This window comes from Pituophis catenifer, unplaced genomic scaffold (genome assembly GCF_029215685.1).
Source record: "Pituophis catenifer annectens isolate HBS135680 unplaced genomic scaffold, rPitCat1.0.hap2 SCAF_4, whole genome shotgun sequence".
NCBI classification, from domain to species: Eukaryota; Metazoa; Chordata; class Lepidosauria; order Squamata; family Colubridae; genus Pituophis; species Pituophis catenifer.
In genome coordinates this window covers 110,965,246-111,210,599 of record NW_027256884.1, presented here as the reverse complement: position 1 = coordinate 111,210,599, position 245,354 = coordinate 110,965,246, and the positions used below count along the sequence as shown (strand labels likewise).

The window sequence follows — 245,354 nt, the reverse complement described above, 5'->3', positions numbered from 1 at the left end:
CATTCACCCAGGCCTTTTAATGCTTTCATTTAATTGTTTCATAAGCTACTTTCAGCTTTTAGAGGAGCAGAATAGCTTGAATAAAGTTATCTGCAGGACGACCTTCCCCTAAAGACATCTACCCATCCTACCAGCCAGCCAGGGTAGGCATGCTCCTGGTCGCTTCCCACAAATCCTGTCATCTAATGGAAGCTAGAAAGCATGCCAGCAAGGCAGCCCCTGCCTTGTTGGCAGAACACCTTGTTCCCCAAAGTTCAGCAGGGCTCCATCCATTTATTCATTTATTTATTAATTTTATTTTCTGTCTAACTCATCATGGGGCTACTCTAGGCTGCTTACAAAATTAAAAACAGAAATGAAAAGAAGTGTAAAGGTAACAGTAGTAAAGGAATAGATCAATAGAATAAACAATGAAAAAGAAAAAATCTGGCTTTTCCCCAAGCATTGGGAGAGGATTAGATGATAGCAGGTTAACATGGATTGGCACCAGGTTTTGTTGTTTTAATTTCAAGTTTTAACTGGTTTGTTTTATAGTTTTAAAAATGATTTTATGTATCTTTTAAGTTTTGATCAGGAACAGGCCAGAGTTGCCTGAAAGATGACCATCTATATCAAACAAACAAACAAAATTTGACAGCCCATGAGCTTTAGAAATGACAGTTTTACTAGGGTCATCTTCCTCTTGAGTGGATGTTTCACTAAGTAGTGATGGAGAAAAGAGAAGTTCCAGGGCCTTCCATTATGGATGCCATGGGGTTAATAAATTTGCTCCTCTTATTTTATATCTATAAGAAACGACTGAGAGAGATCATTTGCTGACAAGTCAGGTATTATTTGTAAACTAATAAGGATTTTCCTATGTGAATGAAAGCAGCCATGTAGTGCCTCCTGGTGGTTGAATTGAAAATATCACACAGTATATACAGTACACTAATCCCCCACAAAAAGATGGTGTGGAATTCATGATAAACCCCATATATAAGAAATGACATAATGTAAGATCAGTAGCTCTCTTCATAGGGAAGGAGAGCCTTGGTGGTACAGGGGTTTAAAGCACCCTGTTATTAAGCTTATTAAGACCAGCTGCCTGCAATTACTGCAGGGTTCGAATCTCGCCAAGGCTCAAGGTTGACTCAGCCTTCCATCCTTTCTAAGGTAGGTGAAATGAGGACCCAGTTGTGGGGGCAATAAGCTGACTTTGTATAAATATATATTGTATAAATATACAAAAGGATGAAGGCTATTGCTGAGCACATTGTAAGCCGCCCTGAGTCTTCGGAGAAGGGCGGCATATAAATCAAATTAAAAAAAAAAAAAAACAACTTCTATATAATACTTCAGTAAGATAATTCTCAGCTGAACATTATGACTGCAAGCCAAACAAGAATGCAGTTGTAGGTCTTTCCTGATGCCTGGAGGCTATTAGGATATGGATGGGGCAAACACTTGGTCTGAAGGCAGAATTACTTTGTACATGAAGGCTTTCCGATACCAAAGACCATCTTAATTCTGAACAGGTCATTAGCAAAAGTAGATTGTAACCCACAGTTCCTGCTCAAAAACCATGGGAGCTTTACACAGACCTTTCTTAGATTAGGACACCCTGCTCATTGTCCCTCATGCACTGGTCACTCTGATTTGGACTATTGTCTCTCCCTGAAGACTAATTCTAATTTTGACTAGTTTTTTCCCCAATTACTTGTATAAGGATTATTCTCTATACTATTCATGTTCTCTTGTATTTTCTGTTATAGATTGTACCGGTAGAGGCTAAACCAATTTCCTTGTATACATGATGCACAATGACAATAAAGGTTGTTGTTGTTGTTGTTGTTGTTGTTGTTGTTGTTGTTGTTGTTAATTCGAAGCTTCAGCTGGTCTAGAAGCAGCAGTGTGGACACTTTGGAGAGCCAGTCAGTTTGACCCATTTAATACTATTATATTAACATTAGATGCAATTTGAGGTCAGGATTCTTACCTATAGGATTTGACTATCTTCAGAACCACATATTTCCAGCAGCTTTGCTGTATGTTTTAAAATTGGAAGACAGAGTATTTTCTGGGCCCCTACAGCTAGAAATAGTCATTTGTAAGGACTCTCAAATAAGGTCTTCTCAGTCACTGTCCTTACCTTTCTCTTTGAAATTACATCCCCCAGAGGTCAGATTGGTTTTCAAAAACCCAAGAGAGTTTGAGCCAATCAAAACTTGCTTTTTCAGTAAACCTGAAGGTTCAGTGAACCTTCAAGATCTGATGTACTGTATACAAACAGGAGAACTGTTTGTATTTGAATTGGTTGTTCCCTAGTACTTGGGATAATTAGATTATATAATTTTTTTAATTAAGTTTTAGTTCTGTTACTTAAGTATGTAAGCTACTCACAATCATATATACCAGGGTGTCAAACTCAAGGCCTGGGGGCTGGCTCCGGCTCCTAGGGTGCTTAGATCTAGCTCACCAGCCTGCAATGCCTCTGCCAGTGAAAAGGGAGCTTGGGAGGACTGCATGCAGCCCTCCTGAGCTCCGTTTTCACTGGCAGAGGGTTGCAAGAGGCCATTGAGGCTGAAAACGGAGCTCGCAAGAGCTGCGGGCGGCACTCCCAAACTCCGTTTTCGCTTGGAAATGGTTGCAGGAGGCCGTCGCAGCTGAAACAGAGATTGGGAGCCAGTTTTTCCTGGTAGAGTGTTCAGGCCACCACAGGCACCCTTGACACAAGTGATGTTGAGCTGGCCATGCCCACACTAGCCACACCCACTCAAACACAACCCTGATGCGGCCCTCAGTGAAATTGAGTTTGACACCCCTGATATAAACCAAGAAAAATAAACAAGCACATAAATATTCATGTACTATTTTTCAGCTGCTTGGACCATATTTGATCATACTAATGAGGGGCAATTCTGAACTCATTTGGGCTGCTTCCACTTTTGATGGAAATATAATTTGATGGAAATATAATACAATAATTAAGTGACCAATGTTTTAAAAATCTATTTATATTTGTGTTTTTTATTTGGCTACCAAATTTATTTATTTACAGTATCTTAATGCCACCCAATTTTTCATTTCTAACTGGATTACAATTAAAAAATAATTTATGAAAAATCTATAAAACATATACCAAAAACATATAAAAACAATATGAAAATATGATAATCTCACATGATAAAGATAAATAATCCATATTGCTATCGGGTTGGTGTGAGATAGAAGTTACTGTTTCTGCATTTCACAATTACCTTGACAGAATTCAACAGAACTTTGTTCCATATTCTGATTTAGGCAGCTTTCATAAACAAAAAAAGATTTTTTGTGTTGGTTCTGATAATACTTTTTATTTATAAATCTCCAGAGTTTGCAGTGTCTTTCCCACCTTTTTATTATGTTGTTATAAATCTTGTTTATTGTTAGGTATCATTTTAATAGTGATGTTTATATAATTAAAGATAATTAACATTATACTATTTAGATAGTTTAGACTAGTATTGAGAAAAGAGAAGAAAAAGAAAAGTATTCTATTAACATTATTTACAGTTTAGGATGTCAATGTTACAAGCATAAAATTATTTGCCTTTTTCATCTAAAGTTGAGTAAAGTATTGAAAAAACACTACAACTTATATCAAAATTATTTGTTATATGTTTTGATCTTAAACTAATTACTTAACAGTCAAAAACAGTACTATTATACTGGGGTTTTTTTTTATTATGTGCTATCAAGTTGTTTTTTGACTCCTAGCAACTAAATATTTGTCATCATGACCTATCCTTAACCTACTCTGTCAAGTCTCCCAAATGGTGCATTCATCTACACTGTAACTGAGTCCTGGCTAGCAATTATTACCATGTTTCCCCGAAAATAAGACCTTGCCTTATATTTTTTTGAACCTTGAAATAAGTGTCATGCACTTAAAAGCCCGATTGGGCTTATTATCAGGGGATCTTATTTTGGGGGAAACAGGGTAATAATAATTGTCGATTGTATTGTGTGTATAAGCACAGTACATGTTAATGAAAGGAAAAATAAACGGGGCCGATTTCACAAGAATTAAATATCAAACAAGTTAAAAAGAAATAAAAAGGATTTTTTTAAAAAAAAAATTGGATGTCTGACTCCATCATTATTATACAAATGGTTATTTCCATGTTTTTAACATAGAAAGATAAAATACAAGTGTCATCCCATAAAGTTCAATATGCACCCCAAATAAACCATAAAAAACTCTGGTGTCTCCAAGAACAATGGAGTCCCAACTCCAAGAATTTTCCAGATGAGATTTTATTCCACATTTGGGATGGCACCATTGCAGCCGTCCCGTCCAGTATCACAGGGATCGTGCCAAAGATGCCAATATATTCATTTACATAGCCTTGGGGCCTTTTTTTTTTTTTTTTTTTTGACTTAATTAAAACCTCTATTCCTCTGGTGTGAGACAGAGAGGAGAAGGCAGACAGGAGGCAAACACTGTGGGGATTATCGCCCAGAGCAGGCCTCAAAGATGGGCTAGAGAAGGGGTGGGCAACTATAGCCCTTTTATGATTTGTGGACTTCAACTCCCAGAATTCCTGAGCCAGCCATGTTAGCTCAGGAATTCTGGGAATTGAAGTCCACAAGTCATAAAAGTGCCATAGTTGCCCACCTCTGGGCTAGAGAGCTCAATAAAAGTGGGCGAATTAGTCGTCAAGACCGTTTTCCTCAAACTCCTGACCACGAATGTATCTCATGAAAGGCAGCGGAAGGAAAAACAGATTACAACGGCCTCCATATCCAGCCTCTCAATCCCCTCACTCACCCCGCTCGACGTCCAACCTCTTTCCGCAGAAAGCGCCGACAAGTCAGATCCTTCACCAGTACAAACCTACCGCCACCTTCGAAGCAATCAGCGCCACAGGCTGAAGAATAGGGAGCGCAGAGCGTTCTGGGAGTCGTAGTTCACCGCCGGCAAAGTCACCGTTCTACGAAGCGGGCCGGCTGCGGCGTAACTGACTACGATTCCCATGAATATTTCGGAAAACATTACTTGGCGTCATGGCTCTTGGCCGAACTTAGTGGCAGTTAAAGGGAGGGGTGGAGTCCCTCCTTTTGAAGGAAAGGGTAGCTCTAGGCATACGCTATTGTAAACATCATCCCCACCGCAACGCTATTAAATGTTAAAGTGAGGAAATAATTGTAATGTGCGATGTAAAAGTTTAAAAAAAAGCTTTTGAAAAATATTGTGATAGTTTGTCAGGGTGAAAATACGTTCTGTGATGCCTTCAAAACCAAAAATAGTTTTGCTCTGTGGATAATGATGTTGCCTAGAATTTTAGACTTCATTATTAGGGTTCTAAAAGGTGACATTGGCACTTAACATGGCAGTCTAGATTTCTTTTTTAACTTCAGGAAAATTCGGGATATTTTTTTTTTTTCCTTTTTGGCCAATGCCAATTTCTTTTGGTCTGCAAGAACTTGTCATTTCAGCACTAAACAATAGAGATTGTATTCTGAAAGTCCTTGAATAGACTTGCAAGTTTTAAGAAAGATACAAACCCAGCTGGGAAAGAGTAATATAACACATTTGCACTTGTGGAATGTTATCTAGAACAGCGGTCACCAACTGGTGGTCCATGGACCACTGGTGGTCCACGAGAAAATTTTGGTGGTTCGCAGAAAAATTATTTGCATTATATATAGTGCACTAAATCAGGGATCCTCAAACTACAACCCCTGGGGCAGATTTGTGCAATGAATGCTTGTGTTACTGCAGACAGTCTCTCCCTTTGGGTCTTTTTGTGTGGGTTGGAGGGGGGCAGAAATTCCGACTTGGGCTCTGTTTCAACTTCGGTGCGGGCTTTGGGTGAAGGCTGGAGGGAAGTGCCACTGGTGGCAAGGAGCTGGAGGCCCTTGTTCCAGTGGGACTGCCTCATGGCCTGGAACTGGCTGACCATCTCAGCCCGCTGAGCCTCCAGGCGCTAGTACCTGGCCTTGCACTCCCACAGGTCTTCCCTCTGCTTGGAAAGCCTATGCTCCTAGTCCTCAGTGAGGTGCTTCTGTTGAGCCTCTTTCTCAGTCAGATCCAATTTGAATTGACCCAGCTGTTTTGCCAACTCTTTCTCATGGTGGCTGCTTAGCTCCAACAACTGCTTCCTGTTGGGGCCCTAAGGAGCCCTGGCAGGCAAAGAGTGGCTGGGAGGGGAGGGATGAGTAGAGGCCGGCGAGGCACCCCTTGACGTGAGTGACATCAAGTTGGCCATGCCCACCCAGTCACATGCCCACCTAGCCATGCCCACCCAGCTGGTCATTAAGCAGATCATATTAGTGGTCCATGGGATTTAAAATTATGAATTTAGTGGTCCCTGAAGTCTGAAAGGTTGGTGACCTCTGAGCTAGAATCAACATTTTTTATTGTTCAAGACTTACGTGTAATAAATGTATCTTATTGTTTCATCACTTGCTTTCTGATGTATTACACATCCAAATATGTGTATCATTTGTTTCTGTACCCTATAAAAGGACTTGACTTCCCCTTAATAAATTTTTGCTTTGCCTGAATTACTTGATGATTCATATTTGCTGATCAGGGAAAGAAGACTTTTTCAAAAGTAAACATCTCTCAAAGTCAGGGATCAAGTTCTTATCAACTCAATGCCAAACTGGGAGTGCAAACAGTGGTGATTGTGAATGCAAGAGTGAGTCTGGAGGCAACGGTGGGAATTGTAAACAATAATCGTAAAAATAATACAAAATAAAATACAGTTACTATGGTTTTCCAAACAGTACTGCTTATTTGATTTGTACACTGCCTTTCTACCTGGCAAGTATACCCTTAGAACGATTTTAAAAAGAAAACCAGTTTGGTCTAGTAGTGGATAGGGCACTAGCCTAGAAAGCAGGAGACTGAGTTCTAGTCCTACCTTAGAGATGAAAGCTGGCTGGATGACTTTGGACCAGTTATTCTCTCTCAAAACAACCTATTTCACAAGATGATTGTTGGGACAATAGGAGAGGGGAGAAGCATTATGTATGTTCACTGGCTTGAGTTACTTATAAAGTAATAGAGGCATAATTAAAAAATCCAAATAAAATCATAAAATATAATGCAGAAGCGAGCCTTATCCAGAATCATGTTTCTGCTAGTTCAAGTTGCAGTCACTTTTATGTGCCTTTCAAATCTCCATAACAAAATTCAAAAGAATCATTAGATGGCAGCAGAGTTTTCTTTGTTTCTTTGCTGCAATCTTTTGATCATCTGGATGTTTGCAAGTTAGATCTGGCAATTCTAATCTTTTAAATCTGCTTAAAATGGTACCTTAATACAATCAATTATTTGTAATATTGTCAGAATATTGTTATTGTTCTTACTAATCGCCCTGGGAGATTTTTCACATTGTATAAAATTTAATTTCAAACTATGGCTGTGTTGGCATAACACAGAGTACCACAAATGTAACCAGCTGCATTTCATTTTATAGTATTGTTTGAAGCAAACTTAGATGATGTTTATAGACCTGTGTCTCATACAAATCCAGAACATGTGAGAATTACTTTATCAGGGTAATGTGTCACTTTTATGAAGTATTTTACTATTGGCCAATCTCCATTGTAGACCAATGCTTTCATTAAAATATAAGATATCCCAAATAGGGTTGCCAGGTCTGCTTCCAAAAAATAGCGGACAAGCGGATCAATTCTTTGTGTTTAAGGAATAATTCTTTAATTTCAGTACAACATTGAGAAATATTAAAAAATATACAAAGTTCACTTCGAACTGATGGTACAAGCAGTCGGTTATGTTCGTCAGTCCACAAATTTCCCATGACGCTGAAAATTCGTTCAACGTTTACATTTGATACCGGAATTGATGCACAATACTGGAACACTTTCAGTAAACTCGGAGCTGGCTCTTTCTTGAAAAAGTACGTCCACTTATCAAGGGATGAATCGCCCTGCAGATGAACATAAACTTCTTCTAAGGCAGAAATTTCATCGAAGAGAGTGTTGGGTGGAAGTTCTTCTTGCCATGGTGATAATAACCAGATGTTCATCATTTCTTCTAAAGTTGGAGGATTATTGCGATCAATTAGATTGAAACAACTTAGCATCTCATATACTGAATCAGTGAAATTATACCCCTTTTCTAGGTACGCAATGGCTCTTTGATACACATTGATGGCTTCTTTCTTTTGCACGGCATTCTCAGGCAAATGTTTTTTACATAAGGCAAATAAAACTTTCATTCCAAAAAACTGCTCATCGTATTTTTTTTGCAAAGAATCACGCAGCTTACACATGATAATGTGAAGCTCACATGCAAGAATTTTCTTGCTTTCCAGCTTCAGTAGGGTGTCTTGCATTATTGACATGAAGAAGTGCATGAAATATAAATACAATTCTGAAATTGTTGGTTCGTCGTCCTTTGCGAGTTCATTTTCCTGATCCGAAATAAGGTTCCAGATAACCTTATGGCTCTCATCAGATCCAAGAGAAATAAAATACGATTTTAGAGGTATCCAGTTTAAAAGAAGTCTTTCGACCGCTTTAAACAAACTTAACCAACGTGTTGGAACGTGGCGCAAAACTTCATGGAATTCTGACTCGCAAAACTTACGTACCATTTCATCATAAAGCTTTTGAATAAAAAAAATGTCCACTATTTTGTGAAAAAAAATAGTGAACATAATGTGAAAAAAGTGGACTGTTGGCTCAAAAAAGAGAGAGAGAGAGAGAAAGAATGGAGAAGAAATCAAGAAGTCTAAAAATTAAGCCAAATGATTCAGCCAGATTTGATAGAGGGGTTTCTTTTTGAAGGGCTAAATATACATCACTTTTAGGAAATTCTCGTGGACTATTTCTAACTTGCATTTTTTCCTTCTACTAAACCTTCTCGCAACAAATTAGCTTCCATCTCAGGACCATACTTAATGCAGCTAATTAAGGGTTAAATTATCAGAGAATGGATGCTCTTACAGATGCGTTAGTTTTGCGACAAATTTCCTTCTGCCGTCCGTCCTCCCCCCCCCCCCCCCCGGCTTTATAGGATAGGAAAAATGAAATATTCATATAGCTCATGAGAGGGCGCATGTCTTTAAAAAAAAAACAGTTTGTTGTTGATTCACAACCTGGAACAGTTTTATTGGTGGTTTTGCTTCCGTAAAGCTGAATGTATCAGCTCCCTCCCTTTGGAAACCTAATACAACTTGGTTTGGACTTCCCTTGAGGGAAAGGAACCAGGAAGTCTCTGCTGCGAAATTGTGGGGGGGAAAAGCAGCCAGCAGGCAAGTAGCCTTCTAAATCTTACTCTCGTTTGGATTTTCAGATGAATCCCGACAAGAGGAATGGCATTTTAACTGAATCTCATAATTTGCTGAAACGTGATGTTTTGTTTGATAATTTTGCTACTGTAACTGTTGTGTCTTCTATAGTGGAACGATAAACAGCAATTTTACAGTACAGGCAGAGGGAAGTTGATGCAGAATGGATGCATGAGCTATAGGCGTTAAAGGAACTAACACTACATAAGGTGAAAGGATCTTGTTCCCTTTCAGATTGTGTTGGTTTTTCTTCTAGTTAGTTGCTAGAACCTCATAAACTATTTGACTATGAGAATCATAAATAAAAATACGAATTTCATTTGTATTCTGATTAAGAGGAACATCTGTATTTAATACTAAATAATATACATGCCTGTTACCTACAGTGAAAAACATACTGTGTATACTGCAGTGTCACTGCAACAAATAAATTTTATTAAGAACCACAAAACTTAACAATGAATTCACCTAGAGTCAACATTTATTTTACATCTAGAATATTATATATTTTCATGTTTGCATTAAGCCACTGTAGCCTTCTGCAATAATTAAATCAGAATTCCTGTTTTTGCATAACACTAATTTTTGTATAACTTTAGTTAACATAAATGTTGTAATATAATGAGCTTTGAACTCTTCTATTGTATATGCTGACGCAGCCAAAAATAGTCTCTCTATAAAATGACACTAAATTAAATTTGGCTCAGGGCTTCATTATGTGAAAAACACTGTTAAGTATGTATTGGTGAAACACCCACTTCCCTCCTTTTTTCCCTCCCTATATGTACTTTAGTTATTTGCATGAGTATGGCAACATGACAGTGTTTTGTATGCTAACAACACATTGAGTTGGACCAAATTAAACCATATTGCATTTTCATAGCATTACTTAAAGTGTTCCTTAAAGTGTATTCTGGGGTATTTTCACCGACAGTTTTTTCCGCTTCAGGTAGCAATCCTAAAGATACATATTTACCTTAAAGTACAGTGTTCCATTCATTATGACTTCTGAGTAGATAAGATTTGCTTTCAGAAATAATATAGTATGATTACTCAAAAATAAGTGGCACCAGAATTAGTAGTGATTGGCCTTCTAGGCATTGTGCCAATGAAACTTAGAACATTTGAAAAGCTGAGAAATGAATTCTGACAATGGAAGATTCACTGTGTAATACTCACACTTACGGAACTTTGTCCTAAGGCGTGTAATCTTTGCTCTTATTAATCAGATTTTAAATGATTCTTGAAATCCACTTCATTTCACTGGTGAAATGTACTGGATTTCCGATTGATATTGTTGCTAACTAATTCAGATTGCTTAACTTATTAGACATTCTCTTCTGGACTGTAGAATGCTTCAAACTGCTTTTTTTCAATAATCTCAGTGCACACATATTTCAGTAATTTGTATATAAACTGCTTTGGTGGACATTGGATCTGAAATTGACACAGACATATTAGAAATAGTTGTTTATTAAGTAGCACTAATGGGAAGGGAATATTATCTAGAAATTTAACAATCTAGTATTTGTTTAATTTCCCGCATAAGTTTGTTCTCTAAAGCTTCTCTGTTGGATTCATATATGACGCAAAGCTGAAAAAAACCCCACATTATATAACTCATTGTCTTGTTCTAATTCATTGTTGTGCTTAATTCAGTAAACTATAGATAATGATATCCTAATTTATCCCAGGGTACAAGCCAATTTTACTCTATTTTAATGTACTTTTGCATTTTCTTTTGTTCTTTTACTGTCATTGTCATGGTTAAACTTATTATTTAACTCTTTGGAAATGGGATCAATTTATTTATTTATTCCTCCTGCCTGCTGTAAGATACAAATAAGTATATAATAATGGAATCTGAAAAGTAAAGCTGTAAAGATATAAAAACTAACCTCAAACCATGATAACAGTTTAGGCTAAAAAACTTATACAGAAAACAAACCAGTAAATAGAAGGTGTGCTTTGAATGCAGAAACTCACAGTTTCAGTCCTTTGCATATTCATGTAGGAGTGAAAAAATTGATTAAAAGTTTAAAACCAGTCATGCCATCCTGCCAACTAATCTAAGAATTAACAATTATTCTAATCAATTTTCCTTTGCATACTGAACCTTTAGATCAAGTCAAGGGAGTTCTCCACAAATAAGTGATAATAATGCTACCAGCTAGCTGGATTCCATTCTCCTCTTCTCTCACTGCAGGTGGGGAGTCTTCAGCATTTTCCAGCTGTAACCTGAAGAAAACATTGTAAAAGTGTCTCTCAAATCAGGTTTTGAATCTGCTGAATTGGTCAGCCTCTTATCTAATTTCAGAGTGGCTCCTAGAATATGTCACAATAAGTCCCAGTGGCTGAATTCAGGTAGTCTTCAATTTATAAATTAAGCCCAAAATGTATGTTGTTAAGTGAGAAATTTGTTAAGTGAATTTTGTCCCTTTTTATGACTTTTCTTGCCACATTTGTTAAGTGAACCATTGCAGGTCTTAAATTAGTAACACAGTTGTTAAGTGAACCTTATTTCTCCATTGACTTTTACGTGTCAAAAGGGGATCACATGACTCCAGGACACTACAACCATCATAAATGTGAATCGGTTGTCAAGCATCTGAATGTAAATCATGTGACCATAGGGAAGCTGTAACAGTCGTAAGTGTGAAAAATGGTCATAAGTCACTTTTTTCAGTGCCGACGTAACTTTGAACAGTCACTAAATGAACAGTTATAAGTCAAGGACTCCTACAGTCTATTTTATTTTTTTTCTAATGTTCAGAAGGATGACCAAATTTCACTCAGTCACCATTTCTATTCATCATGTAACATTGTAGCTATTTATTTTATGCATCTGGTTGAACTTGAATTCAGATGTTTAGTTTATTTATATATATATGTATTATGCATTCTGGGTCATTGACTGTAACTAATGATGATCATGAAGCTAGCCATATTGTAAACATGTCTTGAGTAGATATTGAAGCTTTCTCTTCCTGGGCATGCTCAGGTTAGCACTGCAAATCGAAGTCATCATGGCCCAAAGTAATTAAAAAATATCCTTGCTGGAACTATTTTGATTTGAAATTTGCTTTGCAGGATGACAATTGCAATTTTTGCTGGCTGTACATTCTTTCTGAGAATCAGAAAGTTAACAATTCTAGAAAAGAACCGACTGAAAAAGTCCATTAAGGAAAATGGTGGGCAGATTGCATTTGGATTAAATCAAGAGGTATGTTTAGCCGTACATCTTTGGTCTTTGGTAGAGAGAACAGCAAATTCAAGAAAGAGTTTCAGTATAGAACAGAGGTCAGCAACCTGCGGTTCCGGAGCCGCATGCGGCTCTTTGGGCCCTCTGCTGTGACTCCCTTCAGGTGATCCCACCACTGGCTGGCCCCGCCCCTCACCCTCCCAGTCTCTCCTCGCCTGGTCTGAGAAGGTACGGGTGACAGCGGGGGATGGAGAAGCGGCCAGGGCAGAGACAGTGAGATACAGAGAGAAGGGGAGAGAGAGAGACATAGAGAGATACAGAGAGAGAGAGGGAGGGGAGAGAGAGATATGTCAAAAGAATTTTGTGGTTCCCGGTGTTTTTTAACAACTGGTTCTCTGCCCTAATGACCAGCTGGGTAGACATGGCTTGGGTGGGGGGTGTTCATGTAACTGGTGAAAGTGAGTGACATTGAGTTGGCCATGCCCACCCAGGTTTTGTGGCTCCCGGTGTTTTCTTTTCTGTGGGAAACGGGTCCAAATAGCTCTTTGAGTACTTAAGGTTGCAGATCCCTGGTATAGAATGAAACACGGTTGGATAAAATATTCACTTCAACGAATGCTAATTATGACTGATTTAGTTTAGGCCTTGTGTCTTTTATATGTTATAGAGTAGATTTTATGTCACCAACTTACTCCTTCTGGGATGTCAAGGCTGCAGTATCTAAAATTATAGGCAGCAAGGGAAAACGGAACTCAGCCTGTTCTGGTATAATAGCACACCATGATTTACTGTTACAGGAATGAAGAAAATTTGAATTTTTATAGGAGTTCCATAAGAAATGTAAAATCTCTTTGTATTCTACCTGTTATGAGAAAAGTCTTTTAAAAAGTTACTGACAGTATGAATTTGATACACATGCACATGTGTTTTGATACACATTGTTAAATAAGAACATCTACTAGAAAAGCTACAATTTAAAACATATGTTCTTGGTTACAAGATTTATTTTGTAAATAAATTCCTCCCAAAACTAGGGAGGAGAAAACAAAGGTGAATCACTTCAATACTTTGGTAAGAAATCTTCAAATATGACTCAAGGAAGAATTTACTTCTTTCTAAGAAACAGACAGATAAAGAGATTAAAAATTCTGTAAATGATTAAACAGATTGTCAGTGTGAAAGAAAGTATGTTAAAAGTATGTCCAATTGTTTAAAAATAACATGTGAATCCTGGTTTTGTAGAAGCATGGGGCAGTAAGGGTTATGCTCCATGTGATAATTCGGTAATTATCTAATGTAATTTTAGTGCACTCATGTCGTCACTGAAGATGCTGATGCACTCAGCCCCAGCCATCTAAAAACCATCCAGAAGTATGAGCTGCCTATGGTAAATGTTGATTTCATATGGGATTCCATCAAAGAAAGAAAACTTCTACAATGTGAGAACTATGAGCTATCCCAAACAGCGCCCTGTGAAACAGGTAAGGAAGCTTCTTTTGAATTAGATACATTTTATTCAAAAGAATTTCCATCTATACAAGTAACCTAAAAGTACTAAACTATATGGCTAGTAGGTAATCTTCTCCCCATTACTGTATCTGAAAATATGAAGTTAGAATTTCAATAAAATCTTCCCAGTTTGCCACAAGAAGCAAAACATCATATGGCAGTGATGGCTAACCTTTTTGCCACTGCGTGCCAGGAGGGGGGGGGCGGGGGGCGCACATGCATGTGCCCACACCCATAATTCTATGCACCCTGCCCCCATGCATGCGCACGTGACGCTCTCCCTGCTCCTGGCACGTGATGGCCCGGTAGGCCCATTTTTCTCTCTCACCTGGCTCCAGAGCCTCTTTAGGAATCTAGAGAGGGTGAAAACAGTCTTCCCCACCCCCCCAGAAGCCCTCCAGAGCCCAGAAATGGCCCATTTGCCAACTTCCGGTGGGAATTTGGGTGTCCTCCTGGATTCATGGCTGTCTTTAGAAGATCACTTGACAGCCATAACCAGGGGGGCTTTCGCACAGGTACGCCTGGTGCACCAGTTGCGCCCTTTCCTAGACCGGGATGCCCTCGCCACAGTCACGCATGCCCTTGTTATTTCTCGGTTGGATTACTGTAACACCCTCTACATGGGGCTGCCCTTGGGATGCACCCGGAGGCTTCAGCTAGTCCAGAATGCGGCCGCGCGGGTTGTTACGGGAGCCTCTCGTTACTCCTGTGTAACACCTCTCCTGCACGAGCTGCACTGGCTGCCAGTGGTCCTCCGGGTTCATTTCAAGGTGCTGGTGCTCACTTATAAAGCCCTACATGGCTTATGCCTGGGGTACTTGCAGGACCATCTTCTGCCATCCTCCCATCGTCCTGTGTGCTCTTACAGAGCGGGCCTCCTCAGGTTGCTGTCAGACAATGTTGGCTGGCGGCCCCCAGGGGGAAAGTGTTCACTGTGGGAGCGCCAACCCTCTGGAACAGTTTGCCCACCAGGCTTAGGACAGCCCCCGACCTCCTCTCCTTCCTCCACGAACTGAAGACGTGACTTTTTCATCCGCCCCCTGTTGAGGGGTTTTTTACATTGTAATAATTTTAATTAATTTTAATTGGATTTTAATTTATATTTAATTCATATTGTTGAATTTTTATCTTGTAAGCTGCCCTGAGTCCTTCGGGAGAAGGGTGGCATATAAATTGCAATAAAATAAAATAATAATAATTAAAAAATTGGCAAACGGGCCATTGTCGGCCTCCGGAGGACCTCCGGGGGGGTAGGGAAGGCTGTTTTCGCCCTCCCCAGACTCTTAGAAAGGCTCTGGAGCCAGGTGAGAGAGAAAAACGGGCCTTCCCCACCCCCACCTGAGGCCTTCCGGAGAAGGGTCGGAGAAACAACCTACCAGAGCTGAGCTCGCATGCCCACTGATATAGCTATGTGTACCACCTGTGGCACGCGTTCCATAGGTTCACCATCATGGTCATATGGCATCCTTCACTCTGTCACAGCAGCATCATAAGCACCCTACTCGGCATGAAAAGGCCAAAATAACTTTAAATCAGAGAAAAATTTGGTGTCCTTTGTGGCTGAAATGCTGCATTACTCTGCCAGATGTTAAGATTGGCCCCAGTAGTCCATTTTTCTAATCTTCTGTTTATATTTTTTATGTACTCATTCAAATTAATAGATATAAAGTAACTATTTCATGACAAATAGGTACAGAAACTACCTTAATGAATGGCGATGACAGCCCTAAGGAAAAAGATGTTTCTGAGGAGAATCACAAGCATAAATGGGATGACAGCAGAAACTTAGAAAAACTAAGGTAACTTCTTTACGTATAATGTTTGTTTAAAAATGAAACCAAGTTCTTTTGGGGATAGGAGAATTCAGTGCATTATATGCAGATTATTCTGGGGTCAGTTTGTTGCATGCTCAGTTAAGGGAACAAATTATAGAAAAGCAGTTCCTCTCCAGTTGGCTGAAGAGACAAAGGAGTTGAGAGTTTGCATTCGATTAGGAAAATTCTATATTCTTCCTTTTTAAGACGAGAGGTAAAATGGCAGCATGTTTATTGTTAAACTTTTTTTTAGCAGCAAAAGGCCATATAAAGTGTAAGGCTGATATGATGAGATCCGTGGAAGGAATCAGGACTAGGATTTTTATTATGTTTATGATTGTACCCAGTGTACTCAAGATATTTTAGACTTCATGCTAGCTGGGGAGCATGGGTATTGAAATAAAACAATGGAGGGTGCCAATTGGGTCATTAAATGTCTGCAAAATTCACTTAGCAAATGTCTCACTTAACAACATAAATTTTGGCCTCAATTGTGGTTGTAAGTGGAGAACTACCTGTCTACCAGGACTACCATGAAACTCTAGTCGCTTCATTGCTATGGAGAATGGAGAGAACCAAAGACCCTGGAAGTGGGAATTGCTGTGAGCTCTGGCCAGTAGAAACTGCTCCATTTGCCACCTTGGAAGATCTGTGTTCCCAGTCTTAAATTGGAAGCTTACCACAGCCGAGCCTGAAGAAAATCAACTTCACTATCTAACCCTGACAACCTGTAGCACAGTTTTGGAGACTAGAGCCTTCTGTCATTGGCTTTGGAAAAGTTAAACCTCATTATTTCCATTAGCCTTCTGATTATTTCCAACGGTCTTATCCATATTCAGCAACAAATAAGAATCTGACATTTTTTTTGTTCCAGATGGTATTCAGATAAAGATGAATATGTTCCATATTTTCCTAAAGAGTTTGAGCTTGCAAAATATGACATCCTTGAAAAGGTAATTTTTCTTTGTTAATGTCCTTTCTAACATAAGGTTAGAAAGTTATGTGTTTATTTGTACAGGAACGCAAAAGTAAACTATACCTGCATCATTTGCATGTATATCAAATGTATTAAGCCACTGATTTTTGCTTGCCATTAATTAAAACTATAGTTATTTTTGTTATTTTGTTATATTTGTTATTTTTGTAACTAGAAATTAGTTCATAAAAGAAATCAGGTAGTTGTATAATAATTGCTGTATGAATAATTCCAAGAGGCATGATAAACAATCTGTATCTGGGAAACTTAATAAAATAACGAAGAAATATTTATTTATTTATTATTTATTTATTGCGATTTATATGCCGCCTTTCTCCCTAGGGACACAAGGCGGCTTACAAAATGACAACTTCAATACAAATCACAATACAATACCAAATTAAAATCAGTAACCCAATTAAAAACGATTTAAAATTATACCAGTGTACCCCCAAACGGATCAGTTTAATTGGCGGAAGAGCCACGTCTTCAGCTCGCGACGGAAGGAAAGAAGGTCGGGGGCTGTCCTGAGCTCAGTGGGCAATCCATTCCAGAGGGTCAGGGCTCCCACAGAGAACGCCCTCCCCCTGGGGGTCGTCAGCCGACATTGTTTGGCCGACGGCACCCTGAGGAGGCTGACTCTGAGAGCGCACAGGACGATGGGAGAACGGCTGGAGATGGTCCTGCAAGTACCCCGGGCCTAAGCCATGAAGGGCTTTATAGGTGAGCACCAGCACCTTGAAACGTATCCGGAGTGCCACCGGTAGCCAGTGCAGCTCACGCAGGAGAGGTGTTACACGGGAGTATCTAGATGCCCCCGTAACTACCCGCGCGGCTGCATTTTGGACTAGCTGAAGCCTCCGGACACATCCCAAGGGCAGCCCCATGTAGAGGGTGTTATAGTAGTCCAACCTAGAGGTAACAAGGGCGTGAGTGACCGTGGCGAGGGCATCCCGGTCTAGGAACAGGCGCAACTGGCGCACAAGACGGACCTGTGCGAAGGCCCCCCTGGTTACGGCCGTCAGATGGTCATCTAAAGACAGCCGAGAATCCAGGAGGACACCCAAGTTGCGGACCCTGTCGGAGGGAGGAAGGGTTTCACCTCCGATCATTAAGGATGGAACCTCCAGATCCTGGGATGCCGGCATCCACAGCCACTCAGTCTTGGAAGGGTTGAGTCTAAGCCTGTTCCTCCCCATCCAAACCCGCACCGCTTCCAGGCAGTGGGACATCACGGAAAGGGCATCCCTAGGGTGGTCAGGGGTGGAGATGTAAAGCTGGGTATCATCAGCATATTGATGATACCTCACCCCAAAACCACGGATGATCTCACCCAGCAGTTTCATATAGATATTAAAGAACAGAGGAGAGAGAACCGAGCCCTGAGGCACCCCACAAGTGAGAGGCCTCTGGGAGGATCCCTGACCCCCGCCCAAACAGACTGCAGACGGCCCGAGAGATAGGAGGAGAACCACTGTAAAACAGTGCCTCCTAACCCTATCCCCCTGAGCCGCTGCAGCAGGATACCATGGTCGATAGTATCGAATGCCGCTGAGAGGTCAAGAAGGACCAGGATGGAGGAGCAACCCCCATCCCTGGCCCGCCAGAGATCATTTACTAGGGTGACCAATGCCGTTTCCGTGCTGTGGCCACGCCTGAAACCAGATTGGTAAGGATCCAGGTAGTCAGTTTCCTCCAGGAATTGAGGGAATTGCTGTGCCACCACGGACTCAACAACCTTCACTAAAAAGCGAAGGTTGGAGACTGGACGGTAGTTGTTAAGTACGTCAGGATCCAGGTTAGGCTTCTTAAGGAGGGGTCGAACCACCGCCTCTTTAAGCGCAGCGGGAAAGACCCCTTCCTTTAGTGAAGCGTTGACAATAGCCTGGATCCAGTCTCCAGTCACCTCCCTGGCTGCCGAAACAAGCCAGGAGGGACAAGGGTCCAGTAAACATGTGGAAGACCCCAGCCTACCCATAATCCTGTCCACGTCATCCAATGAAACAGGCTCAAACTCAACCCAGATGTCTCCACCGAGATTAGGCCCTGTCACCTCAACGGACTCTGTCCAATCGGAGTCCAACCCGGTCCGAATCTGAGTGATTTTATCTTGCAGAAACTGTGCAAAGTCCTCAGCACGGCCTTGTAAGGGGTCCTCCCTCGCTCCCTGATTAAGGAGGGAGCGGGTCACTCTAAACAGGGCTGCTGGGCGATTTTCTGCAGATGCAATGAGAGTGGCGAAATAGTTACGTTTCGCTACTTCCATCGCCACAAGATAAGACCTAATATGGGTTCTTAGTTGTGTTCGGTCGGACTCAGATCGGGAGGATCTCCAACCACCCTCCAGGCGTCTTTTCCGACGCTTCATTTCCCTGAGCTCCGCGGTAAACCAAGGAGCCGCCCGGGATCTGCGTCAGATCAGAGGCCGCAAAGGCGCGATTCGATCCAGGGCCCCCACCGCAGCCTGTTCCCAGGCCGCGACAAGGGTCTCAGATGAATCGTGGGCTAAAGAGGCGGGAAATGACCCAAGCTCCATCAGGAAACTTTCGGGTTCCATCAGGCGCCTGGGCGGAACCATCTTACTGGTTCCACACCCCTGCGACGGGGGATGGCGGAGGAAAAGTCGAGTCTAAGGAGGGAATGATCGGTCCATGACAGAGGGTCAATAGATAGAGTTCCCTCCCCACGATCATTTATCCACTGTCCAGAGAGAAAAATAAGGTCCAGTGTGTGTCCTCCAATATGAGTTGGGCCCTGTACAATCTGAGTCAGGTCCATGGCCGTCATGGAGGTCATGAACTCCCGCACCAACTCAGATGACTCACCGGCTGATGGCAGATTGAAATCTCCCACAAACAAAAGGTTGGGGAGTTTCACCGTCAATTCGGCTAAGACATCTAGTAGTGCGGGCAGGGCTGAGGTCATGCAGCTGGGGGAGAGGTACGTGATCAACAGCCCAGACTGAACTCCAGGGTCCCATTTCAAAAGGAGGGATTCACACCCGCCAACCTGAGGAACAGTGACCTCCCTAGGCCTAAGACTTTCCTTAATAACTACCGCCACTCCTCCGCCCCTCCCCTGGAGTCGTGGCTGGTGTGGTATCCATATTATATACATAATATGCTTTCACATGCCTAAGGTCTATTTTATATTTATTTAATATATTCAGATATGATTTAGCATCATGCAAACAACCTACAGAAAGCTCCAACACTCATTCTGTCCTCCTTTAATAAAATTCCAGAGGTAACAGAAACATTTATTTTCTACTTTAAATTAACTTCAAATTGCTATGCTATTCTATACAAACAAGGAATTTTCATTCATTACAATTAACTATAGTTGATCAGTGGAAGCCAGAATCGGAAATAGTTTGTTATTTCTGGATGTAAGAACAAATTACTTAATTTTTTTTCCACCATTGCATTTATCAGTCAGATTTTTAACAAAGCAGTTGGAAAAGAGTTCCAAAGCACGAAACATTCCAAAATTTGCCACGAAATATTCTTAATATAATAGAAGGTAAACAACAGGTATTTAGGAATAATTACATTGACTGAATTTAACTAATATATTTAATATTTTAATAAAATTATCTAATTTCTGGTTTAATTTTTGTCCTTAATTGTATTGCTGTAACCAAATATTATAATGCCTTTTTTTTTCAGATTGCAGCACATGGTGAATATGTTGTTCTTGAAATGCAGTGCTTTCAGCAGGAATGCAGTTACCCATTTTGTATAAGAGCACATTACAGCATGCTGGAAGGACGCCCAGTAAGTTCGGAAGGCTTTTATGAATACATATTAGCTTTTTTGTTATCTTGAATGCTACTGAATGTTTATTGTTTTAGATCAAAATTTTATCTTGCTCTGTTACGTTCTGGACTTTAAAGGACTAATAGTTTTAGTTATTAATATAGTCGAGTATAAATTTTAAAAAATCATATTACTGGTTAGCCTAGTAGAGGTAGCTCTTGACATGGCTTCTTTTCCTGAACATGTCTTCCAATTTTCCCGAGGATATTTCATAGCTTGACATGATCAACACAATCAAAGGCCTTTCTATAATCAATGAAGCTAAATTCCTCTCCTCTCCATTATCTAACATGCATCAGCAGTAATATCTCTGTTCTCTTGACAAATCTAGTTATTGACACAGCATACTGATAACCTACAAGAAAGTAGCTAAGAAGTGGTGAGGTGAGGAGTAGCTAATACTAATGGCTTCTTGGGACATGGGCACCTGTATGACCACTTTCTCCAACCTGAATCGGCTTGAACTATTAGGTGTTAAATTTAAATTTACCTACAACACAAAATAGTTTGTTTGCGGAAGAGACTGCCTTTCAGCTCCTGGATTGGGACTGAAAGATGAAAGCAGAAGCAGTATGCTCTGTCCCATATTTGGGTAGACCAAGTTCCCTGATAGACCAGTCTCACAAGAAAAACACTTGAACTATTAGGTAAGCCAAGAAGAAATAGCTCTCATTTCCCCACTACCAGGAATTGGCGGGAGCTGAGGAGATACAGAAGATTTATCATGGATGTTTTAATGTTTCTATAATTAATTAATCTGCTAAGAATCATTTACATCATTTTAGGGCAGAAATGAAATGAATAGATAAATGTTGGCTTGCTGTAACAATGAGTGCTGCAGTTACTGCTTTAACCAAATCCCCTACTTCTACAGAAACATTTTGCAGATAAAGGAAGTTGAATTGGTTCAAAAGTTGAACATTTTGCAGATGGAGAAAGTTAAAGTCAGATTATTCTGACTAATTAAAGAAACATAATTATAAACAGCAACACAAATTTATAATAATACCTAGGGTCATTCAGTGCAGATTAGAGAGCAACATGGATAAGGAGATGTTAGATGTCCAGGCTAGCTATAGAAAAGATTGTGGAATTACTATTCTCAAGGGCATAACTGTTGCAGACGTTTAGAACAGAGATTTGAAGCAGGCACATTCCTTTCAAAATGACAGCCTTTTACATAATGCCATAAGATAAATAGTGGGTTTTCTAGAACTTTCCCCTCTTATTTTTAAATTAATAATTTTAACGGCATACTTTTTTTCTTAGAAACAAAAACAACTGATGCCAGCTAAGACCTCTGAAGAAGCTAGAAGACTCTATGCCCTTTCTATTCAAGATTTAAAGAAGACAGGTTTTGAATTAAGAAAAGACTTTCCATATCAAGCAGAATATTTGGTATCAGAAAAATTACAAGAGGTTAGTATGTTTTTAAAAACTCTCTTATTTAATGATTTAATTGAATCAAGAAGACTTTAAAGATTTCCAAGGCTCAGATCTCTATTGTGCTGTTTTTTTATGTAAAGCAAAATGCAAATGCTAGTTTTTCTCATAGCAATTGTTTCTTTTTAGTTGCCAGAATTAGCTTAGGTCATCCTAACTCAGTGTCTTCCTGGTCATATACAGAAAGAAAAAAAAAACACATCAAGAAGACACTACTGTTTATCAGAGGTGACATCCAACAGGGTTGTTGTTTGAAATCAGATCCAGAGTATTTCACATCCCTCTTATATGTAGTGGTTTCTGTCATAGCACAAGCAGTTCCTCAGCCATAAGCATATCTAACTGGCACGATTATGCTTGTGGATTGTACCTTACTAATACTGCAAATAAAAATAGATATTTAAAAAAATTGATAACCCATGTTTAGTTTTGTGTCAGGAATTTTAAACATATTTTAAAAGTACATTTGAAGTTAAAAGTGGAAATAAATGGATTTTGTTCATAATTTTTTAATATTTTAAATATATTGTGTAGTTTATCCTGAATGCAACCAATACATGCAGTTAATTAGTGAACTGGCTTTATTTTCAACTTTTTTTTGTTGCTGATTGTCTTTTAGCATCTTAGTTCTAATTCTTTATTTACAGATGCTTATAGCAGATGCAGTCAGTTCCAGTGTTTTGTCTGAAGAAGTTGGTAGGTTTGTGGAACTTATCTGGACCGAAGCAGTTGGACACCTGAATGGTCTGCTAGATAAACCCATAACAAGAATCAGCCTCAATGATGTATGCAACTTTGCTTGAAAATATTAGTCCTTCTAGAGCATGTGAACAGAAATGAAATGTTAGGCAAACGTATTTTTTATCTCTTAAATTGTGACAAGGTTCTCCACAGTTGGGATTAGTATGTCATGAAACATGCATATCATCTAATTGCATAAATAATTATCTGTCTGTTCCTTATTGAAGTACACATACTATTGTATGGAAAATTACTAAATTATGTAGCTGTGGAATGTGTGCAGATGCTGCACTCAATTGATGTCTTGTTTTATTTTAACCTACTTTGTGGCACTTAACAATCACAGTTCATTGGGAACTCAAGGCAAGGTACTTGGGGAGTCATTCTCCATTTTTTTACTCCCATAGTTCAATGAGAGTGACTGCTTGAAAATTATCCAGTGGGTTTTGTGGTCAAATGGGGACTTGATCCCAGGTCTTTCCAGTCCAGTAACCTCTCCAATCTTCTTGATAAAGATTGGTCATTATAGGTTCCATCAGCTTTTCCCATCCTCTCTGCTCTCAGCTTCTAGAATCCCAAGCAATGATTGTGCTGTTACTGAATTTTAGAGGCTGAAATCCATAGATATAGCTAGTGCCGCAACACAACTTACATATCTAATATAGCTACATGGACTTAGTTCACTTGCGACATTGCACCAGATATATTAGAAAAACATATCCAGGAGTCTGAACTATATTCTGTTGGCTAATGATAGAATTATGTTTTACTATTCTAAAAGATCAAGTTAGGATGTGACTATCCATTAGCAGTAACAAAAAATATTTTCCCGTCACAATATATGGTTAGGTGCATAGAAGTTCACATATCTGTGAGAGCTTTGTGAAGGGAAGTTCAGAAGATGGCAGGAGATTTCCCCAGTTTGTTCTTCCTATATCTCATGTTTCTTTTTCTTTAAAGAAAGCTTTTAATACAAAGTATTTCCTTAAAAGGTGAGTAGAGCTGAAGGCATTCTTCTTCGGGGAAAGAAGTCTTGGGAAGAAACAGGATCTCTAACAGAGCTGTCTGCAATCATGTCAGAATTCTATAAAATCATACCCCACAAAAACGTTTTGGATGATAATGTTAACAAAAAATTGATATATACTAAACGGGATCTCTGTCAGGTAACAGTATCAGACTTTATTCAACTTTTCAATGCCTCCTATATATGAGAACAATTGTTAATATAATAGATTCCACAGCAGTTAAATTGTAAATATGACCTTATGCTTGAAGGATACTCCAAAATTGCTATCTCTTAGTCAAAATCATAAAAAGAAATTAAAAAAAAAACACTTGAGATATTGAGGTCATGATTGAATTACAACTCTCAAAAATATTTATTGGTTGATTTTTATATTGGTCCCTCTGTGAGGAATGGCCAATGGCTAGGAATTGAACAAGTTGCAGGTAAATTTTTCTGGAATATATATCAGGATGGGGAAGTTTGGTTCTTAAGGAGATATTCCTCTGTGCCTTATATTGTTGAAATTGCAGTTGGTGAGTATCAGCTTTCAAGTTAGGATACTTGATTGAACATTAGCCAGTGCCAGTATTTGCTGATTGCTTTGTAAAGTTGATTTTGATTGTAATTGAACAGTTTAGAAATAAACACCCAAACCAAATTATATAAAATAAAAATAAAAAAGAATTACAAACACCAGGATACAAAAACAGTACTAAATCAAGAAGCAAACAAAAAAAATCTATGTTCAGTAGAACGAGTTAAAATTTGACTGTATGGAATCATATTACTCAGATTTGTCAAGACATTGATTAAAAAAATAATAATAATATGTAACAAATACAAACATGTCTGCAATTCAGGGTTTTCAATCAAGTACCATAGAACTTTTTCAGTTGGAATGAGATAATCAAAGTTGCTGTACACATCAACAATGTCCTAGGACAGTGCTGTCAAACTTGCAGCCCGCGGGCCAGATGCATCACATGCTGGCCCCGCCCACACCCAGTTTAGTGAAGGGGGAAAAAGTCTGATAAGTCATGTGATGCTGCCCTGACAACACAAATTTGACACCCCTATCCTAGGAGGTTAAAAAAATCTCAGGACGGTGGCTTGCAACAATGTGATTGAAGCCCAGTCCTTTATATTTAACACTCAAAAAGCTTTTATTCCCTATTGGTTCAGATTTATATTTTGATTGATTCCAAATTTTGCAGATATAGTTTAACATTACAGTCACATTGCTAACCCTTATTGTTCCAATACCTTAATTTAAAAAAAAATATTTATAAGACTGTCCATCATAAGCAATTTTCGGTGCTTTACATTCTTACTAACATTAACCTAAAATGATGTCTTTGCAGGAATATACCCAAAACATAAGTCATATATTCCCATATATTACACTGCAACATACACAAGTTGAAACCCAGCTCTTATTATACATTTTATGGGGCATCAGGACATTCACTTAATTTTTAGGTGAATTACTCATCGCTTTAAAAAGTGGGCCATTAATTTAGCATTCTGTAAGATTCTGGTCCATTAACTTGTTAAAATGAAACTACTTTATTACTTCCGCCTATATCACGGAGACCTATAAAATCATAATTTAAGGGTCCTTTATTGATACTGTTCTGAAGACTCCAAGCAGCTACGCTGCCTTACTTCATACTTTTTGGTTTTCTAAGGGCAAAGAGTAGAATAAATATTTTAATTACTTGATAAGTAGGCTTTTCTTTGTCAAAGAAATGTAATAACTCTGGATTCCATCTTGCTTTTACAGCTGATTAGAGATATGCTGAATATTAGTGAAATAAATATGTCAGTTCTTAACCCGTCATCCCTTTCTAAGTATCGGGCTTTGAGATGCAGGATTGATGCTCTAGATGTGGAAAGTGAAGAGTTTAACAATGTTAAACACTTGCTGGAACAAAACACCAGGTAACTTTTCATTTTGGTATGAGATTTCAGGATTTGTATTGTGCAAGTTCCATTTTTTCTTTATGATATTCTAATACTATTAAGTAATATCTGAAATATCTTTGAGCATATAGATAAAATTAGAAATCTTCCAAATACTTAATAGATATTGTCTTGGTTCAGGCTTCAGTTATACACTTGAACACAGTTGCTTTGGATATTAGCAATTTATTTCAAAGTTAAACAGGTAATAGCAGACAAGGAAGATCATAAATCAACACAAAAGTCTATGAGGAAGAAAACTTGCCCGAGTGGTTTTTCTTTCAGTGGAAGTGGAGTCCAAAATCCAGTCTGAATTCAGAAAGCCAGGGGTCAGAATTACATAAGTAGATGTCAAACTTGATTTCATTGAGGGCCGCATCAAAATTGTGTTTGACCTTGGGGGGCCGGGGTGGGCATGTCCAGGGGGCATGACCAGCATGATGTCATTCGTGTCAGGGATGCTTCTGGGGGCCTGAGCGCTCTGCCAGCAAAAATGGGCTCCTGTTTTTGGCCACAACAGCCTCCTGTAGCCCCCCCAAGTTCCATTTTCACTGGCAGAGGGCTTCAGGAGGCTGTTGCGGCCGAAAATAAATCCTGGAACAGCTGCGCATGCCCCTCCCAAGCTCCATTTTTGCTGTTAGAGGCACTATGGGCCAGTCCTTTGCTGTTTCCAGGGCGGCCCTGCGGGCCAGATCCAAGCACCCCAGGGGCCAGGTTCGGCCCACAGGCCTTGAGTTTGACACCCCTACACAAGAACATCATGCAAGAGCCAGAGATCAGACAGTTGTTTCCAACTAAGAATCATGGATCAGGGCTGCTTCTTAAATTAGGCTGCAGCCAGCTGCCTTCAGTTACAAAGACTTTTCCCTCCATTTGGCAAGAAGCCTCACTTAGCATTGTTGTTCTGCTCTGTGCCTCATGTGTTAGGTCCAAGGCCTTAAGAGTCATACCTCATCATCTGACTATTCCAGCTGTTCAGGTAGTGTCTATGTTCAATCAGCCTCAGGTGATTCTTGGCTCGGTGTCTCCTGATGCTAATATTCCATAGGTTCAATTGAAGTAGTGTCAGACTGAATCCTCAGCCATAACAGGTATTCTCAAAACATAGCTGCCATAGAGGGCATGGTCATTCACATGTTCTATTGTTCTATTGCTAGTGCTGCAGGATGACCTTGCTTTCTCCAGAGGCCACATTTTTAACGTTTTTAATTATTTTTATGGTTGATTATGCCAAGTGATTATGAGAAGCCCTTAAAATCCTTTTTAGTCTGAAAATATGTTAAGTCAAAAAATAAGTAAGGTGGAACCTCAAGCCTTGTGTTTAACAAGTAATGTGTTAATTGCCTAGAAAGTTCTTATTGTAGATTAACTGTTCCTGCTCAGCAAAGTCCCATATTGAATTATCATGTTCTGTTAGTCTTTATTCAGCCCTTGTTAATAATTCTGTTCCTTTGACTCTTTTAATAACTCTGACCCAGGTAAATGCACTGTCTTACTCACTTATGCACTTACTAAATTTTATGACTGAGAAGCCATGAAGCAGATTTCTTTTATTTGGACCCTGCTTCTATTATTATTTACATGTTCTTCCTTATGTCAGAATTTGATGATAATCACAGCAACAAAGCCTGAATCATAAATAAATACAAACTAGCAAAAAAAAAAATGCAATAGTTGGAGTGTGAAATGGGGAAAGTAGTTAAACTAACATATTTTCAGATTAGAAAGGCACTCTAAGGGCTGCTCATAATCACTTGGAATAAGTGGTGGAATGAAAACAGATTTTCTGCCACCTGGGTCCAAAACTGAATTATGTCAGGAACCTGTAGGTAGCTTAAAGCTTTTGGGTTTTGAAAGTGTCCAAAAGCTTTTACTAAATAGAAATTGTTATTGGGCGAGAGGAAAGAAAATGACAATCCAATGAAATGAAATTTACTGTTTATTCTGGCTTCAGCACTGTATTTTAGAATGTGGCCCTTAACCAGGCACTCAAAAGCCACGTGTACCCCCTTGCTGTTGAAAAGGTTATGCCCCTGTCGTGGCTATTTACTTGTGGAAATCTCTCTTATCTTTATGTTCTACAAGAGATGGATCCTCAATGGCATTAGGGATTTTGAAATTGGAATTACTGTGGCCTGGCTATACATTTTTTAAATATGAAAATGTATTGAATATTTATTTTATTTTTTATTTTTCTTGCAGTGAAAATCTAATACAGGTTTTGAATATATATAAAGTCAGCAGAGTAACTGAAAGTATGGTGTTTGAGGGAAAACTTGGCAATGTTCAATCTTTATTCCATGGATCGTCTGTTTGCAACTTTGTGGGAATCCTCTCAAGGTATCAGCTTGAATTATATTCTATCCCTTGAAACTTTGTAGGTTTGCTTTGCTTTGCTTTACTTTAAATGGGACATAGCTATAAGGCAACTGGCCAAAATAACAGTGTTATGAAAAAACAACCCTCAGTCTTATATGTTAGGCCAGCTCAGAGATACCTAGTGCACATCTTCTGCGAAGCTTGGGATAAGGTGGAAAGGATGAGAACATCACCAAACAGCTTCTAAATTGAATTGTGATTTCCTGGAAAAAAAGGAATGTCTAAATAACAATTGAAACAGAGGAAACGTTTCTTTCCAGGGGTGTCTATTGGAATGGGAACTGACGCTTTAGCTGAAAATCTCATTTAAATTCCTTTTATTTTGGTGACAGTTATCTCTAATTTCCATGTATGATTAAAGGAAACATTTTATTTATTGAGAATCTAGCCCTTTGTGGTATTTTTACAATTTTGTTAAATAATTTGGAACAGTTGGAATATTTGGGATATTTGTATAAGTTTTATTGGATTCTTTTCTTGTTTCATTCATTTGCAGTTTCTCAATCCCCAAAGGACATTGTAATTTATATATTTAAAATATTGATATTCAAATTCTATATTTAAGATCAGAAGAAGCTTTAAAATTGTATTGTCGTTGTTAACACAGTTTAACTGTCTATAAAAGTCTATAGTTTGCCAGATTGGGTTATCTCCCATGGATGGAATAGTCAATAGCTCCAATCCCATACCTTGACTGTATACAGGTAAGAGGTAGCTATAGATTTTTTGTTTTGACTTTTACCTGATTGCCAGAAATGTAACAGGATGGCGGAGTCCTATCTCTCTGGAATTAGAAGAGTTGATGCCAGGTGAGGCACTCCCTAGAACAGGGGTCTCCAGCCTTGGCAACTTAAGACTTGTGGACTTCAACTTCCAGAATTCTCTGGGAATTGAAATCCACAAGTCTTAAAGTTGCCAAGGTTGGAGACCCCTGCCCTAGAAGATGACTAGTGACAATGAGAATTACAAAGCTCTTTTCCCAAGGGTCGGAAATGATCAGAGTGTGTATACTCAGAGTACATCTAGGAGAGGAGGCTTTAGACTCCATCTTACCACTATTATTTAAAATAACAATGGATTTCCTATAATCCTCCCATTCTGAACCAAGCTTTATTCCTTTATAAAATTTAATTAAACATGTGATGACTCAATCCATTGAATCCAATGGATATTTTGTTTTGTTTTTTTAATTTCTCCTGAATATGTTAGTTTTAATGGATGTTTTCCTCTAAAACAAAAAAAATGGAAAGGCAGGTGTATCTTATGCATTTAGCACATGTGGTTTGAGTCTCACAGATGATGATGGTGATGATGGAAAGTGTGGAAAAGAGCATGTATGTGCTGTTAGTTCCTTTTTCCTTAGTTACCCAATTCCAAAAGAACATCTGATCAAAATTAATTTGCTAATAGAAAAACATTTGCTTCTGTATCTCAATATGTTTTACGTGATAATCTTTTATTTTTTTTAAGAGGACTACTTTTGCCAAAGGTAGCTGAAGAGTATGCCTTAGAAAGAACAGATTTTGACTACTTGGGCAGTGGCATTTATTTCAGCAACTCTGTAAGGTAACATTTGAAGTCTTTTTTTTTTTTAGAACAGATGTGTGTATGTGTCTCTTTTTAGAATATTGTGTACTAAATGCAATGAATTTGTATATTTTCCTACATACTTAGGGGAAACGGTGGTGTAATGAACAGAGAATTGGCATTGGACTAGAGCAGATTTTCCCAATCTGATGCCTTCAAGATGGGTTACAGCTCTTTGCATTTCAAAAAAGGCGCCAAACAAGATAAATCTAGGAGTTCTAAACCCCAATGCATTTAAAAATACAAAATTGATTCAGATAAATTTTATTTTATTTTTTTTAAATAGTATTTATTGATTTTTCCAACATTTAAAACACAAAACATATTTATACTTATAACAGCTTTTCCATATTGGTATCAATATCTTTCGTAACAATCCTATTTACAAAAATTCTATTCATATACATCACTCTCCTATGTTATATCTTTATTTAAATTATAATAATATCTACTCACAGATCGATATCGTATATTTCTTATAAATTTTACATTCTATATATTATATTTTTTACAACTTATACCTTAGGTTTTACGTTTGCTCTCAAGCCAGGAATACTATCTATTCCAGATTTGATAGTATTCGGTTTCTTCCCTCTCTTTCATTTCCATAGACAGTCTATCCATTTCTGCACATTCATAGATTTTCCTTATTATCATTTGGTCTGGAGGAGGGTCTGTTTTCAATTCTGTGCTAACGCGATTCTATATCATATATCGTGATTCTATATCATATATGCGATTCTAACAGCATATATTGCTGTTAATATATGTAACATTATATATTGTAGTTTTTTTCCCCATTTTCCCATCAAAGATACCCAAGAGAAACAATTCCAGCTTCAATTCTATGCTCTGTTCAATTAGATTCAGATAAATTTTAATGAACTTTGAACAGTTGCCTGTTTCAAAGCAAGTATAATTCTTGGTATAAGCCCATTTTCTCCTGCTGGAGTCACCCTGACTTTACATCAGCTTCACATTTGACTTAAGGCCAATGGGGAATAGGTCTATTGGAGGTCCATTGTCTATTGGAGAGAATAATTAATTTTAAAGATTATTTAAGATGTGTGTGAGAGACACTAGTGTAATGCACCTAATAAATATTAACCAAATAAGCTTTTCTCTTTCTACCAGTCCCAACACATTCCTCAAACTACTTGGGATTGGTCATTAAAAAGTTGCCTATCCCTGCTTTAGAAACTGTTGTGTAAGACATGACAGTCCAAACGGAACCAGTAAAGGTTCAGTCTGATGTGGTTAAGACAGCAAGGCCAATTGGCAAGCTAATTGGCTTTTTGCTTTAACTAAAATAAAGCAATCTAAATGATGGCTATGAAAAAAAGCATTTGGAATAAGCAGACATTTCTCTCTTTTTAACAGAAGAAGCGTTAAGTATTCCAAGCCATGTGAAACAGATGGAACTCGACTGTTGCTCATTTGTGATGTAGCACTTGGAAGTTGTTGGAAAACTGAGCAATACTGGTACTGTTCAAGTGAAGGACCACCACTAGGTCATGATAGTGTGCATGGAGTCCGTAGAACAGAAAAGAAAGAATCTATTTTTGAGGTATTTGATCCAGTTAGTTGTGAATAAGCTAGAATAGAAGGAGGAAAACAGGCAAGCTAATTGTAGCTAATGGTAAAAATGTTAAAAATGAGTATAGAGTCAGTCGCTAAAAGTAAAAGCTGTTACTTTAGTTTAACCATTATTAATTTTAAAATCTGATAGACTTCCAGGGAAGGTAGTCTTTTGAGCCATCAAGTTTGCCATGAATCCTCATCAAAAGTCCTCAAGTGACATCTTGTCTAGAAGCAGTTCACCAAAGTTCATAAGGATAGCAATAGTTTGCTAAATTGGTACAATGCTTCAGCATTCTGAACTTTCTCTAGCTAACTTGGTTTTTTGCAACTGTGAGTAGGACTTCAGGATCAGCTTATGTATCTATATTTGTGCTCTGGTAAGCTTCCTAAAATATATGTTTTATTTTGTTTTCTTCCACTAAGGATGATGAATTCGCAGTGTACAGAACCAGTCAGGTCAAGATCAAATATGTGGTTCAATATACATGTGATAATGACATAGTTAAAGAATTCCAGCCAATAATTCAGACTGAATTAGAAGAGCGGAGGCTTTCTTTTGAGGATCATGACCAGCCTAAGGGTGAGAAATCATTTTTCTACCACAATAACAGTCAAGTCTGTTTTCTTGGTATTTTCTGAAACTGATTTTTAAAATTTTTGAATCTTTGATCTGCACTAACTTGGCACAAATATGCAAAATATAACAATATGACAATGTGAATGATGAACATCAATTTTTAATTCTTGTCATCTCCACAGATAATGTAATAAGTATATTCTCTAAGCCCATGTCTAAAACCTCTTCTTTTCCTCTACATTTTTAAAATAGGGAAAGTAGTTATGTGAAACTAAATGGTATGCAGGTATTCTCTAAACTGCTTTTCTCTGAATATGATTTTTTCCTATCGTGTTTCCCCAAAAATAAGACATCCCCTGATAATAAGCCCTTTCCCCTAAAATAAGCCCTCCCCCAAAAAATAAGCCCTCCCTGAGCTCTCTGGTCTCTCCCCTCCCCCCCCCAATTTCATCTTGTTAGGGTTAGGGAGACAGAGCTGGAAATCAGGTAAGACAGCAATAGGTGCCCTGTCTTGCTCCACATGCCCCAAAATAATAAGACCTCCCCGAAAATAAGGCCAACCACTTTGGGGTTCAAAAAAATATAAGTCAGGGTCTTATTTTGGGGAAAACATGGTATATACAGAGGGTTTTTCACTAGAACAGCAGTGAGATGTCTGTAGGCTATTAGTGGCTTCCTATCTTTATGTTGCTACCTTCACAGAATACCAGGATTCATACTGAAGTTTTACCAACAGGTTGCCAATCCTGAGCAATGTGACTTTTGAACTTGCATTTTGTTTTTGTTTTCAGCAGTCTCAAACTTAAAAGTATAGGTGTTGCACTTCTATAAGTCTTAGTACATCTATTTTTAATTCATCTGAACAAGGAAAAAATAGCGCTGAAAATGAAGTCCCTTTCCAGCCTGTGACCTTGCAGCCACTTGAACAATAAAAAATAGAGAAAAAGAGATTTTAACTGCAAGAAGAGTGCTTTGTCCTATACCAAGAGGATTAATTGCCCCTCTACTAGGGGGTCAGGGCATTTTTCACTAATTTTTCATCTGTTTCATAGTTCCCAGCACTTACAGTTTGGTTATTTTAACTGTCTATTGTCCTTGAACAAATCCTTTGGGAGAACGAGTTAATTTATTGTTCTTATATATATATTTATAAACACTCTTCCTGCCTCTTGTGATATTGACGGATGTTTTTCTTTCTTTTTAGGGTTAAAAGTTAAAGTCCAAAGATTTGAGAGTCATCTTTACATAAATGTAATGCTGAGAACCACTTTGAACAGTAATGCTTTCAAAGCTGAGCTATTGAGAACAGGTTCAGGACCCACAAGCCAGAAGACACTCACATTTCATCACACACACACACACACACACACACACATACACACACACACACGCACATTTAAATGACAAGGTCCTTGGGAGAAAGGAAGGCAAGGAAATTGGGAGGTGAGGAACTAGGGGAGAAGTTGAAGGAGGCAACCTTTCAGGAAAAATAAAATTAAATGTCCAGGAAAAGCAGGGAGAATGTTCTCTAAAGAGCCCACTAGTTTGAGACTCTGATTACAGTATGGGTGTACTTTTGACTTGTCTCATTTAGATTATACAGTACCGAGCAGTGATCTGTTGAATGATATTTCTGCTGGCCTACTGGACAGAGCTGGAAATCCAATTCCTCTTAAAGATATTCAAATCAAAGGAAGAATAATAGACTTTGTAGCAGAGGTAAAATGCTTTTGGTTTTTCCTAGAAGTGTCTCAAAATTCTTCAAAATTGTATTTTTAGTTCTTCAAAAATTGTAATTTTAATACTTCAAAAATCTTTTACTACCATATTTTAAATTCAGTGTAAAATCAGAAAATGAGAACAGAAATCAAAATTTTTGAGCCAAGAACAGGAATGGAAAAAAAAATCAGGGAATTAACCTTCATATAATATCCAGCTGAAGTACAATTTTCTGCCACAACTGGTTGACTGTTTTTCTGTATTCTCTTTCTTTGGGCTGTGTTCGGTTATGTTGAAAGTGTTAATCCTGGTATGGAAGCCACATCCATAAGGATCTTTTTATTGGAAACCTCTGTGTTGTCCAAACCAATGCATAACATTTATTGCATTGTATTTCAGGTTGTGGTGTTTCAGACATATGAAAATGAAACAGAGAGTCCTATTGAGGCAAAATATGTCTTCCCTTTGGATGATACAGCTGCTGTATGTGGATTTGAAGCGTTCATTAAAGGAAAGCATATAATAGGAGAGGTAAGCTGATGCTGTCGCAGAAAGGCAAATGATTTTAGTTTTTCCTGTTGCCACGGTTATGGTGGATAAATCACCACACAGAGTATTGGCTTGGAGGATTCTTTGACCATCCTAACAGTCCAGGTAACTCTACCAGGCCCTGATATTACTTGAAAAAGCAATGAAAGAAAAAAAAATATCTTTGGATATATTGATTTTGCTAGCTTGAACTGCATCCTGCAAAGAACAGTCCAGTATTTTAAGAGGAAATGTAGCAGTGGTAGAGCATGATAATTTTGGATCCTAGATACAGTAATGGTAAACTTTGTAGTAAGCTACATTTTTATATGAGAATAAGTACTGTTTTGTTCTAGAAAAGCTTAATAAATGTTTTAAACTAAGAAATAATTAAGTGGGTATCTGTAACAAAGTATACGCACAGCTAGTTCCCTCTTGATTATAAAATATTTAAAAGAATAAGAAAGAAAGATATTACATTGAACATCATCTGCTACATGTTGGCCTTGAATTTATTTTGAGTTGTGGGGCTCTATTTTATTCTGAGGTTGTCTCCTTCTACTTAGGATTTGAGTAGGACATCATTTCTGATAGAATCATCTAAATTAGATTGAAAAGAGTTTACTATATCTTTGTTCCCAATAGATTAAAATGAAATCATTCTCTAAATAGCAACTTATTTTGAGATGCAAATAACCACTTAATACGTTAGCCCACCAACTTCCCATATCTTGCTTCCCGAGGTTTATTACAGAGTGTGACATAGTGATGTGTGTTTCTTTATTTTTATTTTCTTTCAAACCAAGATAAGTATTGTATATTGTTCAATGTTAATAGGTTAAAGAAAAGGAAAAAGCACATCAGGAATACAGAGAGGCCATCAGTCGAGGAGATGGAGCTTATATGATGGATCAGGATGCACCGGTAGGTGATATATAGATTTATTGTACAATTTATGACAATACATGTTGGACTCCATTTTCTGAAGTTACACTAGTCTCATGCAAACTCAATCCGGCCCACGGGGTGCTTAGATCTGGCCCGCATGGTGACCCTGGAAACAGCAAAGGACTAGCCCACGATGCCTCTGCCATCAAAAATGGAGTTTTCGCTGGCAGAGCTCCCAAGCTCTGTTTTCGCTGGCAGAGCCTCCCGAGCTCCGTTTTTGCTGGCAGAGGGTTGCAGGAGGCAGTCACAGCCGAAAACGGAGCTCAGGAGCTCGTTTTCGCTGGTAGAGCGCTTGGGCCACCACAGGCGCCACCAACACGAGTGATGTCAAGTTGGCCAGGCCCACCCTGGCCAGGCCCACCTGCGCCTCCCAAGATCAAACACAACCCTGATGCAGTCCTCAGTGAAATCGAGTTTGACACCCCTGATCTAGATGTAGAGGTCAGGAGAAGAGGCATCATGGGATAGCTGTATAAATTTAGCTCCACTCAATAGAGTGTTATTAACTGTCCACTCAGTAGACAGTTATTAAGATAGAAGAGTATCCAAGTTGAGTAAGATAAACTGTTTTTTTTGCTTATGGCAAAGAATCAGCAGAAAGCAACACTGGCTTTCTTAGAATGGATATAAATTTTGTTTATTGCCAGCTTACGGAAATAATATCATGGGAACCTTTCTCAGGTTCTGTACAGTTTCCTTAAATAAGTAACTATACTATTGGGAGATCTACTTGCTCAACATGTCTTCCTAGAAGAATATGCCTATACGTTCAGAAGAAGCTCTGGGACATCCAAATTCATGAAGAAGTATTTGGCATTATCAAAGGCACTTTATTTTGAAATACAGTTTTCACAAAGCCCACAGGAAAAAGTCTTTATAGAAGTCTTTCCCTTTGTGCTTTGTTCTCTATGGTTCTTAAGTAGCTCACAAGGCACTACAATGTATCTGGTCACTGTCTGTTCTGCAGTTAATGTGCCTTTGTCATATGCTGATTGTCTGTTTTCTGAGAATGTTCTGATGATGCAAACATTGAGTAAGTATTGTTCTCTGTTTAAGACAACTGTTCAATGACACTGGATATATTGGAAACAAATGTGGATTGCCATCAGATTTATAGTATAAATGCTTATAGTATATGTCCATATATTTATAGTATATATGGACATTTTCATACATTTCATTTTTTATAGCACTAGATCCAACATTATGTAAATGTAGACTCAATCATCCAGACCAAAAGCATATAAAAGGTTAAAACATGGCAACTGGACCAAAGTTTATTAGCCTGAGTTGTTTCGTTACTCATCCAAGCAACTTCTTCAGTCAAAATGCAAGAGTTAGTTCATTCCAACGACTCTCTATGCCTAATGAAAAATTGTCATTTTGACTGAAGAACTTCCTTGGATGAGTAATGAAACATCTCAGTTTAATAAACTTTGCTTGAGTTACCATTATTTAGCCTTTTAAATGCATAGATATAACATTCAAATAATAGAGCAGATTCCTCAGAAAAGGCTGGAAGTCACAGCTCTGATTCTCTACATGAGCTTGAACTTCTGCGTAGATCTAAAATAAGGTATAAGTCATTCCTGGTAATCTTTTTCTTCACCATTAAATAGATTTCAGGGTTAAAACTAAAGAAGCTGCCTTATATCAAATCAAAAGTTTTATTGTTTGATCCTTTGGGTTTGTAAACAATAGTTTATGGCCTGTACACTATGTAAACCCATCCATAAATGTTTATTGTAAGGCACAATTAAGCAAACTGTGCAACATGGGATTTCAGGTAGAATGTTGGTTGTTCTAGGTCAGGTCAGGGGTATCAAACTGGTGGCCTGCGGGCTGGATGCGTCACGCGCAGGCTACTCCCAGCCCAGCTCTGCAAATGGGGAAAAATGTCACAAAACGTCACGTGACATGGCAAGTTTGACACCCGTGTTCTAGGTTATCAGTGGCCAATCAATAGCAACAGTACTCCAGATTTTTAGAAAGAGATTTTCCTCTGCCCTACTTTAAGATGGCAGGGAATTAAACCTAAGGCCTTTTGCTTGCAAACTACATTTCATTCATAACATTTACTGTCCAGTACTATTCCCTGTACTATTATTTCTAAGATCATATTTTTGTAAGCAACTGAAACATTATTTCACAGGACATTTTTACTGTTTCTGTTGGAAACTTGCCGCCTTCAACAAAAGTGCTCATCAAGATCACCTATATCACGGAGCTCAGTTACGAAAATGGGAATCTTTGCTTTCACTTGCCAGCGGCTGTAGCTCCTTGGCAACAAGACAAAGCATTACATGAAAACACGCAGGTCGGTATGCTTTTACTAAGACATTGCTAATTAATGTTGCTAATGAGCTTCTGGTTTAATGGAATGCCATTCGAACTCATTTATTCTGAAGGAGAATAAGGAGACTTATTGAAGGAGACATGGTTGACTGCTATAAAGTGTCAAAATTATATGGCCAGAGCCCTATTGTGCTTAATTAAATGCTTTGCATTTATAACCAGAAGCAAATTATCTTTATAATAGTTCACTTTGTTATGGATTTAATATGCTTAACAGGAGGAATGTGACTTTGAAGAGGCCCTAAATTAATGTAATTTATTGATTTATTCAATGTAATCTTTGAGGCTTCAGGGTTGCCACATTTATTGAATATCACCTTTTCTGATAACACTCTCTTGTATTGGAAAATCCAAAGTAATCAATTAAAGAAGGAAAATGTTTTACTAATATACCCTTGCCAAGATGAATGTTATCTTCCAGAGCATGATGTTTCATATCTTTATCTTTTGACCAGGACTCAGTAAGGAAAGTTTGCATTAGACAAACAGAAGCAAAAAGGTGAGTTGGTGAACTGCCACAGTTTTCTTATTTGTAGGTTAAAACTTAGGTAGAGGTAGTCCTCAAGGTTACTAGGGACTCGGGAAAAATTACTTATGACCCAGCCTTAAAGTTATCATTGTCGCACCACCCCTGCAATCAGTGATCACATTTCAGGTGCTTGGAACCTCTTCACACCTATGACCGGTTGCCAAGCATCCTACGATCATGTGATTTCCATTTGTAATCTTCTCTGCTGGCTTCTCCAAAAAGTCAGTGGGGAAGCCAGCAGGAAAAGTTGCAAGCTGCTGATGATTTCCCATCGCCTCCATGTACTTGGGGGAGAGAGCTGGACAAAGGAAGATCTTTAAGATGCAAACTTTTCTCCAGCCCAATATTGGAGTTTCCCACCACCCCCTGCGCAGAAGAGAACTCCGGCAGTGAGCTGGGGGAAAGAAGCTCACATCCCGAAGATTCGAGCTGCTTTCCAGCCTTTCTACCATTCAGAAACATCATGAGACGTGGCACTCATCTTACGATTGTTCTGAAGCAGGGGTGTCAAACTCAAGGCCTGCAGGCTAGATCCGGCCTGCAGAGTGCTTAGATCTGGCCTGCGGGGCCGCCCTGGAAACAGTGAAGGACCAACCCGCAGTGCCTCTGCCAGCGAAAATGGGAGAGTTGCAGGCGGCCGTCAAAGCCGAAAACGGAGCTTGGGAGTCCGCTTTCACTGGCAGAGCACTCGGGTCACCACAGGTGCCCCCAACACAAGTGACGTCGAGCTGGCCACCCCCACCCTGGCCATGCCCATCCCAGCTCCCCGAGGTCAAACACAACCCTGATGCAGTCCTCAATGAAATCGAGTTTGATACCCCTGTTCTGAAGGCTAGGTGAATGGGTAACTAGATGGGTAGACAGACTGACTGAATGATTGAATAATGCTTTTTTCCTAAAAGAAAAAAAAAATCCAAATGACACCCTGCTATTGAAAATATAATAATGAATATAAAAAACCTGCCTTTTATTGCGACCCAAAATCTGTTTCTTTGAATGGGGATATCTGCTTAATTAATCTGCTTAATTATTTACCTGAGCATCTCAGCTTTTATTAACATTTTGTATCTTCCCTAAAATCCCTTAACATCCCTTAACTTTCCTTGGTATATTATAGAAGTGGTTTACCATTGTCAACTTTCATCTTTCCGACAGCCCATAATTTCTCTCCAAAACATAAACAGTTACATGATGTGGCTGCTCACTTTTCATATCAAGGTCATTTAATTGAAGGTACCTGAGGGTAGAACAAGAAGCAAAGGGTGGAAACTAATCAAGGAGAGAAGCAACTTAGAACTAAGGAGAAATTTCCTGACAGTTAGAACAATTAATCAGTGGAACAACTTGCCTCTAGAGGTTGTGAATGCTCCAACACTGGAAGTTTTTAAGAAGATGTTGGATAAACATTTGTTTGAAGTGGTGTAGGGTTTCCTGCCTAAGCAGGGGGTTGGACTAGAAGACCTCCAAGGTCCCTTCCAACTCTGTTATTCTAGTCTACTCTAATTGATTATTTTTTTAAAAAAAAATCTGCCTACTTATCTAAGTTTGTGTTATGTCTAGCTGCATCCTAAACTGTATGTGGATTCTCTTTATCTTATGACAGAGTGTTCAGCTTAGAAATGTCTATTGAAATGCCCTTCAAAATCAATAACATTAGTAGTTGGACACATCAGCTTAAAATAAAGGTAAGTACATTGCTTAATGCAACATTAATGTATAAATAGCTTGAAAAACTATGAAGGTTTCTAAACCAGGCTGTGCACAATTTCATCAAAATAAATCCTTGTCTGGCATTACTGCACAGTGTTTTGTATTAGGCATAATTCCTTTTGCTTCCAAGGTTAGACTTTGAAAGTTGTTGCTAAATTATTGTCACCTTTTCACAAGAGAAAGATATCAACAAGCTTGCGGGGCACTCTAGAGCAGAAGCTTTCAAACTTTCTCAGGCTGCAGAACCCATTATTAAATTTCCTAGAATTAATAATCAAAAGGGTAGTTACTGAAAGTGCTGCAGTGATAGAAAATTGGCTGTGTTCAAGCAAATATTTTTCTTATTTGCTCTTACTTTCTCATGGAACCCCATCAAATGAATCAACTAGACCAGTGATGGTTGAATCTTTTTGGCACTGAGTGCCAAAAAGGGAGCACTTCAGAAGTCAGAATTCCCATTGGTCCTCCTTCTTTCTGGACGCTCCCAATTCCAAAGTTCGAAGAAGCCCCATTCCCGGCTCACAGACAAGTTCTTCCAGTTTCCGGAACTGCCGCATGCACAAAGGCCAGCTGATCATCACATGCGCATGCACACCAGAAACCTGGAAGAGGAACGGGCGACTCCACACATGCCAGGCGACATGGCTCGGTGTGCCACTTTGGGCACACGTGACATAGGTTCACCATCACGGAACTAGAACTGTTCGAAAAACATTGCTCTAGTGTTTGTAGAATTTTTAAAAAATGAAGTGAAAATCTAAAGGGAAATAATCCCTACTACGTCAAGTATGTGGGTGGAGAAGTATAAAGTGAGAATAGAGAACAAGATTTCAGGATTGTAAAATCTTATTTTGAAAGATTTTGTGCTCACGCACTTTTATCAGTGCCCGTAGGTAGACAAGATATGTCTGAAAAGATCAGGTTGCAATAATTCAGATTGTCTTATAGCGTTTTTTCTTTTTCTTTCTTGCATATTCCCTTAATTTAGAAAACAGACTGCAAAGCAGTGGTTTCTACAACTGAAGGCAGTTTCTTGGACGCCGGTGGCTTTTCAATGGAAATCCTGATTGGTGATGTATATTTGCCCAGAATGTGGGTAGAAAAACATCCAGATGAAAATAGCGAGGTGATTTTTTAAAAATTATTTTAAAATATATTATGATATATAATTGTGTCTGCTTTTAGGACCAAATTAGACATTTTATTTAGTATGTATTTGCATTTAAAAGTTTGTATGTATTTGAAGGGTGTGTGTGTGACAGAATGATAATTAGTAAAGTCAGAGGAACAATCCCTTTCTTTGCTGATAGTCTCCCTGATGAAAATCTGATATGTCTTCAATACAGGTAGTCCTCGGCTTACTAGAGTTCATTTAGTGACAGTTTGAAGTTACAGCAGCACTGAAAAAAAAATGACTTGCAACCATTTTTCACACTTATGACCGTTGCAGCATCCCAACTGTCACGTGATTTATATTTGGATGCTTAACAATTGGTTCATATTTGTTATGGTTGCAATGTCCCGGGGTCATGCGAGCATCTTTTGCGATCTTCTGACAAAGGAAGTCAGTGGGGAAGCCAGATTCACTTAACAACCAGTAACAACAACAAGTGTTACTAATTTAATGACAGCAGTGATTCATTTAAGAAAGATGGCAAGGAAAGTCATGAAATGGGACAAAACTCTCTTAACAAATTTCTCATTCAGCAACATAAATTCTGGGCCCCATTGCGGTCGTAAATCGAGGACTGTCTGTATGGCTTGCTTTTTACTGATTAGAAAAATCTGTAAGTCCAGCTTGGATACAGTGCCGTCTGCAAGAAACTCTTAATTCCCTCCAAGAATTCCTAGGCAACTGGTATACTGTACAACAATAAGCGAGGCAGTATTAGTTAAGTCACCAGCCCTCCATGTATTGCCTATTTCAATTGCATACAAGTAGTCCTTGATTTATGACTGTTCATTAAATGACTATTTGGACTTACAATGGCTTCGGAAAGGATCTTTATGGCTTGCAAAAGCATTTCCAGTTACCAAAAATGTGTCATTTTATATGTGTTCGTGTGAATGCATTTCAGGCACTTGGCAACTGGCTCACATTTACGACCAGTTGCAGCAACCCATGGTTAAACTATTGTGATTTGCAATGCTTTTTGCTGGTTTCCAGCATTTTTTTTGCTGGCAAAAAACCCCACTCATTTGGGAGAGTGGATTCAGATTTATCACCATATGATTCATTTAACAACCATGGTAAAAGCGGTCGAAAACTCAAGTCTAGTCATCTGGTGCCCCAATTTACAACCACAATGAGTTACAACCGGTCCTAATTGTGGTTGTAAATTGAGGACTTCCTGAATTCAGATAAATTTTCAGGATGCTGAATTTGTGACAGTCCAAGGCAGAGTTTTGACAAATCACTTGTCTATCTCTGAACCACAACAAATGCCAGATTTTGTGACCTGTGATGAGTCTTCTGCCTTGGCTGACATCTCCTTGTCATATTTTGGTTGATATCTCTCCCCCACCCACCCCCATTTCCTTCCTTTTAGGCCTGTATGCTTGTATTTCAACCAGAGTTTGAAGTTCCATTTGATCGTTTAAGCCTCCAAGGTGAAGCTGTCATTTGCCTAGATTGCTCCAATTCCATGGCAGGTTCAGCAATCCAGCAAGCCAAGGAGATTGCATTACAGGCTCTAAACTCATGTCATTTGACAAGAAAAATAAGTGTACTCAAATTTGGGACAAGTAAGACTTCTTTATGGAATTATGTCAACTTTTCTATTCTTCGCTTTGGTACAGGTAGTCTTCGACTTAGTGACCGTTCACAGTTACCATAGCCCTGAGAAAAGTGACTTTTTTTTCATGCTTATGACCATTGCAGTATCCCCATGGTCACATGATCAAAACTCGGACGGTTGGCAACTGGCATGTGTTTATAATGATTGCAGTGTACCAGGGTCAAGTGATCACTTTATGTGATCTTCTGACAAGTAAAGTCAATGGGGAAGCCAGATTCACTTAGCAACCATGTTACTAATTTAACAACTGCAGTGATTCACTTAACCATTGGGGCAAGAAGGGTCACAAAGCTCACTTAACAACTGTCTTGCTTAGCAACAGAAATTTTGGGCTCAACTGTGCTTGTAAGTTGAAGACTACCATATAAGGGAGGCAGGGGAATGCTGTGGGTCCCATCCCCGAGGGAGATACACCTGGTGGGACCCAGAAGAAGAGCCTTCTCCATGGTGGCTCCCACTCTCTGGAACATCATTCCCCCAGAGATTAGAATGGCCCCCACTCTAATTCTCTTCTGGAAGGCGCTAAAGACCTGGTTCTGCCAGTGGGCCTGGGGAACCCAGAGCGGGATGGAGCCCATTAAATGGCTCGTGTGATTGGCTGTTGCTGCGGTGGGAGGTGGGTGATTTTATTACATTAATTTATTTGATTTTGTATGAGTTTTACTGTTTTTTAAATGTGGTTTTTATACTCTGTAAACCACCTTGAGTCGCCATGGGCTTATAGGCGGCAATATAAATTTAATAAATAATAAAAATAAAAAAATAAAATATTCTTTAGAGCTCTGTCCAGTTTCCATGCAGATTTTGCAGAATCCTCATTTGATCATCCTACCATTACCTAGGATTAAGCTCTATTATCAATGAAATTTACTTCTAAATTATGGGATTATGCTCTGATTTTTGCAGCTGTAATTATTATAACATGTCTAATAAAGATATATTATTTCTATATTGATATATGTAACACTTTTTGTCCCTCTATAGATTTTGTAGAACTTTGTTCCAATATTGATGATTCTTCTATGGATTCCATAGCTTTGAAAGAATTTATCACAGTAAGTGTGTTATTAGAGAAGGATGCCTTTGAATACCAATTGTCTAGTATCCCAAGGCTGGGATATAGTTCCATAAAATTACAATCTTAAAGTTCCAATTATGGTCTGTTATGGGACTTGAGGTTTGACACATCTGGGAGAGGATGGTCTTAATTTAGCTTTTATTTTTAATTTTTAGTCAGCTACAGCTACAATGGGAGATTCAAACTTATGGAAGGTACTGCGTTATCTGAGTTTGCTTTACCCTACTAAAAGCAAGCGCAATATTATTTTTATATCTGATGGACATATTCAGAATGAAGGCATGACCCTGCAAGTGTTGAAGAAAAATGTACTGCACACCCGAATATTTACATGTGGAGTGGGGTAAGTGCAAAGTAGGTGAAAAGTGACATCCGAACAGAATTACAAAGCATATTTGACCTGACAAATTATAGGGCAGTGTTCCTGTGTCTCAACAGTCTTAAGATATGTGGGATTCAGCTGTCAGAATTCTCCAAACAGCATCCCCTAACTAGTCTGAGAATTGAAATCTACGCATTTTAAAGTTGCTGAGGTTGAGAAACATTGCTATAGGGCAAACTTGATTTCCTTGAGGGCCGCATCAAGGTTGTGTTTGACTTCAGGGGGGCAGGGGTGTGTGTGGCCAGCTCGATGTCACTCATGGAGGCGCCTGTGGTGACCTGAGCACTCTGCCAGCAAAAGCAGGCTCCCGAGCTCTGTTTTCATCTGAGACGGCCTTCTGCAACCCTCTGCTAGTGAAAACGGAGCTCGGGGGGGGGGGGCGCAGGTGGCCTTCCCGAGCTCCATGTTCGCTGGCAGAAGCACCATGGGCCGGTCCTTTGCTTTTTCCAGGATGGCCCCTTGGGCCAGCTCTAAGCATCCCCAGGGCTGGATCCGGCCCCTGGGCCTTGAGTTTGACACCCTTGCTATAGGGCAACAATAGAGATTTTACAGATCAACAAAAGCCCTTTTTTAACCAGAAGACAAGTATGCCCAGTATATATTGCATATAACATTAATTTAGAATATAGAATAACAGAGTTGGAAGGGACCTTGGAGGTCTTCCAGTCCAACCCCCTGCTTAGGCAGGAAATCCTACACCACTTCAGACAAATGGTTATCCAATCTCTTTTTAAAAAGTCCCAGTGTTGGAGCATTTACAACTTCTGGAGGCAAATTGTTCCACTGATTAATTGTTTTAACTGTCAGGAAATTTCTCCTTAGTTCTAAGTTGCTTCTCTCCTTGATTAGTTTCCACCCATTGCTTCTTGTCCTATTCTCTATTTGGAGAATAGCTTGACTCCCTCTTCTTTATGGCAGCCCTGAGATATCAGAACACTGCTATCATGTCTCCCCTAGTCCTTCTTTTCATTAAACTAGACATACCCAGTTCCTGCAACTGTTCTTTATATGTTTTAGCCTCCAGTGCCCTAATCATCTTTGTTGCTCTTCTCTGCACTCTTTCTAGAGTTTCAACATCTTTTTTACATTGTAGTGACCAAAACTGGATGCAGTATTCCAAGTGTGGCCTTACCAAGGCATTATAAAGTGGTATTAACACTTCACTTGATCTTGATTCTATCCCTCTCTTTATGCAGCCTAGAACTGTGTTGGCTTTTTTGGCAGCTATAGCACACTGCTGGCTCATATTTAAATGATTGTCCACTAGGACTCCAAGATCCCTCTCACAGTCAGTGTTTTTCTGGTCAGATTGATTCTCTATTCCAGATTTTTATATATTGTAAATCTTTACAAATCTTCTTAGTCCTACAGCAAATCGTCATATGCTGAGAGCTTTATCCCACTATGGAGCTGGAGCTTTTGAATATTTCGATGTGAAATCAAAATATAACTGGGAGAGAAAGGCAAGTATATTTTAGTATTTTTTATAAGCAGCAATCAGCTGGGGAATGGGTTGCATTACTTAATATAATTACTTACTTTTCAGGACGCTTCCATAGTACAATGTTTCCTTTCCCTAGCCCCACAGACTAATTTGAAGGCAACCTACTATCATTTCTTCAGAGGCAACTGGCTATCATTTTAATGTCAGTCCTTCAAAGTCAGAGGACAGGCAGGAACATCATAAGCCAAATCTTGCTCTTCTTCCAGCCAATCATCAGTGTCCCATCCAGAATAGCACAACTCTGGAATGCAATAATATATCAACCCTCTTCATGCAAAAAAAATGAAATTAATTGCAACCCTAATTTTATATTTCTACATCATTAAGTGTATTTGCATTGTTGCTTGAAAATAATATTAGCATTTCTTATTTTAAAAACACCAGTTTCAAAGCACCAAGACATTATTACTCTATTGCAGTTCAGCCCAGTCTCTTTCACACAGTTGTTGTGTGTATAAGATGACAGGAGAACTCCATATCTACTATCTGAAGCTAGGACAAAAAAGGGTACAAATAAATAAACATCTCTTGATGGGAACACAAGGGCATTCTGACATTTTTTGCTACCAGAGGTTTTCCCAATATAGATAGTCTTTACTTAGTGATCACCGCTAGGACTGGAAAATTGTTCACTAAGCAACAAGGTAATTAAGTGAGACATCAGTGACCATGACTTGTGATTTTACTGCTCTTTTCCATTGAATCTGTTTGTCAGAAGCCAATTGTGAAGTATACAAATGGCATCCCAAAGGTGCTTTTTCAGGAGGCAACTGGACTTCAGTTTGAGATGCAGACAACACGGACTTATTCCTGATAGCCTGCGCCTGTCTTCAACATTGAAGGAACACAGAACAGAAAAAATCCTGCAGCCAAGATGGCTCCACACCCATTTGCACTATTCAGGTGATCCTGAGGACACAGATGGCCTCAACGACTCTCTAAAAATAATGTAAATGACCAGCTGTCTGCAAGGAATATAAATCTTTCCATTCCCCACTATCTAGTCAAAGCTGAAGAAGCTTCTTGGATGAGAAGTGAAACGTCTTCAAAAGAAAAAAACAAGAAAGTCCAGTTGCCTCCTGAAAAAGCACCTTTGGGACAACCATGACCTAGATGACTGAGAATCTCCATAGACTTGTACAAAATGCAAACACCAGCTAGCAGTCAGAAGACATGATGAAAACTCCTTAATGTCATAACACATAGACAGACTACTCAGCTGTAGTTTCAGCTGAGAAACAGAGATGACGCTAAATCCAAAAATACTACAGAATTCCTGGAAGTTTGGCACTCAGACAGATCAGCCATCAACAGGTACATAGAGATAAACAACATTTACACAACATTCAAAAGAGATAATAAAAAAAACCTTAAAAAGTGTGTGTGGGGGGGAGTCACAGCTCCTCATCAACAATCAATACTCAGATAACTAAAGATTTCACCAGGCAATCAAACAGAAAACAATAACCAAGGAACTACCAAGGAGACAATCAAGCAGATAAATATTACCCTAATTAAGGAACTGTCAAGAAGAAAGCACATCAACATTGAGAGGGCAAGCTATTCTTAAATTAATAAGAAGCAATCCCCACTCCCTTCTATCACTGAAATGTTACATAATCAGGGAACAAAACATCAGCAGGCAACCAAGTTCAAAAGAGCAACAAAGAGTTATCTGGAAAAAATAATTTTAGCCCTTTGCATGTTTTACAATTCATTTTATCAAGTTCAAGACTCTAGACTAATTAATCAAAAAAAAAATATGGATGTGGTTAAATCACTTGATGAAATTCCCTGTAAAATAGCATTTCTTCATATTTCTTCTATTTTGTTGTGTATTAACTGCTCTATGTAAAATGATTTAACCAACGGAACAAATATTAATTTTCTGTTTCCATCTCTATGCAGGTGAAAAGCCAGACAACTAGAATGTTTTCTCCACAGTGCAGTTCTATTTCCATTGAATGGCAGACTCATATTACAGACAATCCTAAATTTAGTTTTACTCCTGCTCAGATACATGCTCTGTTTAACCACGAGCGTCTTCTAGTCTATGGATTTATCTTCCATTGCACAGAGGTAAAAAGCTGTCCAAAGAAGCTTCTCTTTTCTTCCCAGTTTGAAAAATTATATATTTATATATTCTTTCATATGAATGAATAATGCATTTGATTTAAATAATAATTTAATTTAATTTAAATAATACATATAATTTAAATCATGGATTTTCCAAAAAAACAAAAAACAAAGAACCAATCAGAAAATGATTTTCTATGGTCAGAAAAGCAATAGAAACAGGGATAGGTAAACAGAAAAATTACAAAGGCTATGAATATAACACTTTCCAGACTTCCACTGAGTTGGAGAGGGCTATGAAGGTAATCTAATCCAATCTTCTACGATATAGAAGAAAACCAAATTTAAATCATCCTCAAAAGGTAATTGTCCAGAGATGTAGACTATTTCATTATTATACACATTTACCATCAGGAAGTTTTACCTTATATTTAAAAATATGCATACAAATTATACTTGTTATGATCCTAGTTTCTGTAACAACAGAAAATTGTTTCTGATCAACTCCTGTATGGACATACCTATTATATGGTATGTCCGAACACTGATATTATGACTCCCCTCAGTCTTCTTTTCTGTAGACTAAAGATCCTAACGTCCTTCAGCAGGGGTGGGTTCTACTTACCTTTACTACCGGTTCGCAACGGGAGTGCATGCACAGTTGCTTCGCTCGTGCGTGCTTGCTTGCTTCTGCGCATGCGCAGAAGGTCAATTATGACGTCCGGGTGAGTGGGCGGAGCCTCCCACCATTTTTATTACCGGTTCTCAAGAACCAGACAGAACCGGAGGCAACCTACCACTGTCCTTAAGCCTATCCTCATAGAAAATAGCCTCAAATTTGCATATTGCATTTGTAGCCTTCTTCTGAAGCTGTTCTAACCCATCAATATCTTTCTCAGAACATGCCTGGAAATGTACACAGTACCCAGTGGTGGGATTCAAATTTTTTTACTACTGGTTCTGTGGGCGTGGCTTGGTGGGCATGGCAGGGAAGGATACTGTAAAATCTCCATTCCCTCACCACTCCAGGAGAAGGTTACTGCAAAATCCCCATTTCCTCCCAATCAGCTGGGACTCGGGAGATAGACAATAGATGAGGGCTGGGCCAGTCACAGGTGGTATTTACTGGTTCTCCAAACTACTCAAAATTTCTGGTCAGAACCTGCTGAATACCACCTCTGCCCCAGCTGTCATCTCAACTGTGCAGAGCAAAGGAGAATAAAGAATTCACACATCTTAAAATGTTGTGAACAAATTAGATTGCTTGTATAGTAAACCTTTTTAATATTGTAAGCCACCTAGAGTTACCTTGTGGTAAGATGGGCAGTTAATAAATTGTACAAATAATAAATAAATAAAACCATATAATTGCAAATAACAGCTGTTATAAGATGGCTTAGCATTATCACATGCTGATTATGTCCATGAGCTGTATTAAGCAAAACAATAGATCGAGCATAGAACAAAACTTGCAATTCCTGAAGCAATGGAAAACAATAGAAAATATTGTATTTTCCAGTGGAGCCCTCAACCTGAAAAGACTCTTCCACCTGTTACCATAACAGTTTAATTCATGGTGATGTCAGCCACTGATTTGAGCTTCAGAATGTATCAGGTTTAAGGTAGCTTTGAATTTACACATTTCAGCTGCTTTTATTCTTTGTGCTCTAATCTACTCTACAGCAGTATATGACTTAAAACAGCAGTGTATGTTAGTGTGTTTGTTTAAAAATAGACATTAGACCAAGCTATAGCTAATGCAAAGTCTGCTTTGAAATTTCATACTAACCATAATTTTATATTTTAGCATGCCCAACAATGTCAAATCTTGATAAATTAAACAGCTATTATATTGCACTAGAGTTAAAGCTTTTTTAAAAATTGTTTGGTGTATTCTCATAATTAAGTCACAGCAAATGTTCCATTCGACCAGCAGATGTGTCTGTATTAGCATCACCGTCTCTGTAAACAGGAAGAGATACCTAAAAACAATTTTAATAAATGTTGCATGGAGCTTATATTGTAAATAGAAGCAGTTGCTTTTCCGTAAAGTAATAGATCAACATGCTGTTACCATGATGTGTATGCCACCGTTCTTAATTTAAAAAATAATAAATTAAGACAAATATTCTGGTGTGTTTTTCTCTTTCAGGCTATTTTAAAGGCACAGGTAGATAATCAGGAATTGTATACACTGGTGTCTACATCTGAACTGCAGAAGACCACAGGAACTGTGAGTTAGGCACTGATTGCTTAAACCATAAACTTGCCTCAAGCTCCTGATTTAATATTTTAAAATGGAGCATTTGGGTCCCTTCTGAATATTTTTCTAGTTACAATGCAGTCATAAAAGACATTCCAAAGGGTAAGCCCCACTGGACATAGGGTTATACGTGAGTATAGCAGAGTTGGAAAAGACCTTGGAGGTCTTTTAGTCCAGTGATGGCTAACCTTTTTGGCACCAAGTGTGCATAATGCAATGTGCGTGAACCCCCTGCACGCCACACCCCAGCGCATGCACATGCGACCCCCACATGCACGCCCCCGCATGCACATGTGACCCCAGCATGTGCGCCCCATCCCCGCACATGCGTCTCCCACATACGCCCCGCCCCCTGCGCATGTGCGGCAGAGACCCGAAAACCAGCTGGCCGGCAGGAGGCACGCGTGCATACGCAACAGAGCTGAGCTGGGGCGACAGCTCGCGTGTCTGCAGAGAGGGCTCTGCGTGCCACCTGTGTCATAGGTTCGCCATCAAGGTTCTAGTCCAACCCCCTGCTCAGGCAGGAAACCCTATATCATTTCAGATAAATGGTTGTCAAATCTCTTCTTAAAACTGTCAGTGTTGGAGCAGCCACAAGTTCTGGAGGCAAATTATTCCATTGATTAATTGTTCTAACTGTCAGGAAGAAAGCAGATGTGGAATGAACCTAGAGCAGAAGAGCCATAGTAACAGGTTGGGTTAAGAGGAATAAATCAGTTGAAGCTGTCTGCTATACACAGTTTTGGTCATCTGGAAATATAAATAAAGAAGTTTTCTGAGATCAGATATGCATCCAACAGAATTACTTGGAAGTGGGGACTTTTTCCTCAATAATCCTTTTATTCTTAAAGAAACTCTCGTTCCAAGTTAAATCAAATCTTTATTATGGTGATTGATCAGCATAGAAAAGGTAAAATAAAAATGGTTATTAATTTTAAAAGCTAAAAATATATAAAATAGACAAAGTGAAAAAATATTTTAAAAAACAAACATTAAAAAAAGTATATAAAGAGATTAAAATATTATGTAAATATATAAAAAACCATAATAGTTTGTATAAGTAGTGAGCCCAACTGTTATGATCCCAGGTGCTTCCAGGAACCTTATGTTGAGAGGGTGAGTCTACATTCTAATACTGCAAGCACACCAAAGAGCTCTTCAGCAGATTTGGGAAGTTTGGCGAATAACAAAGATTACCTTGATGGGGATATGCTGCAGCTGTTGCCTAGGCAACAGCATCTGCATATCTACATCAAAATCATCTTCCTTACTCTCTACAGGAAGGAAGGTACACCAAATATGTGTTCCTCTGAGTGTGCATGGGTCCTTCAGCCAAGAACAATTTAGCACATGGATTGAGGATGAAATGAAGGCCATGCCATTGAGACATGACATTTACCATGGTTAGATTCAATTAGACAATCAGTTACATGAAGACCATGATGTCCATTTTTCTCCTGCTGCAGTCTTTGACTCTGAACTGGGAGCTTTGGAAGCTGTGTATGGCCAAAAAATGAGAAAAGCAGTGACAGAACCAGTTGTGTCACTGAGGTTGCTAGTCCAGAGGTCCAGACAATGCTTTGATACAGAGGCAAGAAAGATGCTTTAAAACATATGTCAGCACAAGTGCAGCCTCATCTCTGATGACATAGGGAGCATAATTCTTTTCCAGTACACTATTTACACTCGGAGGCAAACTGCTCAATATACATTTGACAAGGCCAAACTTATTTAATCATTGCTTTAATATTACTGATCGTGATGTCTTCCTTTGTACCTGGTACAGATACTCCACAAACTTGCAGCAAGAGCCTTTATTAGAGAGTATGAACAAGGAATGCTTGATGAGAACGAAACAGAGCATGAGGTGCGCTCCCAAGAAAATAAAAATTGCGTAACACTGTATTTATTATCCATTTTAATTATGACCGCCATCTTTAAAATTGCATGATACAGATTGCATCCTGCTTTTGTTTAATCTTCTCAGAGAAGAGGCGCATTTAAGAAAACATGATGGTGGACTAGACTTTGGGCTTTTTATGTATTCTTAGTTTCAGATGACTGCTTAAATGACTATGATTCTCTAATGGAATTAAATTAAGTGTTCTCCTATAAGCCTGGGGTTTTTCATGTTTTTATTTTTATTTATGTTGAGTATTTCTTGCATTGTCACATACATTTAATTGTCATTATGTTTGTAAGCCATCCAGAGGTTTGGGGGTTTTTTTGATGGGTGACTGTCCAAATTTGCTAAATAAATAAATAAATAGAATAAGTTTGGAACAAGATACTGCTGAGGCTCCTTCCCCACACAATGGCTGTGATGATCTGACAGTGGCTCTGTATTGCTATGTCCCTTACATGTTATGAGATTTATGGATGTATGTGCTAGTTAAGCTGATTAATGCCTGGTTGAGAAAATACTGGGAAGACATTTACAGAGTTTTCTCTAGGATTGTACAATGGGATAAAGGTAAAGGTAAAGGTTCCCCTCGCACATATGTGCTAGTCATTCCCGACTCTAGGGGGCAGTGCTCATCTCTGTTTCAAAGCCGAAGAGCTAGCACTGTCCGAAGAAGTCTCCGTGGTCATGTGGCTGGCATGACTAAACGCCAAAGGCGCATGGAACACTGTTACCTTCCCACCAAAGGTGGTCCCTATTTTTCTACTTGCATTTCTTACGTGCTTTCGAACTGCTAGGTTGGCAGAAGCTGGGACAAGTAACGGGAGCTCACTCTGTTGCGTGGCACTAGGGATTCAAACCGCTGAACTGTCGACCTTTCGATCGACAAGCTCAGCATCTTAGCCACTTAGCCACTGCCACTATCAGTGGGATAGTTGGCAGGAATTTCTACCTCATTCTATCTTCTGGCACTTCAGAGGACCTCCTCTTCCTGGTGCTGCCTCGCCAATCACTCTTCTCCTTCCCAGTCAGTCTGATGGGGCAGATCTTCGATATAGTGGCCAGTTTCTTCACTTTGGAAACATGTATGGCAAGAGGAAAAGAGAGATGCAATTTGCTGACTGCATCTCAACTTTTCCTACTGAAGAAATTTATTCAACAGCAAGTTAAGGACATTCATAAGATGGCAGAAGGGTGATTGTGTGAATTGGGGGGAATGTGCACTTGATATTCCCTTTCTGACACCATAAAACAGGTGGCTGATAGGATGGCTAACTGCTCCAAGAATTGCAAATCTTAGATACAATAAAGTGAATGCTCCAATAGTGGGTTTCCAATATTCTTAACACCAGTTCACTGTGCGCATGCGTGCACCTTCTGCGCATGCACCCAGCCTCAAAAAGTGAGTAAATAGGATGGCATTACGCCAGGGCAGGTGGGCAAGCCGACTTGCAGTCGCCACTACCAGTTCACCTGAACTGGTTCAAACCGTCTGAATACCACCTCTGGAATATTCCATATGGCCAATGAGTCTAGATTTATTTATTTGATTTATATCCTGCGCTTTGTAGTGGAACTCAAGTACATAGTTCTTCCTTCTCGTATTTTTAACAGCAGCAACCTGTGAAATAGGTAGAGCTGAGAGAAATTGATAGTCCAAGGCCACCCAAGAGTCTCCATAGCTAAGAGTAGATTAGGATCAGTATCTCACCATTTCTATGCCACATTTTAAACACTACACCATACTGGTTCTCAGTTTACTCTCTAATCTGATTTAATGCATGGACTCACAGCTTTATGCATTTAACAGTAGTGCTTTCAATTGTAGAAGGATTCATAGTTTAGCTATGCTAAACCAAAACCTTATCAAACACTTGGCTGGCATGGATGTAGTCATCCAGTCATAATTTACATTTCCATTCCCTTCCTAACATTATAATTGATAATAATTTTCTTTTTGTGGATTCTCACATTTTATAATATCTTAATAGCACACAAAGAAAGTGATCCTATGTTTTATTTTGTTTTGTTTTATGATATTGTGCTTTAATGAAAAAAAATACATTTGACTATAACATATAATGACAATAGGATTTAAAACATGCTTGAAAAAATATATTTAAAAAACTATAAATGAAATGTTGAAGATCTGCCACTTCAGGAACTAAACCAACTTGTATAGAAGTTACTGCCATGGCAGAAATCTGGATGAAATACTCCACTAGCCTGGCTCCCTGTTCCATTCATGTCAGAGGCACCATTTAAGGCACTTCTGGGTTGAAAGGATTAGCTACCGTGTTTCCTCAAAAATAAGACCCTGTCTTATATTTTTTTGAACCCTGAAATAAGCGCTGGGCCTTATTGCCATGCGCTCAAAAGCCCGATTGGGCTTATTATCAGGGGATGTCTTATTTTGGGGGAAACAGAGTAGTGACATCACTGGTGCCCAGACAATGCCTCTGGGGGCTCCTTTCATGTCTCCGTTAAGGACCTGGAGAGACTGACAGGAGCTCACCCCACTACGGAGCAGCACTCAGGTCTTGAACGCGACTTGTAACCTCTGACTCAGCATCCTAACGATGTGAGCCAACTCACTCCTGCTAGCCCAGCTGTAGATCTCTGATAAAGATTATATAGGCAAAAGAGGAAGTAACAGGATGCCCTTTAGATATTTTGGAAGATAATTCCTGAACTCCTATAAATGTAGCCCATTGGCTATGGTGGCTGGAACTTATTGTAGTCCAAAACATCTGGTAGATACTGTGTTTTCCCGAAAATAAGACCCTGTCTTATATTTTTTTGAACCCCAAAATAAATGCTTGGCCTTATTTTCGGGGAGGTTTTATTATTTTGGGGTGCGTGGAGCAAGATGGGGCTCCTCATGCCATTTTACCTGATTTCCAGCTCTGGGTTTAAATATTTTCAGGGAGGGCTTATTTTCGGGGGGAGGTTTATTTTAACACATGCGTTCTAAAGCCCAATTGGGCTTACTATCAGGGGATGTCTTATTTTCAGGGAAGCAGAGTATCAGGTTGCTTGTCCCTGAAGATTCTTTAACATTTGCCTGGACTTACTGTTTAGATGAAAAGAGAACAGCTGAAGTCCAGCATCATTGAGCTCAGCCTGAAGCACTCCATTGTGACCCAGTTTACAAGCTTTGTGGCAATTGAAAAAAGGGTATGTATATTCATCTTCAAACCATCCTTCCCCCATTTTTTTTTCCCAAGGTAGTGCTGAATTATGAAATCTGGAAGGCATCAGAACATGTAGTCTAAATTATTTTAATTTCAATGAAAATTAGATCTTAGGTGAAGATTGACTGCGCGCTAGAATATTAATGGGTAGATTCATTAAAGTACAAGTGATTAGTGATTAATCCTTGCTGTGTTGCACTTGATGCTTCATCAAGAACCAATAAAACTTCAGAATAGTGGTGCATGGATGGCAGCCATGTTAACCAGTACTGCCGGAAGACAATTAAAGCTTTGAGGAAGTGGCAGACTGCCAGCCATCAGAGACACATACTGAAGAAAATGATACCTCAGATTATGAATGGGGGAGTGAAGCATCACATGATCAAATTTCAGATGCTTGGCAACTGACTCACATTTGTGACGGTTGCAGTTTCCTGGGGTCATGTGATCCGTTTTTCAGACCTTCTGGCAAGCAAAGTCAACGGGGAAGCCAGATTTCCTTAACAATCATGTTACTAACTTTAACAACCACAGTGATTCACGTAACAACTGAGGGAAGAAAGGTCGTAAAATGGGGCAAAATTCACTTAACAAATGTCTCATTTAACAACAGAAGTTTTGGCTCAATTCTGCTCGTAAGTTGATGACTTCCTGTACTCCTCCTAATAGAACAACCTTTCAGAATTTCTCAACCAGCGAAACATTTGAAGTCTTGAAGTTCATACATGTGGATGGAGCTCATATTAGGAAAAGGCCTATCAGCTCAAACTGGCCATCCAGTTTGTGTGGGACCAGCAAAGTTAAAGAATCTGAGAGTTGTAACTTCAACAGAGATGAGGATAGAGAAGCTGATTCTAAGATAACTATTTTTAGCTTTTCAGATTAATTCCAAGGCACTGCTATTATTCTTAGCTTTGAATATTTAACAATATTGATTCCTTCTCATGTATTCTTTTGGTACTTCTCAATTAGGAGGCAGATGAAGACCAAAGTGGTGATACTTTAGATCACTTGGAGCCTGTAGCTACACATGATGTTGATATTTTACCCTACATAGAATATTCAACAGAAGAAATTCTTTACAATGAAAGTATGGTATGTATATTGTGTCCCCCCCCCATCACATTTAATGTAATGTGATTTAATGTTACTTCTTTGGTAAAGATAAGACACCTTCCATGTATACTGGGACTCAAATTCTCAAAAATTTTACAAGGACCTGCAGCAGTACAATTTCAACACTCGTGGAGGACAGCCTTTTAGAGAAGAAAAATGAAGGTTTCTTTCACATTTTTTCCTCAGAAGATACCAAAATTGCATGAAAGTTTTTCATTTATTGGAGTTGAAACCAGATCCATTCAGAATAAGAGCAGAATGATCATGGTTGGCTGTGTGGTGGAAGAGTGGAAACGAATGGATCTGCCAGAACTACACATACTGTTGTGATGTATGACTGATTACTATAGGTGCACAGATAGGAGGTGAACTTGTCCAGCAATCGATGCAGAATATTCTTTATGGTGTAAAATTCCCAGTGACCCAGGTGTTGGGGAAAGCTGTATTGCTATGCTTGCATAGGGACAGATTCCTAGAAATACAATTCAGAAGGATGGTATGATATCACAGTGTCCTAAGTTTTCCCAGCACATTTTCGCCTCTTTTATTAGTTCTTTAGAAATAAAGGATCATAAATTTGGAAGGAGCTATTTGAGCTGAATTATACCCCTCATTAAAGCATCCCTGACAAATCTTTATATAGCCTGTTTTTTTGAACATACCTGGAGAAGGAAAGTTCATCTTCCTCAATAACTGGTTCCAATGCCAAACTGTTCATAGTGTTAGAAAGTTTTTTCTAACAATCAGCCAGAAAAGGAAATTTTTCAATCTTGAAATACAGTCTATATAAATTCACTTACAACAGTCAATATCATTTAAGCAAAAGTGAAATATTTTATGCTGGGAGGTATTGTTTCTCCCAAAATATAGATGCAGAAGCCATAAAGTATTGCGGGATTGTTTAAATAGTATAAAAGAGTTTATTGTGTGTGTGATATGTTCATTTGTCATTCCACAGGTATTTAATATTGGGAAAAGAAAAAGAACACTGAAATATTTTATTTATGGTTGGAAGCCAACAACCATCTTTTATTGACATAAAAGATCCCGCCTTCATGTCTTGTTTTGTTTCCCGATTACCATAAATATTAGGAATTGCATAAGAATATGGATTCGTAGACCTCGTCCTTGTAAATAGGATTGCGAGCAATTATGGGCATGCCATTGTGTTCCCTTGTAACAGTGCTACTTCAATGGGCTGCATTGGTTGTCAGGCTGCTTCTGAATGCAATTCAAGGATTCATTGATTATAACTTACAAAGCTCTACACAGCATTGGATCTGGCTGTTTGATAGATTGTCTCCAGTATCTGCCTAGCAGTTTGGACCAAAAGGATGGCCATATTTCATCTCACTTCAATTAAACAGTGTCATCTTTTGAGACTCTAGAACAGGGCTGTCAACTCCCAACCCATGGGCTGGATGCGTCATGCACTGGCCATGGCCACGGCCAGTTTAGCAAAGGGGAAAAAAGTCCCGATACATCACATGATGCTATTGTGACATGAGTTTGACACCCCTGCTCTAGAACTGTGCCTTTTCTGTCAAGCACCTATCCCCTGGACAGGGCGAAATCGAGCACGTTCTGACAGGTTCTGCAGAACTGGTTGCGGAAAGTTTGAGCAGTTCGGAGAACCGGCAAATACCACCTCTGGCTGGCCCCAGAGTGGGATGGGAATGGAGATTTTGCAGTATCCTTCCCCTGCCACGCCCACCAAGCCATAGCACACCCACCAAGCCATGCCCACAAAACCAGTAGTAAAAAAATTTGGATTTCACCACTGCCCCTGGAATGTTGTACATTCTGAAATCTTTATTCAGGTAGGCCTTAAGGATCTGGGTCTTTTCCGAGGCTTTGAACTATAGTGGATGGACCCGCCCCATGTCATTAGGGTGGAAGCCATGTGGATTTCAGGGAGACCCTCATTCCAGAGGGCAGGTGCCACTATAGAGAAGGCACAATTATGGGGTCCTGTTAGATGGCACTTTTTAATTGAAGGATCTCAGAATAGGCTAATTCTGCCAGATTAGATTGACCAGGCCGATACTGTGGGAGACGGGCATAATTAACCAGGTCCTACGCCTTTGTTCCACAAATACAACAACGCTCCTGATTTTGATTCTGGAAAATATAAATAATTGCAATAGTGTTATCTCTTACAGAGTAATTCAAAGATAAAATTACTTGAAAAAATTGTAGGTGTAAACAAAGAACATTAAGTGTATTATTTATGATATCTGTTTTATGTACATATACAAATAAATCAGGGGTCTCTAAACTTGGCAACCTTAAGACTTATGTACTTCAACTTCCAGAATTCCCTAGGCAGCATAGCTGATAAGGAATTCTGGCATTGAAGTCCACGAATCTTAATGGAGACCCTTGAAATAAATGATTAAAGGTATTTGTCACATTTTTGAAAAATAGAAATTTTACAAAAGACACATAAAGTGTCTATTAAACTTTATGACAAACATTCCAGAAAAAAAATGTTTGAGAAACTAGGTAACTTGAATCTTTTAAGCAATTTATCTGCTGTTCTGAACAATAATTTAGAATGTATGTTTGTGAATCTAATCTAAAGCTAAAAAATATTTATTTAACAGTTGGAGCCTGACTTTATATCTGATCATCGTAACTTCGCATCATGTGAGGTCAGTAGTTAATCTAAAAATTGTTAGTGAATATTCTATTTTCTACCAATCTTTTGTCAAACACCAAATTGTGATCAACGAATATCTTTAGGCAAATCTGTTAAGATAATATTTTTTCTATAATTTAGATTGATAGAGGAGGAGGTTATATATTTCCTGGCTTTGAGACAGCTTTTGGGATTGCAAAATAGAAATTCAGGGGACTTTTGACAAGCTGCAGCTTCATTCAGAAAAAGGCTTAAATATTCAAGAGTTGGCAAAGGGCTTTACTATGATGATGAAGACAAAAACAGAAGAACATAAGCTTTTTTTTTTAACTCCACAGATATTTGATTTCTGCGCCATGCCTGCCAATTGCTGTTTTTCTGCGGGTGCTGCTTTAGACCCTGGTATTCCAGTTCAGGTCAGTGCTCAGATAAGGAAAAAAAAACCCACAATGGGCCATCAGATATAACCAGCTTATATTTCAGTCAAAGTGCCAGTGTCTTTACAAACTTGCTTTTGACTTTCAGGAACTGTCTGGAGTCTTGTGCAAGTCAGTCGGGGAAGAAATTGCTTTTGAACAACCTTCCAGACCCCTTGTTTGTAAAACTGTTTCACCCCCAAAAAAGAAAGCTGTTCCTAAGTATCGGCTTGCCTTTCACTCAGAAGGAGAAATATTAAAACCTTCAATAAAAGTGAAGCGATCTGCTTCTTGTAAAAGAAAGACAACTGCTTCTGAAGCGAAATTAAAGACAACTCATTATGCAGCTAAATCTATAGAAGAGAATTCATGCCAGGTAAACTGTAATACATATTTAATACAGTTATTTCTAATATGGATGTCCTTATATGCTTTATTCATATGAAGGCTGAATGAAAAGTAATGTCTCCATCTTCATAACTTTAGTTTAAATAGGGATATTTTAATAAATGAAACAGGAGTCCTTGAAATGAACTTTATTGCTACTGTATTTATTTCTCCACATAATTACCAATCTTTGCTGCACACATTTGTCAATGATGGACAAGCTTCTTAACGCCATCATGAAAGAATCGCATACTCTGCCATATCCAACAGGTTTTATTTTTGACAAGAATGCTGCAGATTGCTCCTTTTCCTCCCTTCTCTCATACTTTAGTGCACAGGTGTCAAACTTGCAGTGTCATGTTGCCGTCGCGTGGCATTTCGTGACTTTTTTCCCTTCCTTTCACCCTGGGATGGGTGTGACCTCTATGTGACACATCCACTCCACAAGCCACTAGTTTGACACCCCTGTTTTAATGGTATAAAGAAGTTAGCAAATTATGTATATTTCTCTGATCACTTGAAGATTATTCTGTAAAATTGTTTTACAGAAACAATTTTCACAAAATTGTTTGTGTTTTTAATCCTCTTCCGTTGCATACTTTGACTTTCTACCTTCCTATGAATTTGTAGGATACAGTTCCCAGATCATTTAAGGTACCCTTAAGTTCTGTTGACTGGCCTCAGCTCTTCAAGCTTCAAAATCAGGTACTACTTTGTATTTAAGGAAAAAAAATAGGGTTCAGTTTTGAATAAGCATATATATGTTTACATTTAGTTCAATTTCCAAGTCTAGCCTACTTTATCAAATTGTAATGATAAAAAAGTGGGGTCATGGGAAGTTATGTTTTAAATTTTAATTTGTTTGTTTTTATACTTTCTCCATGTGTATGTATATGCACGTGAAATTCCATTTCTTTTCTCTAGGAACTTTGAATTACTGGATTATTTCCCATTTTTCTTGCCTAGTGAGAAGGGGGTCTCCTATTATCATTATTGCAGATTTTAAAATGATTTAAGTGATATTTTTAAAGCAGAAATCACAAAAAGGAATGAATTTTGAATGTCTCCCGTATTATTATGATTTAAATGGTGTTCAGTGGCGAAAGATGCCTCATTTTGTAGAGCATCCATTTGGATAGTTTCCTTATTTAGTTGTAAGATTGTATCACAAAAAGGATATATTCTTTTATAAAAACATAAGTACAATTCTTTCAAATTTTGAGAATCGTATTTTATTTTATATAGAATGGATTTTGGCAACTTACCTCTGAGCTTGGGATGTTTTTAGATCTTGATGTGCATCATTTAATTAATGTTTCACTTGCAAAAAATGGAATTCAGTCACTTGGTAAGGACATTTTCAATCATTTTAATCATATACCTGTACTTTCCAATATATCCAGGAAAAATAGGCTATTCAGATTCTCTGAGAAGACAGGATTACTTGTCAAATTTGATACTACTTCTTCCTAGTGTGAAAAGTTAGCTATGGTCCAAAGTTTGCAATGGACAGTTAATTTGCTCTGGATTGAAACTGTAATACTTACAATGGACTCATTGGAAAAGACCCTGATGACAGGAAAGATTGAAGGCAAAAGGAGAAGGGGACGGCAGATGATGAGATGGTTAGATAGTGTCATCTAACTATGAGTTTGGGCAGACTCCAGGAGACAATGGAGAACAGGGGGGCTGGCATGCTATGGTCCATGAGGTCACAAAGATCAGACACGGTTTAACGACTGAATAACTAAAAACAATAATGATAGGTAATGAATTTAGTTTGAAAAAAGCCCCCACATCTATTTTTATGATAAATCTTTAATTAAAAAAAAATCTATTCCACGCCAGATTAATAATTGTCAGTATTACATCTTTGCAGAGATATGGAGTAATAACTGCATGTCAGTATACTAAGAATTGTAAAAGGTATCAAAACACAAAAAATGCATTGCCATTCTTTTACTTTATATAGATTGTTGAAAATCCTGCATTAAATTGAGGCTGTGTACTTAAATTTCATGTCTTCTAAAATGATGATTCTTTTTTTCATAATTTGAACTTCTGGCTTATAGAGGTATTTTCACCTGTTCTTAAAATAACGTCAACAAGATGAGGGTACGCTTGATTTGGTCTTAGCACAGAGGTGGTATTTCAGTGGGACGCCCTTAGCATTGAAAGATGGCAAACCGCTTCTGTATGGTTGCTAAGAAAATCGTAGAGGTGTCCATGTAGTTATCCAGAGCCAAACTTTATTTAAGGGTATATTTTCCTTTTTATATCTACAGAGAGTGAGGGATGTATATAATCAAAATCTTTGGATATTCAAGATTCAGATAAAGCTATGTTAACAAGTGTGATCAAGAAGTAACTGTTTAAAATGAAACACGCACAACTCCATTGTCCCAAAGGTGCATTTTTCAGGAGGCAACTGGACTTTCTTGTTTTTTCTTTTGAAGACGTTTCACTTCTAATCCAAGAAGCTTCTTCAGCTCTGACAGGATAGTGGGGAATGGAAGGATTTATATTCCTTGCGGACAACTGGTAATCTGCATCCTTTTAGTGGGTCGTTGAAGACAAAAGAAAAAACAAAGTCCAGTTGCCTCCTGAAAAAAAACATGACTGAGAATCTCTACAGACATAACTCCATTGTTTCATTTTTTTCCCCTCTAGGTCCAAAAGGAAAAGAGAAACTGTTGCAGCTGATTGCTACCCTTCTAGTGCTCCAGGCTATATATTTCAAACAACTGGAAGGTCTTATCTTTAAATCTCTAATGAAATTGAAAGACTCTCCTCCATCATGGTATACTTGAGAACAAAACACAAAATAACATTCAGGCTGTTTTAGAAACATGAGTGATACCATTCATTTGTAGCTCCTGTAAGAAAAAATTATCAATTCAAAAGCAATATGACTACTAAATTCATAATCTCCCCTAAATTTAAAAACTGAGGGATTTTAAGAAATCCCTCCTTTGGCACCAAGTTCTCTACTCCACTACATTATTATTATATAAAGAGTAGGAAGCTGGCAGTGTACAGATGAAAGGCCTAATCTGCGGTGGCATTTTTCTGTCTGAGAAAATCTCACAACTCCTTTGATGGCCATTGGGCATTTTAAGAAATTAACAGTTGGTTGCTGCAGCCTAAAGCTTTGTTTGCAAGTGTGTTTACCTTTCAAGAAAAAGACAAAGATCAGCTGGGGTAGTAGATGGCATTCATGTGGGCCAGGGGTGGGTTCTACTTACCTTTACTACCGGTTCACGGGGCTGCACAAGCGAGCAGATGCGCTCTTCTGCGCATGCGCAGAAGCGTTTTGATGATGTTGGGGTCTGTGGGTGGAGCCTCCCACCGGTTTTACTACCGGTTCTATAGAACCGGTGCAAATCAGGGGCAACCCACCACTGATGTGGACCAGAAGAAGGTGGCATGAAGCAACTGTTATCAGTTACCTTTCTGGTAATGTTATGTGATTGATTATGATCAGTGTGGCTGCTAGTCTGTGAACAGATACTCCTGCATAACCTGTTCCGCGCCCCCAAATAACAGCCAATTCTTAAAATCCAAGGGTGCCTATTAGCCTGCAAAATTTAGCTATTCCAATACGAGCTGATAGGTAGAAAGTGGTTTTTCAGATAAACTAGTTCTAAATCAATCAATCCTTCAAATGTTAAAAGCATTGAAATTGGATCCTAAAATGTTCTGTATCCACTATGCTGGGCATTTCTATACTTTGATTTAAATGTGAATCCTGTTTGGAGACATACAAGCCTCAGAATAATTTATAATACAATCTGCACATCATGCTTTTCATTACAGGTGGTCTTCGACTTAACAACCATTCATTTAGTGACTAAAGTTACAATGGCACACAAAAAAGGTGACTTATGACCATTTTTCACATTTACAACCATTGCAGCATCCCCGTGGTCACGTGATCAAAATTCGGCCGCTTGGCAACTGGCATGTATTTATGATAGTTGCAATGCCCCAGAGTCATATGATCACCTTTTGCAACCTTCTGACAAGCAAAGTCAATAAGGAAGCCAAATTAATTTAACAACCATGTTATTTAACTTAACAACTGTGGTTGTTAAGAAAGGTGGTAAAATGGGGCAAAATTCACTTGACAACTGCCTTGCTTAGCAATGGACATTTAGGGCTCAATTGTGGTCATAAGTCGAGGACTACCTGTATTCTAGATTGGAGTAATTGAATAAATATACAGTAGTCCGTTTTGCTGTTGCTGTTTTGCAATGACTGTTCTTACCTATTTTTCTTTCTTTCACCACTGTTTACAGGGCACTTAATCCAGTAAGGAAAGCAATTGAGTGGGCAAACAAAACTAACCGTGAATTTCCAGGTATTTGCCAGAGTCTTCAGCTTGGAAAAGACTGGGATGATGCCACTAAAAAGCTCCTGGGTATTTAAGGAATGAACACAACATACTTCATGCTTCTCCTTCTCTTAATTATTGAACACTACTAAGTTTGTTCTTCTCTTATTGATGAACATGACTTATAATAAAAGCACACTATCATTGATTTCCTTATTTAAGATTATAATTATGCTGATATTCAACTTGGTACTTTTTGTTATCTTTATATATTTCATTATATGTCCAGGGTGTAATCAAGAATATTATTTTAACATCAGTCACTGATTTTATAGGCACATGCTCTACACGTTGCCCTGTCAAGCACAGCTTCTTTCAGTTGTTGGATGTTTATCTTTGACTAAGATAAAGACTAAGAGCCACGGTGGCGCAATGATTAGAGTGCAGTACTGCAGGCTACTTCTGCTCATCACTGGCTGCCAGAAATTTGGCAGATCGAATCTCACCAGGCTCAAAGTTGACTCAGCCTTTCATCCTTCAAAGATGGGTAAAATGAGGACCCAGATTTTGGGGGGCAATATGCTGACTCCGTAAACCGCTTAGAGAGGTCTGTAAAGCACTGTGAAACGGTATATAAGTCTAAGTGCTATTGCTTTGTATCATTTCTTATGTTAGCAAGCCAGCATGTTCTTTACTTGCCCCTTCTTATTTCATTAACCATTCCTAGCATCATTGACTTTTCCAATGAATTTCATGCATGACATGGCCAAAGTAAATCAGACATCATCTTGTGATTTTGGCTTCTAATGATATGTCTGGTTTTATACGAGTAGTCAAGAATATACTTGTATAAATAATATGCATGTATTCTAGAAACACTATCTAAACAACACTATTTTTCTTCTTCCTCTCACCCTCTAAATAAATTATTTTGTTTAGTTTTCAGAAATACTGCTTACTTTATTTAAAAAGTTTGGAAATTTTGATTTCTATTAAGCACAAGTGATTTCATAAAAATCAAGTGATTGATATAATTGAAAAAGAAATTATTGAAGACTTGCCCATTCTTATGTTCATTTATATTTAAGGGAAGACTGAAGCATAGAAAAGCAACAAAATGCAAATGAGAAAAATATCCAGTAAGGGAACTTAAAACTAATTTTCAGCAGTCTAAATTTTAGAAAAAGTAATTATTTGGCAAATTTATCTAGTCACTCAACTCACATGTCACCTTGGCTAATATACTAAGTTTAAAAAAAAACCCAAAACAATACAACAAAATAACCAAAAACATAATCATTTAAAACATTTAAAATAATCTGTGACAGAGTACACTCAAGTTTCCCTAGCAATGCAACCACTTGGCAGGCTGTACCCACATGACAGGATCTGCACCCAGATGGCAAAACCATGTTTTCAGAGTCAGGAGATAAAATTCCAAAGGAGGAGCAAAAGATCTCCTCCTGGGCCCTTGTGAACTGAATCTGCAATGTGCCCTTCCTAGCAGACCTGATGAGACAGGTAAATTAGATTGGGGGGGGGGCAGAATCCCTCAAATTATTTGGCCCCATGACATGTGAATTTGGAATTCAAAACATATTTTTTACAAGCAATACAGTATATTATTTTAGAGCGGGGTTGGCCAATTTCCCTGATCAGGTGGCATTCTACTCCAGCTTGCAGCTAAATTCAACTTTTTGAGAGCACACTTCTTCCTCATTCAGATGCAGATAGACTTCAGTACAGGTAGTCCTCAATTTACGACCACAATTGAGCCCAAAATTTCTGTTGTTAAATGAGACATTTCTGAAGTTGCCCCATTTTACCAGCTTTTTTGCAGTTGATTAGTTAGCAACCCGGTTGTTAAGTGAATCTGGCTTCCCTATTGACTTTGCTTATCTTTTTGGTGGCAAAAAGTGATTAGGACACTGCAACCGTCATAAATATGAAGCAGTTGCCAAGCTTCTGAATTTTGATCACATGATCATGGGGATGGCACAAAGGTGGTAACTCTAGAAAACGGTCCTAAGTCACTTTTTTTCAGCGCCGTTTTAACCTTGAACAGTCACTAAACGAACTGTTGCAAGTCAAGGACTACCTGTATAAGTGGGAAATTCCCCTGGGGAAAAAAGTGTGCCGTAAAGCCCTCAGCAACCGAAAATTCAAGGCATGCCGTTCTTGTGTGTTGCAGCAGATCTGGAAAAATCCAGACTCGCTACTCGGATAGAAATCACAGGCTATAAACTAGATCGGGATTTAAAAAAAAAAAACTGCCGAAAGAGCCCACGGGCGCTTCATGCAAAACTCCAAGGTGGCTTGCCCCGCCTCTTTTCCCGTCACGTTTTCTGATTGGCTGCTCTCCGCTCTTAGGTTGCGACGCTCGTTTCCGACCCTTTGCTCTGATTGGCGGCCGTCCCGCTAACCTCACCGGCATCGCGGGGAGGTGATTTGTAGAGAAGGCCAAGCGCCGCTCTCTCAGCAACCTATCGGGGCCTTCAGCTGCCTCCACGCGCGGGGAGGGGAAGGGAGATGTTGTCATTAAAGATTCGCCCCCAACATGGCGGCGGCCGTGAGCGGGGCTAAAGAACAAGAAGGGGTGATGGCGGCGAAACCGCTGGCGGACGGCCGAGCGGGAGAAAGCGGAATGGATTCGGGGACGGCGACCGTGACAGCGGGTGCCGGTGGAGGAACCGGCGGCGGCGAGAGCGAGGACGAGGAGGAGAGCAACGTCTACGAGGTGGAGAAGATCTTGGATATGAAAACGGAAGATGTAAGTCCGGTGTGAGGGGCGGGTTTTGTAAAGGCAGAGCGGAGTTCATGGCTGCAGGATATATATATATATATATTTCCCATATATATATATATAAACAGCCAAGAAAGCAAATTAACGAATCACAGAACAAGTCAACCAGAATTCTCATCTGAAACACAAAATGACTCGGCTCAAATTATTTTTTATGCAAAGACCCATAAGAGGGAGAGGCGAAGAGAGAGGGACAAGAAGGCTCCGGGGCGAGCCGGGAGAGAAAGAGAGAGAATACCATGAGGAAAGAAAAAGGCTTTCCTGTCGTTTCCCGCCTCGGTTTCTCTCTCTCTCTCTCTCTCTCTCTCTCTCTCTCTCTCTCTCTCTCTTTCTGTAGCTAATACAATAATGAAGGAAACGCGGGAACTTCTTGCAGCTGACTTGGCTTTCTAATTCTAAATTCGGGAGACGGCTTTCTCCCCCCAAAAGAGAGGAAAGTTGCAAAAAAAAAAAAAGAAGAAGAAGAGGAAAGTCGAAGTGTTAATACCACTTTATAATGCCTTGGTAAGGCCACACTTGGAATATTGCATTCAGTTTTGGTCGCCCCGATGTAAAAAGCATGTGAAGACTCTAGAAAGCGTGCAGAGAAGAGCAACAAAGATGATTAGGGGACTGGAGGCAAAAATATATGAAGAACGGTTGTAGGAACTGGGTATGTCTAGTTTAATGAAAAGAAGGACTAGGGGAGACATGATAGCAGTGTTCCAATATCTCAGGAGTTGCCACAAAGAAGAGGGAGTCAAGTTATTCTCCAAAGCATCTGAGGGCAGGACAAGAAGCAATGGGTGGAAATTAATCAAGGAGAGAAACAACTTAGAATTAATTTCCTGACAGTTAGAACAATTAATCAGTGGAATAATTTGCCTCCAGAAGTTGTGAATGCTCCAACAACTGAAAGTTTTAAAGAAGATGTTGGATAACCATTTGTCTGAAGTGGTGTAGAGTTTCCTGCCTAAACAGAGGGTTGGATTATGTTTAACTTGAGCCACTCTGAATTCAAAACTTTCACCAAAAGTGTACCACTCTCTAGTATGGAATATTTTTCTGTTGTTAAATATTTTGTTTGCTATTCACTTTTTAACCATTTCCCTCTCCATTACCAGGGTTAATTAATTAAAATATTTATCTGGACATCCACCTTAAAATACAATTTGGGCAAGTTTCAACAACAATAAAATTCAGAACTATAAAAATCATAAAACCAAATCAAAACCCAGTTCTTTAGTCATTCTCTTGGGATACCTCACAATCAACTCCAAACATCCTTACTTTATCCTATCATTGGAGTAAAAAGCCAGAACTTGATGGCCATCCAAAAGTCTAAAGGGGTGGGGGACTGCTGGATCATTGAGGGAAGGATGTTTCATAAGATAGGGGCAGCCATGGAAAAAGGCAGGCTTCCAAGATCCAACTTAAATGGCAAAATTTCAGGGAAGGGACCTGAATAAAGCCATGTGTTCATTGCGACCTTCTACTAATTTATTATTCTTTATTCTTCTCAATGGGATGTCATGGTTATTATGCACATATATAACTATTTTTCTTCTGTCAGGGAGAAGTGAAATACAAAGTACGGTGGAAAGGCTATGCACCAGATGATGATACATGGGAACCTGAGGAACATTTAAAAGACTGTAAAGAAGTTCTTCTTGAGTTTCGAAGGAAAATGCTGGATAATAAATCTAAGCCTGTTAAAAAAGAGATACAGGTATGTTTGGTTTCGGACCATTCACTCCATTTCTTTCAACCTATTTTTCCTAATCACGGATCCCAGACTTTGCAAAGTTTCATCACCATCACCACCAACCCGCTCATCCTTGAAGCTCTTCTTTCCCTATTGTGTTGTGTTTTTTTTTCTTCTGAAGTATATCTCATACCGGCTGGATAATCCTCATTTACAAATCACTTGTTCAGTAACCGTTCACAGTCATGATGGTGCTGAAGGAGTGGTATTTAGAACCAGTCGTTGAAGTTGTAGCCATCCCAGGGAATGACCCAGGTAGTTGGCAACTGGCTTGCATTTAGATGGTTGCAGCATCCCATAGTTATGGGATCACTGTTTGCAATCTTCTCTGCTATCTTCCACAAGCAAAGTCAGTATTCTGTATTTACGCCAATTGCCCATTGCCTCACTGCATTTGCACTCTGCACCTCCTAGCCTTGCTGCACTACTACTACTACTGCCCCACTATGCTGTGCATCCCCTGGCCTTGCTGCATTCCCTCCACGTTGCAGTTCCCCCCCATCTCCACTTGGTTGAACTTCCTTGCCTGCTACCTGCTTGTGAGCTTCCTAAGGAAAAAACTTGTCATAACCAAGACTTGTGATTTCCTGCGAGCTTCCTCATTGATTTCGCTTGGTAACTGGCAGGAAATCACAAATTCCAGGCATATGAGGTCCTTGTATAACAACCTACAATTCTCGCTTAATGATGGAAATTGGGACTGCCAGGATTGGCATCATTAAATTTTGCACTTATATGACATTGTGCTTTATAATCACGTTGCTTAGCAACAAGACTGTGTTATTTCTCCATGTCATATAATATATGTGGGTATATGCATAATTTTGTATTTATTTATTTGTTTTGTCATGTTTAGTGTATATAGGAGGTGGTGACCCTTTGAGAGCTGTATGCAACGAAATTTAATGTATGCCAATTTGTGTATATTCAAAGTGACAAGTTATTCTAAATCTAACTGAAATTCTGCACCTAATTACCATTGTTAAGCGAGGATTTGTATGTCAGCTTTGATCTTAAAGCATTTTAAAAATATATTTTCTTTTAAAAACTGGCATTACCAGTTTACAATGTTTACGAAAAAGGCTGTCTTAAAATGATGAATTTGAATTTGTATTCTGTATGATATTGGTTGTAAAAATATTTCTATTGGAACCAAAATTTTACAAAATTAAATTGGTAAAAATGATTTTCATTAATGCAAAAATTACTCAGGCTACCTTAAATTCTAGACGTTAATCTGTTAAATTACATTGGTCTCATTGGGATTCAGACAACATTTCAGACATAATTTCCTTGGACATGTGAAAAGGAAAATCAAGTCATCTTGATTTATTTTGTCCTTCATTTAATCTACAGATTTTCTTCTGTGTACTGAAGAAAATCCAATCATTATAAAGAGGATTGGATTGGATTTATTCATTTAAAACAACACACTAAAAGGCAAATTAATAGAAATAAAACAGAAAACAATATCCTAATCAAGGAACTACTAAGGAAAAAAACCCACACTGCCACAACACTGGCAGGGTTTGAATTGTGTTGTACATAAAAAGAGAGCAAATCTCATACTCACTAGCAAGGATGATATCACCTAATCAGGTAGTAAACCTATACAAGCAAACAACCTAACTCAGAGAGCATCAAGGACTCCATAATTGAAATCTTATCAGCTTACTACATATTCTAGCAATGTTATATCAATTTTATACTTTGGCTGCTTTGGTTTTCAGACCTAGTTTAAAATGCTGATGCTGATTTTGAACTGTCTTTATTGTTCGGAATCAAACTGCTTAAGGGGCAGCCTATATATTTAAATGCCTGCCTACTCACACACTGAAAGGGCTATAGAGACCCTGGTTGATGCAGAGCTTTTTGCTGGTGTCCCCTATGTGCTATTTTCCTTTAGAAAGGTATAATGCAGGGGTGTCAAACTCAAGGCCTGCGGGTCAGATCTGGCCCGCGGGGCGCTTAGACCTGGCCCGCGGGGCTGCCCTGGAACCAGCGAAGGACTGGCCCGCAGTGCCTCTGCCCCCCTCTCCCCCGTTCCATTTTTGGCTGTGACAGCCTCCTGGAACCCTCTGCCAGTGAAAGCGGAGCTCGGGAGGGCCGCTTCCATTTTCTCTGGCAGAGCACTCGGGCCACCACAGGCACGCCTGACATGAGTGACGTTGAGCTGGCCCCGCCCAACCTGGCCACACACACCCTCCTCCCAAGGTCAAACACAACCCTGATGCGGCCCTCAATGAAATTGAGTTTGACACCCCTGGTATAATGCATTCCAAACTGCTTCTAATTAAGAAAATAACTTTGTGCCTATTTTTAATACGCTGCAATTGTGGACTTGAAATGATTTAATTGCTCTTTTTTCTTATACTTTTGATTTTTAATATTGGTAATTTTAAATGTGATATTTATGTTGTTGTGCAAAAATATTAGTGTTGCAGTCCAAAAAGTCTAATATCAACAGATGGATGTAATTTGGACTTTTCACTTGAGTTAATTGAATGATAACTTCCCTCATTTATAAAATGAAGGAAGCCTTCAAAAATGTGAATATGATTGGTCAAAAGAAAAAAGTTTTTAAATAAAATCTTGGAGAAAATAGATAATTTGATCTCAGATCCTTGTTTTTATCTTCCTCTATATAAAGATCAAATTTGAAACCATTTTTGAATACACTAATGTTACTGTAAGATCCTATGCTATCCTGTCCTATCCGATCCTATTCTTTATTCTATATTCAATGTTTTTAAGTGTCCCTTCTTTTTCTCCCTTTTGTAGAAAATGCCTTTAAATGATGATCTTTTTGAAGCAGATTCTGAAGCAGATAGCGATTGGCAAAGTGATACAAAAGGGGACCGATCACCAAAGAAGAAAAAGAAAAAATCTAAAGACAAAGAAGATAAAAACCAAGATGAAATACACAAGAAAAAACATAAACTGGGCAAAGTTAAAGAAAAACCATTTCTAGAATGTGAAAATTCTTCTGACAGTCTGGCTTCGGATTCAAAACCAAAGAAAAGGACTTCGGAGTCAAAGGAAGAAGTTAAAGATTCCAAAAAACAAAGGCGAGAGGATGTAAAAGATAACAGTAAAAAAAAAGAATGGAAAGATGGAAAGAAAAAAATGAAAGAGGAGAGCAAAGAAAATAAGCATATGCAAAAGGGGAGACACAGTATTAATCATTTAGACGGTGAATCTAGCATGCAAGATGATTCTTTTTCTCAAGCTGCAGATTTCGAAAGTGAAGATTTAGACTCTGATAGCAGTGAGGGAAAACGTAAGATGCCTTCTGGCAAACACTGGGTAGAAGAGTTTTCAGTTCACCAGCCTAGTAGTACTTCAAGCACAGATGACAGTTCTGAAATAAGGGTTAAAAAGAAGAAAAAGAAACGCAAAAAGTCTGCGGAGTTAGACGAAAACAGAAAAGTAGATAAACATTTGGAGAAGAAGAGCTCCCAGAAAAAGCAGAAGACTCCAGAGACAACAAAAGCTGCTCCTGAGCTCGAAAATAAGAGGCCATTTATATCTGCTCCAGCACAGAAGCCTTTGAAATCGTCGGTTGATGAACGAGGATGCAGGCCCAATGATACAGGCGCAGAGGGGAGCAGTAACACGAAATGGAAAAGCAAAGAGGCAAAACCAGTCCAATCTTACGGTGGGAATGTGCTTCAAAAGGCAACCACTCCTGAAAGCAAAGCAAAGAATATAAATTGGAGAAGTGATGAGGAGAAAATAAAGGAAAAGCCTTCTCAGCATTCTCTGGGGCAGAATCTTTTTGAAAAATTTATCATGGACATGGAATGCAGTAAAGGAGGGAGCATGGTTGCCAAGAAAAATCTCCCCAAAATTGAGCTGAATGTTGAAGAAATCCCAAAGGAAAGAAGCATTTTACCTAAGGTAATCAGTATTGGATGACACAGAATTAGGATTTATTTACCAGAGCTTGTTTCCCCCCCTCCCCCTCAATCTTCATTTAATCATGTGTACCAGCAACTTCATTTTTTCTTTTCTTTTCTAGGCATTTCAATTCATCTTTTTTCCCAACTTTTAGTGTTTTTAAGAGTCAAAATAAATCATTTTGAGGCAGTTTAAATTAAAATAGCACCTAAATTTCCTATCTGTTCTGTGTATGCTGCCATATTATACTATTTCCACTCCCCAGATTATGTAAATAATCTCAAAGCAATTTGATTAATGCAAGATAATCAGACTTGCTGTGTAAGACTTGGTTGAAATTATTCTGCTATCTTACTCGAGTAAAGTGTTATCTAAGGGCTAAATCTGCATTAACCTACTATTTTATCCTTTATGCGTAAAAGGGTTGAATTACTAGCTTGTGTGATTTACCTGTGAGTAAGTTAACATTTTTTATGAAATCCATTGATTATATACTACTAGAACTCTCCTGTCTGTAACCATCAGTTGGGTGAAATTGGAAGACATAGGGCAGCAATTACTGAACCAAGGTAACTTAAATGGGCTATTTTAATAATAAGCTGTGACCCTTGATCCCCATGAATATGAAATTTGGGGGAGTGGTAGTGCTTCAGCATCCCCACAGTCATGTGAACCTCATTTTCATCAGTCCCTGACAAGCTGCTCAGAAGTTACTGGGGAAACTGGTAAGAACTTGAAAGTGGACTTCGGTTGCTGAGCCTTCCTACCCCCTTCCCATTAGCAAAGTCTTTGCTTGTGGGGAGAAAATCAATGGGGAAGCTGACAAGGAAGATTGCAAGTTGCTTGGGTAAGCCTACCAACCTGCGTAGCCTCCCTCAGTTCTTATTCATTCATGCCAGCCACTTGTGCACCCATTCTCTCCCTCCAACCCCCAGTAGCAGCCATGGAGGGGGAGGGAGAGTGGGAGGAAAAAGGAAGGAAATGAAGAAGCCGATTTGGAAGTTGCTCCTGCTCCCACTGTTTCTTTGGGGGGGAGGGGGTTGCCCACCTGTGGTCATTCTGTTTAGATAAGGAAATATCTCTGAACTGATGACCCATTGGGTCACAGGTTGTCTGGTTTGTTATAGAACTGAAAGTACTTTAGACAAAATCCAGTGAAATATGTATGTGCCCAAAGTGTCCTGGACTTCACATTCATTTTAGTGTGATTTATATTGCCCTTATGTCGATGCATTTATAGCTTTGCTCTGTAACTGGCTGGCTATTAGTTTCACTATGTTTTGCTCTGCTTTAATTAATGCCAAGTCTTAATACTTTTGTAATAAATTGAACAGAAGAACAAGTTTATATATTAAGTTGTGTTAGCTTTTGTTGCCATCTACATCCAGAACACTCTTGTTTATGTTTATTTTTCACTTCTAGGAAAAGGAAACCAAAAAAAGTGAAATAAAAGAAAAACTCCATAAGAAATTAGACTCTGAAAAGGAAGAAAAAAACAGAAAAGAGCAAAGGCCGTCTAAAAGTAAGGTTGAAATAATAAATTATAAAACAATTTTTTGGGAATGCCAGTGTAAACTTGCTTCAGTCTTTATGGCACAATATGTACTATTGTTGAAAACCTGATGGTGTCAGTGTTCCAGAACCCCCCCCCCCCCCCGCAACTCCAAGTAAAACTCTGAAGCAAGCATTTTTCAAAATTCTATTTATTAGAATAGGTAAACTGGCACATCTGAGAAAACCCGAATCTGAGAGGTCCGGGTTTTCCCTCAGTAAATCAAAACCCCCAAAACCATCACCTCACTCCTCAGACAATCACATGCTCCAATGACCAGCCGTCCCATCTCGAGACATCACTCCGACCACTCCTTCTCCAGATGCAAGATCAGCCTGACCTTAACCAACAGGAAGAATGCTATTATATCTACTAACAACCCCTCTACTAAATCCCCTCTTCTTCTTTCCCACACATGAGAAGGTGGCAGCATGGAAACTTTCAGCCTAATATGGCTTCCAAAGATGACAGATTATTTTTTTTGTCATGATTACCATTAGCCATATTTGGCACTAATGTTTGATTCTCATGGGTTGAATTCAAATGTAGGGGAGCAAGCGAGAGCTCTTATGGGGTATTACATTACAAATGCTTCACAACATGGTTCAGAAGACCATGTTGAATGAAAAAGATTCTGTGAATGTTACTGATAGAAAAGAAGTACCGTATTTTTTAGAGTATAAAACGCACCCTTTTCCCCCCTAAAAGGGGGTGAAAATTTAGATGCGTCTTATACACCGAATGTAACCCCGCCCACCCATTGGCCCCTACTCTTTGGCCTCTGCCTTGCAGCAGTTACCTCCTTGCAAGCAAACAGCAAGAAAAAAAACAGCTCCTTTCAGCTTCAGCATAGCCTAATTAGCACAAGTTGATTGGATTGGCCTCCTGACTCTCAGCTGATTTGCTCTCACCTGTTTTCCGCAGGGCTCTGCTGTTTTTTTTTTTTTTTATTTGATTTACATGCTTGCTGCAAAGAGGTAAATTGCTGGAGCAGATTTTTTTTTCCCTTGTGCTAATCAAGCTATGCTGAAAATGAAAGTAAAGCAGGCTGTTTGCTGCAACGAGGCAAAATTGCTTAGAGGCAGAGGGTGATTTCTTTTTCTTCTTTTCCTCACCAAAAAAGGTAGGTGCATTTTATACTCCGAAAAATACTGTAGTAGGGATCGCTGCATGAATTTGACTTTTAAATGTTGCCCACTAAAATATAGTATGATGCTCACATTAAACTGATAAATTTGTTTCTGTACCTTGTGAACAGTTAAACATCTGTTCACATAGAGATGAGTTACATCTTAATTTAATTGCTATAATATGTAAATGCTGTTTTGGGCATAAATCCATGTAGATAAATCTGCTTTCACCTCTCCTGTTATATAAGTTTAAATCTTGATTTATGCAGGATATTCTTGTCTAATATTCTAAACTGCTTAAACTTAGTAAAATTGTTGCATGGTATTTCAATTCCAGTTCCTAGTAGGCTGAAAAATTGATTATGATGTTAGCCTGATGAAAACATCTTTTCAAGTAATGTATTTGAGATGTTAAAGTTTTATAATTAAACCTATCCAGGCAGTGATTTGAAGAATTAAATCATCTAGAAATGGTTTAAAATATTCTAAGGCACGGACTTGTATGCTGACACCAAAGCATCAGTAGAACACTTCAAATACTATAGAGCATATGAAAAACTTTTACTTTGATTGCTTTTCTGAATGAAATACGGGAACGTGCCTTTCAGCTCTCCAGAAACAAGGGCTTCATGCACAGAGGCATGTCACAGAAAGAAGCATTCTCTTTCTGCCCTTTTCCTCCTCCTAGTCCAGTGTTTCTCAACCTTGGAAGCTTGAAGATGGGTGGACTTCAACTCCCAGAATCCCCCAGCCAGCGCTGCTGGCTGGGGGATTCTGGGAGTTGAAGTCCACCCATCTTCAAGCTTCCAAGGTTGAGAAACACTGGACTAGTCTTACTAGTTGGTGGTGAATTTTAAGTATGCCTCTTTGAGCTGATCAGACTGGATGGCTTAGTTCTCCTTAAAGTAGGCAGACTGAAGGTGCTTACAATGTGGGAGGGATTTATCCTGTGAATCAACAACACATATAGCAATTTATTTAAAATCAGCAGAACAAAATTATCCCCCTTGCTTAAAAAGTGAACCTGTAAACAGGCTGTAACAAATGTTCCTATTAAAAATCTGTAAGGTGATGTTTTGCTAGATTTTTCCAGTGCTAAGTAATCATTGTGAAGGCCTTTCAAAAACTTAAAATTCCCTTGCCTCTGCAAGGCTTTTGTAGATGCATATTGTAAAAAAAGGTGATTCCCACTTTTACAGAGAAATTGTATTATATTAACCTTAAAAGTAATCATTATATCCCACTCTTGCTATAAAGCCCACAAAATAATGATTTGTTTTGTTCTAGATTTGAAAGAGGTCAGGAGTGCGTTTGATGTGTTTAGCATCTCTTCAGAAGAAAAAAATGAGTATTTGGACAGTCGAAAAAAAGAGGAGTCAGCACATGAGTCTAGATCCACAGATGAATTTAGATTAAAAGATAAGCATGGCAGGAGCAGCAGAGATGAGACCGATACTTGGGCATACATTGCAGCAGAAGGTGACCACGAAATAACTTCTGAGGACACTTCTGGTAAGTTAACTATGTGCCACTGAGGACAAAAGCTCATTTCAGATGGCTATATATGGCTATATTCAGCTATCCACAAATAGGTAAGGGATTCAGCATAATGGCCTTAAAGTGACCTTTGAAGAATCCTTTATCTATTTAATTCTTGAAAGCTCAGCATCCACTCTCCATTGCATTAAGTATTGCTTGTAAGTCAAATGTTCCCTAGAACAGGGGTCCCCAACCCCCTGACCATAGCCCAGTGCTGGGCCACAGCCTATTGGGAACCGGGCTGCAGAAGGGATGGGTGAGTGCACATGTCTGCGAAGCTGCATTTATGAAAACGGTGCGGGCACACAAAACCATCCTCTCTCCCTGCCTCTGCCAGTCCGCCAAGATGGCAACTGCTGCCTTAGAGAAATGAAAATCTTCTATAGGCCTTTATGTTGAGAAAAGGTTTACTTAGGAGACAACAACAACAACTTAGGAGACAACAACAATTCTTTTAGAATTTCTTACTGAATCGTGTAACTTGATTAATGATAAATGCAATGTTTTGAGATTATGGAGGAAGGCATAAAACATCTCAATCCTGGATCAGTAGTGCCAAAAATGTTATGATCAATAAATATATACATCCAAGTATATCCGAAAATAAACATGTCCATTAGGAAATACAGTATACATTGATTTATCACTAAATCTGACTCTAGCATGTTTGAACTATATTTATTTCACAGAGGATTCAAATACTGTTAATTTTATAATTGAATTTACAGAGATAATAAGCAGAATCTTTAAAACACTTCATTTCGAATTCAGAACTGTTTTTGTTTTTCAGAACAAAATGTTTTTGAGTACAAAACAAGTGGCTTATGATCTATTTCAATCACTTAGGATATATGTCAGATTCAAATTTTCGGATGGTTTGAAATAGCTATTCTGCCCTCAAAATTCAGAGTGGTTCTTGTACACCAGTAGTGAGAAGGAAGGATGTCTGCAGAGATAATTGATTTGATGATGGGACGATTTAACTTTTTTTCTTTTCTTCTAAAAATCCAAACATGATAGATACAAAGCAACAGACCATGAGTTTAGGTATGGACATGCAGTTAGAATGGCTATCACTAGAGGACTTTCAGAAACATCTTGATGGAGAAGATGAAGAGCCCCTGACAAATGATGTGATATCATCAGGTGAGTAACACGCAGAGACTGAACAGCTGCATATCTCCATTTCTTAAACATATTAATTCCTGTTGAATGTTTCTTTTCCAGTTCAGCTGCGAGATGCTGTTAAAAATGGGAACTATACTATGGTAAAGATGGCACTTAATTCAAACGAAGAATATAATCTCGATCAGGAGGTATGTTTCAATAGAGTACATTATTTATTTTATATAATCATACAATAGGAATTTAATCTTCTGAAGTATACTATTTAAAGATACTGGATCACAGATAATGTGTTTCATAATGTTTAGATTATGATTTCTAGAACACAAATCTATTTGTATTTATACTGCATAGAGTAGCCTTTACGTCGGTATGACTGCTTCACAATTTATTACTTTAACAAATTTGTGTATCTGTTGTATTAATAAAAAAATATTACTCACCTGAAAAATTATTCCACTGTAATCAGCCAGCGTATTTTTATTTAAAAATACATTTTAGCATATCAGAAAAATTGACATATCAAAAATGATAAATATTATCCAAGCAAAGTTTTTTCTGTTCACTCTTAACACCGCACAAAATATCTCTTCTGAATTCAGGAATATATAGAAAATATAGGGTTTTTTTACTTGTGTAATGCTTGTGAGTATGCGGTATGTAGTCAATTTACCTAACAGCAGAATACTGTAGTTAGAAGTTTTCTTCAGATTCAGCACAGTTAATTTGCTGTTACCTTTGTAGTAACCATGTTGTACATCTGTTCTTCAATAATCAAGGTTACTTCTTTAGGAACGTATTTTTATTGGTAACCGACCATTATAAATCACTGTTGCAGGATTCTAGTGGAATGACTCTGGTGATGCTGGCTTCTGCAAGCGGTCACGACGACATTCTTCGACTTCTTATCCGGAAAGGAGCTAAAGTTAATTGCAAACAAAAGAATGGCACAACTGCATTGATTCATGCAGCTGAAAAGGTCTGTTTCCTGCTGCCTTTTTTATGTTTATTCTTTCTTCTAAAATTATGCTAGTTGAACTTGGCTTTTGGGGAAGATCTGACCCGCGGGGCCACCTTGGAAACAGTGAAGGACTGGCCCGCAGTGCCTCTGCTGGCACAGGGTTGCAGGAGGCTGTTGCAGCTGAAAACAGAGCTCGGGAGCCAGTTTTCGCTGGCAGAGTGCTCGGGCCACCACAGGCACCCCTGACACAAGTGACATTGAGCTGGCCATGCACGGCCATGCCCACCCCGGCCCCCCAAGTCAAGCACAACCCTGATGCGACCCTCAATGAAATTGAGTTTGACACTCCTGGCTTAGATTATTGGTTCAACTCTACCGTTGATCTCTTTTTTCTACTGCTTTTCCATAGTATGCCAAACTCATAGGTGTTCTCAAGAATATTACCTTGCTTCAAGACATAATACTATTTAAAGAGTCATGCAAATATGTAGCATGTTTCTTACATGTAGTGATCGAGAGAGAAATTAAAACAGGCTAGCAACAATTCATAGGGGATTTAATTATAGCTGTAAGCAGAAATTCTTGAAATGAGTGGCATAAATCTGCTTTGAAGGAACTGAAAGTAATTTGTATGTGTAGCGTATAGTGATTGGGTAGTCTTGTATGTGTTGTTGCTTGGCGGCACATTCCGTGATAGTTTTACTATTATGTTGTATACTTTCTGCAATATTTACCTTTTTAACAACATTAACAGAATTGGAAGGAACCTTGAAGGACTTCTAGTCCAACCCCCTCCTCAAGCAGCAGACTTTATCCCATTTCAGACAAGTGATTGTCCAATCTCTTCTTAAAAACCTCCAGTGATAGAGCACCCACAACTTCTGAAGGCAAACCATTCCATTGATTAATTGTTCTTACTTTTCTTAAATTTGATCACTTTATCAAAAAAGTACTACCATGCTACCTTGTACTAAATCATAACATTAAGAAGTGTGAAATATAGATAAATAATCATACCTTTCTATACTGTGCAGCTCCCTCTCCATTTTCAGACATTTTTTACAAGTGCAAGTAGACGTGAATAAGAAGCTTGAGATTAAATCTGGGATCTTCTACATCTAGCCTCAGAGTTTCATTAAGTGACAGTGTTCTATTCATCTTGAAATCATTAACCAACATTGTATAGAAAATAGAAGTGGATTTACCTATAAGAGCAGGGGGATAGAGATTTGATCTTTTTCAGCCAACATTTACTTTAGCATAGTTGATCAGTATTTTTTTTTTGCCAGCTACTATTTTGTATTATTTAAAATACATTCTGCACAAATCATGCTTATTCCTAGCATTGCTGATTCTAATATTTGCACATTTGTTTATTTTTTTTAGGAAAAAATTTTTTTTAAAATGAAATGATTGTTAGAATCTAATTATTTGTAGTACAAGTAGTCCTTGATTAATGACTGATAATTTAACAACAGTTCAAAGTTACAGTGACCTCAGAAAAGGAGATTTATGATCTTTTATGGCCATTGAACCACCCTTGCAGTCACATGATCACAATTCGTGAGGCTTGGCAACCAGATCACATTTACCACTTGCGATAATGAGATCATAATTTTCAACCAGCCAGTTTCAGACATGAAACATAATTTGGGGGAGCTGGGTTCACTTAACAATCATGTGATTCACTTAACAGCAATGGTGATTCGCTTAACCACAATAAAAATGGTCATAAAATTATGTGCAGTCATGTGTTGGCTTTGCTTAGCAATCAAAATTCTGGTCCCAATTGTGTTCCTAAGTTGATGCCTACCTGTAGTTCTGGTGATAAACAATCTAGTCCGCGGTCCTCAAAATTTGCAGCTTTGCACTGCTTTGGGGGAGGGGGGAGGAGAAGAGAACTAGGATGCACAAGTGGCTGGCTGGCTGGCAGGCACACATGTGCATGCAGACCAACATGCCCAAATGCCCATCGGTCCGCTGCTTGTGCAAGTTGAGCTGCATACACGCTGGCCAGCCACTCGTGTGGCCCACTTCTGAATAGACCATGGCCTGGTAGTGGGACCCCTGATCTAGAGAGCATTGCTGCAAAGAAAGGGGTACTTTTTACAAATAGGAAAGGAATTGCTGGTTATTTTGAGTTCCGCTTTGAAAGAAAATGCAAATATAGATAGATAGATAGATAGATAGATAGATAGATAGATAGATAGATAGATAGATGATAGATAGATAGATAGATAGATAGATAGATAGATAGATAGATAGATAGATAGATAGATAGATATAGATATAGATATAGATATAGATATAGATATAGATAGATATATAGATATATATTTAATATGTAATGTCTAACCCTAAACTATGTTCTTTGAGTAAAATGAGAATTCTTCATTAGAGAGGTTAGTATAATAAACCTTTGTATAGATCTTTGATTCATTATTTTCAGTTCTCTTAGGTTCAGAATATTCATGTGTGAATCATTTTGTTTTTGTAGAACAATCTAACTACTGTAGCCCTTCTCTTGGAAGCTGGTGCATATGTGAATGTGCAGCAAAAGAATGGCGAAACTGCACTAATGAAGGTATTTTTTGTTATCTTGAGTAAACTTGAAAAACAATGGTAAATTTGGATATATTATTTTCATCTAGACAAGTTATTTTCTTTAAAAATTCTAAAACGTTAGTCAAAAATTTAATTCAGTCACAAATTAAATAAATGCTAATTCATAAGTACAAGTTCATATTTGGGAATAAAACAAATATGCTAATGAACTGTAATGTTATGAAAACATTTATGTGTTGAAGATTATGGACTTGATTGTTGCGCTGAGTTAATGTTTATTAACTTAAGCTCAGACCTCAGGGAATTGATCCTGTATGGACAGATGAATGTTGGAGAAGATGGTCCCTTAGTAAACCTGGTCTGGAAATATGTAGGGCCTTTCAAGGAGACAACCAGCATATTGTAGCACACCCAGGAGCCAACTAGCAACCAGCTAGAGCCGTGTTGGCGAACCTATGGCATGCGTGCTGGAAGTGGCACGCAGAGCCGTCGCCTGTTGCTCTTCCGGGTTCCAGTGCGCTGGCCAGCTTGCCTCACTCGCCGAGAGAGCGGCCATCAGCCAGGGAACGGCGGCTCCCAGCGGGAAGGAGCCTAGGCAAGCTTCCCTGGCAGCGCTCTTGGCCCCGCCATCTTGGCAGCGCCATGCGCTGGCCGGGGAACAGCTGTCTCACCAGGGAATGGGCCGGTACCTAGTTGTCCTCCAGTAAGAGGAATGCCAGCCCTCTTGGAAAAGGGGGGGCATGTTCAGAGATGCGCATGTGCAGTGCGCCGTTCATGCGCAGGGGGAGAATGGGGGGTCCTGCACGCATGCGCAAATGCATAATGCATTGCATTATGGGTGCCGGCACAGTGCCAAAAAGTTTCGCCATCGCTGTCCTAGAGCAAAGGGTTTGCCCAAGTATATCAGGATGTATCCATTTGTCCCTAGGCCACTGCATTTTGTATTACTATAGCTGCTGAATTATTTCCAGCACTACAGAACCCAGTAAATCTATGAAATCCAGTGCTACTAGCATCTACCCCAAAATATGCATATGTTTTAACTGCCTTTTCATAATATCTCTTGGTAAACTCTCACATGCAGGCTTGTAAGAGAGGAAATTATGATATCGTCCGTCTTATGATTGAAAATGGAGCTGATTGCAATGTTTTATCAAAGCATCAGAGCAATGCTCTTCACTTTGCGAAACAGTGTAATAATTTATCGGTATCCGAACTCCTCAGGAGTCACCTGGCTATGTAAGTCCTTTCATTGGAGGTGATTCAATTTCCTTAGTGAATTGGGAAACATTGATGTCAGATTTTTTTATTGGAAGATTGTATTTTTTAAAGTTCTTTTAATATAACGCTTAGTTAGATGATTCCTTACATGCTTATTTTCCTGCCTGTTAGCTTTTAGGAAGATATTGCTTTTATTAATAACTTCAGTCTGTGAGGGATTTTTAGGCCTCTTCAAGTTTGAAGGATTTTTAACATTGTTTTATGCAAGCCAAAACTTGGATTACATTTCAAATTCGGAAAATCCTAAAGTTATTTTTTTTTTTTATTTGCTTCAGTACTTTTTTCTTTTGAATGAATAGATATTTACAAGTCGTCTTATAAACAAGTAATAATAAATATGTAATAAACTATTTTAGTTGAATTTTTAATAAAAGAAAGTTTTATCCAGGCATTGCTCTTTTATATGAATAACTTTTTTTTTATAAAGCCTGTTTAATTTTTTATAATCTTGATTTAATTAGTATATAGTGATTAATATATTTACATGTTGCAATGAGTATTGGCAATTTACAAAATTAAAATACAATTATATCAGCCAAACCATCCAGAATACAATAAAAATATCACATTAACAATATCTAAAAAGAAAACTAACTCCATCCATGCATTCCCTGTGGAATTCAGCTTTGGTAGTTTAAATCCAGAATCTCAGTGGGCAGGGTATCATGATATGATTAAGATACCGGTATATTCAGTTTTTGGAAAACAAAGGGGAAGAATGGGATTTTATATGGAAAAAAAAACCTAAGAGAAATATGGTGGAAGAAGAGAACTTTGCTTATCTGCTGTATACAGAAGAAGCTATTATGCAGAAAAGATTCTTTAAAAATGATTTAGTGGGACTGTTTGAGACAGAGACTTTTATTGAAGTTATTTTTCTAGCCATCTTTAATTGCTCATTGCTTTTGTTCATTTATACTTAATATTTTTATAAGAGGTAAATGAAAGAAAAGGACTTAGCTTATAAAAAGTCTCAATTTCATCCCTTTGAGGGCGGAGGCTTTAGAGTTTTGGGAAATAAATGTAATTCAGTTCTAAATACTGAATCCAGAAGTAGATTGGATTTACAGTAATGGCTCTAGCAGTCTGAAAGGTGGGTGGGAGGGCTTCTGACCTGCTTTGTTCTTTCTATTTATTGATATTTTTGGGTGCTCTGTGACTATAAGGAGGTCATCAACTGACAAAATATTATTCATTGAGGATAAACTATGACCCGTTATCTAGTACAACAATTACAAATTCTAATTTTGCTTGATTTTAGGCTAACTCGAGTGGCAGAAGAGACCATCAGGGAATACTTTGAAGCCCGTCTTAGTTTGATGGAACCAATATTTGATATTGCATGTCATCTGCTTTGTGAGGGACCAGATTATTCTTCAGAATTCACCTATAAGGCCCCACAGAACGTGCCTGAAGGTTGTATTTGGAGACAAGTTTGATCAAACAGTGAAATGAAAATCCAGATATTTAAGAGTGTGATATCTACCTTATGGCTATCAGACAGTTGGGATATTTAAATAAAACACGTGAAAGTAAAATAATACGCTAATGATAATAGGTAGCATTTTTAAAAAAAAATAAAGTATTGAGATTGACAGGTTGTATTGCTTAGAGATTTATTATTTTTTTGAGAAAGAGAGAGAGACAATATAGTGTATTTAATAGTGGTGTTAAATTAATCTGAATCTTCCAAGTGAATAGAAATTGGGTTATGAGAGAAAAAACAGGTAAGAATTTTTTCAGAATTATAATCCTAAAAATTGGATTTTCCAAAGTTAAAATATCTGATTTTATTTAACAATACTTTGCATTAGAATTTTATATTAATGAGTTCTTTATTTAATAATCCTACGTACAAAATGTAAAAAGAAATTAATCTTTAAGAGTCCCAAATCAATTCATGTTACTTTAAGCATTTACTTTCCAGACTACCTTTCTGAATCAGACTTGGGCATTAGTTATGAAAGAAGGGATCTGATTTGCAGTTACATGGCTTAAGAACTATGAAATACAATCTGTAGAGCTACTTTTTAATATTCAAGGTATAATTCAAGCTGCCATCTATTTGTGTATTAGAAACTAGTTTATAATTGGTTAATCACTTTTTCATAGAGAGATGGCAGTTCTTTTTTCTTGTATGCTCTCGAAATGAGTGTTCATTGTTTTTCCACAGGGTCTGGGATTCTTTTATTCATTTTCCACGCAAACTTTTTGGGGAATGATATCATTGCTCGGCTTTGTGGACCATGCAGTGTGCAAGCTGTGGTTTTGAATGACAAATTCCAGCTGCCTGTGTTTTTGGTAATTTTTTTCATCGCTTTGGTTACTTATATCATCTTTAGAGATGTATGGTTTTTTTTTATTTCTAAGAGTTAACAATTCATCCTTTTAACAGAGGAATCAAGACTCATTTTAAACTTAATCTTGTATTATGGGGAATATCTTCAGGTTTTTGAAAATTTGGAAAATCTTATGAGTTCATATTTTGCACACAAATATTCTCAGTTTCAATCCTTGATATCTCCTATTTGTTGTGAAAGATTTGCCTGTCTACTGTTTGCATATATAGATCTATAAATAGTTGAAACATGGTTTATTTCATGTGTATCTTAAAATGGTTATATCTACATTTATGGGCCCACTAAAGGCAACAGTTTACATTTTTAGCTGTGAACTTTTATCATTCCAAGACAAATGCATCAATCCCCCTATTTATATAGTACATCTTTCTTTGTTTAGGACCTAAAACAATTTTAGAGTGGGATATGGAGAATCATTAGTTAAACAATTGTGCTTATTGTTTTAAATATATAGTTGTATCTACATTTTTGGTAAATATTATTGACCGGTGCACTAAGCATACTCAGTAGCTCTTTTTCTCCCCACCCAGCAAATACCAAACAAGCATAATTTGTGCACATATGCCCATCACATAGATTCAATCTTTTTTTATACAGCAATTATTTGTGGTTGTCCCAGCATTCCTTGCTACTTTTTTTGCACATAACAGGCTGTTACATAACTTTGTTACATAATTCCTAGATTTCATTTTAAGGCTATAAACTGTAGCTCTTTGCTTTCCAACATCAGGCTTTGTCATTGCTTCCCTTCTCATTCTCATTTAAGGTAGTTTAATAGTCAGCTAGTAACGATTTTTAACATATATGAAAATTTGCATGTTCTTTAATTGGCTAAACTAGATTTACTAGTTTTTTACCTTATTTTTTTGATATAAGGTAGATTCACTTTATTTTTTTGCCTAGTAGCTGAACTTATCTTTCTGTGAGAAAGGAATGGAATTTGGTATGCAATACCAAGTAAATGTTTCCTTCCTATTAAAAAAAAAACCCTCTAAAACAGGGGTCTGCAACCTTGGCAACTTTAAGACTTGTGGACTTCAATTCCCAGAGTTCCTCAGCCAGCTTTGCTTTGCTGGCTGATGAACTCTGGGAGTTGAAGTCCACAAGTCTTAAAGTTGCCAAGGTTGGAGACCCCTGCTCTAAAATACATATAGAGACTGTAGATCTTTCAGAGAAGCTAGTGTGATAGTAGATGGCAGTTTTATTTAGCACTGTATAGTTAAAATATGCTATGTACGTGTGTGTGGGAGAGACAGAATACACTTAGAGCAGGGATGGGCAAACTGTAGCTCTTGGGCCAATTTTGCACTGCCTTTGGCCTAATTTCAGAATCTCTGTGTAAGAGAGTTCTATCTGTCCCACCCTGCAATTGGGAGTCAGAGAGGAGGAGGGAGGTGTCTGAAGGAGGAGAGTGGTCAGAGAGCACATGGGTATTCCCATTGCCATTCCCTTTTGGCTCTGGCCCTGCCTACTGCTTGCTTCAATCCCACCTACAATATGGCCTGCAACCAAGGGTGGTGTGGGAGAGATTGCCCACTCCTGCTTTAGAAGCTTTGCAAGTGATCTGTTGATGAAAGATAAGAGAGAAACAATCAAAAGAATATTCTGCCTTCAGACAGTACTTGAAGGTGCTGCTGGTACCTGTTATTTGGCTCCGAGTAGAGAGTAGAGAGGTACCCTTTGCCTTCATCTCATCCTTTCCCCTCCCTCCCAGCCCAACAGAGCCTGCCATCCTGGCCAGACAGAGCAGCTTACTCAGCGGATCTTACAGGTGAGTGGCTAGGCTAATATCTGTTAGGGCATTCATGCCAATCTTATCCAGCCATATGCTCTCCCTGCCTTATTTTACTAGGCGTTACACATCCGTTTCCTCTACTTGTCTCTGCCCATGCCAAACCTCTTGCCTACTTTTGGGCACTTCCAACCATCTTAAGTTGGTTTCCAGTGATTAAAAATACTAAGGCAAGGCTTGCTGGATTATGTCCAAAGTTCATATAGATTAGTGTTTTAAAAAACAACTTGTTTAATTTCAAGATTTCTGTTTCATTTCCTGTTCTTTTTTTTTTCTTTTTTCTTTATATCTGCCTCCTAGAAGCTGCATGTGTTTTTAGTTGTGCTGTAGCTTTTATGGTTGGCATTAGGTTTTTTTGCCATGCAAATCGATAACAGGCTTGATTGGTGAACAAGAGTTAAAATGCATTAAAAGATATTTTTTTGGGGGGGGGGTTATATTTTGCCTGGCTTGTGAGAGATGTTACATCTATGAAGTGGAATCATTTCTTTTTCCTCTTTATTTTAGGATAGTCACTTTATTTATTCCTTCAGTCCTATTCAAGGCCTTAACAAGCTCTTCATACGTTTAGCAGAAGTCCCAACAGCAAAGGTGAGAACAGCAAATGAAGGGCATTATTCGAATGAATATATAGAAGTTCCCCAAAGGCAATTTTGAGCCTACTGTTAGGAAATGCCTAGTGTAATCCATATTCTGACAATTTATAAAGCACTAGTAAAGATATAAAAACATATCCCATGGCTTTTCTAAAATGTCTTTTCACATGAAAATGTGTAAAAACATGCCTCTAAAATATATTGAACATATGAAACGCTCTAGTTTATGAGATACCGTTATACTGTGTGAATTTATTTAGAACCTACTATGCTGTGTGTCATGTATTTCATACATTGATATGGAAAGATTTTGTGACTTTTTGTCCCTTACAGGTTAAGCTGCTGATAGCTGCCTATAGAGTGCAATTACAGTGACTTGATGCAATTTTATTGGACTCTCTTCCTCATTCGAGTCTCAAGAAGTATGGAATTCCTGGTGCATTCAGTGTTGTTTAATCTCACTTCATTTTGTTTGAATGCTATTTACATGTGAAACTTCCCATTAAGTAGCAAATACACTGCTTTAAAACATTGTGAGAGATTTATTTTGTAGAGCTACGTAGCTGTATTTGTGTCAATGACTGTAATTCAACTTGTAAGGCTCAGCGTAACATTTCCACAATGTGGAATGATAGTTTTTAAGAGCAAGTATCTTGGTTGTGTATTAATGCTCACATTTTGCCCTGATTTTGATGTTTATATTTAAGTTTATATAAAAAAAAACCAGCTATAAATTTCTATTGCTGTTATAAAAAAAGAACTTAATAAAGAACTTCTGTGACTAATTTATCTGAGCAGAAGTTTAATATAAGAGAAATTTAGGATGGATCATTTAGAACATATGAACAAAATTTGTACCAAGAGATATGGTAATGAAATAATGGGTAGTGTTTTATTCTTTAGGTTTAATAGGTACAGGAGAAAATAGTTTTTCAGATACATTTGGGATATTTTTTTTAAGGCAGATTATATTTATAGATTTATGTTGAACTCCAGCCATGCAATGCTCCCCAAATGATTAAACTATTGCCCTGATCTAATCTATATTGGTTCTGAGATAAAAATGTAAGATGTGCATAAATCCTATTTGGATGTAAAAATTAAAGTTTTGTTAGTCAAACTTCAGCTTACATCTTCTGCTATTCATTTTTAGTGTCACAGCATTAAAATAGCTTATAGAAAGAGTAATGGTAAATTAAATACTAGTATATTTAATTTTAACCTGCTAAATGGCAATGCAAACGTTAAGGTCGGCATTGGGCACATCAACTTCTCTTAAGGTAATACAGAGGAAAGATTTTGCAAAAATTCCTTCTCTTATGGCAATATTCCCTCATTCTGCCCAAATATCACTGGATGTATCTGTGGGGTAATATTTTCTTTATGCTATCTAATGCTGATACTACAGCCACCATTCCTTTTTTTAGGAGCTGATGACTGGAAATAAAACAATGCAGATTTCATGGTGTCCCTTTAAGCACTATGAATACAATATAAAATATACATGCTCTGTAATAGTTGTAATTGATTATAGTGCACTTGAAAGTTTTTGACTAATTTGTAGAAATCTAAGACAGTTGCTTTTAAAACTGAAGTTTCTTGAGCTTTCCCATCATTTCTTTATGCTGATCCCACTTGGCCATCCCTGCCTTTGAAAAGAAGTCATAGAATGAAATATTTGATACCTTGAAATAGATGGGCCTGATTCAACGTTACAAAAATAAACTGTAAAGATGGTCTTCAAATCTCTGCTCTCCACCACCGATGGATATAAAATAGTATTTGTGACTATCAACAAATACATACAGAGGGTTCTTCCACTCTGGAAATGCAAGGAAATATAACCTACAGCCACTTTTCAAAGCAGTATTCTCTGTGCACTCTGAATATCATTTTTTCCAGTGGTGGGCAATCAAAAGCCTAGTAATAGCTTAGAATTTCTCTGTGTAAATCTATCAGTTGAGACATCTCCACTTGCTTCTTGAACTAACACCTTATTTTTAAAATTAAAAAAAACTGAAGGGTGGCAAATTTATTTTATTAAATGTTTTTGTAGCCTGCCCCAAGGAGAAAAAGCAAAAAACTACAATAGTAAAATAAAGCAAAAAGCCCCAACCAATACAAGCAAACATTCCTATGGTAAGGGCCATTCAGTTAACTAGGGAAACAAATGGGAATAGTAAGGCATTACTTCCTTGCAAAATGCAGGAGGGGTTGGGGGTCATACTCTATCTCTGGAAAGTCAGTAAAGGAGGAAGCTACCAGTGTGAAGGCCTGTAAGGTATGTTTGTATCTGCTGAGAACTGGTGGGGTACAGAGAATGGATTCTCAGCAGGCCTTCACTAGATATTCAGGCTACGTTGAAATTCAATTCTAGCAAGACACTGGCTGACTTATTCCAGCACTGTATTGTATAGGGCAGTGATGGCTAACCTTTTTGCCATGTGCCAAAAGCAGGGGTCGCAAGGTGGGGGATCACACACATGCGTGCCCACACCCGTAATTCAATGTGCCCCCCCATAAATGTACACGCGACCCCCCCTGTGCTCCCCCCTGCTTTTGGCACATGATGGCACGGTGGGCCTGGTAGGCCCATTTTTTGCCTTCCCCATGCTCCAGAGCCTTTCTTGGAAGGCGAAAATAACCTTCCCCATCTCCTGGAGGCCCTCCGGAGGCTGGAAACAGCCCATTTCCTGACTTCCGGTGGGCCCAGAAGGCCCAAAAATCAGCTGGCCAATGCACATACGTGCACTGAAGCTGAATTAGAGCAACGCTTGCGTGCCCACAGATATGGCTCCACGTGCCACCTGTGGCACGCGTGCCATAGGTTCGCCATCACGGGTATAGGGCTATAAAACAATACTCAACACTTTAGCAAGGAGTCCAAAACTTGATAACCAACACAGCAACCTCAAAACTGGTGCTACTGTATACTGGCAGATTGTTTTCCCCCAGCAATCTAGAGGTTCAAATTACTACATGTAATTCAGCTAGATCACTGATGAATCTAGGACACATGACATGGCATGTTTTAGGTGAAATGCCAACATTCCCCAAAAGCCAATAACTTCTCAAAAGCATGCATGATTTTCAGAGGCTATGGAATGGGATGTATTTTCACATGGCCTCTGGAGCCTCCAGCATTCACATAAGGGCTGTGCTCTCACATGGCATCCAAAAAGCACGCAAGAATAAGACGTGCTTTCGCATGGTTTGCAGAGGCAGCAGAACAGCATGCTCCAAAGCCACTTCCAAGAAAAGCCTTTTGCGACCAAATGCAGCCTCAGGTAGGCCCCATGGGCCTGTCAAGAGAGAATACCACCTGATCACACTATTCCCCAAGGCTTGTGCACTTTGGAAAACAGCAAGTACTGAAGTTGTGTTCAGAGTGACCCAGTAGGGAGGGGAGCATGGAAAATTTGAGAATGTTTGGCATCACTAAGATGAGTAATAATTGGGGCATGCCAAAATCAAGGTAGGCTTACCTAGGTAGAGTCTTACCTGGTGCATTAGCTAAAATTGGCTGAAGTACTTATCCTGTCACAAAGTTCACTTGGTGCTTAAGCAGCATCCTAGATCTCCATGTCACAAAACTCTTCAGGAACAATGCCACTCAGAATACCAGAATCATTTATTGGATTGCCACATTGTTTACTAACAAATTGCAATTCCAGTAGTATTTGAGCTTGTTTGACCTTATCCAAACCCTCCAAAAGATTTGGATAAGGTCCAAAGACAAAAGTTCAAGATCTCTAAATATTAGTTTTCCCAATGTTTCATGCAGACGTTTATAAACATAGGTGAGGGCATTGAGTTCTAGTGTTTCCAATTTGAGTATTTGTGGATAAAAGCTGTCCTCCCCGTATCTACTAGTGAACTACATAGAACCACGATAATTCAGTACCCCAACCTTTGCTGGTGGTCCATGTTTAACAGTACTGAATTCCAAATGTCCCACCCACCCATTCCACAAGTTCTGATGCTCATTCACAAGACTAACTAGAGTTGTTTCAGTCCCACAACTGGGCCTAACTGGGACCAGTTGAAATATTCTGTTTTCTACAATTGGTTCCCTAAAAAGGGAAAGTTGAAGACTGGTTGAAAGTTATCCATCAGCTGAATCAAAGGAAGACCAAGAAAAGGCACACCACTGCTGCTTTCAAGGAAAACAGCATTTTTTATTCCCTCTGAATCCAACTAATCACCAGCTAGTCATCCAAAGGAACCAGGCAAGTATAATCAAGCCGACAGATAGGACTGCTTGAAGTACAAAGAACATTACCCACTAATTTGATTTCTGTATATGAATTGTACATTATTGTGACTGTTGTATGGCTGCAGTTGTTTTTAATAACCAAGAGAAAAAAAAACCTCAGCACTGGCAAGGCAAGCTGCTGAATTTAAAGAGAGCAAATTCCACACTAGCGCTGATTAAGTTACCTAGCTAGGTAATGAAACATCTGTAAGCAAAACAACCAAGCTCAGCACCAAGGACTCTATTATATATAGAGATCCTTGCACTAGCACCGTGATGGCGAACCAGTGGCACGTGTGCAGGAAGTGGCATGCAGAGCCACCTCTCTGGGCACGCCAGCTGTCACCTGTTGCTCTTCCAGGTTCCAGCGCACAGCTGATCTTTGCGCACAGGGGAGCGCCGGAAACAAAGAGCAGTTCCCTGGTGTGCATGCACGTGCCAGGAAGCTGAGCTTCCATTTTCTTTTGGTTTCTGGCGCGCATGCACATGAGAAAAGAAGCTGGCCGGCACACATACACACGCTGGAAACTGGAAGCTCAGCTTCCGGGCACTTACATGTGTGCCAGGGAGCTGCTGCTCTTCCAGTTTACGGCGCTCTCCCACGTAATTACTTTCTTCCAAGGCTACTCCTATAATAGGATTTGTAAAATGTGAGCTATTGTAAAATATAGAAATCACTATTTTAATGCTAACACACAAAATGAAAAATGAAAATGAAGGAGCAAGCATAAACTAATTTTGGAATCATTTAATGACTGAACATTTACATAGTTATCACAAATACTCAATTCAAGCATTGATCTTATGCAGATATAGGTTTCCTCTTCAGTTTCACAGGAGCAATATATTTGATCAAGTAATGTGGGGCTCTCTAAGTTTCAAGATGGATTCTTCAAGCAAAAGCTGAATGAAGCTGTATTCCAACCTTTAAAAACAAATAGTCCAAATAAAATATATGTCAATTCGCAAAGATTTCCCAACCTGACAATATAATTATGAATAACTTTTAATGTGATTACATCTTCAGTACATTTTGTTCTGATGAACGTATACTTTGATTTAGTAGTTGAAATGGTTTGAGAAATGCTTTGTGTGCATTGCCTAGACCAGGGGTGTCAACTGATGTCCCATGGGCCAGTTGAGTCACACTCAGGCCACACGCACCCCAGCTCCGCGAAGGGGAAAAACATTGTGAAACATCACATGACACGATGAGTTTGACACCTGTGGCCTAGACATTTGTTTAGCCCCACGTTACAACTTTCAGAAGCATAAAGTGATTAGAAATAAACATGAAGCTATAATTGGAATATGTACTTTAGGGCTAGTCTCTTCCATGTGGTTAAAGATGATATACCAAAATCTGATATTATCTCCTATCTCGGAGGCCTGAATCAATTTTTCTCAGAGATCTTTCTGCACATTTTTTTTTAATTTTTCAGTAGGGTTTTATACTTCCCCCCCCCTTTTTTTTTCTCCCAAAGATTTCAGCAATTGCAGACAGCCTTTACTCTTATGTAATCTAAAATATTCAATTATGGAGTACTACCCTGTTTCTAAGACCCAAAATTCATCAGACCCGGTTTTCCTCCACTGTTCATTCCTTTCTCAACCTGGTTTGGCTACATTTCCCACCATCCCTATTCAGCATGGCTGTTTTCAGTTTAAAGACATAGGAATTTGGAGTAGCAAATTTCTCCTTAAATGCCATACTTCTCCCTTTAAACATTATTACATGGAAAATCACTCTTAATGAAAAAAAATGACTGGCATTTTTATGCCATAGTATTCTCATTCCTAATTGAATAGATAGTTACTTTGAAATTTTAAAATGGTGTCCTCGTTGTAATCCTGGTCGCTTTAATGATTACTGTTCTTAAGATGATTCCTCTTTCTCAATACAACCACAAGATCACAGTTGCTTGTTTAATTCTGCATGGTACAAGTGTCCTGAAAAACATTCAACACGTCGTTATTACATTTCAACCATGATAACAGAGGTGGGTTTCAGCAGGTTCTGACCAGTTCTGGAGAACTGGTAGCGGAAATTTTGAGTAGTTCGGAGAACCAGTAGTAAAAATTCCGACTGGCCCCGCCTCCATCGATTCTCTGCCTCCCAATTCCCAGCTGATCAGGAGGAAATGGGGATTTTGCAGTAACCTTCCCCTGGAGTGGGGTGGGAATTGAGATTTTACAGTATCCTTCCCCTGCCCTGCCAACCAAGCCCCGCCCACCAAGTCATGCCACCCCCACCAAGCCACATCCAAAGAACCAGTAGTAAAAAATTTTTGAAACCCACCACTGCATGATAACCTTTATAAATCTGATGGGATTTGTGGGTGTTTGACTGGCTGGGGGGGCGGGGGGGGCGGAGAGAGAATAAATCCATTCCTTTTTATTTGGCTTAATCCTGATGGTGCTATTGAAGTATTACTTTCTACTGTTAAAACTCAGACATGGACACCAAAATTAATATTATATAAGACTTCCATCTTCTCCCTCATGATGTTCAACATTTACATGAAACTGCTGAGGAGTTAAGCTAAAACTTTCCAGGGAACATCGTCAGTATACAGAGATTCCTAAATCTACTGCACTATGTTATCTAACATCAAAAAAGTGACTGAATATTCCCAGAGTGATGATTGGTTCAGATGAGGAAGAAGTTAAAATAAAATCTAGGCCAAATGAAGGTGATGTTATTAAATAGGAAACTACATTAAGATGAAGTTTAGCTTGCACTGAAAGAGGTTTCACTGCTCTGAAGAAATATACCGACAGTCTAAGTATGCTCCTACAATCTCAGTATTCCAGTAAATTTAAAATAATTTAAGAGATTAAAAACTCTTGCCCCAAATACTCCCTTATTTATTTATTAAATTTATATGCTGTCCATCTCTCCTACAAGATAACTGGGCTTCCTTCCAGGTGTATATGCAGGATATGGTTAAAAAAGTCAAGATGGAAGCAACAACGGTGCAACCGAAGCTACTCCTTATGGGTCACATGAGTAATGCAATTAAAAAAATGGGGAGCACCATTTGTACCATTGGTGGCCATTTTGACTTTTCTGATGATGCCCCCTGGACACCCCTGTTCCTTTCAAATATGTTTTCCAATGGGACCCCAATATATTATGGATCTTGTTCTGTCATTCAGCTGGTCACCCTTACCAGTGAGGAGTATATAGCAGCTTCTTGCAGAAAAATGATTGCTTCTGGGCATAAATTGAGCATTGAGAAGCTTCCACATACCATTGGTTATTAAGAGTTGTAAAGAGAAAACAAAAGATACCTGAAATATTATAAAGAATTCGTCCTTCCCAGGTGATTTTGCATCTTCAGCCATACTTCAGAATCTTAACAGTTTCCTAGAAAGATATTTAATTACACCTGGTTAAATAAAGTATTTTCATTGTACGTTGTTGACTATACACGTTTTACTGTAATCTTCAGTAATTTCTCAAAGTTCATCTAAGAATTATCTATTGCAGATGAAATTAATCCTTCTGGGAGGTGGAGTATACAGATTTATGTAAAACTGAAAATCCATTTCTATCCCAAATAAAAATATAATTTTTCTTCTAAATACTAGGACTTCAACAGTGAAAAGCAGCTTGCCACTTTCCTTATAATTTGGGAATGCTCTGCATACTCTTCAACTCATTCATTTCCCCACCATCACCCTTCCCATGTATACCTGAAAAGCTGACAAGGTTCTCCTCAAACATATTTAGAAAAACTGATATACCTCACGTGTTCTGCTCAAAAATTAGGACTGCATCAAAACATTCAAAAATAGGATTATATAAAGTTGGAAGACAGATAAAAAGTAGTATTTTGTATTGTAATAGTGCTCTTCTTCTATTAATAAATGACTAGGAAAAAAGATAAGAGTTAAAACATTCCATTGAATTTGGCTTAGCATGCTGATCTTGGAAGCTGAGTGGGAGTGACCAGGGCACTGCAATTTCTAAAACAATTGTTGTGTAATGCTGCCAAGAAAGCACTTGGTTGCAGTTGTCAAGAACTGAGCTCAACTCAAGGATCTCTTTTAAAAGCTCTATGTATTCTGTTCAAAGCCATATAGACTGCAGAATTTAATAAACTAATTCTCCATTTCTAGAAGATTTCACTGCAAAGAGAAGTTTGAAAATGTATGGGAAAGAATAGTGATCATTGGGTCAGAAAGCAGGACGCTGCCCAGATACAACACTAGCAAAAGCAGAATTCAGTAAAATAATTGAATATATATATATATATATATATCTAATTTAAATGCAATCATATATTAAGCACTGAATCCAGCTTTTCTAACCACAGAATCAATGTTTAAGTAATACATATAGCCCCAATTCAAGCAATACAAACTTCCTTCACTTCTTTTATAACCACAATTTTTGGATTTTAATTTCCAGTCCAGAGTACAATTAGGAATTTTACTTGCAAATAAGATTCACAATTAAAGCAATGTTATTAGATAAAAAAATTGAATAAACAGATTTTGTAATTTAAAAAGAAAACTAAATTTGTTGTTTTTATGAAACTTAAAATTACTATTTTAGATTTAAGTATGGTAAATGTTTAAAATTTCAATTTAACAATATTAATTGGCAAAATTAATTTAAACAATTTTTAAGATTTTACCCTGAAACACTGGGTACAGTCTATGATGTCAATATTTTAAAATATCAATTTAAACACAAATAAAGTGATCAAAGTTGTTTAAAGAAAGAGCTCCACTTTAAAAGCAGCAGGAACACTAGATAGAAATCAAATCTGAGGTGTTTAATCTGTGTCAGTAGGAAAAGGGGCTCTTTGGCTCCAGCAAATATTAGCCCAAGGTTAAAATAGTAAGGATTCAGTGCAGTTACCATTAGGGTGGTAACTATAAATCTCAGAGTCTGTTCATTCAGAGCAAGACATACGCTTCCTCCCCCCACGCTGTACTCCAAAATGTCTTAACATTATAGCCATGGGTTGTATGTATGCATGTATTCATGAGTGCATAGTATGTACATATGTAATTGTGTAACTTCCAAATATAACAGAAGGATAAGTTTTCCATTGTGATCTGATGCTGGGATGAAATCCCACCAATACCATTGAAACTGTCTGAAAAATGCTATAACTTACTTAGATACTATTTATCTAAGTGTTGGGTTTGTCCAGTTGAGGTAAGTATCCAGCAAATCAAAATAAGGCAAATACGTCCCTGCTTCACAACCGATAGTCATGTAATCAAATACTGTTCCATCTTTTCAGTTAAAAAATAATGTAGCCCATTGTAATTGTAAGGAATTGGAGGTTGGAAGTAATGTTGAGTTATTTAATTTTGCTTACAATGGGGTTCCAACAATCCTACCTAATAAGATACATGGTAAACTCAATTAAAAGAGGAAAACCAAGACAATAACCAATCTACAGTTAACAAAGTTTCTTCAATGAACTCTGTATGTTGCTTAATTGCTAATCCAGATACAATATTAAATTAAGGCAAGTGCATTTTTTAATAAATTCTGCTATTTTATATATTCAATTTTTAAACTGCATTTATAATTTATCGTTTGTTCTTACTGAAATGTCGTAAATACCACTGATCATTTGATACTGCATTATGGTTAGAGAACCCAGCTGAGAAATGCTTAGTTCACATCTTTCTTGAATCATAAATGATAAACTGAGACCAACTATAACAATCCCAGCTCCCTACATGTGATATGCTAATAATACGTAAGTTTCATAATGTAATCAACAGAAAGCATATTCAGTGTGTTATCATGTTCGACTTTTAAAAAAAGTTTGCAATATCACTCCGTTTGACAGTGATCTCCAATATTCTAAATATAGAGTCTCTTCCTTCCTCATTTCAGGATTCATATTCGGAAAGCTATCTGGCATCCTCTCTCATTCTTATATCAATCCATTAAAATTGTTACCTTTTACTTGTAGCATTTCAAGCAACTGTATCCCCATTATGTCCTTTCCCGTCCACATTTTTCAACTTTATTTAAGGAGGATGGCGTATTTGACTTAAATCAAAAGACTTGCTGAAAGAGAGATATAGTCTGTTGCATGGTATTCCCTTTTGGACCAAATCATTTGTTTTATGAAGAAAGGGAACAAAATTGATTGGATACAATTATTTGTCATATTTCCACAAATTTCGAGTACATGTAGATGACAATTTCTTTAATTTTATTGCAGCAGGTATTTTCACTTTCTGTCAATAGTACTCTGCAAAATATTCAAATTCTTTCCTTTTTAAAAAAGAGTAAACAAATATGCATAATATTATCTATTTATTAAAGATATTTCCATTCCAGTTCTACATATATCCCCATCGCAGTACTCCCCTTTCAGGATTAGCAACAAGATACAGAGATGCAAAATAAGCACAAAAAATTTAAATGAGATGGAAGAGGAAATGAAACATATCTAAAACTAGTTTCCACCAATATCACTGATTTTTTGCAAACCAATATAGTGTACTTCCACATGTCCGTACACTAGTTCTTATACTACTTACTCTTACTTTTCCCCCAAGGTTTCTATATTCTATTTTAGATTTCCCACAATTTTTTTTCCTCTATTGAACCCTTTCATGCTTCCTTCAAATATTTGTTTTCCAATTCAGTCCTCATTCAAATCTCTTTATATGCCCAAACCATTTAGCATATTTCTCATATAATGGTTCATTTTTATATTCTGTAAATACATACATACCAGTTCCACACATGGTCATTCATTCTTGGGTCTTCAATGGTCTAATTACCTACTTTGTATTTCTTTTCTTGTCCCTACCCATCCATTCATATCCCCTAGCAGAACAATTTTTCTCTCGGATTGATTTCAGCACAGAGCAAGCACGTTTTTCCAACATTAGTATGTATCTATCATTAGTTCATGGATTCCTATTAGCATATATGATTTACATTGTGGTGAACATGCGTGTGTGTTTGTGTGTGTTCACCACAATGTAAATCATATACATTCTTACTTTCTGACCTCCGGTTCAGCCTTTTCATTCATATTTAAACTGCATTTTACCCTTTATAAGTTTATACTTTCTCTTTTCTTTCCGTTGCATAGATTTAAACACATTGCTTTTTTCATTCATTTCCATGTTTATGATTGTAGAACATCCCAAAGCAATTTACAGTAAACATAACAACTTTCAAAATAAAAAAAAAAGATAAAAACAAAGTAAAACAGAACATCTCTGTATTGGTACATCTTGATACCTCGTCATTTCATAATGCAGGCATCCATCTAGCGAAAGTCTAGTTGTGTATTGTTGCCAGAAAGCAACAGGCAAGCTAAGGAAGCAAGCAAGAAAACACTACGCTATCTAGAAAGAAGCAACCTGACTCCAGATATGAATAGTCAATCATGAGGAACAGTTAAGGCAAACCTATAGATTAGGGAACAGAAAAGTTAACTGTATGCCTAAATGGGAGATGCTTTCATGTGGATTCCTTCACTGAGCAAGGGATGGCATAAATGGCCCTTTATAATCTTTAAGCTTCTGTGAAATGAGAAGTATGCTCAGTTAAGTCTAATATGCATTTAATATACAGAGTATGGCAAGAACATCCAAAATTCTCTTATTTTATTTCCACTGCTTATTCCTTTATTGTGTACTAGTTATACAACTATCTAATGCTGTGGGGCTTTATCTGTGGCCCTCTAATCCTCTATTTTGAGAAAATACTTAAGAGTGCTTATCACAGCAGTTATGACCTGGTCACCAATGTACCAAAAAGAAAACTCATGGGATTTTTCTTGCCATTTTATTTCTACCAATTCAGTTTCATTTCATTTCTGTTTTACAAAGAAAGCAGTGAACTGCAGCCATTCATATGAAATAGGCATTCTTGGAAGGGGTGGGGGGGATCTGGAAAATGGGGATATACCAAATTTTAATAATTTTCCTCAAAATTAAGTTTAAAAAAAGTAAATCTGGAAAATGGGTATATACAGGTAGTCTTCGTCTTACAATCATTCGTTTAATGATTGTTCAAAGTTACAATGACACTGAAAACGGTGACTTATGACCAATCTTCACACTTACGTCCACTGCAACATCCCCATGGTCATGGGTTTAAACCCGGGTGTTTGCCAATTGACATGTATTTATGACAACTGCACTGTCCCAGGATCATGTGATCATCATTTGCAACTTTCCCAGCCAGTTTCCGAAAAGCAGCCAATGGATGAAGTCAGATTCGCTTAATGACTGCAGGATTCACTTATCAACTGCAGTTATTTGTTAAACTGTAGCAAAAAATATCATAAAAGGGGGCAAAACTCACTTAATTGTCTTGTTACCTGTAGCACTTTCTTATAATTTTCTTCAAAACTAAGATAAAGTTTAAATATTAAAAATAAGAGAGGGGAAATGTTTGCAAGGAGGTGTTTGCAAACCAGTGGTATTAGGTTTTACCTTAAGAAACATTGCTGAAATATTCTGAAAAAATATGCTGTAATGTAAGAGACTTAAATCTCTGAATCCCTAAACAAAGTTATTATTCCCTAAACAGATTACCCTATTTTAAAATTTCAGAAAAGATTTTTCCTGTACCAATATAGTCAATATCGTCAGTTTCAAATCTCACCTGATTATTTTAAAATGTACATAAAATTATCTAATACTGTATAACAGCACAGCAAAAAAACATTTCTACTGTTGTGGACTCTATAACAGAAGACAGAAGTACTTTATAAACTGGAAATATACATACATAATTTTTCACATGGAAAGGAACACTTGTACACTTTAATTAAGTGAAGAAAAAATTATATGAGGCTCAAAGAAAAATGACCTTAAGTTTATTGCATGTGCTTTTTAAAACTAAATTATCAATAATGAGCAAAAGCAATCATTCAAATTTGCATAATGTGTAATCAACTTACAACAGATGTTCAAGTGCCAAACACAGAAGCAGCTTTTGGAATGCTTAACCAAAAGCTAGACAAGCAAGTATGGTCCATGAGTCAGTATTATCTCCCTTCTCTTGCTTTATAACACAGTAACTGCAGATAATTTCAACTCATGGTAACAACATATGCTGGGCCTGTATTTTGCAACTAGAAGTTGGCTTTTATTTTGGAAATTATCCTAATTAATTGAGTCGAAGGAAACACATGAATTCATCTCAACATAAGTTGTATTCTATAAGTAAAGAAGAACATAGTGCAATTTCAAATATTAAAAACATCAGTAAAAATATGTGAGTAGCTAGTCAAAACTGTGTTTCAGAAATAACATAGGCCATGAAATAACATTTAACAAAACAGCATTTCAGAAATAACATTTTACAACATGAAAAAAATAATTGTGCTTTAGTTGGTAAATATATTTATATTTATATATGTGTGCCCTTTACACTAAAAATCCCTTGTTCCACAAAATAGCAACTGCAAAGTATAAATTAGGCAAGGAAAAACATCTGATACAATGTTATATCTTCTAGTGAATTATAAATTACTTGAGATATCTGTATTAGGAATGCCATTATAGCAAGTACTGTATGCAGTGTCTCAGAAAGGTTGTATTTACAGATAACAGAATCAATTTAGTCACTGTTGGACTAAATAAAGAAATGCTCTTTTACTCTCAAGAACATTTCTATTTCAATAGTTTAATTGTTTTCTGTGATTTCTTTGAATTAGGTACCATGTACATAGATTGGGCAGTCTATCAATATTATTTATAATTAAATGTTAATGTAAATACATTTGTAAATTAGAAAATTATTATTTTCAACGTGTATATATAATTAAAAATAACATTGTTTTCAGATTCTCATCTGTCTACATATCATAAAGATGTATAAAAAAATTAAAGAAACGTTTTGCCAAATGCTTTGCTTAAAAAATGGATCAACACAAAAGCAGAGATCTGAAGAACCTATCTACAACTTAATAAAGCAAGTATATCCAGCAACAAAAATATGATTTAAGAAACGTGAATTATATGATTAATCCTAGAAAAACAAGAATATTTGTGAGTCCAACCTACATGTTCAGAAAGTACAGGTAGTCCTCAATTTACAACCACTACTGAACCCAACATTTCTGTTGCTAGGTGAGACAGTTGTTTAGTGAGTTTTGCCCCATTTTACGATCTTTCTTTCCACAGATTGTTAAGTAACTCACTGCAGTTGTTAAATTGAAAACACGGTTAAATGAATCCGGTTTCCCATTGACTTTACTTGTCAAAAGGTCGCAAAAGGTGATCACATGACTCTCATCATTAATATGAGTCAGTTGCCAAGCATCTGAATTTTGATCCCGTGACCATGAGGCTACTGCAACAGTCGTAAGTGTGAAAAAAGGTCATAAGTCACTATTTTCAGTGCTGTTGTGACTTCAAACAGCCACTAAATGAACTGTTGTAACTTGAGGACTACCTGTGAAGACATTTAGGACCCTTTCTGGATACTTCCAAAAATGTCTCATGGGAAATAAAATTCTGCTCCTAAACATTTCACTAATTCGATCTCCTACCAGAACCGCCTGCCCACCATTTTGCTCACTGTTACTTAATGACATTCCAAATGAGCTTCTTTGGGAAATGAAAACCTCAGAAGACAGCATTACACAAACAGTAATCTACCAATTCTTGTCTCAATTCAATAAGAAATTTTCTGATATATCACATGTTTATAGTTATCGTATTTTTAAATGAAATAAAAGTGCTATTTATTCACAATACGTATTATGTACCATATGTATTTTTCATGTTAAAATTCATAAAAAACCATGAAATGTATTTTTCCCTGAATGTTGATAAATTGCATGTTGAAAGTAAACTGTGAACTTTGGAAGAAACTCCCTCAAATGGTGCCACTGTAATCACTTATCAGTAAAACACCTGATTTAGAAATTTAGAAAATTAATTTAAACAAACACATGATTTTTGCATTTCAATGAACATTTGAAAGACCTGGGTATATTCTGACATGAGCTCACACCTTCAGTATATTTTACTTACAATTCTTGATATTATTCTATTTTATTTATAATATTTTATAATTCTACTTATAGAACTATATAACAAAGGATAGAATCAAATGACACACAGAGTTAAGGGAACTTAATATTCATACTCCCCTAAATATATAATATATATAATATAGGTGCAGTACAGTTTTCCAACTGAGATGAAAATTAATTAAAAAATGAACCCTATTGTAACAGTGCAAAGGAATCATGTCTCAGTCTTACAAAAACAGATAGGTGAATCCAATACTTAATGACTTATAGACAGGATAATTGTAGGGATACGAATTATCTGACAAGGAAACAAAATGCAAACTTAAAATCTTCCTATCAACATTTAAACAATTTTCCAAGCAGTAGAAATATTGGAAGTCTTTTTATGTCCATGGAATCTTACCTTTCATTTCAGCAGAAACTGGGATAAGCCTAATTCCACTTCCAAAACAGAGACAGCAGGTTTAAAAGTCTTTCTGGAGCTTTAACTTCTTAAGCCACGCCATACATGTGCAAGAATGTCAGGGGAAGGAGAGGCTGTTTGCCATTGCAGAAAGTTATGGATTAGTTTTTTTCATACTGTACTCCTATACTCTATAGTCCTCTGTTAAAAGAATATCTAATAAGAATAAATTTATGGTTTAATTCATAAGTATTTGAACATAGGATAATAGTATAAAAATATTATATTTTGAGCTTTTCACTTAATATGCAAAGAAAGGAATGTCAGAGAGCATGTAAAGATTTGAGACACCAGTTTGAATACAAGTGATACATTAAAATATCTAATAAACTAGTATGACAGAGAAATATAAGTTATTGCACTAAGCTATATCCCCTGTGAAGCATTCTTGGCTAAACATTGAACAACCTTTGCACTGGATATGGTAAACTATTATTTTGGCTAAAATAGCAAATATAATAGATTTCCTTAAACTCTATAATCTAGAGTAAAATGGTTTTTTCATATTTTATCATCTCCAGAACTATGCATGCTTAAATATGCATAATACTTATTATTTCCTTACGAGATATCACTTGAATTGTCAACTATGTTCACAATATGAATACATTTAATAGCTTCCTGGTCAATATAGTTGATTCTGTTTTTTAAATATATCAAAATGCTGAAACTCTTTTAGTCATCTAATGCTCTAAGATGCAGTTTTCAGCCTTTCAAAGTCTGTGTATAGTGTTAAAAGAAACTTCAGAATTCTATGATTTTGCAATACCATGGTCTGCAATATATCAGCCTCATTTAAAACCCCTTAATACATCTCGCTAAACAACAACATATAAAACAGGGTACTGTGTCATATCATTTATAAGCCAACATTTAATGACTTTTGTTGGAAAAATATAAGCCATAGCTTTAGCTACAGTATAATATTAAATAATAACTCCTTTAGCTAATACTCCTGTCCTTCAACTCATTGTTATTTCTAGATGGTCCTAGATAACTTGTTCGTATCATAGTATTTCAATTGAGTTAAGGACAGGAATTTGGCTTGGCCATTTAAAAATGTGAAACTTAACTCTACTTTAGCCATTCTACCATAGATTTGTGTGGTCTGACAATCTCTTGTAGAATCTGTTGTACAATCCAAACTCCATATTCCTTTTTATTATTATAAGGTGGCTTCTGAGGTTGAAAAACACCCTGATATTTACACCACCATGCTTTTCAGTAAACATAATGTTCTGTTGTTGGAACAGTCTTGTCCCCAAATACAGCATCTCTCATTCAAGGCAATTTTTTTCATTTTATTCTCATCTGCTCAAGGAATACATTCCAATAGCTTGCTGAATCATGCAGATAGATTTTGATAAATGTGAGGTGCATGACAATGTGCTTCCTGTCTAGCAATGTTTTCATCAACATCCTCCCATACACTTCACTCTCATTCAGTCATTACCTTGCGTTGAACTTCTGACCAATGACAAGTGGCCAGTAAATATTTGCCATTACCAAGTGATATTTGATGGGTAACCACTTTTGGGAACTAAAACAGTAATTGGACATACCCTCCAATTACACACTATCAGGTTGATGATGGATTGGTGGGAGGCCAAAGCCTTTGATGATGGTTCTGTTAGTACTTTATGAAAAACCCCTTCTCTTGAGATGAGCAGAGATCCCCTTCGATCATAACATGATTTAGTTTCACAATACTGTATCGCGAACAGCATCAGACCACCGATGTGGGTAGTTTTTATGGGGACGGGCCCTCAATATCAGTCCTGACTTGTTAGTCCCTTGGAAGTATCTTAAAATTTCATAAATTTTCCAAAAAAGAAATGAATACTGACTCAATTCATTTAATTAAGGCTTGTGTAGTATATTTTTCAGGATTTTGATCAGAATCTCTTTACCTTTTAACGGGAATCAGATGAAGCTCAGATCACGCTGAATATCACAGTACTTCAGGAATACAGATCACTCTAAATTTCTCTCACCAACTGTAACTTAAACAGACATCCTCCTGCTTCATCAGATGCTGACATCTCACAACTTTTTATTCAGATCATAAACAGCCATAACTTCATAATATTGTAAAATTTAAAACAAAAATGACTGAATAAACTGAAATAAGACTTTATGTAACTTGAGATCTATTTCAGTACCTCAAAAAAACTGTAGGCCATATTCTTTATATTCAGCATAGTATAAATACAACAGCACAGCCCCTATGAGTTTACAGAAACAGTATCTCCAATGTAACTTATGAAAATTTCTAGGTTTTTCAGAAAGCTACCTTATGCAGAATCAGAGAACTGGCCACCTAACTTAATTATACCATCTGCTTTGCAACAGCTCTCCTGAATTTCCACAGGGACTCATTCCTGCTTCTAGATAGTGATGCTGAAAGTTAACCTTGTTATCTTTTACATGGAAAACATAAATCCAATTTGGTGTAGTGGCTAAGATGCTGGCCTAGAAACCAGAAGACTGTGAGTTTTAGTCCTGCCTTAGGCATGAAAGCTGGCTAGGTGATTTTTGACTCTCTCTCAGCCCGACCCGTCTCACAGGGTTGTTGTTATGGGGAAGAGAGGAGATGGAAAGAATATTATGTTTCCCACCTTGAGTTACTTATACTGTAAAAAAGATGGGATAAAAATCTAATAAAGAAACAAGTAAATTAGCCCTTAAGCTTTGCTTTTCTGAATCACCAATTTAGCTGAAACTACTTTTTCACCTACCTAAATTTCAAAATTTAGGAAATTGCTCAACAAGTTTTTAAAACTTACAGTTTACATGTTTCTGCATAATAACTAGTTTAAAATACATTCTATAAGATTTATCACAGTGCTGACTATCTCTAGAAACTTATCAGGATCTGCTGGAGAGCTAAATGGAACAATGCAGATCAATATATGCAACTAGTCCTCACTTACCAACCACTTGATGAGCAAAAAAAAAGACTTATGGCTAGTACTCAAGTTGCAGCCATCACAGGGTCCTTGTAGTCACACAATTATGATTCATGTGTTTGGCAACTGGCACACATTTATAAGGATTTGCAGTGTCCCAAAGTCACCTGATCACCATTTGTCACCTTCACAGCTGGGTTCTAAGCAGAAGTCACAATTTTCAGCCACATGATACTGTACTCAGCAACCCACAGCGATTCACTTAACAAATGCAGTCAAAACTGATAGTCAGTCATGGTCATGTAACTTCTCATTTTATAACTGCATGCTTAGTGACAAGAGTTGCTGGTCTCAACTGTAATTGGTAAGTGAGGGCTATCTGCAATAGTACTTAGACTTATATACCGCTTCGTAGTGCTTTGCAGCACTCTGAGTGGTTTACAAATGTCAACGTATTGTCCCCAATAATCTGGGTCCTCATTTTACCGACCTCAGGATGGAAGACTGAGTCAACCTTGAGCCGATCAGGACTGAGCTCCAGGCTGTGGGCAGAGCTGAGCCTGCAGTACCGCATTCTAACCACTGCACCTCCACAAAGCAATCCCTGCTGCTTCCATATTTTTGTACTTCTAGTTTATAGGATAATGTACAGTAAATAAAACAAATTCTAGTTACATTTTGTAACAGATGTATATAGGAAGTTTATTCAAAGATCACGTTTTAAGTGATCACAGAATATCCTCAGTCTTACAACTCACAACAGAATAGTTAGGAAATATTTTTTTAAAAAAATTTGATTTATATGCCGCCCTTCTCCGGAGACTCAGGGCGGCTTACAGTGCATTAAGCAATACCCTTCATACTTTTGTATATTTTATACAAAGTCAGCTTATTGCCCCCACAAACTGCGTCCTCAATTTACCTACCTTAGAAAGGATAGAAGGCTGAGTCAACCTTGAGCCTGGCAAGATTTGAAATTACTTTAATTGCAAACAGCTGGTGTTAAATTACAGTGCTTAGTCTGCATAGCTATTCAGGCTCTATTTAACGTGAAAATCTTTTTTGTTGCAGTATCAAAAATAATTGTCAAATATAGTGAAATCTAACGGCGAAGATATTCTAGACAAAATTATTATACAGTAAGTAAAATTACATATATACTTTCCAAAACCTAAATTTAAATATTCAAAAATAAGTTTCCATTACCCATTTTAACCACAGTTCCTTGTTACAAGTTTAACTATAGCTAGTTTAAAAGATATTCATCTCTTCCTGTGCACAAATAGAAATGGAAAACAATTTTTGGTTTTAACATCTTGAGACCACCATTGTTTTATAAACTGTCCACCCTCTCTGAAAAAAACGCAGATAAGTTAAAACATCTTCACCCAAGATGAAAACAAGATTCTAGAATTTGTTTTGATGGCAAAAAGTGTATTCAAACCAATTCAAATCTTTAGTCAGTTTACTTAGCAGTTAAAGATTTCCTATGCATTTCCTTTTCTCAAACCACCTCACTTCCTATGAATTTCTTCACATGAGAAATAATTTGATGTTAAAGATATATAATTTATTTTATCCAGTTCATAGTTTTTCCTTTTTTCCGTTTTTCTTTTTCCTATGACTAGTATGAAAATTACTACACAAAATGTCATTCTATGGTTTTTTTCTTCTTGTAGAATTGGATTCATAAAATCGTTGTTCCCTAGGAATTTTTACTGTACGTTGTCCATCCTGAAGAGGAGCAGAATAATAATATTTTAAATTAAAATAATAGTATTTTAAATTCCTGTTCAAACACATGAGAAAATAGTAAAAATTCTGACACTGGGGATAATGGTAATAATGCCATCATGATCAGGTTTATTTTATTAGCCAACATTGAAAAAAGTTCATTTTCAAACCAACGTAAAGCTTATATTCAAGAGTTTGATTAAGAATAATCTATTTCTTTTAGTCTTGCCTTAGTCATGAAAGCCGGCTGAGTGACTTTGGACCAGTCACTCTTTCAGCTCACAATGTCAGACTTGGGTGACAAAACCAGTCAGTCAATTCCTGTTGCAATCAATAGATGAATACTCACTTGATGGAGGGTGGAAGAACAGACCCTGTACTTGGGGGAAAACACTAGGAAGAAAAAACTATATTTATTGATTAGAGATGTCATATCTCTAGAAATCAAGCGCCAAACTACAGGTAGTCCTCAACGTACAACCACAGTTAAGCCCAACATTTGTTGCTAAGCAAGACAGTTGTTAAATGGGTTTGGCCCATTTTACAACTTTTCTTGCCACAGTTGTTAAGTGAATCACTGCAGTTGTTAAATTAATAACATAGTAATAAAGTGAATCTGGCTTCTCCACTGACTTTGCTTGTCAGGTCACAAAGTGATCATATGACCCCTAGAACACCGCAACCATCATAAATACGAGTCAGTTGCCAAGTGTTGAATTTTGATCACATGACTGAGAAGATGCTGCAAAGATCATAAGTATGAAAAACGATGAATCACTTTTTTCAGGGCCATTATAAATTTGAATGTTCACTAAATGATCTGCTGCAAGTCGAGGACTACCTGTAGTCCAATGTTATTTATTTTTATATATGATTTTATTTTTCATGAATGCTGGATCTGTACCCTAGATATTTGATTTAAAAAATCATTTAAATTTGAGCAACCTCTTTCTGACAAAAAAAATCTTCAAGTTGTTTTTATGAATATGACAGCACCTGTTGTGACTCCGACCCCCGAGCCCGTCTTATCGGAGAGAGAAGACTCCGAAAGTGAAGGAGAGGAGTTGGCAAGGCCTCCCTCTCCAGGACCCTCCTCTCTGGCAATGCCTCAGGTGTCTCCCGAAGGAGAAGAGATAGGTCAGGAGCCAGGCATTTCCGAGCAGCCGCAGTTAAGACAGCTACGGAGATACGTCTTGGCTGGATCCCCGCCAGCGTCGGAAAGACAAGCACACGCAGCAGAGAAGGCGGCGTGCCAGAGATTAAGCTGAGTCACTGGACCACACCCCACAGGGGATAAAAGGGGGTGTGGTGGCCATTCAGGCTTTGTGACGGACAAAACTGAACAGCTAGCAAGTCATAGTGTGTCTCTGGAACTTCGTTATCTGCCTTCCTTGAATTTATTATGGACTGGACTTGACAATTCTTTGGCTTTGTGAATTTATTTTGGTTTATCTGACGGAGGAGGAACACCTCCCTCTGTGAGTAAAGTTTTTGGCAAGCAGTTACTGGGTTGCTGCCAATTCTGTAATTGAAGGAAATTGTTGTCTGCAAGTTTATTTTAACTCCTGGTGACTGTTTGTGTGCGTGTGTGAGACGGGGACAGAACAGCACCAATATTTTAAACTTCAGATAGTAGAAAAATACTCTTCACAGCTTTTTTAAAATATCGATTCATACAGTACTCTATGAAACTGTTGCAATTACATTGATAAAATGAATTATCCAAGCCAAAAAATAAGACTCAAGTCAAGAGATATTCAAATATTAATATGGTTTTAAATGTTCCAACTTTTTATTGTATTATCCTGCGTCCATCTATGTTTGGGATATTTTTGGACATGCTTTCCCTAAAGCATTTATTAATAAACTCAAGTTTTTGTTTTTATCTTACATTTTATGAATTTTTCTAATAGGTGGTTATGGATGTTTTGTACCAACATATGCATTTTCATACCATATAGATATGCATATGCTCATTTTTCTCTATTATATATATTTAATCTGTACTGTTGCCAGAATCACACTGAAAAATATGAACACTGAAGATTGTTTTCATTTTCTTATTCGTCTATGTATATAAACCATTTTGTTTTTTGTTTTATTTTGATCCCAACTATGTAAACCAGTAATTAAATCAATCATTATACAAGAATCAGAAATCATATTATGAATGCCTACAGTCAAATCCTGATATTTAAACAATTTAATTGCTGATTGGATTTATGAGAATTTTAATCTAACATATGAGGACAATGCCAAGCTCAGAAAGATCAGTTTATTATATAAGAACAGAACTAGATGAATACTGGTTTTATAAACCGTTGTAAAACCGTTCTCTGCGTCTCATTGGCTATCTTCCAAGCCACTCTCCTCATCCCATCTCCATCAAATCACAGAAATGTCCCCCCTCCTCCCATCTCCAAGGAAACAGAATCTTCAAAGGAATTAAGTAAGCAAAAGTTCAAGCTTCTCCTCTCCTTTCATGTCAGCGCTGGAACGCTGACATGTAAATTTACTCCATAATAAATACATCTAAAAAATAAGTTTAACAAATACTGATAATTTGCTTGACTGAGAAGTAAAGTAAATGAAAAGTAAATCATGTTTCATTCAATAGAACCCATTTCAAAAGCAAACGTGATTGTGTGATATAGCATAATGATGGCAGCAGAAAGAAGGAACTTTTACTGAAGCTAAAGCACAACAGTCAAAGATCATGATGTGAATGTGTCCATTCCATTAGAATATAGCCTAAATTTATTCCTGGAATTTAAAAATGTATTATCCATTTCTTCTAAATAATGGTCAAAGAAATAAAAGTACAACAGAATTGGAAGGGACCTTGGAGGTCTTCTAATCCCCCTGCTCAAGCAAGAAACTCTATAGCATTTCAGACAAATGTTTGTCCACTCTCTTCTTAAAAACCTCCAGTGTTGGGAGCACCCACAACTTCCACTAATTAATTGGAATTGTCAAAAAAAATCTCCTTAGTTCTAGGTTGCTTCTCTCCTTGATTAGTTTCCATCCATTACCTCTTGTCCTGCTTTCAGGTGCTTTGGTTGATCCCCTCTTCCTTGTAGCAACCCCATAGATATTGAAATACTGCTAGCATGTCACCCCTAGTGCTTCTTTTCTTTAGACTGGACTTACCCAACCACATTTTGGCCTCCAGTCCCCTAATCATCTTTGTTGTTTTTCTCTGAACTCTTTCTAAATGAGTCTCGACATCTTTTTTATATACTCGTGACCAAAACTGGATGCAATATTCCAAGTGTAGTTTTACCAAAGCATTATAAAGTGATACTAAGACTTCACGAGAAAATAAACCTGGAATTGGCTAAAAAAAGTCAATTACTTGTTTCATTTTTTTGTTTAACAAACCATTCCCCAAAGAAATCTTGGTTTATTGTTATATGAAAACATACCGATAATCCAGTTAAAATCTAAAATGAATATGCATAACTGAGACTTAAACAGAAGTTATTTTCTGTTGACAGTGTTTATTTTAAAAATGTTTTTGCTAATCAATTCCAAATATCAATATTAAAATTAGTACCCAAGGTAACAGACAGGGTAACAGATGTTTTAGAAATCTGGAATTTTAAAAAGTTGAGAAAGAAAATGGTCTATAGTTAATTAACACATTCAGAAGAGTTAATAGTATATCAATGTATTTAAACAAACTTTTCATTTAAAAAATTCTTTGCACATCACAAAATTAATGTGCAAATCTAGTTATAATTTAAATACATTTCATTTTAAAGATAATAGATGCATGGAAACAATTGTAAAAAGTGGTGGTTCTCAAAAGTATTAATACCACAAACCCTTAAAACAACTAAATCTTTTCCTAGGATTAGATAAATTCCATGCATTCTTGGAAAATACATTTCCTTTAAAGGTGTTGTGTGCAGAATTCAATAAAACTAGCAGAAATCATCCATTAAACAGCAGTTTTTTATATTTTCAATAATCTAAGCTCTTGTACATAACCCATTCTGTCATTAGGATTTTTACTAGCTTAAGTTCCAGTTCCGCAGTAATATCATATTACCCCTATTCATGGTGCAAATGTTAAAATGTTAAAGGAAGATTAAAAAAAACAATCCTTGCAAACATGCAAGAAAGTGGAGAAGCCATCAGGAAGTTGTAAATGGTAACCAAGTAGTGTCATGTTTAACGCTTAACAAGAACAACTGGAGCGCTGGAGCTATCATATGAAGCAGCTTGGTCAAGTGACATCACATCATTAACCAAGGACTACCTTCATGTTTCAACCCTCCGATTCGGTCAAAATGTAATAAACTTATTATTTATTTTGATTCTGTGACTTAAATATAGTTGAGTGCATGATCTCTTTATTATTTAAGAGTGACATAAGGGAAGTACTGAAAATTAGAGCCATATACATATATTTTAAAAGATATACTGATACTATAATTCTTAAAATGTAAATCTGGGAAGTTTAAATCTTTTAAATAAATAGCACCAGTATAAATTCTAAGAATTGATAATCCAGTTATAGTTTCTGCAGTGTCGATAGAACAAGAAAAACTGAAGTATTCAGTATCAATATAAAGATACTCATTCACCTTTTCATAATAAAAATATGACCGTGTGGGTCTCCTTTACAAAACCAAGGATACAAATACTGCAATTACATATTTGCATTAATATCTGACGCAAATACATAAGCTGTAGTATTTGTGTAATGACATCATAACACCTATAATCATTTGCTCCACACCCACCCTTATATCCTAGGCAAATCTTTTAGCTTCATATAAATATGGGATCAGAGAAAGCTCCCATCTTGTTTCTTTAAAATAATCTTATCAAATTTGCACTGGCAATAAATATGTTTAACCATATACTTTAGTCCACTCATATAACATGAAATAGGAGTAGCACTTAAGACTTATATACCACTTCACAGTGCTTTACAGCACTCTCTAGGTCAGGGGTGTCTCGATATAACTCAATTTCATTGAGGGCCACATCAGGGTTATGTTTGACCTTGGGGGGCCAGAGTGGGCATGGCCAAGGTGACATGGCCAGCTGTCACTTGTGTCGAGGGTGCCTGCGGTAGCCTGAGCGTTCTGCCAGAGAAAACAGGCTCCCGAGCTCCGTTTTCAGTTGCGATGGCCTCCTGCAACCCTCTGCCAGAGAAAATGGAGCTCGTGCGGCCCTCCTGAGCTATTTTCATTGGCAGAGGCACCATGGCCCAGTCCTTCACTTGTTCCCAAGGCAGCCCTGCGGGCCACATCTAAGCACACTAATCCTAACCTTGAGTAACATCCTGCTCTAGGTGGTTTATAGAATCAGCATATTGCCCCCAACAATCTGGGTGCTCATTTTACTGACCCCAGAAGGATGGAAGGGTGAATCAATCTTGAGCCGGTCAGAATCAAACTCCTGGCAGTGAGCAGTGAATTAGTCTGCAATACTGCATTCTAACCAGTGAGTCATCACGGCTCCATGCTATGCTTATGCAGTAACAGCTGTTTCCTGTTATCTCTACTATACTTGATTTGCCTATACAGTGGTCAAAATAAAACAAAATAAATATCCAATATGAAATGCTTTCATGATACTATAATTATACTAGTATATATTAAAATCTTGGTTTTTTTATACATTTAACATGCATTATATAACAAGTTCTGGGATAGTTTTCTATTTATATTTTTATTTCCAGATAGCATAGGCGATTTAAAAGGGAAACTTTTCATCTAGGAAGAATATAAAAAATTTACATATTTAAATGAAGTGCTGAACTGAAAATATTTTGCCTACCAAAATTATTAAGTGCTAGTAGTTGCTAATGTTTCCAGAATTTGTTAAACATAACATTTTCTTTAATATTGAAAGACAGGAATCTAGCAAATACATTTTTTATAAAAGAAAATGTGTTTGGGGGAAAAAGAACACTTTGAATATATTTTATAAATCTGCTTCAGAGGAAGCACAAATGCAATAGCAGTAATGATCCATTAAATGATGAAATTTGTGTCCTTTGAAATTATTTCCATTCATAATCTAGTTAAGATCATAGGTGAGTATTCACTACGTGTAGGTTTTCAAGGCTCAAAATGTTTATTTGAACTTGAACATAGGATTACATTACGATAACAATCCCATTGCAAAGAGATTTATACATGTTGTTGAAAAATAACATTTGATTAAAAAAACACAAATCTATATTGGCTTACCAATAGTTTCATATTTTCTAAAGCTGCATTAACCCCAACTTTTTCTATGTATTGCAAGCTGAATTTTTATTTTCATACAATTACAATGGATAAAAGCAGATCCACCCCACCCCCCCACCCCAAAGAAAAGATAGGCATTGTCAAAGAAAAATAATTATGGATACTTACAATTAAATTTAAAGATAGTATTCATAGCAGTGTTTCAAAATCATTTAAACTGTTATTTTATTGTAAGCGTGTAACTCACAAATTTCACAGCATGGTCACATTATATTTTGTGGCAGTCACAAACAATTGATGTACAAAATGAAGTGCGTTATTTCTACACTATCCTAAGCCTATGACTAAATACAAAAAAAAATGTCTATATAGTTTACAAAAAAGGTTAATGTCTATATTAACAGTAAAACCATTCAAAAGTAACAGTTGAAATTATATAGAGTTATAACACCAGATAGTCATTCATTCAATTTCACAAGAGTACAAAAATGAATGTTTCAATATCTGCGACGCTTGTTAGGTCCTTCAAAGCTGCCCCCAGGATTTCCTCTACCAAAGCCACTGGGTCCACTATTGACGGCACCTACACCACCCAGAGCTGGTTGAGGAGTTTCAGAGCCTGGTCTATTAACCATAGGTGAACCCATTTGTGGTGGGCCTCCTTGAGGAAATCTCTCAGAATGCTACATTAAGTCCATTTAGAACAAACCCCCAATTTGAATTACAATAAATAGGGGAAATATGGCGTTTTCAGGAAGTTCAGCAGATAGTCCAGCAGAATCAGGATGACACATAGAAGGAAGAAAGGAGCAATTAATTTAGTCATTACCTTTAAAAGTTGAATGAAAACTAAAAAGTCAAACAATATTGTGACAACCAGCTCATTTAGTTAAAGGAATAGGTAGGCAAAGTGTAACCATTCTAAGAGGCCTACCCTAATTCTAATGAATGGGTATTTTATATTCTGAATCTTCTGTACAAAGTATGCATAAATATTAAGTATGTTAAGTATGTATAAAGTATATCAAAAATATGTATAAAGAAATGAAATTAAAAGTACATTTTAGAAGGTACCTAAACTTAACTTTTTAAGAGAGGCTAGGTTTAAAATTGTTACAGATGTACTATAGATAGATATAGATAAGATGATAGACAGATGATAGATGATAGACAGACAGACAGATATAGATAGATTTCATGTAATTCACACGAACATTTAGAGCCAAATTTATATTTAATGTCTTTAAAATATAAGGTGTAACCTAATAGATTGAGGGTGTCCTAATTCAAAATTGTAGAGAAATGAGAATATTTCATAATCTTGAAAAACTGCTAATTCATTACAATGCTAAGCATTGTTTAAAGTTATATAAATTAATATGAATGTTAAATGCCTCACTAAAAGAAAAATTTAATTAAGATCCCTGAAATAACTTAATAGCCTATCTGGCCAACTCCAACTTTATGATCCAATTAGGATTAAAAATATGAATGGATATGAATATTGAATATTTGGTTTACACAAGGAGTTATATTTTCTGAAATTTGTATTTCTCCTGCATTGCAGTTTCTAAAAGTCCAAAGCAAGCAGCAGCAGATTTTTCAGAGAACAGAAAACTGATTCTTGAAATGAATGTAACGCCAAAACTAAATCACTGATATGAATATTGCTATATTAATTCTAAAAATTATAAAAACCAGCAGTAATTATCTCATTTTCTGGGTCAATTGCTATGTTAGATAACTGGTATAAGATTGTATCCTTTTCCTTGAGCCCATTACACTCCCTGCAAATCTGCTCTAATCAATTACCGTATTACCCGAGTAGATGAGAAGATACTGAGCGAGAAAGCATGTAAGAAAAGTTCTCTGATGTGAGGTTGATGTGAGGATGGATGTTATTATTCAATTTATTACAAAAATAACAGATACATGTTTAAGGAGAATTAAGCATTAATTTAAGGAGAATTAAACATTTAATTAAATTTAAATGTTTAGCTATGTCTACTTTTTCCTTCAGTAATATAAAAACTCTATAGATAAATATTGAATTATATATGTAATAATATCAGAAATAATCCAAATATACTAGGCTGAAGTGATTTTGAAAAACAAATTGAGCTCTTCCGAAAATCCGAAAATAAAATGGTTTCCAGTTCTTTTACTGACAAAGATTAGTATGCCTTCTTAACCATTATTTTCTCTTTATTAGTTACATCATAATACTGTTCATTATTTTTCTCCCTTAAAAAGTAGAGAAATAGACTCATCATATGGTTCAGTAATATGGACAGGACATGCTGAACCTAGAAACTAGGTATAGCAGATCACTTTATGAAAAGCGATTTTCTCAGCAAAGGAGATACAATAATTAAGTTGATTATTCTTTTAAAAAACAGCATGATGTTCTTACGGAAAATAATACATATATACATACTCCCATATTACATATGCAATACATACATAAGAAAACTGCAGATATAACTAGATTTTTGATTCTTGTTTTACTACAACAGATTTAGTGTCGAAAACACTGAATACATTTTACTTCACCAATTCCACTTCTTTGGAACTCCAAACATAGCAAGAAATGCTATAATAATAGAACCAAGAAGTTAAATATATTAAATGCTGTATAAATATTAGCTAATATCCTTGCCTTGCGCTTAACAACTGAATCAGATCTAGCTTTCAGAAGGAACTCTTTATTAAAAACAGGTCTTACAAAAAGCTTTGTGGTTATAAACTTACTCTGATAAAAATCTGTTAATCAATTAAATTTGCTTTAAAAAAATATTCAAAGATAGCTTCACACCATGAATCATTTCAATACACCAAAAATAAAACATCTTTATCGGTAATCCATGTCTACAACCTGGATGACTGAGAATCTCCATATACATTTAATTTAATTTTTAAATTATTTTTAATAACAATCACCGTATGAAGTTATCCTTGTTAGATAGATTTGCTATGTTGCAGAAAAAAAATAAATGTTTATGATACATTACCACAGTTCCATTATCTGGCATCATTGGGGTTCCAATGTTTGTAGCTCCTTCTGGCCCCAACGAAGGACCTGGACCCATTGCTGGGCCAGGCATTGTCCCTCTGTTGTTCATAGTCATACTCATCATTGGAGGTGGAGGAGGAGGACCTTGGTTTCCAGCAGGTGCTGGGCTAAAGGCATCTATGTAAAACAGTCTACACTTAGAGCTGTCCTAACTGCATTTTAAAGAATTACAAATTATAATAGTAGAAACATTTGAAAAAAATGCTGTTATTGTTTGAGACTGTACATTTACTTTAAGTTTTTGACATTAAGCAATTATTATTGAACAATACCATTCCAAATAAAGTGTAACATTCTCAATTTCAAGTATTTTTCCATAAGCTAATTCCTATTAATTCTTGAAGATAATGGCATTAACTTTCAAAATGGCACCAGTTCTTTTGTGTGCAATGATTTTCTCCCAAAACATCATTTGCTTACCATATTGTACAAGGCTAATTAAATTACAATTTTATGTCTATGACTGTGAATGTAGAAAATCTGAGTATTACCAAGTAGAAAATGCAAGAAAATATTTATTTGGAGAAAATCATATATGGAGTTAAAGATTATTTTGTATAGCTTGCAATAATAGAATGCTTGACTAGAATAACATTTTTTAAAGTATACAAGGTAAAGATAAAGTCTCTTTTGAATCTACATAAACTTGATTATCATAAGGACTATAATCATCATTTTCTTGACAACAATACTGAAGTGATTTGCCATTGTCTTTTCTGGATTTTTTTTTTCCAATTTCTCTATCTAGTCTGCAGTCTTGTAATTTTCTGGTGGCCTCCCCTCCAAATACTAGGCATTACTAAATGCACTGAATTAGAGGCTTCTTTATAAAATGTTACTACATGCATATTGACAAAGAAAAAATATCTAGGAACTTTGTGATCAAGTTATATAGGTACTGACTTTAGTGAAAAACAATTCTCATAAAATAAATCAGGGACAGCACAGATATAGAAGCAGTGGGTTTTTAATTGTCTTGGTTTTAATTCTAGATAGGCAATGATGGTGGCAAGTTTTGTAATGCCCAATGTCTACAATAAGAGAGCTTTCTCTCAATGCCACCTTCCTGTGCTTCTTTGCTTAATACAGATATTTTCACAGCAGCATTAGAGCTAATCTGCACAGCTCCCTTTTTATTTTACTCATGATTTACTGGTAAATACTGCTAAATATAATTAACATTTTAAAGATTTTTTTTCAACAGGGGCTGAGTAGTTGTTACACTTTCCTTTATTCTTGTTACAGTAGAGCTCAATGAAAGCACACAGGATTGGGCAAAAGGGGGCAGGATTAACCAATTAAAGAGACAAAGTTCCTCTGAAAGTATTTTCTGAATTTTAGACTAATTTAAAACAGATGGAACTGAAAACTGGAACTTGCTTTTAGATAATACATTTGCCACAGAGGTTTATACCCAACGCAACAGATCCCCAGAAAATGAAAACCCAGATATGAAGACATTTCCCCCTCCTTTTCCCCATATCAGTTATCTATAAAGGCATCCAAACCAGTTTTAGCTCAAAATCTGAAATAAAAATGAAAAAGATCTGGATAATAAACTTAATCCAAATGTTATTAGAGATGCCTGGATATCACACTTCTTAAGGAAGCTACCCAAATAAAACAAAGACTAATCTTAGTCAGGTACTCATAAATATTATTATACCAGATGGCCCAAAATGCCACAATGAGAAATACCAAAATAATCAATATTAGACATACAAAATAGCTGTTGTTAAAAGAAATGTGGAGAATTCTAGTACGAGTGTTCTACTCACTCACTTTAAACAATAGAGATCAATACCTCAACTTTGGCATACTGTACAAATATTCACTAGTGTGGTAAAGTAGTCACTTTACATGATACTTGGCTACTATTACACAAATATGCATGGTTATAATGCAATAAAATAAAGTTCTGAAAGACAAAGAGGTGATTAATTAAACACTTAATTATAGTTTGGTCCCATTATTCCCATAAGGACAATCCTCCAATTAAAAACAACATATTCAAGACCCTGCTATAAATTCTCAAGAAGTAAATTAAATCTAACTTTTACTTGTAGTGTGATGTATTTTAATTTTACATTTATTAAGATACAACTTTAGAAAGATTTACAACAAACAGGAATTCATGCTTCTCAGTTGATACTGATAGCTTTTCCTATTACCTTCAATTTTGTAAAATCAAAAATTATGTTTGAAAGAAAAAAAATGAGTCCAGTATATAACAAATTAAAATTTTGGCCAAGATTATCTGCCAAGGTCCACAGAAGTAACATGTACAGTCTCAAAGAAATTTTCAAGAACAAGAGCCTTTTGCTTCAGATCCCTACCTCCCATGTTTAATGCTCCACGAGGACCCATATCACCCATTCTCATTTCCTGTTCTCTCTGAAAGTAAACATAATTTGCATCGTCAACCTATCACTTATTATTTTAACATTCTCATTTCTTGGCCAATCATTTTATGAAATAACACTTATAATTTCATGAAATCAAAAAATACCATTACGTCCATTAATAGAAATTTGTACTTTATTCTTTTTCAAAATTGTGGCCTTTAATATAAAGACACAAAACAATATCAAGATAACCACCCAGAGATCAGCCTCAAGTATACTAACTGGCCCAAAGGAAGAATCAAAATAGACGGTAGTATTTACAGATGGTTGTATTTGTGCCATATTTAATATTTTCTGAGATTTAATTATGGAAAAATAATACAAAATATTCTGTAGCATTATAATACCGGTATTAATCACACTGGTCTTAGAATTAAAAAATTTAAATTATTCTTTCTGCAATATAAAATACATATATTAATTTTCAATTATGCTTTAACAGCAAATGCCTAGCAATACATAGTCATCAAACTGTAGCCTGTACTATATGACAGCATAGACAGACAGTAAATATTCAGCAAAAATGGAAGGTCAGGCTTTTTTCTTTTTAAATAATAGACAGGTGGAGTAATTGTAGGCAAATGAATTACTGGATTTCTTTTTAAGATTACCACATGGGCATGAAATAAGTATTTCCAATTGGGCTCAGTTAGATTCTGTAAATAGATAAAAATGCAACTATTAAGGTATCCCTTAAAATCAAAAATAAACATTAGCAAGTATTTATCTAACTCTAACTGTTAAAAACTTAGTAAGCTGCATAGTAACCAGAATTCATAATTTTAATTTTTATTAAAGAAAAGAGAACAACATTGCCATCCTATGTTAAGTAAAAAAGCTGACAGAATATGTATTATTGGTGATGGAACACATGTGAAGTGTCAGATAATTTCACTGATTGATAACCTGAAGAAATTAGAACAGAATTAATTAAAAACTACAAAGCTCCATGTATTTACTTATTTGGTATTATTTTCTTCTCAGAATACAGCTAAAACCATCTATATAATATATACGTTAATGTATACAGTAAAAAAGTAAGAGACAAGATATTCTACAATTCTGAAATGTTCTAATGTAAAATAAATATATCTATAATTTATATACTACCAAAATATTAAAATTACCATAGAATTAGGATAGGCAATAATACCATTATTTACAATTAAATTTAAAAGTATTCATGAGATCCATGGTAAATGTTGCACTAAAACACACTGCATAAACTCCACTATAAGAACAAGAAATATTAAATATCAAGAGATAAACTATTACTTTTTAAAAAATTATTTTTTTGCTTTAAATAGTGCATGTTTGTCATATACATCAAATACTACAACATGAATAGAATATGTATTTCAGTTGTGCATCCACTAAAATAATAAATGAAGGACTAATTCACATAGCTAAAAGTCCCACAGGATCTTGCTGGACTCTGCTCATAAAAATATCATATTCAGAAACGAGCAAAAACAAGTATACAATTGTCATGCTGTCAAATATACCAATATTATAAGATCTTGTAAGCCTTTTCAATTAATACTTAGTAAAATATATATTAAGAATAATACTTAAAAGTAAAATTTTCTGCTTTAAAGGAAATCCATAGTAACTTCTCAGGCCAATAGAGCTACATATGAGCATTAGAGTACAAATATGAACTAGAAATATATGAGTAAAGAAATTAAGTGAACGACAGAAAAGGTGCTTTGAATTTTATTTTATCTATGTTTTTGTATTTTATCAAACACAAAGAATATTTTAAAATAGAACCTGCATTACAAAATTACCCAGCCAAATGTAGAAATACTAGTCACCAACAAAGCCCAAGCAAATGCTTAAATTTATATAAATATTCTAATATTTAAACTCATGTAAATATTTTAATATAGAAATCTATCTAAATATCGTTTTCCAAGGTTACAGACATATTTTTACTAGAAGGTGGTGGTAGTGATATGCAGCATATAAAATTGATTAAAATCCATGTTTTCAACTGAACAATTAGCATTCCATCCAGACATTATATAAAATCATGCAATGGCAAGAATTTCAAGCTGACGTGAAGTTTTGCACTCTTCAAAATAATGTTTAAAATTATATCAATGGCAAGTAAAAATATCATTTACTAAGCATTTAAATGTTTTAGGCATTGTCTCAGTTATTCTACATCTATCCTGCATTGTAAAGCTTATTATCTTCAAATTACAGTTGAGAAGCCGTGGCTAGATGGCAACTATTAAGATTCGTATTTTATTCTATTTATACTGTTAGAAATAGCATTAAGATTCAAAATTTCAAAGACTATTATTTATAGTAAAAAAAATTACCAGACTTCACTAAATTGTCTGGTTTATTAATCTCAGATCTTAATACAAGAAGAAAAATTCAAAGGGGGACTGCACACCAAATAAGTGAGGCAGATAAGAATTTGTTATCCAAAGTACACAAATCATATCTTGTTTCATTGCATAATAGATATGTTAAGACAGTTTGAATTTCTTTTATATAGTCCCAGTGATTTATACCCTTTCTTAAACCAATAGTGAAATAATTTTTGCCACTAAAATTTAATTTTAGTATATAGTGGATGTGGTATCTCATTTCAAATTCCTTTTAAAATATTAATAAGTGAAGATTTTGACATGACAAAAAACTTGCAAAATAATGAAGCACAGTATGCTTTCTCTTATTCTCTCCCAAAATGTGTGAAGTATGCATGCATACTTCTACTTAACTATCAACAAAATGTTTATTTCATAGACAATTTAAGGATTTACTAGCAAACTCCTTATATTACCTTTGCTTACCTGTACAAATTAAATCTTCAGAAGGCAGCAGTATCCACCATACATTCAATCACTGGATTTGCCCTTATTTTGAAAAATACTAAGCAATTAAATAAACCATGTTGCTCTTTTTCTTACATCGCTTTAGCAGAATCTTTAAAATAAATATATCATTTAAGTTCGAGGATGTATGTATAAATTCTAGGTTAATAACATTTCAACAGCATCTTTTAATTTTCTAAACAAAGTATTGAGTTACAGAAAAACATTTAGGAGCTTCCTTTATACACACTGAATTTTTATTTGTTATTTAGATGCCATTTCTGTTTACATTTGTTTATAATATATTCAAAAAATACACACTGATATTATGTAATTCTCATAATTCAGCAATCCATCTTTGCATTTATGACCTTCACAGATCTATAAAACAAAGAAAGCTGAAGTCAAACTGTAAGCAGTTACCGCTTCACTTAGCAACCACCTTGCTTGATGACCCAATTGTCATTGCTAAATGAGAGTTATCCATATATGTTTGCATATATCCAGAGAGAGATAATATCCTGAATGCTGAATAATATGAAAACATATAGTGATACAATATTGTGAAATCTAAGAAAATATGAATATCAAAACCCTATATTGTCATCACTAGGACTACAATACAAGCATTTTAAGTAAGGGTTTTAATCTAACTGCAATAATGTGTCCATCACACAGGGAAATATACATAATAAATTCACAATATAAAAAGTTCTCAGTCACCTACATCTCAAAATATACAGCATAATTCCCTCAAGACTAATAACACAAAATGTATTACTGTGTATTGCATTTAATGGCAGAATGACTACAATTTTATAACTCAAAAATGAAAAACCTCCATAATTTTCATGAAAAGAAAAATAATGGAAGCATTCAGATAGTTAAATTTTCTTCTCAAATTTATCTGAAACAAAATAAACATTAGTTTTGCTATCAATTTACATGCCAAAATTCTACAATATTAAAAAAATTGAAGGCATCATTAGCTATAACTTCCTAATATTTGTACTTAATCTATATTCACATACATAACAGCTGCCTTATGCTAAAATAAAGAATGTTATTGTAAATAGAAACTCAACAGCAACTCTCATTTTTCTGCATATTCAGAAAAAATAACTAAATCAAATAATCAACACATTAAACAGTAATAGGCACATTTTAGCAAATATGCAAATTTAGAGAACTCAAATTGTACATTGCAAATGGATTTACTTTCAAATATGAAGTTTGTTTGGCTAGGAAACAGCAAACAGTATACACAATGTCATTTTCTTGGAATCTTAATAAAAAATTAGCTAAAAGTACTAAACTTCAAGCACTATGAATTTAAATTGTGAACTCAGAAATAAATTCAACATTTCTTTATAATTAAATTATCAATTGTCAGTTGGAAAAAAATCCAAAAGGATAAAGGTTTCCCTCGCACATATGTGCCAGTCATTCCTGACTCTAGGGGGCGGTGCTCATCTCCGTTTCAAAGCCGAAGAGCCAGTGCTGTCCAAAGAAGTCTCCATGGTCATGTGGCCGGCATGACTCAACACCAAAGGTGCATAGAACGCTGTTACCTTCCCACCAAAGGTGGTTTCTATTTTTCTACTTGCATTTTTTACGTGCTTTCGAACTGCTAGGTTGGCAGAAGCTGGGACAAGTAACGGGAGCTCATCCCGTTACGCGGCACTAGGTATTCGAACTGCTGACCTTTCAATCGACAAGCTGTGTCTTAGCCACTGAGCCACTGCATCCCTAGTATAGTTGTTAGCAAAATTATGTGAAAGCCAACCACTAAAGATTTAAAAGTATGTGTTCTCTTCATTGAGAAATGAACTTAAAAACTAATTTCTTGCAGATGAATTTGAAGCAAATTTGTTGTTGTTAGGCAAGAATTGTCAACAGAATACCCACTCCACTACATCCTGGGAGAATATTTTGCTATCAGAATAATTTCACTGCTAATTTTTACTAAATCCTCAAATACTTTTCAACGTATTATATGCTAATGCTGATGAAATAATTCTTAAGACTTTTTACGTTAGATCATTATATTTATAATCTTCGTTAAACTACTGTATAGAAAATTAAAAACTAATCAAGTGGATGAATTAATAAAGTTGCTAATGAGATTCAGCAGGAAGCTAAAATTACTAGATTTTATTGTTTCCAATATGATGGGAAAGGAGTTTTAAGCAGAGATTTTTTGGGGGGAGGGGTATTATTTTAAGAGTTAGAAGTGCCTAACAATCCACTTCTATTGTTCCTTACATGGTATCTTATAAAGATTGTGACTAATAAAGTATACTTACCATTGTAAAAAGCAAATGTATGCAAGATCTACATAAAATGGAAAGATATCCAAGTTTCAGGAATAAAATATTGAATGTTACTTAGAAAAATGTCATATTATTTTTATTAATTGTGCCATGCTACCACTGTGTTAGACTGGTCATAATATGTGCATATTATATAAAATATACACTATTGTTTTTTCATCCCTTTTATATTGTGTAACCATTACAATATATTATCAAACCAAATAAGCATTCAGTCAATAATGTTCAGATTATACACCACACAAATGAAAAACTTGTAAGATAAAACGATACTGGTATAACTATAAACTAATAAACTGGCAATGTGTATTTGGATCAGGATCATCATCATCCTAGCGTTATTCCCACAGGGGCAGAGTCCGCTTTTTGGACTGCCATCTATTTGGATAGCAGCAGAATATAAATGCAATAAATAAAATACATTCCAGTTATTACAATCCCCATTGAGGGGTTAATCTACCTTTGAATGAGGTTTCCTTTTAAATTTAAAACAAACACGATATGAAAGGAATAATTCAAGTTACTGAGATATGTATTTTTGTAAAAAAATAAAATAAAAGTTGCATTTATACAAGATTTAAAATGTAACAATCAAAAACTTCCTAAATATTGCAACTACATTCAAAATACAAAGTAGGTAAACAAATAAATATAACAGTATTACCAAACAAAAACTGTTCTCACAATACCAAATCTTATATCACCAATATGACACTTCAAATCTTGTAACATGCAGCCCATACCCTCTCCAAAATATGTTACTCTTTGTTTGTACCATATAAACTCAAGCATATATTTCCCAGGGATTATAGAGTTAGTGCATGAGGCCAGGAGAAGAAAATTATTACCCTTAGTGGGTACTGACATGGTGTGCATGTCTATACCTTCTCAAAACAATAAATAGATCTAATATTACTAAAAACTATTTTGTGATCAGGCTTTCATTTTATTCATTCAAATTAATCTCCATGTTGCAAAGGGCATGAAAATGATATGATAGTTACAGAGAGCTCACAGGATTTTTTTTCCTGTTATTATGCTCTAAGGCAACTTAGTACATTTATTTTCATCTTTATTTCCAACAAAAGTGCAGAAAAATAAGGCATCATTTGCTGGCAAATCACGGTTAGTGGTCTGAAAGCTGTAAAATTCACAGTGGTGTATATGGCCTGCAAATTACTAGGTAATGTTTTCATAGAAACATAATTATCACACATTATATATAGCTCTTGTGTAAATCCTAAATTAATCTTGGGTCTACATCCACCAATATCTTACAGTGAACTAAAATATGTCTAAGGAATAAACTTACATCATAAAGTATGAGACCTTGCAAGAACAATTTGTTTCCTAATGTATTACGTTTCACAGAAATAAAGTTGTAAATTATCACTAAGTATTTTGCATATAACACAATTAAAGATAATGTAAGTTAAGTTTCGTGTTATGGTTTGCCATCTATTAATTTTTTAAAGATTTTTCTTTTTAAAAAATCTTTAAATAGCAGTAATATTTAATCTCAAAATGCTGGTCTATTGCTAAATAGAATAAAAATCTATCTATCCATAAAGAGCTTCATAGTGTGGACCACTTTCAGAAGTCATAAAAATGGATATGGAAGCCAGTTACAATTAGTTTCATAATGGTATGAATGCATAATTTCGTAATGGTAGTACGAAAGGTTTCTTTTGCCATTTAAACAGCAAGTGGATTAATAGCAGGCTTTTCAGATTTTGCTAAACTAAAATTCCCGCAAGCCTAAGCCAGGACAAGCCAATAGTGAGGAATAATAAGAGTTACAGTTCAGCAACTCAAAGTACACATCGTCTCTCTTAGTTTACATTAAACGGGAGCTGTTTAATTTTCTATCCACTGAGCTCACTGTCTGCAAACTGCTTTTGATATTTTCTCAATTCCCTTAGCAAGAACAGTGCTACAATGGTCAATTCCTCAGAAAGCTGTCAAGTGTAAATTACAGGTAGTAACCTTATGACTGGTCACTTAATTCTGGGCTCAGTTATGGTCGTAGAAGTTGAGGATTTCTTGTAAAAGCACTCAAGAATCCAAGAAAACTACTGATCTAAAAGTGTACATACCTGGGCAAGCTGAGCAATCTGTATATTTACGAGCACTTTGACAGACAATTTACAGAAGCTAGCATGGATTTTTTGCAATTAGTGCCAGACTAGCCTTACATGATTCTTTGATAGAACTACTATCTTAAATCAGAGGAATACTTTCTGCATAAGTTATCAAGATTTTAGCAAAGTGTTTGACAAGATCTCTCACAATATTCTCAATACAACTGAGAAATAAGGGCTAAGCAATAGGGTTGAACAGCAACAATACATTAATGGCTTTACTCAGTTAAAGATATTTGAGCAGTCACTCAGATGATTTAGAGAGATCAACACAGGCTTGAGCAGTAAACTGAAAGGAATGCGTGGTTGGTAAAATTTCAAACATCTGAATGGTTCTAAAAACAGAGGAGGAATGAACTTATTCTCTATTGTTCCACAACCAAACAAACGGGTTAAAAGTACGATTTTTCAATTCATTTATTGAATTACACAGATTGATATGATCCCAAACTTAAAATAACCTGTAGAACAGGGCTGTCAAAAACCTCCTGGCCATAGGCTGGATGCATCACGTGCTAGCCATGCCCATGCCCGGTTTAGCGAAAGGGAAAAAAGTCCCAATATATCACATGACACTGCTGTGACGACTTCAGTTTGACACCCATGCTGTAGATCTGAATTACATTTACTAAAAAGAAATCATAACTGTTATCTTATAAAAATTATCACACTTCTTACCGATGATTTAATATTTGAAGTTTACTTTAATTTTTAAATTAAAATAGAAACATAAAACAATTTCTCCAAGAGTCATTTTCCTGTGCTTTGTCTGAATGAGAAATTTATTACCTGATTAATAATGAAAATTGACTTTTCTCTATACAGTTTGTTTTAAAATAAATAAAATCATACTCTTAATACCACTTCTGTAATTCTATGTAACAAAAGTATTACTCAAGGCCAGCAGAGAAATATTCATTTGTATGAAATACAAATGGCAGCAAATTTTGATCTTTCCAGATGCAGAAATTTCCAGAACAGAGTATTAACTGGCGTCAAGGGCAATAAAGGGAAGACATTTTTGCAAAAGACACATTTTTAAACTAAAAAGATTGAGATGCTACAAGATTTTATCATTTTTTTTCAAATGTTAAAACAACCCTGTATGCTAAATAAGAATTATCTACGACTAATATCTGCCACTAATATGTTCAATGGACTAAAAAAGTATAAATCCAACGAAGAGGCATATATTATTAACTGCAAGCATGCATAAATATATACACATATTTTTTTAAAAAAAGATTCTGCTTTCCTTTAGTAACTCCTGAAGATATTGCTGTATTTATGCCATTACAAACCCTATCACCATGATGGCGAACCTGTGGCACATGGAGCCATATCTGTGGGAACATGAGCACTGCTCTAGCTCAGCTCCAGCACGCATGCGCACGCCAGCCAGATGATTTTTAGCCCTTCCGGGCCCACCGGAGGGCAGGAAACAAACTGTTTTTGGCCTCCAGAAGGTCTCGGGGGGGGGCGGGGGGGGACAAAGAGACTGTTTTCACCCTCCCCAGTCTCCTAGAAAGCCTCTGGAGCTTGGTGAGAGTGAAAAATGGGTCTTCCGGGCCCACTGGAAGTCGGGAAACGGGCCATTTCTGGCCTCCAGAGGGGTGGAGAAGACTGTTTTCGCCCTCCCTAGGCTCCTAGAAAGCCTCTGGAGCCTGGGGAGAGTGAAAAATGGCCTTCCGGGCCCACTGGAAGTCAGGAAATGGGCTGTTTCCGGCCTCCAGAGGGCCTCCTTTTAGGAGCCTGGGGAGGGTAAAAACAGACTTTCCAACCCCTCGGTCGGAAAGTCCGTTTTTACCCTCCCCAGGCTCCTAAAAGCCTCGGGAGCCTGGTGAGAGTGAAAAACCGGCCTTCCGGGCCCACCAGAAGTTGAGAAACGGGCTATTTTTGGCTCCAGAGGGACTATGGAGGGGGGGGAAGGCTGTTTTCACCCTCCCCAGGCTCCTAGAAAGCCTCTGGAGCCTGGGGAGGGCAAAAAGCGGGCCTACTGGGCCCACCATGCCATCACATGCCAAAAGCGGGGAGAACGCGGGAGGGTCGCATGCACATGTGCGGCGCATTGAATTATGGGTATCGGCACATGCGCAACCCCATGCTCCCCCCGCCTTTGGCACACAACGGCAAAAAAGTTAGCCATCACTGCCCTATCACAACTATAAGTTAAAATAAGCTAAATGCATTTTAAGATCATTAGATCAAAATGCACAATAACCACTCACCTTGACCTAAGTTTCTAAAAGATGCAGTACACAAAGTACCTGACAAAATATTTGATGATAAACACTGATAAATCTAACACCTGAAATCACTCATAGTCTTCCTCTCTTCCGCCATTAAAGGCTTTACCTCCACCACCATACTTCTTTTTATCTGTTATTGCTGATCATTATCCTTTATGCCCTCATCAAGCATACAGTAATTTTATAATGTATTGTACATACACACCAATCCAAATAACCAAAACATTAATACTCTTCAATTTCATTGGGGTATTCACTAGATGCTTACTTTTTTTACTTAACCAGGCTGGCCTACTTATGTTACATTATTAAATTGTGATTACCACCACTGTCCTAGTTTAAATTAACTAATATTTTATCCCGTTTATTTCTTCTTACATTTATATATCTTTTTTTCATTAAATATTGTACAGCTATGTAAACACACTTATTTTTCCAAATATGAAGAGCGCTGTACAATAGATTGCTCCTCCCCCTCGCTTCAGTAGGTAGAATCTGGAATTTTAGTCACCCAGAACATGAAGTCACCATCCAGTTCCAATCCTGCCTAGAACTGCTGTGTAGTATTCATTCGAGATCCATTACTAGTCTTTCTCCTTATTTACATTTGTAAGGAGAAACAATGGCTGGGGAAAGAGTGGAGAGCCCAGCTCCCAGACAACTCAAAGGATCTTTCTAATATTTGATCTCAGTCCACTTAAAGACACTGATTTTTCTCTATGCTAGTTTCCATGGAGATTCTTAGTCATCCAGATCATAGTTGTCCCAAATATGCTTTTTCAAGGGGCAACTGGACTTGTTTTTCTTTGAAGACGTTTCGCTTCTCATCCAAGAAGCTTCTTCAGCTCTGACTGGATAGTGGGGAATGGAAGGATTTATATTTCTTGCAGACAATTGGTAATTCGCATTCTTTTAGAGAGCCGTTGAGGCCGCCTGGAGGTTTAGCTGTGTCCTCAGGATCGAGTAGTGCAAATGGGTGTGGAGCCTTCTTGGCTGCAGGGTGTTTTCTGCCCTGTGTCCATTCACTGTTGAACACAGGCACAGGCTGGGATGAGTCTTCCCTTCCATAGTGAAGGGACAGAGAGCAAAAACATCAAGCAGCCAAGAAGGCTCCCTAGTGCATGTGTTATGAGATTAACGAGTTTTCATTATGTCTTGTGACTGCTAGTGGGTGTTCATTCAGTTGGTGCTCTGCTAGTCTTCTACCTATCTGTCCTACATAGTGGCTGTTACAGTATTTACATTGTATGTTGTAGATGAGTCTTATTGTTTTTCTTGGATTTCTTGGTCTTTTGGTTTAATTAAGATGTTTTGGAGGGCTTTAATCAGTTTGTGTACAACAGTGGTGCTGTGTGGTTATAATAATCCATTGATACCGTTTCCCTGAAAATAAGACATCCCCTGATACTAAGCCGAATCGGGCTTTTAAGCGCATGCGCTAAAATAAGCCCTCTCTGAAAATAAGCCCTCCCCAAAAGTATTTAATCGCATGCGCAGCCAGTCCCCACCATTTGCTCTGGTTAGAGTTAGGGAGACAGAGCTGGAAATCAGGTAAGACTCCATGAGGAGCCCCGTATTGCTCCACGTGCCCCAAAATAATAAGACCTCCCCGAAAATAAGGCCAAGCGCTCATTTTGGGGTTCAAAAAAAATATAAGACAGGGTCTTATTTTCAGGGAAACACAGTAGTTTTTGATGTATGGTAATGTTAGCCTTTTCATAGCTTTGTTTGATTTTGCTATAGTGGATTGGATGGTCAGATGCTTCCTGATAAAGTGGCATGGGTATCCATTTGAAGACGTTGAATGGGTGTTCTGTTTCCTCTTTTTGTTGTTTTGGGTTGTATTTGATTGAATAATGTTCTTACACCGTATCCCTTATGGTAGGTTGGATTGTTACTTTGGTAATGGAGCACTTGGTTAATGTTGGTTGTTTTTCAATAGGTTTGTGTTTCTAATTTGCCATCATTTCTTCTGCTGATGAGGATATTCAAGATGGATAGTGTGCTGTTTTCTTCATCTCTTGTGAATTTTATTTTATTGTTTTATGTATCTTCTCTAGTTGTTCCTTTTTTATTATGATGGTGTCACCTGCACACTAGATACATATTTTTGGGAGTTCTACAATTTGTACATGTTGCATTATAGTCTCTGCTATGGATCCTGAGAGGGAGGATTCTATATGTGTTCCTCTGATGCAGAGTTATATTTATTTGTCCATCAAGTGAAAGTAGGTGGTGAGGCAGAAGTTGATGAGACACAGGTTGATGAGGTCATCCTAACATTCATGTAAAGTCAGAAGAGAAGATGTCAATCTCCCTCTTGTCTTTTGGAATCAGTCTTAACATCTGGAATCAATTCCTCACAGAAAAGAACATACAATATTACCCTACCAGCTATATATTTTTTATTTTGGAATGCATAGAAAATTAACAGAATAAAAACAAAACAAAAAAAGTTGCTTTTCAGTATTTTTTCACAAACTATTGTTTGCAACAAAACATTTGTCTTCAAATATGAGCTCTGTGTTATATAACATAGACATGTTGTGATCTTTCCTATGACAACAGCCAAAACAAACATATGGCAAGAAATGTAGGGAATGTCTCTGAATATGAACCACTGTAAAAAAACCTATTGTTTATAACGTAATGATTCTACATTAGTAGGAACTAGTACATGCAAACTAAGTTAAACTAAAAAAAGGAAACAAGTTCATTGTCTAGTTACTCTAGTAGGATATTTTTATGAGGAATGAAGACACATTAACATTTGACAAATGATGTAGAAAGAGTTATTACATTGGTAGTATTTTCCCTGCCTAAGAGATACAAACTCCAGTTACTAATGCATGAAGTTAAGGGATAATAACTTAAAAAAACTTTTTGCGATGTTTCCATACTATGGAATAGCATGAACAATTAAAGAAGTAGGAAAAAGCAGTTTTATATTAGAAGTTGCAAATGACAAGGCAAATATTCTCAAAACTCTAAACAAAGTAGTTGCAATTTGACACATGACCATACAAATTAGATAAGCTTTAGATTGAGAAATTATGAAACTAAAAATAGTTCATGGAATTGATTTAATTGACTGGGTAGTTGGAAGAATGATTTCTATAATCATTTATGGAATTCATTTATCTAGCCAGTCCTTTTATACAGCTGCCCATTTCGCAAAAAAGTGAGTCTGCATATAGCTTACAAGTAAAATAACAATTAAGACCATATCACAATATAAAAAACATCAGACATAAGTAACAAAAATAAAAAAACAAAAACATAAAGAGGAAAAAACCAAGATACTGGGAGGACAACCAATACGATTTAGCCTCGTTCATTTTTAAGGCTCGTTCATTTTAGCCTCGTTCATTTTTAATGACCAGAATGATTTAGCCTCGTTCATTTTTAAAGCTCACTGTAGAATCCCCAGAATTGATGGAGGAACCATATTTTTCAAGGCTTTTTCAGAGGGCTAACAGAGATGGAGCTAACCTCACCTTAGGGGGAATGCTGTTCTTGAGAGTAAGGGCTATAGCAAAAACAGCATGACTCTTGGGTCCCATCAGATGGAAGTCCTTAAGAGATAGGACCTAGATTATCCCTCTTCTTCTGCATGGGACGGGAAGATGTAATTGGGAAGAGACGGTCCCCCAAATAACCTGGTCCCATGCCATACAGGGGTTTAAAGGTCAAAAACCATACCCTGAATGGCACCCAGAAGCAAACTGGCAACCAATTCAGCTCACAGAACAGAGATGTAATGTGTGCCATCCTAGAGGCACATATAACTGTCCGTGCAGCCATATTCTGCACCAGCTGAAGCTTTCAGATGCCCTTCAAGGGTAGTCCCAGTAGAACTTTGAAATCAAAGACCAGAGGACAATCACCAGAGATAAAGTTAACATAGCAAGTCACATCTGACCAGCAATATATGATATCAACTAAAGGACAACTGAGGTGACACATGAGGGAATGCTGCAGAACATGGCTGATGAAAGATAAAAGGAAAAATTGTACAAGTCTGCCAGAAGACTTTTTTCCAGCTCTCCTCTCTTCTTCAAACCTCATTCGCTACAATGCAGTTTTGTATCATGTTTGTAAGTATCTGTAATTAATAAAATTTTTGTAGGTGAAAAAGATTTTGCATGCTATGTTCCTTTTAAACATTTCATTACTGCATAAGAACCAAAATTCAAATCTCTAACTTTGTTTTTATCAATGTTCCCCTCAGAGCATAAACAATTGATATGCTGATTACTTAGATGGATGAGACTGTAGTTCTAATGGACTCCACCTATTATACCAAAAAAACCCATAACCATTTGAACAGCTACTGGAGCTGCACAGCTATGTAGAGTATGGATCTGAGCAATTTTCAATGTAATTCCTGGAGGTTAAGCAGTCACATAGCTAATATTGGTTATACAGTGGTATCTCGGTACTCGTCATTAATTGGTCCCAAGAGGTGCGACGACTATTAAAAATGATGAGTACCAAACAAACCAAACAACTTACCATGTGACCCTTTGTTTCGGCCGGGAAAGACTTTCTGTCTGTCCCTTTTTCTATGTCAGCAATCTTCCCAGCATGGCCAACTTCCTATCCACCCTTGGAGACCGTCCCCTGCATCCTTTTGCAGTAACCTTCCTGGCATGGGTGACATCCTGTCTGTTCTCCATGGCCATCCTCCCTTCCTATTGAAGCGCGTCAAGTACCAAACAAACGACGAGTACCGGGACAACATTTTCACATTAAAATGCATCAAGTACCAAATTCAGCAAGTTTTGAAGCAGAGAAGTACCTAGCAGTCAAGTATCAGAGGTACCTAGAGTCAGAGTACTAGGAAACCATTTATTTCACAGGGATTCACAATGTACGGTTATGAGCTGATTTTGAATCTTTGTATTGCTGGTGCAAAGGAAAAAGCTTTCCATTAAACAAATTTCTGTTCCTCAATGTTTCTCCAGTCGTCTCAATTACAGCCTCCACCCTAGTACTTGCAATTTCCACTATTCTGGACAGAATTTGGTGGAGCAATACACTTCCTATACATATATCTTCTATAAATTTCTCTAAGGAATTTCTCTGCAAAAACACCCACAATACAAAGATCACCTTTTTAGGCACCACACCTGGTTCTAATTAAACTCTTATATATCTGGTTTCCATTAAACATTTATCAAAATATTCCTGATAGATGTTATTTAGGTAGATGGCTGCTGGAATCATTGGTCACCTGACATGTATTTTCTTTTTATACATTTTAAAGACTGTCTGATAGCTCAGACAGGAATGCTTTAAGCAGGCAGATTCTTGAACAGGTGGTTCCTTCCTGTTAATTATACATTTCTTTTCCCATTCTGAACTGCTGGGATACAAGTAGTCCTCAACTTATAACTATTTGTCTAGTGATCATTCAAATTTACAATGGTCTCAATTGTGGTCCTAGGTCAAAGACTACCTATATGTCCCACCACAGAATGCCCACCTTAGGCATTGGGAAATGGAATATTGGAATTACATGAAGGGTTTTTTTCCCTATGGTGGAGAAAGGGCATTCAATCCACCATAATCAACAGAGGAAAATGGAGAGGATAAAAGTTTGGCTTTGTTCATTTTCTATTGTTATTTCATACAAATAGGAAATCCAGGTGTGTTTGTGTTGTAGAATGTCTTCAAACGTAACTACACTAAAATTTAAATTTACCAAACAAATGTTATAATGGACTCTGCATGTATGGAGTAAATTTCCAGAATGATTTATGTTATTTAAACAATGGCATCATTATGCAAATGAGACCATCTAGATTAATTTAAGTCATGTGTAATAATATTAATAATTAATAATAATTGTTGTAATGTCATCATATAATTACCAATACACTAAAACAAATAATATGCAAATGATTGTGCAAAAAATCAAAAAATTGTCATGACAAATTCTCAAATTTAATTGTCAGGAATAACAGAACTCCTTTCTCCTAATCACATCAATTAGTATAAAGAATTCTACTTACAGTATCCATGAAATTTGGCTTGAAACCTTCTTGCTGTCTCCTCAGTTCCTCCTGTTCTCTCTGACGCAGCATCTCTTCTTCACGTCTCCTATGCTCTTCTTCATGCCTAGCCATTACATATAAAATATGATTTCCTAAAGTTCTTGCTGCATATTTTCATGCAAAAATACTTTCTCTTACAATGCCACATATGTTCAGCCTTACTAGTTATTTTTCAGTTGTTTTTTCACTATAGTTTGACATGTCCTCCATCAGGTTATCTTATGTGATCTTTAGTACATATCTTAGAGATGCTATGTAGTGTCTACATTTCCTTGATGCATATCACAATAAGAATACAATAAAAAACTTATTCTGTAGTATTCTAAAATACTACTAGAATTATCACTATTTATTAATTTATTAATATTTATATAAGTCCATCTCACAGATTTGTAACTTTATATTAAAATGAAGATTAAAAAATGTGTTTGTGTATTGATTTTATTAAAAAATTACCACTGCAACAATAAAAACTTATGAACAAAAAAATAAAAGAAAAACTAGGTGAAAGAAAGAAAAAATATAAAAGGAAAAATATAGTAAAGGAAAAGAAATATATAAACAAATTACTTCCTCCTTTATCACAAGCATAAACAATTTTTAGTAACATCACCTTCTCTTAAAATACAAATTATCTTTTCTTCCAATATACCATCTCTTATCTAGAAACATACCAAAATTTCATCATTTAATCTGCCACTTCTTACCCAGCAGTCTAATAAAAAAAGGTTTCATTGGCACCGTATCATCAATTCATTTAGTAAATTGAAAATAGAGATATTATCTTCTGAAGTTTTTCATAGAAGAATTCACAGACACTGTTAAAACTGTGAAGTTTAAAAGGTTACATGTTGAGCTGCAAAATCCAGTATTTAAAAATCTATGGAATACCTTAATTGTATCTGCTTTCTTTTCTGTAGCTCTTGGTTTCGAAGTTCTTCTAAACGTCTCAGTTCTTCCTGACGCCTCATAAGATCTGCAAAAAGTTAAAACAGCTATAGCAATGATTGTTCTGACACAAACACAAGTAGTCCTCAACTTAGAATAGTTCATTTAGTGACCGTACAAAGTTAAAATGGCACTGAAAAGTGACTTACGACTATTTTTCAGTTACAACCTTTGCAGCATCTCCATGATCATGTGATCAAAATTCAGATGCTTAGCAAGTGGTTCATATTTATGAATATTGTTGTGTTCGAAGGTCATGTAATCATCTTTTGCGACCTTCTGACAACAAAGTAAATGGGGAAACCAGATTCACTAAACAAGCAGGTTATTAATTTATCAACTGCAGTGTTTCACTTAACAGCTAAGGCAAGGTCATAAAATGGGCAAAATTCATTTAACAAATGTCTCAATTAACAACAGAAATTTGGGCTCAATTGTGGTTTAAGTTGAGGGCTACCTATAGTAGTATACATATCCTCACCAAAATAAGCATAAACATCAGAAAATAGACGTAAATAACTTGAACTCTTCAAACAGGTTATCAGTAAGAACAATTTAAAGAACTAGAAGCAATGGTTTTTAATTATAGAACACATAAATCTTAAGTTGAAGACTTTTTCTCAGGTTTTGGACATATTTTCTGGGACCTGAAATGCTACACCAAGGTGCAGAAACTACTGAAGGCTAAACCAAACTCTGCCTTTAAGCAAATCGCAATGTACCTGAGCTTTCTCAGCCATGAGACAATAATGTGAAAAGACAAGTGTTAAAGACTGTAATTTGTTATCTCTAACACAATGAAGCAAGCAATTCTGATCAAAATCAACACTTCAGATGGAGATCTGTGTTATAACTCAATTTTTTTTTGCATAGCAACTACTTTATTAATTATACATAATAATATATTATTTCAAATGTTAATATCCAACTTTAAGAAATACGACAGTTAGAATTAGAATAATGTCAAAAATTGTTGTATGATCAACTAATAAGCAGTTTAATTACAGTCAATTGTAGGGAATTCTGGCTATTCCTTATTTGTTCAATAAGTCAATTTTGTTTGCATCATATAAAAATCACAGTATATTAAGACTTGTACTTAATACACCTCCAGTGCTCTATCTTACTGGGTCAAATAACCAAATGGCTCTGGAGAAAGCTCACTTATAAATTCTTCCTCTACAAAGAAAAACAAGTTCTGTTCAGGAAATCAGCAAAATCTCATACACTGAATGTGTTTGAGAAAGCGCTTATCAAGGGCCAGATATTTGTATTTCAAATATACAGTCCATGAGTCACAAGTCCTTCAATACATGCATAAATTGTTTTGAATTGTATTGAAATGCATTAACCCAAATAATCAGACTATTTCCAATATTCTTCAGCCCACATGATTAAAGCAATAATTTATGAAGAATACCTTGTCTCATCAACATTAACTGATGCTCATGTCGAGCTGCTTCCATTTCTGCTTCTAGCTTCTCCTTAGCTTCTCTAATATTTCTATCAACTTGTTCCCGCTGTTGTTTTTCCATTTCATCAAGAGCTTTCCATCGTGAAGCATATTCAAATTCAAATGTTCCAGGTTGGGCAAAACGTGGGGGCTGTTCTCTCTCCCTAAGAGAAGACACATTTCACCTTAATGCTGTCATTTCATAAATATAACTGCAAATTTGTCTGCAAATTTCTAATTCATTTCTTCAAGACTTCTGTATAGATTCTTAAATAACAGCGTTACTGATTTTGTTGCCTATGGCTAATTTAGTGCCAAAAAAACCTAAAGCTTGTCTACTTAAGTACAAAGAAAAAAACAAGACTAGGTAATTTAAAGCGGAAGGTGGGAAGAGCCTTGATGGTACAGTGGTTAATGCACCCTGTTATTAACACAGCTGCCTGCAATTTCTGCTGGTTCGAATCTCTCCAAGGCTCAAGGTTGACTCAGCCTTCCATCCTTTCTAAGGTAGGTGAAATGAGGACCCAGTTTGTGGGGGCAATAAGCTGACTTTGTATAAAAAAAATATACAAAAGAATGAAGGCTATTGCTTAACACATTGTAAGCCGCCCTGAATCTCCGGAGAAGGGCGGCATATAAATCAAATTAAAAAAAAAAAAAAAAAAGTATGCAACATAGACATTCTTTTCTTCTCAGCTCTTCAAATAAACAAGCCTGGAAATATAAAGGAAGATCAACCATTCCTACTATCTGCTACACCAAAGATGTAATCCCCAATGGGCTCAACTGGTATTATTGGTATGAAATACTGACATGGCAGGGAAGGTTGTAGAAAATTTACTTTGCTGTACGCTTTATTTTTGAGCAGCAGATAGCATAGGAAAATGTTTTTCATCTTGCTAATAATTTCCACATTCTGAAACTTATTTATTTTGCTTCTACCCTATGAAATGGCAAAGTATCTCAGAAAATTTATAGCATAGAAAACAGATCTAAACTCTATTAGTTTCATTGCCTTGGTGATGCAGTGATTAGAGTGCAGTACTGCAGGCTACTTCTGCTGACTAGCTGCCTGCAATTTGGCAGTTCAAATCCCACCAGGCTCAAGGTTGACTCAGCCTTCCATCCTTCCGAGGTGGGCAAAGTGAGGACCCAGATTGTTGGGGGCAATATGCTGACTCTGTAAACCGCTTAAGAAAGGGCTGTAAAGCACTGTAAAGCGGTATATAAGTCTAAGTGACAGTGCTATTGCTTTTATGACACAAGTATAATTTTTCAATCATGGCAAGTCTTTTTGTTTCTTATATAATATACAATCAACCGATTTTAAATAATTTTAAACTCTAATTTTATCATGATACACTGTGCAAGATTTGTTTTAATGAGAATTTTGATTACAATGCTATTTCTTCATTACTTTTTTCATTTCTAATATTCTGTTTTAGAAGTGGGTACTTACTTATGGTACTGTTGTGTTTTTTGCATTAATTTCTCAGGCAAACCATCTTCGTCATCAAATTGTTCCATAGGTTCAACAAGAACAGGTCTAGGTGTTCTTAAAACAAGTAACATATACACACTGTTAATCAGGAATATGTAAACTCAAACTCTAGTTTCACACTGTCAATCCACTATGCAAACAGCACAAGTGAACAAAGATCTGCATATGGGATACTGGTAGTCCTTGCCTTACAACCACAATTGAACCCAAAATTTCTGTTGCTAAGTGAAATATTTGTTATGTGAATTTTGTCCCTATGACCTTTCTTGCCACAGTTAAGTGAATCACTGCAATTGTTAAGTTAGTAACATGGTTGTTAGCTGAATCTGGCTTTCCCATTGACTTTGCTTATCAAAAGGTTGCAAAAGGTGATTACATGACCCTGGGACATTGCAACCATCATAAATATGAGTCAGTTGCCAAGCATCTGAATTTTGATCACATGACCATAGTGATGCTACAACAGTCATAAGTATGAAAAATAGTCATGTCACTTTTTTCAGTGCCATTGTAACTTTGGTCACTAAATGAACTGTCTGTACGTGCCAGATTAAGTTGTTGACAACAAATAAGTTTTAAAAAACTTATTTTACTTTGACTTGAGGTATCATTCTTCTCAACAAAAGATGGGCCCAAAGTGGTAAGATTAATTCCACCTCTTATAATCAGAAAGGATCCTGACATTTGAATCTAGTGAAATAAACCAAAGCTCTTCAGTTCTCCAACTTCAACTGAGAAATTAACTTTTTTTCAGAGAAACTGCACAAACACCTAGAAGCAAAAACTTCCCATTACGTGATAAAAAAAAAACTCCACACAGAATATAGGAAAATATTTTGACTTGATTTCCTAATTGTTTTCTTACTATTGAAAAGTATACTTTTACAGAAGTATACTTTCAGCTGACCAAATCCAGATTGCTACCTATGAATATCTACATATGGAAACCCATTGCCAGAGCTTTGAAGGTTGCTGCTGATTTAAAAAGAGATTATGATGTCTGCCAGTTGTTGTTCTGTGACCCATTTGCTTATGGAAGATTGAGTTATGAGAGACAAATAAGATATCACCTTTCTGCTCCTCTGAGCAGAATTTTCCTCTTTGGGAAAATTCTAAAATGTTTGAACATATCAAATTTGTAGCAAACATATCCCATGGGATGAGCGGGATATAGAAAAAAAACCCTGCTTTTTCTATCTCCTACCCCTTGTGAAATTTGAAAATGCCCTTAAACATAAGGAAGAAGTAAAGACATAGAAACACTATTTCTCCCCTCATTGAGTTCCCCAGTTCCACTTAAGACCACAAACGTTAAGAAAATCATCTTCCAAGTGAAGCAGCTTACAAGAATTTGCCTAATGCGTTCAAAGGATGTGGTAGTTATGTGCCAGTCACATGAAGGCATAGTGTGTGATTAAGAGAAAGAGCACACTAGTACCCTGAGGAAATACCAACATAGAAGAATTTTCATTTATAGATCAGCAGACACAAATGTAATTTTTATTGAAGTTTTTAATTACACAACTGATACAAACTAAACTCATAAAGTAAAAAGAGCAAAAAAGGAATGCAAAGAAAAGTAAAAAAAGCAGAAAAAGGAATGAAATAAAGGAAAAGTTACACACACACACACACATACACACACAGAGAGATTTAGTCCTCAATTTATAACCACAATTGACCTCAGAATTTTGGTTGCAAGTCATGGCGATTGTTAAATCAATTCAACATGTATACAAGAGCCATTAAATAAATCACCATTGTCATTAAGCGTATCATGTAGATGTAAGTCTTAATCCAATTTATTTAATATGCACTTTTTGCTAGAAAACAGCAAAAAAGTCACAAAATATGATTACATGACTGCAGGATGCTGAAACCAGTTGTAAATGCAAGACAGCTGCCAAGTGCCCAAAATGCATAATTTTTTTGAGTCCATCCTAAATTCAATCATTAAGCCTCTTTTGTATATTCAATAAAAGATATTAATTAATTAGTATTAATTTTTGGTTTATCCTTTGCATTTCCCCTTTCGTTCTTTTGGCTGTCATTTGTATTTCACCTTGTAAACCACTTTTTTAATCCAATATTCCACTATTCCTGAATCAAGCAAGATTTGTTCCACATACCTTAATATCCTTTAAACACAGTTTATCCATAGAAGCAGACAATGTTGCCAATATTGTTATTGTATTATATATTGTATTATTGTTGTTGATATTGTAGCTAACTAATTTCTGGCCCCATTCTTCAAAGAGTTCTTTAATATTTCAAATGTTATAGTATTTAGTGTCATTTTAGAAATCCCAATCTTCTAATCAAAACCAAATGCAAAGGTTCTTTTTTTTTTCTTTTTACCTGGAATCTTTAGTTCAGTCTATTTTTCAATTTAAATCATAAAGTATGTAATCTGTTATGACCTACAGCAGACAAAATAACTCCTGATACCTACAAAATCTGTTTAGTTTGTAAAGTTCATTCTAAATTCTTGTAGTAAGTTTCAATATTCCAACTTTAATCGATCCTTAATTTATTTATAATTTTCTTGGTTCAAATTCTTATTTAGCCTTTTCCCATTCATTTCAAATTCTTTTTCTCATTTTTTTTTTCTTTTATTCTTGAAATCAGGAGAACTGATTAAACCTCCTGATGTCTTTTGTTTCAAATAGGTTAACCAGCTCCCACCTTCAGATATTTTTTTGGAATACCTTGGGATGCATGACCCAATTCTTCTGTGATTGACTTTATTAACTCAGCCACGCTGCTTCAATTTTCAACAATTCCCTTGTGTACTTCCCAAATTTATCAAAATGATTAATTATGACACTTTGTTATGAAGGCCTTTCATCTTATTCTGCCTTGGCTGTTTTACTCCTTTACAGGTAGAGCTCAATTTATAACAGTTCATTTAGTGACCATTCAGTTACAATGGCACTGAAAAAAGTGACTTATGACTGTTTTTCACACTTATAACCATTGTAGCATCCCCATGGTCCTGTGATCAAAATTCGGACATGTGGCAACTGATTCCTATTTGATAGCTGCACTGTCCTGGAGTCCTATGATAAGCTTTTGTGACCTTCTGACAAGCAAATTCAATGAGGAAGCCAGATTTACTTAACAACTGTGTTACTAACTTAGCAGCTACAGTGATTCACTTAATAACTGTGGCAAGAAAGATCGTAAAATGGGACAAAATTCATATGTTTCATGTAGCAACAGAAATGTTGGTATGAATTGTGGTTGTTAAGTCGAGGACTATTTCTACTGTGATATTGTCTGTCTGAACATGTCAAATCTTTACACATCATGGAGAAAATGTATGTGGCCACTAAGAATCAACATCCACATGACGGGTAAACATGACATCAACAGGTAAATGATAATCAATCATTTACCAGATATGCTAATGCTTTCAGTGCGAAGCAGGTAGTCCTCAATTGTGGTTGATTGAGAGGGACTATCAACTCACCGTGACCACAACCCATGAACCAAACAGTTTTGCAAATTTGTCTCTCCTCCCATCTGGTTGGTATCTGTAGTTATTTGATCCTTAATTAGCTTTTATTAGCTTTCTGAGTGATATTTTCCTTGCTGGTTGACTTCAAGGATTTGGTCACCCTGCTAGGGATTCTTGGGCTTAAGCATTTGGTTTTGAAATGGTAAGAGGAACCACGGAAGTGTTTTAGAGTAAAAGCAGACTCAAAGTATTGAGGATGCTATCATTATTCCCTATAACCTTTGTCAATATCTACAAGGGTGATCTCACAGATAACAAAAACTTACCATATTCTGGACCTTGATAATTTGTTCCTATGCCAGAAGATTTCTTTCATCTATGTTGATTTCTAGGTGGAGGATCTGCCTTGAGAATGCTAGTGGTACATATTTTAAACACTTAAAATCACAATAAATGTAGCAAAGAGTAAACTTACGTTGTAAGCAAGAATGCGCCATCACCACATCTTTCTAGAGCTTTACGCGCTGGAGGCTTTGCAGCAAATTCCACAAAACCTTTGCCTGTTGCTCTACCACGATCATCTACGACAACAACCGCTCTTTCCACAGGCCCAAACTGAGAGAAAGCTTGTTCCAAAAGCTCATTGGAAACAACTGGTGAAAGATTCTTAATTGTCAAAGCAGCTCCATGGGTGGCAAATCGAATTCGGAGTGGCCTGCTCTTTAAAACTGTTCCATCAAGTTCTGCCTTTGCTATTTCAGCCAAGGTCCTGGACTCCTTTTCAAAAAAAAATGCAAGATACATACACAATTATATTATGTGTAGATATTACATATAATTAAGAATTTAACATTACATGTAGTCATTCAGAACCTGTAAAGGTATTTAAATATTTTCCTCTATTACCACTTCTAGCAACAAGACAGATGATCATTTTTGCAGATTAAAAACTGCAGTGGCTGATGGGAATCTTGCCAATAGTTGCATAGACAATCTCCAGGTTCTCTATCAATTGCAGCAGCTTGACTACAAAAGCTAAAATAAGGAATTCAAAAACATTTTTTCTGCTGTAGAGCAAGTAAGTCTCATTCACTGAAGGATTTTTAAACAAGCAATTATGCTTGAACAGGCACTCTTCTTTCTCACTGGTATTTAGCTTGACAAGCCTCAAACCTACTGAATTTGGTTGAGAATAAACCCAAGCAAGAGTTTATTAGATCCCTGATTAACTTTAAACTTTACTGGTAACAAACATTTATACCGTGTTTCCCAAAAATAAGACCCTGTCTTATATTTTTTGAACTCTGAAATAAGCATTTGGCCTTATTGCCATGTACTCAAAAGCCCAATTGGGCTTATTATCAGGGGATGTCTTATTTTGGGGAACAGGGTAGAAACTAATAGTAAGGTTCTTTGAATGAACAGGTATTCTTTCTCAATAGAAGAGTAAAAGCAGAGAATATCTTTTTTCTGTGGCTTAATTAACACCTATCAAATTATAACTAAGAACAAGCTATGATTCATATCTGTCAAACTGACTGTTTTACAACAGGCTGGCCAAAGTGGTACGCCATTGCACATTTGTGTTTTACCTTGAACTATGCCTTGGATAATTAAACTTAAAGCTAGTATTAATCACACTAGCATTCTATAACACAAAATGAGAATACAAAACAATTCTCACTGAAAAAAATCAGTGTGCCCTACAAAACTAGTCATCAACAAGATTTTTCTTCAAATGTATCTGCATAAAAATGCATAAAATTGCATAAAAGCTGAGAAAATTATGAATTGAAGTACACAAAACAATTATGTACTGCAGGTTCAGCAAAACAAAACAAAAATCAGCATGACCATAACCCAATTGGCTTGAAAGCCTATTTAAATGAGCCAGCTCCATTTTGAATTTAAATGGATATAGGAAAACTAGGCACCAATTTTCACCTGTACTGCACTGCTCCAACTGCATTATCAGAAAAACTTTATTCATTGCATAACCTGGAATGTGGCTTGTTTCTTAGTTTTATTAAGTTTCACTAAAATAATCCCTTCCACCAGATCCAGGTATTTTAATACATTAAAAAAGCAAATTTATTAATCACATTTATATGGCTACCCATCTCACAAGTTATAGATGTTTAAAGTTAATAAAGATACCTAAACTACTATGGTAAACACTTCCACTTCTGCGAGGCTGTGTTAAGGAGAAACTAAAGAAACATTTCCAAAATAAAACATCCTAAACAGGAACTCTAAAGAAAAAGCAAAGTATTATGAATATAAACTAATGTCTTCTTAGTAAAGCATTAATCTTTTAAAAAAATGTCTATTCAAGTGTTATGAGAACCAGCTCTATTGATAATGCTATGCTTTACTATAAATAAATGAAGCAATTGTAAATAACAGTCTTTTAAAATAGATTCCTCCCCATAAATAGCTTAATATTTATCAGTAGAAGCTGAAGATGCTTTGGAAAGTACTGTAACAGTCACTGCACTGCTTTATGTCATCTTCCTGAATGATATCAATACACAAACTGAGTGATATCCAGGAAATAGCAATTTTTTTTCCAAAAGAGAAAAAGATAGAATTTTAGTTATAAACTTTTTTTTTTTTTTTTGCATATTCTTATTACTGGTTTGATCCACACCTACCCAAAGATGGAAGGAAAAAGCTCCTGGAGATGTTACGATAAAGATACAAACTGTTTTTATTATTTTGTAAAAAAATATACAGGTAGTCCTCAACTTATGACCACAATTGAGCCCCAAATTTCTGTTGCTAAGTGAGACATTTGTTAAGTGAGTTTTGCCCCATTTTATGACCTTTCTTGCCACAGTTGTTAAGTGAGCCACTGCAGTTGTGAACAATCACGGTTGTTAAGTGAATCTGGCTTCCCCATGGACTTTGCTCATCAGGTCACAAAAGAGGATCACATGACCCTGGGGCACTGCAACGGTCATAAATATGAACTACCGGCCAGGCATCTGAACTTTGACCATGGCAATGCTGCAAGTGTGAAAAAGAGTCATAAGTCACTTTGTAACTTCGGTCAGTAAACGAACTGTTGTAAATTGAGGACTACCTGTACAATAAAAATGCCCCTCTCGGCAATACTTCGTCGGGACAAGTATAATAACGCAATTATTAAAGAAAGCACCGGCGACCAACACGTGGACGGGAACTGAACGGAAGCGCAGTACAGCGGCAACAAGGAAGGGCCCTTTTTTAGGAACGGTCGCGCGGCAACACCGAATTTCAGCCACGTTTTAACTATCATTTTACTCCCGGGAAGGAGTCCTTTATAAAGGGAACTCCATTTAAACCGGGTAAATCTGGTAAACGTTTTTGATAGCGGGCGCCTGTGTTGTAGATACTCCCGAGTTTCAACCCCTCAGCAAAAGAAAGAGCAAAAAAAAAAAGGGGGGGGGGGAGGACAAAGCGGCCGGGGAGGCCTGGCGCGCGCCGGGTGTCTGAAGCAAAAGGTGAGGGGCGCGTACCCGTGGCGAGGAGCGGGGGGGGGGTTTCCTGGCTCGGCCGCCAGCGGCAAAAATCCCCCCCTCGAAGGAGGGGGAGGAGGACGTGTTTCATGAGGGACATGCGGTTATTTCATTTGGGGAGGCGAATGAATCCCTTTCGCGCCCTCACACCAAGAATTGCGGGCGCGGCTTCTCACCAGGCGGATGAAGCCGAAGCCGCGGTCGCGGTTAATGAAGACCTCGCTGGGCTCCCCGTAGCGCTCAAAAAGGCGTTTAAAGTCCTCCTCGGTGATGTCGGTGGGAAGGTTCCCGACGAAGAGGCGGCATCTTTGCGTATAGCTCTTCTCGCCGGGCTTGAGGAAGCTCTTAATGTCGACCGTAAAGCCTCCGCCGCTTCCCTCCTCTTCCTGTTTCGCCATCGCCATAGCGGCGGCCAAAGCTTCGTTCTCGGACGGCTTCTCCAAACCTCTCAGCGCCTTCATCGGGCCGCCGCCCACCATGCTCATCGGAGGTGCCGACGCCGGAGAACTGTTCTCGATCCTCACTTGCTTCAGGTTCCTGTTGGCGGACATAGCTCGAGTTTTCCAACCGTACGGATCGCCAAGTGAGACGGCAAGGAGGGGAAAGAAAGCGCACGAAGAGCTCTCCGCTCAGTCGCTGCTTCTTTCGAGTGCTGTAAGGAAGGAGAAGGGGAGGGGGGAGGAGAAAAGGAAGTCCAAAATGGCGGCAAGATCACTACCCACTGAAGACTAGTAACGTCGCCCCGCCTCTCGCTTCCTTGGTGCGCATGTGCACAAGATTTGAAAGGCTACCGGGCAACATGTTCGAGTTAGAATCGGGATGCGCCTGCGCATTACGCTACCGCTAGAGTGGCAGAAAGACCCCGCCTCTTTAATTGTGGCATGCTTGACCACGAATTGCTGGGAAAAAAATCACCATCAGCCGAGTTCACAAAACACTAATTCATAAACTACGGTTCATAAAGCACAGTAGATTATCTTATACAAACATAATAACCAGAATAAAGCAAAATATATTAATGGGAACCTAGAAAATATGAGACCTTTTTATCATTGAGTAAGGTACATCTGTTCATCCTGGCCATGTAAGAAATTAGCACCCACCCCTCTCCTAGGAAAATGAAATATTCTAGGAAATATTAAAAAGGCAGAACATTATATTTTCCCTAAAGGAGAAACATGTTTGTAAAGACACACTCAGAGCCTCAGCTCCTTGCCCCCCACCCCACCCCGGCACATATTTTGGTGCCAACCAATCTACAAAGACAAAAGGCTGGGCCAGCTTATCTACAATATAAAAGACATGGCCCTCAGGACATGATAGGATTAGCCCTCACTCAAGATCCAAACCAGGACAAAGCCATTAAGCCTGTTGGAAGAAATATCCTTCTGGGTTCAGCACCAAGTGGGGGAAAAAGACACTGGAAACACGGCGACTGCTTGGAAAGATGGTTTAATGGTGGACAGGATCACATGACTTGAGTTCCTGAACAGAAAAAGGGGTGAGAGTCAGCAAGTCTCCGGGTTTTATGCTCTCTCTGGCTTTGAACTTCCTGGGGCCCCGAAAGAGTATCCTGATTGGTTGTCAGACTCCCAGGGGGTGGGGGTCTTAGCTAGCCTTGCTGGTTTATGTAATCTTCCCAGGTGCCATGTGGTGAGTTTCTGTCCTAGATGGGTCCCATTGTGTTAGTTTCTGTTGCTATTGTGTTGCAGATTATAGCCCATTAACAAAGGGGTGGTGGGGGGGAGGCAGGAAGCTGCTTGTCTTTTAAAACATGTTTCTCCATTTCTCATCCAGGGAAATATAATATTCTGCCTTTTTAATATTTCCTAAAATATTTCATTCTTCCAGGAAAGGGGTGGGTGCTAACTTCCTACAAGCCATAATAGGAATTGCCCAAAGCCCCTTCATTACATCACCCAGCAAGATTCAACCAAGCTTGGGACTCAAGACACTACAAAGTTGCCCCTGCATGAATCCATGGGAGTCTGACAACCAATCAGAATATATTTCTTTCACATTGAAAGAAAGCTCCAAGGAAGGGCCCAAGAGGGGGTATAAATCTCTCTCCCTCTCTCACCCATGTGCTCATTTTGCCCAGGACCCAAAAAACCCATGTGGTCCTGTCCACCATTAAACCATCTTTCCAAGCAGTCTCCATGTTTCCAGTATCTTTTTTCCCACTTGGAATTGAACCCAGATGGACATTTCTTCCAACAAAGCAATGGCTTTTTAACAATATATTAGATTTGGCTTAGCTGTACTTTTACTTTCAAGATTTTGTTATTTTTTAATTCCATGAGACAATGTGCTCAGATGTTACTTCCAGCTGTTTAATAAAAAAAAGAAAGTCCTATGGGCTGTTTAAGAATTAATAATTGTTAATTATTTCTAAGTATGGTCTAAAGTCCGGGTGCTTTTTCAAGAGGCAACTGGACTTTCTTGTTTTCTTTAAAGATATTTCGCTTCTCATCCAAGAAGCTTCTTCATCTTTGACTGGATGATCTAAGTATTTTGTCAGCAGAAATATCAGATGTGGGGAATTGTACTCCAGAAGAATGTGATGAATTATTAATTTATTAGATGGTGGCTGTACGCTATTCAGTCTGTCAAAAAGGGGATCCTGCTTTAGGCAATACAGTACTTCCTCAGTTTCACAGTATTGCAATAATTGTCTATGGAGATTCTCAGTCATCTATGGCAGCGGTTCTCAACCTGGGGGTCGCGACCCCTTTGGGTGTCGAACGGCCATTTCATAGGGGTCGCCAAAGCCCTCTCTGACCCTCCCCACGCCTTCACTCACCCTCACTCTCTGCCTCTGTTGGATCGCCTGCGTTCGCTTACCCCGCCCACTCCCAATCTATTGCTGCCTCCTGAGTCCCAGCTGATGGCTAGAGGGAAAAAAACTGTTTAAATTCTTGCTGTGGGGCTTCAAAGGGCCGCCCTACAGTTGATCAGTGTTAAAAGAAAACAAATGAGTAGACCGGTGCCTGCAAAAATAGAAAAAACAGCCCCTTTCATCTTAAGGATAGGTTAATTAGCACAAGTTGATTAGATCAGCCTCGACTCTTAGCTGATTTGCTCTCAGCTGTTTTGCGGAAGGCTCTGTTGCTAGGTGCAAAAAAATCTGGAGCAGATTTTTTTTCCCCTAGCTATGTTGAAAAAACGAAACTGAAAGTAAAGCAGGGTCTTTGCTGCAACGTGACAAAATAAGGCAGAGAGAGATTTCTTTTTCTTTTTCCTCACCAAAAAAAGGTAGATGCAAAACTGCAAACAATGGGAAATTTAGGGTAAAAAAGGAGGTTCAAGATTTTAAAACACAAAAGAAAAAAAGCTCTATTTAACTAGGGAACTGTAATAATTGATTAATTGTATATTGTGTTGAAAGCAGAAATGGTTAAGTTGTGGTTTGGAGGAATATATGGGGGAAATTATTTGGTTTATTATTATTGGTAAATATAATTAATTGATTTGTAAGAAATTGGATTGCATGGAAATAATTGGAATATTCATGTTCATATTGATTAGTATACAAAAAAGATAGTTATATAACTAATTGATTTATATTAAAATGTTGAATTTGTATTAAACAACTGTATTACATAATTACATAATTAACCAATGTGAGGATGGATATAAAAATAGATGACAATGGGAAGGGGTATAATATAGAATAGAAGGGAAAAATTGAATTTGATTAAGATTAGAGATGAGGATGAAGGGTAATATTGGTTTTTTAAAAAAATAGATGAGGAATAAATATGGCAAAAAGGAAATATAGAAATTGTAAATTTAATTGAAATGACTAAACACTGTTTAAATTTGTGAACCGGCCAAATACTCTGTTCAAAGAAAATACATTGTATATTTGTATGTGTGTTTCTAATTATTGCTATTTATTCACATTTGTTCTCTTTTATTCTTTAAAGTTTAACAATTCATTATCTTAATATCTTCATATTTGTTTGGGGTTGGTTTTCTTCCCTTTCATCTTTTTTATTGTACAGCAATCTTTCTCCTCAAACCTACCACCTCTCTCTCTTCTTTTCTTTCCTTCTTACTTTCTCTTCCCCCCCTCTTCTCCTCTCTACTTCCTCTTCCTTTCTCCTTCTCCTCTTCTCTTCCTCCCTCTCTTACCCTCACTCCTACTCTAATTTCCCTTCCCTTCCTTCATCCCTCTCTATTGCTATATCCTTTTATGCATATGGACTACTCAGAGGGCTGAAAAAGTTTTTTTTGACTGGACCTCGCACTTTTGACCAGTCCTCGAACTTACGACTGTCCTCACATTTTATGTTTTTGCCCTATCTTGTCACCATGGTGAAGAGAAGCAGTTGTGAAATGAGTGACACGGTTGTTAAGAATGCTACAATGGGCATAAATGATGACCAGTCATAAGTGCGAAGACCGGTCAAAAGTGCGAGGACTTGTCAGAAATCACTTTTTTCAGCCCTCTGAGTAGTCCTTTTGTGCACATGGACTACTCAGAGGGCTGAAAAAGTTATTTTTGACTGGTCCTCACACTTTTGACAAGTTCTCGAATTTACGACTGTCCTCACATTTTACGTTTTTTGCCCTATCTTATCACCATGGTGAAAAGAAGCAGTTGTGAAATGAGTGACATGGTTGTTAAGAATGCTGCACGGGCATAAATGTGAGGATGGTCATAAGTGTGAGGACCAGTCAAAAGTGCGAGGACCTGTCAGAAATGACTTTTTTCAGCCCCCTGAGTAGTCCCTATACACATAGCCATGGCCACCCGGTCACATGACCAGCTAGCCACGCCCACCCAGTCACATGACCTCCAAGCCACGCCAACAAAATAAGCCACGCCCACAGAACCGGTAGTAAAAAAATTTAGAACCCACCCCTGGTTGGGGGTCACCACAACATGAGGAACTATTAAAGGGTCGCGGCATTAGGAAGGTTGAGAACCACTGATCTAGGGCATAGTTGTCCCAAAGGTGCTTTTTCAAGAGGCAACTGGACATATTTTGGGAAATAGTTAACTTAAATTTTCTTGCCTTTGTATTTCCCACATTATAAAAATATTGCATATGTTCCTGATAATTGATTTATTCAGATTGAATAATTAAAAAAAAGGAAAATAATAGAGCAGTTTCTGCCCTCTAGTGGACTTGTCATATTAAATATGAAGCATATTTTCTTTGCTCAAGTTTAGGATTTGTAACAGATGGAAGGTTCATATTACTAACTATGTCAGTTTTATCTGAAATTTAAGTCAGATTTTCACTTTGAGAGCATTAACACATTTTGCCATGTGTTCCTTTTTATATTCTATCAATGGTAACAGCTATGGCCTGGATAGCTGAGTCTGAAAAGTTAAAATATACTTCAAATTAAATGATGTGCTAAAGTGCTTTGTTTTTTTACTGGAACCGGACACTTAAATGGATATAGATAGCCCTCAACTTACAACTGTTTTCACACTAATGACAGCTGCAGGATCCTCATCAAAATTCAGATACTTGGCAAGTATCAAGGGGTTGCCACAAAGAAGAAGGAGTCAAACTATTCTTCAAAGCACCTGAAGGTAGAACAAGAAGCAATGGGTGGAAACTAATCAAGGAGAGAAGCAATTTATAACTCAGGAGAAATTTCCTGACAGTTAGAACAATTAATCAGTGGAACAACTTGCCTGCAGAAGTTGTGAATGCCCCAACACTGGAAATTTTTAAGAAGATGTTGGATAACCATTTGTCTGAAGTGGTGTAGGGTTTCCTGCCTAAGCAGGGGGTTGAACTAGAAGACCTCCAAGGTCCCTTCCAACTCTGTTATTCTATTCTATTCTATTCTATTCTATTCTATTCTATTCTATTCTATTCTATTCTATTCTATTCTATTCACTCATATTTATGACAGTTGCAGTGTCCTGGGGTCACATGATCCCCTTTTGCGACCTTCTGACAAGCAAGTCAATGGGAAAGCCAGATTCATTTAACAAACGTGTTATTATCTTAACAATTGCAGTGGTTCACTTAACAACTGTGGCAAGCTAGGTCGTAAAATGGAGCAAAACTACCGTATTTTTTAAAGTATAAGACGCACCAGAGTATAAGACGCACCTTACACTTTGGGAAGGAAAATAAGAAAAAAGCCTGATTGGCAGGTGGATCGGCCTCCCAGAATACCCCCAATCAGCTGTTCCCAGAGGTGAATTTTAGCAACAGGTTCCTTGGTTGTGAGCTCTGTGCCTTGCTTTTTTTTGCTTTTTTTTCTGCCTCTGAAACTGCCTCTGTTTCAGAAAAAACTTTTTTTCCTGCCTCTGAAAGCTTCCGAAACAGAGCTTCAGAAAAAAAGCCTCTGAAGCTCTGCTTTGGGGCTTCTTTTCTGAAGCTTCGTTTCTGTTGCTTTTTTTAGCCTCTAAAATCTCTGTTTGAGAAGCTGGGCCGGGCTACATTCGGAGTATAAGACTCACCCAGATTTTCACCCTCTTTTTTAAGGGAAAAAGGTGTGCCTTATACTCGGAAAAATACAGTACTTAATAACTCTTGCTCAGCAAGAGAAATTTTGGGCTCAATTGTGGTCATAAATCAAGGATTACCTGTCCTTCATTTTGTAAATTTTAATGATAGTCTTCTGAAACAGCAGATATACAGAAAAAACAATTAACGTTCAATGTAAATGTTCATTTATAGAAACAAATGAACAAAGTACCGTCTTGGAAATTGTTGCAAATACTGAACCACTGCAGAACTAGGTTTCTATCAGCCTCTGACAGCCTTTTCATCAACTGATCAAGGCATAATCTTATTTTATCAATGGTGGGATTCAGCCAGTTCGCACCACTTCAGGAGAACCGGTTGTTAACTTTCTGAGCAGTTTGGCACACCGGTTGTTGGAAGAAATCATTAGGGCAGAGAACCGGTTGTTAAATTACTTGAATCCCACCACTGTATTTTATGTGTATTTCTGTTTACAGACACCTTATATAATGTGTATGTGTGTGTGTTTCTTACAAAGTCCTAAAATAATTGAACAAAGATTAAGCATTTAAAGTTTTATTTTAGAAAACCCTTACTTTTCATGGTCATTTTAACCAATGAGACCACTAAGAGAAGACTCCAATTTTTCATCGCTCAACACATGTCTATGAATAATGGAAACATGTTGTGAGTATTGATTTGGAGGTTACAAATAAATTATAACAAATCGACAAATTCACAAATATTAATCCCATAACAATGATTGCCTGTTACAGAAAGCCCTTATTTAGCAACTTGTTGTTTAATGGCCATTCTTCATTACAACATAGAATATAGAATCATAGGGCTGAAAGGACCTCAGAGGTTTTCTAGTCCAATCTCCTGCTTAAGGCAGGAGACCTTAAAACATTTGGGTCAAAAGATTGTCCAAAATGTCCAATTCATTTTTGAAAACTTTCAGTAATGGAGCACCCACAACTTCAGACCACAAAAATGTTACTTAAAATCTATCCTTGAAATTACAACTGTCATGCCTCCCCACATTCATGTGGTCACATTCTGAGCACTTGGCAACAGCTTGCATTTGCAATTGGTTCCATGTCCCACGGTCAGATGATTGCAAATTGCTATTTTTTCTCGGGTTTCCAGCAAAAGTGATTTGTTTAATGATTGTGGCGAATCACTTTATGACCATCATAAAAGCTGTTGTAAAGTCAAGTCATGGGGTGACCTGCTTAACAATGGACCATGATGATCAAAATTCCAGAATCAATTGTGGTTGTGGAATTGTTAATTGTCATTCATTGAGGACTATTTGCTTGGCTATTTTAAATTATACACCTTAGAGGATGATAAAAATAATTAGGGTTTTTAAAAAGTTTTTTATTAGTAATTCAAATTAAAAACATTGGACATAGATATGACATTACTGGTCCCAAGCATCTTCCAATACTTTAAACTAGTACATAATATACTAATGATAATATAATAATATCAGTGGTGAAATCCAATTTTTTTTACTACTGGTTCTGTGGGCATGGCTTGGTGGGCGTGGTGTGGCTTGGTGGGCGTGGCTTGGTGGGCTTAACAGGGGAAGGATACTGCAAAATTTCCATTCCCACCCCACTCTGGGGACAGCCAGAGGTGGTATTTGCCAGTTCTCCGAACTGCTCAAAATTTCTGCTACCAGTTCTCCAGAATCTGTCAGAACCTGCTGGATTTCACCCCTGAATAATACACTGCTCAAAAAAATAAAGGGAACACAAGCAGAAGACATCCGAGATCTGAATGAATGAAATAGCCTTATTAAATACTTTGTTCTTTATATACAGTAGTTTATACACTGCTCAAATAACTAAAGGGAACACAAAACTACTGTATGTAACGAACGAAGTATTTAATAAGGCTATTTCATTCATTCAGATCTCGGATGTCTTCTGCTTGTGTTCCCTTTATTTTTTTGAGCAGTATATATTCCTTAAACCTTATACATTATTTAAACATAGTATAATAATAGTAATTTATACCTTATTCCTATACAATTATTGATATCTACCTACATATACCTATCTATATAATTCACATACATATTTATCTATAATAACATATATAATTCTAGTCTAACACTACATATTTGCCTCGGCTATCCTCCTTTTATCTAACCATTTGTAGAATTTTGCCCAGATTTTATAGTACAATGTTTCGCTTTTATCCTTGAGTTCCAAGGTGAGTCTAATTAGGCAGTTTGTATTCATAAATATCTACTCTAAAAGTCATAAGAAGGGTACTGGAATGGAGAGAAGAAACCCATGATGAAGTAGTGGTTCAGTTGCCATGAAGACAAAAACATATTCTTCCTTGTAGGTTTACATATCGCTTTCTAGGCTGCCATTTTTTCTGTCCTTTCCTGTTTTCCTTTGCTTCCCAAACTAATTAAATGTACTCATGATTAAATGAGCATATCTATGGAGTTTCCTTGGCAACCATACAGAAGTGGTTTGCCACTGCCTTGTAGCATGTTTTTAAAACTTTTCTGTGTAAACTACAACTCTTAGATTTTGGGGTGGTCATCATCCAGGGACTAAAATCTGCTTTTTTTCCAAGGTTAACTGGCAGTGGATATATGATCAAAATTTAATCTGCAGTTTCTTTTTCCCCTGCTGCCAAGATACTTCCCACAGAAACACTTTTCATGACAGCTAGAGGAGGATCCTGAAACTGGATAGTAGCAAATTGTATTTCTTCTCCCCAAAGGGCAAGGAGTTGCTCTCAGAGGGCTCTCAGATGGCACTTAATTGAGAAAGAAGATCATTCACCTCACAACATTTAAAAAAAAAAAACATGAAAACTAATGTTATTGTGAAAAGTTGGCTCAAAAATTTCCTTATTTTTTCTGTGCCATTATTAAAATAATCTAGAATTTTAAAAGGTGTGATTAGCTTCTAGAATGTAGGAAAATATCCAAAGAAGTAGACATTCGCCTGGTGGATTATGATATAATCCAATCACAAAATCAGCCGAGCATTGTCAAATCCACATTGCATTTTGCATAATAGAGAGAGCAGACCTTATTCCATCAAAAATGTTAAAATATGTTTCTGGACACCACTGTCAATCCTTAGATTAAAAAATTAATGATTAAATGCTGAAGTGAGCAATTCTGTTATCAGAAACCATCTTAACTGTCATTTAGAAATAGGCTTATCTGCTATGTGATTTTGTCAATGTATTTTGATCATACATTCCATTATTTCACTGAATTATTAGTGTATTTTATTAAGTGTTTATTTTTAGCTGGGAAAACTAGCTGCATATAAAAGACTCTTTCAGGCTTTTATATCATAAAAAGATATGACACAAAATTTGGAGGGGGGGAGACAGGGAAAAGAAAGTAACTCAAGAAAAACCAGAGAGTAAGAATATAATTAAGGTATGTTGCCAGGATTAGTGTTCTACAACAGTCCTTTTTATTCACTTATTCCTTCTGGCAACTCATTGTCACATCTAATCCAATCCCTCACATCCTGGACATAAACTTTTTCAACTCCTACCCTCAAAACGATGCTATAGAGCACTGCACACCAGAACAACTAGACACAAAAACAGTTTTTTCCCCGAACGTCATCACTCTGCTAAATAAATAATTCCCTTAGCACTGTCAAATTGGTTACTAAGTCGCATTACTATTAATTTTCTAATCGTTCCTATCACCCATCTCTTCCCACTTATGACTGTATGACTAACTTTGTTGCTGGTATTCTTACGATTTATATTGACTGTTTCCTAATATGATTTGATTGCTTATTTGTTCCCTATGACTATCATTAAGTGTTGTACCTTATGATTCTTGACGAATATATCTTTTCTTTTATGTACACCAAGAGCGTATGCACCAAGACAAATTCCTTGTGTGTCTAATCACACTTGGCCAATAAAGAATTCTATTCTATATTCTATTCTCAAAATTCCTTTTACCTATTTAATTAACCACACCTGTAACAGCTCTCAATTGTGCACTATGGAAAATCTGCCCCCAAATAAAATAGGATACAGGTTGTCCTCAACTTACAACCAGTCACTGAGTGATGAGAATCACTTGGAACCCACCCCTCAACATACTTACAATCCAGTTCTGAGGTTCCAATAACTGTCCCCTCCATGGTCACATGGGCATTTGGCCATTAGCCCACATTTACAGCTGTTTGTAGGATCCCACAATCATGAGATCTCAATTTATGATATTTTGCCAAAAACTGGCATTTATTTCCAATTTTTGGCAAAAATGCCCCATAGTAAACAATGGGTTCGTTAACGACTGTGGATTCATTTAATTAACATGGTGATTTTGCTGCTGCAAAATTAGGTTAGTGACCTGATGATCTGCTTTACTATCATCATGATCTAAGACTGTAATGGGCATGCTCCATCATGGTTGTAAATTGTATCTCACAAAGTAGACAAGAATATAGATTTGATGTAATGGGTCTTAGGAATGAGGAATATATATGAAATATTGATTGTTAAAATGACAAAGATTTGGAATGGTGTCTATTTGGAAATAATTGTTTAGAATTTTGGGTGATATAGTAGAATGATAAATGTTTAGAATAAGACTTTTTTTTTCTTTTTTCTTTCTTTTTTTTTTTAAGATGTAAATGGATAAAATTTGGAACAAAATTGATTGAGGAAATGTGAGTAATTGTACTTATTTTATACCGGATCAAATCCTTGCTCTAAAAAGATGTATTTTATGTCTAAAAAAATAAAAAAAAAAATTTTTCAAAAAAAAATAAAAGAATAGTATTCAATTGATTATTATATCAAGATCTCTGGGACGTCTACATTCTTTCAAGTGTCCAATCTGGAGGCCAGCTAAACTCAGATAATGGGGGAGAAAAGGGATTCCCATCTACCTGTTATTCACAATGAAGAAAACAGGCGATATTAGAGTCACCACTGAACACCATCATGAACAGACTGAAATGCAGACTTGGGGTACCAATCATCTCTGTAAGACTCATAGTATTTTACAAGGTAGTATCCTTCATTGAATCCATCATTATGTCCTTAGAGATCTGTTAGGCACATTTTTATATGCATTTATATAAATCTTTTACAATAGTAGTTATCAGTGAATAATAATAATGAAATAGAAATAAAATATAAATAAAATAAAATTGAAATTGAAAGATTATGGCATAAGATGTGGTGGTCCCAGTGGTTAACAGACACTGAGAGTCACACCAAAAATCTTGGATGGAACTTATAAAATCCAGTTGCACCATACGGAGTTGTGCAAAGGCCTTTCTGGTCTTAGCTAACACCTGCTCTCCAAGAAGGAGTTGATGTCCAGGAAGATACCAAGATAGTTATCCACTCTGAAGGGGAAAGTGATACCCCATCCAAAGTCAGAGATTGGAGATTTTGCAATATCCTTCCCCCAGGAGTGGGAAGGGAATGGAGATTTTGCAGTATCCTTCACCTGCCATGCCCACCAAGCCACTCCCACAGAACTGCTGGTAAAAAAAAAAATTGATTTCACCACTGGCTTACTTCCTAGGACCCATCAGATGGAACTCTTATAGACAGGACCTGTACCATGTCTCTCCTTCCAAAACTGATGGAATGAATAACAGCGAAGAGACAGTCTCATGCTCTATAGCTTTAAACGTCAAAATCAGCACCTTGAATTTGAACCAGAAGCAAAATGTTGACCAATGCAGGTCACAGAGCAGAAGTATAAATATTTGTCCATCTAAGGATCCACATAATTGCCTGTGCTGCCGCATTTTTCCACCAACATTTTCTATGTTGATGGTATTAAAATCGACTGAGAGTTCAAGTAGAATCAAGATGAAAGTACTACCCATCACGCTTTAGCCAGAAAGCATTCAAAAGGATGACCAATGTGTTTGTCCCATGTCCAGGCCTGATCTACTTCATCCAGAGACTACCTAAGATGCTGCACAAAACATCTTCTGCATAATCTTCCCTAAAAAAAGGAGGTTGGGCACTGGACAGAAATTGTCCAGCATGTTTGGATCCAGTGATGGTTACTTGAGTAAACGAATGTCTCTTTAAGAGGTGAAAGGGCAGTCACCTCTTAAGAATGAATCACTGCCAGAATCCATCTATATGTCCCTTCCTGAGCAGCTTTAGCTAGCTAATAGGGGCATGTATCTAAGGAGCAGGTGGCAAAACTTCATAAGGACTCTGTCCACTTCCTCAGTGCAACAGGTTCAAACCAATTCTAGATAACAGGGCAAGAATATGTCCCACATATCTCCACTGAACCTATATCAAGGCTGGTATCTAACTGGGAATGAATTCAAGTGATTTTGTCTGACATGGCTCTGAAAATTTATCCACCTGGCCATGAAGGTAAATCCCTAGGTTCCTCCCTTTGCCAAGAGGGCTCAGATCACCCAAAACAAGGTTGCTAGATGGCAATCTGCAGATGCAATGTTAAACACCAAAGAAAGAGTACAAAGAAAGAATGAGCTTCTGGGTTTGTTGCAAAAAGTTAATATATTGAGTGCAAGCTGTATATAAAGATTATTTTGAACCTGTTCTTGGTTGGTAGCACTGATAGGGAAATAAATTTTAAACCTATATTAGGGTTTTAGAGCCTCAGAAAAATATAATTGATTAAAAATGATTGCCTTAAGATTTAGATAAACATGTTCCATCAGCTTCAGTTCTCCATGAGCTGTAGGACAACAACCAGGTAAGACACCAGCTGTTTGGACAGTTACATGTCAGTCAAAACTCTCAATGGCGAGGTTCATACATAACACTAAGCTATTACATAATTCATTATGCAATCCCCTCTTGCCCTGCTACGCTCTGTTATTGTGATAAAGAATAGGATGTTCCTGTGAGGGATGAGTTAAGAATGTTTGGAATGTATGCCAAAAGTATATATTTAAAGCAAGATCTCCCAAAGTGTGACAGTTAAACTACCTGCTCAGCTAAAGCAAGCAGGCACATCATGGGGCAGCAGTGACACAAGGAAGATGCTGAAGGCAGATTGTCATTTTAGTGACAATAGCAAAGATATATAATTTCATCCTGTGCAGGAGAAGGTAATGGTAAGCCACTCCTGTATTAGTAAAACCACTTTGAAAGACAGTTTAATATGACTGACAATATAGTGTTGGATGATGGGCTTTTTGGGTCCCGTGGTACTAAATATGCTATAGAGGAATAACAGAATTTTTCAGATTACCAATTATCTAAGAGTAGATGAAAGCCTTTGGGATGCTAGTTGCTGACGCCAGTATGCAGGAAAATGTAATGTGAAGCTGCAAAGACAGAATTGCAGTGCGAATCTGGAACATAATGAACATGAACATGGGCAAATTCAACATAGTGAAAGATGAAAATCAACTTCACGCTGATATCTTAGGCATCAGATACAAAGTGAAATGGACCGGAATTGAATCCCTTCAGTCAAAAAATCATACTGCTTATTACTCGCAATATGAAAAAGATTGGCAGTGCTTTCATAGGCACTCCCCACAAGCCTTGCTTTCCCACTTTCTCACACCATCAGGTGAGAAAGTTGTCCCAGGGTTGGAGACTGTGTGGTTTTGGAATGGGAGGAACTGTCTGACTCAAACCCATCAAGACAAAGTGAGTGTGGGTGTTTGGGCTGCCCAGGTCTGGCAATATTTATTCCCATCCCACTCTGGGGTCAGCCAGAGGTGGTATGTATGTATGTATGTATGTATGTATGTATGTATGTATGTATGTATGTATGTATGTATTTATTTATTTATTTATTTATTTATTTATTTATTTATTTATTTATTTATTTATGCGATTTATATGCCACCTTTCTCCCTGGGGACTCAAGGCGGCTTACAAAATGACAAATTCCAATACAAATCACAATGAAATAAAATTAAAATCAGCAACCCTATTAAAACAGTTTAAAATTATGACAGTGTACCCCCAAACGGATCAGTTGAGTTGACGGAAGAGCCACGTCTCCAGCTCACAACGGAAGGAAAGAAGGTCGGGAGCTCCTGAGCTCGGTGGGCAATCCATTCCAGAGGGTCGGGGCTCCTACAGAGAACGCTCTCCTCCTGGGGGCCATCAGCCGACATTGTTTTTGTATTTGTATTTGCCAGTTCTCTACTCAAAATTTCCACTGCCGGTTCTCCGAACTGCTCAAAATTTCCGCTACTGGTTCTCCAGAACCTGTCAGGACCTGCTGAATTTCACCCCTGAAGTAAGCCTTTTCTATATGGTAGTACCTATCTTCTGGAACATCTTCTCTCCTTAGGTAAGATTAGTCTCATTCCTTATGGCCTTCCAGAAATGCTTCAAAATGTGTGTATGTGTTAGCAAACTTGAGTTCCAGTTTTCAGCAAGCTGGTTGTATTGTAGTAACATCTTTCTTCTCATGGTCTGTTTTATTCTTATTACATTCATATTGTTTTAATAAGTTTGTAAAATATTTCAATTCCTGATTTTATTGTATACCTTCCAGTCAGTTGAGGTGAAATGGGTTATATAAATTTAACAACCAAATATTTTCTATTAATTTCCTAATCAATTAATTTAATCACGGTCTGTGTAGCAACCAAAACCTGCTACTTCCGTAGTATCTCTACTATTTTTATTTGCCAAATGCTGTTTCTTTTAATTTTTACTTTACATCAGTAAATAATACTTACATGAGCTGGGGTATGGGCATAATAATTAATCTAATATTGCTTTTGTGTAAAATTGTTTATTGCCTCTACTTCTTTCTGCCTATCTGCCCAGTAAAATTCCTTTTCATTTTTTCTTTCAAAATTTGAAACATTACCTGAACTACATTTGCTCATTATTTCTGAATGCAAATACCTGGGATTATCTTATTTTCCTCCCCAAAAACTAAGATGCGTCTTATACTTCGGTGCGCCTTATACTTCAAAAAATACGGTAATTTACTCTAGATACTTTAAGTATTTTATTTAAATTACACTATTTTGTTGGTTTGCAGAAAATACAATGAACCATAAACTAACCAAACATAGAGGTTATGCAACATACTAGGCCAAAATGTGGATGATCAGTTTATTCAATATCATACATGCATAAATTATTTTAAGACAATTTAAAGAGTAAGATATATATTATTGTATGGATTACTTTGTTTTTATGCAGATTTATCTTTTCAAAATGACATTACAATATTGGAATTCACAGGCCAAGTCTGTCAATTCTAAGATTTGCTTACCCATAATAATTAACTACCGGTAAGCTGTATGAACTCATAGATCCTTCATTATGGTTTAGATCAGGGCTGTCAAACGTACGGCCCATGGGCCAAATGCGTCACACACTGGCCACGCCCATGCCCCATTTAGCGAAGAGGGAAAAGTCATGATACATCACATGACGCTGCTACTTTTGACATCCATGGTTTAGATCATGGTCACCCAACGTTTGGCTTGCCTGGGCCACATTGAGTGAAGAGGAATTGTATTGGGCTGCATATAAAATATATATAGCATATAAATAACACAGTTCTTTTATTATATATTTTTAATTATCTTGTGGGACATTACTAGCTCTCCAAGATCATATGTGGCCTGTGGGCAGTGTAGAAAGTTAGCACCCACCCTTCTCCTAGAAGAATGAAATATTCTAGGAAATATTAAAAAGGCAGAATATTATACTTCCATGGATGAAAAAAGGAGAAACATACTCTTGGAAAGAAGTCCCCACCTTTGTTAATAGGTTGGCACCAGTCTTCCTGGGGCTATCAACAAGACAAAAGACTGGGCCAGTCTATCTAGAAAACAAAAGACCTTCACCCTCAGGACATGATAGTATTTAGCTTTCACTCAAGACTCAAACTCTCTCTCTCTCTCTCTCCCCCCTCTCTCTCCCATGTGCTCGATTGCCCAGGACCTCAAACCATGTGGTCCTGTCCACCATTAAACATCTTTCAAATCAGCCTCCATGTTTCCAGTGTCTTTCTTGCCACTTGGAATTGAACCCAGATGGACATTTCTTCCAACAGCCATGATTTGGATCCTTCACTATGGTTTAAAAATAAAAAACTGAGTTCATACAACACTGTAAGCTAGTGTTGACTTGGCATGGAAAGTGTTTCTTTCCATTTCCATTTTGAATACATCTACTCCTTTGATATATTTTTTTAGCCCATTAGTGGAAGAATTATTTTTTTTTTAAAAGTATCTACTTAGGAGCAAGGGTTAACAATAGAAATCATTGCACCTCCGAAAATTCCCACAATAATTCTGGATAATTGGTACTTCACCAAATAAAAGATTAAATGTCCACGTAATGAAATCGGATTAATTCTGAAACAAAACATTAGCATTTTGAAGTTATTTCAGTGTTTTTATGCAGAGAGAACAAGTAAAGTGCTGGATCATAAATTAACTTACCAAAACACAGTAAACTAAAATGTAGCTTTGACTTGATCAGGACACTGTGGTTAGCTTATGGTTTAGTGTCTCAGCTGTTGTGTGAATACCAATACTTAACCAAACCATAGTTAACAAGTAAGCATGTCAAACACTGTTTTGAATTTTTTTAAAAAAATCAATGTCCAAAATGGTCCTAGTATCCTGCAACTGTTTAAAAAAAAGTCAAAATTCATCTCCAAATAAATTATAGATTCTTTTTAGTACTATTTTAAGTTGGACTTCCGCATTTCAAATAGCGAAGAAATTACGTTTCGTCTAATCCCATTATTACCAAGTGAAAATTCAAGTTTTCACCTGAGTGAACAATCCGAGTTCTAGACTTTCTTCTACCAGTTTTCCAAATTTGCTAAATCGACAGCTCATATTTGGCTAGACTTGTTGGCTCTTAGTTGGCGTGGCTGACAGCGCATTTTGATGGAGCGGCCGTTCTGCGCGAAGAATGGTCGCGTTTGGGGCGCATGAAAATTAGCGTCCATTCCCGGTTATGGAGGGCAAAGGAGCGAATTAGGAACTGTACAAACTGCTCCCTCTATTGCCTCACAAGTAACCGAGGGAGCTGGCAGAGCGAAAGCCTGTACAGGCGAGGCGGAACAGGGTCCAGTGGCTTTCACCCAGCTTCTTTCTTCACGCCTTTCTCCAGGGAATAAATATTTTGTGTACGGAATTGCTGCAAGGTGGAGCGAGGAAGAAAAGGCGGTGGTGCTTTTTTCCCGCCTCTTTCCTCCCGTTTTATCAGGAGAGGTGTAAGTAAAATGGGAGACGACGTGGGTTTTACCAACCACACCAAAGCCTGAGGACGCCCCCGTTGTTGAGTTGCGGGCGTCAATCCCAGGGCTAAGGAAGGGGGAATCAACCACGCAAGGGAAGTGCGCATCCTCCATTTTGGCTGAGGGAGGGTGGAGAGCTTGGCTTTCTCTCTCCTTTGCCGCCCTGGCAATGGCCAGTCCTATTCAACAGTCGTAGAGCATTGCCAAAGGCGCCCTCTGCGCTTTGCCTCGATCCTGAGGCAAAGGCAGTAAGAATAAGCGCCTCACAAAGCCTCATATTGGCTTGAAGGGGTCCCAGGTTCCCTGCAGCAGCTTCCGACAAAATGGAGGACACCACCATTACCAACCATTACCACCATCACCACCAGGAGCCGTGCTGGGCTGCTTGTGAGACGCCTTTTCTTGTCTCGGAATAGTTGGGAGCGCGAAAAAGAATCCTCCTGAAAACAGAGACCCTTGTCCTCGGAGAAGACTTATAGGCTGCCCCCTTCTTAGATTTGGGACTTGGTTTCTATTATTCTGCCCCCTCTTAGAAAGGGTTCCAGATCCACAGCCCAAGGGGTGGGGGTGGGGGGAGAAGAAGCGTCTAAAACCCGTTGGCTTTATTGCTGTATCCGTCCTTGCCGCCTCACCTCAGAGCTTGGTGTTCAAGCCCTGCTTTTACCCCTTGTCCTTGTGGCAAGAGGAATTAATTGCCCCGTGGCAAACAAATTAATGGGCTAAAACACCTTCCTGGCTGATAAATGACATGGGGACTTAAGGGAAGCCATCGCCCTTTTCCTGGGGAGGGGGAAGAGAGGCAGCACAAACTTCTGCATGAAACTACTCAGCAGCGACGCTAACCACCGGGATCGCAAACCTTCCCCATCCAGTTGAAAGAAGCAGAGGTGCTGCAGCTGTTGGTGGTGGGCAATGCAATTCGGGTTTTCTTTAACCTGGTGGAACCAAAGGAGGAGGGACGGGAGGCGTGTGCGGGCAGCTAATTGACAGAACCTTCACGCAACCAGCGACGGAGACCAACGATAGACGGGCAGTTTCTCCAATGGTTTTGCCTGACACCAAAGCCCTCCCTCTGGGAAAGCCAATGGGCGGGAACACTAGGCGGCCTTTCCCCGGGCTCGGATGGTTAGGTTTTTGTCCCTCCTCCTCCCCTTCGCCAGCAGCAGCGTTTAGCCCGGGACTGGACCGAGATAGAGTTGAGGAAGCGTTGGCGGAGCCGCGGAGGGTGCGTTTTACCCGCAGGCGGGCGGGCGCGACTTTGGCCGAGCTCGGCGAGGGGATCAGAGGAACGGGGGTCGAGGTAGAAACAGCGGAGCCGGGTTAGACGAACTGGCTTGAAGCCCAGCTGCCCTTTCAGGGTGGGGACAGGAGAGCAGACCAGCCGCGTCTCGGGAACAACCCGGGCTAAATACCCCGCTGCGTGGTGTTCTGACGGCGGCGGCGGCTGCTGTCCGTTCCCCCCCTCCCCTTTCCCGCCAGTAGAATTAGGAAGGCAAGAAAGGGTCAGTGGCGGGTAAGAACCGGGAGGGCGGCAGCCCCGTTACGACGCGAGACAGGCGCTTGGGCAGACATGCGGAGAGGACTGCCGTGGGGTATCTGGGTGCGTGCGTGTGCAGTGGGGGGGCGCCATGTCTCTCCGCCCGGCTTTATTTCCAACTGCCTCCTGGGGGCGATGCGGGGGGGGGCGTTTGTTCCCCGTCTCATCGCGGTTCCTTCTTCCCTCGGGAGGGGGAACGGACGGGGAAGAGTCGGTAATTGCGCCCCGCGGATCCTTCTTTCTCCCCTCCCGTATTGTTTAGCTGGGTCTCTTTAATGGCGGCCGACTGGAGGCGGCAGTGCTGCTAGCAGACTGCAGGGGGCCGAGCGCAACTCCCGGGGCAATTGGCAGAAAGCGGGATTGGGAGGGGAGGGCAGATTTTCGGCTCTCGAGCGGCGGGGACGGGAAAAAGGGGGGTGGGTGGGAAGGGAAGCGAGTTTGGACTCGCTCCCGAGAGTTTTGAACACACGGAGGGGAAGAAGGTTGGAAGGTCTGGGTCGGGGCTCCACAGTCTCACGCCAACAGCAGAAACTCCTGTTTGTTGCCCGTTGGGGGAGTCGCGTCCGAGGAGGGAAGACCCCCCCCTCCCGACCCCTGGTGGGTGTGAGAAGGGGGCATCCATGAAGCGCCGTCCGTGGGCCAAGAGGCTCCAGTATCCCTTTGGGAAGGGCATCTAGAGGGGCGCTGGGTACCAACTCCAAAGCAGCGGTGGCCACTCCGTCTCTTGCCCATTGGGAAGGGCGTCTCCTGGAGGGGAAAGATGGGGAGGCACCCCCTGTAGATGCCTTCTCCCCCCCTCTTTTCTTCTCTTTCCCCTTGACCAGCACCTCTTTTCCCCTAGGCTGCGGGCCAGTTTGGCGCAGCCTTGGCAGAGCCCAGCAAGGCGAAGGAGCTCCCATTGTGAGTGCTATTTATATATGTTTTCCTGCCTCGGGAGGCGGAGGTAGAGCACCCATTTTTGGCACGAGGGCTGGGGGTGGGTGGGTGGAGATAAAAGAGGAGGTGCCTCTCAGGGTATGTTGGGGGGGGGGCGCGGGGGAGAGATGGTTGGGTGCAGCAGCTGCTGCTGCCCTAGAGCAAAGCCCCGGTAATGGCCGGGAGGCGACTCCACCCCCGCGGGGTGGGCTCTGTTGCTGCAGACATCGCTCCTGCAATACCAACACTGGCAAGCAGAAGACGGGCTCCTGCCGCTGCTCCTGCCTTGCCCATCGAGGGGGTGGGTATCTTTCGAGTGCCCCCTAGAGTTTTGGAGCGTACATTCAAGTGACACCTTTTTTCACTCTGATTTAAACGATTTCCACCCCAACTCTTGAATCCCCCACAACCTTATCTGACCCTATTTGGCAGGTAAGCAAGGAGAGGACTTTTAAGAGAGAACCCGCTTTGGGGTGAAGGGCGTGCTTTTAGTCGTCATTCTCTGTGTTTGGATCCCACAATTTTTCCCCCTCTTTTCCAAATGGATTTGCTTGGTATTGGAGATGGGAAGATCAAACCATAGGTGGTTATTATTATTATTCAAGTTGTAGTGGTTCATACTTGAAAACATCTATCTGTGTCGGCCTATTTTCCCTTGAAACCTTTTGAGGTTGTTTGAGAAGCCTGTGGGCTGTTGTGTTCAGTTGTGTCTCATATTTTCAAGATGAATGCAGTTGCTTTCTTTGAGTAAAACCTTTGTACAGTAAGTTTCTTCTTGCATTCTGAAAACTTTACTTTTACTGGTCCGGTTCCCTTCACCTTACTAGGAAGAGTTTGGAATCCCTAAATGTCAAAGTTACTTGGCAAAGGCCCCCTAATGGAAACAACTACAGGCCTATTGCCTGATACTGAAAACAACAGTAGTTTTCAACGTAGTCTACATGGAGGTTTATTTAATACTCCCTAAAGAAACCACTAGTGACATTCCAGTATCTAGAACCATAATTCAGTGGAATGATACTGAGAGAAGTGGGTTGGAGAGTTTAAAATTGGTTTTATATTTAACTAAATGGTTTATAAATAAGACCGTACGAAGCTGATTCTTAAAAACCATCAGAATAATTTTACAGTTATAGATGTGCAAAATAATTTCATGGGCATACAGGTTAGATGGTAAATCTATCTTAATAAAAAAAAAGCCTCTAAATTTAGATAGAACATTTATCTTTAATGCTAATGTGAAATCATACAAAGATTAATGTACATGTTATTGTTATAGTTCAATTACATATTAGGCCAAGATCCTGCTTGACTTTTTGTTAATCTTAATCTTTTCTTAATCTGAATTTCTTACTCTTAAATCTGCGTATTTTTAGCAATATAACAAAGGATGAGTTACTTTTACTAGCACTGTTGTTTATTTTGCTCTCCCCATGCTCCAAAGTGGACCATTAAAAAATAGCTGTTGCAACCCTAGGATTAAAAAAACCCTCAGCTATGTCAAAAGAATAGAAATATTCAAAATAAAAGTGGGAAGAAGCACTTTCATGCCTAATAGTTTATTTTTTTAGTGTGCCATACAAAGCCAGTTTTTCTATTTTTCAACAGTGGTATATACCTTAGTATGTTGTGTGAGTCTGACCAATTTGTTTATTCAGTATCAATGGATAAACCTTGAAATTAAGACATTTAATTTGTTAATTCCAATAAGAATTAATGCTGTTTTGAAAAATTATGGTTTGCTAATTAGGAAAGTTGAGAAAACATGGAAATATTGGATAAATACAGGAAATAAAATTCAGTCAGTTCTAAAGAAATTTTGCATATTACTTAAACTAGAAAACATGAAAGTCTTATTGAGGTCTACTTATATAATAGTTACAAGTGGGCAAAGGAGTTTAGCATGTATACAAGTCTGCCTGCAATGTACTCGTCCTTTAAAACCACTATGTGATACCAGATGGAGAGTGAAAATTTCCTTATTTTTGTTTGAATATGAGTGTAGAAGCTGACATGTGATTCATATCTTTGGTTTGGTTATTCTTTCATTCCATTATATTATGGGAACTTCTTGAATAGAAATAGCTTTCAAAAATTAGTTGGTCATATAAAACGTTCAATTGAATATTTAACTGAAAGCACACATAGGTTGGTGCTGTTTGCATTGTACTAAATAATCACTTGATTTGTTGATTTGTTGGTTTTGGTTTCTTCAGTAAGCCATTAAACAATCCAACAATTTAAGTTGTATGTATCTTTGTATTTAAAATTAGCTTTAAGTTTCTGGTAACATTTGGCATTTTCACATAGAGTATTGAAACCAAATGGATATGTTTATGCAGAAATCAAGCATGGGTCTACTGGAGATCCTGAATATCTTAAGAACAGGTTTTATATTTACAGTAGTGTTATTCTACTAATTCTCTTCAAAAGTTGAGTGAATGCCAGGCAACATAAAAGTTTCATAGAAAATCTCTTCTGACTTCTTGTACATGTAAAAATAAAACTCATGTCCACATTTTACTTATTTTTTAAGGCAGGTTATTTGTTTCAAAATAAAACTTTGATTCTCACTTGAGAATTTATGCTGTACACTGTTGATTCTTTGTTCTTCCTGTCAGAAGGAATAGTTAAACAGAATGATTTTGTGCAACATGTGTGAACTAATTAGTCTATCTTGCTCTTTTCTAAGATATAAGAATTATAAGTAATTATTCATTCTTAAAGTGATTTTGGCTTAATAGAAAAGGAATAAAGCAGAATTCCTAGTTCTCATATAAAGATAAATAAACCCCAGACAGACGTGAACAAAAATCAATATAACTATATAGCACCTGAATCTATAAACAGTTGATTCTTGCCTTACAACCACTTCTTTAATGGTGGTTTGGAGCCACGACAGTGCTGAAAAAATAACTTACGACATTTCCTTGAAGCTTTAATCATTGAACCACCCTCACAGCTACACGATTCAATGATCTTGGCAGCTAGCTTGCATTTATGGAGGTTACATTGTCTTGCAGTCACATGATCATGATTTGTGTTCTTCCCAGTCAGCTTCTGACAAAGTCAATGGGGGAACATGGATTTGCTTAACAAATTTGTGATTCACTTAATTGCGATTAGTGACCAAAATTCTGATCCCAATTGTGGTCATATGTTGAGGACTACATGTACTCTGTTTCTTCAATTTGAGTTATTCCTAATCCTGCTTATAGTCCACCTTTGCACACATCAGTGGTGGGTTGCTCCTGGTTCAGGCGAATTGGTAGTGGCAGCGGCGGGAGGCTCCGCCCACCCACCCCGACATCTAAAACGCTCTGCACATGCGCAGAATGCTAGCGAAGCAAGTGTGCATGCCCGCGCGCTACCGATAGAGAACCGGTAGTGCCGGGATTTGAAACCCACTACTGGCACACATGCAGTCTCACAACCTGGAGTAACAGTTAATTTATTTGCTAATATGAGCTTTAGTTTTAAAAAGGGTAGTCTTAACACTCATATTACAGAGTGAGATGGATGATCTATAAATTTAATAAAAATACTTTTAGTCTTTAAGGCACCACATATTGCCTTTAATTTTAATTAGACAAGGATCAGGTGATAGAAGAAAAATTTCTGCCTATAACTCAAAAGAGTTTGTCAGTTGTAATTGATTGTCCTTGTTGAAAGTGGGCAAGATAACACTGTTTCACTCTTATAGGTACTATGGATAAGCAGTGATTAGAGCAGCTATTTTCAGATTGTCTTGCCCAAACTGAAATGTGCTTTTCAGAAGTTTTGATCCATACATGGAATTAAACAAGGTGGTTCTCTTCCAGATATGGCCCTAAATATAATTAGAAATGGGGTTTAGGATAAATTATGACAATGATTGATGTAGGAATAAACTGATTGGCTGTGCCATGCCTAGAGCTGGGAAGGCCTGGAAAAAAACCTGAAAAATTGGGGGACAACAAGTTTTTTTTCTGTGTGTGCCCCCCCCAAAAAAAATTTTCCAGGTTTTTCCCAGGCCTTCCCATCTCTATCCATGCCTGAATACAAAGATACTGACTGGAGAGAAAGGAGATCATTGGGAAGCTGAACAGGTGAACTGGAACATGAGTCATGTGGAGAGGAGGATGAGACACTCCAACCGTGCCCTACTTGCCTTATGAGACCTCTCCAGATATTTTTCTGTCAAGACAATAATCAAAATGGGTCTTGATTGTGCAGAACTTCAAAATGTATGTTTTGGATATGAAGCAAAAATACATTTTGCAAGTCCTTTTTGCATTTCATTAAGCCATATTGAGAGCTGCCAAGATCATTGCAGTAAGAAGAGGCATACTAGGTGTGAAGAAAGTAGGGAGGAAACATAATTCTTATGCATAATTCTTCCTCCATAAAATCACTGTAGGATACCCCAAATTTTGTTTTAAGGGAAACCAGAACAATCAAGCATTCTGCATTTTGCTTTGGCTAATCAAGAACACTTCAGCAGAACATCCAAGAAACTTGTTTGTTTCATGTTCAGAAAGAAACTTCATATCTGTTAGATAAACAAGCCTGAGAGGTGGTGACAGGCCAAAGATCACCCAGAAAGTTGCAAGGATAAGTAGGAACTTAAAAATGAGATTTATTGTTATAATAGTTGGTCTACTATTTAAAGTTTAGCTGAAACTTTAGCTATTTCTAGAGTAACGTACAAATGTTCGTGTTACAAGCACCCACCAATTTTGATTATAAGTCTTACTGTAATTATTTACATATAGTCATATATTTATAAACATATATTTTTAGCAAACTTTAGTTTGAGTACGCTCATGTTTAAAGTCACCAGACAGCGTGGTAATTATATGTAAAAATATTAATTGTCCCATTGCTCTTTGAACAGAAATTCACGAATGAGTCAGTGAATTGGTCACTCCATTTGAAGGATTTGTAGTGTGACATCTCCCTTTAAGATGTAATAAACATTATTTGTTTTTGTTCCAGTGCCCACTCAAGTCACTTGAACGTGCTTGTGAATTCATGTTGTTTATATATCCACTAATTTATGAAATTTATATGCCACCTCAATCCGCTAGGACTCTAGGCTGTTTACAATAATTATAGAATGATACGATAGAGTTGGAGCAATACTTGAGCTTGTATAGCTTAAGCAAAATAGTTTTTCAACTAGCCTCGAGTTTGAGACTAAATTTATATTTAGTTTATTTACTTCTTTTAACTAAAACAATGCTAAAACTCAGACTCCTCTAGAGTCAGGAAGAGTCAATCACAAAACAACAATATAAGAAACTTAATATTTGATAGACCTAAAGGCAAAGCCCACAAAAATGCTGAGTTCATTGATATATTACCACAACGTGTATATTTTCTGTCAACAGGCAAAACTGCTCACACCTAATGGGCTACCAATATAAGCATATTAGCCATATTACAAATGTGTTGCAGACACAAAGCAGAAACTAAAAGTACATGCAGTTAAATAATTTAAATTGATATGTACAAAGAGGATTTGTTAAAGCTAACTAAATTGCAAATGATGTCTTGTATTCCTACAGGGATATTCAATCGGCTGATATCAGGGAAGGTGACTGGGGCAAAATCCTGCAATATTAACAGGGATTATTTGAAATTTTAGAAGATGGATAGATCCTTTGTATAGGAACTCTGCCATCTGTGGGCTGCATGCTTGCCCATCCGGGATCCTTCCAGGCCCCCTACCCAGCACAATGGGATGGCTTTGGGAAGCAACCAGTGACTTTTTAAAAAACAGAAGGGTATTGCCAGCCTTGAAGGAACATCTTTCATTTCTCAGTATGAATAACCTTTACTCCAATCTCTTCTCTTTTGTTCATATTTTTGAGTATAGGTAGGGAATCCGCTATAGAAATTTTAAAGAAAAAAGATTATCTAGATCCTTTTCAGTCAAGGTCCACACCAGACACAGACAGAAAACATCAGTTATTCTTGGACATGACCTTTATCAGAATCTGGATATAGTACACAACAGTTGGGCCTATTGTGTGCAACAGTTAAGTGAATCCAGTTTCCCCATTGACTTTGCTTGTTGAAAGCTGGCTGGGAAGCTTTGCAAATGGTGATCACATGACCTTGGGACGCAACTGTCATATACAGGCCAATTGCCAAGCACCCAACTTTCTGATCACATGACGATGGGGATGCTGTGATGGTCATATGTGCAAGGACTGGTCAAGTCACTTTTTTAGTGCCATTAAAACTTCGGCCGCTAAACAAATAGTCAAGCACTACCTGTATTATGTGCTGATTATGTACAAAAAAGGGACCTTGTTCAGCTTTTTATGAGACATCAGAACATTGGCTTACCTTAAGGCCGTGATGGTGAACCTATGGCATGCGTGCCAGAGGTGGCACACAGAACCCCCTCTGTGGGCATGCACGCCATTGCCAGCTGCTCCTCTGAGTTCCGGCATGAGCATGTGCACCAGCCAGCTGGTCTTCACGGAAGAGGAGCTGGCTGACACGCGCATGCTCACGCCGGAACCCAGAAGAGAGCAGCTGGCCAACGCGCATATGTGCAGCGGAACCTGGAAGAGCAGCTGGCCGTCGCTCGCATGCACACTGGCCAACTCCTCTCTTCCGGGTTATGGCGCTCTGGCACACGCGCTCCAGTTTCGGCACTTGGTGCCAAAAAAGTTATCCATCATTGCCTTAAGGTGTTGCCTTTTCCAAAATGAGTCAAATCAGCTAGTTAGATAATGAATAGAGCTGAGGATAACCAGCCTTTTTTGGTTGCAGCCCAGTGGTATATCTTGACACAGAAATACATTTCGGCCCTTCTGGCTTTTAGGAAGCTTCTAAAAATCAGCTTTTTATGGAGTGTTCAGTGCAGTTGAGGCCTAATGGAAAAGGGAGAGATAGCAAGTGGCAAGAGCCAGTGACTGGATTGGCTTTTTGTGATTCTTCTCTGGACAAGGAGATTTGATTATCCTCAAGTGCTCCAGACAGTTTCTCCTCATGAGGATACTGCAAGAGAGCAGTCTATGGGGGATTTTAATCTCAGGGAGATGAAAGGATGTCATGTTTATTGATTGACTGATTGATTGATTTGATTTGATTTGATTTGTATGCCACCCTATCTCCATAGGACTCAGGGCGGCTCATAACAATTAAAATCAACCAGATAAAAACATATTAAAATACAATTAAACTTATATTAAAATTCATTAAAATAATCAAACCCCATCAGTCTAGGCTAAGCGATTTAAACAGCCATGTCTTTAGTTCGCAGTGGAAAGTGCGAAGGTCAGGGGCCAACCGGAGCCCCAGGGGGAGTTGGTTCCAAAGGATGGGCGCGGCCACAGAGAAAGCTCTACCTCTGGGGGCTGCCATCCAACATTGTCTAGCCGATGGCACCCTGAGTAGGCCCTCCCTGTGAGAACCCACCGGGCAATGGGAAGCCGTTGCTGGTTGCAGATGATCCGACAAATATCCTGGGCCTAAGCCATGTAGGGCTTTATAGGTCATCTTCAGCACCTTGAATCTTACCCGGAGGGCAACCAGCAACCATGTTACCTCAAACCATGATTGGTGCCTTTATGGATCAGAGTTTGCATACTTCTTTTACTAATCACTTTTAGAAATTGCTTGTTAATTGCTTTTCAGCTAAAAACTGGAATCTTTGGAACAATATGTTTTATAGCATCAGTAAGTTTCCTTCAATCCTTAAGGATTTTAAAAAAAACTCTTTTAGAGTAATAGCAAAATATGTGATTGGAAAATTGATTTTGAAAAGTTATAGATGGACTAAAGGTCCAGATGGTTTTGAAATAAGATTTCAAAATTAATTCTAAGAATCCTTCATGTAAGATAATGCTGTTTGAGGGAATCTGAAGTTATTAAAGATTACAATTAAAGGAACACTTAAATTTCACTTATTAATTCCAAATGGAATTCCAAACATGTCTGCCATTAGAGATTGTTTTTAAGAACAGGTTTTGCCAAACAAGTCTCAGCTTGATCGGAAGGGGATTTTAAAATGAGAGGTTGTAGTGACATGGAAAAATATTCTATACTGGACATAGAAAAGATACTAGCTGATGTCTTAGTAATTAAAAGAAATATAAAACTAACGAACCAAAAGAATGATCTGGATACGTTTTCCAAATTGAATTTACAAAAGACACTTATTAAACTTTTTGAAGAATTAATGATAAAAGATAAAGAAAAAATGTAATCCAAGTTCTAGAACATTACTGAAGGTTGAAGATTAAAGATCAAGATTGTAAAAAGTTAAAGGACATAAAATTGGTTTATTTGGTCAAATAAATACATTATCTCAGGTAAACTTTAATGAACTTTTGCTGATCAGGACTAAATGACAAGATTTTTAAGGAGTTGTTTTTAGATAAGAGATGAGGTATGGGAAGAAGAGACCAATTGTATTTTAAGAAGGTGATAAATAATTAAAATTATACTTGTGATGAAGGGGACACATTTATATATTTTTATTTTCTATTGCCTTAATTTTTCTCTCTCTTCTGTTTCTTTTTTGTACTTTACATTTTTATTTTTTTTAAGTTTGTAATTTTTATCTGCCTGTTACAATGTTTAATAAAATTCTTTTTTGAAAAGATTCTTGTATACCACCCAAAATCATGAAACTGAAGAAGTATAAAAATAATGTTAAATAAATCAAAAGTTGAGAGATGGCCTTAAGCCATTTTTATGGGCACTAAAATAAACAAATTTGTATATAAAATATGGGAGGCAAGTATACACTCATAAGCATACATATAAATTCACATTTTAGCAGCACAATAACATGATAGCTCATTAACTTGATTATGTGCCACATAATTTGTAACTATAATGGCTCATGTGTTAAGTAAAGTAGCTTGGCAAAATATGTGCATTGGTGGTAATTGCCTTTTGGGTAAGAATGGGTTAAGGATGCTTTTTAAATTGATACTGCTGCTGTCATTCCATTCTGATGAATGGAAAATAGCCCAATTGGAATTTGAAATATCCCATGTTCCCAGTTCTATTATACATGAATCTTCAGATATGTTTGGAAATATTACTTGTTTCATGTTTTGTAGATAGGATAGTAGCAACATAGTCTAGAACACAGTGTTGCTGTTTTTTAGATTGTATAGATGCTTTCAGCCTGTGGATGTTGCAGATTTTTTTTAAACCTGATCATGAATTATTGAAGAAGCTTGTTGAAATATGTGAGACTAAATACTATCTTTAGAAATTGTCACTATGCCATTATTGTAACCTAATTAGTGAATATAATAACAATGTATTAAAGTTCTATATGCTGCCCAACTCCCAATGACTCCTTGTCTCTGTATAGAAAAAAATATACTAAAGAGTAACTTCACTGGTTTACTTAATCTTATATAGAAGTGCATTAAAAGGGATAGGGTGAAAGTAATTGGTGCCAAACAGTATAAAATACTTCCTTTACTGCTTCTTTTAATATTACCATACTTTAGTTGTGAAAGGATATGAACAAGTGTGCAGCAGAAACACTTTTTACTGTTTCAAATAGTTCATTTGAGTTTGAGATATAGGAAGTACTGTACATTGAACATCTTCAGACTAAAGATGGACATTTTTGTGTTTTTTTAAATAGAGAAATATTTTGAATAGTGGAACTTTAGTATTTGGTAGAGAAATAAGAATAAAAATAAGGCCATAATCTAAGCTGCAAAATATTTTACTATAATTTCTTCAATTTTTAAAAAACAGTATCTTAGAATACTGCGTAAAACTAACAGGGCTAATTTAGATGATGAACCATTTTCTTTTCTCAATATTTATGGCCTGAGAAAATGTACCTTTTCTTTTGCTACTAGATCTTTAAACATATGCAGATGTTGGCCAACATGAAGTTTCAAAAGCCATTTTTTAAGATGTTAATTCAAAGGAAAGTAAAAAAAAAATCCACATTGAAATTTATGGTTGATGATAACATTGAGAAAAATAAAATATGATCATGTGGCTTCTGCTTCTTAAAGGAAGATAGTACTGTATCTACTTTGGGAAATGTTGCTTGCAATGGGAAATATATTGATATAATATTTTTATAACATTCACTGAGATTCTGCTGCGGGTGAACTTGACTATACTGTTCATCTCAACAGCCAACTTGCTTTTGAATTGTTTTTAAGGATTTGAAAAACCTTAAAATTTAAGGATTTTGGCTGAAAATTGAATTACTTTACTGTCACCTTTCACGGCAAATTTGCATTCTCAATATTTATTAAATCTATTTCAGGATGCTTATTTTCAAAAAAACATTTCCAGCTTGTCTAGAGAAGTAAGCAAATTTTCCAGGATCAAAAAGGCATTGGAAAACTTTAACTTTACAATTTACTGGATGTTTTTGAATAAGTAAGTATTTGGATTTGAAATACAAATATTTTTTAAATATTAACTGCTTCAAGCAGTCTGTTAATGGGGGGAATTAAATATAAAATTAATTAAGTAATAAGAAAGATTGAACATAAAAAGCTTATTGAAAACAGTAGCTTAAATAAATGGTTCAAAGAGCTTAGTTACTTATGTTAACCAGAGTAAGAATTAAACACTTCTCAACTGGGAGGTATAATAATTTATTCAGAATTTCAGTTTCTTTGGATCTTTTGCAGTTAGGGTAGGGGAAATATGTCAAGCTTGTTACAATTCTAAATATATTTGAACTGTGATATTTCATTTTTATTTAAAACTTCTTACATTATGTTTCAAATGCTATACGTTGCACATGAAATCAGGAACTGTCATGTCTGGGTTGCAAAAATAAAGATAACTACAGATAACTAGGTAGTAGGAGTGAGACTTTTTTTCCCATTCTTTTACTGCTATCTAGTAGCCATCTAAATTTGGCTTGTCTAGATATGGTATATCTATGTAAAAGCCAGAATTTTCAAAATGTTTACTATGACTTACCAGATTGCTGATTTATACAGAAATTGTTTTACTAGATTATAAGTAGCTTAATGGAATCCAGTTTGATATAGTAATTAAATTTACTGGACTAGAACTGGGAAACTATGTGTTCTAGTCCTTAGCATGAAGCCACTAAGGAGTGCCTTAGAACACTAGTTATTCTCCATAGTGTAGAAATGGGAGGTGCCAGGCTGGGTTATTCTATGCTCTAGCTCAGTGGTTCTCAACCTGTGGGTCGGGACCCCTTTGGGGGTCAAATGACCCTTTCACAGGGGTCGCCTAAGACCATCGGAAAACACATATTTTCAATGGTTTTAGGAATAATTTTATGGTTGGGGGTCACCACAACATGAGGAACTGTATTAAAGGGTCGCAGCATTAGGAAGGTTGAGAACCACTGCTCAAGCTCTATGGACACTGAGTTGAAACTTCTGAAGGTCCGCCTCCCTGGTGATGTTCCTTCAGTTTTTTTCAACTCAGCTCAGCTATGGACGCATTTCTTAGCTCCAGAGCTTAGAATTGAGCTTAGAATCCCTTGCTTTTGCTATCCTAAAAAGTCATGGTTTTTCTCAGTTCTTAGATTACAATTTATGCTTTGGTTCAGAGAAACAGTTCAGTTCCTGGCTTACAGGAGTTGCTTTTTTAATTGAGCCCTGCTTTGCAAGAGGAGATGATAGAGCACTGGGCTTAGTCATTCAATAACATCTTGCTTTCTTTTATTTAGAACATATTTAAATAAATTAATAAAAGAAAGATGGTACTTTGAAAAATAATTTAAAAAATAATCAGATGATGTTATAGTGAAACTGCTTTCTCTTTTTGTAACAGTTTTTCTGGAAGGCCAGAAGGTAGCTGAAAATTGGCGTTGTCTGACCCTACGACTGGTTTATAAGGGCTATCACAATGGCAACTGGCCTAGCCAATGTAGGAAGCTCTTTTGGAGGTCCATCTAATTCTCTGGTGTCTAGATCTAAGTTCCAGAGTACCTCCATAGAAGATGATGATGATGTTGTGTTTGTTGAACCTGTACAACCTCCACAAATCTCTACACCCTTAATAACAGACCACAGAAATGTTTTTAATTCATCCAGTAATGAAGAGCAACATGGAAATGACCCTAAAATATCAGCTCCGTCAAAAGACATGAGCGCTCAGAAGGGAAGTATAACTGAAACTATTATTATTGATGATGAAGAAGACATTGAAACAAATCAGGGACAAGAGAGAAATGATTCCAGTTTCAATGAAAGAAGATTTCCAGAGGGTAAAAACAGAACCAATGAAATGGAATTCTCAACATCCAGTTTTTCAAGAAGTAAGGTAAATGCAGGAATAGGTAATAGTGGAATAACCACAGAACCAGACTCTGAAATTCAAATAGCTAATGTTACTACATTAGAAAGAGGTATGAGCTCTGTGAGTGTTGGCCGTTTAGAAAATACTGAAGGGCGTGACATGAACTTAATGATAACACATGTAACATCACTACAGAATACCAACTTGGGAGATGTATCTAACGGACTGCAGTCAAGTAATTTTGGTGTTAATATACAAACATACACCCCATCTTTAACTTCACAGACCAAGACTGGTGTAGGACCTTTCAATCCCGGTAGAATGAACGTAGCTGGTGATGTCTTTCAGAATGGAGAATCTGCAACTCATCATAATCCAGGTAGGTTGTATCTTTATGTATATTTTTATTCTAAGACTTGAAAATTCTCATAAAGCAAATTGTATTCTAAGTTCTTTTGAAACTATTTTCGTGCAATTTTATAAAATAACATTGTACGTTGCTTGAAAGGTTAATTTAAATCACACTTCTATAATAAAAGTGCTTTAAACAGTTAATATTTATTGAGTACAATTATCTGGAATTTTGGGGCCTTTAAAAGAATTCCTATCTTTGGGGGCTGATAAGCAAATTAAATATCTTGAGTATTGTGGATTCCTTTATAATAAGGCAACCATGAGGATGTAGTTAGATAGATGTTCCAATGTTATGTGTTATATAATATAGGTTAAATATTGGAATAAGTATGTTCCAATATTTGACGAGCTGTCAATGAGAAGAGTGGGACAACCTATTTTCCAAAGCATCCGAAGACCAGACAAGGAACAATGGATGGAAACTGATCAGAGAGAGATTCAACCTAGAAATAAGGAGAAATTTTCAGACAGTGAGAACAATCAACCAATGGAACAGCTTGCCTTCAGAAGTTGTAGGTGCTTCATCACTGGAGGCTTTCAAGAAGAGACTGGACAGCCACTTGTCAGAAATGGTACAGGGTCTCCTACTTGAGCAGGGGATTAGACTAGATGACCTATAAATCCCTTCTAAGTCTTCTAAGAATGTCTATATTGTGCAGAAAGCAAAAGTGTGAAATTAAAAGAAAAGTAATTTAACATAGAATCTAAGAAAAATTTTTTGGATGGGTCTCAGTTGTAAAACAGAAAATTATTTAAACTCTTCTAAAAGTAAGCTTGAGAGAGATAAGTTTACTGAGAAATTGATTTAACAGGAGTAGAACTGAAGCTGAACACCACGCACCACAATCCTGTATTTATCTTCCCAAAGCATAAAAATGATGATTTTTTATTTTATTTCTTTATTAAATTTGTTTGCCAATCATTTTGCCTGTCTTATAAAAATATACTCAAGACGAACATTACCACATGCACCTGGAACAGCAAAACCATTCTTTATTTCCCAAGGGAGCACTTCTCAACACTTTTCCTCCCTTGCATCCCAAGGTATGCTCAGTTCTCCTACTTAACATTTTTGTACTTTTACTGGCAATTCCCATTAGAAACTGTCTGGCATTTTTAAGAATGAAAGATTGCATTGGAATCTGGCAACCTGCTTTGCAAACTTCTTTTTTTAGCTGGGTAATTTGAAGTACAATCAGTAACTATTATGTAGGCTATCTACTGTAAGATTAAGCTGAATATTCTCAGCATTCTTTCCATTTGAATAAGCATTAAATATATTTGGGGAAAATCTGTCAAGTTATAATTTTGTTAATAAACATGAAATGAAACCATACTTGTCTAAATGTTTACATATAAAACAGTGACAGTGGCAATCGCAGAGATTTGCAGTAGGATTGAGCAGTGGGAATTAGGGAATGTGCTCACTCAAATTAATCGCCATTGAATTACTGTCCAGTGGTAGCACAATTTATTGTGGTACTTTGTAGTTTTACTTTTGAGTTGTACTTTTAGCAAATTGTCAGGCTGTATACAAATTTAATAATTTATTTGCATTATTTATAAACCATTGTTTAATAAAATTTCTTACTATTTATAACAAAAATAGTCTACATGGAAAGCCAAGAAATTATTTTTAAATTTATATGGTGTCCCTTCTAACGACTGGGTAGTTTACAGAGAAGAACAATGTAAAAAACAAGACAAAAGAACAATGATGGCAAGCATAACAAACCTGGCAAGAAACAGAAAGGAGAGTTGTTAGGCCTGAAGAGCTGGTTCTTTAAGACCCTTTAAAAAAGCAGTATTGCCAGTTTAAATTTGGAGTGGGGAGGGGGCTCATTCCAGATTTTGTATGTTGTTAAAATAAAGCCTATTTATAATGCAAGCTTTTGTGTCATTTATCTGACATCTATAGCTTCATTTTGAGATAAGTATATGATTGAAAATATTTGGTTTAAAAAGATCTATACGGAAACCAGTGGTGCTTGAAAAAAAGAATGTTAGCTTAAGAAATAAAAAAATAATATTTCTTATATCCATGTACTAAGCATAGCAGTGTCTCTATTTAATTAGTAATCTTGTTCACTAATGGCTGAATTTTCAGTATTGAACTGTTCATATCTAGGGTGGATAAAAATCTATGATTTTTTTTAAATTAAAAAAATTTAAATCAGATTTTTTTAAATTAAATTTATTTTAATAAAATGCTTTTGAAGTAAAAATTATCTAAAGATAGTTTTCTATTTAAGATATATTAATAATTTAGTTTATTCAGCATGAAATGGAGTTTAGTTACGTAGCAGGAGGCTGTATATTCTGCAATATTGGGACTTGTTGAGTTAACAGCAGGTCAGAGGAGAAGCCGCTATGGGACAGAGATGACAGTTGCTTTTTAAAAATTATGATTTTTAAAATCATAATTTTTTACTAGTGATTTAAATCGTGATTTAAATAGACTTGATTTAAATCAAATGCACCCTGTTTGTAACACTTGGGTTTTGATGTGCTTCCTGACAATTTCTACATTCCTTTGTGAGAGCTACATGTATTTTGATATAGTCATATATGTGTTAAATGCCTGCCGTGTATCTGATTCTTCTCTGAAATACTTTGAATCACAGCCAGCATATTGATAAGGGTTTCCCTGCTCTGTAGCATAAGCTACCATTATTGTTACCTCTTAGCATTCTCTCTTACCTGGGGTTCATATCAGGCCTGGTTTTATAAAGCATGATTACAATCCATACCATGCAGTTACAGATCGTGAAACCTCACTTATCTCAAAAAGATACAAGGAAAAAGAAGAAAATTGGATCTTTACCAGAATTAAAAATACAAAATAAGAATAAAGCATTGGAGCACTTCTCCTCAAAGCTGTGGAAATAACTGTCATGTTTTGATGATTGCACCTATAGCAGTTGTAGCTACATTCTCAAAGGGGCTATTGATAATGCTTTGCTTAGTGTTGTTTTGCAAACCCTAATAGTACACTTACAGGGTTGCAGTGAAGGTTCCGGCTAATTTTTGAGCTTGATGCTATTCTCCATCAATTGTTGAAGGTCATATACTTCCTTTTCCAATGCATTTCCCATCAGTAGGATCTCAGCTTTGAGCAACATTTGCCACTTTCCTCTGCTGTGCGCGTCCTCATTTTCAGTGTGATGGAAGTAAACATGAAGGAAGCATTAAGGTCAGAATAATGAAGATGCCAGGAATAATTGGGGGTAGAGATTGGATGTTAATTTTTGCATGTGCACAAAATAGAGACCTCAGTGTGCCAAAAACTGTAGATATGTGATAACATTTGGATATGTCTAGTTTAATGAAAAGAAGGACTAGGGGGTGACATGATAGCAGTGTTCCAATATCTCAGGGGCTGCCACAAAGAAGGAGTCAAGCTATTCTCCAAAGCACCTGAGGGCAGGACAAGAAGCAATGGATGGAAACTAATCAAGGAGAGAAGCAACCTAAGGAGAAATTTCCTGACAGTTAGGACAATTAATCAGTGGAACAACTTGCCTCCAGAAGTTGTGAATACTCCAACACTGGAAGTTTTTAAGAAGATATTGGATAACCATTTTTCTGAAGTGGTGTAGGGTTTCCTGCCTAAGCAGAGGGTTGGACTAGAAGACCTCCAAGATCCCTTCCAACTCCGTTATTCTATTCTATTTACTTTGCCTAATGTGGGTTCATGTCTACAGTTATCAACTTCAGAAACCATAGGAAAAAATGCAGTTTTCACACGTGTATTTTTTTTTCAGTGCATTCACATAGAAACTTTCCAATGTTTCATGAGCATCACTAGCTTTTAAATAACATTCTTTAGGACAGGTGTATGATATCTGCATTACTTTTTTGCATGATTGTTTGATCGTTTTGCAAATATAGCAAAATAATTTGTGAAAACATCACTGAAGATGTGATGTTACTGAGTTGATCATTACTAGAAGTTAAAAAGATGAAAATAGAACTGTATTTTTGTCACATGAATAGAATTTGACTGCATTATCAATTGTTATGCGAGAAAGTGCAATACTGAATACAGGAACCAAAATTTCTGGAATGTAATCAATGGCAGAAAATGCTGCCAAAGCAATGGTTTTTCATAGAAGATAAAAATAACCTTGAAAGCTAGAGATTGGAGTTGTGGATATGGTTAATAAAAGGGATATGTATCAAATAGACAGTGTTCTAGCTCACACAACAAAACTGCACCAGTTGAAAAGTTTTGCCTAAATGTTTTAAGTTTTAGGTTGTGTTCTGTTGGAACAAAATTCAGGACAGTTCAAGTGTTCTGTCAGAATAGAACTGGAAATGTTTTGAGTCTCCTGGCCATCAATGAGAACTTCAGATCAGCTTCCATTCAATAGTTTCTTATCTCAGATAGGCAAGGTAGTAATTTATATAAGTGTTGCCGATTAATCAGATTGTAAAAAAATTAGTCAACAATATGATTGTGTAATATTTTTGGAACATTACAATGAATTCCCAAGAGAAAATAAGTTTGTTGTCATCAACTGTTATCCAAAAAGTTATCTTCATACTGTCTTCAACCAAAAGAAAAGAAAAAAAAAAAAAAAGGCCTTTTAAATTATTTCACATTTTTATACCCTATTCTTTGGATATATTTATTTATTTGGTAAATTTATATGCTATCCATCTCACTTTGAAAAGTACTGTAAATATATATGCCAAAGAGAACACTTGAAGTTTATCTAGCTTATATAGGCTTTGGGTTATTTTTTTTTATTTTATTTTTTTGTTATCTGTTCAAGTGAAGCCCACCAAAAGAAATTGTTTTCATTTTCCTGATACTTTTGCTTCCATATACTAATAGCTGATAGTTACAAAAATAAAAAGGGAGGTATTGATGTTTTTTTAACTATATGAGTAATATTAATGTAAGAGCATACACAGTGCTACATGCGTAAATCAACATTAAAAAAATCTCAAGAAAATGAATATTCTTTATATATGTACCATCTCAATGGTAATATCAGTACTCTGTTAACCTGCCTACAAAATATTTGACTAAACTCAAAATTGATGGGACTCAGTTATTAAGTTACATAAATGAGAATGAAATTAACATGCTACACATGTTAACATGAACTGCAGTTGCAGAGATATAAAAAATGTACCTCAAGTCAAAAGGTATTCCCAAAAGCAGATAGCTAACACTGAATTATGGAAAGTATGTTCAAGTTAAAATAAAAATAATAATTTGATTTGTAGTTTAAAATCCTCTGCTGCTACTCAAGGTAAGTATTCATTACTTGTATATAATACAGACACGGAATGTAAACAATATAAGATGCTTTTCAGATACTAATTATTCCTTTGTAAGATGTGGTAAGACACTAGGGAAGTAGACAAACTTGAAACTTATTGGGAAATTGACAGCCCTTATTTCAATTATTGAAATTAAAATGTAAACCTTTATCCTTTTTCTTAAACTAAGGCTTGGAAGATGTTTGTTTTACATGACCAATAAATCATTCCCATGTTGCCCTTATTTTCTCAGGCCATTGTCAAAACTAATGTCATTGTTTAACTTTGTAGTATGTTAAATTTGGACAAGAACTTCATAGGAACAATTCATATTTTAAAAGTTTTTGAAAAGTTGATTTAAACAGTAATATGCTCAAAGGTACCAGAGTTTATAATTTTCCATTGCAATTTGGCTAAGTATTTTTTTTAAAAAATAGGGCTATATAAAAATTACTGCAGTTCAATTCACTGTTCAACAGTTAAACAATTTCTGTAGTTTTTACCTGCACTAGCAATGCAATACTGTGCTTTACTGCAGATTAATGCCAGTTTATTGCCATTGTAAACTTCCTAAAGCTGTTTACTTAACTTCCAGTTTCTTCATTTTGTATTTTTAAGATTCCTGGATATCTCAGTCAGCTTCATTTCCAAGGAATCAGAAGCAACCAGGTGTAGATTCCTTATCCCCTGTGGCATCTCTTCCCAAACAAGTCTTCCAACCACCTGCACAACAGCAACCTTCAAAACAGGTTAAAGTTACATGCGCTAATTGCAAAAAGCCTTTGCAGAAGGGCCAGACTGCATATCAGCGGAAAGGATCTGTTCATCTTTTTTGTTCTACTACTTGCCTTTCATCATTTTCACATAAACCAGCTCCAAAGAAACTCTGTGTTATGTGCAAAAAGTAAGGATTTTTCTTATTTCTTGATCACATTTATTAATGTGTGCTGCTATAGTGCTGTTAATTGTTCTAATAACTCTGTGAAATCCATTTTATTATTTAAGAGACAACTGAGATATTTTTCTTTATGTTCTTTCATCATTTGTTTGCATAGTAATATAGTCCTGGGCAAAGATTAAGAATGATTAAGAAGGCTTAGTTAAGTTTGTTATTGGTTAGTAATAATTTGCTGTAATTGCTATTGTCTGTTCTGACATTTGGTGGGAATTAAAATTAATAGTGAATGTAGACATAAGCATAAGTGCATAAGCCAAAAGTACCCTGTTTTAAATAAAAAAAGGGAGAAAAAACTCACATATTCTAAATGGAAATTGGTTTGCATAATGATTGAAGTAACCTAGATTTTTTGTGATAAATGTCTATAGTAAACTAATGATCATATTGGAAGTTATTTATTTTATTTCTATAGCTATCTATATCAATAAGTGATATATTAGATTAATTCTTATTTAAAACTGCTGTAATAATTGTAATGCATTCAGATTTAAAATAAAACAACTAAGTGGTTATAGAAAGTTGGGCTTTATATAAGCTTATAGATGTTCAGTCTTTGACCTTTATCTATTTAATACATATAAATAGAAAAGCAAGATCTTTTGATTTTTGGTGTTTATCAGCAATAAATAGGAAAAGCATAAAGGAATGTTGTTTGTAGTGGCATTTATTAGGTCACCATTTTTATCTCTTAATTTATCTCATTCTATCATTGTTTTCTGATTACTAATTAAAAATAATAAACATAATATTATTTGTAAAACATTGTGAAATGAAAAACTGGCTGAAAGAACACGTTCCTTTTCCAATGTCTCGATCTCAAAAGCAATGTTCCCATCTTTTTTTGATGTCAGTCATAATCAAGAATTGTCAGTGTATCAGTTCAAAAGTTGGTAACAAAACATACAGTGTGATAGTGGGAGTGTCCAAGAATGGGTTCTATGATGTCCTTTCTGCCCAGAGACTGAGTGTAAACTTGAAGCCACGCCCAGGTACCTGTCCCTCTGACTCCAGTTTCAACTCAGTCTTGCCCTAGAGAGACGTCTTTGGACAGTTGGGACATCTGGAATTCCACTCTTGGATAGGATAAGGTTATATTCATCGTTTTCAGCTTCTTGACTATTCCAGCATTGCGGAAGCAGCAGGAGCTCTCACCCTGAGTTTCCCGCCACCAGGGCTTAGCTCCCCATTATCCAGTACATGCTATCCAATTAATAGCATGAAAGGGAATAAATAGGGTTGGAGGAAGAAGGTTGTTGGGGTTTATATCTTGTTACATCAGTACAAGAAGATAAACCTATTAAAAGCTTAATAAAAGCAGGATGATAGAAATTACTTAGTATTTGACCAATTATATTTGTTTTCCTCTGTCACTTCTTTATAGTGCTTTTTAATTGCTTTTTCATTAAAAATAGAAACAGGGACTCTTGTTAGGAAGTTCCACCAGTGGTGGGTTGACCCCTGTTCGGACCAGTTCGCAAGAACTGGTAGTAAAACCGGCAGGAGGCTCCGTTCACTGACCCGGACATCATCATAGGTGATCTGCGCATGTGCAGAAGCTTCTGCACATGCACAGAAGAACGTGCGTGCGAGTGAAGCACGTAGGTGCAATGCGGACCGGTAGTAAAGGTAAGTAGAACCCACCCCTGAGTTACACTATCTTCTGGTGAGATTGAGTATTACATTCATAAAGATCTGATAGGGGTTTTTTTGAAAGAACTGAAATTTCTGAAAATAAAAAAAAACATACAATGGTTGCTGAAGTACTGAGACATAATCATTTTGTTTTTCAGAGACATAACAACAATGAAAGGAACCATTGTTGCTCAGGTTGATTCAAGTGAATCTTTCCAGGAGTTTTGCAGTACATCATGTCTGTCTTTCTATGAAGACAAACAGAATCCCTCAAAAGGAATCTTAAATAAATCAAGATGCACTATCTGTGGTAAACTAACTGAGGTTTGTTTGCTATTTTTCACTAATTTTTTCCTAAAATCAGTTTTATTTGAGTTGCTTAAGAAACTATCGATATAATTATATCATTGTTTAGAGCAGTAGTTCTCAACCTTCCTAATGCCACGACCCTTTAATACAGTTCCTCATGTTGTGGTGACCCCCAACCATAAAATTATTCCTAAAACCATTGAAAATATGTGTTTTCTGATGGTCTTAGGCGACCCCTGTGAAAGGATCGTTCGACCCCTAGAGGGGTCCTGACCCACAGATTGAGAACCACTGGTTTAGAGAAAAACTGGATTATTTAGTTAAGGTTCCCTGCTAACGGTAGATTAAATTTTATTTGATGTATCACGTTCATCGCTTGACAAATACTCATACTAAGAAGACATAAAAGTTCTATAGCTGAATGAGTAAAGCACCATACTGGTCTTTGGAAATTCTCCTGTGTACATCTACTAAGCCTTTCCCCTTCAGATTTGTTTTAAAAATGTTTTAAAAATTTCTTAATTAGAACATTTGAGCATGCAGTCCCAGCATGTGGCGCGCATGCACGCACAACACATGCACACACACACACACACACACACACACACACACACACTCACACTCTATTCTGTATCTGCAAGAATGCATGGTCTATTTTTCAGAGGGAAGAAAATCAGTTGTATACCAAAGCTGTGCTAATTGCTTGCTGTCCAAAGAAAATAAACTGTTATGGAGTAGGACTATTAGGACAAGCAGAGGTTGAGAAAGCAAATTAGCTTTATGTTTGGACATTGAAATTTAAGGGCATTCTTACATTTGTGTTTTTTTTTTAAACTCACTTTTCTTAACATCTGTGAACATCATTAATTTATGTAATTTTGTGTAACATTTTTTTAAACCAATAATTACAGGTCTATTTAATTTCTGTAGAGACTGAATATAGGGATGATAAAGCAGCATGTCCTTTGTCATTATAATCTTTATAACAGAAGGTTAGAACTGTGCAACCTCCTTTTTAACATAAGGATTTTTTAAAAATTGTTATGTATTTTGTATACAGCTAAAGTGTCTAACATCTATATTTTAAATGGCAGTGCAAGTTTCAATTTCTGAAATGGCAGATTCCAAGGTTGCTTAAACAATTAACCTAAAGTTATGCTTGAAATTCATAATTAAAATAAAAGTAGATCTTCATATAAAACTAAATTTTTGCTTTTAGATACGCCATGAAGTTAGCTTTAAAAACATGACTCATAAGTTGTGTAGTGATCACTGCTTCAATCGATATCGAATGGCAAATGGCTTAATCATGAATTGTTGTGAGCATTGTGGAGAATACCTTCCAAGTAAAGGTGCAGCAAACAATATTCTTATGGTTGATGGAGAGCCGAAAAGATTCTGTTGCCAAAGCTGTGTTAGTGAATATAAACAGGTAACTTCTACATTTATTTTTATGTAACACTTGCAAAATCTTCAGTTAGATTGTATCATTACAGTCAAGAGTTGTGCTTTTTGTTGTTAATTTAGAAGCATGTTTGCTAAAGTATGAAGACAAAATGTTGTGACTACTGATTGGAGTAGTATTTTCATAAGTTCTTTTCGCTTGGATTTATAAAGTATTGTTTTGCTTTTTACAGTAAAACACTGTTCTATAGCATTCTCTTATTCACAGTAAATGAGGTTTCATTTTTTTATCATGACCTAGAAATTATGTGTTTCATTTTAGAAATTCCCAGTTGTTTTGAAATGAATTAAAAAAAACAACCCCTACAAGTTTTGTTTGCCTGCACACATGTGTCACCAAGGATCTTGAAAGAGAAACAGTTGTTGACTTTTTCCAGATGCAATTATTATTTTGAATGTGACCCCTTTTCTGTGGATAGTTCATCTGTAACTATGAAGCTAAATTGTCACAACTAAATTTCTACAGCAGGCTCTCTAGACAACATAACCAATAATTTCCAACAATATAGGTACACTTACACTCTTAGTGTTTTTGTTTTCTCAAGTTTAGGGTGATATATTTCTGTTTTTACATCTCGGGCGGGCGGGGGATTAGTTTCAGTAGCCTGAGGTTATTCCATCCAGTTTTTCCTGCTTCCCTGTATCCCAGTTCTTTCCAAAGTATTTTCTGATCCTCAGAAGATTCTTCTCTGGAAGCACAGATTCTTGGAGGTCAGGAAAGTTTCTGTAACAGAAACTTCCTTTTGCATTGAGTGTAACCTTTGAACTTTAGGCTTGTACAATGTTTTTGCAAGATACTTTTTAGAAGATCCTATTTTAAATGAGGGATTTTCTATGTTTTTTTTAAATAAAAACCTTTAACTAGTCTTCTAAAGATACATTATAGTGAGAGAAAATACCCTAGAATTTCTGTTTTAATTTATCCTGTTCGAAATGTTGAGATGCTGCTTATATTTTTGATAATATGCAACCAGCACTTTTAGAAACATAACACAGGCCTTGTTGTTTTATTACACAGCAAAACAAAAGGGGCAAAATAGGTTATCCAAGATACTAAAAATGATAGGCATACAGAGAAGCCACGGAGAAACTTGGAGAAGCCTTGAATAAGATTTCATGAAGGAACCCAAAAGATACAAGAATAACATGCATTGCAGAAATTCCAACATGAACATGAAATGTGGTTAAATGATAACTCTGTATCTCAGTTTATTGTGACTTGTACATTTTTTTCACCTGTATAGATACTTCATGCTATTTTACCATATTATCCCATATGTTTTCAGAAGAGTGAGGTCATATGTGTAGAGGCCATTCTAAATTAGTATTTGAATCCTTGATTTTTTTTTTTTAACTTTGGGATCTATATTTGGAAGTTATATGGGATAGAATAACACATAAAATAGTTTAAATAACACATAAAATAGTTTAGTGGTAGTGGGATAAATGATTTCAGTATCTGTAAAATGGAAAGATAATAAATCATTGTATTCAGTTGTCATTAAGCACTGTTACAGTAACTTTTTTCTGGTGCTTTTTGACTTCAGTGGATAATATATTTTACCATTGCAGTGCAGTAGGGTTGTATGTCTTATAGTGAAATATAGTAGGCTTACTTTCCTTTATTGTTGCTTATTCTCAGAAGCAATTCTAATGAGTAAAATTTCTATATTTCACTATAAGCAACTGTTGGATCTTACCATACGAGAAAGTCATGAATTCCCATTGCAGTTATATTTAGGCATGTAGTTGATTTTATATGCTTCTGACATGCCCCAACGAAACAAGTGAGCATTATAGTGTATTAATAATATTTTGTGGAGATACATATATTATTCTTTTATCTCTCTATACATGAAAATCTGTTAGCTTCAAATAATTTAGTTTAGAATCATTTAATAAATCAGTGGCTCTTGTGGCTAAACTTAAATTATCTTTATGTAGGATGTAGGATAAAATCTTAGTACACTTAGATTTACGTAGTATTTTGCATAAGTTTTAATATGAGCTGAAATTTTATATAAAAATGTTAATTGCATAGGTGTTTGATTTAAAACTCAACATATCATTAGTTACAGTTAAAAACATTGTTAAAAAATGTTTAAATATTGAGAGGTTTTCAGTAATAGAATAACAGAGTGCCATTACAGGGCTATATGATTGTTTCAAAATTTTGGGCTTTATCTTGAAAATTAGTTGAAATTTCTCCTAAATACAGTAAGCTATAAAAATGCTGATTTTGCCTTTTGCTTTTATAAAAGTTGTATTAAATAGATGCACAAATATTTGATATTTATGTAGTAAGAAAAATTAGAACTGATACTCACGATATTTGTTCCTACTTAATATTTGTTAATAAATACATTTTTACAAATTACTTTTTTTGAAGTAATTGCTTGAGTTCCAACTCACTTTGGTCTTGTTCAGTTTCATTCTTGTTAGCTTTAAGAATAGCTTTCCAAACCACTGTTCTAGATTGTTTATTCTTTTTGGACTATCAGGTTTTCTTGTATTATGATTGCCATGTGAGAAAAATGCTCAGATGTTTGCAAACTAAAGCATACTTCATTCTGCATTTGACATGGTTATACAGGAATGTATGAGAAGTAAGGGCAGCACTGCTTTTTAGCCAGTGGGATTGTACACACTACATATCATTGACCATTTTCTCAATGACACCGTAGAGTTGTAGACCAAATAAGGTATTTCTCTGTTTTTCTGTGAAGCCATACTGAAATGCCAAAAGGAGTTGAGTTTTAATTTAATTTTTCTGAGAAATGACCAAAGATTTAGTATGGTCTCAAGGACCAACTTTATAAGCATCAGTCCATCCAATTTAAGCATTAGGCCATCCAATTTAGAAATGTGCATTTTGATAGTTGGCTGATTCTAGTTTTTGAGGGAACTAGAACTTCCTTTTTTCCCCTTTGTCGTAGTTATTGTTCACTGAATAAATGAGGGTATCAACTCTAGTTTAAGAATTTGAAAAGGGAAATAATTACTTACGGGTAGTCCTCATTTAACATTGGCAATTTGGACCAGAATTTCCATTACTAAGTGATGTAGTTGTAAGCGCAATGTCATGTAGTGACATTCAATCATGGGTCATTAAGCAAAGACATTCCATTTGCAATCTCCGATCAGACTTGCTTGTAAGAAGCAGACAAAGAAGGGTGCAAATGGCAGTCATGTGACTACAGGATGCGGCAACATCATACAAGTAGTCCTCGACTTACAACAGTTCATTTAGTGATCGTTCAAAGTTACAAAGGCAATGAAAAAAGTTACCTATGACCATTTTTCACATGTCCGTCAGTTGCAACATCTCTATGGTCATGTGATCAAAATCTGGATTCTTGGCAACTGATTCATTTAAGATGGATGCAGTGTCCTGAGATCATATGATCACCTTTTGCTACTTTCTTGCAAGCAAAGTCAATGGGGAAGCCAGATTCAGCTAACAACCTTGCAACTAATTTAACAACTGCAGTGATTCACTTAACTGTGGTAAGAAAGGTAGTAAAATGGGGAAACATTCACTTAATAAATGATTCACTTAGCAACAGAAATGTTGGATTCAATTGTGGTCATAAATTGAGAACTACCTGTAATTGCAAGCCGAGTACCTAGTGCCAGGATCATAATCAAATGACGACAGGGACACAGCAGCGATCATGAGAACAGAGATTGGTTGGAGGGTGGTTTATTTTTAAAATGAACATCTAAAGTTACTATAGTAACAAATACATGTAAATGAAATTGCAGAGATTTATTTTAAATTTAATTATCTATTTAAAACAGGGCTGTCAAACCCGTGGGCCGGATGCATCGTGCTGGCCACGACCACGCCCGGTTTAGCAAAGGGGAAAAAAGTCACGATATAGCACATGCCGCCGTGACAGCACGAGTTTGACACCCCTGATTTAAAAGAAAATGCTGTTCTTTTAAAAAATTGAAATAATATAAAGAACTTAAATTTATTATACCAGGAATTCAATTGGCCAGGTATTTTTATCTGAATTGATTATAATGAAGCCAAAATGGCACCAAAAATATTGGTTAATGTTAGGGCTAAATGTTTTATTTAAGGCAAGATTTGCGTAGACAGGAAAAAAAATTGGCAGATATATGTTTGGTTACTTCGTCCTATTTTATCAGTGAAGTTAGACTTACTAAGTATCCTTCCTATGAACAGTTTTGAAAGTCCAGGACAAAATCTAGGAATCTTTGAGAAAAAGCAATATAGGCACCCTTACTTTACTAGGTATTAATATTGGATACTGTACTGAATGAATTCCTTTAAAAATTGTGCTCAGCTCCTTTTCCTTTTGGTTTTTAGGACATTTTTCTTAGTCAAGTTTTGTTTAAATTGTTTAGTGGTTACATTTAACAATTTAATTTGTTGATTTTTTTAGAAACGTACCATATTGTAGTACTTTTACAGTAAGCATCCTTTGAGTGCTTCTACCCCAAAGATAGACTAGAACTCCTGGTAAAAGTTTGCCTGACTATAAATCTTTCCAATGTTAAAATGGATAAACTTTGGGATGGAGGGGAAAAAAAAGAAATGTGGAAATGATACTGAAACATTTTTGTAGCCATATTTATTTTATTCATTATTTGAATTTTGTAGCTCCTCCAAAAGCTATGGAATATGATAGTACTTCATAAATCATATACTCTATGTTTTAGTATGGCAAGTCTTTAGCAACTATGGGCAATATAGTGAGTATGCATGTCTGCTTAAATACATTTTCATAATTCAGGAAACATATTTTACATAATACTTAGAATACATAAGTTATACATGTGAATAAAAAAGACATTATAGATTCGAGAACATAGTTTTTAATAATTTGTTGGCAAGCTGATGGATTACTGGTCTAACTTGGAATGAAATATATATAATTTTATTATTTACATGCTGAAGCGTTCATGATCCTTGTAAAACAAATATTAATACCAATAAAAATTTGGGGAAATGTTGATGTGAACATTTTTTTCTCACTGTTTTGGAAAAGACATGTTGAAAAATAATAGAAACAAAAATAGATTTTTAAACAAAAAGTTTTGTTTAAACAAAAAATATGGTAATAATATTTTGCATAATTTGATTTGATCCTAAAATCATCATGTTGGTATATTAAATTAATTTATAATTAAATGTATGCTTAGATAAATTAGAAAATATCAAATATAGAGTTAAATTATGATTTATTAGAATTTAGATGGTACTTGATCTTGTCTAATACTGATTGGAGTTAGATCTGGTTAGATAAGGATCTGGACAGATCTTTATCTTTTAGCTAAAATAAAACATATATATGAAATTCAGAATTCATTATCTTTCAAATAAGTATACAACACTTTTGGGGATCCAAAAGGCAAATTTGTGGAACCAGGAGGTGTTCTTTCCAAAGCTGAAATTTTTAATCGGGAAAGGAACAGATGACTTTTATAAAGTTGAACAAAAGAGTTGATAAAAATTCAGAAAATGTCCTGTAAAGAAGAGCAGTATATATTCTTCTATAAATGGCAATGTTCCTTTAAGGAAGAATTATTTTGTTTTTAAAAATATAATTATAAATACAATAATATTCCTTTCGTGTTGTGATACTGATATCATTTGAGAAGGGTAAAAGTCTACTATTCTTCTGAAACATTTTATTCATAATTCTAAAAGAATGTGTATAATTCCTGTTCTTCTGACAATAACTTCAGGCTATTAGGAGAAGATAATGTAATAGTTTTTCTGGTTCCCTGGCACCTTCACAGTTTTATGCTTCATACAGCTCATGAACCATAAATGGAAAATGACTATTACATAAACTGCTAGGTAGGTCATAATTATCGTTTTTGGCTGCTTCTTCTAGCTTACCTGCTTGCTTTCTCTTATTGATATTTCTTATTTTCTTTGCTGCTCTTTTGATGTTTGCACAAATCTGTCTTGCTTTCTGAGGGGCAAGGAAAAGTAGATGGCAAGTGTGAAGCAATAAAACTGACTTGAGTTTGAGCAAAGGAATTTGTACCATAGAAAAATCTGAAAGAATATTCAAATATATTTGATATACTCCAATGAGGACAGTGTATTTAGAAAGTATTCAGACCCCCTTCATTTTTGTCAGTTTTGTTATGCTGCAGCCTGATTCTACAGTTGTTGAAATTCATTTTTTTCTCATTAATCTACATTCAGTACCCCATAATGAGAAAATGAAAACAGAAGTTTAGAAATGTCTGTAAATTTATTAAAAAGAAAAAAAATCACATTGGCATAAGTATTCAGACTCTTCACTTTGGCAGCAATTACAGCCTCGAGTTTTTTTGGGTATGACACGACAAGCTTTATACACCTGGATTGAGGGATTTTCTGCCATTCTTACTTGCTCAGTCAGGTTGGATGGCAAGTGGACATCCATTTTCAGGCCCTTCCAGAGATGTCCAATAGGGTTCAAGTCACAGTCTGAGAGTCCTTTGGTGCCTTTTTTGCAAATGCCAAACGGGTTTTCATGTGTTTTGCGCTGAGGAAAGACTTCTGCCTAGCCACTATGCCATAAAGCCCAGATCAGTGGAGGGCTGTCACATATCCACACAGGATCTCTGGAACTCAATCAAAGTGACAAATCGGCTTCTTAGTCACCTCTCTTACTAAGGCCCGTGTCCCCCAATTGCTCAGTTTGACCAGGCAACCAGCTCTTGGATGAGTCCTGGTTGTGCCAAACTTCTTCCATTTGAGAATTATGGAGGGCACTGTGCTCTTAGGAACCTTAAGTGCAGTAGAAATTTTATTGTAGCCTTCCCCAGATTTGTGCCTTGCAATATTCCTGTCTCTGAGCTCTGCAGGCAGTTCCTTTGACCTCATGGCTTTTGCTCTGCTAAAGTATGCATTGTCAGCTTTGAGGCCTTCTATAGAGAAGTGTGTGCCATTCCAAATCATGTCCAATCAATTTGATTTGCCACAGGTAGACTTCAATCAAGGTGTAGAAACATGTCAGCAACGGTCAAGAGAACTGGGAGGCACCTGAGCAAAATTTCGAGTGTTGTTGCAAAGGGTCTGAATACTTATGCTAATGTGATATTTCAGGTTTTTTTCTTTTTAATAAATTTACAGACATTTCTAAAATTCTGTCTCACTTTGTCATTATGTGGTACTGAGTAAAGGGGGTCTGAATACTTTTGGACTGCATTGTAGGTAACATTCATTTTTATAATCATATGATCATATTTTATAAAAATGTATATTGAGGTAATTGTTTCACAAGGGGAATATAGTGACTAAATCACAAGTTATACATCAACAAAAATTGAGCAAGAAAATTAATTTGTGTATTACAATTTTTAATATAGATGGGCAAATCTTGGTAGTAGGTGGAGGGAGACTTGTAAGAAATATATGTTTGCTGAAAGAAGGAAGTGCTTTCTTTAAGAAAGTATGGTTTTGTCATTTTTTTATATGGAAGGGGAGAATTGATTATATCAAGGAAGAGATAAAAGTTAGTAGAATGGAATGGGAATGAACTACTTTTAAGAACTGTGCCTGGTGAAAAAAGAATTAGGATCAAGAATGATTGAATGCTGATCATTACAAAAGAAATGTTGAATTGGTTAGACAGAATAAGAATAAATACATAGATGAAGGAAAAGTAAATAAGGTGGAGAGGAATGCCAAAGAAGTTGTGATTGGGTGAAATTAATGGATACTTGAAAACAAGAGAAATTTAAAGAATGTGAATTTGTATGGATGTGATAAAAGATATGGAGAAGTGTATTGAATATGCTGGTTTAAACTATATTTAGTTAGATTATCTTTTCTGATTTCATGCCTCTAATTTCTTTGGCTTAGTACTTCTTAACTCTGTCTATATAATGTTGCTTGCCCTGAAAAGAAATAGCTTGATGTATATACATACTCCTGTCTCAAGATTGAAAACTTGATTTACAATATTACGTAAGATTTATTTACACATTACCCTTTTTAAACCACTCAGTTTTTGTTTCTCTGATTTTTCTACCACTGCTGATCTTTTTTTTTGCATAAGACAGAATATTGTGTCTGAGTAAACATGAAGTTTCAATAAAGCCCCTTTCATGAGGGAAAATGTTTTGCTCCATATCGGTTAACATTAGTGTATTTATTTGAACATAAAGTTGTTTAAAGCTATCGTGCCTGCATCTTGAAAGTTAAACAGACTTTGTCTGATATTTGCAATGTGTCAAATATATTTACTTACTCATTTAGTTCTTCATCCACAAAATTTATAGCAAAGTGTTTCTACCCCTTGAACTCTTTTATCCTCATAAAATCCTACAAGAGAGTTAGGATGAAACTTAATTTTTATAAACAATGGTAATTTGATAATCAACTATTTAATGGCCTATAATATTTAAATGTACTGTTCCTTAGTTGAAAGTTATTTTTTTTTATTGTTATAATACATAACACTGGCTGACATTCCAAGTCAAAGAAGCTCATTTGCTTTGGAGCACATAAACACACATGCAGTACATTCTGAAAAATAGAAAACATATCAGGCAATTATATAAAAAGCAAACAATTTCAGCCAAGTTCCCTAAAATTCAGAGGGGAAAAAACTAACTGCTTGGTAATCTCTTAACATGTAACAGCATGTGAGTAAGTTCCTATGCGTTCATCTTTACTCACAATCAGGGAGATAAATAATCATGTTAAAAAACAGGTTTTGCAGTTTTTATAAATTGTGAATGCTAATTTTATATTGCAGCTGTTAGTCATCTTACCAAACCTCCATAATAAAAACTTACTTATTTTTTTCCTTTAGTGATCACAAGTTCTTTTAAAATATCTATTCTTTGTTGATTTGCAAAAGCAAATACTATCAAGACTCTCAGAAACTACAATAATTAAAGTGTATTCACCACTTCTAAAAACCGTGCTAGCTCACACAGTGCATGAAGCTGTAATTGGTGCAGGGTGTAGACTAGGTCAAAATAGTCGCTCAATATGCAGTGGAGAAATTGATATATGAATATATTTCTGTACTTAGCCCCTTTGCTTTTCCTTTAGCTTGGTTGCCTTTTATAATTTTTTACAACATTTGTCATTTCTTCTACAGATTATTATTGTAGAGAAGCAAGAATACGAATACCCTGTGCTGGGACTTTAGCTGAATACTTGAAAATAGTAGTTAGGTCAGCAAGAGAGCTTTTGAGCAGTAGTTTATGATATAGATAAACTACAGGTAGTCCTCAACTTACAGCCATTCCTTTATTGACAATCCAAAGTTAGAATGGCACTGAAAAAAGTGACTTATGACTTTATTTTTCACGCTTACAACTGTTTCAGCATCCGTAGTCACCTGATAAAAAATTGAACACTTGGCAACTAGCATGTATTTATGATTCACTTAACAACTGTGGTAAAAAAAAGTTGTAAAATGAGGCAAAACTATTATTATTATTATTATTATTATTATTATTATTATTATTATTATTATTATTATTATTGAGATTTATATGCCGCCCTATCTCCAGCCGAACTCACAACAGTAAAAAACATCTAATGAAAAAGTTAAAAAGAAATTAAATCCAAATCTCATAATTTAACAGTTAAAAGTGCAATTAAGACTAACAAGTTAAAAATTAAAACCCCATCAGTCTTGCTTAGCAACAGAAATGTTGGGCTCAATTATTTTCATAAGTCGAGGACTACCTGTTTGCAAGAGGCAAAGCAGCATAGTGTAGTCTACATAAAGAGCAAATGGAAGAGAGAAGTTTAGCCCTAAAAGTGGAACATATAGAGTTTACCTTTGGGAGCAAAACTGTATTGTCACAGAATGATGTCTTGATAAAATGTAAATTATGGTGAGTCCATTCTTAAGTGCATGCAGTTCAGAAGTTGATGATTAAATGGGATTGCCACTAGAAGCATCACCTTGAGGTAAGTAATCTGAAATTTGATAGTCAAAGGTTTTGTTTTTTCAAAAATTAAACATTTTAGAGAAAACGAACAGAAATAAAATTGCAAGAGAAAAGTTATAAAAGAATATATAAATAAGTATAAAATAAAATACTATGGAGAATATAGCTTCCCAATAAGTTATTAACTACTGAATGTATAATAATGTATTAAAAAAATAAAAAATCACAAACTATAACAAAAAATACATGGTTAACCAGTATAAATTGAAATAGTAATAGGAACTATAGGACTATCATCCTAAACAAACTATAGGAAAGCCAAATGTTGGATAAAGTACACAAACCATTGTGATAAATTGTGGTCCAGGAATGGTTTTCAGTTAGAACTGAATTCTACATCATATTTATATTTTAAGATACAACACTATTCTCAAATGAAACATACTACCCCAACTTAGTTCACCATTCTTTCAAGATGGAAATAAGCAGTCATTTTCATTAATGAGCATATGAATATCCTTTCAGAAGTTAACATATATAAATATTCGGTATACTTGAAAGAATATATAGTTCAGTAAAATTTAACAAAATATACTTTGAAATGGTACTTTATTTGTTTAATTCTAATATTGATCATTTCCAAAAATTATTTAGCTTTACAGCATTGCCATGAAATGCAAAAAAAAGTGATAGACCTCATTACATTTTCAGCAGTGTTTAAAGAATAATTCATTTTAGAAATAATATACCAACAATAAAACATCTTGTATCACTTTTTTTTGAATATAATATTTGGAATAAATTTAATGGTCTTCTGTTGAAAATTGTTCATGACATTTATACATTTCCCATTTCTGTTACTCTGCTACTGTTTCAAGTCTGGATACATTTAATCAAACAATCTTATCTTCAGTTTCTGAATCACATTTCATCAACAGTTCTTAATTAAGACCCAGCATATGTTTGGAACTGCATGTTACAAGATTTTTTGAATTTGCTCTCTCAGAACCTTGCTTCTTCTGTTTTAATGCTATACTACTTACTGAAGATAATGAACCCAGTCACTTCAATCTTGCAATTTGAACAAGTTATTAACTAATAGTTTGAAGATTTTCCCCTAAGAACAAAAAGTACAATTGATAAGTGCTACTGCAGTCTTTAGTCTTACTGATGAGAATGAATTCACAAACTCACTTCACTATATGTTGAAAAAGTCCTGACTCTGTAAGTAATTGAAATATGTATATGAAGTAGATTTTTAGAAGAAATAGTAAATTTTGAGTTGTCAACATGAGAAAATAGTACAGAAAGCTCTAAACGGAAGATCACTATGTGCAGCAAGAAAGAAAATGCTTCCTTTTCGTATGAAGTTCAGCTAGATAATTAACCTGTTTTCAGGACTTAAGCCATTTCTGTGATGTCAGATTCTGTCATTCACATAACAGGAAATAGGATTGCTCGGTAACTCAGTTAGTTGGGATACGAGAACATTCCTAAGGTTCTTGTAATTGGATTATTTTATAGATATAATAACCCAAGTCCCTAGTGATAGACTTTCAGATAGGCAGAAAAGGTTTTATGCAGTGTCTAGTCTAGGAATTCTTTAAAGACTTATCGACCTATACCATTGCCACTAAAATGGCTTATATCTGAGTGCAACCACTGTCAGGTTGAGCTCTATACCTGGTTTTGAGGTTTGAATCAAGGAAAATGTTTGCTTATTTATTAGTTTGTTTATACTTTGGGTTTCAAGGCCTCTCAGTCACCCTAGCCCATGGGAGGGGGAGAGGAGGAGACAAGTGAGGCTGTATTTAATGATCATTTGTACACAAGAACCAGTGATAAGTTTCTTAAAGTGAACAAGATTTTAGGGAAACCCTATACAACGTGAAAAGTATTGGAAAAGGTTGAACACAAGGACTCGATGGTGCAGCAGACTAAGTGATGTTAAGTGCTAGCACTTAGCTGCCAGCTGCCTGCAATTAGTGCGAGTTCAAATCTCACCAGGCTCAAGGTTGACTCAGCCTTCCATCCTTTCGAGGTAGGTAAATTGAGGACCTGGATTGTGGGGACAATAAGCCAGCTTTGTATAGAACAACACTGTTTGGGGGGGTGCGAAAGCCCTAATAAGCAGGTATATACATAAAAGTATATTTATGGGCTATTGCTATAATGCATTGTAAGCCGCCCTGATTCTATGGAGAAGGGCGGCATATAAATTGGACAAACAAACAAACAAATAAATACATCAAAATTTATAATACTGGAGCAAAAAAAAAATGTGTTCCACAAACTGAAAGTGATTAATCTTGAAATATCTTTTGTGCTGAATTTGAATGTTTTCAAGATTCTCTATTAGGCAATGTTTCTGAGCAATACACCACTTAGTTTGGTAATAACCTATATTCACAACTCAGTTAAAAGCACAGAGATTGGCCTTTTAAAAAAAAAGCAGTGTTCGGTTTTCTGCTGAATTTCACGTCAGGAATTGCACTTCAGGAATATCTCTCCTAAGGGTCCAGCATTAGTCAGCCAAATATGGACTCGCCTTGGTACCACTTTCCTATTTTTGAAATGTTCCAATGAAATTGTTCAATGTGTTCATCACTGAATACTCTGAAGACTGGGGAAAAGTCGAAGACATGAATTTTCAATGACGTGTCCCATCCCATGGCTTGGTACAACTTTTAAGAGGTCACTGTTTTAGGACAGTTTCCTATCTTATGATTTCCAGAAGATTTTTATACTGTTTTTGAATGATTGCCAGGCAGATTTTTCAGTTTCGCTTAACTTTTCATCATTTTTAACATCCTAGTATCAGTTTTCTTATCTCTGGATCTATAGAAATGTTTTCTTAATTTAGCATCAGAAATCCTGGGAAATTTGATCCTCAAAGACATGAAACCACTTCCTGTTTTATCCTCAAAGACATGAAACCACTTCCTGTTTTATACAGTAACAATGTTTTTCATAAGTCAAAGTTCAATGTGCAAAAGAGGAAGGAAAACCTTTTCAGGGTCAACAAATGGACCTTTTATCATATTTTTTTTTGCTGGAACAAGCAAGTGAAGTACATTTTGGCCATTTGTGAATGCAGTATTTTTTTGTGTGTTCGTACTGTCCCATTCACAACAAAATGACTGCTTTTTGTATGCAGGTGTAGGCCAAGCTTAAGTGCAGTGACTATCATATCTCCACATTTATTTCATTTGTATTTTTTAGACGATCTTTTCAAAAGTAGTTTCATGTTCTACAATTCTTAAATGTTAGCAATATGGGCTAACAATACATATGGTAATTTATTTCTGTGAAAAGATAGCGTTCGAATTAACTTTTGAGAAGTCACCTGCACATATTGTATTCATAGCCAAGAACTTCCATAACCAATCATCTTCACAAAACCATTTTCTTGGGGAAAATAATTAATTCAATTCATCATCATTGCACTTAAAATAACAGTCCGATAGTCTTTTGGGCTCCATCCAAACAACAGGAATGGCAAATGGCCTATGGCATGAACTCTTTAACTATCCTGCTAGAAGTCTAACGCTTGTAACCCAGCAACAGTCTGGCATCCAGTTTTTAGCTTGGTCGTCCACTTTATAACCAAAATTCATAGGTTTTGGCAGTTTTTTGGATGAGTGATGAAGGTTTCATTTCTGAGATTTATATAATAACTGGCTACACATAGCAGAAAGTATTACATGATTTGTATCATGTTTAATTTGACTACAGAAGACAAACATTTAAGTTGTTTCACTGAGCTCTGGTACCAGTTTCTGATAAGAAATTGCTCTCTGTTTGAGAGACTGGGCTCATGTCTAGACATGCCCAAACTGTTCTCAGCAAGTTGTCCGCCTTTGACTTGAGCTTATTTATGTTAGAGTATAATAATAACTAGATGTTGTTCAATGATTCACATAAATATAGTTAACACTCTAATTGAACAGAATAATGATGGGGTCACAAGAAAACTAAACCTGATAGAAAAGAACTGATTTCTTTCTTTAAAACTCAGCTTGAAAAAATCAGTGTAGAACACTCATTATAGTCCATGTTAAAAAAAATTGTTGGCCGTGTAATTAGTTTGTTGCTGATCTTGAGAAGAATTTCAAAGTTTTCATAGATCTGAATTAGTAAATACATGATCTTGCAAACTGGATCAACATTGGTGATCCTAAAGCAGGGATGGTCAAATTAACCATTGATAGTTTCTCAACAATCTGGAGATTTCAATACTGAATTAGGTTTTAAGGTTTGGTTAACGGTTAGTACAGATAGTCCTCTACTTAAACCACAATTTAGCCCCCAATTTATATTGCTAAGTGAGACATTTTTGCCCCATTTTACAACCTTTCCTGCCACAGTTGTTAAGTGAATCATTCCAGTTGTTAAATTAGAAACATGGTTGTTATGTAAATCTGGCTTCCCCATTGACTTTGCTTTCAGAATTTTGCAAAAGGTTAATCGTGTTACCATGGGGATTCTGCTATGGTCATAAGTGTGAAAAATCATCTTTACAAAACATCTTCATAAGTCATAAAGGTCATAAGTTACCTTTTCAGTGCTACTATAACTTTAAACAGTCACTAAACAAACTGTTGTAAATCAAGGACTACCTGTAATCTTCTAATTTGGAAGGTGAACTGTGGAGATGAACAACTTATCAGAAGTCTAGACCAGTGATGGCTAACCTTTTCCGGACCAAGTGCCCAAAGCGTGCGCACGGCCCCTGCTCATGCACCCCGGCCCCCGCACATAGGTGCATGCGGGGGCCCCTCACACAACCCGTGCATGCGCGGCACAGACCCAACTACCAGCTGGCTGGCGGGAGGCGAGTGTGCATGTGCAGTGGAGCTGAACTGGGGCGACGGCTCACGTGCCCACAGAGAGGATGCTGCGTGTCACCTATGGCACGCGTACCATAGGTTCGGCACCACGGGTCTAGGCTATACAAAGACTAAAGGGGTAGCTTCAGAATCATCAAAAGAGCTAACAGCAGTACTTTTTCCTGCAAAAATCCCAAATCTTATCTTGCTCAACAAAAAATGCAGAACATGAGAAAGGGAATTGGTTTATTTTCACTGTGTATACATATACATGTACAAAATGGTGTTTTGAAAGCCAATGATCTTGCAGAGAACAGCTAGGTTTAACGGGAAGTCCTTTGAATTTTCATTCCGAGCAACACAATGAAAAAAAAATTTAAGTATCCTAAGCTGTTCTCAGAAAAAAAAAACATGTCAAATGCTCCAATCAGGTGGCAGTTGTAAAAGGTTGAAAAGAGAGTAATACTATTTAGGAAATAAACGATGAAGTTTCTACTTCCCATTAAAAATCTCCATTCTTTAGTCCCCAAGTGTTTTTTCAGCACAGATGCAGAACTCAGTACGATAAAGAAGTTATGATGATAAATAAATCCCAAGATTCTACTGTCCAGTTGTTTCCACTCTGTGGTGACTAAATTCCATCATTCTTCCATCATCCACATTTGCAAAAAAAAGGGATGGTTTTCATTTTGCTTTGCAGATCTTAAGATATAAAATTTTACTCCTGTATCCCAGAGGTAGAAAAGATTGATTCAAAAGCACTTTGAAAGAATGACCCTTCATTCCTCGGCTGTATTCTCATAACATGCAAAGCCAGTCATTCCCAACCTGTTTCACCCTAGATGTTTTGAACTACATCCCCAGCCAGCATGAATCAATACTTCTACAAAATCGAGGAAGGCTATGCCAAGTTATGTTCTGCTTTGTCAATTAAGCTATAGTCAGTTGGGTTTATACATCATGAAAGACCACAGACAAAAATCATCTTTTATATACCTATACTTCCCCCTTCAGAAAAGTTTCCCAATGTATTGATAGGTTGAATTGCATTACACAGTGAATGCAGAAATTTCAACCACACAAAGGATCTGAAGAATATCTGGAAATGCAGATTTATCAGTTTTTAATTTATAAAATACTATTCCTTACCGTTGTAAGGTTTTACTTCATTAAAAATCATCAGACCTCCCACCTTTTAAGGTACTCTTTATAAATCAACAGTGTATTTTGATGTATCAGCTGCCAGTGAAGGCTTTTATTAGACCTGTGATGGCAAATCTATAACACGCGTGCCCAAAGTGGCACGCAATGCCATGTTGCCCGGCATGCACTGCCTTGGCTGTTTGTCTTCCGGGTTTCTGGCACGCATGTGCACGCGATGATCAGCTGTCCTTCCCGTGTGCGGCAGTGTTGAAAACCAGTGTACGCATGCGCACCGGCCAGCTGATCGTTGGATGTGCATGCGTGCTAGTACCTGGAAGTTAGGCTTTTCCAGAGTGCGATCCCTTCACGCGTGCGGCAGTGCCAAAAACTGGCCTGTGCATGTGCACTGGCCAGCTGATCGTTGGGTGTGCGTGCGCGCTAGAATCCAGAAGTTCACCTTTTCCAGAACGCTACCCCAACAAGCGCGCCTAACGTTTCCGTGCAACCTTTTTGGCACTCGGTGCCAACAAGGTTCGCCATCACTGTATTAGACTGTCACAGTCATGCAGTTACATTATAGATGCCCTTAGCTAAATTTTTTATTAACCAAAAACCATGTTCAGAAAAGAAGCTAATCTTAAAGGAAAATGAATTGATTTTTATAAACAGATTAAATTAAATAGAGTCTTGGCAACTTAAGTTGTAAAACAGACAGGGTAGTGTTTAAAGAAGAATGAAGCAAAGCAAGCCCTAGGCTTTCTTAATTAGATTCCTGTTAATCAACTCTTGCCTTTTATTCAGAAGCTTGAGATAGTATTTCTCCTCACAACAATAACCCTGAAAAGTAAGTTGGGCTGAGCCTAAATGGCTGGCCAAAGTCATTCATAGAGCTTTGATGCTGAGAATGGACTAAAACCTAGATCTCCCCATTTGTAGGCCCAAAGATAATGATCCTACATTGACTATTATGAGTAATTGTTTCCTGTTATTGCTCTGAAGCATTCTTTTGTCTGTTATCTATACGGAAGGTTTCAGACATATCCTTTAAACGTCCTTTCCAAATAATCCTATAGTTATATCCATTTAATAGAATTAATTTCTTTTGTTTGCTATCTATAAGCAATGTAATCTTTGATAGCCCTAATATTGGAATGTATTTTAGTACGTCAATATTGGGGATTTTTCTTTAAAACAACTTTCTCCTGTATAGTACCTTCCAACCAGCTGAGATTAATGGAAGTATAATTTAGCATACCTGAAGGGGACATAAATGGGAAGTCATCTTCAAGATTCTTAATAATGTGGTTTTTTTAAATTATTTGATCATTTTAATTATGAAAGTAATCTTAAAATAGCAGGAATGGCCAGTGCCCACCTTTTCACCTTTTTGGTGTAACGTTGCTAATTCCAACCGAAACAAATCTTGTGAATCTCCATATGCAAGTTTGTTTGTATTTGCGGGCATGCATACATACATATGTCCATTATGCAGGCTAAAAGTAATTTTATATTGATGTAATTAATTACTGCTTATTAAAATAAACTGCATATAAAATGTGTCCAGTTATAAAATAAATTGATTCCATGTGCATATGGCTATCAATTTCTTTTGTATTAAAGGAGAGTCACTGCTCCCTGCATATAGACATGTAAACATTTCCTGCCTTTGTTCAAGGAGAAATAGCAAAAAGAAAAAATGTAACAGGAGGTAAAGAAAGGGAAGGGATGGAGAAAGTCAACTAGACAAAAAAAGTTGAATTCATCAGACATTCAGCACTTCACAAGTAACTGCTTATCTTCAAGCAGAATCTGTACTTCAAAAGCGTCCACATCCTATAGCAATTCTGCACTGCAGCCATCTGTATTTCCCTGCATGTATTTATTTTCAGCAGCAAATATAAAGAAACATCCCCCCCTCCATTCACAAGTAAATATTTTAGAGGGGGAAGGAACTTGGCCTTCTAATCAAGTAACTTTAATATAATCCAACCATCTTTTTTTCTGAGTGGTTTTTGTTTCTTCATGAAGTTGTTTAAGCAGCATCCAGAGCTCTTAACGGTTTTTGCTGAGCAATACTGAACAAACTAAAATAAGAGACTTAGTGATATATTCTTCAAGTAACAAAGCTGAAGCTGAAAGGAGTTGCCATTTGGTTGCAATCATAACTGGTGTTGGAGTTTCTCTAGCTGAGAAAAGCAAATCTGGGTGTCTTCTTTCTTTGAGGTAAGAAAATAAGCACTCAGAATATTCAAAGTTTTAAATTTCTAGATACCATTTAGAATTCAGTTTCAAAATGATGTTACACAAGTTAATTTCATGCTTTCAAATATAACTTGGACTTTATGGCTAATTCTGTCATTCTTTATTATTTTTTTCACATTAGAATGCTTTCCTCCCCCCCCCCCTTTCTCAAAATCTGAACATAGTTCATTTCAACGCTGCCCACTGCACCCCGTTGTTAAGAACTCAGTTTTAGAGTACCCTGTTTCCCCTAAAATAAGACATCCCCTGATAATAAGCCCAATTGGGCTTTTAAGCACATGTGCTAAAATAAGCCCCCCCCCCTGAAAATAAGCCCTCCCCAAAAATACTTAAACGCATGCGCAGCCGGTCCCCGCCATTTCCTCTGGTTAGGGTTGGGGAGACAGAGCTGGAAATCAGATAAGATGGAAGAGGAGCCCCGTCTTGCTCCATGTGCCCCAAAATAATAAGACATCCCCGAAAATAAGGCCAAGCACTTATTTCGGGGTTCAAAAAATATAAGACAGGGTCTTATTTTCGGGGAAACACCGTAGTTCACAGTTATTCATGAAAGGGAGATCCCAAAATACCAATACAAACTAAGTATCTTAAATTTAAACCTACATTAGCCATGCATATGTGCCAATCTGTTGTGTCACATACTTGGGCACTGAGGTGCAGCAGGCATGGATGTGAATGCGATGTGCTCCCTCCCCTCCCCCCTTGTATGTTTCAATTTTATTAAGTATGTGTGAATAACACTCGGATGTATGTTGATAGGAAGTTTAGCAAATATGTGGCATTGGGAAACAATACATAAATTCCTGCATGCTTGTTGAAAGAGATTAAATCAGATATAATTAATATAATTATTGCTTTTTTTATTTGCTTTTTTAGAAATATGGCAAATTAACAGCTTGTACTGGTTGCACAACTCAGTGCAGGTTTTTTGACATGACACAGTGCATAGGAACTAATGGACATATGGAGCCATACTGCTCAACCACATGCATGAACACACACAAATCAAAATATGCAAAATCACAAAGTAAGTGAAAGGGGAGGTGTATCTTTCTCAATAGATAAAATACCGTTCCAAAATAGAGAACTTCTGTTTCACTTGTCGCTTCTATCTGGTTTTCTTCTTGAGAGGATATTGGATGTCCACATTATATTTAGATTATTGGAATATGACTCGTATGAGTTAAATCAAAAATTTAATATAATTAAAACATGAAGTTTTAATATTTGAGCTCATGTTTTCAGCCAGCTACAGATTTTTCAGACTGTTTTTAATGGTAACTCAGCTCTTGGTTTGAATGCATTTTAGTATTCTGATATTTAATGTTACTGTACATTGACCAGAAATATTGGTAGTACAATATTTAAGGGTGTGCTTTGCTAGAAAGAATACAGTTGCATGATTTATATAATTAATTCATACTTTTTAATATAGAGCTAATTTATACATTAATCATATAGTGTTCCTTAACCAGTGGTGGGATTCAAATAATTTAACAACCGGTTCACGACGGCCAACCTGACCTTGGACGAACTGGTTGTTAAATTATACCCCCGCTATCAAAGTGGATGCTGGGCGCTCCACTACAATGGAGAAATGGGCAACGGAGCGGCCGGCATGAGGGAAGGAGGAGGAGCAGGGAGAAGAAAGAGGGAAAGCTGCTTTTTCCTTCCTTTGTGCCGGCTGCTCCTTTAGTTTAGTTTAGTTTAGACTCAGGGCGGTGAACAGCCACAGGATAAAAAACATAAATACAAAATTTGAAACTGAATAAAATCGAATTAAACAATTTGGCCGAAGACAGATTTAAAACAACCCAATAAATTAAAAACGAATTAAAATTTATGTTTTAAAAAGGGAAACAGTTTTTTGCCCGTTTCTCCATTGCAGCGCAGCACCCAGCATCCACTTTGTTAGCGGGGTGGGTGGGTAATTTAACAACCGGTTCGGCTGAACCGATGCAAACCGGCTGAATCCCACCACTGTCCTTAACCCCCTAAAAGAGGATAGTCTGGTAGGTAGGTATGTAGATTAGATAACCATATAAATAGTTTGAGTTTATAGAAAAACTCTTAAACTCTACAGCAGAGGTCTTCAAACTTGGCAGCTTTAAGACTTGTGGACTTCAACTCCCAGAATTCTCCAGCCAGCATAGCATAGCTGGCTGGAGAATGGGAGTTGAAGTCCACAAATCTTTAAGCTGCCAAATTAGAAGACTTCTGCTCTATAGAGTCAAAGTGTGTGTGTGTGTGTGTGTGTGTGTGTTGTATTTAAAATTAATAAAATGTAACAGTGAAAAATGTACATTTATTGGAAAGTCTAGGCTACACATACATTCCCACTGATTTTGGTCATCAAAAAAACTTGTTCATTAATTAGAGTTTTTTTTTCTACCGTGTTTCCCCGAAAATAAGACCCTATCTTATATTTTTTTTTTGAACCCTGAAATAAGTGCTTGGCCTTATTGTCATGTGCTCAAAAGCCCGATTGGGCTTATTATCAGGGGATGTCTTATTCTGGAGGAAACAGATTATTGCTCTATCTAGGAAAGTATGCGTAACTAGAAGTTGTTTTGTTTGATTGTTTACTCCTAAAAAGGCAGCTTGTGTAGGAATAAATGATTGTTCATGCCTCAGCCATTGCTGTACTTTTAATAAATGCTAGCTTGTCATTTATAACCTGGAAATTTGCATTTATTTTTATTTTATTTTTTGTATACTACATTTTTCTTTTAGGTTTGGGAATTGTTTGCCAATTTTGTAAGCGAAACTCTTTACCTCAGTATCAAGCCACAATGCCTGATGGAATACTGTACAACTTTTGCAGTTCCAGTTGTGTAGCTAAATTTCAGGTTAGCTGTTGTGTTCAATCTCTTCTTCCTTGGATATGTATTATGTGCATATATCCTGTTAGATATTCTTAGGAGGCTAATATTACTGTGAAACCACTTCTTACTGAATGGCTACTCTTCACAAATAAAATTCTTTGTGTTTATCACTTACCAATAAAGACCTTGTTAACGGTTGGCTATTATCAGCATAGTGTATATATAAGAAAGTTATTTCCAAAATTCATGGACTATCGTTAATGCTTTCTTCTTGAGGCTGTTTGAATTCTATTCTGGTTATTCTGAGAGATATGTGGCTAATGTTCGACATTTTCATTCTCTTCCTTTTTAAAAAAAAAATAATAATTTAGCACATGGGTAATCCTATGAGTATTTGAATACTGTGTATCCAGCTATATTATAATTACTACAGGATTTTCTGGTTTGGGCAAGAAGTAAAAAATTAATTCCTTCCTTATGCCAGTGAAAAAGAAACTTTGATTTTTGAGTTCCTTCTACTGCTAAAATAGCAACATTATCTTACTGATAAATCCTATTCCTTTCAGGGATTATATTATACTAAACAGAACACTTAATTGGTTTTAAGTACATTGACTGTCAAATAGCCAATATGCTAATTTATACTGCATAATGTTTTATGTGCTAGAGTTCTGAAGGCCTTTGTGTATTAGATTTATACCGCACCTTTTATTCAGCAGTTCAAGGCAATGTCTATAGTGTTTTCTCCTCCTATCTTTTCTCCACAGTGACCAAGGTAGATACTGTAAGTTCTCTATAGTCACCCAGGGATATTCCATGGCTGGTGGCAGTTTAGAATTTGGCTGTTCCTGCCTCTCATTCAACACTTTAACCATTCTGCCATGTTGCATTACTCCTAGCATTATTATACATTACTTCAATTGTAAAATAAAGTCTGGGGAAGAGCAAAAAAAAAAAGTGGGGAAGAGGGGGGAAAGGCAGAGTATGAATTCAATAATAGATAAAATGAATGTGCTTTGAGGATAGATAAAACTGCAGCTTCTTAAAGGTTTGCACCACTTTTAACTGAAAACTATAGAGTGTGGGCTTATGTACAACTTTCAGGAGCATAAATTCTTTTATTTGAGCATATAAATCATGATTGTTTTGTCTAGATCCGATATAAGCAAATTTAATTTTGATGTATTTTTTGACAACTTAGCTTTGTATAAATGAAATGGAAATATGATATATAGAAAATAGAATAGAAATATTCCATTGTGGGCTGACATTTTAATCGGTGATAGGTGCAAGCTAGTAAAAATTCATTTCTATTCAGCATTAGATAGATTCAGGCATCTTTTGTAGAAGAACCAGCAGATCTTAAAACTGTTTAGTTTTGGCTAATTTTATTGGAATCTTTAATAGTTAAGCATGAAAGTGATTCTTGATTTCATTTCCCGATTTGATTTAGATTTATTGCAACTAGCTTTAACCTGAACTTACATTCATAGATCATCCTTACGCTATTTAAGATGAAAGTCTCATTAAGTGAAATTTCAGATCCACTACATTTTTGCTGTTTGGTGGTATTGTTGTTTTTGGACTAAATTATATTGGCAGACCTGTATCTTGAAATAGCTAGAATAATTTAACCTCCACTGCCCTTATACCTGTAATCTATAATTCCTTTTCAACTAATGCTGTTTTATCTAAACCATAAGTACCTTCTTTGGACAAACTGAGGAAAATAAGGCATAAAGCAGTAGTGCTCTTAATTTTTAATCTTTTGTCAGATTAAGTGTCATTTTGAGCTATTTTTCACTTATTTTTATGTGTGCATTTCTAGCCTAAATCTCATTCTTTCTAGAGGCCTATGGTAGATTAATTTCTTATGTTCCCGGTAGTATACTGGAAATGAAATAATTCTAGCTTTTTTGTAACAGAATTGTTGGCTATTTTGATTACCATAGAAACTGGATATTGGGGTTACAAACCTCACTGCATATAAAGTATTTGTATGAGATAATATTGTTTCAAATGCACATATGGAGAAATACAAATCTACCATCAACCTACAATCATAAGTGGAACCCACATCTGTCATTAAGCAATGTGGTCTTTCAGTAAAAGATAAATGTTTATCTTTTTTTAAACCTTTTTTTGCCGCAGTTAAGCAAATCTGGCTTCCCTCATTGGCTTTATCAGAAGGCCACTGGGAATGTCACAAATAGTATTCATGTGACCATTGTAAATGCATGCCAAGTGCCCAAGTTTTAGCCCATGACTATAGGGACATTGCAATGGTCACAACTTCAAGGAGTTGTTGTAAGATACTTCTTCCAGTTCGTAATTTTGAACAGTTGTTAAATGGTTGGTTAAAGGTCAAGGACTACCTGTAGGTCTCATTTGATGCAAGTGGCCGGTAATAGTTAATATTATATAGTGGAAAGTCAGGCAATCCTTTCAGTGAAAGTTTCTTACTCATCGCAAATTGAAAATGCACAGGTAAAGTAAGATGGTAGAGCACAATATTTGTTATTATCAATATATTAATGATAGCCAGACAATATTTGAAAGATCTGGATGGGGAGGAACAGACATTGGTTGAATCCTTCCAAGGCAAAGGTCTTGGGAATGTGGGCCTAATGATTCCAGGGAAATTTTATTACTGACTCTGAACAGGGTTGTCTGCAATTTGTGAGTTCTTATAACCTCACAGCTTCTGCCTGAAAAGTAGGTGACACTATGGCCAGAAGGGGTCTTACACAGTTACAACTATTGTGCAACTTTTGCAGCCATTTCTGGACCAGTTACTCATGTCCTAGTCACCTCCTGCTTGGACTAATGTAACATTAGGAAACTACAGTTGGGACAAAAATCAGTAGCTTAGACAATATCAGTAGCTTGGATATGATTGTGCTCTGATATATTTGGATGTCTCCCTCTTTTTGAAGCATTGTTTGCAACCTGGGTGCATTTCTAGATGCTGTTTATAACCTCTATGGTTTTATATTGTTCCATACTGGATTATCTGAGGTAATATCTTCTGTATTTATGTATCCACCTAATCAGATCAAATGTCATTTTCCTCCAGGTCCTATCACTATGAAATTGTCATCTAATAGGACCCCAGAAAGTGTTTTCCGTAGTTACCCACTCCGGTAACTCACTCCATGCAAAAATTCAGTCAGCTTTCTCTCTCTTAAGCTTTCAAAAAAGTCTTAAAACCTACCTGTTTGGTTAGTACAGGAAAAGTTGTGTTGTGTAATTCAATATTTTCAGGTGCTTGGTATTTATATTTCTTTTGCTTTTATCTGTTTTGCCCTTTTTGTTTTTACATATGTTTTGAAGATTAAAAATCATTTTGTATTTGAGATTATCAGCTGCCTAGAGTCTTTTGATTTGGGCAACAAACAAGGAAAGTGAGTGAGTGAGTGAGTGAATGAATGAATTACAAATGGTGTTGCCTTTGAAAAGCTTAAGAAGACTATTCCCTGTGTATGATACATAGTTTGATGGTTCCAAAGATACTTCTACTATTTTTCATTCTGTCATTACTCACTTTCACTTTACACATAACTAACTGATAAGAAATTGGATTATTAAAATTGTACATGAAACAAAGCACAAAAATATTTCTGCTGATGATTTAAAGTATGTATTGAATGATGAATTGCATGCCATCAAATTGGTGTGATTCATAGTGATTGTATAGATTTTCTCCAGGATGATCTGTCATCATCCTGGACCTTCTGATCTTTCTGTGGTTCTCCCATCACTGCTCTAGTTGAGTCTATTCACTGTGTTGTTGCTTGTCCGTTTTCTTCTCACTTCTCGCAAGATTTTAAAAATTCTGACTATATAAAAATGAATGGATTGCAATCAGCGTCTGAGTCACACCAAGTTAGCTTTGGCAAAGGAGCAATGGAGGATTTGGTGGGAGCTTTTGTTTGTTAAGTTTAGTTGTAACTTCTGATTTCTTATTTTTAAACAGAATCTTAATTTGTTCATTTCCCATATTTTGGGATAGCTTTTTCTTGTATATTGCACATACTAGGCATCTAAAATTATTATCTAGTTTTTTTGCACAGTCAGCTAGATGTTTAAGACTGTTTAAGATCTGGCCTTTTTATCAACTTATCCAGTCCTTTATTATCATCATTATGGTTCATTGCACAGTCAGTCAGATGTTTAGACTGGATTTGGCATTTTTGTCTGCCTATATACAGTACTGGGTATCTAGACACAAATGATTAAGCCCACACTATAACATCAGTATATGAGAATAAATTATGTTACTTCTTTTAAATTATTTTATTTAAAACTTTGACATGAAAGCAGTGGTCCATCATGTTTAAAGTAAAAGAATAAAATATAGTTTTGGTAGTAGTTGGCAAATGTATGTGTATGTTTGTTTGTATTATACCAAAAATTATAAGGAATGAATTTGGTTTGAAAGGAAAGAATAAGATGAAATATAGGTTATATATTGAAGAATCATTCTCTGTATTTCCTATTTCACCATAGCCTAATTCCCATCTCATCTTCCTTCTAATATAATGCACATTTTCTTGGCAACAGTTGCTCTTCTAGTTTCCCCTATATTAATTAATTCTGCTCTCTTAGACAAATACTTTTATTCTCCTCAGTTTCTTCTTATACACAGTGTTTCTCCGTTGGGCTTACATTAATATTTGTCCATGTTTATCTTTGCCTCTATGATTTCTCTGACTCCCACTGTTTAAAATATGAACTTGTGGCTCATTTGTGGTAGGGACCTGTTGTCTTCCTTATATGGTCTGAAGTTGCTATATACATTGATGCATTAATAGAGTAATCTTAGAAATTCAGTGGATTATCTTTTTTAGAGTAATGAAATTAAATGTGCTAGAAATTAAAAGAAACTAATGAATGTTAATTTTGGCACTAATTCTTAAGTAATAGCAAATTGCTATGTTGTTGTCCTGGAATAAATTGTGTATCTTAAACATTTTTTCTTCCCAGACTCTTAATGTACCATCTTCAACCAATGGCCAGTTTGTGGCTCCAAGTGATATTCAGTTGAAATGCAATTATTGTAAAAATACTTTCTGTTCAAAACCTGAAGTACTGGAATGGGAAGTAAGTAAATGATTATAAATTGTTCACCTTGATAAATAATATGCTTCATCCTTTAATATATCATACTTTAGCCATGGTTGATAATTAATGCACTGACCGTTTCCTATTTTTCTCTTTCTTGTAGCTGCCATTTGTGTCCCTAGTCTGATTAGATCCTCAGAACCAAGCAGGATTATTAATTGACAGGGGTTTCAATTAATTTCCAATCCATCAGGACTAATCCAGCCATAAAAAGGAGTCAGTTGTCATTTGCAGTGATAATAACATTGAATAACCCTAACTTCATTGTGATACTTATTGTAATTATTCACATCAGTGTGTTCTACATGTATGCAGAACAGATTAAGAACCTTCCAGGGTTCAAGAATTTAGAGAAAAGACCTGTTCCTTTACTTCTAGTGCTTCCCATAGGCATGTCTCTTCATTCAACGTTCATTTATTGTTTCATACCAAAACAGTAGCATATTTCTTTCTTTCTTTCTTTCTTTCTTTCTTTCTTTCTTTCTTTCTTTCTTTCTTTCTTTCTTTCTTTCTTTCTTTCTTTCTTTCTTTCTTTCTTTCTTTCTTTCTTTCTTTCTTTCTTTGTATTTATTTTACATCCAATTGAAGACTTTGGAGTTGTAATACATCAAAATCACACAGCCATCAAATATACCAACAACAACAATAATATCAAATCAAACTCCTGAAGATGGATTGTGGAAGGTCAAGTTAAATAAAACCTTATAAAAGTGATGGTCTTCTAAAAACTTTGGGAGAGCATGCTTTATGAAATCTGGAGATAGAATGTTCTAAAGTATGGGGCTACAGTGAATGTCTATCTTCTCCTGTGTGCTGCTTGGAGAGTCCAAGCATGGGTTCAATTCCTCTGATTGGCCAGAGAGTGAGTTGGAAAATCTTTGGCCATACCTCCTCCTCCCGGCTGAGCCTCAGTTTTTTTAACTCAGTAAGATAGAGAGACTTGTTTGAGTTGGCTCTTCAAATTAAATACAATTAGGAAGAATTGGTCTTTTCAAAATAAATAAATAAATCAGAGCCTCTTTAAATTGCGGCTTGGAGTGGCTAGGCGGAGCATGGAGAGTGAGTCAGCGCTGCAGGCTCTGCTGGAATAGCGATCGGGTCGCTACTGAAGCGGCCATTGCCCGTGGGCCGATTTTCTGCAGCGGAGGCCATCGCTGGTGCTGGGAGAACCGAGGATTCAGCTTCTCCTTATTTCTTGGCGAGTGAGAGACGCGGCTCAGGGAGGAGCACGCTGATCGGAAGGCTGATAGCTGCCATTTTGTGGGTGGTGGCCATTTTGTTTGCAGCCTTGCAGCAGCTACAAAGCAAAGATTGGATTACCTGCAGCAATCTATTCAAGAGACCTCCCCTACAAGGATAGGACATTGCTGAGGAGACGTTTTAAGCGCAAGTAAACTGTGTTGCCAGTTTCTAGGTGCGATTTGTGACGTTTGTGGCTGTGCTGCCTTTTCTAGCACTTGAGGTGCTATTACTGCTGCTGCTGCTGTTGCTGCTTTGCAGGTTTTTACATGCTAACAAGCCGTGTTGCTGGCTTGGCGTGCCTTCTGGAGGCTTGGCCTGCGCCATGAATAAATTATCCAGGATTGCCTAGCTTTCTTCTCTCCACAGTTGCTTTGAATATTTCTAGCCTAGTACTCTAGTACAATAATGGCAAACACTAATGATTCAAAACGATCTTCCCCAAGTAAGCATCAGGCAGGGTGTTCTGTGCCTAAGAAGCCTAGATTACATTCTAGCAAGCCTACTACTAGTACTCAAGCCAAGCATTCCAAATCATCATCTGCAGCAGCTGAAAAGGATTCTCAAAGGAGACAAAAAGCACTGGAGAAGCATTTTGCAAAGGCTCAGCAACAGGCAGGGGCTCCTAAATGCCCAGATCCTTCTGGGTGTCAGAGTGGGCCTACTAATACTTTAACTCCAAGTTTGCAGTCACAACTTGTGCAGGAGGATCAGCCTAACTGGTCTCCTAATGTGCCTCAAGAGTCACAGGGGTTTCATGCTGTTCCTTCCCAGGGAAGGGATTGATCAGACCTCTATAATGTCTGCTTCAAGTTCATTACATGTGCCTACAGTTTTGGATTTCCTGCAATGGGGTCTTGAGAAAGGGTTGTCCACCAATACGCTCCGCCAGCAAGTGACGACCTTGGTGATCATCCTACCAGGCAATGGAACAATTCCTCTTTCTCAACATTCAAAGATCTGCAGCTATTTGAAAGGAGCTGCAAACCTGTTACCCCCAACAGTCCACAGATATCTGACCTGGGGTCTGTTTGTGGTTTTACAGGCGCTCACGTTGCCACTTTTTGAGCCCCTAAGGACTGCCACTCTCAGACTGTTCACATTTAAAGTTGCCTTCTTAGTTGCGATTACATCTGCACGCAGGATTTCTGAGCTGGCAGCTCTTTCGGTGCGCCAAGATTTGTGCATCTTTCTCCCGGACAGGGTCATTCTTTGATTAGACCCAACTTTTGTGCCAAAGATAAATACCTGGTTCCACAGGGCGCAGAAAGTTATTCTACCAGACTTCTGTCCGAATCCAAGACATCCGTGTGAAAAATGTTGGCATACTTTGGACTACACAAGGCTCTAAAGAGATGCATTAAACGCACAGCTTCTTTTCGACGAACGGAATCCTTGTTCGTGTCATTTCAGCCACGTCTATGAGGAAGAAGGTGTCACCATCCACCATTGGATGTTGGCTCAAGGCTTGTATTGCATTAGCCTACAAATAATAGGCCCGTCCCATGCCACGCTGCATCATAGCGCACTCTACTCGAAGTGCAGCCACCACAGCAGCCTGGGCTACACAAGTCTCAATTCTGGAAATTTGCAGGGCAGCCACTTGGGCTTCCCTTTCTCCATTCATGAGGAATTACAGGTTGGACCAGTACGCTTCTGCAGAAGCAGTGTTTGGGAGACATGTGTTACAGAGAGTCCTGCCGGCTGAGGGGACCCTGGACCAATCTGTCTCTCGCCCAACGACAATTTAGCTTGGTTATATACCATGCTATGCGCTGCTCTCCAAGCAGCGCACAGGAGAAGGAATGTTGGACTTACCTTGAACATTCTTTCTATGTGCACTGCAGGAGAGTCCAATCCCATCCTGGTTTGTTCTGGTCCGGGGTCCAGGAGTGGTCGATTCTTCGGATGGACCGCGTCTTCTCCAGTTCCTGGTCTTCATTGAAAAAACTGAGGCTCGGCTGGGAGGAGGAGGCGTGGCCAAAGATTTTCCAACTCAGTCTCTGGCCAATCAGACAAATTGAACCCATGCTTGGACTCTCCTGCAGCACACATAGAAAGAACGTTCAAGGTAAGACTAACGTTCCATCTTACTGATGCTCTCCTTACCATTTTTCATTTAAAGGAGAGCTTTCTAACAAGGCTTTCAAAGCTTTTGGTCATCAGATGGCTAGATTCATTCTGGCAAGGCAGTGCTTGATGTGCTTACTACACCGTACAGGTCTTTTTTTAAAAAGACATACACCAACTGCTTCAAAGGAAACACAACTTGATCCAAAATAACTCCTGGAAATAATATTTTTGATATTTATTGATGGAGAGCATCTCAATTTTGGAGAGATTTATTTTAGGCATATTTTGTCTCGTCTAGAGGCTTGATGGATACCAGGCACTGGTTCAAGCTTACAATATCAGCTCTGGTATGATCCAGAGTAGCAAAGTACACCTGAGAATCATCTGCATACTGATGTTAGTTGTTAAAGCAGACGTTGTTGCTAATGTTCATAAATGCAGTAGTAAACATTCCTCATCAGACAGGCAAATCACCTATTATTCAAGGAGAGGACCATTTTGTAAAATTTTCCAAGCACTGCCAGGCAGATCCCATTCCTTCCTGGGGATCCTTTGTGAGCAAGAACTAAAGGCATTTAATTTACCACATGAAAGACACAGTGTCCAAGTTCTTTAGATGTAATTTGCAAGTTTGATTATAACTTGACAGTGGTGTTTCTGGATATGCCAGGGTACTTGTCTTTGGATTTAGGTACTCTTATGCAGTTGCTACTGCAGTCCCATGTAGCATGTTGAGAATTTGTACTGGATGACAAACAGTTGTCTCTCCTGTTCTAGAATCCCCTTTTAATTCCATCACAGTAGACATGTTTAGTTTATGTGTCAGTGTAGGCAGCATTCGACTTGGTGAATAAATAATGGGAGAATCTTTTCTTTGAGGACCTTTAATTAGCAAGTTTGCACAAATATCATCATTTCCTTTGGGAAAAGATGTTTTTCTTCACCCGTTTGCCAGATAATAGTAGGTTGTTAGCACAGACCTTTGGCTCTGAAGCCACTGATACCAACCGGGGGGGGGGGGGGGAATCAATATAATTAGGCACACCGCAGTGCCTGTGGCTTAAAGCACTGACTATCTCTAATAATGCTTGATTCCCTGATTTGGTTTGGTCTGCTCTGTTGTCTGATAGAAGAACTGAAGGCAAAATCAAAACCATTTCATTTGATGGGATAGTTTGTTCAGCATGATAGACAAAGTGCAGAAAATCAGTTTTAAAGTTTGCTGCTAGACACTTTGTTTAACATGAGGGTCCTAGGTGCTCTCTGAGCTTGCCTGTTTTCTTGCAGACCCAAACTAGGTAATATCATCAGTGCTAGTAAGGAATGCAGTTTGCTGAACACATCCATGAACACCAACTAGCAGTTAGAAGACATAATGAAAATTCGTTAATTTCACAACATATAGACTGATTAACCATAGTTTCAGTTGGGAAAATGTGACCAAGCCAAGTCCAAAAAGGCCAGGAAGTTTCTAGAAGCCTTCAATAGAATGATTCTTTTATCCATTGCTGCCTGAAAGTTTCCATCTACTACTATTCCCTCCTTTTGTGAAATACAGCCACTGCAATGAAGAAATAGTGGTTATTCACTGGTGACTATATTTCTTTGCCTCCCATTCTCCGTCTTTCCTCCCTTGTCCTGCGGCTTTATTTTGATTTGTTTTGCACTTGGTTGCCAGACTCAGGAATCTGAACAATAAACACAAGCTACAAACCAGGAATATTTATTATAGGCAGAGAAACAGGTTCCCACCAAAGTTCTTAAGTTCCGTAAGATTCAGATAGGTACAGAGTCTATTTGTGTGAATTTATAAATGACCTGTCAAAATGTAACAGTTATGGGTAAATAACTAATTCTTTTTTGGGGGGGGATAAAATGAATTTTTTTCATTGAGGGTAAGTAAGACGAACATGAAGGAGATAAGTGAGGTCCGTTATCAAAGCAATGAAGAGAAAAACAAGCAAAAAACATGCAGAAGCAGCTCAGAAAGGCCCCTCCCTTAGTTCACAAAGGGAGGGGATTAAGCACAATCAGACTTGCGAAGTTCTCTTGTTATAGCAACGATAAAAATAGTCATAGCCTTTCTGTGGAGTTGATTTCTTTTTGGCCTACTTAGTGGGACTGATATAAATCTTACCACAAGATTGTGGTAACAGTCTTGTCCAGGTCATCTTCCTTATTTTCTACAATTTTGCTATTTATTTATGTAAAATCTGCATTACATTTGATGCCTTGTTACTTACCAGATTGTCTACTGTGGTATTTCTGTTTCTTTAACTAGAACAAAGTGTACCAGTTTTGCAGTAAAATTTGTTCGGATGACTATAAGAAGCTACATTGTATAGTAACATACTGTGAATACTGTCAAGAGGAGAAGACTTTGCATGAAACGGTAAAATTTTCTGGTATCAAGAGACCATTCTGTAGTGAAGGTATGTTGAATATATGATTGCCAGTATATGTAGAAGTATAATAAGCAAACAAACAAAAAAGTTGTGCAGAATTATTTATTAAACTTCTATATTGGTGAATCATGCACCTCAATGGCAACATACGATAATAAAACACAAAACCCAGTATAAAGTAAAACCAAAAATTAATAATGACAAAACAGATTATTTAAAATAGAAACTATCTCAGACTGTCTCAACCTATTCCATAACCACAAAGATCCAGCAATATTAGCAAGTAAGTGTCTGGAGTTCAGTTCATGTGTAAGGGTTGAAATGTCATTTACTTTAAATTGAAGTCAGTGTTTGTCAACTGTTTCCTCATATGTACTAATGAGGCCACACTGGAATCCTATGTACATTTCTGGTCCCCATAATAGTAAAAAGATGCAGAGATCTTAGATCAGGGGTGTCAAACTCGCATCATCACAGCAGCATCACGTGATGTATCAGGACTTTCCCCCCCCATCACTAAACCAGGCATGGCTGTGGCCAGTATGTGACGCATCTGGCCTGTGGGCCGGGAGTCTTGACAGCCCTGTCTTAGATATTGTGCAGAGTAGAGCAACAAAGACGAATTGTATGATGAACAGTTGAGCGAGCGAGCTAGCCTAAGAAAGGGCTGTAAAATATTGTGTAGCGGTCTATAAGTCTAAATGCTATTGCTAATGAAGAGAAGGATTGGGTGGGTGGGGGCATGATAACTGCCTTCCGGTATTTGACGCGCTGTCACAGAGAAGAGGGGATTGGCTTATTCTCCAAAACATCAGACAGCAGGACAAGAAGTAATGGGTGATCCAATCTAGAAGTAAGGGTAACTTCTGACAGTGAGAACAATTAATCAATGGACTAGCTTGCCTCCTGGAGTTGTAGGTGCTTCATCACTGAAGGTTTTCAAAAATAGGTTGGATAATCATTTGACTGGGATGGTATAGCAATAGCACTTAGACTTATATACCGCTTTACAGCCCAAGCAATTTACAGAGCCAGCATATTGCCCCCAACAATTTGGGTCCTCATTTTACCCACCTCAGAAGGATGGAAGGCTGGGTCAACCTTGAGGTGAGATTTGAACTGCCAAATTGCAGTCAGCCGGCAGTACATTTCAGCAGAAGTAGCCTGCAGTACTGCACTGTAGCCACTGCGCCACCACGGCTCATATAAAGTCTTCTGCTTTGAGCAGGGAATTGGACTACAAAATCTCTGAGGTTCCTTCCAGTCCTATGATTCTAAGTTCTGTATACTCATAATGAAGTGACTCCCTAATCTCCCTAATTAGTTTTCACATATATATTTTAATGTCACCATTATAGGCAACAGAAGCATACTGGAGCATGCCTTACACTCACATGCACAAGGCCATGGCGGGACAGGAGAAGTAGCTTTAGATGGATTGTAAAGCCATTATCTATAAACAATTATAACTGCCTGAAGTAAGCGTAATTTATGGGAAATCAGTGAACTCTCTTTGCCAAAACTATGTTGATATGGTCCAAAGGAGAAATGAGAGTTTGCATTGTAAAACATCAGATTTTCCACATAATTTGCAGCAACCTTATGTTGCTGCCCATTACTTATGCTTTCTGTTGGATCTGGGACTGTATATAATGATTTAATAGTTCATATATTCTGCACTGCTCTGAGACTATTTTATCACCTTATATTCCTGCATTACAATGCAATGGGTGGAGATGAGATTTCCTCGAGCTCTTATTTCAAAGCAGGGTAGATTATATACTGCTTAGAAAATCCTGATTTAAGTCTAACTGCTTAGAAATTGAAACAGTAATCTTGAACACCTTTCCAATTCCAGTTGGGTGGGTGTTTTTACTCCTTTGCTATACCCCCAGTAGATTCAGTGTAAAAAAAAAAAGATTGACATCAATCTCATTGGAAACAATAGAACTATTTGTACATGAAAAATATTACAATATTTTGTTTCTTGTAGTAACAGTGCTAGAGTTCGTTTACATTGGTGTTCATTTAGAGCCAAATAGCTTTTTATAGGGGTTCAAAATAAATATATAGCTGAAAGTATCCATAGCACACTTTCTACTTTTTAACCTGGATATAAATGAGTATATAAGTACAGTGCAGGTAGTCCTTGAGTAATGACTATAAGGGACAGGCTTGTGACTTACTGATTTTATCATATATTTTTGCAGCAGTTGTTAAGTGAATGCCATTGCCATTAAGGGAACCACTGGTTCAATATGGGCTAGTTTTGCTGAAAACTGAAGTAAATGCCAGCTTTCAGCAAAACTGCCATAAAACACAATAGTGTGACCAGGGGACACCTCAAATGGCCATTGAAACTTCAAATCCAGATAGTAAGCACTCCCAGGAAGGTCTGTTGTGACTTCATATGGTCATTAAGCAACTGGTTGTAATTCAAGCACTGCCTGTAATTGAATCTAAAGATAACAAGGACCTCAAAGTTGAATGTGCAAACCATATATAATAAATCAAAAAGGTTGATGATTATTGACTTGGGGAGTAGCTAAAATTCTTTCTCAAAAATGGTATCACCGCTTTACAAGACAACCTTGTAAAAGCTACGAAACTAAACTTAAAAATTCCAACTAAGAAACAGATCTGCAATGGCACATAATTTCGGCAAATCATCTATGCTGCTTCCGGTTTTTTCCAGGTTGCAAGCTGCTATATAAACAAGATTTTGCAAGACGGTTAGGATTACGCTGTGTTACTTGCAATTTTTGTTCTCAACTCTGTAAAAAGGGAGCATCAAAGGAACTTGATGGAGTAGTAAGAGATTTCTGTAGTGAAGAATGTTGCAGAAAATTTCAAGATTGGTACTATAAGGTATTGCAATATTTAACAATCCTTTTTTATAATGATTGCTAAGTACATATCTAAATTATTAGAGATATCTTCCACAATATTGTTGTGTGTGTGTGTGTGTGTGTGTGTGTGTGTGTGTGTGTGTGTGTGTATTTTATAAGCTGTCATTAAAATTAAATACATTGGTTAAATAAACAATATTCAAATCTCAATCATTTTTGTATCAATCCATGTTTATTTATTTCTGTTGAAGTTACATTTCAAGAAATAGGCGAATACTATGATCAAGTACCTCTCAGCTGAACATTGAGCTAGAGATTTATAGTTCGAACTTTTACTAACAACACGAACCTGACTTTCTAGATGTAAATTAATCTACAATATATCTGCAATGATAACTTTTATCAATGTCTTTTGCATAACTTCATAGAGATTTTCTCTTTATCAGATTTTTGTTATTTTTGTGTCCTTGGCATAATTTATTTCCTGCATGTATCAGTTTCTCAGTTTTTGCTAACAATGTATAAAATGTTTTATGTTTTGCTTATGTTCGTTTTGTTCTGACAGTAGAGATATCCATCTTCATGTATCCTAAAAGTTTAGGGGGAAAAGTGATATAGCTTTGAATTAGATATTTTCAAGAAAGTTGTTTTTCTATTTTGGCTGTTTTTGTTTTTCTCATTGCTCCAAAGAAATACAAATTATTTCCTTTCATCCGTTCAGGAATTTCTTTACATTTCCCCCTCTTTTAATTTCAATTCTTCTATTAGAACCAGTGCTTTTTCAAAAACTACTTAATTGTTTTTCCAGCAACTATTTTCTTATGCTTCTCATAGCACCAACAAGAGAACAGCAATAGCAATAGCACTTAAACTTATGTACTGCTTTACAGTACTTTACAGTCCTCTCTAAGCGGTTTACAGAGTCCACATATTGCCCCTATCAATTTGGATTCTCATTTTACCCACCTCAGAAGGATGGAAGGCTGAGTCAACCTTGAGCCTGGTGAGATTTGAACTGCCAAATTGCAGTCAGCTGGCAGTCAGCAGAAGCAGCCTGTAGTACTGTGCTCTAACCATTGCGCCACCATGGCTCATAGAAATGTTTGTTAAGATATTTTGACCAAGCCATTATGGGAATTCCCACTGAAAACCTTCCCAGTATGTCTATTGCTATGGAAGTAGATTTAGCTCAGCAGAAACTTGCAATGGGATAACCTTTCTGCAGCTACTTCAGGCTCCTCTCATGCCTACTTCTGCCAGGCCATTACAGCTAGTCCTCAAATTCATTTGGTGACCATTCAAATTTACAACAGCATTGAAAAAAGTGATTTATGACCTGCTTTCACTTTGCAGCACCCTCATGGTCACATAATCAAAATTTGGGTGCTTGGCAACTGACATGTATTTATGACAGTTGTAGTGTCCTGGGTCATGTGATCACCATTTGTTTCCAGTAAAGTCAATGGAGGTGGGGGTGCCAGCTTTGCTTAGCAACTGTAATTCACAATTGCAGTGACTCACTTAACAACCGTGGCCAGAAAGGTTGTGAAATGGGCCGCGACTCATTTAACAGCTGTCTTGCTTAGGAATGGAAATTTTGGGCTCAATTGTGATCATGAGTCAAGGATAACAATATACACATTTCCTTGTCTAATTCTTCTCATTGTGTATATGTGCCTATTTCTAACGTGGCCATTTTCCTGTAATTGATTAATTGATTGGTTGATTGATTGAAGGTAAAATATTCATTGAAGGCAAAATATTAATAATATTGATTAGCTGTTAGAAAAAATGACAGTGGTTCCCTTTTAAAATGGGAGATAATCCTCCACAGTCTTCTCTGACTTTTCACTTTTCTTACTTTCTTGTATTAAAATGGTCTCAGATTTTAAGCTAAAGAAGCATCCCAATATCAAAGTTAGATTTAAAGACTTCAGTGTTGCCCTTTTGCATTTCTGAAGAGATTAACATTGAAATAATTTCTTTGCTCCATTCTTTTTTATCCAGTGATTTGTCCTAGTGCTTACCATGCCATCTGTTCCATGCCAGATGTTGTTTTTTTTAAAAGGTCTCCTAGCCTATATTGCACCTCTGTCTTTTTCTGGTCATGACTGCATATTTACTGTGCCTATATCCACTTTCAATTCAAGTGGATGTCCTTCTTTTGAGTTGGTAGCAAGAAGAAAGCAATTCAGAGACACTTCTTCTCTGAATAAGATGTCTCAGCTTCATAAATGGCAACATGTCCCACTATTCTTGAGAAAACTACTTCAGTTATTTTAAGAATGTTTTTACCAGTTTCTGGAAGGTCAAACATATGGGAGTGATACATACTTTGGAAAGTAAACTGTTTTAGATAAGGGAAAATGTTCCCACCCATTTGGCTCCTCAAGATATCTCTTAGCCCAATAACAACATATAGGCTTTTTCTACAAGCATTACCATGCTTTCCTTGTCAACGAAAACACAGTAGCCTTTCTTGTACATTTAATTTTGTTCAGAAGAGTATCAGTCCCTTTTGAATTTGTTAAGATCTTATTTTGCTGCTTATGTTTGTTTGTATTACAGAATTAGAGAGGTTTCTCATAGGTAAGGATACACTACCAGAAGCCTCAAATCTTCTCAGATTTTCTGTCTTCTGAGAGAGCACAAGGCATTATTCAATCATGGAGAACTTCATAAACCAACATTGTATTAAAGTGTTTATGTAGCAGTAATTCTTTTTACAAATCATTTTAGCTAACAGTATTTTTTTTAAAGGCTGCAAGATGTGACTGCTGTAAAAGTCAAGGAACTCTTAAAGAGAAAGTACAGTGGAGAGGGGAAATGAAACACTTTTGTGATCAGCATTGCCTTCTGCGTTTCTACTGTCAACAAAATGAACCGAATATGGCAACACAAAAAGGACCAGAAAACTTACATTATGGTATGTTCCTTTTACCAACAACTGTGTACATTGATTTTTTTTTAATGCTTCAACAAATGGCAAGTTGTACAAGTTTCTCTTTTCTAATATCAGATAACAGAGCATACTTTACTTCAATCTAGGAGATAGGATTATTGAAAGTCTAGATCCGTGATGGCGAACCTATGGCATGCATGCCCGAAGTGGCACATGGAGCCATGTTGCCTGGCACGCATGGCATCGCCCGTTCCTCTTCCAGGTTTCTGGCGCACATGTGCACATGATGATCAGCTGACCTTTGTGCATGCGGCAATGCCAGAAACTGGAAAAGCTGGTCTTCCGTTTTCCTGCGTGATCATCGCACCAGCCAGCTGATCGTCGTGTGCGCATGTGCACCAGAAACCCGGAAGACTAGCTGGCTGGCGCGTATGCATGCACTGCAAACCAGAAGTTAATTTTCAGGCACGCGCATGCGCCCTGGGCAGCTCCTTTTCCGGGTTTTGACCCAGACGAGCACGCGCATGCGTGCTGAAAAGGTTCGCCATCACTGGTCTAGATTATCCCACATCAAATAAAATTGGCTAGTATAATTAACAATCTGGCTACATAACTTAACAAAAAAAAAGGCGAGCATATCACTTTCCCGACACTTATGAAGTTAATTGTTTTGAAAACAGTTTACTGTTTAATCTTTTACTGGGTAATCTATAAAACTAGCATGACTAGAGTAAGATATTGTGGTATTTATCATCTTCAAATTATTGTAAGTAACAAATTATGTTAAGGTTGTTGTCTTCTGTTTACAGATCAAAACTGCCAAACTCCCCGAACAAAAAACACAGTAAGTAAATCATAAAGTATTAAAAATTCATAGCTAGGTTAACAAAATCCCTCACAGCCTGTAGAGAACTGTGTATTGTTTTCTGTCTTAACCCATAGAATTCCTCATTATCTGTTAGGATGCATATCTTGTACATTTAAAAAATATGACAAGACACGATGGGTTGTATCTCTTCATGGGTAGTTTCAATATTGTAAACTGATATAAGTTACAGTGAGAAGACCGTACATTTATACTTTGATATTATATGGTTCTCAGTGATAAACACCATAAATGTGTAATTGTTAACATACAAATACAAAGTGCAAATAGTAACAAAATACATACTTACGTTAATTAATAAATTGTGTAGTATTCACTTTTGTAGTAATTTTAAGTAGCTAATTTGTTTAGAACTCATTATTCTCCATGAAATGGATAAATTAAGATAATTAATTTCTGAAAAGAGTTAGCTAAGGATTATGAGAAGTTTTCTCATTTCCTTCATGGTTTCTTTTTCTCAAATGAATCTGCCTCCTGAAAAAGAAGTTGAAATGTAATTTCTTTTATCATTTACACTTTCTAAAATTTAATTTTTTTTAATCTGCAGGGATCAGCCCCACCTCCTTCCCCTACACCAAATAAAGAAATGAAGAACAAAGCAGTTCTCTGCAAACCGCTAACGATGACAAAAGCTACCTTCTGTAAACCCCACATGCAAACAAAATCCTGTCAGACAGGTATTTATTTAATAGAAGGAACTTGTTCTGACCCAATCTTAGCAGAACCAAAAAACAGATTCCTTGTTCCGAAAAAACCCTTTTTATTTAGCTCCTGTGAATTACTGGCATTCACACACTGAAAAGTCCAGGCAATAAGCCTTCAAAGGGTTAATTGCAGTAACAGACCTTATCAGTTCCTTGGGATACTTCAGTGGTGGGTTGCCCCCAGTTCGGACCGGTTCTATAGAACTGATAGTAAAACCAGTGGGAGGCTCCGCCCACCAACCCCGACATCATCAGAACGCTTTGCAGAAGCTTCTGCGCTAGCAAAGCAAGCGTGTGCGCACAGCCCCATTACGAACTGGTAGTAAAGGTAAGTAGAACCCTCCTCTGGGATACTTGCCAGGCCGGAAGCTTCTAGTCGCAAAGCTGTAATTAAGTTCTGGCAAGCAGTCTCTGAGGCACGAACCACAATGAGCAAATCTTCTGAAAGAAATCCAAAGGTTGTCTCCTGCAACCACCACCACCCCTTTCCTCCTATTTATTCCCCAGCCAGGGAGGGGCCATTCAGCATCCACATGTGCCTTTCTTCTGAGTCGGCTCCTTGTCCTCAGTTGTTCTCCTCTCCTAACAGCTCTGCACACGCATCTGGAACAGGCCCCAGCTGTTCGTCCTTCCCACTTATCTCTGACTCCGAAGGCAGCTGGGAAATGTCGGACGGCCTGGCTCTATCTCTGCTTCCGATGCAGAGCATCCACAGGAGCCTTCCCCAGACTCCAGAACTGGCCCAAGTTCCTCCCCATCGTCCAAGTCTGCTGCCAGCTCCGCAGGCAGCTGGTGGGCCACAACAGAACTGTTCTTATGTATGGCTTTCTGTCAGAGTGTACAATTATGGTTGGGTCACTTTATGAGATGTATGTAGTGGTGGCAAGTAACATTGCAAATTGTCTTTTATTGTAGATGATGACTGGAAAAAAGAATATGTCCCCGTGCCTGTTCCTGTACCTGTATATGTACCTGCTCCTATGCATATGTATAGTCAAACTGTTCCAGTTCCTACAACGGTTCCTGTTCCAGTAAGCTAGGTTTCAGTCTACATTTGAATTTCATTTTTCTTTCTCTTGGTTCTATCAAAATTCATCATACCAGCATTCCTTGCTTGAGGAAATGCCTGGGAGATGCTGGAATTAATCCTATCCTAGTGTGATTCATGTTGGCTTCAGATTTACTACACAAGAGCCTGTAGTACAGTGGACTAAAGCACTGTTATTAACATCTGCTGCCTGCAGTTACTGCAAGTTCAAATCTCACCAGGCTTAAGGTTGACTCAGCCTTCCATCCTTTCAAAGGTAGGGGCAATAAGCTGACTTTGTATAAATATACAAGAGTATGAAGGCTATTGCTTAACGCATTGTAAGCCGCCCTGAGTCTCCGGAGAAGGGCGGCATATAAATTAAAACAAAAAAAACCAAAACATATAAATTAAAGCAAAAAAACAAACAAACCACAGAGCAGACAAAAGGGGAAAGGGCCAGGCTGCAGAAGGGGAATATGGTAAAAAAAAAAAGGTAATAGGACAGCAGGCAAGACCAAGAGAGATCCATGAAGATCATCCCAGGGATGAAATGGTGATCAGGGATTGGCTAAAGCTTTTTAAGAAAATTAGATGTCTGCTGAAGATGTTTATTGTCAAGTCATTATAAGCTGATAAAAGACTTGTAAAAAATGGACACAACAAGTTAAAGCCTCACTCGAAGCATCTTTCTGTTGTATGTGATCTAAAGAGGGAAAATTAATTTTAAAGAAAAACATAACATGGAGCTTTTATCTCCTGTAATGTCTTGCTATTGTTATTCCAAAATAGAACGTGGGTTTTAAAAATGAGACAATTGTATACCAGAATTGGGATTTTCATTTTAAACCAATTTATTTTCTCAAAAATACATCCGGTTATATTTAACATGTCTTCAGTTATACCTTCTACTTTTGTATTCTTAAACAATTTTCAAAATGCTTATACCCTTTATGGCTTTTTCCCAAACATTCATATCTGATTCTTTCTTTACTACTATGCATTAGACCATAATATATAGCTAAATCTAACCAACAGATTCCTATTTTCATATAAGAGCTGTGGTGGTGCATGTAGTATGGTGGTGCAAGTTAGAATGTAGTATTGCAAGCTAATATGTCCACAGTCAGGAGTTTGATCCTGACCAGCTCAAGGTTGATTCAGCCTTCCATACTTCCGAGGTTGGTAAAACAAGGACCCAGATTGTTGGGGCCAATAAGCTGACATTTGTAAATCTCTCAGAGAATGCTGGAAGTACTATGGAGCGATATATAAGTCGAAGTGTGTTATTGCTAGCAATGCCTGCAGCAAGCTAGATGACATCAGTTCCAGTGGTGGGTTCCTCCCGGTTCCTCCGAGCCCGTAGCGGTGAAAATATGACATCACTGAACCGGTTCTGCCCCCCGCCCCCCCCCGCATTATTCTTACCTTTTATTTGGCCCCACCCCCAATCTATTGCTGCCTCCTGAGTCCCAGCTGATCAACTAGAGGGGAAGAAACTGTTTAAACTCTTGCCGCGGGGCTTCAAAGGGCTGCCCTACAGCTGATCAGTGTTAAAAGAAAACAAATGAGTAGACCGGTGCCTGCAAAAATAAATGGGTAGACTGGTGCCTCCAAAAACAAATGGATAGACCAGTGCCTCCAAAAACAAATGAGTAGACCGGTACAGCTCTGCAAGCAGTTAAAAGTCTGGTAGACCAGTACCCCTGTTAAATCCTAAAGAATTGTCACATGACCATTAAGCCACGCCCACAGAACCGGTAGTAAAAAAATTTAGAACCCACCCCTGATCAGTTCATAGTTTCTGATACCTGTTAGCCCTTTAATTCATAGTTAAGCCTGCATCTTCACTTCTCTGCATTTCTCATCAACCACTTCACCAGATTAGACTTATCAGTACTCATATGCAGTATATTAATCCCTTTTCTGTTTCATAGACTCACAACACATCTATTTTTCTTCTATTCATTTCATTTCTTAATATATCATTATTTCCCTTCTACTTCTCATTCTAAATCATAAATAGATCTGTCTATAGCTACTTAGATAAAATGTCAATCAGAGCTTTGGTTAATTGACGCTTTCACAATACTTTGATTATATTTTTTTTATAAATTCAGGGAAGATATAGTCTAAGCAAACAGCCTAAGTATCTTGCCAGAGATAGCATCATTCCTTGCTTATTTATTATACTTATTGTACTGATTAGGGCCAGTCTGCTACAAGCACAACTAATGTTTGAACTCATGCATGTTTATGCTATTGTAAGTAAGGCTAGGATTCAGAAGGTACTTTTCATAACGAAATGCCATCATGAATTCAGAGGTACAGGCAATAACATAGATATTATTAAATACCATTAAATGGTACAAGAGCTTTATTCAGTTCTTCTCTGTATTTCATTTGATAATGGCACTTAGCCAAGTTACAATATTATGATTTATATTCTAGGTTCCAGTTCCAATTTTTCTGCCTACTACGCTGGAAAGCAGTGAGAAGATACTTGAAGCAATAGTAGATCTAAAAAATAAAAATCCCCCCAGTCCTGAAGAGACTTTGGATTCATTGAATGTAACAGAAGATATTTCTGAAAAAAAAGAGCATGTAGAACCTGCAGAGCTCCAAAGTACGTCTTTAATTTTTGTTTTGCCAATATCGGTGGTCTATAGATTATGTCATTAGTTTTTCTGTCATACTTTGTTCCATCCTTGATTTACTTACATAAAACAGTATAATATGAATTTGTGCATATTTTTTTGTATGATGCCAGACTGAGATTGATTTATAGCAAATGTTAGATAAATTGTATAAGGATTATGGGTCTGAAAGTGAATGTCTTAAAGACCAAGGTAGTTGTGTTTAAGAACATACAATGAAAAGGTTACACATAGTAATGAAAAGCTGGAGTACCTACTAAAATGTTTATTAAAGATAGGAAGATGGATAGGAGAAAAGTGGTGAGCAATATGTGGTTTCTTCTAAGGAGTTTATGTTTTCTTTTCTTTTTCTTTTTTTTTTTTCTTTTTATTTGATTTATATACCGCCCTACTCCCGAAGGACTCAGGGCGGTGAACAGCCACAAGATAAAACACATAAATACAAAATTTAAAAGCAAAATAAAACCGAATTAAACAATTTGGCCCAAGACAGATTTAAAACACCCCAATAATTAAGAACAGATTAAAATTTACATTTTAAAAGGGAAAAAGGGAACGTTAGGCCAGGCCAGCCTGATGGAATAAAAAGGTCTTGAGAGCGCGGCAGAAGGTGCGCAGATCCAGGATCCTCCGTATCTCTGGGGAGAGCTCATTCCAGATAGTAGGTGCCCCCACAGAGAAGGCTCTCCCCCTGGGGGCCACCTGTCGACATTGTTTGGCCAACGGCACCCGGAGGAATCCCTCTCTATGAGAGCATACCGGCCGGTGGGAGGCTACTGGTGGCAGCAGGCGGTCCCGTAGATAACCAGGTCCTAAGCCATGGAGCGCTCTAAAGGTGGTAACTAAAACCTTGAAGCGCACCCGGAAGACCACCAAGAGCCAGTGCAGCTCGTGCAGGAGAGGTGTTACATGGGAACGCCATGTCGCTCCCATAACCACCGCGCAGGCCAGTTGGAGCCTCCGGGTACTCCTCAAGGGGAGCCCCATGTAGAGAGTGTTACAGTAGTCCAGGCGGGAAGTGACGAGGGCATGAGTGACCATGCGTAATGAGTCCCGATCCAGAAAGGGACGCAACTGGCGGATCAGGCGAACCTGATGAAAAATCCTCCCGGTCACGGCTGTCAAGTGCTCTTCTAAAGACAGCCGTGAATTCAGGAGGATGCCCAAGTTGCGAGCCCTCTCCGTTGGGAGCCAGCGATTCGCCCCCAATAGTCAGTGATGGCACCAACTGACTATATCGGGACGTCGGAAACCACAGCCACTCGGTCTTGGATGGGTTGAGCCTGAGCCTGTTTCTCCCCATGATGTTCCTCAAAACGGTTGGGTACAGGAGTTTGTCTCTGCCTTCATTTCTGTTATACAGAAATTAGAACTGAATATATCATGAAAACATACAAATTACCTGAACATTGCGGAAATGGATATTTAAGAAATATGTGTGGTAAATCAATAGGTGGAATGTGTGTTATATGAATGTGAATTGTCCCAAAAGTGCTTCCCCCCCCCGCCAAAATGCATGACCCCCCCCCCCCTTTGACAATATTTTACTTCTAATCCAAGAAGCTACTCTACTATAGTTCTGATTGACTGCCTGGGGCGGAATGGAAGGATTTATATTCTTTGCAGTCATCAGTCGTTGAGGCCATTTGGGGGGTTATCAGTATCCTCAGAGTCACCTGAATCAGAGTGCAAATGGGTGTGGAGCCGTCTTGGGAAGATTCCAAGTCCTTCTTGCTGAAAGGACTGTGTTGTAAACAGGTGATAGATGGTGTTGTATCACTCCCCCTCTGTGGAGGGATGGCTCTTCAGTTTTAATATATATAGCCGCATTGACTCACTTTTCAAACCAGTGGTCATTCTCTGTCCAGAATGTGAACCTTGTTGTCAGCAGATTTACTGCTGAATCCTGTCCTGATGAGTTTGTTTTCCTGTGTTGTGCCATGCCTTTGTGAAGTGGTTGTTTAGTGTCCCCAATGTACAGGTCTGCTGCACATGTCTCAGTGCATATGCAACATTGTTCTGTTTGTGTCTGGGTATTTTGTCCTTGGGCTGGACAAGCTTCTGTCTGAATGGGGAAATTCTCAGTGGATTGCCATTGGTTTGCTGCCCGTGCATGCACGGTACATGCCAAACGCATGCTGCTCACGCACATGCACAGTGCACGCCAAATGCACGCTGCATGCGTGCACATGCACAGTGCATGCCAAACGCACGCCACGTGTGCACCAAATGCACGCTGCGCGCCAAACGCATGCTTCACGCAGAAAAAGGACACTTTCTAAGGCAAGTAGAACAGCGGGGGGGGGACAGCTGTGCCGCGCTATTTAGGTTAGCTAGAAAGCAGGATTTTCTGCTTTCTAGCGAATATAAATCGTGCGGCACAGCTGATCGTCGGAAATACCAGTTCGGACCAACCCGAACTGGTAGGATTTCACCACTGTCTTAATGTATTCCTAGGTTTAAAGTGTGCACATATGTTGTGTTTGTTGAAAATCCTTCTGAGATTTTCTGATATTCCTTCCAGGTACAGAACGACAACGTTGCTCTCTGTCTGTCGTAGCACAAACAGAGCAATGTTATATATGCAGCACAAATGCAGTGAGACATGTGCAAACCTGTACACATTACTTCATAAACACAGTGGCACAACATACTTAAATCTAGCAGCAAATAAATCCTGTGCACCAAGGTGGAACCATTGGAACCCGAACAAACTCATTTAGGACAGTATTGATCATTTTATTCCTTTCCACATTTTTCTGGAAAAAATGACTCAGCATTACTAATAGCAACCCCCTCCATCCTAAGGGATGAAGTCAGTAAGGATTTGTTCTTGTAGACGTATGCAGCTTGATACATTCCCACTCTTAGCAAAGATAAATTCAGATATTAGAATGTTTTCCTCCCTGAAATTGTAATTTCTTATATTTGGCATATATTTCTGGATATGAACTACTACAAACTTGAATTTCTATATGGGAGTATCTTTGGTCTGTAAAACTTTGATATTTCATGAGGGCATTGCAGGAGCTGTGTAATGCAGTTACAAAAATGCACACACGTACACTAAGAAGGAGAGAGAGAAATGGGTATAGGTATTCAGTCTAATGAACAAAATCTTAAAGTTCTAAAACTCAGTTTTATTTGGTTTTGGTATCTCATCGACACTATCTGGGAAGAGGATAGTTTATATTAAGGTGTTAATTTCTGGTTTTTGAGCTTTGAATTATGTAATGGTCCGAATATATAATTTCATTTAATTTTCAACAGTTGGTTGTTGCTTTTTTCATTCTTTTGAAATTAATTCTTGGATTAATAAACTTTTTTCTTTTTTTAAATATTACATATCACTTTAACATTTTTAAATATTACATATCACTTTAACATATAAAGGCTCATTTATATCACATTTTTTGTATGCTTGCCTGCTTTTGCTGCCTTATGGCTCTAAATCACCTTTATTGAATATTGCATGGATTATATTACCAAAAAGAATGGTAACATATTTGTCTTTATTCAATTATAGATGTAATAATTGAGACAGAATTGCTTAATTCTGTGACAGAAACACAGACAAGCTTGCCTGATGTCCCATATGAGCCAGATCTTGATATTGAGGTCGATTTTCCTAGAGGTTTGTACATCGATTTCTTAAGTATAGTTTATACTATATTTCAGTATAGTTAACTTGCTTTGTGTTTTAAATGATTGCTTCAATATCCCCATGAAAAAATTGAGGTGGTTTATTATTATAGGTAGTCCTTGACTTAACGATCATAGTTGAGCCTCAAATTTCTGTTGCTAAACGAGACAGCTGTTAAGCAAGTTGCATCCTGTTTTATGACAGTTTTGCTACAATTATTAAGCAAATCACTGCAGATGTTAAGTGACTCACGTGGTTGTAAGTAAATCTGGAGTCCCCCATTGACTTTTCTTGTCAGAAGGCAACTGTGAAGGTCAAAAATGGTGATCACAGAACTCCAGGACACTGCAACTTTCATAAATATATGCCAGCACCTGAATTTTGATCATATGTCCTTGGGAGATGCTACAATGGTCATAGGTTTTTTGCACAGGTTCGTCTGGTGCACCAATTGTGACCCTACTTGGATCAGGAGGCTCCCCTCACAGTCACTCATGCCCTTGTCACCTCACGGTTGGACTATTGCAACGCGAACTAAATGGGGCTACCCTTGAAAAGTGTTCGGAGACTACAGTTGGTCCAGAATGCAGCCGCACGCGCTATTGTGGGTGCACCTAGATACACCCACATTACACCAATTCTCCATGAGCTGCACTGGCTCCCTATTGGTCTCCAGGCGCAATTCAAGGTGTTGGTTATTACTTTTAAAGCCCTACATGGCTTAGGGCCAGGCTATCTTCAAGACCACCTTCTACTGCATAGCTCCCAATGACCGGTAAGATCCCACAGAGTCGGTCTCCTCCGGGTCCCGTCAGCTAAACAATGTCGGCTGGCAGGCCCACGGGGGAGGGCCTTCTCTGTGGCTGCCCCGGCTCTCTGGAACCAATTACCCCCTGAGATCCGGACTGCCCCCACCCTACTGGCCTTCCGGAAAGCGGTGAAGACCTGGCTCTTCCGGCAGGCCTGGGGCTGTTGATCTCACTACGGTAATCTTGCAAAACCCGGCCATGAATTGGAGTGTATGGGTTTTCATGTTTTCTTTTTAAACTTTTGTATGGGATATTGTTCGCATTGTTTTATTCTTTGTTGTTAGCCGCCCAGAGTCCCTTGGGAGTTAGGCAGCATAAAAATGTGATAGATAGATAGATAGATAGATAGATAGATAGATAGATAGATAGATAGATAGATAGATAGATAGATAAATAAATGTGAAAAACGGTCTAACTCACTTTTTTCGGGACCATTACAACTGTGAATCATCACTTAGTGAATGGTTGTAAGTTGAGGACTACCCGTATTAGGTTTTTTAACTCAAAATTGTATGAAACTGCAATATTCCAGAGTCCACAATCAAACAAATGGATAAGTCTATAACTTTTTGAAGGAAAAATAGATGATCATAGATGCTCCATTAAATCAAGAAATAAAAATAAGACCTAGAGTTAATTACGGCTCAGATCACAAATTTATTCTTGCAAAATTAAAACTTAAACTTGAGAAAGCAAATAAAACCATCAGACCATGTCAATAGTACTCTATATGTTTAGGCATTGAGGCTAAAGAGAAGATTGAATTATATATTATATTTGATCAATAGTGTTTGAGAAGGCAGGAAATGAAGGGATAATAATAAAACAGGGACCACAGATATATTTAAGCAAAAGGTTGAAATTAACGGAATCTTTTCATGCAAAGATGTCCATGAGAAATCCAAAGTCAATAAGACAGAGATAAATATAGACAAAATATCTTGGTGCTGAGTCATCACAGGAATATGGGACAAGAGTACATTTAGCTGTTAGCTGTTACATAAAACTCTGAAAGCTAAATTGTCAAGACTAAATGAAGAAAAATGGATGCTTTTCTATTGCAATGCTGCAGGAAATTGGTTTTATTTATTTATTCATTTTATATGCTGCCCAACTCCTAGTGATTCTGTACAAGGCACAAATATGGGAACAAAGAAAAATTAAACCACACAATCTTAAGGGACCTTCATTCACCTTCACCAAAGGCCTGGCAAAGAGCCAGGTCTTCCAAGCCTTCAAAACACAGTAAGGTGGGGACCATCTGAATCTCCAGGGGAATCTTATTCCAGAGGGCAGGTGCTCCTACAGAGAAAGCACACTTCCAAGACCATGATAGATGACACTGAAAAACACTCAGAGCATCCCAACCCTGCCAGGAAAACGCTTTAAGTGACAAGAAAAACAAACCAATACTTCCATGAAGTTAAAAACAGACTGCCCATGAAAGATGTAGTAATGAAGCTAACATTTCAGTATTTGAGCACAGAAGACAAGTCAATGGAGATGCTTGGAAAACTTGAAGGCAATTATAAAAGATAACTACAGAAAACAAAGTGGCTAGATATTATTAGGAATGACACAAGCTTGAGTTTACAAGAATTCAGACAGTTACTATCAGACAGTTTTGGCAAAATAAAGTCCATGGGGAGGATTGAGAACAGCATTAACTTTGGGAAGGAACCAGGGGTGAAATCCAGCAGGTTCTGGAGAACCGGTAGTGGAAATTTTGAGCAGTTCGGAGAACCGGCAAATACCACCTCTGGCTGGCCCCAGAGTGGGGTGGGAATGGAGATTTTGCAATATCCTTCCCCTGCCATGCCCACCAAGCCACACTACGCCAACCAAGCCATGCCCACAGAACCAGTAGTAAAAAAATTGGATTTCACTACTGGAAGGAACCAGTTTAGGGAAACTGACTTGGAACGTTTTTGCAAAGAAGTTCTATGCATAAAAAGATGCAAACGATCATATAGGCAAATGCCGGGAATATATGTGTATGTATATGCGCTCACACATAAATCTGTATTTAATTGCATTATGTAGGCTACAGAGTAGAATTGAATTGAAGAGGATTCAGTTATTAAAGCATTTTTATATATTGAAAGACCCAATGATTTAAATTGTGTGTGTATGTATGTATATATGTATGTGTATGTATATATGTGTGTGTGTGTATGAGTAAAAATGGACTGTATGTCCGATATAATTAATACAAAGTTAATTAAAATAACTAGAATATTCGCTTTCATTGTTTTCTACAATTGTTAAAAGTACCTTTGAATCCTGAGTAAAATATATTGCAAAATAAATAATTCATCATTTATAAATATATGTACAAAATGTTGGACTGCATGTTTATTTATCCTTGATGGTTACACTTTTATATATATGTAGCAACAGAAGAACTTGACACAGAGAATGAATTTTTGCTACCGCCTGTATTTGGAGAAGAATACGAGGAACAGCCAAGACCTCGAAGTAAAAAGAAGGTATAATCTATATTGTTATTAGAGTGGTAAACATAACTAGTGTCTTCTTTGATTGTGTCTTCTTGTGATGCGAGTCGGATAACTGTACCTTGAGGGGCAATGAGACAGGTGACTTGTGCTTCTTGGTATTGTTTTATACGCTGTGTGTCTTTCCAAATTTCATAATTTATGTTGTGAAATAGACATTGTGTCAGGATTCCAAGTAACACCTCCAACGAAATCATACTCCGAGGCTTGAAGTTCCTCAAAGCTAACTTGTATTAGAGATGTCATATTGGCACATCTGGGAAAACCTGAATCTGAGAGCTTCCGGGTTTTCCACACTCAAAAGAAAGTTCAAGACTTGCCCCTCACTCACATGTCCACCACACTGCCAATCAGGAACCCTCCGGAACAGAAGATACCTCCTCATTCTTCTCAGCACAGCTGCAGGGCACAATGGCCTTGACTTTCTAGAAAGAATTTTATTTTGACTACATATCCTCTTCACTCTAAACAATCCCCCCTCCCATTTTCTCACAGTAGAATTTGTGGCAAGCCTGAAGGCACAAAGGTAGAAAGAGGGCTTCCAGGTCTGACGCATTGCTTTTTGCATACATTCATGAACACAACTAATTTAAGAATCCCAGGCTTCACTCCCAATGCCTGTTTCATAGTTGGTGCCTCTGGCCTACTTGGATCTCACTTCTCTTTCTTTAAAAGAAAAAAATATCATTTAAACTGTTAATAAACAAAGTCTTATTTCAATGGCAGGGACTAAAGAGAAAAGCGGTGTCAGAATACCATTCTCAAGATGATGGCTCTGAAAACTCAGAGTGCAATTTTCCTTTCAAATATGCATATGGTGTAAATGCATGGAAACACTGGGTAAAAGCTAGGAACCTAGAGGAAGATCTGTCGGTACTAGATGAGTTAAAATCAAGTAAGTATCTCACATACCTTTAAATCTTTAGTTTAAAACTTATAGACAGTATGTCCAGCAGATAAGATTGTAGATGTTGTGGTATGTTGGCCACCGGCCCTTCCAGCAGTTGAATCAGATAAGGAGGCATGGGAGTCAGGATCAGCATCAAGGCAACCTGAGAGCTCCGAGGGGGAAGAGGGAATGGAGCTGTCAGAGAGAGAGAGAGACAGAGGTGAAGCCCTGGATGCCTGTCAGCCCTCAGATGAAGAGTCAACAACCCCCTGGTCTGGAGGTGGCTGATGAGGAAGAGTAGGAACAGCTGGGTCTAGTGCCTGACGTGCAGATGCGCAGAAGGTAGAGGAGAGCAGTGGAAATCTGCGGGCCGATCCTTGGGCCGGAAGAGCCACCGCTGCTAGCGAAGCCCCACCCTAGCTACGGGGGTAAAAGGCAGGGGGCAGAGATGAATAGATATGGCAGACAACTATTCATCTTCCTGCCAGACAGACTTGTTAGCCTGCTATGAGAGAGAAACTTTTTGCCAGGGCTGCTGGCGCGCCTAATAAATGAATTGTTGATTGAATTCAGAGGTTTTGTCATGTTTGGGGAACTAGATCAGTAGAGCTTGGATATGGATTCAGATTTTGTTTTTGTAATAGCAATAGCAATAGCACTTAGACATATATACCGCTTCATAGTGCTTTACAGCCCTCTTTAAGTGGTTTACAGAGTAGCATATTGCCCCCAACAATCTGGGTCCTCATTTTACCCACCTCAGAAGGAGGGAAGGCTGAGTCAAACCTTGAGCCTGGTGAGATTCGATCTGCAAAACTGCTGGCAGCCGGTGATCAGCAGAAGTAGCCTGCAGTACTGCACTCTAACCACTGCGCCACTGTGGCTCATAATGGGGTTGTGAAGGGCACGTTATGTCTTCATCTTCAGAAACTGATCAGTCAAACCAGGTCATTGTATGCGGACAATTACTGCAAAGTCACTAAGCATTAAGCGTAGCATAGAAATCAATATTTTAATTGAAAAGCCATTACGATATGTCTTATGTCTGAAAGAGTTTTTTATGGTGATGTTTGCAATATTTGAATATGTTTCCTTTATTTTGGATTCATCTTATTTTATCAATAAGAGACAGCATTACATGATACCCTACATTTCCCACTACAGCAAAGTCAGTAAAATTGAAAGAAGATATTATATCACATACTTCTACTGAGCTAAATTTTGGGCTGGCACATTTTGTAAATGAAGTCCGAAGACCAAACGGAGAAAACTATGCACCTGACAGTATCTATTATTTGTGTCTTGGGATTCAGGAAGTGAGTAATTTAAATATTAGATAATCTGCATGTGGTTGCTATATTTTTTTTTTCAAATAAGTGTGATTGACAGAACATAGAATTATCAGTTGAAATACTAGCTGCATTTACACTTTCGACAAAGCCATGGTTTAATGTTATGTAGATCAATTGGAATGAACAGAAGCAGGTCCCAGGCTTATGTACTTTTTCTCCTTCTGTTCTTCTATGGCAGGGCTGTCAAACTCGTGGGCCGTGGGCCGGATGCATCACGTGCTGGCCACGCCCATGCCCAGTTTAGCAAAGGGGGGAAATGTCATGATACATGATGTGATCACACTGTGATGACGCGAGTTTGACACCCCTGTTCTATGGGCTGGAGAACTCATATTTACCCTGTCATACACTCCTTGAATTTCAGCTTTTCATTGCACACTATCTAGGGATCATGGTTTATAACAAACCCTGGCCAGTTTTAAAACAAGGCTTCTCCAAGTCATGTGTTTTGAGATTGACTGGCTGCAGGATCCTTGGAATAGAATGAGAGGCTGTGTAAAAATCACTCCCTACTTCCTTGAATGAATCCTAAATCCCTCATAAAGATCAAGCCAATTAGTAGTTAAACTAAGGTTGTTTTCTTACGCAATTATTTTTTTATATGCATGCAAATGATCAAAAACAGTTTGGCAATCTTCCTTTGTTCGAGTATACTAACTTTTATGTTCCTCTTCTTCTATAGTACCTGAATGGAAGCAATCGAGAAGATAATATCTTTTTGGATACTAATTATCATACATTTATGCAGGAAATAAATAAAATACTCAGAAGCTGGCAGCCCAGCATACTTCCAGATGGTAATTTATCTTGTTTTGATATTTTTTGTCTTTGGCTTTATGTTCCTTAAGCAATTCATGCCAGAATATCGGTATAAGCTATGTAAAGAATGTTGGGTTTATAAGCACAGTTTAATCTTTAGTTAATTTTTTGGGCTAAGGTACTTGGTCTTAAATATTTCACATGTTTTTCAGATTAATATAACCTCTTTTTTATTTTCTTAGGTTTTTTTGTGTTGGATTTGCTTAGGTCTGTTTCTTTATAAATCTTTCCTTTTTCACCTGTCAGGTTCGATATTTTCTCGAGTTGAGGAGGACTATCTCTGGAAGATTAAACAGCTGGGATCCCATTCTCCAGCTGCTCTTCTAAATACACTATTCTACTTCAACACCAAGTATTTTGGTCTGAAAACAGTGGAGCAGCACTTAAGACTTTCCTTTGGCACTGTTTATAGACATTGGAAGAAGAATCCTCTAACGATGGAAAGCAAAGCTTGTCTTAGATATCAGGTTTCCTCTCTGTGTGGAACAGATAATGAAGGTATTGCAACTTTTTGTTCCAGTGGCAAAGTTACACTGCTTGTAAAACCAGTAGACACTGTAGAAAGACACTGGGGCTTCTGATACTCGGATATGATTGTTCCTGTTATTCATTGCTCTCTATCTTAAGCAGAGGTCTCTATTTTACATAGCTTCTGGAAAGGAAGTAAAATAATACAAGATCGATTCAGTATTGATCTCTCTCTCTCTCTCTCTCTCTCTCTCTCTCTCTCACACACACACACACACACACACACACACAGAGAGAGAGAGAGAGAGAGAGAGAGAGAGAGAGAGAGAGAGAGAGAGAGTGTTTCTGGCAACATTTCTCCAGTTTTCAGATTGGAAGTCTCTACCTAGAGATTAAATTCAGGATCTATTATATGTGGTTTATCTGTCCTTTTCTGTAGCTGGGCCAAAGCAATTTAAGGTTATTGATTTCATTAGATAACCTTATTTTTCTCTTATTGTTTATTCTTTAAATGTCATTCATCTTACGTCTACTTGTCCTCATATTAACTGGGTGCACACATTATACTTTGTCATATGCGATTTGTTTGGTTTTGGTTTAATATATTGTGTGGTTATAGCTTGGTATTATAGACTAATTAGTTCCACAAGCCATCCTTAACTATTGGTGGAATTAAAGATAAGTAAGCTAAGTAACTAATTACTAGATTTTGAGGGCTGAGATAACAGAATTGTGTGTCAATTTGGGACAGAGACTGATGAATTAGAATAATATATTTGGTTTAAATAGCAAATTTAAATGAAATGTAAAAAACCAGATTCTCAGCTTATTCTGTAAGATAAAATACTTGTGTGGATAGAGTCTTCATTCAGGAAAAGAAAATAACTGGAACTGGGACTTAGGTTTTTCATCTTTTCCTTGATAAAGCTACAGTTAAAATTACTTCGATGAAGTTGCTGAAAACATATACTTAACTGAAAAAAAAGATACATTACTGAAAATATAGTCCTGAATCTCCCTTTCAGGTAAGACAGTGATTGCAACATCACAGCATTATAGCTGTTGTTCTTGAATTTAATTCAGTCCCTTTGTGATATAATATGTATATTTTTAAAATAAAATCAATAGCAAAAATAATATTGTACTATTTTCCTTTTTAAAAAAAAGAAGATAAAATTACTACTGGAAAAAGGAAGCATGAAGACGATGAGCCAGTATTTGAACAAATGGAAAACATCGCAGATCCTTCTAGATGTCCTGTGAAAATGTTTGAATGCTATTTATCTAGGAGGTACTTTTTTTAAAAAAAAAAATAGATTTTAATTGTATCTGTGTCTATATGAGTCTATATGTGGACTTTTTTTCATTGGATTTTACAATTTTTATCAATGGGCACTCGAAAACATTCCAAAGGAAAGAAACCGTAAAACTACATATTAATTTTAATATCACTCATATTCAGCAATAATTCTGCTAAATGATCTTATCTCCCAACATTCTTATATATTGTATTAAACAAACCGATTTACAAAGTGTCCTAAATGTTCACACATCTTGTTACCTGTTTCATGCTTAGCAACTCTTTCATGCTGAACAGGCCAAAACTTACAATACTCTGGTGTTCCTCCAGATTTTGGAGCAAACAAAATTCAAACTAGGCAAGAAGGGTAAGGCTGTAGTACATCACCCCCTCAGCTCTATAGCAGCTCTCAGCACTGTTCTCCCTATCCTCCCATCATCTTCCCTTTCCTCTGTCCTGCTTATCCTAGCACCTTCTCCCTCCAAAGTTCCAGGATAGTGTATCCCCTTGGCCAGCGGTGAAATCCACTTACCTTCACTACTGCTTCGAGAATGGGAGCGTGAACGCCACTTCTGCGCATGCACAGACGGTCAAAAACAGGACGTAATGACGTCCTGGCGGATGGGCAGAGCCTCCCGCCGCCAGCGCTATTGGTTTGCGCGAGCTGGATAGATCTGGCTGGATTTCACCGCTGCCTTTGGCCCACCTTCCCTCTCCACCCCTCAGCCCCTGCCATCAGTGATATGCACCGCACATCCGACTTGTATGCCCATCTCAACAGACACCATTACTAAGTTCCCAGCATCCCTCCAGCCTCCTCAGTCATTTATGTCCTTGGTTTTCCTTTGCTCCTTAACTTTTTGCCGGAACAAATATGCATCTTTTGTTTTATACACATATCAGTCCCGATAACACAGTCCAAAATACTTGCAACAAGTATATTTCAGTTCAGGCACAGATCACCTGAAACCAGCTATTATAGGAACTTTTGTGTTAATTCTAAGAAGCCAAAATAGGGAAAACTGGGCACATTAGGAAGTTTTTAATAAGTAGAACATTGTAAGTAAAATAACAGAATAACACAGTTGGAAGGGACCTTGGAGGTCTTCTACTCCAACCCCCTGCTCAGGCAGGAAGCCCTATACCAATGATGGCTAAACTTTTCTGGACCAAGTGCCTCCTGCAGCACCCTTCCAGATGCTTCCTGCAGCACCCTGCCAGCCAAAGCGGTGGGGGAGGTAACCAACTGTTTATGATGTTACTTTCCCCATGTTCTTTTGCAATTATATTTGTATTTTGGTCTGTGACCACAAATAAAAGTTGTTATTATTATTATTAACGGTGGGGGAGGGGGGACCGTGTGAGGCCCCCTGTGCTCCGTTTTGGCTGGCAGAATGATGCAGGAGGCCATCCAGGCCAAAAATGGGGCGCAGGAGATCCACTGCGGCCCATTTTGGCTGCCAGAGGCACCACGGGCTGGTCCTTTGCTATTTCAAGGCCGGCCCCACAGGCCGGATCTGGCCCGCGGGCCTTGAGTTTGATACCCCTGCTTTAAACTGAGGTTATTACAGTGACCATATATTTAAAATAATATGTTCCCCTTATTAATTTTGCTCTTGTTTTGTTCCTTTCAGCCCATCAAATCTCACTCAGAGAATGGACCTGTTCTATTTGCAGCCAGCTTGCCCAGTATCCTCGGAGAGTCCCATTTGGTATACTTCCACTTCAGTGGACCGCAATACTTTGGAAAATATGCTTGTACGGGTTCTTTTAGTAAAAGATATTTATGATAAAGACAATTATGAACTGGATGAAGACATAGATTAAACACTTCCCAAATTCAAGGAAACACAACAGCATTAGCTAGTCAAGCTGCTAGATTTTTATTATGGAAAAAAAAATAAAACATTTCAAGTTTACTCTTTGTTTAACATGTTTTGTAGCAGTGTACCCTTTGCTGGGTATTACCATGTATATAATCTGTGAGAGAAAACGGCCATTATTCTGCATAGTGGTTTTAGAATACTTAACAAACACATTCATTTTTAATTATTATTTATTTGGTTAGATATGTTTGTAACTTTTTACATTGCAAAATTTGAATGAGAATGTGCCATGTGTAATATTCGGGGTGGGTGGGTGGGGAAGGCGTCATAGTAAGCAACATCCATATTGCACAACATCACTGTTGCAGAGCTTCCTTGAAAGAGTTGGGGCTTTTAACTGGGTTCTGAAATCAGGTAGTTGTGTATGGATAGCACTACTAAAGTTTAGGACTTGCTGTGTATTTCCGAATTTTTTAAATAAATTGTAAACTAATAGGTTTTTTTACTCTTAGTTACTGATGCCTTATGAGGTTATCTAGAAAGGTTCCATCTTATGTACCAAAAATAGACAAAAAAGAGAATGCTGTTAATATTGATGTACTGTAATGTGAATCAATGCTGGTGAAAATTACTTTTCTGGGTTGCTCTTATTAAAAAAAAAAATCTTAGTATCTTTCCTTGTGACTCTCTGAATTTGAACTTACAAATACAGTGTATTTTAGATAAGAGCACAAGAGGGGAAAATGTATCCATTTGGATTTTGCCCTTGGATAGGATGCATACTGCAAATTTTTCTTTGAATTTTTACTTAAATTCAAAACGTACATCTATCCTATGTTGTTAATATCCTTTATGCTTTTCTTCAGTATATTCACA

The 245,354-nt window shown here is 37.2% G+C and overlaps 4 protein-coding genes across 10 annotated transcripts; 3 read left to right on the top strand and 1 right to left on the bottom strand.

Moving 5' to 3' along the window:
- Positions 1–12,381: 12,381 nt before the first annotated feature.
- PARP4 (poly(ADP-ribose) polymerase family member 4) lies at positions 12,382–64,592 on the top strand. Its single transcript, XM_070943922.1, has 36 exons — positions 12,382–12,513; positions 13,799–13,973; positions 15,692–15,800; positions 16,690–16,768; positions 20,460–20,567; positions 21,879–22,028; positions 22,700–22,837; positions 23,786–23,959; positions 25,586–25,743; positions 27,967–28,104; positions 29,614–29,709; positions 31,111–31,297; positions 31,735–31,891; positions 33,483–33,607; positions 34,007–34,138; positions 34,973–35,059; positions 37,236–37,400; positions 37,894–37,937; positions 39,571–39,652; positions 40,666–40,803; positions 42,227–42,422; positions 43,460–43,530; positions 43,709–43,896; positions 45,299–45,398; positions 47,348–47,518; positions 49,668–49,748; positions 51,565–51,645; positions 54,763–54,858; positions 55,848–55,970; positions 58,598–58,645; positions 58,971–59,048; positions 59,158–59,424; positions 60,066–60,140; positions 60,681–60,783; positions 62,106–62,235; positions 63,734–64,592. The coding sequence occupies exons 1-36, from the start codon at positions 12,382–12,384 to the stop codon at positions 63,861–63,863; spliced, it is 4,512 nt and encodes a 1,503-aa protein (XP_070800023.1). The 3' UTR covers positions 63,864–64,592.
- A 1,683-nt stretch (positions 64,593–66,275) lies between these two features.
- MPHOSPH8 (M-phase phosphoprotein 8) lies at positions 66,276–88,236 on the top strand. Of its 4 annotated transcripts, XM_070942849.1 has the most exons (15): positions 66,276–66,538; positions 68,124–68,279; positions 71,097–72,215; positions 73,638–73,737; positions 76,185–76,409; positions 77,457–77,582; positions 77,664–77,752; positions 78,400–78,540; positions 81,020–81,106; positions 82,172–82,326; positions 83,630–83,784; positions 84,542–84,669; positions 86,443–86,499; positions 87,028–87,111; positions 87,450–88,236. In XM_070942849.1, the coding sequence occupies exons 1-15, from the start codon at positions 66,326–66,328 to the stop codon at positions 87,489–87,491; spliced, it is 2,877 nt and encodes a 958-aa protein (XP_070798950.1). In that variant the 5' UTR covers positions 66,276–66,325; the 3' UTR covers positions 87,492–88,236. The 4 variants fall into 4 exon arrangements, with proteins under 4 accessions (XP_070798950.1, XP_070798951.1, XP_070798952.1 ...); XM_070942850.1 differs by lacking the exon at positions 86,443–86,499 and having other exon boundaries at positions 66,277–66,538; XM_070942851.1 differs by lacking the exons at positions 84,542–84,669; positions 87,450–88,236 and having other exon boundaries at positions 66,277–66,538; positions 87,028–87,107.
- Positions 88,237–92,103: 3,867 nt separating this feature from the next.
- PSPC1 (paraspeckle component 1) lies at positions 92,104–146,372 on the bottom strand. 3 transcript variants are annotated; one of them, XR_011600355.1, is made up of 9 exons: positions 145,819–146,372; positions 142,618–142,919; positions 138,641–138,736; positions 137,149–137,345; positions 135,672–135,756; positions 134,739–134,844; positions 94,666–94,741; positions 93,189–93,321; positions 92,104–92,296 (listed from the first exon to the last, which is right to left on the bottom strand). XR_011600355.1 is itself a non-coding variant. In XM_070942847.1 (9 exons), the coding sequence occupies exons 1-9, from the start codon at positions 146,191–146,193 to the stop codon at positions 114,187–114,189; spliced, it is 1,584 nt and encodes a 527-aa protein (XP_070798948.1). In that variant the 5' UTR covers positions 146,194–146,372; the 3' UTR covers positions 113,828–114,186. The 3 variants fall into 3 exon arrangements, 2 of the variants coding, with proteins under 2 accessions (XP_070798948.1, XP_070798949.1); XM_070942847.1 differs by lacking the exons at positions 92,104–92,296; positions 93,189–93,321; positions 94,666–94,741 and adding exons at positions 113,828–114,372; positions 116,701–116,879; positions 119,099–119,156; XM_070942848.1 differs by lacking the exons at positions 92,104–92,296; positions 93,189–93,321; positions 94,666–94,741 and adding an exon at positions 132,767–132,826.
- An 18,106-nt stretch (positions 146,373–164,478) lies between these two features.
- On the top strand, positions 164,479–244,792 carry ZMYM2 (zinc finger MYM-type containing 2). Of its 2 annotated transcripts, XM_070942846.1 has the most exons (24): positions 164,479–164,609; positions 176,020–176,135; positions 177,519–178,365; positions 184,293–184,578; positions 186,423–186,588; positions 187,793–188,005; positions 207,042–207,192; positions 208,899–209,014; positions 213,977–214,093; positions 219,708–219,858; positions 222,527–222,699; positions 225,441–225,606; positions 226,392–226,426; positions 227,016–227,145; positions 228,088–228,203; positions 230,651–230,825; positions 234,383–234,490; positions 237,703–237,797; positions 238,551–238,719; positions 239,878–240,029; positions 240,748–240,862; positions 241,131–241,382; positions 242,520–242,643; positions 244,287–244,792. In XM_070942846.1, exons 3-24 carry the CDS (start codon positions 177,594–177,596, stop codon positions 244,477–244,479), a joined length of 3,975 nt encoding a protein of 1,324 aa, XP_070798947.1. In that variant the 5' UTR covers positions 164,479–164,609; positions 176,020–176,135; positions 177,519–177,593; the 3' UTR covers positions 244,480–244,792. The 2 variants fall into 2 exon arrangements, with proteins under 2 accessions (XP_070798947.1, XP_070798946.1); XM_070942845.1 differs by lacking the exons at positions 207,042–207,192; positions 208,899–209,014; positions 213,977–214,093; ... (13 more) ...; positions 242,520–242,643; positions 244,287–244,792 and adding an exon at positions 194,997–195,150 and having other exon boundaries at positions 177,519–178,010; positions 178,272–178,365.
- Positions 244,793–245,354: the final 562 nt, after the last annotated feature.

What these genes read in the sequence shown, in the direction of transcription:
- PARP4 (XM_070943922.1), top strand. Translation starts at nt 12,382, where the DNA reads ATGACAATTGCAATTTTTGCTGGCTGTACATTCTTTCTGAGAATCAGA. An exon ending in CACATCAGCTTAAAATAAAG is followed by an intron (nt 39,653 to 40,665) that starts GTAAGTACATTG and finishes CCCTTAATTTAG; the next exon opens with AAAACAGACTGCAAAGCAGT. An exon ending in GTAACTTCGCATCATGTGAG is followed by an intron (nt 58,646 to 58,970) that starts GTCAGTAGTTAA and finishes TTAACTCCACAG; the next exon opens with ATATTTGATTTCTGCGCCAT.
- ZMYM2 (XM_070942846.1), top strand. Translation starts at nt 177,594, where the DNA reads ATGGCAACTGGCCTAGCCAATGTAGGAAGCTCTTTTGGAGGTCCATCT. An exon ending in GAGACCATTCTGTAGTGAAG is followed by an intron (nt 219,859 to 222,526) that starts GTATGTTGAATA and finishes GGTTTTTTCCAG; the next exon opens with GTTGCAAGCTGCTATATAAA. An exon ending in AACAAAATCCTGTCAGACAG is followed by an intron (nt 227,146 to 228,087) that starts GTATTTATTTAA and finishes CTTTTATTGTAG; the next exon opens with ATGATGACTGGAAAAAAGAA.
- MPHOSPH8 (XM_070942849.1), top strand. Translation starts at nt 66,326, where the DNA reads ATGGCGGCGGCCGTGAGCGGGGCTAAAGAACAAGAAGGGGTGATGGCG. An exon ending in AAATGATGTGATATCATCAG is followed by an intron (nt 77,583 to 77,663) that starts GTGAGTAACACG and finishes TTTCTTTTCCAG; the next exon opens with TTCAGCTGCGAGATGCTGTT. An exon ending in CAGAAGTCCCAACAGCAAAG is followed by an intron (nt 87,112 to 87,449) that starts GTGAGAACAGCA and finishes TGTCCCTTACAG; the next exon opens with GTTAAGCTGCTGATAGCTGC.
- PSPC1 (XM_070942847.1), bottom strand. Translation starts at nt 146,193, where the DNA reads ATGTCCGCCAACAGGAACCTGAAGCAAGTGAGGATCGAGAACAGTTCT. An exon ending in AAAACACAACAGTACCATAA is followed by an intron (nt 137,346 to 138,640) that starts GTAAGTACCCAC and finishes GTCTTCTCTTAG; the next exon opens with GGAGAGAGAACAGCCCCCAC. An exon ending in TGCCAGATAATGGAACTGTG is followed by an intron (nt 114,373 to 116,700) that starts GTAATGTATCAT and finishes GACTTAATGTAG; the next exon opens with CATTCTGAGAGATTTCCTCA.